Source organism: Cervus elaphus, chromosome 15, assembly GCF_910594005.1.
Source record: "Cervus elaphus chromosome 15, mCerEla1.1, whole genome shotgun sequence".
Classification (NCBI taxonomy): Eukaryota; Metazoa; Chordata; class Mammalia; order Artiodactyla; family Cervidae; genus Cervus; species Cervus elaphus.
The window spans coordinates 78,728,820-79,004,973 of NC_057829.1; the positions used below are offsets into that span (position 1 = coordinate 78,728,820).

Sequence of the window (276,154 nt, forward strand, 5' to 3'; positions counted from 1 at the left end):
TAGCTGGAAAGGGTGTCTAATGAAATTCCCAGCTGTTTCATAATTTTGAAAAAGGAATTTCTTCCTCTGTCCTTGAGATATTAGCTCTGGCTTGCTTTCTACAAAGGGACTGGTATCTAATTCAGGGAACTCTGGCTGTTTGGTTGGGACAAGTTTCCTATTTGCATCAGATAGCACGCACCATTCAACCATAGCGCGTGGTCTCTTGTGGCACCTTGATCTTTGCTCCATCTCTTCAAACTCTCCAAGCTCAGGGCAGACAGGCCCTTTGGCCAACATCATGTTCGGGCCGTTGATAATTCACTCTTGTGTGTTGTCATTGCTTTGGGGTTGTTCTTGAAATGGTGGGTCTGACATGGTCTCATTTGTTTAATCAAAGAGCAGGAGCAATAAAGATCAGGGGTGTATGAATCCAAGAGATCAAGAACAGTTTGAAAGAGAATGAGAAACTGTGCTTTCATTTAAACAGGCATTTTCTGGCCCCACAGTTTATTGACTTAAGTAAGTCGTGCATGCCTGACTACATGAATGAAAACTTATTTTCCAAAAGACAGCTCCTTGGAGGCCACTATTTTGTAAATAATAACAACAGAAATACATGTTAGCTGGATTCTAAGAAAAGAATTTGCTAATTATATAAACTCCCACTGCTCTTACATCTCTTTTCCCAAGCACTTAACACTGATTCAGAAATGCTTCCGCTCCCCCACTTCCCTAGCTCAGCAGATGGAGTGTTTGGGAGTGTCTGATTTAGACTACAAAGGGGCAGGTGGGGGATGGGGATACAGCTGGAGACAACCCATCCTTGGAGCATGTGCAGGATAGGAACAATCTTAATATAGACCAGATCAAAGGCCATAGCAGCTCTTGAGGAGCCGTGGCCTATATTTGATAAGCTTGAAGACACAGCTTCTAAAACATTTCTTACTACAGGATTAAGAATTTTAAAAAAAAAAAAATTTTTTTTTTTCCTAAATGGAAACCACATTCCTATCACACTTTGGATACAGTTTGCTATACTTAATGAAAAATAATCTGTGTCATTCTCAACTTACACTTTTTCTACTAGAGCCTTGGAAAAAATCAAATATGGAAAAATAAATATTTGGGTGGCATTCTAAATTTCCTCTCTTTATTGTGCCCTTCTTCCTTCATGTGCTCTATTTTAAACGCTCCAACACCTCCAACACCTCTTGGTCAAAGATACTCAACATTCTCAAGTGGACTGTATGTGCTTCTAACTGGTTTTGCAATCTTGCTTTTTTTTTCCTCTCTGAAACGAGTGGGGCATGGCTAGACTTGATTTGGGGGCCATGGGTCTCCATGCACTTAAGTTACTATTTTATGTTTTGCCAAAATCAACTATGAGATGCTTTCTGCAACAAGCCCAAACCTCAGCAAACAGTTCTTGGATTTTGGTGGCACCTTCAATGCAGGGCAATAAAGGACAGGAAGTAGTGAATCATTTTTTGCTTTTAGTGCTGCCAGAGGAAGCCAGAGAAGATAAAAGGTTTGGCCTGTTCCAGTACTGGGGCAAATGATCGTGTTTCTAGGTCACCATGTTAAACTGAAATCACCCCAAATGGTATAAACACTTGCTTGGCAAGATTTTTCTTGTTTTGGTCTCACCGAGAAGCAAGTAGGATCTTAGTTCCCTGACCAGGGATCAAACCCACACTCTATGCAAAGGAAATGTAGAGTCCTAACTATTGGACCACCGGGAAAGTCCTGGCATGATTTTATAAGAATCTCTCTAATGAGTTGTTGTGGCACATCCTTCCCCCTGTTTATTTTGTCAGTAATTTATTTTCAGACTGACGATTTGGTAACTCTCATGTGCTTCTATCTATGAAGAAAAATGCGATCTATGTTGGTGAAAGATGAGGCTGTTTACAATTTAATTTATGTGTTGCACATCCACGCATTCTTCACTGAAGGCTACCCTTGTTAGCTCTGGTAACTTCCATTTCCTCTTTGGTCATCTGAAGCTAATTAGAGATGCTGTTTATTACAGAAGTAATCAATAGCTTTCTACAGTAGATTACATAGAATCCGACCTCTATGCAATTAGTCCAATGTAGATACACAGATACTTTAATTAAAACAAAATATGCTCTGAAGAGATATGTTTTCACAGATGACTGGAATTCCAAGTATTTCAACACATTTAATGTGTTTATTCAAAGTACGAGTCTTTATGAAACCTTCCACTAATCGAACTTGTTTGATGAATTTCCCTTGAAAACATTTTGAAGTGAAAAAACTCGGTACTTAGTATTATACATTTATGTTTATTAACATTTGGATATAAATGTACTTCAAACACCAACAGAGCTAAAAGACTATGCCTTCATCTTGGGTTTAACAGATTTCCCACCCTAGTAATTGGATTAATTCTTACAAGGCAAAGGGAATCATCTGTCGGCAAAGGGAATCAGGATGAAATGGGCACTGTGGGCTTCCTCCTCCATCCACTCTACTGATGTCGGAAGAAAGCCAACGCTTCAGACACTCTATTGGGTGGAATTTCCTCGCCTCTGTTCAGCTGCAAAGAAACATGGCTACTAGCACTCAATCCTTGTAGATTTCAAATCTCACCATTTCAACCAGACTTCAGAAGTGCACTTTCGGGGCTATTCACTGAAGGAAGAGAATGATGGAAGAGACGTGCAGTTAACAAGTCAGATGCCTTATATCCAAAGTCCCTGTTCTGTGTCTCTGGGCCAACTTATCTCCATGGACCTAATGGTGACCGTGACCCTCTTCATCCCCCAAACATTTTTTCTTTTTTTACAGAGTCAGTCACAGTCTATCACGGAGGACACAGAACACAGTGTGAGCAGATATCTGATGACTTCAGACCTAACCGATCCACAGAGCGGCCAAGCCATCACAGTTGCAAGTCAAGACAATCCTTAGGAAAAGAGCTGTGTATCCTGGGCATGGATCTGCTTCCGAAGACAGGGCAGCACGTCCTGTCTCCTGTTCCAGTCAAAGCTGCCATTGTCAGGTAACATGAAAACCAAGGTCCTGGTTTGTGTCAACTGGCAATGGTGCCATTTGTAGAGTTTGTAGAACATTGACGAGTAGCCACCTGTTTTCCCACAGGTATGCACGCTTGTGTTTCCAGAAATGATAAAAGACAATGCTTGGCTGCTCTGTTTCCTGCTGCCTATCCACAGTAATGTGATGCAGAGCTTTCTGCTAAAGCATGAGGCTCCTCAGAGTCTGCTGTTGAAGGCCTGTCTTCGAGAAGTCAACACTGGAGCTAATGCTACTTATGAGAGGACAACAAGCTCCATGTATTTTGTATTAAACCACCGGTAAAAAAAAAAATGAAGACAATATCATTACTTTCAAAATATAGAAAGTCAATAGTTGAAATCATTTAGTAGTAAAATTTTTTTCTACATATAACCTCATACATGTAAAGATTATTAGAATGATGCTTCAGCTATATTTGCCTCTTGTTAGTGTAAGGGCTTCTCACTCAAGTAAGGCTTGGGAGACTGTCTCAATGCTCAAGGTTCTGTGACGTCTCACACCCACTCTCATTCTCTATTTTGACTAGGAGACAGACACTACATTGGATGTGGCAGGTGTTTTTTTGTTTTCGTAAGAGAGTGCAGAGCTGTCTACTGTACATAAACATCAGCGTGGAAAACGCTAATACATATAGAAAGAACACTGGTACAAGCTTGTTTGTACAAAGTCCATCAAGATTGTCTTGATGAGAATCTTCGCTTTGTGACAAAAAAAAGTTTGGCCTCCACGTACCACTGCCGTGGTATGGTCATATCATCAAAAAGCAAACCTACTCCAGGAGATATAGAAGATTCTTTAGGAATACTGACTCCTTCTCTAGCTAGTCGAGACCAGAGTGAAACTGTTAAAAATCATCAACCTTATCAGGATTTTGAAAGCCAAGGCTCCAGTTCACTTTACAGCCACATCAACAATAAACCATCCCTTTACAATCCAACGTGCCCCAAAGCCTTCTGAGTGTGGAATGTAGCACTGTATCGGGGGATCCCATATAAGCCTTAAGGATCACAAGAAGCTTTCTTAGGAAAAAAAAAAAGAAAGAAAGAAAAAAGTTCCAGTAGGATGAAACTGTTTTAGCAGTGTCTCAACTGAGCTCCTAAAACTGGAATTTCGGATATACAAGAGGACAGGAAACAGATAACTTGGTTTTTGTCTTTTTACAGGTCCATATGATTCTGTAAATGCAGCTACGATGCTTCGGCCAAAGATAAAGACAATAGGGTGGACAGGGCAGTTACCACCAGGGCCAGCAGTGGGCTCAGACCGCAGCTTGGAGGAGCAGCCATTGATTTTGTGGTTATGTGGCTGGAAGCCCCAGCGAGACCATCCTTTTCATAATCACGCTGTAAGAAAGAATGTTTTCATTATCACCCACTGCATGTGTTTGTTCTATCACGGCATATTTTAGCCTCATTCTTTCTCTCTCCGATCCCTGCCCCCAACTAGCTGTACGGTTTACCAAAGCCAACCCAAGATTTTTACCCCTGCTCCTAAGGTCACCCATCAGCTGTGCAACACAGAACCATTCTCCCTTTGGGTATCACCGACTGAGGAGGGATGCTTGCTCTCTCTATCATGAAGGAGGGCAGGAAAAATCACCTCAGGAAGCCTGCCCAGGCAAGTAGGGATTCACAGAGAGATGAGTCACAAACCGCATTGGAGCCTGGCAGTAGCCTTTTCCTCCGCTGGCTGGTTCAACCCTGGACTTTACAGATGGAGGATTTGCCCTGCTTGTCAGTCAGAGTCCCAGCCAGGACCCAGGCTCCTGGACTCTCAGCACAGCTGTTCTTCCCCAGGATGGATTCCTTCATCCCCATCCCTAGGACCTGCTCAATCCCAGAAAACCACATCCTGCCACCATGAGCTATAACTGTAAATTGGGGAGGGTAACGTGGCCTGCATTGGCTACTTCTGGGTCACTGTGAACGTCAAAGGAGCAGTCTAGGGGACATCTGGTAAGCAGCAAGAGGTGTTATGTATCTTCTCTGTGCCGGTTGAACTTATGTAACTGTGGTCACAGAGGTTCTCATGGTACCGGGACAATGGTATCTGTGCTGGTCCAGTTCTGAGATGAGGATCCCACACTTGGCGCTTGCTTTGTACACCAGGATCTGCACCTGGCTCCAAGGGCAGAGGGACACCAAGGGAGACTCGGATTTTTGGGGGGCCCGAAACCTTGTTGTCTTTGAGTCCTTTCACATCACACCCTGTTCCAGGGTGTTTCTAGGCTCTGTTTCTAGATTCAGGGAGACTCAGAAAGAAACAACTTACATCAGAAAGACAGAGGTGGGTACTGCCTGATATGTTGGATTTCAGCTTCTGTGCCTGGGAAAAGACAAACACACAATTATTCATACATACTATGGAAGAGCTGGAGAAGGAAATGGCAACCCACTCCAGCATTCTTGCCTGGAAAATCCCATGGACAGAGGAGCTTGGCAGGCTACAGTCCATGGGGTCACAAAGAGTTGTACACGACTGAGCGACTAAACCATTTTGGAAGAGTAGTTATTGATGATCAACAGTATAAGGCCGTGTCATTGTTAGAAATATGTGAGTCACAACCATGAGCCCAAATATAATTAAAACTTTTCTATTAATCCCGTAAATAAAGAGATAACAGATAAAGAAAATTTTAACGACCTTTTCTTTAACTCAACATATTACCTTTTCAACATGTAACCAGTATAAGATGATTCATGAGATACTTTTCTACATACTTTAAACTTTCACACTAAGTCTTCAAAATTTGGTGTGTTGGACAAAATACACCTCAGTTTGTACCTGCCCCCTCTCAAAGCCACCGCACAGGTTACAAAAGAAAAAAGTTTTAAAGTCATTTATAATCTATACTCATTTATAGTTCTGAATGTTAATGTTTATGAAGTGCCTTCTAGGTAAAAATGTTGTAATAAAAATTCTCATTCATCAGTAACATAGAGATAGGTTTTCCTGAATCTTGTGTATTTGTTCATTTGTTTATTAGTTGTTCCAGTCCACAAACACTTACAGAACAATTTTCCAGGGTTGGGCATATGACAAAAGATGTGGTCCTGGGCTCATGGGCCTGCCTTCTGGTGGGTAAACCACTCAGCGCTGGGGGCCTCAGGCACAGGGCAAGGACTCTGACAGGTCCCTTCCAAGAATCGTGAAGGGTATCACAGACCCCAGATCTGTCCATCTTAAAACTGCTTCCTGGGCAGTTATAAGTTCCTGAGCTGTGAGGGCTTTAAGCTCCCTATTTTCTCACAAATGGAACAAGTTTCCACCGGGTTTCCACCTGAGAAATTGAGTTAGAGGAAAAACTCCATTGCTCAATTATAGTAAAAACTGCTGACCCAATACAGCTCTCTTGTTTTATAAAGGAAAACAAATTAGAGAGCAGAGACGTTAAGTGACTTATTCAGGGTCACAGAGTGATCTAAGTTGTCGAGTCAATATTTAGAATACAGGTCTCTGAAACTTCTGAACGGAATCGTGCTCTTTCCTGTTTTCCAGTGTTTCTCCCAGAGATCTTAGCATGCTTGACTCTTCATGTGCTACTTACTTGCCTCCCAAATCCACTCAAAGAAACCCTCCTATACCCCTCCCCCTGAAACTAGGAGCCCTTTGGTAGCAAAAGACAGAGAGTTCGTTTGCCAACAGGATGGCCCTGGTTAAGCATCACACCTGAATCTAGGAGCATCTGGGCAACCAGCTCTGTGGGGATGCACTGGCAGGCTGCCTACTGCAAGACAACTTTTGCGACTTGTTGAAGACATGCTAGGCTGAGATCATGTTATATTCACACAAGGAGTAATTTATTGACCATAATGCTACTTGGGAGGCATCATAATCTTTACCTATATTTGCATATGCCAGCTGTGAATATGAAATCGAAACCTTTAAACAGGCATCAAGAAAAAGACACTGTGAAGCACCCCTGGGCTGTTCAAAGGTCACTAAATGTTACGTATAAGAAGATCAGAGGGCAAATCAGAAGAGGGATGGAGCCTTCCTCAAAAGCCTACTTTTAATCTATATTAATAGCAAATCTGGTCCACTGCATTGTAACCTATAGAGAATAATATGTAGAACTTTGCACATTTTATTTCTGCTCAAAGCTGGAATTGTGCCAGACACCAAAATGGCCCCGAAACATCACATTCTGTCTTTTCTTTTCTAGGCGGTAATCTATAAAAGACATAAAACCTTGCTAAATACCTTTGCATAAGTAAGAAGTTCACTAAGACGTCCAACTCTTTGCAACACCATGAACTGTAGCCTGCTGGCCAGGCTTCTCTGTCCATGGGGTTCTCCAGGCAAGCATACTGAAGTGGGCTGTCAATTTCTACTCCAGGGAATCTTCCCAACACAGGAATCAAACCCATGTCTCCAGTATCTATCTGCATTGGCAGGCAGGTTCTTTACCACGAGCGCCACCTGGGAAGCCCCTAATCTGTAAGAGACATAAAGCCTTGCCCAGGGCCTTTGCATAACTAAGAAGTTCACTAAAACGTGCAGAGAAGGCAGCCTGACTTGTCTGGGACACATTAATCCTTCAATTTGCTTCTGTGCTTTTGTCACAGTTAAGCTACACCTCCGTGTCCTAGACTGCAGTGCCCACTAAGAGATCCAAGGGCTGGTTGGGCTTCCCTCCTATTTTGTTCTATATGATTAGCAACAGACTGCAGTGTTTTTCTCTTTGTTTGCACCGTCTGAGAGACTCACTGGCTACACTTCTAAGTCACTTTAGAAACCTGCTGATGTATTAGAAAAAACGCCCATCTATATTACCTGATTGTGAAGGGGCTACCACCACCAACAGAGTTTAAAAGGTCTTGGTGCTGTGCTATGCTTAGTCGCTCAGTCGTGTCCAACTCTTTGCAACCCTGTCACTACTTTAACTAATTTTCTTAAATGGACTCTGCATTGACACAGGTAAATTTTGGTCCTAAACTAGTCACTGAGAGTTCAGCTGTGTACAGGATTACAGTTGTACAACTGTGTAGACATGCCCTGGTCTAAGTTCCCAGGCTGTTGCCTTCTGTCTGAGAATGGTTGGGATGACTGGTCAAATCACACAGGAAAATACATGGAGACCAACTCCAAGCCTGTGAAGGCTCTGGGCTCTTCTTCCCTGCAAGGCGGGCCTCTTGTTGGCCTCTGTCTAAAGTAAATAGTCAACTTCTGGCCTTGTCTCCCTGCAGCCCTATGGCTTCATTAAAGCTAGAGGCAGCAACTTCAAGCTCATCTGGCTTCAAGAACTATTCTGTGAGCAGAACTGGATGAACTGCTGAGGGAAAGTAAGCATGTGCCACCAAGCTTCTGCAGTCTCTGAGAAAATGCCTTCTCTCCTGTCAAACCCATGACCAATCCACAGAAGCACTCAGCACTCCAGAAGCTCAGCAGTCCATGTATGCCGGCTTCTAAATACTCTGCTTATATAGTGAGTTGACACTGCTTCCCATCGAGAGGTTGGGGGATCCCGGAAACCCTCACAACCTCAGAGGCAGGGCAGAGAAGACCCTGCGTTCCACCAGAACCTCATGAGAACCACAGTAAGATCTGTGATATGATTAGGAGGCAGAGGGCAGATAACACTTGCATAAACGAATCAGACTGCACACAGACATGAGATCTTTTAAATCCCACACCAAACCTGGGCTGGAGGGCCAGTGGTCTGCTGCTTGGACTCAATGGTGTCAGCTGGGTGTCCAATGCCTCTAAGGGTTCATAAGCTGCAGATGGAGGGGCAGAGCCTGGGAATTTATACCTGTGCATGCCTAGCAGCTTGCATGCTTATAAGTCCTGTATTCATTCTGAATCCTTCCTGCGACCACCAAGGGTCAAAAATCCCCCTACACATATCCAGAGCCCACTTAAGAAAATCCAGCTCTTGAAGTCCCTTGTAGAAGCCTGAGCAATCTGTTACTTCCGCCATGAAATTAAAAGACACTTGCTCCTTGGAAGGAAAGCCATGACAAATCTAGATAGTGTATTAAAAAGCAGAGACATCACCTTGCTGATAAAGGTCCGTATAGTCAAAGCTTTTTCCAGTAGTCATGTATGAATGTGACAGTTGGACCATAAAGAAGGTTGAGCACTGAAAAATTGATGTTTTCAAATTGTGGTGCTGGAGAAGACTCTTGAAAGTCCCTTGGACTGCGAGGAGATCAAACCAGTCAATCCTAAAGGCAATTGATCCTGAATAGTCATTGGAAGAACTGATGCTGAAGCTCCAATACTTTGGCTACCTGAAGCAAAGAGCCAACTCATTGGAAAAGACTCTGACGCTGGGAAAGATTGACGGCACAAGGATAAGGGGGTGGCAGAGGATGAGATTGCTACATAGCATCACAACCTCAATAAATAGGAGTTTGAGCAAACTCAGGGAGACAGTGGAGGACAGAGGAGCCTGGCCTACTGCAGTCCATGGGGCCGCAGAGTTGGACATGACTTAGCGGCTGAACAACAACGACAACAATCCTGAGTGCTTTTTAAAACATCAGCTATCACTGTCTTACTAGTCATGTCTGATAAATGCAAACAGATACAATTACAGGGCATCTCCCACTTTTAACTATTACAAAGATAATTTACATATTTTGAACATGGACTCAGTTGATGAAAACTGGGACAGTCCCAGGAAAACTGAAAACAAAACAAACCAACAAAAACTTCTGAGACCTTGCAAAGTATAAGGTAAGGTAGAAGAAACTGGGAGAGCACCATTTCCAAGTCCTAAATTGATAAAAGCAGGAGTGTAGTAATGGAACGAGTTCCATCTGCCAAGCCCTGCTTATTAAGAAGACAGAGGACTTCCCTGGTGGTCCAGTGGTTGAGAGTCTGCCTTTCAATGCAGGGGACTCCGTTCTATCCCTGGTCTGGGAATTAGGATCCCATATGCCATGTGGAGCAGTCAAAAGAAAAAAAGATATACAGGGGCCCAGCATAAAGCTTGACTAGCTAGATCTATCTAGACACCAAACCGTACAGTTTGTGGCTTTAAAATATGATCTTTTTTTTTTTTTTAAAGAGGGATACAAAAGAAGAGAATGAATTTCAGTTTTTCTAAAAGTCAATTTTAACCATAGTTCCAGCATGTTGAAAAATGAATTATTTAATCTCTTTTATGAAAGAGGGTTTCATATCACCTAATTCATAGTTATGTGGTTATGAGAGAAGCCTCCAAGTTGGGGGAAACCACCAAAACACGGGACCACGAGGTTTTCATCTTGAGACAGTGAACAGGCTGCTGGAGAAACCCATCCACAAACCTGTAGCTTTTCTCTCTTTCTGGAACTTGGTCTTTAGGCTCTTCACAACCCTTATCCCTCCAATAGTCTTATAAAACTGTCACTGGCAGTAATCCCCAAGTCCAGGCATGTCACGTAATAGAATTTCCATGTCACTGTAATTGCAGCCAGACTCCACCAGTCCCTGGCACTAGAGGGTTAATAAATGCATTAGATGCTATTAATCTCTGTTACCTGGAGTCAGACGATGACTCTCCTGCTTTTTAACCCTGTGATTAGCATTTGGAAAGCCTGCCTGGTGCCAACTGCTTTCCTGTACAGAATGCTCAGACATACATAGAGTCCAGAACTCTTTGTCAAGCTAACTCATCAGGCACCGCGTGCCCCACGCGTTCTGGCCACAGAGGGCTCTCCCAGAGCCTCGGGTGGGATCAGGCTTTGGAGTTGCACACTTGCTCTATTTACGAAACTGGAGACTTAATAGCATACCCACTTGCAACTTGGCTTTTGCTGCCCCAGGACTAGTGTTTAATCTTGGGTTTTTAGGCAGCTGTCAGCCAGCAGGGCATGGAACATTTCTCTACTCTCCTCCATGTATAAGAAAAGCCAGTTTCTGCTCTACCTCCAGAAAATAAAACTGGAGGAAGTTGCTCAATCCAATAGCAACAGATTGCCCAGGCTGCAGCCAAATGGTCATAATTAATGATGCTTCTGGTTCTTTTCTCCCTTGCCTTACTGATTAGAGAGATTTGCTATATTAAGAACCTGTTTGCTTAATGACAGAATACAAGCAATAAACAGAGAAATACACAGACTGTAAAATGCAATCAACTTTGCTCTCCAGCACTCACTAAATACCGAGCTGTATCTATCACACTTGTCAATACCAGTTTATCAGCATACGAGCCTCTTCTGCAGCACAAATTGGACCGTTGCTAGGGAAAACCATTGCATGAGCTCTTTCTGAAATAGTCCAGAACTCAAAGCCACTTCTCAATTTAAATCTGCACATCTTATATTTTCTCATAAGACAAAGCCTAAGAAGGCTGTGTACCTAATTTGAAGGATAACAGAGCAATCAGTTATTACTTTCTCATTTTTCACACTGCATTTTAACAAAATGAATTCACCTGATTATAGACATTTATGGGTACACCTTACTATGTAACAACTCTGTATGTGCACGTGACACATATTTGCCCAAATTAATTTCTACACACACAAAGAAGACAGAAAAAAGAAGCTGCCTGCCTAGTGGATCTGAGCAAAGTAATGGTCGTGTGCCCAGTGGCACACTTCTCAGCTTTTCAGATTTTGCCTGTTGACTTTGGGAGAGGCAGGAGATGTTTTATTTCTGGTCAGGTCACAAGCAGTTGGCCAGCCTTTCTAAAATCCCTGTCCCTGTCTGTTTTGAAACTCACCTTCCGGGTGATTTGCTTTTGCTACGAACTTAGTAACAACTGCTTGCAACCACTGGTCTGAATAATGTGTAGTCAAGTCAGCGTGTAAAACAAGTGGACACATAAATAAGGTCTGCTCTGAGCCCCTGGGTTTGGGTGTTTGTCTTTCAGAGCCTATGTTTGGCTGTTTTCTCCAAGCTGATTTTTGCCAGCCCCATGGGTTGGGAAGGGGCAGAGAGTCTGTGAGGAGGGTACTAATGAGATGGGAGTGAAATAATTCTTGGGCAGCTTTCCTACCACGTCTCGTCTACCTACTCCCTCCAAGACACTGTGTCTGCATATTACCTGAACCTCAGCCAAAAGGCTTTCATTATATTAAGCTCTAAGAAGACCTTATAAAGATGTTTCACTCAGTACAGGTTTCGGAAGGCTCACGGGTGCCAAGTTTAGTTAGTCTGGCAGACTCTGGGCAGGTTGAGGCCAGTCATAAGAAGGGGGTGGGGAGAGGACTGGAGGCCTGAAGGCATACTTCCTCATCCCAAGAAAGCATAGGCTCAGATCCCAGTTGGGCTGTTCAGACAAGGCCTCCAACAACCAGAGTGCAGTGAACTCACTGCATGAAGTGAGTGTGTGTTTGGGTGATATGGATTCATGTTCTAGAGTCTAGAAGTTATTGGAGACTTGGTACCTGTGGGTTGTTCTAAGTGTAACATTGCAATTTAGGTTGAGCTTAGAGCCAAGCCTGAGGAACTTCCCTGGTGGTCCGGTGGTTAAGACTTTGCCTTGCAATGCAGGGGGTGCAGGTTCAATCCCTGTTGGCATTAGTGGTAAAGAACACACCTGCAAATGCAGGAGACATAAGACATGTGGGTTCAATCCCTGGGTCGGGAAAATCACCCTGGAGGAGAGCATGACAACACACTCCAGTATTCTTGCCTGGAGAATCCCATGGACAGAGGAGCCTGGAGGGTTACAGTCCACAGGGTCGCCAAGAGTCAGACATGACTGAATTGACTTAGCATGCACGGCCAAGCCTAGAGTAGAAACTTTCTAACCTGACCGCCCTGGGGGCTGGGCCCTTGGTCATTAAAGAAATTAAGTTAAAGAGCAAAATCACTAAATCACTTTAAAATTACACATTTGTATCCATTTTTTAAAATTTAGAAACTCCTTTTTAAAATCACTGCGGTAAGAACACTTCACATGAGATCTACCCTCTTAAATTTTTAAGTGTACAACAGCACGGTTACGGACAGGCACGAGGTTACACAGCAGGCCTCTAGAACTTACTCATCTTGCATAACTGACCCTGCGTCCCTGCTGAACATCTCCTTATGCTCCCTTCCCTCAGCCCCTGGAAACACAAATTCTATTCTTTGCTTCCATGAATTTGACTATTTTAAATACCCCATGAGAGTGGAATCATGCAGTATTTGTCCCTGTGATGGGGATGTTTCACTTATCATGAGGTCCTCCAGATTTGTTCACATCGTTGCATATTGCAGAATCTTATCCTTTTTTAAGGCCAAGTAATATTCTACTGGCTGTATTGTATCAAACATTTTAATTTAAAAATTGAATGTCATACATTGACTGATTTTTGGATACATAATCAAGGCCACTTTGAAAAGTTTTTTAAAAAAAGAGTTTGCTGACTGGAATTCCCTGGCTTACATTCTGCCTAAGCTACACCTATCATTTGAAATCTACAACATCCAGTTTTCATTTCTTTAAAACAGAAATGACTTCTGTTTGATACCCACCAAGGAATCTCAGTGCACAATTTCCCTATACTTAAAATTTTTTTCTCAGTCTTTTATTGTTGTTTGGCCTACACCTAATCCAAAGCCACTTTTAAATGGAAGCGGAATTTAAACTACATTGTAGTCAGCTTATTTAATTAAAATGTTCAGTAGTTAAGTCGTGTCCGACTCTTTGTAATCCCATGGACCCTCCAGGCTCCTCTGTCCATGAGGTTCTCCAGGCAAAAATACCGGAGTGGGCTGCCATTTCCTTCTCCAAATAAATAAATAATTAAAATAGGTAAGCAAAATACCAAATACAACAGCACCTAAAGGTTTGAGAATAAATGATCCTGAATCTTTTAAGCTTGCATCTCCACTGGAGAAAGCAAGGGGCCCAGGTGAGCAGAAGGAGAGAGGCCCCTAGTGTGGGGCATTCAGCCTGCCTTGGGCATCGGATGTTTACAGGGGGATGGTGGCGAGGTTGGCTTATGTGCTGAATTGGTTAAATGTGGGTCAGTTAGAATTTCTAGAACTGATTGAGAACTCTAAATTGAATGATTTAGAACTCACTCCTGGTACCAGCTTGATTGATATGGTATGCTATAAAGAACACAGGTTAGGAAGGGCCTGTCCTGGCTTTTCAACCATCATCTATAATTATTATAACTGCACCCTGCTGCCCACTTCACAGAGTTGTGAGAATCAAATGTGATACTCGTGTTGGAAGTGCTTTTAAAAATCCAAGTTGCTGTTGATGATCTCTGAGCTCTTCTATGGTCCCCATGCTGAGTGTTCTCGGATTCAGGCAGGGGTGGGAAAAATACAAAAGCTTCAGCTAATTTGCCTTGTGAACGTGATATTGAATAGAACTGGCTCGTGATCTTCTGTGTTTCCTCGGATTTAAAAAATGAATGCGATGAAAGAGATACAGTCCTGTAAGATATATCAACAGTCCTCCATTAGCTAAGCAGTCCCTCGGGCTGGCCTGTCAGTCTCCCGCACACCATAAAAGGATGTCTGCAGCCTGGCGCTTGTAATTTAACACTAATGGCAGGATGGCAAGTAGCGCTGTGTGCAGACACTGTCTACAGCAGGGAGCTTAACGCGGCACTCGGCCTGGCCTTTCTTCTTTCCCTAACTTCACCAGATCATCTTACATCTATTTCGCTTTCCCCCAAGTTGAGGCAAACACAAGTTGCCAACTACATCAGAGAACCGGGTGTTTTCATTCATGCTTAACTTGCTTGATTAGTAAAATATTCAGACAAGAAGCAATTATGAGCTGCATTTTAGAAAATTAGGTCCAATTAATAGGAAGATTATACCAAACATTGCTTGAAACAGACGTTTTGGTTTGGGGTGGGGGAACTTTGTAGAGCCAATATTCAGTGATCATGGTGTAACAGTGACTAGGGGGGAAAGCCCCAAAAGGAAGCATTTGTTTTCCCAAATGTGCATTCAGAAATGCAAGTGTGCAGACAGCAGCAGAAAAGATTCATCGTGGTCCCTGGTGAGAGGTGCATAAAGCCAATTTCATCAGACACGCGCCCTCATCACCATCAGATAATATTTATTAAGCCTCTCATTCTCCTGTGCATTTATGTGCTGCGGAGAGTGGCCCTGTAATGGTTCTGTGACTTATGGTGGCAACTAAGGTTTGATATAAAACGCCCAGGTCTGGAGACAGATGGACCCTGGGCTTTTGTTCACTTGCTGGATGGGAAGACAGAGCATTCATGGGGCAGCAAGAAACCAAGCAAAGGCAAAAAACTGAGGAACTTTTTTTAAAGACTGTGCTTTTAATAGCCAGAGAAAAATGTTCTAGAAAATAGAGGAAAACCAAGTAGACTGATAGTGATAATGACTGTGATGATCATGACTGCTACTCTTTAAGAATAGCCTTCATTGGACTCTGTGTGGACTCTATTTGGGCTCTGTGGGAGAATTCAAGGGTGGGATGTTTCGAGAGGACAGCATGTATATTATCTATAGTGAAACAGATCACCAGCCCAGGTGGGATGCATGAGACAAGTGCTCGGGCCTGGTGCACTGGGAAGACCCAGAGGAATCGGGTGGAGAGGGAGGTGGGAGGGGGGATCAGGATGGGGAATACATGTAACTCCATGGCTGATTCATGTCAATGTATGACAAAACCCACTGCAATGTTGTGAAGTAATTAGCCTCCACCTAATAAAAATAAATGAAAAAAAAAAATTCAAAAAAAAAAAAGAGAATAGCCTCCATTGATAATGATTCCATCCACATGTTACTGAATGCTCTCCAAGAACTCAAATGACTTTCTGAGGGGTGCAGTCCCCTTTGGTACAGATCAGGACACAAGGGTTTCAGAGAGGTTGGGACCTGCCCAAGTTTCCCCAGCTCTGAGTGGCTGTCTTGAGATTTGAATCTCTTTGATTCTGAATGTAAAACTCATGCATATTAACTCCATGCCAGACATGGTGAACTGAAGTTTTAAGTTGCTCACTCGTGTCTGACTCTTCGCAACCCCATGAACTGTAGCCTGCCAGGCTCCTCTGTCCACGGGATATCCCAGGCAAGAATACTGGAGAGGGTTGCCATTTTCTCCTTGAGCGGATCTTCCCCACCCAGGGATAGTCAAAACTGGGTCTCCACATTGCAGGCAGATTCTTTACTATCTGAGCCACTAGGGTACTCATTACCTATTATCACACATATTCCTTAAATCAACCCTTAGAATAATAAGGGTAAGACGCCTGGGGTCACACAGCCAGCATGGACAGAGCCAGCTGAGGCAGCCTAGAATCAACCCAAGGGATCAGAGGTCAAGCCAGGCCTGGTGGGTTCTGCTCCCCCAAGAGCCCCCAGAGGTGAGCATCTGTCAGGTCACATCTAAGGTCCCTGAAGCCAAGGGGCAGGCAGGGGACAGCTGCCCTGGGGGAAAATCCTGCGATGTCTTCTCAGTGCACACCATCTTGAGCTCGCTCTCTACCCTTATCCACGATGTGACTGGCCCTCAAACAGGAGGGACGCAGGGGAGGGGAACGCTTCATTGAACCTCCCCCCCAAGAGAACCAGAGCCATTTTCCTCCCACAAGTGAGCTCCACAGCTCAAACACAGGCACAGTCTATTATTCAGGGAAGCACTGTCGGTTAGAAGTCCTAAGGATAAAAGGTCAGTAGGGGATACAAGAAATTGGATTTATTTATAGTATGCGATCTAAGTGTGCTCAGAGGTATTCTTGTAGGTTCCCCAGAACAAGAGAACATATTTATAGCCAAGATGGTGCAGACGTCCTATTCCTTTTTATTAAGCATGTTTATTACCCAGCAATTGGGTTAAGCAATTGTCCAACTGCTGAATTACTATCCCTCTGATGGGCTGGCCTCACTGCCCTCTGGACCACAGGGGCTGGTGGCCTGATGGCTTTACCCAGAATGCATCAAGGGGGCCTACTCTTCCCTTCCCCATCCTTAAGTGGCTATTTTCCCTTTTTGAGAAAAGTAGCAAAAAAACCCAAAAATGTTTAGGAGAACACATCATAAATGGGTGACCATGTGAAATTATTTCAACTTGAGACCCACTTCCACAGGGTCCACACCCTGTACAATGCCCACATTCATTCCCCAGATTATTTTGGGATAAAAGCCACTGAATGGTCCCTTCGTAAAGGCTCCTTCTGTCTCATGGTCAGCACAGATGAACCAAGAGGATAAAATAATGATATAAACAGTTACTGTGCTGGAGGCTCAGTAACTATGCTTAAGAATTTTAATTTGTTTAATTATCACAACCCTCCAGGTGGCCTGCACATTACCCCCATATTACAGACGATGAATCCAAGGACTGGGGAGCTGACACTACTGTCTGCTGCAGTCTACAGGAAGGCCCGATTTTATTGTAGCAGGAAGTCTTGTCCTTCAGTATTTTCTACTTCGAGGCACATGGCCTCTTTTTCCTAAAAAAGCAACTTTGAGAAATAACCATGCCACTCTTGATACACCATCTGCATGATCCCTTGTCCAGCATCGGCATGGACAAGGCTTCAGGTATATTACCTGAATGTGAACTTGGTTTGGGAGAAAAAAAAATGATGGCCTTGCCTTGACTCTCCAAAGGAATCCAGAATTATTAAGTGATACCCTCCCCTGATATGACATAGGGGTTGTCGAGTGCTGGGGTGGGGAATAAGTGCAGATAGCAGCTGAAGCCTGGAGCACATGACTGTCCCTGGGCAGCAACAGTGCCTTTCAGCTGTGGCATCAATGCTGAGATGACCCTGACCTGCCAAAAGATATCCAAATGCCATTGGATAATGGACAGCCTTATGTTGTTCCTAAGCAACACCAAATTTCAACTAGAAATTCTCTGGAGCTGACTAAGAAGGGTGTATCATCTAGAGCAGGGCTTCCCTGGTGGCCATCGGTAAAGAATCTGCCTGCCAACACAGGAGAAGCAGGTTTGATCCCTGGGTCAGGAAGATTCCCTGGAGAAGGAAATGGCAATCCCACTCCAGTATTCTTGCCTGGGAAATCCCATAGACAGAGAAGCCTGGTGGGCTACAGTCCATGGGGTGGCAAGAGTTGGACATGACTTGGGGACTAAACAACAACAACAATCAACTAGGGCCCTAAGTGTGAGATAGAAAAGGAGATAAGCTTGCATCATTTCCAGATGATACAGGAGATGGGCTGCAGTCACTACGGATGACCACTCCCCTGTTTACTTCTCAGGTGGGCAGTTCAGAGTCAGCCTCCCCACTATTCATGTAACAGACATGGCTGCTTACAACAGAGTAGAAACAGGCTGTGGGCCCCAAGTCCTCAGATTGCATCTCAGAGAGAAAGGATTCCAGCCACATAAGGCTTCCTCTGACTGATGCCATTTCTCTGTAACAAAAACAGGGCTCTGAGCAAGAGCTCCACCCCCCTCACAATCCTGGAGAAACACACTGCACCCAACCATTCTGGGACTGTATTCCCAAGGTATGCTCTGTATGCTCCATGGTTATTGGGTTTGCGTACCTGGCCCAGGACCTCTTATCTACTGACTTTAGTGGTGGGATGATATACCTGGAAAACCCCCAAAATATAATAACACGAACTATAACTCCAATGATAACATGACACAATGCCTTCTCCCCGATACCATATGCCAACACTTTAATTTTGTGTAACGAGGAAATCAATCCTGAATATTCATTGGAAAAACTGATGCTGAAACTGAAGCTCCAATACTTTGGCCACCTGATGTGAAGAGCCGACACACTAGAAATGATGTCGGGAAAGATTGAGGACAGGAGGAGAATGAGGTGGCAGAGGATGAGATGGTTGGATGGCATCATCGACTCAATAGCCGTGAGTCTGAGTGAACTCCAGGAGATAGTGAAGGACAGGGAAGCCTGGTGTGCTAAAGTCCATGGGGTTGCAGAGTCGGACAGACTGAGTGACTGAACAACAATGATAGTGTACAATTCTATGATCATGCGGGCTTCCCTGGTGGCTCAGAAAGAATCTGCCTGCAATGTGGGAGATGTGGGTTTGATCCCTGGGTTGGGAAGATCCCCTGCAGGAGGGCACGGCAAACCACTCCAGTATTCTTGCCTGGAGAATCCCCATGGACAGAGGTGCCTGGGGGGGCTACAGTCCATGGGGTCACAAAGAGTTGGACATGACTGAGCAACTAAGCATAGCAGAGCAATGTAGTAATGTAGGGCTCCCCATGTTGCCACTTACACCAAAGAATGGAGAAGTAGGGAGTTATCTGGAGGCATTTATACAAGACTTCTTAACTTCTTAGAGTTAAGGGTTGGGGTTGAAGTAGTGAGATCAAGGGGCTATTTGTAAAATGCAGAATCTTCTTAAGAGAAAGCCAATTCACTCCCTGTTCCTACTGAAACTTTCACTGGCCTGGCTGCCATTCACCCCGTGGGGGCCACAGGCTTATTCCAGCTCTAGGAGATTAGGGATATAAGAGGGAAAAAGGAGAAAATTATAACTCAGAGACACTGTACTCTGTGTGCTTAATTTGCGGGGCTTTGTGGCTGAGAAAAATAGATGTCGCGATCTGCCTTTGTTGAGAAGGTGACATCTGGGTTCATTAAAGGTGTACAATAGATTTGGATAACGGCTATTTTTCTCAGTCATTAAATTGGTTTTTAGGAACTTTACACTCTCCCTCATTTGAACAATTATTAAACTATAAAATAGAATTGCGCAATTGCTAAAATCGTAATCTGAAATTTTACAGCCAGCTATAAAATGTTATATTATTAAACTATACTGAAGATGCTCGAGCCCATTACAACTTTTTAAATGAATTATAAAACCCTTTACTGCTGATAAAATAATCTTAAATTACAGTATTGTGGATTCCAACAATATGTTGAACTGAAGTCAGCTACCATGCTAATACACCAATCACAAAGAAACCGTTACTTGAATTAAGTTTGCAGAAGCCCGAAATCTGATAGCATCTGATTCAGCAAGGCACACAACACCTGATGTCTGCAGGCTTCTCAGGAGAGCTGGTCCCCTAGGGAGGTGCCTTTCCTCTCCCCATATTCCTTCAACCATAGAACCACCAACAGTCAGAGCCTCTCATGTCCAAAGGCTGCACAGGGGACACTTAGAGCCCTGGGGATTGAAGAATTGCTTATGATAACAGCAAACTTCTCCCCTTAAAGTCACGCCATAGGCGAGATTTTTAAAATGTCAAATGTTTTGTTGCTGAGTGCCTGCCACTTACGTGTTATGTTATGGGCTCAAAAATTCATACATTGAATTCCTAACCTTCAGTTATCTCAGGATATGACTATCGGTGGTCACATGGGTGACAATGGATGGAGACAGGATCTTTAAAAAGACAATTAGGTTAAAACGAGGCCATTAGGGTGGCCCCTCATCCAATCTGACTGGCATCCTTATACAAAAAGGAAATTTGGACACACAGACTCCAAGGTGTGCACACACAGAGGAAAGGCCACGTAAGGATACAGCAAGAAGGAAAGGCATCTACAAGCCAAGGAGAGAAGCCTTCGGAGAAACCAAACCTGTTGACACCTTGACTTTGGACTTCCAGCCTCCAACACTGTGGGAAGGACTGAGTTGGCCAAAAAGTTTGTTCGGGTTCCCTACCCAATACATTTCTGTTGTCTTACCGCTCAGTCTACGGCAGGTACTTTGTTAAGGCTGCCCCAGCAAATGAACACAAGGGATGACACCGTGCCCTGTGCTACAAGGTGACGTGTATATGTACCTACTAGGAAGCCTAGCCTCCGAGATGACATTCCTGTGTTTTGGTGCCCATTTTACCCTGAAAGCTTCCATTTCCAATAGGCTTTGACTACACAGTTGAAAATGCGTTCTGGCATGCTGGATTGTATGGCAGCCTTAACAGAGTCCTACCCAATTCTGAACTCTGAATTCAAGCACTCTCCTGGATGAAGGGCTTTGAAAACGCTCTACAAGCAGTTATTTCCAAAAGTGTTTTTACAACAGCCTATTTCCTCCCGGGGCTAACATGGGTGGATTTTGGGATACAGCTTCCTCTGAGCTCATCTGCTGGCACCTAAAACCGGGAAGATTAAGTCCCAGGAGGTCACTGTCAGTCTCCACGCAATGAGTAGCTGGGCCCATCACACAGGGCCCCGGGGCCACTTGGCAGTCTGGTCCCAAGCTCCAAAAGCAGGCTGCTGGGGGAACCCAGGGGCCGCAGGCGGGTAGGGTCCCCTGAGGCTTCATGCTTCTGCTAAAGGAAGACCATCCCCACCCCCTCCAACCCCCCGCAGCTCATTTCTCCCAGGACATAAACTCCCTCTGAGCAGGAGAGCATTCTGCAATGGAAACTCCAGGTGCAGCCAAAATTTGGAAAAATTTTTTTTTTTATGACACACAAAACACAATGGGTGCTAGAAAACACTGTGTATTACACAGAAATGACGGCAACCTCACAGAAACCGCAAACCAAGTGCTACAAATAACATACTGCACCAAGACTGTTTTCTTAAACAAAAGGCCCAGGAAATGGCACCCAGAAGTCACACTCATCTAGATTCAGCGCATGTGCTGAGGGCTCAGTGCTGACCCATCTGGCACTGGCCTCATGATCCCAGTGGGTTGCAGCCCCTCCTAAAACTCCCCCAGCCTCAAAGTCCATGCAGAAGAAACCCAACTGCAGTTTGGTCTGAACACTTCTATCCATTCTGGTTGCGGAGTAGAAGTCTTTTGACGTGTCACCAGTAGGGCGCTTATCTGGGATGCTGGATGGGTGAAATTATCACTCAGAAGGGCTGAGGCCTCAGAGAAGGTCCGAAGGCCGCAGACACCTGTGGGTCCCTGAATGATGAGAAGCGGGTCAAATACTTCTGTTGACACCGCTTAGGATTCTATCACGGGCCTCACTCTGAGGCGAGTGTGGCCTTGGGGAAGCTAAGTGTCGCAAATTGGGCATGTGGTGGTCACCAGAGCCCCTTTTCACATTGCTCTTGCTGGCACAACTTAGATTTGGTCCAACGCACCCATCTGCTCCTCCATCTCCTGATGTTCCTCACCACACACAAGGAAGAAACCCGAGAAGACTCTCACACACCGCCGTCTCTGATATTAGTAGAAAGGAGAGAGGGCTTTTGAAGCAGCCCTCATTTCCTGGGCGAGTGTGTGTGCTCAGTCACGTCTGACTCTTTGTGACCCCATGGACTGCAGATCGCCAGGCTCCTCTGTTCATGGTATTCTTTAGGCAGGAATACTGGAGTGGGTGGCCATTCCCTCCTCCAGGGGATCTTCCCGATCCAGGGATAGAACCCGAGTCTTCTTTGTCTCCCACACTGGCAGGTGGATTCTTTACCACTGAGACACCTGAGTGGTCCCCCACCAGGGGTGAATATGTCCTGCAGGAGACACTTGCTAAGTGTGTGGGTCCACTTCTGGTTGTCACAGTTGAGGAAAGGGGCTCCTGGCATCTAGAAGGCAGAGGCCTGGGGTGCTGCTCAACAACCTGCCAGGCACAGGGCAATCCCCACAACAAAGCATTACCAGGCCAACAGGCTAACAGGGCTGAAACTGAGTAAGCCTGACCTACAGAACTCTTCAGTTCATAGCCAAGAGGTCACTGAACAGCCTTTATGGAAGTTTCACAATTGAATTTTTAGCCAGCTGGTCAGAAAAGCGGGTGGCCTGGAGACCCCTGGAGTTTGGCTGGCATCTGAAGTGGGCAGTCTTGTTGGGACCATGCCCTTAACCTGTAGCATCTGTGATAACTCAGGGGGCTAGTGTCAGAATTGAGTTGTACCGCAGGACACCAGTTGGCGTCAGAATAAGCATCATTACCTTTCTTTATGCTGGTTTATGAACCAGTCTGGCACCTCAATCTGCCAGATGTTCAACAAGAATTTAGAGACTGATTTAGTCTCTATTGGATGAAAAATGTTATCCAGAAACAAAAAGGTAAAATGTTCTGATTTACGTATTATACAGTATAGCCAGTTAAAAATGCACAGAGGAGAAATAGGCTGCTGTTCACTTTCTCTTCTCCTGATCAAGGCTCTATGTGTCTCAGGTCTATCATCTGAAAAATGGGAATCATAACAGTAGTAACCTCATGAAGTTACTATCAAAATTGAATGAGTTTATATACATAACATATATGCACACATACATATTGTTGTTCAGCTGCTCAGTCATGTCCGACTCTTTGTGACCCCATGGACTGCAGCATGCCAGGCTTCCCTGTCCTTTACCATCTCCTGGAGTTTGCTCAAACTCATGTCCATTGAATCAATGATGCCATCCAACCATTTCATCCTCAGTCACCCTCTTCTCCTCCTGCCCTCAATCTTTCCCAGCATCATATAGCATATATATATATATATATGTATTTATGTAATGTGCTTAGAATAGTTCTTGACCCACTGAAAGAACTATTTGCATATTTGCTTTATTAATACAAAACCATAAAAAGCAGAGGTGATGCAAATTACCAAAGAAAATAGCTCTAGGATCTGTCATATGAATAGATTTTAATGTTTCCTAAAGTGGGGTTTGGGAACCACTTGCATATGGGACATTATTTAGTAGCATAAAAAACATTTTTATTACTTTAATATATATAATGATTTTTTAAATATAGAGAGCTATTGCATTGATTCTGGTTTCACAAATGTTATTAACAGTATGCCTATTAAAAGACACTGAGTTTAAAGATAAATATTAGGCAAATAAGAGCGCTGGTGGAATGCAGATACAGGAAAGACTGCAAACTTCTGGTCTTTGAGGCTAAGAGGCAGGGTTAGCTCTCAAACACTATCTTTTTAGCATATGAGAGTGCTTCCTTTTTACCAGCGTGTCACCTCTTCCCAACGTCAGCACTAGTTCAGAAGATGTGGCAATCAGAGTCCTACTCTGACACCCAGGCTGGACCAAGACGTGACTACTGTCGTGGTTCCAAGTTCACAGCACTGAGAGTCTGATTTTAGGTGGTTTTCTCATGAGACTCCTGGGCATGGAGGGATGGAATTTCAAACAGTTCTAATCCCAGGTCCTTTCTTTATTGTCTTGGGTTTCCTTTCCTTCTTGGCCAGCTGTCCATAGAATATTCCTCCCCTTCCCCTCCTTCCTTGGGACATTCTACAATGACCACATAGTAGAACCAGCAGGATATCATGAGGTTCAAACCCTTCTTGCAAGTTAAGGAAGCAAAACCTAAAGGGCTCCATCTTTCCTCATCCATGTCCACCCCCACCCCCGCCCCACCCAAAGCAGAGAACAACCTTCCTGTATGGCTCCAAGATCCAGAGCTAAAGCTCATCAATCATCGTAACAGTGGCCACTTCCAAGTGCAAAGGGCTGGCTAGTCACACTGAGCCCTCTGCGTAGCGGTGCTAGTTCTCTAATCCTCACAACAAACCCAAGAGGTGGGTGATAACTTACAGGAGACATTTAGAGACAGTAAGAAATATGCCCCAGGGCAGAGAGCAATGGGAAGTGAGCTAGGAACCTAACTCAAGTTCAACCAACTCCAAAGATCATGCTCTTCCCAGCAAAGCAACTTTGAGGTTGTCAACCACAGGCTGAAAAGGAGGTACCTGCCAGGCAGCTCTAACCACTGGTAAGGATGGCATGAGTCCAGGGGACAAGTCTGCCACGCAAGGGGCCGGATGTGGAATAAGCATCTCTCCCTATCTCCTTCTTAGCTTCCCATCCTCCCAGCAGTCAGCCTGTGCAAAACCCCACCACCCTAGCCTTCCTCTCCAGCGCCTCTTCTCCAGAAGATTAACGGGACGCCAAAGCACCCCATTGCTCTGCTAGCATAAATTGCAAGGAAAACATTTAGAATATTGATTAAGTGCTTCATGCTAGAAGATTTAAATTTACCTCCTGTATTTCCAGGATTAGCTGACATAATGGGGTCAGTCTTCTGGCACAAATGATTTACAGAACACCCATTGGCAGCTTTCCTTTTAAAACTCAACACTTAAAATTTTCACTTGGTCACAGCCAGCAGAGTCCTGGGTATTTAGCAGGGTTGGATAATTGCCTTCCTGCCATACTGAGACTTTTGGGGTTTGGCCTGTCTGGGAAGAGCTTCAAAATCATTTCCGGTCTGGTCTGGCCCTATCCAGGCAGGTGGACTTTGTTTAGGCCTGATGAGGTACTGGGGCAGTAGAAGGGTAAGGCATGCTGTTTTTCCAAGATGGAAGATCTTATCAGATAGAGATTCTTGCAATATTCTAATATTGAACATTCAAATTCAATATTCAAATATTCTAATATGTATGAGTTAAAGAGGTTATATGCAGAGGTTAAAGACAGCCAAATTGCATCACCCCCTGCCCCTACTGGGCTTCCTTGGTGGCTAAGCTGGTAAAGAATCCACCTGCAATGCAGGAGACCTGGGTTTGATCCCTGGGTTGGGAAGATCCCCTGGAGAAGGGAATGGCTATCTTCTCCAGTATTCTGGCCTGGAGAATTCCATGGACTACAGTCCACGGGGTCACAAAGCGTCGACACGACTGAGTGACTTTCACTTTTACTTTTCACTCTCCTGCGCCTACTACCAACCTGTAAATGTTGTGCTTCAGCACACAAGGGGCTTCCCTGGTGGCTCAGTGGTAAAGAATCTGCCTGCCGATGCAGGAGACGCGGGTTAGATCCCTGGGTTGGGAAGATTCCCTGGGGAAGGAAATGGCAACCCCTCCAGGATTCTTGCCTGGAAATCCCATGGACAGAGGAGCCTGATGGGCTACAGTCCATGGGTTTGCAAAGAGTTTAACACAACTCAGTGACTAAACAACAACATACAAGTGCCCAATGCATTTCTATAAACTTCAAATTGTACTTGGCCAAGAGAAGGGACTGTACTGAGGCTTTCCTGAGAGACCAGGGAGGTGCAGACCTAGCCTGAAATCGAGTGAATCCAGGTGGTCTGCTCCAGAAAAAAAATGCCCACCTCAGAGTCTTTGCCCTCATGGCCCACAGAGGGCCAGCACAGTCCCTCTCGGGGATAGCAGAGTCTGACTGCCAAAGAAGATGACATGATTGTTGAAGGGGGGAAGGGACAGCCAGCTTTTGCACTGCTGACTTTAGGAGTAAGCATTCTTGCAAAAGTTATTCATTTAGACCCCACTCACATCTCCTTTATGATCGAAAAAGTTGCTTTCATGAGTTCTTCTCTAGAATGCTGCCTTAAAAGTACCACTAGGATGAGGAGAGGGGACGTAAACCTGAGATCCACAATTGCTGTCCCTCCATGTCTCACTCACAGATGTGTTTTTCTGGTTCATAAAAACAAACTGACTTTGGATGTCACTAGCTGTGTTCCCAAGATTCCCCACTAAGTGCCCACAACCACCTGACCTCCATCCTGCAGCTTTAGCTCTGAGCATGAACCCCCACCTATCAGATTTTCTCCTCTCAATCACACCTCACATCTCCTTCCAAGAAAAGGGACAGAGGCAGTGAAGATTTCTCAAGGATCCTCAGCACTAGTCCCAAGGCTGTATCCCCCAGTCTCTACAATCCTATTTGATCGTTGTAAGCTAGGGCCAAAAGAAAGGCTACTTTAAGAGGTCGTCACTTTAAGCCACCAGAGTTAAGTGATGTTCAACAACGCAAAGTAGAGATTTTTCTAACACCTACACTTCCAAAAGATATTTACTTTAAATAAGTGACAAGTACAGTACATTTGATTTAAATATGCTGAGCTTTTTCCAGCTCCCAGGCCACTCAAGTGCACAGAAGATGAAATAATTGGTAGGATTTTTAATGTTTCTTTATCATGTGACCACTTTGTACAAGTCAAAGGGATATGCCAACAATAGCCCAGCCTGTGTCACGCTTGTTACTAATATGCCTGCCAATTAATCCTGACATGGGAGCTTGGCTGGCTACCCAAAACCTGGTATTTTATCACCTCAGGGGGTTAGCTCTTAGACGTTTCTATGACATTTTATACTAATCAATCAGTTTTGCTTTTTTTAAAGCTGAGCCTTTCATAGAAACTGCAGATGAGCCCTATATACACCACACCCAAAGCTACTCTTTTCCCCAAACAGAACTGTGTTTGGTTTGTTGATAATTACACTTTGAAACCGACTGTTGAAAACGTTTATTCTTATTTCTTCCCTTCCAAGGGGGAAATCTATCTCAAATGTTAAGACAGAAACCCAAGTCCCTCCGAGTTTTCTCATATTATTGTATATTTAAAAATATTACAAGAGGGTGCTTCTCAAGGGAAGTGAACTTTAGAGCTGCCAAAGATAGTTGACTTTCTCCAAATCTGTTACCAATGGATCCCAAGCTGGTTTAAGTCAGTTCTATTCTGAGTAATGACACATGCACTGGGACAAACGCCATTCTAAGATATTTCTAGGACCCCCTGGCAAATGGTAATTTGTCTGAAGACAGCCAGGCAGGCAAAGGAAGGACAGATGGGAAGAATGAGTCTCCTGGGAGCCCTATGTTGAAGCAAGAGTTCTAAATCAATGCCAGGGACCACGTTCTCGTGGGCTAAGTCCCATTTCTCATCAGTCACTCATCCCTCCCAATCCTCTGGCTTCCACTGATTCTTTCAACCATTCTTAATGTAGGTCATTTTAAAGAGATCATCAAACTGCAAGAAGTTTTACTGGCAAACTTTGTCTTTCCCTTATACTCTCTCTCCTGGGATTTAGTCATGAAACATCCATGCCTAAAGCATGAGCTTTCTGTTTTTTCCATCATTCAAACTGCTGCCTTCAGGAAGCACTGGGACACATGGGTCTGTCAAAATCCAGCTTCTCCTTTCCTTTTTTTCGATCCTTCCTACCCCCCTTCAGCTTTATGGAGGTATGATTGACAAATAAAAATTGTATTTACTTAAGGCATACAACTTGATGTTTCAATATATGTATACATTGGGGGCTTCCTTGGTGTCTCACATGATAAACAATCTGCCTGCAATGCAAAAGACCTGAGTATGATCCTTGGGTCTGGAAGATCTCCCAGAGAAGGGAAAGGCTACCCACTCCAGTATTCTTGTCCAGAGAATCACATGGGCAGAGGAGTTTGGTGGGCTACAGTCCATAGGGTCCCAAAGAGTCGGACACAAATGAGCAACTAACACTTTCACTTTCAGACATTGTGAAAGGCTTACAGCAATCAAGCTGAGTAACATATTATTACTCATCTAACACAGTTATCAGTTTTGGGCATGGGGTGGGGTAAGAACAACTAAGATGTACTCTCTAAGCAATTTCAAGCATATAATATGATATTGCTAAGTACTGTCACCATGCTATATATATCCAGATCTTGTTCACGTTGCATGTCTGAAAGTTTGTACCCTATAACCAACATCTTCCCATTTCTCCCACTCCTAGCCCCCGGTAACCACCATTCTAGTCTCTGCTTTAAACAGTTCAACTTTTTTAGATTCCACATATAAATGAGATCATGAACCTAGAGGACATTACGCTAAGACACAGACAAATACTGCATGACCTCCTTTTCTATTTTTTACTTCTTCCTCTCTATCCACTTCTAATTCAAAGAAAGAGCCCAGGTTGTCCAAGGTCATGGAGCAAGGAGAACGTGCACTGGCCTCAGAGTCAGACATCCTAGCCCCACCAGAGAATTACTGTATGATCTCGGTTAAGTTCCTATCATGTCCCTGCCTCAGTTGCCTCATTTGTAAAAGAGAAGGACAACTACCATACCTGACTCGTGGGGTGCTGTGAGGACTAAAGAGCACAATGCATGTGAAATGTTTCACAAAATGAAACTTGCTCTACAACTGTTAGTGCTAACTCACACCACCATTCCCCAGTGTAACACCCCAAGCAAAGCACAATACCACCATCCATCTCTTGCAAAGGGACTAAAAATGGCCAACTGACTTGGGACTAAGCATCACATGTGACATTCTGGAACATTCACTCTACCCCAGGCAATGAAAAATTACCACCATTTAATCCTCTCAATCTAGCAGCTAGGAAGTCTGACTCTTTGTGACCCCGTGGACTGCAGCTGGCCAGGTTCCTCTGTGCATGGGATTTCCCAGGCAAGAACACTGGAGTGGGTTGCCATTTCCTTCTCCAAAGAAGTCCTAGCATTTTGTAGATGAGGAAGTGGAGGCTTGGAGAGGTCACAATGCTGGTGAGGATGAGAGCCTGGGTCTGCACACATGCTTGACCCAAGCCCTCACCCCCTGCCTCATGCGTGCAAAAATGGGCTCTCATAGGGAATCATCTTAGGAGGTAAGGTGAGGTTTCGTGGAACCCTTAAGAGCTCCCTAGAAGTAAAATTCTGTTTAGCTCCCAGATGGGTGGATTGTGCGTGTCATCAGGAAGAGAGGTGTGGCTGTCCCCCTGCTTCCTCTGTATTCCCCCGTCTCCACTGCCCCACTCTGCTGAGAAGTTAAATGGCAATCCTGAAACAAACATCACACTTTAATTGCACTTTGTCCCTCTGTTTATGAGGCAGAGTCCCTACCACTAGTACAGGGGAAGGAAAGCCTGTTTCTTGGGAATAGACCTCATGGGTCCCCTGACGTTGCCAGGGAAACCCTGCAGTGGTACAGGGTTCCCCTTACAGGGGAGATGGTCGAGCAGATCTAGCTGGAGGTAAATACTGGTGGCCAAGCCAAGCACTGTACCCCAAAAAGCAGAGGACAGATGATCTGGGGGGGTGGGGGCTGACAGGGAGATGCAGAGAAGAACACCTCCTCATGGCTGCAGACTGTTCTCCCATGGGGAAAAACTAATTTGAAGGAGTTTCCAGCAACGACTATTCTTCTGAGATGCCACCTATTCACAGAGTCTGAACTTCCAAAGACACTGACCAGCTGCATCTTGCCTACCATTTGTACATTCACGGAGGACAGAATTTTAGTTTTGAATGCCCACCTCCATGAAGTTTCCAGAACACCAAAGGAGGTTAATATACAGGCTGGACAATGCCTCTACCTCAAGCTACATGTACTTAGATATGAGCAGAGAAGAACCTGTTTCTGCTGCAGCCAGAGCTTTGCCTCCTCTTGTGGTCAGGAACCACCTCTGGCCACTGTCATCACCTGATTATAACAGGGTCCTACTCTCATCTGGCCACCAGTCTTTATTGATGCTGGAATCTGAGCGGACCCGACAAGAACGGAAGGTTGACCTAAGAGGAAGCAGGACACTGAGGCTTGGCCACAGAGAAAGAAGAGACTGCTCTGCGGTGCTATGTCTGCTTCTAGACATACCTCTAACCAGCTGGTGACTTAGCACAAGTGGCTTCCCCTCCCTGAACCGCAGGGCTCTGTGCAGGCTGGCGAGGTTAGATGCCGCAGTATTCCCCAGCCTCCCCCTACTTCTGGCATTTTTTGCACGGTGCTTTGAAGATGAGAAGGGCTCAGGAAATGCTTTAGAAGTATGAAGAACATCTGGTTGACCCTAGGCTTGTGCCTTCCCACCCACCTTCTCCTTAGTCTTCTGTGTGAGTGCATTTGAGAGTGCGATGTTGGTGGGGACCCAGGAGGACGAGAATAGAAACAGCTCGGCTGAATGGCAGGTGGGATATCTTAAGAAGAAGAGGGGAGTGTTGGGGTGAGACGAGAGCAAGCAAAGCAGAAGCAGAAAACCTGACCCGGAACCTCCCTGGAGGTCCAGTGATTATGAATCCACCTTCCAATGCAGGGGATGCAGGTTTGATCCCTGACCCCTGGTCAGGAAATGAAGGTCCCACATGCAGCAGGGCAACTCAGTCTGGGGACTGCACTAGAGAGAAGAACTAGCGAGGAGCCTGAGCGCCACAATGAAGTATCCCACGTGCCACAATGAAGACTCAGCATAGCCAAATAAATGAATAAACAGTGTAAAACAGAAAAAAAGAAAAACTGCCCCAATACTTTCCAGGGAACAGACAAGGCAGTGAGTCAAGAAGGTATTTGCAGAGAAGTTTCTGGTTAGTGTTCTGGTGAGGGGGATCTCGGTGGGGCCCCAGGAGAGGGTGATGGAGAGGTGGGAGGACGTATTCCTGTGACAAGGCTGAAGGGACATCACTGTGCTTGGCACATGTCCCTTCCCCTAGCATGGCAGGAGGCAGAAGTCACCATGTGGTCACCACTGCCTCTCAAATCCAGGAGGAACCAAGGAAAGAACACAAGCCTCAGATTCCAGGGCCGGCTCCATGACTTGCCAGTTCTGTGGGCTCGAGACAAAGTGTCTCCTCACGGAGCCCCACATCCTCTGATGAAAGAACAAGGTGAACAACACTGCCGTAACAACACAATCACACCATCTCTCCCCCAGCCATCGGGAGGGTAATATCCGAAGAGGTGAAGTGTGTGAAAATCCTTGGTGCGTATATGAACAGGTTCCCAAATAGCTGAATACTCATTATGATGAAAAAAATATAAAGGCAGAATAGGCACTCTGCTTTGACTAAAGTCAGGAAATGACCATTTGTAGGTCATTGTGGTCCTGGCCCTTGGAGATCTGCCTCAACCCCAAAGAAGTCTCTGGACCATTTTCACTGGACTCTGTTTTCACGCGAGGGGTTTGCAGTGCAGTGTTTCACAGCAACTCAAACGAAAGAGCATCTTCTTGTGCTTCCTGAAGAATGAAGCTGTCCAGGATGCTACATTTGCCTTAATAATTCACTAATAACACTGTCTCTGGCATAACTTTAGATAGAATTAAATACTCCACGTTGAGTCTAAATGCTGGTGATGGAGACAAAGCCAAGGGCTCCCAAGACAATCCCATAAATGGGAGAAAATATTTGCAAGTGAAATGGCTGATAAGTGATTAATGTCCAACACATATAAACAGCTCATACAACGTAACATCAAAGAAATAAACAACCCAATTAAAAAATGGGCAGAAGAACTGAATACACATTTTTCCAAAGAGGAAATGCAGATGGCCAACAGGCACATGAAAAGATGCTCAACATCATAATCATCAAGGAAATGCAAATGAAAACCACAAGGAGATATCTCACACCTGTCAGCATCAACAAGGACACAGACAACATGTGGAGGATGTGGGAAGAGGGGATTCTTGAGTACTGTTGCTGGGAATGTAAGTTGGTATAGCCACTGTGGAAAATAGTATGGGAGGTTTCTCAAAAAAAAAAAAGAAAAAAACTAAAGACAGAGCTATCACATGAGTCTGCAGTTCCACTCATGGGTATATATACAAGAAAAACAAAATGCTAATTTGAAAAGATACCTGCACCCCAATATTCACAGAAGCACTATTTACAATAGTCAAGATATGAAAGCAACCTAAGTGTCCACCAACAGATGAATGGATAAAGAAGATACACACACAAACACAAACGGACTACTACTCAGCCATAAAAAAGAACGAAACTTTGCCAATTGCAGCAACATGGATGACCCTGGAAGGCATTATACTAAGTGAAATAAGTCAGACAGAAGAAGACAAATACTGTTTATCACTTATATGTGGAATCTAAAAAATATAATAAACTAGTGAATATAACAAAAATGAAGCAGACTCACAGAGAGAATAAACTGGTGTTTACAAGTAGAGAGAAGGATGGGGGGAGGGGCAATACAGGAGTGGGAGGCACAAACTACTGGGTATAAGACAGGTTCAGTGATGTATTATACAACACAAGGAATATAGACAATATTCTGAAATAGCTGTAAATGGAAAGTAACCTATAAAAGTTGTATAAAATTAAAAAAAATTTTTTTTTTTTTTAGAAAGCCAAGAGTTTCTTCTTCCTTTTCTGTATGCTGCTGCTTTGGACAGAACACTGCAAAAGCATACTAAATAAACAAATAGCCAACTCAAATCTACCACTTCACAAACAGAAAGCTTAAGGATTCATCTGTCCGAGCCCCTCATTTCATAGGTGAGGACACCAAGACCAACACAAGTGCTTGGACCAAAGGCCCATGCCTCGTAAATGGCAGAGTTGGTCCCAGAGTCCATCTGTCTCTCCACTCTACAGTACGTCATGATCTCCACCTCTCATGCTTAAAATGCACTTTTAAGATTTAAACCTGAGCAGCATTCCATCTCTTTCCATCCATCTCTAAATGCATTTCAGAAAATGAGTCTGCGTCCCCACCCAGAAGTCCATGCCAACGGAGAGTTCGGGCCTCCTCTCTTACCTGTAAGTTTGCACAAGGTGGTAAAACGTGAGTGGGGATTTCATTCTCAGAGCCTGCTGGCCCCAGGGGCTTGTTCTTGACCCGGAAGGCTGTGGTGGTGCTGGCAGTGGTGGTCTGAACTGGGAGGGCTGGCTGCCACACAGTCACATCCGAGCCATTGCCAAAGGCTTGAATTGCATTTTCTGCAGTAAAACAGGAGGAAATCCAATTTCGAAGTCAAGCAGCAAATGTAACGGACAGGATTCGTGAAGCCAGAGGGGTACCCTAGGAATTCTGACGAGAGCACTGGACTTCTCTGAGCAAAACCCATCCATCCATCCACTCCCTACATACTGAGAGCCAGCCAGGGGTCAGGTGCTCTAAAATCAACTCACTCATTAAACCCTGAGCTGGACACTTAGCTATGCTCTATAAGTGCAACAGATATTTATCGTGCCCCTCTTCAGATACCAGGCACTGAATAAGATCCTTTCCCTGAAACATTCATCAGTCAAGTCTTTTGAAACTTGACTCAAAATAGCCTCAGACCTGCTACTTAGGATCACAATCACTGTTCCATCTTTCAAAAAAATGCCTGTGTCAAAATTCTATACTAATGGCAAGCTAATTAGTAAGTACCACATCCCTAATTATGAGGCTGGGGTGACTCAGTTGCATTCATACAAATTCAGCAGGCAGTGAAATCAAACAGCAAAAAAAAAAAAAATGTGATCCGCTACCAAAGAGCACCTACTATGAGCCCGGCATTGCTCAAAGTACAAACACAACCGATTTCTTTAAAGAAAAATATATCCCAAACCTCATCAATAATATATCGTGAAAATGTAAGCAAGATTATTTTTTTCCTTTCTGCTCCCAGTCTTCTGAACAAAATCTGCATAATTAGGAAGGCGCAGCCCTGCTTAAATGAAAAGTTTAAAATGTAAAACTTTAAAAGCTTATTACAATTTCATGGGATTAGATTGTTTTTTATGGCAAGAGTAAATTGGTTGTGTGTTGTTCCCCTCCCCGAGATGAATAAAAAACAGGTTTTAATCAGGTCCTCAGGGATTTGGCCTGGATTTAGGATTTTTTTTTTATTTCATATTCATTGTATAAAAAATCAAACTCTTCCATTTGGGACCTGAATGTGCAAATTGTTAATATATGACTCTTAGCTGGCATTTTTCAATATATGAGACAGAATAATTTAAGCCTAATCTTCCTCTCAGAAGTGACATTTTGTTCTAAAATTGTTATCCTTGAAGTTCAGCAAATTGGAAGCTTGTTTTCAAAAACTTTACATTTTTAAGTCTGTAGGAAACAGCTTCAAATTAACATCAATGCTTCTTGAGCTCCCAGTTGGGTTACAGAGCTTAATGGGTGGGTGGAAGGTAAAGAAGGTGGTACTTGGGCAACCAGTTTCCTCAAATAACCCAGGACTACAACAATAAAACAAAACCTCCCTTTGTCCTGTTAAGGCATGTAGATTCAGGAGACCATGTCATTTGTTGAAACTGTGATTTCCAGCATGTCTGCCTTGTCATTTGGGAAGATTGTCCACTCACTCACTCATTCATTCAGGTGTCAATGGAATATCTACTAAGTGCCAGGCACTGTTCTGTGCTGAGAATCAGCAGGGGACAAATGACACCAACACGACAGAAAAGTCCCTGTCCTCTTGGAGGTTATATTCTGGTTGAGGGGGCAAACAGAGAAAGCATACAATACATTGTTGTTGTTCAGCTGCTCAGTCACGTCTGACTCCTTGCGACCCTATGAACTTTAGCCTGCCAGGCTTCTCTGTCTATGGGGTTCTCCAGGCAAGAATACTGGAGTGGGTTGCCATTCCCTTCTTCAGGGGATCTTCCCTTCCCAGGGATTGAACTCGGGTCTCCTGCACTGCAGATAGGTTCTTTCACCGTCTGAGCCACCAGGGAAGCAATAGATTGGCATCATGCTTGTGCTAGGGGAATTAGAGAGATTTGGTTAATCTGAAGGGATGGGGGAACTGGGTTATCGCATTTAGGTTGAAACCTACAAATTCCAGTTCCTTCTACCCTAAGGCCTGTTGCAAGAGGCTGAATTTAGTCTGTGTCTTTGGTAGGCTGTGCTCCATCTAATCAAAGTATAAATGGAATGACTATGAAAAATTCTGGCTGGCTTTGGTCCTCACTGAAGACCAAATGTGTTTATGTTTATTAAAAAATCATTAGCATTAAGATACCATTCTTCCCTTCACCAAAATATTATTAAGCAGGGACCACTTTAATTTCTCTCTGAGGCAGCGGTCTTCCAGCCCAAGTGAGTATAATCTTTTTTTCTCACACTGACCTCTATGGTCATTGCTTTATCTTCATTAAAAGCTGGATTCTGCCAGAAGAGTGTGCAGGACGTGAAAAACAGGATACACACACACACACACACACACGATTTTTTTTAGTTAAGACCAAAGAAGAGGTTTAAGGTATAGTTTCACGATATAGTGCCCAATGTTATTCTGGCAAATGTCTCCACACGTTAGACTAGTTTCAAATTTCACTTCAGTATCCAAAAGCTTGTTTTCGTTTTAAGATAATCAAAGCATTTGGTTATAGCCAAGTACCTACTGAGTGAATCTCTTAGATTTGTCTTTTCAACAAAAGAAACAATGAGGAGGTTTTTGAAGTAACACTTAAAAGCTTTCCTGTGTGCAAGCAGTAAATAGTTGGCTAATTCTTTAGAAATCAGTCAGAGTACCATGGAGAAATTGTCACCTAAGGGCACAGTGCTCAGAGGCAGGTGAACCTTGGCCCAGGATTCCCACTGGAAAGTTCTACCTGGTCCTTGATGTTCAGGCTTGTATTTTTATCCACCAGCCCTTCAATCTCAGGCCTGATTCAGAAGCCCCCGGGGTGCAGAGGAAGGAACTGGGTGGGGCTTTGGATCCTATCTCTGGCGTGGCTGGTCTAGGTGAATACCAGCTGCTTATTCCACTGGGGCATGGGGATACTAATTAGTGCATCTCCCAGGATTCTTGTGCAGATTACAGTCAATGAGACAATGTAATGGGCTGGCCAAAAAGTTTGATCAAGTTTTCTCTAACATCCTACGGGAAAACCCGAATGAGCTTTTTGGCCAACTGGATATATGTTACACTCCTCCTAGAGGGAGTTTACACACAGAGGAGGCACCCGAGAAATGAATGGCGGCTGCTGCAAGACACAAATGAGGTACTCAGCTGCTTCCTCGCCTGGGGCGCACACAACTCGGTGGATAGAAGGGAGATCTGGCACAGTGCTTTCGAAGTTCATTTGATGAGGCCCATCGTTCACACCCGTACATTTCTCTCTATCCCTCTTCCCCTGGGAAACGTGTTTCCAAATTGCCTAAAGGACCCTGCAATAATAATGGTACTGTTTCCAAGCAGAAACCTCCCCCCGACCGCCACCCCCAGCTCATCTCATCTCCGGAGATATTTGAAGCTCCTGGCTGCATCACCAGCCCATTCCACTCAAGAAGTGCTGCTTCTCCTCTGAGCCAACCCTGAACATCCAGGGGGCTATTGATGTTAACATTCTAATTTTTCTCACAGAGCCTTTGGGGGCCTACCCTCATCTAACTTGCCCGAAGTCTTTCACATTGTGTATGCTGCCCAGGTTTTAAAAACCTCTGGAACGGATGTGGGGCTGATTGCCAAGATCAACATTTCATCTGTGGGTAGAAGTGCTCCTCCCCACACGATGTGCCCTTGGCTATTGAGTCTTTCGCTTCCCGGGGCCTCTGGACTCGCCACCTGGGCGGCACCCAGTTCGTCACTTGCTCTGGTCCAGCTGCACCACGCAGTGTGGCTAAAAGGATCTGGATTCACCAGCAGCGATCAGGGAAAAAAAAAAGAGACACACACACAGAGGAGGCAGACATAGGAAACACAAAAAGTACAGTTTGAACTTAGGGGAAAACGTTTGTGTGGCTGTTGTCTATTTTTTCAAACTCACTAAGACATGTGTTGTCCTTGAAGAAATTCAGAAATTTCAAGCATTCCTCCAGGTCGTTTCCACTGTTGTTGCAGTCACACCAGGGGGCCACGCTGAGGCTACTGGAGTCTATGTAGTTGGGGGTCATGACTGTACCTAAAAGAGTAAAAACAAGGCGTTTTATTCTTGTGATGATATAAACTTTCCTATAGCCTGAAAAGAAACAAATGTTCCTCTGACTTCAGATGCACCGTGGATAACACCGTGGATAATTACAAACACTGTGTTTGCTGAGTGGGAAATTATGTTAAGCAGTGCATTTTTTTGGCAATTTATCTTGAGCACATAAAATAATTTGCACATTTACTTTAAAAATTCTAACAGAACTCCTTGAGATGCGCTTAGGGTATTTTTCTCTGCACAAATGGTATGGATGTCATGGAGCAGGAGGGAATTAACTTAGAATGCATGAATTGCCAAATCCCTTGCATTTTCTTGAAAATGTCATTAATCTTCACAAATAGATAGAGCTGGTTTTACATATCTTAAAAGGCCTTTTAGGACTTTGCATCTACTTCCTTCAGAAGCAAATGGCTCCTTCAGAGTAACCCAGGGAAGCTTAGAAGCTTTCCTTATGGGTTACCCCAAGTTCTAGATGTATTCAAGGATGCCTCTGCTCACTAGACTCTCAACAGATTTAAACAAGGTCTTGCAAGTTGTGATGGAATTGGAAATAAACAGTGGAAATTTCCTAAGCCAGTGGCATTGTCTTAATAGTCCTCAAAAATCCTCAAAGAAACGCTGGGTGGTCTCTTGCCTACATCTTCTTGTGTATTCATTGTTCTTCTGATGAATTCTGTATTGGTGCAAATAAACAATGCATTTACACTTAACACGACCCAAATGTCTTCTCCTGGGTGGCTCACACCAGGCAATGCCTACTCATGCCAAGAAGCCTTCTGTTTTTATATGTTTTGTGGAAGTAAGAAGTAATAGGCAGTCCAGTGAGCCACAGGATATATTTGGTTCAGAGAAAGAAAAAAAAAATGTTTTTAAGCTCTTATGGATCAAGGACATATCTTCTTTGCCCTACATTCCTTACTGACTTGAACTAAACAATGTCCCATTCTACCTTGGGATGAAAACTTCAACCCACAGCAGAGAGAAGTTTGTAACTTTAGGTGAGAAAGGAACAGGCACCCCAAACACTGAATGAAGAGGTTACAGTATGTCTGCTAAGCACCCACTGTATGTCTGGCTCCAGAATGGATCTCTGACATTTGGAAAAGGTAGGAACTAGCTTTATCTTCAGAGATCTTAGAACCCAGTGGCCAGAGTGGAGGGAAAGATCTGGACCCAAGAGAGAAATAAATTCTGGCTCACAGAATGCATTGTTTCAACTAGTTCTTCCCTTAGGTGATTTCATTATCCTCAGGTATGTAGCAGCTTGTTGAGCTTGAACCCACATGGAGTTTTCAATGAGCGTGTGCACCTCGAATGTGCAGACTAAGGCATTAACAGTGATTACATCTGGGAGTGGGGCTAGAGATCTTTTAACACTGTGGGCTTCTCTGCATTTTAAAAAACTCTACAATGAACATGATTTAATTCATTCTGTTATTTCTTAAACATGTAATTCTATCGTTGATAAATAATCCTTACTAGGAACTACTGTATTTAAGAAAAGGAAAAACTGAATGCAAATTTGGAGGAATGACTTTCCTGGCTGCCCAGTGGTTGAGACCCCAGCCTTCCACTGCAGGGTGGTCACGGGTTTGATCCCTGGTCAGGGAACTAAGAAGCCACATGCCAATCCTGCCAGTCTCACAACATGGCCAAAGAAAAAAATAAATAAAAATGGAGGGCTGACTTAAGGAAGATAAGCTCATGGGACGTATCAGTGAGAATGGTCAGTTGCTGGTGAAAGGTATTACCCAAGATAGCACAGGTATCCTTGCAAATAAAATTGGGCTGAGTGTACAGCACCAGTAATATCCCAGCACTCAGTATGGCCAGTGATTTTCCCAGTGACGCTTGCTGAAGACATGCTGGCGACAAAGACTTTGGTCTGTGCTGTCACTCTCGATAGGATGTTCTTCCTGCCCAGTGACTAGTGTGATAGTGGCAGGAGCTGGCGCCCTGGCTGAGCCATCAGGCTTCTGACAACTGTGATTTCTCTCCTCCTCGCCCAGCTTTCACTATGTGTTCCTTCTCACATGACAGTCGTGAGGGAGCCCTGCTTCCAAGGCTTCCCACAGCCCTGGTACCAGGAGCCCCATCCTTTTCTACTGCTGCCCTCTTTATTTCTGGGCACGAACCTGCCTCACTCCTGTCCTCTCCCAATTCACCAGTGCCTTGCCTAATTGCACTGCTCTCCGGAATGCCAAGAACCTCAGGTCTTGAAAGACAGAACAAGACTACTTCTGCTATGTTTGTTCTCAGGGAAAAAATATTAAGGAAACCTCCCTCCCTCCCCACCAGGAGCTGAATTACCCAGACTACTAATGGCAAGCAGAACACCAAGTCTTTAGGGATTTTCCTTCCAAAGGGCCATTTCAGGGAAACAGCCTTTCTGATTTCCCCAGACTGAGTGACATCCAAGCTCCCCCTCTTCAAAGTTACCTACTTCAGTTCATTTGGTTTGACTTGTTCTCCTCGTCCATAACCATGCCTTCCCCACTTACTCTGTTCTGTGCAGTCAGTTCTTCAACTGAGATGCGTCCCCGGTCTTCACACTTGCTGCCTCCCTGCTCTTTAATAATTCCTGCTCCCTGCTTTTGTGCATCCATTATTCTTCCCCGCCTGCCCCCCTTTTTTTAGAGACAAGTCCTAAAGGACTCAACATCAAAACACCAGCACAGAGGGTTCCGAGGAGATTTTTACATCCACAGAGTGGCAGGCTACAACGGAAGGACTCTGGGTGTTTGTAAACCAGCATTTTCTCCCATCCCATGTCTCCCCATCTTACCAATAAGCCCCGAGTAGGCGAGGAGGCAGTCAGCGTAATTTTCCTTTAGACAGCTGCTGACAGACCTTGACTCTGGCTGGCAGTTGGTGAAAAAATCGGCCAGGCGAGATCTGCAACAGGAAGAAAGTTGGGGGAGGGGGGAGGATGTGTTTGAAAATAGCCCAAGCTTCTTCTGCACAGACATAATTTTTCCTTATTCCTTTCTCGACAGGCCTTTTTCAACATCCCAGAATACAGAGAGTGTAGACTCTTAAAATGTTAGCATCTTCTCTTATATACAAGCCCCCAGCCATCCCCTCGCCCAACTGTGTCTGCTTCTTTGCAGAGAAGTCTTCAGGGCCTGCAACTGGAGAAATCTTGACGCTTTGAAGTTTCCCTTCAATATTTATTTCTGACTAGACTTATTTGCATCTTTAGGAAATATGCTTCTGCACACACTCACCGGAGATCCACAGTGGGAAAATATTTACTTTATACAGAAACATGTCCCTGGCGTCCAAATAGGATCCTACAGCCCATCTGCTCCCGTAATTCCTAGTGGCTTTAAGAATATGCGTATCTGGTCTTCTAAGTCATCTCTCATCTACCACCCCAGGGAGGGGGCAGTGGTATATTCCAGCCAAGGGATGCTGAGGGGGAAGTTTGCCTTTCCAGCACTGCAAGGAAAGGCAAAAGGGACTTGGTGACACTGGTCAGGACGCGACTGGGTGTAGGGGGTCCTCTGGTCGAAGCACAGCTTCTGTCTGCAGTTCAGGAAGCCTCCAGGGGCCAGCACAGTCCACCCAGAAGCCCTGGGTGCTGGTGAAGTTGCCGAAGCACACAGGGGCTGCAGACATCACTGGTCTGCAGAGGAAAGGGGCTCTTTGTGGCCAACCGGCTGTTTTTCAGTCTGAAGAGGATATTGTTGGAGAAATTCTAAATGAGAACTGGGCCATCTCTGAGGTCATCCGAGCAGACAACAGCTCTGTTTCTATGTGAGGAACACAATAGACTTCAAGAGAAGCTAAATTATCTGGCGATTACAGGAGACAATGGATGGCTGTCTTAGCTCCTTCTCTTTAGCGCACTTGAGTTGGCAGCCAACATACACGGGGCTGTTTTTACTTCTTTCCACCCAAGAAATTGTATTTACTTAGCATCCCTAATGATATAAACAGAGTTGCCTGGGTGGGGCTGAGCAAGGTAGAATGTGTGGAGATCACAGGGGTTTGTAAAGGGTCTGTAGGAAGCATATTCTGGGCCCTTTTCCTACAACTTGAACTGGAAGAAGATTAAAAGGCCTTATGAAGTGATCTGTGTGCATAGCACATTGGAAAGGCTGCACAGTGTTCCTCTGGGATTGGTCTCTCCTTGAACCCATGTAAACAAGGCGTGTCTGAGCTTCCCTATCTGTGCCGATCTGTACAGTCCGTATGTCGTGTGCCAGGTCCCATCACTGTGACTCCCCGGGGGCAGGTGCTGGAGCTCTGCTCTATTTTCTTTGCATAGCACCTGACACTCCTCAGAACGCTTCCCGAGCGGGGCCATGTGGTGCAGCTAAGTGGCTTGGCAAAAATCCTCCAAATGAGGCTGGTGCATGCGCCTGTGTGTGTGTGCCTGCATCCCTCCCGCAGTCTGAGCCTGGCTGGTGTTTTCTGACTCTAACTGAACACACCGAAGGGCGTGGAACCTGGCCATTTTCTGCAGCCTGGTTAAAGGATTTATCTTTCAGAAGAAATCCCTAAAGGTGACTCAGACTTACTCAACTGGCACCAATGGCATCCATCTTGGATCGAGTGTCAATTTCAGAAGAGTTTTCCTGGTCATGAAAGTTAATGATCTCATGGCACTGGGCTTCTAACTTTGCAGAGGCCAACTGTGTGGTTCAGGCAGCTGGGACTCCAGCTCTGCACACAAGCCCATCAGCTCCCTGACCTGGCAGCCCCGCGCTCCCAGCTGCCCCCCAGAGAGGGATGAAAGGTCGCGCTGTCTCCAAGCCTCCTGCTTCTCGCAGTCTCTCGTGCAGACTATTAACTGAACAGCACCATGACTCGGATTACTATCCTCCAGCGGGAGGCTAATGCCACCAGACTCATTTTGCTTAACAACCTCAGAATTGACTCACAATTGGACTCTGGAATGAAAGGCTAATTGAGTTAGTCTGCTGCAGAGAACATAACCCTGATTGGGAGGATAAAACTAGATACACTGCTCTGAGCATCTCCTCGAACAGGCTGGTTTTAGAGAGAAGACTGTCAGCCCAGATCTCAGTCCTAAGACAAAACCAGCCAGCGGATGGCAAGGGTTTCAAAAATAAGCCTACAGGGCATTGCTGAAACATGAACATTTTGCTGGTTCCTTCACCTCTGACCCACCTCCCTTTGCCATTCATGCCTGGAGACACGATGATCACTTTACGGGATTCACATTTAACAGAGAAACTGAAGGCAGAGGAAGTTTATACGGTGGTTGCTCAAGTGGGTGGACTTGTATGTTTCCATGAATTCTGCGAGTTGGTTAACTTCACAATGGTAGTTTGAAAGTGGATGAGGTGGGAGAATTTTCATCATGGTAATCAGTCAGCTCTACAAATCACAACCCTATGCTGTTCTTAGAGAACCAGTTGTTAAATATTTACTAGTACAATGCTCTCAGAAAACCAGCATGGTGTAGTCAATCCCACATATAAAGGAAGTATCTTTACTTCCTTCGAGTTCTTGGGAACTCAAAGTTCTTGGGAGTTGAATTTCAGCACTTCCTGGATGAGCTACCTCTCCCATCCCTAATCACCTTTATGTCAAATGACATGTGAAACGGTGTCATAAATTAACCTCCAGTCTCCTGTATCTTCCGAAGAAAGAAAACAGTTCTCTTCCCAAGAAAGAAAACAGAAGCTCCCATCCCAACAACACAGCCACTGAAATCTCTCAAAGCAACGTGTGCAAACGATTACAGGTATTGACAAAGCAGCTGACTTCTTGTCCTTTGTATTGACTGAATGACGGGTCCAGTGCTTGTGTTAATAAGGATGAATGAGTTCCCTGTTCCTGAACCCAAATAACCTGCCATCTAGAAGCCCAGAGAAACAAGTAAAAAGATGATAATACCACGATGGCTAGTTCTCAATAAAAGATAAGAAATGTTGCTAATAAAAGTAACACAACATGAATCAAGTATTTAGGATATGTTAGGTATGTCTTCATATAATTTATATTTTTTCCTGGCAACTCTAATAAGGTAAGGACTATTACTCTGTTATCCTAATTTCACAGAGGAGGAAACAACAGCTTATTGAGTTTAGACTAGAGTGAAATAGTGAATAGCAGAACCAGGATTTAAAAGCTATAACAAACCTAGACAGCATATTAAAAGGCAAAGACATCATTTTGCCAACAAAGGTCTGTATAGTCAAAGCTATGGTCTTTCCAGTAGTCATGTACTCAATGAGATTTGGACCATAAAGAAGGCTGAGCCCTAAAGAACTGATGCTTTCGAACTGTGGTGCTGGAGAAGACTCTTGAGAGTCCCTTGGACAACAAGGAGATCAAACCAGTCAATCCTAAAGGAAATCAATCCTGAATACTCATTGGAAGGACTGATGCTGAAGCTGAAGCTCCAATACTTGGCCACCTGATGTGAAGGGTCGACTCATTGGAAAAGACCATTATGCTGAAGGCAGAAGAAGAAGGTGGCAGAGGATGAGACTGTTGGATAGCAACACCGATTCAATGGACATGAACTTGAGCAAACTCCAGGAGTTAGTGAGGGTCAGGGAAGTCTGGTGTGCTGCAGTCCATGGGGTCGCGAAGAGTTGGACACTTCTTAACAACTGAACAACAACAACAACAAATTCTGATTCTACAATTTAAGCTTTTAACACAACAGGAACTAGTTTCAGAGAAGTTGTAATATTGAGACTGAGGCTTGGAGGATCAGTAGGATCCTTCAAGTAAAGGTGGAAGAGGGTGTTCCCTCTGCAGAAGGAAGCAATAAGTGATAAAATAACCACATCCATAAAAATCCCAGGAGAACAATCACAGATTATTTGCACTGATTGAAGCGTCTGGCATTTATTCACATATTTAATTTTAACTGCAGTAGGTGATACTACCAGCCCCATTTAGCAGATGGAGACACTGAGGCAAAGAGAGGTTAAGTAACTCCTCAGAGGTTGTAGAGCTCTGTGCTGGAACTGAAACGTGACCACATTCTAGGTGACTCCAGAGCCACAGTACATTCTCAACCACTACACCTAACATGGAGTCAAACAGACTCAGACATGACTTGCCAACTAAACAAAAACACCACCACCACCTAACGCATGCATCATCCAGAAAACTGTCAGCTGTTCACTTGGGATGGCTGGGCCACAGGGAGCACATGGTGAGTGACAGGAGATGGTGCCAGCAAGATCAGCAAGGGCCTTGAATGACCTAAGAGGCTGGATTTTATCCTGAAAGCAGTGGGAACCACCAAAGGATTTTAAACAAAGAAATAACATGATCAGGTCTGCAGAACAGAAGGACTCTTGGGTGTTTCAGTTATTAAGCAAAGATTTGCTTGAAACTTCTTCTGTGCCCTCCCTGCTCTAGCAGAAGATGAGAAGAGCAGGGAACTGGCCAAAGGAAGGAAGGACAGTTGTGCTGGAGGCTGAAGCCAGTTGGGTACCCTGAGGTGAGAACTGAGGACTAGAAGAGGAGGAGGGAAAGAGGATGCCCTTGAATGGTGGGTGTTGAGTGAGTGAGTCAAAGTTGCTCAGTTGTGTCTAACCTGCAACCCCACGGACTATACAGTCCATGGAATTCTCCGGTCATAACACTGGAGTGGGTAGCCATTCCCTTCTCCAGGGGATCTTCCCAACCCAGGGATCAAGCCCAGGTCTCCCGCATTGCAGGAAGATTATTTACCAACTGAGCCACCAAGGAAGCCTGTGGTGGGTGTTGATGGAATGAAAGTCAGACTGGGGACATCCCTGGTGGTCCAGTGGCTAAGAATCTGACTTGCAATACAGGGAACTTGGGTTCAATCCCTGATTGGGGAACTAAGATCCTGAATGCATGTGTGCTAAGTCGCTTCAGTCATGTCTGACTCGTTGTGACCCTATGGACTGTAGCCCGCCAGACTCATCTGTCCATGGGATTCTCCAGGTAAGAATACTGGAGTGAGTTGCCATGTCCCCCTCTAGGGGATCTTCCTGACTGAGGGGTCAAACCCGCATCTCTTATGTCTCCTGCATTGGCAGGCATGTTCTTTACCACTAGCGCTACCTGGAAAGCCCCAAGATCCCACATGCTGTGGAGCAACTAAGCCCAAGTGCTACAAGTACTGCGTGCTCGTGTTCCAGAGCCTGTGTGCCACAACCAGAGATCCCGAGTGATGCAGCGAAGATCCTGAGTGCCACGACAAAGACCCGACACGGCCAAATAAATAGATATTTTTTAAAAAGAAAAGCAAGACTGCAAAAAAAGGAGGGGGCAGAATCAGCTCAGTAGATTGTGGAGTCACAGAGGGCAGAGGAGGAAAAGGAGAGGACAGTTTGCAAGGAAGATAAGAGAGGTGGCTTGTGACTGTGCTGAGGTCGTGGCACCACAGGACAAGCATCTAGCAGGTTGTGCGATTCTCAGACCTTCATCTGTCCAGTGGCCAACCAGCCCCAGCATCCCAGGACTGCCCAGTGCAGGCATCCTCCTGCCCACCCTGGGTAAAGAACCACACTGTAACCTTTTTCAATGACTTCCTCTGCCTGGGCTGCAGTGATCCAAACAAGAAAGCTTACATGGCCGGGGTAGGATTAACAAAGAAATTCCACAAGTGCATTTCTTCTGGAGACATGAAATCTCCATGACGACAGCAGTGATGAACCTGATTGTTTTTCTCTGAGAAAATGAAAAGAAAATGAGTAGGCACTAATGTAGAAATGTATCTCCCTCTGAAAGAGAAATTTCCCACCCTTAAAGAGGAGAAAAATGCCGGCAAATGCCAAGTTGGCCTTAGGAAATCTGCTGAAGAGAAAACAGTGGTTTATGCAGAAAATATCGTATTAAAGGGAGCATGCTGCTAACTGGAAATAGAAAAATGATTATAATGATAAAATCTAGGAGAGTCTTCTCAAATAGCAGATGGTCTTTTGACAGTGGAGGAAAAATCATTTACCTACTTTTTCTGCTAACAATTTTAGGAAAATAGAGTTATGGAGAACAGTTCAAAAACATACTAGTAATGCCCAGCTTCACTCATCTTGGATTATTCTAATCCTGTAAATGTTTTTTTCTCCCCAGGGCAAATCCCATACTTGGACACAAGCTGTGTGGTTGATGGAATGGAGCGTTGAGCGAAGAACTGTGAGATCCTGAATGGGATCCAGGCTCTGACACTAATTAACCAGAGTTCCTGAACATCATCATATGATGTTTGACGATTTTGGATTTCCCTTCCACTTCAGAACAGTCTGTTGGACACTTGAAGCTACTTGGAGAAGAAATCCACTTGTTTTTCATGCATTATTATTTTTTTCATCCATGATTCCACTTCACCATTACACATGACTTTAGTGTCAAGGCATTTGGTTTCTGTTGAGTATAGAGATCACATCTTTTTTTTTTTTTTAGATGTTTTTGATGAAGACCATTTTTTAAAGTCCTCTATTGAATTTGTTTCAATACTGATTCCATTTTATGCTTTGGTTTTTGGCCCCAAGGCATGAGGGATCTCAGCTCCCTGACTAGGGATCGAACTCGCACCCTCTTGTACTGGCAGGTGAAGGCTTAATCACTGGACCACCGGCAAAGTCCCTAGAGATCAGATCTTTCTATGGGATCCCCTCATCTCACATTCAAGAAAGCTGAGGGCCAAAGAGGTTAAGGTCTTGCTCACTGTCACATGGTAAGCGGTGGCAGAGGGCTTTCACTGGAAGAGGAATTGCTAGCTGTCTGTAACAGCCCAGAAAGGGAGAAGTAAGGAGGGTGTTGGACTTTAACTTCCCTGGGATTGAATTAAAGTCATCTAGTGTGTAACTGCTCTGTTCTTCCCACTGTCTGACCAGAGTGTTCTTCAGTCCTCTTCCTAAGATTCCACTGACTTAGCCTCAGCGAGCACTTCGCAGGCAACACTGGGGCTCAGGAGGGGTCAGAGAGGGTGCAAGACTCTGCCCAAGAAGGTGGTGAGTCTGTCCATGGACGAAGCCACCCTTTATTAAGGAGTCTTTGGGGCAACACCACTGCCCATTTAAGACTGCGAGACTTGCCGACCCACTAGCAACTCAGAAGCTTGGAATAGAATCCATTCATTAACTTGCTTGTGTTAGAAATCACTGGTGTTTTGCTCTGAATCCAACATGAGTGTTAGGGCTTTAAAGTCTTGGATCTCAACCCAAGTCATTTAGTTTCTGTAAGCGTTCTCAGTGGGTCAGTTGGACGAGCCAAAAAAATGACGGCCCTGGGAGTGGCATGCACCTGTTTCTAATCCCACTCCTATCTTCCATGGTTAAATAACTTAGCTACATATTGGACATCTCTAATCCTCAGTTTTGTCACCAGGAAAATGGGGTAATGGAATTACAGTTGCCTTAAACGGCTGCCGTGATACCTTACTGACAGTTATGTAAAGCACCTTGCTCAGAACCTAGAATACACTTTGTGCAATACATTTTTATTTCCCATGATGCTTCATCTTTTCTCCCCAATTTCTGGTCCATTCTAATGTGAAGCACTTGCCACAAAAACATACAGCAAGCTCAACACAGAGAAATATGTATATTAATCTATCTTCTGCTGGTCTTTATATGACAGGTGAGCAGACCTCAGAGATGTTGCAGGTTTGGTTGCAGATCACTGCAGTAAAACGGATACTGCAATAAAGGAAGTCACATGAGTATTTTGACTTTCTGTGATGTAAAAGTTATGCTTTTACTGTACACCATCCCATTAAGTGAGGGATATCATTAGGTCCAAAAAATGTACATACCTTAGTTAAAATACTCTGCTATTAAAAATGCCAAAACAAATGCAATAACAACATCGAAGGTCACTGATCACAGACCACCACAACAAATCACTTATGTATTAACTATTACAAGAATTACCAAAATGTGACACAGAGATACAAAGTGAGCAAATGCTACTGGAAAAATGGTGCAGACAGACTTGCTCAACGCAGGGTTGTCGCAAACTTTCAACCTGTATAAAACACAGCTTCTGCGAAGTGCACTAAAATGAAGTATTAACACATCTGTGCCTAAAACAGGTTAACCTGTGTCACTGAGGGCAGTAAGTCAGACCAAAACAAACTCAACAAATCTGAAGCTAGGGATCCTGAGGTGTTACTTACAAACCTCTCAGCCATATGAGCTGACAGAATAAAAGCATTTTAAGAAAAGCTATTTTATTTCCCCCAGGAGTTTAGGGGGAAAAGATATATTTTTTAAATGACTAAACATCAGTAAGTTTGTTAATACTGCTGATCTCTTATGAAGAATAAAATCAATTAGAAAAACACGCTGCCTAAGATGACAAAGCAAGAGCAGGGGAATGGTAATTTTCTGGAACAGTGACACAAAACAGATTTTTCCTCTTTCTGTTTTTAGAAAATTACCTTAACCCTTCTCCTCCAGCAGCCTACTGGAGAACACATCTGGAAAGCATCCTTCGGCAAATCAGAGTCTATGTTGAACAGATTTTGCAGCCGGCGGGTGGGGGGTGGTGGTTCTTGCCTTTCTGGTCCCTTCTTTGGACCATACATTCTGGCTTCCTGAAGCAGAGGCCCAGTGTTTGCCAGGGACGGGCTGTCCTTCAGAAAGCCTGGGTTCTCCCACTCTCTGGGAGCAAACGTGTCCTCCCTGGAGCAAGGCCCTGGAGGCAGGCTCGCACGCCCCAGGCGCAGAGAACCAAAGCCCCACTGTGTTCCTCGGCCCTTTGATGCGGCGTCCCACCCTCAGTCAACTGATGCATTTCTTGGTGACTTAGCCAGGCCGCAGCTACATGTGACTGGGAAAGGGAGGTGTGAAGATTCAGCAGTCTTCAAGGCTTGCCTAATGTTTGTGTTTCCTGGGACAGAAAGGCCCCTGTGACCAAGCAGAAGTCAATGCCTGTTTCCCCTCAAGTTCCCGCTCAGGTTCATCCAGATTCTTAGGGAGGTTCCAGACCCTTTAACCCAACGCTCCACACCTGCGCCCCTCACCCTGGGGAGGCCCTGCTCCGCTGGCTCCTTGGCGGCTCCGAGTCAAGCACATGGGTCCCAGGAGGCTGTGGTCACTGCCCTCTGAGCCTGACCCATGACAAGAGCGAATGTAGGTGGAACACGCATCGTTTTAGTCCACGTGTCCTGCTTGGGGTCTATCTCTGGGTGGTGGGCTCGGTGAAAGCAGGCTGCAGGGCAGAGATGCAATGCCTCCTCAGCCCTTCCGTCCACATCGAACTGCAGCAGCCCCCGGAGGGAAGTCCAGGTCAGCATCAGCTCAGTCTCCACACCCCTCACCAAGCCACCCTGCCTGAACACTGACAGCCGTCCATCCACATCTGCAGATGGCTGACAGGGCTTGACAGCTCATCTCTACATGGCAAATCTGAAAAGCAAGCTAGGGTAGTTGGCACGGGGAGCCATCCCAACCCAGAAGAGGCTCCTTGCAGTCCCTGACTCGATGCCCCAGAGCTGCCCTTCAGCTGAGACTCCTCCCTTCAGCTGCCTCAGCAAATTTCTCCAACGCACACATTGCTGGCCATGCAGTAAGCAGACTCTCAGTCATGATGGGAGTACAGCTACATCACAAACAACGCTATGCTGCATAGTCAAATCAAATAAATCTGTTCTGTATTATCCATGCTACAGCATGCCCACTATTGCAGAAAACCTACCTTTGGTGGTACTTGATCTTATAGGAAGAAATGGAGGTAGAAAAGAAATTGGGAGTTTCTTTTCTGGATGATGAAAGTATCATTTATGCTCTCAAGTATCCAACAGCTGTCTGTGACAAAGACACTAAAACTCTTGAGTGAATCTTATCCAATACTTTTTTTTCTTTAATATTTCTGCAGGAAAACTTCAGTAATCAGTTTTGTGACTTTTGGCCACTAGGAGAAATAAAAATCTAGATGTTCACCCAATCTTTCGCTAGTAGAACCACATCTTAAAACTCCAAACCAACAAGCTGTGAATTTACTTCATGTAGAATTCTGCAGATGGGGCTTCCCAGATGGCTCAGGGTAAAGAATCCGCTGGCTATTGAAGGAGAAGAACATTTGATCCCTGGGTGGAGAAGATGCCCGGGAGCGGGAAATGGCAACCACTCCAGTATTCTTGCCTGGGAAATGCCATGTAAGAAGAGCCTGGTGGGCTACACTCCATGGGGTCACAAAGAGTAGGACACAATGTAGCAAACTAAAAAACAAAACCAACAACAATTCTGCAGATACCTCCATCTTCAGGAGTGAATTACAGAAGTTGTCTGACATTCATCTTGGAATCTTAAGAAACTCTAAATCAACCGCCTTAGGTACCCAGGGCAGCAAAAGTCACCCACCATAGTTTCATTTATTTATGCCCACTCTTGCTTCAGGAAGAATTTTGAGATGAACTCAGATGTAGCTTTAAAGAACAGAATAAATGCAAAAATTAATGTGGGCATTTGGGGCTGAAGAAAGATAATAGAGAGGCAGTGGTGTGGTTAGTACAAAATGCACACATTGTCCTGGCTAGATGAAAGCTAGGTACCTGGCTCTGTGATTTCTAGAAACCACTGGGAAGGGCAGTGGAGGGAATCTAGCTGCACAATCCATGACACACCAAAAGTTAAAAACAAGATGGATGCTTAGCAGAGAAACTACTATGGAAGGTGGAACAATGGTCCATGAAGATGTATACATTCTAGGCGCTGGACTCTGAGACCTAAGAATATGTCAGCTGACATGGTAATAGTGCCTCCTTGCAGATGTGATTAAAGTTGTGGACCCTGAAGTGGGCAGATTATTCTGGATGGTCCAGATGGGCTCAATGTAATCACAAGGGTCTTTAAAAGTGGAAGAGGGAGTCCGATGAGGTCAGGGTGATACCATGTGAGAAAGACTGGACTGGCTGCTGCTGATTTAGAAGATGGAGGGAGGGGCCATGAGTCAAGAAATGAGATAAGACAATAGAGTGTATTTTCCCCTTAAGCCTCCAGAAGGAACTCAGCCCTGCAGATGCCTTGATTTCAGCTCAGTGGGATCCAGGTAGTGCTTCTGACCTCCAGAAACTGGAAGAGAATACATCCGTGTTATTTAAAGCCACCACGTTTATAGTAATTTGTTCCAGCAGCAACAGAAAATGAAAACACTATGAAAAAGCAGGACTCAGTAAAGGTTTTGCATATAGAATTTGAAAATGGGCCAGGACTTAAATTTCAATTCAATCGCTTACTAAACCATGACATTTGGGGCAAGTACCTTAACTTTCCTGAAGCTTAATTTACTCTGGCTGAATGACAGGAAGTCCTTCCAAGTGTTCCTGAAGGATTATGTGTACCTGGCACCTATCACCTGTTTACAACCGAAGCAGATTCCTAGATGAGAGTAGCGCTCATCTGCGCTGTTGTTTCCTGTTCTGCTCTGACCTTGAGACCTCTGTGAAGCCCGAGGGTAGAGATGACCACACAGATATTTCCCTTAGAATCCATCTGCTAATAAGTTGGCAAATGAAATGCTTTGTCCTGAGGTCACTAATCCACCTGTTCAAGGTCTGAATGTGCTCGATAAACTCAAGATTAACATCAGGATTTTTCCTTCCATTAGGACCAAAGAGAGATTTTTCCGGTGAGTCCTCTACATCTTCAAGAAAAGAAATGAGTTTTATAGGGCAGTGGAATCACACCCACAGAAACAGGTCAAGGCAATTCTACAGGTCACCACCCATGATCCCCACACGGTATCCTCTACTGGCCTGGCTGGCATCAAGCCAGCGTAAATTTAAGGAGGTATTGTCTGTACCCCCAGAAGAACATAATGTTGCACCAAAATGCTTATGTCAGAGAAACTTAACAATAACTATGGATACTTCTTTAATGAGACATAGGTAAATTCTAGAAATTCTCCCAAATGCTGCCTAGCTTTCTTCAGCCAAACCTTGCTGCTTCAACGGTTCCCAAAAGATGAAAAATTAAAATTACACAGGCTCTCTCAACTTACCAATTTGCAAAGCTGCCCCTTTGCCCCTCTCTACACCCAGAGGACAGCCCTGTGAGACCTGAGCCCCAAGCTCCAAGCTCCACTCAGTCGAATGTTAATCTGCCACACATTAAAGAAGCCTAGTTTCTGTGTCCTGAGAGAGGGTGGGGAGGGGGAAAGGCACACGGATGTCTGAATGGTTACAGGCTGCACTTGCACAAACAACTTTAAGCAGAAACATATGAAAAGAAGATCTCGTATTAATCTTTAATAGTGTTGCAGACTTCCTAAGGAAAATTATGTTCAATAGTAAATACACACGAGGTCATTTTTCTTCCAGGCAAGTTATTTTAAGGTCAACAAAGACTTTGAGCTCAGCAAACAACTAGTCCCTAATATCTTCCTTCCTAGATGGGGCACTGTTTGGGAGAAGGAATTGTGGTATTACACGTCAAAAGAATAAATTGCTTATTCCAATGCCATCAGATGATAACTCCCCCCCCCCCACCATTTTTCAGAAAATACATACTCTTTTTAGGATCCTCCTTTAACAGGTTTAACATCCTCCTTTCAACAGCACGCTTCCACCTCACTCCATACCCCATTGCACCCACACCCCCAATCCCAGTTTCTACATGTTACCTAAGGCTCTCAGTTGAATTTAAAACTACATTCCTCCTTTTTCCCCCCTGCAGAGCAGAGCAGCTGATTTCCATGGTTCTCATAAACCATTTTCTAATGAACTGTTCCCTCAACCACTCCACCCAAACGGGTGATCTTGAAGAGTTATTTCAACCCATTTACAGTGACATCAAGGGTCTCCTCTGAGCCCTCCCATCAACTCTCCTCCCCGCTCTGAGCCCCACGGAGTGTGTTGGCTTTGGTCTTTGCATCCACATCTCCCCTCCATCAGTTTCTTTTTCACCTTTTCACTTTGATGATACACTGCTTCCGCCATGAGAAGGCAAGCAACTGGGATTATGACTGGCACAGGTGGACTGTGACTGCAGCCATGAAATTAAAAGACACTTGCTCCTTGGAAGAAAACCTATGACAAACCTAGACAGTGTATTAAAAAGCAGAGACATTGCTCTGCTGACAAAGATCTGTATAGTCAAAGCTATGGTTTTTTCAGTAGTCATGTACTCATATGAGAGTTGTACAATAAAGAAGGCTGAGCACCAAAGAACCGATGCTTGCAAATTGTGGTGTTGGAGAAGATGCTTGAGAGTCCCTTGAATAGCAAGGAGATCAAACCAGTCCATCCTAAAGGGAATCAACCACGAATATTCATTGGAAGGACTGATGCTGAAGCTCCATTACTTTGGCCGCCTGATGTGCAGAGCTGATTCATTGGAAAAAACCCTGATGAAAGATTGAGGGTAGGAGGAGAAGGAGGTGACAGGATGAGACGGTTGGATGACATCACCGACTCAATGGACATGAGTTTGAGAAAACTCTGGGAGATAATGAAGGACAGGGAAGCCTGACGTCTGCAGTCCATGGAATCGCAAAGATTCGGACAGGACTGAGAGGCTGAACAACAAGGCAGATGTTCAGAAAACATTCATTGAATGAGTGAGTGAACAAATGAATCCAAGTGCCACACACTACATATGGCTCCAGTCACCTACAGGTCAATATTCATCACGAACATCTTGGTGTTAGGAGTTGGGTTCAGATGAGGGGATACAGCAGTCCACCTCCAACTGCTCCAGGTGCTGCACAAACAGCTAGGTTTATTCACAGCCTGTCACCATGCCCCATAACACCCCATAACCTGACCAGCCAGCTTAGTCTTATTTTACAGTGGAGGACCCCAGGATCCAGAAAGGCCTACATCCAGCTGGTAAGAGTTAGAGCCAGATTTTGCAAAGAAGACCAGGGATCCTCCAGCTTATACTCACTCCTGTAGCAATGAAAGAAGAATTAATGTTCCATCTTTTAATTCTAGCTCTTGGACATTTGCCGCCATTTTGCTGTGAACTGTGCACATAAGAAGCTGAAATCTGATTTAAAGGGATATAAGTGATCTTTACTAGGCCCAATAAAATGTAATGACAGAATTAGTGGGCATTCTTTTGGTTTAATAGTGCTTGCAGTTTAAAAACATAAAATAAAAAATAATATCTGTTGTTACTGCTCAGTAAGGTCCAAATGCATTCCGAGGACACAGCCATGTGGAGAAGTCAGCCTGGCCCAGGTGGTCCCTCCCTGAGCATCTCACCTCCCCAGGCTGTGAACACGGTCATCCTCGTCAAGGGAGTGTGAAATGCAAGTACTTGATAGCAGGGATGTGGGAGGATTAAGGCCCAGAATCCAGTGCCTGGCACAGAGTTCAGCGCTCCATGAAGGACTGGATATCAGTGCAGCCATTACTACTATCAAAGGGCTTTCAAGGCCAGCTCTGTCTCTCCAATCTCAATCCTGAGGGGCAGGTAACAGGGCAGGTGAGTTAAGTGTCCCTTCACACGTAGGGACAGGTATAGAGGAAGCAAGCGCATTCTCCAGGACCCTCAGCCTAGGAAGGTCACAACCTCAGCTGGGTTCTGGAGGCACCTGAGACCAGCACCCTCCTCCCCCATGTGGACAAGGACACTAAGCCTGGCTCCCTCAAGAGGATGCTCTCCCAAGGGGCTTGATATAGAGTCCCATGGACAGGCAGTGTTTAGCGGCGCCTCTCATACCTCCAGAAAACAGCTCTTCCTGCTTCCTCTGAGCTTAGGGATGCTAGGGAACAGCCTAGACAGAACCCCAGCATCTGACTAACAGACTAACAAAGGTACCTCGGCATCTAGGTGCCCAAGACCAAGGGTGCTAATCACCTAGCGCCTGGCACAGTGCTGGCACAGGCTGCATTGGGTTCAATAAAGACACCAACTGTCCAAGGACCACGGTCACTAAGTACCTACAATGCAAGACGCTGCATGTGAGGTGGTGGCCCTGGTGGGCCAGGGACAAAGATGGAGATACAGCCCCACTGGGACACTGCACCTTGTCTCCCACCAGCTGCACCTGCCCTACGACGAGCAGTGAGTTAGCGGTGGGGAGACAGCCTGCATATTTATTTGAACAAGTCAAGGTTCATGGTGATCTTGCTCATGGAATGAAACCACTTTTGAATCTTGAACATCCATGTGTGCTTGAATAGCCTGAGTCATAGTTCCTCCATAGGCACTGCCCATCCCGAGTTCCCTCCTGACAACCAAAGACACTTCCACTCGGAAAAAGCAACAAGAAGAGCAGAATATGCATGTCAGCTTTCCTCGTGTGAATCATTCATGCCAAAGATTGAGCCGAAGGTCATTTTAGAAAAGGATTTCTATTCAGATAATTGTCTTAAAATGCTCGGCTTTGCTTTCCTTTTTTCCGGCATAACTTGGCCAAATGAATTCCAGTCTTAGGCCAAGCTCAGCCTATGGATGACCAGACCGTCTACTTTCTCTGCACAATCAATGCGGGCAGGGTTCTGCCTTGCTGTGGGGCCAGTTCAGGCAGTAATTAAATAGATTCACCGTGGCCGTGGCTCAGCATCCTCTGACCCATCCATGGCTCAGTTATGGCCTGGGAAGACCTTAGAGTCCTCCACAGTGGGTCCCACAGCCATCCAGAGCCCAGCTTAGAGCAGCACAGAAACTGCCCAGCTGTGGTCTCCTCCCATGCACCCCCCCAAATCTGGGCTAACAGTCCACACTTCAGCCACAGTGTGCTGGCCTCTTCTAGGGCGCCTGCTAAGTCTTAGTGCCCCACAGGGCCCATCTGGCTGCCCACTCCTTCTCATCCTCAGCTTGCAGACCCCTACAGCAGGGTGTGGCCCATTAGCCTTGGCTATCACCTAGTCAACCTTTCTTATTTTTGTTCAGTTGTTAGGTCGTGTCTGACTCTTTGTGACCCCACGGACTGTAGCCTACCAGGCTCCTGTAGCAACATTCCTTAAGACCGTGTCTTTCCAAGTGTGGAGCCCAGATCAACATCAGCATCACTGGGAATGCTCTGGGCCCCACAAAGCATCAGGCACCCCAGCTCTGCTGAGCCACTGAAGGAACCAACCACCTGCTAGAAGGTTTGAGCAGAAAGTCAGCTTTCTCAAACCATCTTTGTAGTGAAAAATGCTTCAACTCGAATTTTTGAACTTGGAACATGGAACAGCAAACATTTCCCATTTGCTTTGGTCTATTTCCCACAAGACGATGTCAGGATCCTTTGCTGGAGTGAACATACACAGAGAGATGACTAAGAAGTTTAAAGCTGTTCGTGGAGCCAGCTAACCATCCAACAGGAATTCCAAATCCGGGTGCTCACAGGACTCTCAAACTGCCAGCTCCCCAGCATTTCTTATTCTGAGGGTTATCTCAGGCCTGAGTCCATTACAATCCTTTCGTTTCCCCCACAGCAAATGATGATGGAGCGGGGAAAGCAGAGAAAGAAGGGTTGCCTCTGACATGGCCCACATTCCACACACTGCAAGGACTAGACGTTTACCCAGGAGACTCTGACCAAGCCCCTCCAGGGGGAAAAAGCACCACCGAGTCTCGGACACAGCGTGTTTTTACACGTCAGTCCAGAGTTCTGCCTGACTGCGTTGAATACAATGCTAAAATGCTTTGTTGCACTAGAAACCAAAAGAAAGTGCTGTCTGTCGGGAAGGCATCTCTCAGGGCAAGAAACCAGGCTGGGCCAGACTACCTCACTGCCACACAGCCCCGGAGTGACAGCTGATGGAAGTTCAGCAGCTTCTTGGTTACTTGTACCCTCTTCCACCTAGAAGGGCTGCGGCACCGGCTCCCAGCCACCTCCCCCAGCCTCGCCATCCTGAACTGCGGGAGTGAACAGGCTGGACACGAGGCAGCCACACACACACTCAGACTGTCTCAGTTCCAGGAGACCACACAGACGCTTGCAGGCACACGTCTTCCAGCCCAACACGATTCTGGTCTTAGTGCAGCAATTCTCAAAGTGAAGTCTGGGGACCCTGGCAAACTCAGAGAGCCTTTTAGGTGTTCTTGAGTCAAAACTATTTTCCCAGCCATGCTGAGTCTTGGTTTATCCTTCTGATTCTCATGTTCTCTCGAAGAGTACCGTGGCGTTTTCCAGAGGCCAGAGGTGACATGCAATACTGAAATTGTCTGAATGCCGTAGCAGATAGAAGAATCCAGGTGTCCTCTCAGACACTAGATTTCTGAAAGTGTAAAATGATGTCACCCTTCTCCCTGAATTTTTTTTTGTTTTGCAAATGTAAGGATTTTCAAAAAATAAAACTATGTTCTGTTATTTATGGTAACCTGTAATGGGTATCTTGGTTTTTATCATTTTATAATTTTACCATTATCTTGGTAATGGGTATCTGTTTTTAAATGAAGTAATAAATACATAAACACTTTTCCAGCTTTGACTCCCAATACGGTAAGCATAGATAGATTTGGCCCATATATACAAAAGCCCTTTGGGATCCTCAGTAATTTTAAGAATATAAAGGAGTTCTGAAACCAAAAGTTTGAAAACCACTGTCCTAATGAGAACTGAATTACTGGGTTGGCCAGAAAGTTCTTTCAGGGTTTCCCCCCTCCCCCCGAAACATCGTGTGCAAAACTGAACATTTTGGCCAACACAATATATTTAATGAGGGGGCATTTATGCCTTATCAAGATCCCAAGGTCTCTTATTTAAAATTTTTGCTTTAAAATGAATAAATAAAGAGTTAGAAACAAAATCACCTGCAATATCCGACTCCACACACCCTGAGCGGGTGGTTTTCAGGAGACACACGCATCGTACCAGAAACAGGCAGACAGAGGACAGAACCCTGGCTCTGCAGCCCCTTGGACCCTCTGGGCTCTGGTTCCAGTGACACCACTTGGAAATCTGCAGAAGCTGCTCAAGATCACGCCCCCTCCTCTGTGAACCAGGGAGGAGGACGTCAGCCCCCACTTCCAGGGTGGTGGAGTGCCCAGCACAGTGCCTGGCGCACTGCAAATGTCACATAAATGTCACCCTCTTCGTCACCACCTTCATCACCATCACTGTCACCCACACATTCCTGCAATAACGTCCCTGGCTCTGCAGATTCTGAGCCCCTGAGTCTTGCACGAGCCATCCTGAGCCTGGCAGGGGCTTGCTTCCTGACAGGAGGATCAGATGAATCATGGCACAGAACCACACAGACGAGAGAAAGGGTCGGATTCAGCGGCACTGAGTCAGTGACTGCCCTTTGCTGGATGCCTTGCATCCCTGACTCAGACACAAGCACCTCTAAGGACACTTTATTCACGGTTCCTCTGGGTCACTGAAGCAGCACGTGCCCAGAGAGGCTGCCAGGGGCACCCCCACTGCCCATTCAGTTTAAACAATAGTGAATCTAGGACTCCAGGCCCAACAAACTCGTGGCCAGCTCCATCCGCATCTCAGTGGGTATCTTTGTATGGTGATAATTGTCTCTTCTAGACAGAAGCGTTCTTGAGATGACACATGCTCCAAACACCTCTAGACTCTGTCAACCCCCACCTCCGCCTCCCACTTTTCCCTAATGGTACCAACTGAAAAGATGGTGATGTATCAATATGAAGCTGAGCAGCACAGCTTCATGTAATAGTGTTGGAATTTCCACGTGCCGTTTAATGCTGTGGGTGCATAAAAGTGTAAAGCAGTAAAAATCTACCCTTTCCACCCACAAATCCTACTTTAAAGGTCTCCGTCTGCTGATGGAGCAGGGATGGGGTGGGAAATGTTGCATTTGGAATCTTACACTTCCTTTGTCCTCTATGATCAAAATGTGTGGAAAGTGTGAGGGAGGGAGAAAGGAAAAAAATTTATTGAGTGTTTGCTCTGTTAGGTGGCAGGCTCTGTGCTGACGCCTTTGCTTAGATATTGCATTTAACCCTTATGGCTGCCCTGTGAAGATGGAGTCATTACCTCCATTTGTAGATGCAAAACTGAGGCCATAAGCTGTTCATGTCCTTGAACCAGCAGAACCCAGATGAGAGACCAGGGCCGCCTCACTCACAAACACACTGACAGCTTACTGGGGAAGGGGGAAAAAAGTCCCAACTCCAGCTTGGTGGCACTTTTCACATTGATGGTTCTTTAAATGCTTGTTTTTTTTGTTTTTTTTTTTTTTTAATGCAACATTTTCTGCATAATTAATTGCTTTCGGAAATCACAGAGCCAATTTCCCATTCACTGAGCTGGAAACGCCTCGTAGAAATGCAAATGCAAACCTGACGGTAGGATATCTAAGTTGGGGTAGTGCCTGAGTGGGGGTCTGGGGTGTCCTTGGGTGGAGTGGGACTCCAAGTGTAGGCGTGAGAGCCACCTGGTGTGAGGCGGGGTGGGGGGGGTGGACTTGCCTGCACAAAATGAGATGGTTCTGGGTCACAGGCTAAGGGAACCAGTGTCAGTTACAAACCGTGCATGATCAAAAGAAGTCTTGTGTCCTGTGGAGGCCGGGATGGGAGGGAACAGCCTCAGCTTAAGGGTCCAGTATGCCAGCCAAAACAGGTACCCGTGGATCCCAAAGGTTGTCTGTCTGGATAATGGGGAAGTCCCTAGGAATACTAGGACCTCTCTTTCCCCCAACTGTTTGCTCCATGGATAAAACACATGTGAAAAAAAGAATGCTATGAAATGGAAGCATCCCCTTCTGAAAGACCAAAAAAAAAAAAAAAACAGAGAGAGACTCCAAAATCTGTATGTTGGGTTTAGATTTAGACTTAACAGGGGAGCTAGGTGACCCTGTCTGGGAACTTCATGGGCCCTAATACCTGAAAAGGTCACTGGGCAGAGCAGAAGAGTCCCCTTGGAAGAGCAACAACCTGCATAAAGCAGCAGAGGGGACCGACTGGGATCTGAGACGAAATGGTCTGAAATCTAGGGTCCCAGAGCTCCCTGCAAGTCCCCCACCCACCTCCATTTCATCACTTCTCACCCACCACATGTTTTATCAGCATTGCATTCAAGATGCAAGCCACAGCATGGAGGTTTTCCTATGATTCATGAACTGGCCAGAGGGCAAGGAGAACATATGTAGGAAGACCAGCACTTGGATGACCCCAACTTGGGGACAAAACCATGGATTGTTTAGAGCCGGCTGTTACTCTGTGACAGCAGAGAATTCATCTCCCCTGAGATACACAGCCAAGTCCCTGGTATCTGCTGCCCAGGGGAAGGTGAGGGTCAAGGACTCCAAACTCCAGGGACAGTTCAGCAAGGAGTTATGGAGAGAGCCCTAAGCAACCAGGTGAGTGGGAACTCCTGGGTAACAGTCACGTGACTTCCACACCTGGGACCCTCAGGTCAGACAGACTGCGCTCAGTGAATGTGCCTGAGTAAGCACCTGAGTTAATACAAATAATAAGAAAATCAGTGTGGTCTGGAAAGATTTTTTTCCTATTTGTAGAAACAACTCTTGCTATCAGTAAGCTGTCACAGAGAAACCACTCTACAATAAGCAATGAGTGCTCAAAAGGAAATTAGATAAAGTAAGAACTTAATGAGCATGTATTACCTGAGGAGCGCTTTTTATTTTTTTTAATGTTTCAGATGATGCTAAGAGGCTGTGATGAACATTATGTCCTAAGCTCTGTGAAAACTGTCTTTAAAACCAATGCTGTCTTAGTTACTGAGGCATAAAAAGCATCGAGATCCAGAGGCTGGCCAGGATGATCATTCTGCCTGTCTGGAACGAAAGGTAGTAAGGCTGAACAATGTAAGAACATTGCATTCTTGTCGTGAAAGACAATCGTTTGGAAAGAATGACAGCAAGCAGGTTTCAGAGTGAGCGAGACCAGGCTGATACCCAGCTCCTCCATGCGGGCTGGGATCACGGAGACCAGTGCCTCTCATCATTAAAACCCAGCAAATGAGTTGTTGCTCCCACGTCTTCCTCAAATCCACAGCCCAGGGCCTCTATCCCATTTCCACCACTGCTGGTCTCTCCCATGCCACTCATCCTTTCAGCCCTATTCAGAGGGCAGCTTCTCCGGGAAGCTTTGCTGACCCCCCAGGCCAAGGCCCAGTTGGCTATTCTTATCTCTGCCCTCCCATAGAACTTTGTGTCTTCCTGACCACAGACTCTCACATCAGGGTGAAATAACTGTATTTGCACCCCTCTTCTTTTCTGTATGGCTGGTAAGAAACTAGGTCTTTACTCCTGGCACAGTAACTGCAGACCAGCTGGATAGATGGATGGATGGACAGACAGATGGATGACAGGATGGATGGACAGACGAGGGATGGATGGATGGGTAATTGGAGGAAGGGAGAGATATATGTATGGATGGATAGATGGACAGGTAGATTTCCTATATGCTAAATCCATTCTGAATTCTCCTCTTCCACCCTCTATACCTTTGAATGACACAACAAGGCTACCCCACTTTTATTCCTAAGAATCTGATCTCCTTCAGCTCTGCTGAGGTCTTTTGTTGATTCTCCAACTCTCCAACTTCCTGCCTCTGTAAGGCCTTTACAGATACTTTTTACCATAAACCTGATGTTCCACAGGTTCAGTCTTTGGCCTATTTCTCTTCTCACCCACTTTCTCTGGGGAATAAATTCTATCATATTTACACCCTCAATGACTTCTATATTGATGATCCTCAAATCTATCCCTATATCCAACCCCCTTCTCTGACCTTCCCTCAGATTTTAAGTTGATTCATTCAGCAAATACTAAGTATAGAACACTGTTCAGGCACAGTTTTAAGCATTTGGGATATATCACAGTTCGAGAACCCTAACTGTGGAAGTTACATTATAGTGGAAAAAAGAGGCAAACAGTAAAACAAATAAATAAATTATATAGTATGTTAGAAGCTGATAAGTGCTTGAAAAAAAGGAGAACACGCTAAGGGGAGAGAGCAAGGACTTACATGTTAAATAAGGTGACCAGTGTGAACTCATTAAAATGAGATTTCAGGAGACTTGGAGGTTATGGAGTTTGTCTGAGAGCATCTGGGAAAAGAGTGGGCCAGCAGAGACAACAGCCGGAGCAAAGGCTAGAGGTGGACACGCCTAGTGCATCTGAGGACCAGCAAAGGGACCAGAGTATCTGAAACAGATGAGGCAGAACCAGGGGAGCCAGAGAAGAGGCCAGATAGGTAAGGGCAAGGGGACAGTTCATGTTGGACTCTGAGATCATTAGAAGGACTGTGCTTTCATCTCTGAGTGCCTGGCTGTATGAACCTTCCACTTCCATGTGGATGGAAGCGGGCACTGTGGACCCCATTTCATTTCCCTGAGCCTGGTACTCTCCCCTCCCTCTTGTTGCGGACACTGCCTATGGCGGCTTCCACTGGGCCAGAGGACATGGGCCCTCTGGCTGGTCTAGGGATGGGTACACAAGCCAAACAAGGCTAAAGTCTGTGACCGGGATTTTTCCAAGGTTTCAGTGGGGGAAGCCCACTCTTTGATCATGAGGTGACAAGACAAGCACCTCTTGTATGGGGTGGGGAGAAGGAAGCGGAGCCCCTGAGCTGGGCAGGCGCAGGGAGGGCCTGGCTGGGGATAGCCAGAGAGCTGAGTAAATCTGGACAGGCGTTTTTCAGCAACAGGCTCCAGCAGGAACAGACAAATGGCTTCACACCCGCCTCTGCCAAAGGAAAGATGAGGAGAGAGATAGGAGGCGACAAGACAGAGAAAGTTGTAGTGGGTTTCCGCTTGATTCACAGCTCAGGTTACCCCTGCGAGACAGGGACGTGGCAGGCTCAGACCCTGCTTAGCTGGTGCCAAGTGGATGCGCCGGCTTGGGGGTGGAGATCTGGAAGGTCCACCAGGAAGTGTGCTCCTCCCCACCATTCAGCAGATGCTGGGAGGAGACATCCCTGCTCTCTGCTTGATGGATCTGTACACATACAGCTTTCCCCGACCCCGTGGGAGTCCCGAGGGGGCTCCAGCCTGGAGACTGGGTGGCAGGCAGCTCGCGCAGGTGGGGCACCTTAAAAAATGAGCCATTCCAGCACCCTGCATCGCTAAAGACACCCATGTAATCATTTGAAATGAAAACTGCTCAAATGAACTGGAAAATGTTTTACTTGTGTTTTCTCATATTCCTGAACCTTTCTTTCCATGGTTCAAAAGTTTGCATTGTCTAATTGCTGATTTCCATTTGTGAATTTATCAGCGTAAAATAAAATTAAGTGCCAAATTAATCTCCCTTTCCAGTTTTAGGCATTAATTATCCTCTGAGCCATTTTCTCCTGCGCTTGCCACATGTCAAGACAAGCCTGGAGATCGCATGATGTCGAATCTAGTTTTCAACTCAGGAAGGTAGCCCAAATAGCAGAGGATGTCCTTGCTCTTTAAAAATTGCAGTTTACTATGCAAAACAGCTTTGATTCCAAGCAAAGGAAATACATTCCTCCCCTTTTAAAGATATATTAGCACTGTCAGACCAAGTAAGTCACTGGAGAAGACATTTGCTGCATGGTCTTGACATGTTTCCCCAGTTGTCCCAGTTAACATATTAACAACAACATATTTCCTCTAAGTATAACAGGGTCAGCCTCAGTGTGGAAAATGTGGTGTTGGCTAGGGTAGAATTTTGAAAGTTACATATGCTGTTCCTCTGGAGCTGTACCAAAGGAGACCTTCATGGTTCTGCTAAAAAAGCAAAGTAAAACAAAACAACCAGGCCTCCAGGATACAGTTATAGGATCCTTAGTTCCTGGGGAAAGGTAAAAACATATATACTTGGTCACTTGGTCAAATAGAAACTATGGGGAGGCAGAGACTGGGTACCGAGTTGTTTTTGTTTAGTTGCTAAGTGTACCTGGCACTTATGCAACTCCATGGACTATAGCCTGCCAGGTCCATGGGATTTCCTAGGCAAGAATACTGGAGTGGGTTGCCATTTCCTTCTCCAGGAGATCTTTCCAACCCAGGGATTGAAAACCAGTCTCCTGCACTGGCAGTGTGTGTATATGTCAAGTCGCTTCAGTCATATCCAACTGTTTGTGACCCTATGACTCTCTGTGACCCCACCAGGATCCTCTGTCCATGGGACTCTCCAGGCAAGAATACTGGAGTGGATTGCCATGCCCTCCTCCTGGGGACCTTCCCAATGCAGGGATCGAACCTGCGTCTTTTATGTCTCCTGCATTGGCCAACTCATTCTTTACCACTAGCGCCACCTAGAAAGCCCCTGCATTGGCAAAGAAGCAAGTCAATCTTGGAGGAGGTGTAGCCAAGAAAGCCTTGGAGACAGAGGGCCCTGATCCCTTTCCTTTTAAAATTTGATGTTATCAGAATCTGTTGAAAAGGTATGCAATACCCTTGACCATGCACTGTTTAAGCCTTAAAAAAGCAATATGGAACAATATGGATGAACCTGAAGGACATTATGTTAAGTGAAATAAAACAGTCACAGAAGAACAAATACTGCATCATTCCACTTCACACGAGGTATCTAAAATCATCAAACTCACAGAAGCAAAGAATAGAACTGCCTGCTGCCAGGAACTAGGGGGAGGGGAAGCAGGTAGTTTCTGATCAGTGGGAACAAAAGTTCAATTATACAAGAGGAGTAAGTTCTAGAGTTCTACTGTACAATATTTTGCCTGTAGACAATTCCATATTGCACACTTAAAAACCTGTTAAAGAGAGTAGATTTCATATTAAGCGTTCTTAACACAATAAAACTTCAAGAAAAGAAGGAAAATGTTAAGTACAACACTCAATCCCACCTAGGATGCACCGCCAGGCAAGGGAGAGTCTGAGATACTGTGTGTTCAGGCTGCAGGGCTGGGTTTGATGGGAATCCTCTAGGACCCAGCCCCCAGGGGACAAAACATCACACTTTGGGAAATAGTGGCTGCAGACTGAGTATGAACTAAGAGTTGTTAGTCTGCACCCAAGGATGTGGTACCTGAGCTGCTGCTGCTGCTGCTGCTGCTAAGTCACTTCAGTCGTGTCCAACTCTGTGCGACCCCATAGACAGAAGCCCACCAGGCTCCCCCGTCCCTGGGATTCTCCAGGCAAGAACACTGGAGTGGGTTGCCATTTCCTTCTCCAATGCATGAAAGTGAAAAGTGAAAGTGAAGTCACTCAGTCGTGTCCGACTCTTAGCGACCCCGTGGACGGCAGCCTACCAGGCTCCTCCATCCATGGGATTTTCCAGGCAAGAGTACTGGAGTGGGTTGCCACTGCCTTCTCTGGCCTGTGCTGCAGGTGCAGAATGACCAAGAAGGGCACAGCCACCAAACCACCAAGCACCCTCCAGGCTGTTCACAACAGCGACACCATGTGGCGGCTGCTGGAGTCACAGGTCAGGAGGGCTGGTGTAGCCTCCGGCTCCCTCTTTGCCTGGTGTTGTAAGCAGAACAAGTTCTGGCACATAAGTCTATAATTTGTAGATGAAAACAGGAGGGGGCTTGCTCAAGAGGAAGATGCTAGTCCTTTTGGTAATGAAGAACAGCAAAGGTGCCTGAGTGATTAATTAGAAAAATTAAAGAGCTATGAACATATTTGTTTGTAGCACCCAATAACCTCAGATATGCAGATGACACCACCCTTATGGCAGAAAGTGAAGAAGAACTAAAGAGCCTCTTGATGAAAGTGAAAGAGAAGGGTGGAAAAGTTGGCTTAAAGCTCAACATTCAGAAAACTAAGATCATGGCATCTGGTCCCATCACTTCATGGCAAATAGATGGGGAAACAGTGGCTGACTTTATTTTTCTGGGCTCCCGAATCACTGCAGATGGTGACTGCAGCCATGAAATTAAAAGACACTTGCTCCTTGGAAGAAAAGTTATGACCTATCTAGACAGCATATTAAATAGCAGAGACATTACTTTATTAACAAAGGTCTGTCTAGTCAAAGCTTTGGCTTTTCCAATAGTCATGTATGGATGTGAGAGTTGGACTATAAAGAAAGCTGAGCGCCAAAGAATTGATGCTTTTGAACTGTGGTGTTGGAGAAGACTCTTGAGAGTCCCTTAGACTGCAAGGAGATTCAACCAGCCTATCTTAAAGGAAATCAATCCTGAATATTCACTGGAAGGACTGAAGCTGAAGCAGAAGCTCCAATACTTTGGCCACCTGATACGAAGAACTGACTCATCTGAAAAGACCCTGATGCTGGGAGAGACTGAAGGCGGGAGGAGCAGGGGATGACAGAGGATGAGACAGTTGGATGGCATCACCGACTCAATGGACATGAGTTTGAGTAAATTCCAGGAGTTAGTGATGGACAGGGAGGCCTGGCGTGCTGTAGTCCATGGGGTCACAAAGAGTCGGACATGACTGAGCGACTGGACTGAGCCGGGGTCCAAGTGCTGAGCTTACTTAGTATGTCAGAGCTTGGGGGGAAGGAGGAGAGTCGCAAATTTAAATTTTGTACATATAACCAGGTGCATCAAAGATAAAGGAATCGGCTCCCTTTAGGATCAAACCCAGTCCTGACATCCTTCCAGGCACTAAGGAAGGCAACCAGAGAAAACTGGCGAGGGAGACACTGTGCTTCAGGGTAAGACCTGGAGGCTGTTACATTTCATCACCCCCTTCCTGCTACTATCTCCGAGTTTGTTTTTCTGCAGACAAGCTTAGAGGACTAAACAGTCAAGTGCTCGCCTCTCCCTTACCACCCCAAGAGGAAAGAAACCTGTCGGCTTCTCTAAAAGGGGAAGGCAAAAAGGAAAATAAAGTCAAAAGGAAACGCTGAAGTTGCGTCTCCTCTGTTTGAAGACATAAGGCCGGAGAGGCAGGTTTTGTGCAGAGGCACTGCTGGACCCTGGGGAAGGAAACCTGTGTGCTTCGAGTTGGAAAACATTAAGTGCAGGGAAGTTTTAATGAGCTTCAGCAGCTCTTTGATAACGGCTGATGCTGAGAAGGCAACGGAGCATTGGAAAGGCGAGCTTTCAAAGAATATGCTTTTTAGGAAGCGATTTCCCCTCTTGTCATCCCTTCCCTTTGGGGATACTCACATTGGGCCTTTCGCCATCCCACTGGGGGTACCTCCCTTCCTCTGATGGATCTAGGTCAAAGCTACTTTAACACTGTAGCTACTTTAACATGAATCCCCCTCCGCCAAAGCCCCAGCTGCTGCTGTGGGTAGTAGTAACTACAAGGGCTTCACTGAGATGGATCGAGCAGGGATGCAATAAAAGGCATAAAATTAAAGACAAGATTAATAAAACCTGATGAAAGAAAACACTGCCAGCCTACCTAGCAGCTTAAATTACATTTACCACATGCGACAGGGAGGGGGTAATCATGAGTAATAAGTCTAGGCTCGACTCGGGAAAGAAAATCTGATCTAAATAACGACAGGTAACACCAGGGGAAGTCACTGATTCACCTGCCTAGAGAGGACTCAAGACGGGGTATAAAAGCCATCAATCACACTGAGGCCAGTATCACTTGGTAGGGCCCCCGACAGTCTAGGATCTAGATTCCCAAATAGCCCAGAGCCAGAAACGCGGCAGATGCACAAAAGCGGCTTCTGGTTGTCACTTCCAGTCCAGTCCAACTTCGGCCCGCTGCCTGGTGGCTGCTGTCACCGCAGCCTGACCTTGGGAGTGACCAGGCACAGTCAGTTCTAAGGTGGGGGCTGTCCAGCTGTCCCCTGTTCCTTGTTCCTCCATCAGCTGAAGTCACTCTGTGCCCCCGGGGCTGCCACAATGCCGAAGGTCCCTGGAGCCAACCTGGTCCCTACACAGCACCCAAACCATCCCCCTACCTGCAGACTCCTGACTCCTCCTCGGAACACTCCCAAAGTTCCCAAACTTCTTGCTGTTTCTCACCGCAGCTTAGCAGGGAAGCAATCTGATTTGACTAGTTCTCACCAATCCTCCAAAGAGTCTCTCTTTTTATAGAGCAGGCCAAGTGATGCAAACGAACCCTCAGAATGGGCTTTCAGGCTGCACCGGGGGTGTCAGGAACCCCCTCTGGACCTCTCGACAGAAGAGGAGGGAAGGCTCCATCACCATGCTCTCTCACCCCTCCCAGCCGTGGCCCAGTGGACAGAGGGCTGACTCACTGCTCCATCCCCTCTCCTTACAGCAGTCTCGCATCTCCAGGCCTCCTGGCTTGATCAGTGAAAAGGTAACATCTCCTGCAGACAGGGATGGCTGTAGCTGGCTTCCAACCAAGGAAAACCCTGGAAAGTCCTGCTCTTAGCAGAAGGGTTCCTTCTGCTCAAAGGGCCCATGAACGTGGGTTTCGGGTGCAGGGTCTTCAGGTGATAATCTTTAGATTTGCAGCTCCCTGGCATTCTAATTCCAGGTGAAGCTCCTGCGGCTTCTCCCTTGGTCTGGACCCTCATCGCACTCAGTGGTAAAGAACTCGCCTGCCAATGCAGGGGACATAAGAGACGTGAGTTCGATCCCTGGGTGGGGAAGATCCTCTGAAGGAGGGCCTGACAACCCACTCCAGTATTCTTGCCCGGAGAATCTCCATGGACAGAGGGGCCTGGCGGGCTACAGTCCATGGGGGTCACAAAGAGTCAGACAGGACTGATGTGACTTCGCACTAGAGAGTTTCTCAGAATCCCTGGATGATTGGTTTCCCTAGGTTATGGCTGCAAGGAGGTCCTGCCTCTTCCTCAGGACTCTTGGAGCACAGCCATCCCTGATCACAACCCTCAGCTAGGAGGGTCTCAATGAAACAGGGGTGACTGGTGAGGAAGCGTCATACTGCCTGAACACCTGACTTCTCCCACAGCAAGCTCAGTCATCTGAGTTCTTCCTCACAGAGTTTCCATCTTGGAAAAAAAATGGAGACACTACTTCCAGAAAGTCTTCAGCATGAGGGGGTTCTACGGATAATGAGCACTTTTATTTTCCTTTGGTCACTACCAGAGCTAGTCTAAGGAAAGAATGGGACTCCATTCCATCAGAAGAAAACTTAAAATGCCCAGAACGTTCACTCACCAGAATCCTCCCAACTATCAGACAGACTCTTCTCTGTCTTCTGCTCCTGAGAAAGGGGAATCTTAGAAGAACACAAGCACATAGTCACACCTTCACCTACTTGCCCGCCCGTGAAATTTGTCAAGCACGTGGGATTTTGTCAGCGACGGTATTTGAAGACTCCTGACTCTGCCCCGGGGGCAGAGTACAGGTGCTGTCCGGTGATGCCCGCCTGCATCTCTAACCTGACATCCACTCTGTGCTCTGAATGCAGCACCAGCATTGCCTCAGGCTGCAAAGACTCGAGTCTCTGCTAATCAAAATCTACTCGCTTCCATCAGCAATGAATTCAACCAGAAGTTCTGGAAGGACACACATCACATTGTCAACAGTGACGGCTGGGAGCAAGTGAGAACAGAAAGAAAAGAAACCTTTCCTTTCTTTCTACTTAACTCTCTACAGCTTTTTTGCTTTAAAAAAAAAATACACATAGAATATATTCCTGGAGTCCCTGAAACATTAAAATAAATGTATACATGGCCAAAAAGGAAAAGCAAGTGCCTGTTTTCAACAACACAGCCCAGACTCTGCCAGGTCTCTGATCGGGGCTGAGATCCGGAAGCATGGAAAGCATCTATTCTCAGACAGGTCGATGATTAAATGGCCCAGAACAGACCTAGGCCTTCTGGAAGTTCTCCTCTTCAGGGCTGGACACAGCTCCACCCTCTTGCTGCTTTCTTCCAGCTTTGTGATCTTGATGCAAAGAGCCCCTATATTTCCACCAGCCCTCATCCCACTTACTTAACCCTTTTTGACCCCTGGCAGCTCTCAGTTCTAGCAGTAGGGGCACAAGCCTTCAAGCTCACCTGACCTCAGGTGACTCTCTGAACTTACTGAGCATAGTCCTATTTCCCTCATTCCCTTATTCTCAGATTAAAGATGGAAACCTTCCTGAGTGCAAGAGCCTGATGCCTGATCAGTTTCTGAAGAACCCTGGACTGGAGGCAGAGGTCAGCTTTGGCCCCATCCATCCCAACCACTCCCCTTTCCCACCCCCACGCAGAAATTCAGAAAACAGAAAGCGGGCCACTGAAGCCGCAAAAAGGTTCTCTCTGCCACCTCATTCATCACGCAGCTGCCGGCGCACGTACCTGCAGATGTAATTGGTCTTGCAAGAGTCCTGCAAGTTCAAGCAGTTGGGTTTCTCCCTCTCCTCGTAGGAGCACACGGGCACGATGGTCTGCCGCCTCCGCTCCGTGCAGGCGATGTCCCGGCAGGAACAGAAGAGCATCCCATAGCTGTGCTTGGCCGGGACCTTGTCGAAGAACTGCCGGAGGGCCTTGTGGCACTTGCGCCGGTTGCAGACGTCGTTGGACATGCTGGTGGTGCAGGGGGTGATGTAGGCCGACCTGTACTTCTTGCAGGTGTCGTCCAGGTTGCAGGCCTTGGCGGCGTCCAGGCAGTTGTTCCCTTTCGAGATGTGCTCCACTGCAAAAGGAGAGAGAGGCAGGCCGTGACCACAGGGCTAGGTGCCGGCGCGGCTCGCACAGGTCTCTGCTTTCACTGCGATCTGGCCTCTCACCACCTGGCAGGCCTGGCAGCTCTCATCAGCTCTGTGTTTTGAAGCTAATAACTTAATGAGTTTGTGACAATGAGGAAGCATCAGGGGCACTGAGGCCAGGAGCCCACGGCGGCACTCCAGCTCCTAGCATTGTCTCAGAGGTATAATTAGGAGGTATTGAGTGAGGCCAAAGGAGCTCAGACACCTGCCTGCCTGGGTCTAAACAAGGCAACAGGAGGACAAGTTTCCAGCTCCAGGCTGGTAAACTGAAATTAGGATAGAAGAAAAAAGCAGCAAATTATATACTTGTTTATTATATAGTATATAAAATGATATGCTGAATGTAAGTATAATTGCCATGCGATCCTCCAGGAATATAATTATGTAATAAATGCACATAGTACATGCTAATTACTATATGATTACAGAGTAATTGCATGGTTATTTGAGCCCAGAAGACAAAATATTATGCCAGCTCTCTAAACAGGAAGAAGCAACTACATCGAAGCTGTATTTAAGTTTGAGCTCACAGGCCACTGGAAGGAAACCAGAATAAATTACATAAAAATTTGCAAACCTCAATTACCATTTAACTTACCACATAGAAAATATGGGATCTATGAGTACTGAGGTTGCAGATTAGAAAAATTCAGTTAGTATTTTGGATAGAATTTCAATGGGCTTACAAACCATAGGCCTTAGGAATCTCAAAAAAACATATGTTGCCTTCTGCCCAAGCCCTCTGTGCTCAGGCTTTCAGAGAAACCAGGGCTGTCCACGGCCAGGAGGTCTGCTGTGAGGTTGGAGAGAGATCACAGAGGAGGTGGGGCTCACTGGGGTGGCTGGGTGGGCTGGCAGGGCCAAGTCCAACGGGCAAAGTTAAAAGATGAATGGACAAGGGAAATGAAGCCCATTTCCCACATTATAGGTCTTACCAAAAAGAGGGGGAAGTGGTGGAAAAACCTCTGAGAGCCAAGTTATATATAATATGGCCCATAGAAAATTGATAATTAGGTGCAGCAATGACCCTCCAGGGACAGCTAGGAGGCAACAGACAGACACCATACAACTGTGGGATTCAAACCCCAGGAAGTTCCCGCTCAGGCCTCAGCCCCTTCTTGGGTTCTGAAACCCCCTTTCATTCACTCTATGTTCCCCGTGGACAGGGACCATGAGGGCATTTGAGAATTAGCATGAGAGGAAAGAGAATTCAACTGGATTGGATGGGACTGAAAGATAGGACAGTGCATTTAGTATCCACATAAAGGGCACATGGAATATTTTTCCGCCTTAAAGAAAGAAGGAAATATGCCATATACAACAACATGGATGAGCCTTAAGGACATGATACCAAGTGAGATAAGCCAGTCACAGGAGGACAGTATCCTTTATGGCTCTGCATCTGCAAGGCATCTAAAACTCTCAGACTCATAGAAGCAGAAAGTTGAATGGTAGTTATTGCTATTCAACAGTACAAATGATAGTTACTGCTACTCAATAGTACAAATGGTAGTTACTCCCCATTTTCTCCCTTGTTTCAGCAAGAGAGGAAATGAGGAGTTGTTATTCAAGAAGTATAAAGTTTCAGTGATGCAAGATGAGTAAGTTCTAGAGATCTGCTATACAACATCACGCTTACAGTTAACAATACTGTATTGTGTACTTAAAATCTAAGTGGCATTATTGCATTCTTTTTAATGGCTGAGTAATATTCCAATGTGCATATAAGCCACTTTTTCTTTATCCATTGATCTGTCCATGTACACTTAGGTTGTTTCCATGTCTTGGCTAATGTAAATAGTGCTGCAGTAAACATAGAGGTGCATATATCTTTTCAAATGATAGTTTCATCTGAGTATATGCCCAGGAGTGGGACTGCTGAAGCATACGGCAGCTCTAGTTTTAGTTTTTTTGAGGAACTTCCATACTGTTTTCCATAATGACTGCACCAATTTAAATTTCCATCAACAGTGGAAGAGGGTTCCCTTTTCTTTACATCCGCTCCAGCATTTGCTATTTATAGACTTTTTAATGATGGCCATTCTGTCTGATGTGAGGTGATACCTCATTGTATCATTGTAGTTATGATTTGCATTTCTCTTAATAATGAGCATCTTTTCATGCATCTATTGGTCATCTGTGTTTTGTTTTTTTTTTTTTTGATAAAGGTCTATTTAGGTCTTCTGCCCACTGGTACCTAAAAATTATCATACTAAGTGAACTAAGAAAGAGAAAGACAAATACCATATGATATCACTTCTATGTGGAATCTAAAATACAATACAAATCAACATATCTATGAAACAATAACAGACTCAGAGATATAGAGAACAGATCTGTGGTTGCCAAGGGGGAGTGGGGTTAGGGGAGAGACGATATGGGAGTTTGGAATGAGCAAAGGCCAACTATTATACACAGAAAAGATATACAACAAGGTCCTACCATATAGCACAGGGAACTACATTCAGTATCCTATGACAAACCATGATGGAGAAGAATGGGAAAGAATGTATATCTGTGCATGGCTGAGTAACTTCTCTGTATAGAGGAAACTGATACAACATTGTAAATCAACACTGTAAATCAATAAAATTAAAAAAAGAAATGTGTTAAGAAAGTAGTGTTAGTTGCTCAGTCAAGTCTGACTCTTTGTGACCACATGGACTGTAGCCCACCAGGCTCCTCTGGGATTTTCCAGGCAAGAATGCTGGAGTGTGTTGCCATTTCCTTCTCTAGGGGATCTTCCCAATCCAGATCAAACCCAAGTCTCCTGCATCGCAGGCACATCCTTTACCACATGAGCCACCAGAATCTTATGTTAAATGTTCTGCTACAGTAAAGCAAGATTTTATACAAGACAAGAACAGACACAGTAAGTCCAACATTTCAGGGAATGAAAAGTTCTCCTTGGTCTACTGATGGTGTGCCTCACTTTAAGAAAGAACTATGTGTAAATATCTGAAATCACAAAAATATACCCCGGCACTACCAGCAGAACTTTATGATGCCCCAGGTTCATGTTTCTCTCCATGACGCGCGCATTCAACAATTTAACGCGCAAGGCAATAAACGAGACCCTCAGCCCTTCTTCGGTGAGCCGAGCAGGAAGCCAGCAGCTGCGCACACATCCTGCTGGTTTAACAAGCACACCTGGGGCCTTCTCTCCACATCGTCATCTTCCCAAAGTGGCTTCGCTCCTGCGCCTCTGTTTTCACATGCGGGCACTTCAGGACCCGAGGAGTGAAATATGCACCACGTGCCCTAACAGACCCCCAGGGCCTCCACCAGGCCCTGGTGACACTTCTAGCTTTTTCCTCTTTTGAGAGGTGGTGCTGTTGGGCCCACTGGCAGCGTTGATTGATAATCCTGAAGGACTACAATTGTAGATTTCTTTTATTTATTTTCATTTAAGGCTGTCTGGGTCTTCATCGCTGTGCCTGGGTTTTCTCTAGTTGTGGCAAGTGGGGACACACTCTAGTTGAGTCACGTGTGCTCTAGAGTGCGTGAGCTCAGTAACTGTGGGGCTTAGCTGCTCCATGGCATCTGAAATCTTCCTAGACCAGGGATCTAACCCCTGAGGTCCCCTGCATCAGCAGGCAGTTTCTTAACCACTGGACTACCAAAGGAAGTCCTGGAGATTTCTAAGTTATGCATTTTGGAATGATGATAAAGGAATATGACCAAACTCTGGATCATCCGGATAAGGCCCTTAAAGCTAGTTGCTAAGTCGTGCCCCACTCTGTGACCCCATGGACTGCAGCACGCCAGGCTTCCCTGTCCTTCACTATCTCCCAGAGTTTGCTCAAACTAATGTCCATTGAATCAGCAATGCCATCTAACCATTTCATCCTTTGTTGCCCTCTTCTCTTCCTGACCTCAATCTTTCCCAGCATCAGCGTCTCTCTCTTCGCATCAGGTGGATATTGGTGTGCAATTTCACCACCTACATTTTTACTTTCATTGGTGTTCAATGGTACTTTATGATCTCTGGCTAAAATGAAAGGAATATAGGCACATAGCTTGATTTAATACTTACATGATGTACCCAGGGACATAGGAACAAGCAGTTCATGTAAGTTCAAATAGAGAAAAGTGACAGAAAAATTAAGTCATCATATGGCACCCAGTAATGTAGGCCTGTCAAACTCAAACCAATACATGTTGAAACAGAGAATTACATCCAAACTGTAAGCACTAATTTAGTTTCAGCAGACAATATCATTTCTCATATTAAATTTATATTATCAGCTCACATTTCATAGCTTTTAATGTTTTGTTAATACTTAATTTGTGTATTGTCTTTACAGTTTGTATAAAAGCAAAGAAAAAGAGTTGATGGTTTTATGTTTATAAACTTCAAATAAAATTATAATGAAAATAATTAAACTTAACATACAAGGTCCAGAAAATTTACTTCTCTCCGGCAGTTCTCCATATAATACAGTTTTTAAAAACTGGCCTGGAAAAAAGCTCTTTGACATGGGTTTTGGCAGTGACTTTTTGGGTATGACACAACCAATAACAACAAAAAATAAACAAAATGAATTATACTAAACTAGAAAGCTTTTGTACAGCAAAGAAAACCATCAACAGAATGAAAAGGTGACTTATGGAATGGGAGAAAATACTTGCAAATCATGTTCTGATATGGAGTCAATTTCCAAAATATATAAAGAACTTACATGATTCAAATCACCAAAGTAACAACAATAATAATAATAACCCAAGTTAAAAAATGGGCAAAGGACCTGAAGAGACATTCTTCCAAAGAAGATATATGAAAGGCCAACAGGTCCATGAAAAGATGCTGACTGGTAGGGAAATGAAAATCAAACTACAATGAGATATCACCTCAGGCCTGTTAGAACAACTGTCATCAAGAGATAAGAGAACTTGTCAGAAAGACAAGAGATAATAAGTGCTGGTGAGATGGTGGAGAAAAGAGAAGCCTTGTGCACAGTTGGTGGGACTGTAAACTGTACAGTCACTACAGAAAACATAGAAAACAGTATAAAGGTTGCTCAAAAAATTAAAAATAGAGCTAACATTCTCACATGACGGCAAGCTATCATATGATCCAGCCATTCCACTCCTGGATATATATCCATAGGAAACAAAATCACTTTGTCAAAGAAATATCTGCACTCATGTTCATTAAAGCATCATTTACAATAGTCAAGTGTTCATCAAGGAACAAACAGATAACGAAAATGTGGTGTATGTATTCAATGGAACCCTATCCAGCCATAAAAGGAAGGAAATACTGCCATTTGCAACAGACAGGTGAACTTGGAGAACATTATGCTGAGTACAATAAGTCCGACAGAGACAAATATTGTCTGATCACATTTATATGTGAAATCCAAAGAAAAGTTTTGCATGAAGTGGGAACAGGATGAATCATTTTATGTCCAAACCAATCGCTCACAGTTCACTCCGTTTAGCACCTGGCATGCTTCAGCCTCACTTTGAGGTGATTCTGTTTTCATTGATAAATAATACTGCTAGAACACCATCTCCTTATCATTATTTCAGACAGATTCCAGAATGCAGAACCTGGCACATTAAGATAGGCAAGAGGCCACTAACTGATTTCCAGCTTACAAGTAAATGAGTGACTTTTTGCTTCTAATTCTCATTCACACAAAACATTCTCATAACCCTTCCCAAATTGATACATGAAGCCAGTATTACCCAAATAATAGAATCTAATGGAAAAAAAGAAGAAAATTACAGGCAAATATTTCTTAGAAAAGAGCACAGAAACAACAACATTAAATAAACTGGTAAGTTAGATTTCACTAAGTTAAAAGCTCATCAAAAGACACTTAATTTCTTAAGAAATGAAGAAAACAAGACAAATCACAGACTAGAAGAAAATATTTGCAAAACATGTATCTGACAAAGGACAAATATCTAAAACATATTTGCATGCATGCTCTTTGTAACCCCATGGACTGTAGCCTGCCAGACTCCTCTGTCCATGGGATTTCCCAGGAAAGAATACTGGAATGGGTTGACGTTTCCTTCTCCAAGGAATCTTTGCAACACAGGGATCCAGCCCATGTCTCCTGCAGGGGCGCTTAGCAGGGGAATTCTTTACCATTGAGCTACCTGAGAAGCCCAACATAAAAAACAACCCAATTGAAAAATTGGTTTTTCTTCATAAAAGAAGTTGTATGAACAGTCAGTAAGCACATAAAAAATTTAAACATCATTAGTTATCAGGGAAATGCAAATTACAACCACTATGTTGGTGATTAAAATTTAAATCTGACAACTCCAAACGTTTACAAAGATGTGGAGCTCCTGGAATCTCATACATTCCAACAGGAAGGTAAAATCATCCATTCACTTGGGAAAATTGGGTGCAGATTTTTATAAAATTACACATATACCTACCCTATAACTCAGCATTTCCACTTTTAGGTATTCGTTCAAGAAAATGAGGATATATGTCCATAAAAATATTTGGACAAGAATATGACAGCACTTTATTGATAATAACCAAAGACTAGAAACAGGTCATGTATCCATCAGTAAGAAAATGTCTAGCAAACTATAGTCTATCCACATAATGGAACAGCAGTCAGAAATAAGAACAGATGAACTATTTATACACACAATGGCATGGATGAATCTCAAAAACACTGTTCTAAGGGGGAGGGGGGAAGCTTTACAAAAAAATGTACACGTTGAATAATTTTGGGTTGGCCAAAAAGTTCATTTGGATTCTTTTCAAAACATCTTTTTAGCCACCTCAACATATACTTGAAGTTCTGGAAAAGGAAAAATTAATTTATGATGGAAAAATAATCTGAAGAGTGGTTGCTTCTAGGGGATGGAGGTGGGGGCTCACTGGAAAAAGGGAAGAGGAACTTTCTGGAGTGACGGTAATATTCTCTTAGTAGAAATTTGGGTCAAAACTCAGAGAATAGGACACAAAGTCTGTACATACAGAAATTTTACCTTAAAGTGAAAAGAACTAAATATTAAGAACTGGCTGATGGTAAACATCCTGAAGCATTTAGGGGAAGCATATTGATAGCTGCATTTTTAAAACTCTGATGAACTGCTAGATGCAGAAGGATGGGTGGATGGATACTTACAGAGCAACTACATTCAAATGTAAAGGTAGCTTCTAGAAGGCGGCTTGATGTAAAACTTTTTCCACTTGAATGTATGTTTGAAAATGTTCAAACAAAACACTGAAAAAAGTTGATTCACGTATATACCTTATTCTTTAAAAAAAAAAAAAAAAAGTCTCACATGCACAGAATATGGAAAACAACAACCCTGAGCACTGAAAACTTTCACCTGCCTCTTAAGAGTCCTCACAAATTCACTGCCAGCTCTCTCTCAGAGACCCTGCTACAATGAAGTTCACAATAAGCAGAGGTGAAATCACAGGACACCGAAGTTAGAAGTGAGTTTTTACTTGGAGGGAAGATTGATGTCCCATTTGTATTAAATGCATTCCCCATTGCACAACAGTGTGACCTCAAAGACTTGAGGGCAGAGGGAGAAGTGGCCAGAAGACATGGATTTAGGGCACTGAGTCACACCCAACACCCATCCACTCACACACGGGGGGCGGAGGCGCAGGCGCGCGCCTGGTTTACGAGCAGGGCACGCGCACCTTGTCGCCTGTGTGGGAGGGCTTCCTAATAGCTTTACCGTAACCGAGTGCCATCCTCTCCACAGCTCATTTCAGAGCTCAGCATTAAAATGCCGCTACCCCCCTCCTCCTCCAACTCTATCCCCCTCCATCTGCTGTTATTCATTCTTTAACTCGGTAGAATGTCTGGGATGCTGTCTGAATGGGAAGCATTCTCAGAATGAAGGCTGTTTACTAGAAATTCTTTCTTCTGGGGGAGGGCGTGTGCGTGTGGGTTTGGCGGGCTAAAGAACTCTCTCCAGCACCTGCCGGGCACTGTGTGATGGAGAGGCCCGTTACCCAGCTTTTCCTTTCAAAGTTACACATCACCACGCTGTTACTTTGCAGGTTTACATATTGCTTTCTCTGTCAACATTCTAAGCTTTTCTGGCTGTGATCACATCTAATGTGACTTGTTTCCTGTTTTCTTGGGAGGTATAACCTTCACAGCAACTGGAGGGCCAGTTCCCAGACCATGGAATAAAAAGATGTTGCCAAAGGAGCAATGAATTCAGAGTCAGGGGGTTGAAACATGGTCCAATTATCTGAGTGCTTTTCCTGAGTGGACCTCGGTTTCCACATTTGTAAGATGATATAGCTAAGGTCTCTTCAAGCCTCAAAGTTTTTGGTTTGATGATTATAATATAAATTGCCTTTTCTGATTATAGCATCAAGTATTTAGGAAACAACTTGATCAGGGATGGAACGTAAAAAACAAAAACCAAAACCAAGCCAGCTCTTGACCTCTCAGCTGTTTGCTGCTCCAAAGAGTACACGAACCAACGATTTTCACCCCGACCTTCAGACGGAGCAAATGTAAAGGGTCCCTCCAATACAGGGAGGTGTGGAGGTGTCAAGGATGAATTATGCACTGGGAGACGCTTTCCCATTCTAAATTCCTCTGGTGCAAGGATCTGCCTTTATCCCAAGTACAATCCTCACACTGTCCCAAATCAAAGAGGCTATCGCTGTGGCTGGCAGCCCTTCATTATTTACACTTAGAAAACGCCACCATTATTGGCAAATGCTCGGGCCAGCAAACCAGTCAAAATGATTCAGGATGAAACACAGATGCAAGGATCTAGAAATCATTTCTATAGGTTATGAGGTGGAATAGAACAGTAACTATATTAAAATTTGCATGGCTCGCATGAAGATGCATTTTTATTAAGCAGAAAGTTTCACAAGACACAGTGAAAGACCGTTGTTTACAAATGCTTGCCAATTTCCGGGTATCTTTCTGCCCTTCTTTTTAAGGCTGCAGAATTGAATTCACAACCAGTTTCCTCTTTCTTTCTGGCTTGATTAATCACCATGTTAACCTAACTACTGTTCTTCTCCTAATAGGCTCCCTCTAACGTGTTATCCCAGCAAATAAAATATACGTAAAAAGCTCCAAGATCTTCACAGGGGTAGAACAGGCTTTTCTGGAAGCTCACATTGACAGTCTGGTCTACTGTCCACGTGGATCAGATGGCAAATCTGATCGTACAGGCTGTGACCCTTGTAATCGATCCTACAAGAGCTTGGCCTTTTCCAGCTGGGGTGCTAAAAATTACATTTAAAAGGCAATGTTGGCTCTTTGGAGCCCATTTTGTCATTCATACACTGTTTCAGACATATTGTATTACACAATGATGAATTTCCTCCTTGCCCTGTTTTTTCACACCTTCCACAACAACATTAAGCCTGAAGTCATATCCAAGAACTCTCTCTAGGGTTCACAGTGACTGAATTATTCTGAATATCTATGAATTTGGAAATAATTCTTATGCCTGGTGAAGACAGTGCCCTGTATTAACCATGAGTCTCGCACCTGCCCCACGCTCACTCACTCCAAGTTCACCCATTAGAGCTTCTGTTTCCATAAAGAACATACTGTGGCCCACACCCCCTGCACTATCCATATCTTAAAAAATTAGATGCCTCCTATAAGTGGTGTGTAAGTAAGTCACATGCTTGCTGCTGCAAAATGATTAATAGTGCTGTCTCAGCAAATGGGATCATTACATTTTTAATTAACCTTTCCAACCTCCTCCACCTTTTCCTTTTGTTACACATTGGATCTCTGAAGTTTTCTACTTGTTTATGTTCAGCTAGGTTTGAAACAAAGGCATGAAAAACGATAGCAGAAGATGTAGGAGCTGGTGCCCAGGTGAGGTGCCTGGTGAGGTGAAGTGCCTCATTGTACATGGGACCCGGGGACAGGCACTCGGAACTTGATGGCTGGGTTCCCATCTAATTTTTGTTTTGGCAGCTTAGCGTTATTTAATGGCCTTGGCTACCAGGAAACTGGCTTTTTAAAATCTCTTTCAACCTAATTATAATTACTGTGTATAAATCATACAATGATCAATTATAAAAATCTCGGGTTCATAAATATTTAACTTAGCATTTAAATCCACACTGCAGGAGTGCATGGAAATTCCAAGCCCATCTCTTTGCAAACAACTGCTTTATTACAGTTCCAATGCCAATTACTGAGAATTGAACCAAGTCTGTGTTGCAGCACACTCGGGCACATATTTGAGCATAATGCCTTTCCGTGTATTAAGATGGCACAATTTAGTTATTTCTAAAATATGCATGCCTCTCATTAAAAAGATACTTGCAAGGTCTTCTACTGCCATCTTTTAATTCCTCAAGTGTGGAGAGGCACAAGTATGATATTAGACATAAAAACACTCATTAAAATATATTTTATCTAATGTACGATAGATTCCAAGATAATTGAGGTCAGATTTGTTTGGAAAATATATTATGACATGTGCAAATGCTGATGCAAAGAGGAAATGATCTCTTACAAGGATTCAAATAAAATAGCTAAATATTTTTCAGCAAAATCATAAAGCCATAATTGGATTTCAATTTAGTAATAGTCAGCCTAAGACAGGCCATTTTTAATAATCTAATTATGTGTTCGAGGGCCTACCCCAGAACTCAACCACTGCTTCAGAACTATTAATTGTCCTCAACACTGTTGCATCTTCAACCATGAAATTTGCTATTACATGTAGGACTGACTCTCATTTATGAGTATTTTTTTTTCCTAATCTCAGATCATCTTTATAACATCCTCAAATGCCTACTCCTTTAATTTTCCAAAAGCAAAGTCTTTAAATGACTTTCTCTGGACCAGAACACTTGAACCCAGCTAGTTCAGATTTGTGGTCCTCCTACAGACAAAAGCCACAATGAGATAGATCTACAAACATCTCTATCTTTGAAGATAAAAAGAGCAGCTCTTGCTTTTGTCTGATTTTCATTAATTAGAGGTATTTAATTACTAACATCTCTTTAGCAGTAAAATTAATGAGTACTTCAACTACAAGAAAAGATCTGCATGATAATGTAAACCTAATTCATTTTACGGGATATACACTGTGGCTTCACTAATATTTAGCCTGTGAAAGCTTCACTAATATCTAGCCATTTCAACAGTAAGGTGCTAAACACTTCTTCAAAACTAGTGCTGCTTCTTCCCAGAGAAAACAATAAACGTGCACCAGCCAAGCAACCAAGAACCTAAGTTTCCCTTCACTTTTCTACCAACATACCAGAGAGAGCTAACTGGAAGGGAAACATGAAGTGGTTTGTTTAACAGTTTTCTAAGTTACTATAAAATAAGATAGCCTTAAAATAATGGCCCTGAACTTTCAAACTAGCATGCCCAAATTTAGAACTTTCTAAGTGTGTGCCATGGAAAGTCTTTGCTCTGAGAAACCGGACACTTATCCCAAAGAGGCTGCCAACACTCTGGACATTTCATGGAACTCTTCCCTAGAAGCCTGAGGTGTGTTCTCTGGAATATTCTGACCAGCAGTGAACCTCTGCATCAGGGATGGATTTTAAAAGCCAAATGTCACATAGCACTAAGTGTGGTCATGAAATAGGTGATGATGCTGGGTAATGTTTAGGGGAAGAAAATAAGTGATAAATATATATAAGGAATTTTTCATATGGGGGCACTTACAAACTGGCCATGAAAATAACCATTGAAATGGTTTTCCTGAACAGGTTTTGAGCCAATGAGAGCCCTGGAATAAGTGTTTTTCCTCAAGGTGACTACTGGAAAGACAACTACTGCTCTTGGTGGTTTTACTATTCATACTCACGCCAATGTGCTGCATTTCTCCAATGAGACAGAGCAAAAGGATGCTACCAGAAGGCAGGCCAGAGGCTTAAATGTCATCATCACTATACAATCTGTAACAGCTTTTCTGACCTCTGATATATAAACAGAGAAGAAAAGTATTCATTCTAAAGCCAAAGAATCAGCTGAAACAATGAAAAATGAAGAGGTTGAAGATCCTATTAAGTCCCCTGGACGATGCTGAGATAATAATGAATCATTGATGATGTTGGCGGTTGTCAGGGCCCTCACAGTGCAGGATTTCAGCAAAGATAAGCTAAATATCAGGTCTTTATTTTTAGTTAAAGAGCATAAAATCCAATGCCTTTCTTCCCATGAGCCTATTTACATACCTGCTGTGCTACCTATTTGCCGTCACCTGCTTCCCAATTAATACCCCATTAAGCCGCTCCACCTGCAGTGGCTTTTACCTCCGCCACAGCCCGGCAACCATCACTCATCTGCCACAGCTCCACCGTTTCTTTGGGGAAGATAAACAAAAGCCGCATGAATAATAATGGCAGGGCTTTGTATTTTTCAGGGTGTGCTTTCTCAAAAAATAGTAGCCAGACGCTGAGGCTGGTTTCAGGGAGAGAAAGCCACTAGCTGGGCAGAAATGTCTAGACTTAGTGTAGCCACATTCCAGAAAATGATGGGGAGAAGGGACGTCCATCGTTATTAGATTTGTGAATCTGGATTTTATCTGTATGTATGCATGCATACTAAGTTGCTTCATTTGTGCCCAACTCTTTGCGACCCTATTGTAGCCTGCCAGGTTCCTCTGTCCATGGAATTCCCCACTGGAGTGGGTGGCCATTTCCGTCTGCAGGGGATCTTTCTGACCCAGGAATCGAACCCACATTTCCTGTGGCTCCTACATTGCAGGCGGATTATTTACTGCTGATCCACCAGGGAAGCTCATCATTATGTATGTGTGTGTATATATATATATTTTAATGATGTTTTTGCTTTACTCGAGAAGATGTTTCATATCAAGTCAGGTTAATAAAATTTTGTTTGGTTAAAGATTCTTAGGTGACCTATTTCAATGAAAATTAGCACATTTTCTCTCTTTTTTGCCAACAGGTTTTAAGTGCTTGAAAAGTTGGTTGCTTCAAGCAGTGACAAACCTCAGGGGCCTCAGAATTCTCTGGAAAACAAACTTGAAGAAATAAGGGGAAAAAAAGCCCCAAACACACAGATTCCTAAGTTTTTCCTGTGCTATCCTCCCGAGAATCTGTATTTTTACAAAGCTCCCAGGTACTACCAATGGTCAGACTTGGAATTCCCTGGTCTTCAGTCAATCAAGCATTTCTTTTTACTATCCACCTGTACCTCCATTTATTTTCCTAGGAAATCTAGACTTTCTGGTTGGTTCTGGTCACACTTTCAGGAGTGCAGTCCCTAAGAGGTAGCTTCCAGTGGATGGCTCATTCAGGCCTCATTCCATGGAGACCTTGTTGAGGAGAGGATCCGCCCTGACTGTGCTTCCAGTGTAACTTCATAATGAAGCCCAGACTAGATTTATCAGGAAGCCCCAGCCCAGATACTTCTCAGGTGGGCTAAGACAAGGCCCCTCCCACCCCCCAACCACCACAACCTTCCATGAGCTGCACAGAAAGCAGACAGCAGGACCAGAACGGGCATGTATGTCCGTCTATGTACATGCCTCAGTGAACCTCCGGGTTTTATTTTAATGGTGTATTGGCAAATGTCCTTGTTCATTTCATTTCTAGCTTTAAATTGATTCCAAATGCATTCACACATTTACCCTTCTGAGCCCCAGCATAACTTTCATTAGATCCCCATCTGACTGACTATACCAGTGAGCTCAAGGATTAAGTTTAAAACCTGGGAATTTTTACATTAAAATTCCTTAGCCAGGACCTCCATTGTGTCTGTGCAACTTAATCTGCAGCTCTGTCCCCTGCAGGAATGGCAGAGTAAATACAGCTATCTCTGCATGGTGTTCAGTGGGCACCAAGCCACATCTCCTCCCCAGAGGTGTTCGCCCACCTGGTTCCCATCCATGGGATGCTGCGAGGCTGCTGAGGCAGGTTGAGGTAGTGGGTAACCCAGAAGTTTCAGGCTGCTCCTAGAATGTGTCCTTCCTCACTGTCTCACAGGAGCATATCAGCTATAGAGCAGTTGTGTCTCTGATGTACATACACAGTGTGTCCCTGAAGAACACTGGGCTCAATGAGAACAACCCCAGCTCCTAGAACCTGATATTTCCACTTAGATCTGTGCTTCAGAGAGCTTCCCAGGTGGCTCAGTGGTTAAAAAAAAAAAAAAAAAAATCCACCTGCCAATGCAGGAGTTGTGGATTCGATTCCTGGGTCAGGAAGATCCCCTGGAGAAGTAAATGGCAACCCACTCCAGTATTCTTAACCTGGGAAATGCCATGGACAGAGGAGCCTGGCAGGCTACAGTCCATGAGGTTGCCAAGTGGTGTCCAATTCTTTTGCAAGTTGGACCCGCCTTAGCAGCTAAACAACAACATGTGCTTCATCAAAACAGGTACTGTGTGTGTGCTAAGTCACTTCAGTCATGTCCAACTCTTTGCGACCCTGTGGACTGTAGCCCACCAGGCTCCTGTGTCCATGGGATTCTCTAGGCAAGAACACTGGAGTGGATTGCCATTCCCTCTTCCAGGGGATCTTCCCAACCCAGGGATCAAACCCACGTCTCTTATGTCTCCTGCATTGGCAGGCAGGTTCTTTACCACTAGCGCCACCTGAGAGTGGGTGCCCTTTCCCTTCTCCATGGTATCTTCCTGACCCAGCGATCGAACCCAAGTCTCCCAAATTGCAGGCAAACTCTTAACCATATGATCCTCCAGGGAAGCCCCCCCCTCCAGAAAATAAGGTACAGTTTAGGCAAAATACACGTGTTCTACCCTAAAACTTCTTCAAGTGTCAAAATGTGCCTTTTTTGATAAGAGATCTGGTTTTGCATAGTAGCTAGTTTTCGGTTTGTTTTTTTTTTTTCAAGAAGTGACCACTCAAATGGTTACATTTAACCCTGGGCTGAAGCTGGATGTGAGTGCTGGGGTCAAGATGATTCCATCAACTTTATGCCTGGAGAGATTGGAATGACATTCAGTGTAAGTGCCAGGGTGCAGGCCAGCTGCTAATGCTGTCCTCAGCACCCGTGGACACGCCAGAGGTACAGGGTCACCCTTTTGCTAGGGCATTCAGGGACAACAGAAGTGAGAAAGGCCAACTGCAGAGTGGCCAGCCACGCTGCTCTTTGGTGGGAAAGGGAGCGAGAGAAGAAAAGCAGCTGTGAATTTCTGCTTTATAGGAGGAAGGCCTGAGCCCCAAACACCCCTGCATTCATGGAAGAAGCTCTGTGTTGCAGAAAATCCTGTTTCAAGACACAGGAAGAACCAGTCACACAGAGCTAGACCTTTTTATGTCTGTGATTTAGCCTTCTGGGAGCTCAGATGGTGAAGAATCTGCCCGCAGTGAGGGAGACCAGGGTTCGATTCCTGGGTTGGGAAGATCGCCTGGAGAAGGGAACAGCAACCCACTCCAGTATTCTTGCCTGGAGAATCCCATGGACAGAGGAACCTGGCCGGCTACAATCCATGAGGTTGCAAGAGTCAGACATGACTGAGCGACTGAGCACACACCACAATATTGCCAAACACAGGCTTGGCCTTAAAAAAATGAATAATGAACAACTCCTGAGAATTTCCCTTGATGTGTTTAGAGTTGCCTCCCTTACTGGGAAAGACTAAATGGTCTCCTCCCTGTGGTACTAGCTAATAAAACTGACCCAAGAGAGTTGGGAAAGTTCCTAAAGTAGAAAATACGGTAGAGGGGACTTCCCTGGAGGTCCAGTGGCTAAGACTCTGTGCTCCCATGTCGAAGGCCCAGGTTCAATCCCTGGTCAGCAAAGTACATCACGTGTTCAGTTCAGTTTAATCGCTCAGTCGTGTCTGACTCTTTGCGACCCCATGAACCACAGCATGTCAGGCCTCCCTGTCCATCACCAACTCCCGGAGTTCACTCAAACCCATGTCCATTGAGTCAGTGATGCCATCCAACCATCTCATCCTCTGTCGTCCCCTTCTCCTTCTGCCCTCAATCTTTCCCAGCATCAGGGTCTTTTCAAATGAGTCAGCTCTTCACATCAGGTGGCCAAAGTATTGGGAGTTTCACCTTCAACATCATTCCTACCAATGAACATCTAGGACTGATCTCCTCCAGGATGGACTGGTTGGATCTCCTTGCAGTCCAAGGGACTCCCAAGAGTCTTCTCCAACACCACAGTTCAAAAGCATAAATTCTTCGGTGCTCAGTTTTCTTTATAGTCCAATTCTCACATCCATACATGACCACTGGAAAAACCACAGCTTTGACTAGATGGACCTTTATTGACAAAGTAATGTCTCTGCTTTTCAATATGCTGGTCTAGGTTGGTGATAACTTTCCTTCCAAGAAGTAAGCGTCTTTTAATTTCATGGCTGCAATCACCATCTGCAGTGATTTTGGAGCCCAGAAAAATAAAGTCAGCCACTGTTGCTGCTACTAAAGGTCTGTGTGCCATGCAGCAACTAGACCAGGAACAGCCAAATAAATAAAAATAAATGTAAAGAAAAATATGGTAGAACTATAGGTCCTAAGGTAGAAATGGAGATAGCTCTGACTCAATAAGAAAGCTGGCATTCCCAGGACCATCATGTGCCCTCTGAGAAGTTCTTAAAACAACTGGAAGCCCAGTTGGTCATTTGTTGGGGAATAAAGCTTTCCCAGTTTCTGTTTTATCTATTGCATGGGACAGATGATCTTCAGGGTTAGATTTAAGACCTAATAGTTTTACTGAAAGTAGCTCCCTCTCCAAGAGTCTTCTACGAGCCGGTCAAGGATTTCACATAAGAAATCCTGTTCAATATTATAAGTTCAATATTAAATAAATCATATTTACTGATGTTTGAGGGTGGTGGCTTATGCAGTTCAGAGATTTGATTTGGGAATACATTTGTTAAAAAAAAAGTAAATATTAAACATAGCTTTAAGAAAGACAGGTCAAATAGCATAGTAACAGAGAATCAAACTTTTGGAAGTCTAACCTATACCCTGAAATTGGGAATTAAGTTCTAGTATGGTGTCTGCATATTAGAAAACTAAATAAAAGCAATTGTCTAAATCTATTTCTTGACACCAGTGAGAGATCCTTCTAGTGTGGTAAAGACTTCTTTATAGTACTGTTAACTCAGAAGTGCTTTTCACTGTTGAGAGAATAGGAAGGAAATTATAAATGTGATTACATATAATCCATACAGTCTTTGAAGGAAAGGGATGGCAATCATGTGCTAAAACTGAACACCACAGAGGGTAAAAGGTATCCACAGGAGATGAGCGTGTCAGTAAATACATAAAGCACAGAAGTCCCACATATTTGACATTTGAAGAACAAAGTGATCCATCAATGTCCTTGCACAGATCGATCACACAGAATGCTACTGCTGAAAACCTAATCGTATGATGGTAATAATGTAGCGATAAAACCTCTGGTCTGTAATTGACTGCTTCCACTTGAAGCTAACATGTCTAAAGCAGTGACTAATGTCCACCTAAAGATTTCACTTGCGTTGAATGACAATCAGTTACACCTGACACTAGTCTCGGTGGATGACTTGTGCTGGATAATGGCCCAGGGACAGACGCCAAGGGGTAGGGGGAGAGCACATCCCTAAATCAGCAATGCTCGGGTATGTGATGCTTAAATATGGATCTCATATCTAAATGCCACCTCCTTAGATCTGATGAGGCTGCCACTTTCTGACAAAGTCATTAGAAATGTACGAGGCTATAGAGTCCAGAACCATTACAGCACGTTCCTCGGGGCACCCAGGTCTTAGTTGTCGAGTTTTGTTTAGTGAGCATATTACTGTAAATCTCGTTCCTGGGCCCTAAGAGCTTATGCTTTCTCTCCTTGAAATAACCAGATGCACAGAACCCAGATGTGTGGGGGGTGAGGGGAGGGGCGGTACGGACAAGGCGGGGGAGGCGGGGGAAACAGCATTCACATGTCTTGGCTTTCTCTCCTCTTTTTCTTTAAGCTCCTGGATTGTGTATAATTTGGGGGCAGTCTTGTAAATAGTTTGGCTAATTGAGTCTTCTTGGACAGGAGATACGGCTGGGCTGTTGGCAGTAAGAAATGAAGTCTGAAATGAAAGCTCACTACTGTTGTTAGATGACAAAATGGTAGATTATCTACCTCTCAGCACAAATTCAGAGGCGTCCATTAGTACAAATAGCTACTGCAGGGCAGAGACCATGCTGTGGGGTTCGTTCATTGTGGGCCTTTGCCACAACCAGATTGGTCAAATTCAACGATGCCTGGCCACACAGCAGGATCGGCAAGGGCTGGATGACACCCATCTTAGTGTTTAGTTTTGCCTTTAATCTCCCGTGAAGTTTTATTGCACCTACTGGTGGGCTTCCCAGGTGATGGTAGTGGTAAAGAACCTGCCTGCCAATACAGGAGATGTGGGTTCAATTCCCGGGTCGAGAACATCCCCTGGAGGAGGGCACAGCAACCCATTCTAGTATCCTTGCTGGAGAATCCTATGGACAGAGGAAACTGGCAGGCTATAGTCCATAGGTTCGCAAAGAGTTGAACATGAATGAAGCGACTTAGTACTCATGCAGACGCTATTTTGGGTGGTGGTTTAGTCGCTAAATTGTGTGCGACTCTTGTGATCCCATGGACTGTAGCCTGCCAGGCTCCTCTATCCAAGGGATTCTCCAGGCGAGAATACTGGAGTGGGTTGCCATTTCTTTCTCCAGAGGATCTTCCCGATCCAGGAATCGAACCCTGATCTCCTGTGTTGCAGGCAGATTCTTCACCAACTGAGCTATGAGGGAAGCCCTATGCACCATTTTGGTAATGCTTGATTTCAACTTATGAGAATTCCTCCCTTCCCTTCAACACACACACACAGGAGAGGAACCTGACCCTTTCCATTCACAATCCTGAGTAACAGCCCTTTATATGTTGGATTCAAGTAAAATAAAATCATTCCCAGGTTTCACTAAGGCAAAAATCACCCAGGCCCTCCCCTGTCCTCAAATAGACTTGCAAGCTCCAGCTTTTCAGTTAGCCCATACCTATTTGTTACTCAAAGCAGAAAATTTTTATGCACATTGTAAAGTTCATTGTAACTAGGAATTTTAATTAATATGTCTGGTGGCTTCTAATGGACTTTGAGTACACATCAGATTGCTTTGTGCCCTTTGATATATACTTAAAGGTAATTGGGTAGTCCTACTGATGTATTTTTAAAGAGCAAAGTATTGATTAATAATGTTTCAGTATTAATATAACCACTTTGTGTGGATCAAGAGACATCCATGGTACAAAAAAAAACCCCATATTTATCTACAAATTAACAACTCTATATAGATCTGTTACTTTAAGCTAAATGGGGTGCATCCACTCATTACCCTCCAACAGAGACTTGCCTCCTCATAATAAAGATTAAAGCCAAAGTTGGCCTTATTTTCCCACTGCATGAAATGAATGCTTCTCACCACTTCATGCCCTGGTGCAGCTGAAGAATAGCAGCAGTAAAGCATGGGTCCACTGCCCCCTCTGACAGGCCGATATTTTTAATGCCTGACTTGATGAAAACATTTCATACTTTGGGAGCTTTAATTGCCACCACTGCCGAGCAGAATGAAATAAAAGATGATTGTACCATTCAGGATGGAGGTGAGGATGATCCCAGCTTTATCCCTGCTTAAAACCAGTTGTACGGTTCATATACTCTGAGTGTATGTTCATTCAAATTGAATTACTGTGAAGAGAAAAAGCTGGAGTATTTTGGAGACTTGTGATGAATCAGTTCCTGAGGCTGGGCTTTAGGACACTGGGCAAAGCACTTCTCAGACAAACAGGAACTGTCAGTTCCCTTTTATTTATTTTTTAAATACCTAGAAGTCCTAATGACTCTCTTAAGAAGGTTGGATTGAACAAAATTCTTTGGTTGTCTTTAGCATAGCACGATGGGTCCACGGACCCTCAGGCACTCTGTGTAAACAACTGTTTGTGTGGCCAACAACCTACAAATGGCAGTGATTGTGGTTTCCAGGTTGGACCCCAAGCCATATTTCAGAAAGGGTCACTTTGCTCTGAACTGATGACAAAATATCCATACATTGCAACTGCTACGTGAATGTTATTCAGATTTACGGGTCAGGGACAAGATAGCAGCTGGCAGGGCCTCTGGTCCTAGTTTAACTCTGTCTCTCTCCCCTACAACGAACATGGCCAATTTAACTATATCTCCAACCAGTAGGAAAAGCCACAGATGGGGAAATTAACACACAGGGAAGAAATAAGAAACATGTATGAGGAGGTCACATGACCTCAGAAAAAGCCTGGAATATGAGACTCCAGGATCCAATCTTAAGCTAATGTTTTCTCCACTCTAATGCATTTTGACCTGCAAGTGTGATGGCTTTGCTGAAAGAGGTGAGCTGGCCTAAATGACACTGCTCTGTCGGGCAGAATATCTGAATAGGGATTCTGAATGACATTTCACTAAACAGGTGACTTAAAATTCTGTTGAGTGATAAGAATCTCCTGGAGAGCTTGGATCCCACTCTACAGAGTTTGATTCAGTGGATCTGGGGTGGGATCCTGTAATGTGCATTTTAACCCACTTCCCATGTGATTCCGCAAGGCCACATTTTGAGAAATACTGCTCTAAGAGAAAATGGCTTCCTAGAAAGCCAAGTCCATTAATGAGATCAATTTCCCTGCATCCTAAAGTATAAGATAAGCCAATAATAATCTAAGCTATAACAAGTATCCTTTAAGAATTCTATCATATAACTCATTCATCAATTCACTCATTCAATCATTCACTCGTATTTTAACATTAACATTTATTGTGTTTACTATGAGGCTAAGTTCCTAAATTTTGCCCCTGTCATTCTAAGACAGGAAATGTGTGTGACTATTCACTTACATTTAGGTCAAGTTAGTGAATATTAGCTAAACAAATTGCATGGGCTTAACTGTAGTGCTGGTTACCTGTGAAGACTACAAAATAATGCCAGCTAAGCAAGTTAGCCCTTTCTTGTTAAAAATCTCAAAGAACAAGTATACCCAAGGAATAAAACACACACACACATATGTGTGTGTGTGTATATATATATATATGAATTTATATATATATTATATATATATGAATGTGTGTGTATATATATGAATTTATATGTATATATAATATATATATGAATGTATGTATATATATATATATATATATATTTGAATTTACCAAAAACTGTCACTAGGCAAAAGTCGAGCTACTTAAAAACAGTCCTATGACAACTGGATATTCCCTTGAAAAAACTAAAATAAAATTAGATTTCTAAGGCATCCATACACAAAAATAAATTCTAAATAAATGAAAGAATTAGATATGAAAAACAAAACTTTAAACCTTTAGAAGAAAACATAAATTATATTTATGACTTTAAGATAAGAAATTTTTAAAGAAGACACAGAAATCCTCAAGCCATAAAGGAAATGGTAATAAACTAACTGCATTAAAATTAGAAACCTAGTAGAACAAAAAATATCCAAACACACAGAACAAAGATAAGCCATGACTAGAAAAAGGTACTTAAACTCAAAAAATGACGACAGAATGATATCCAAAAATCGCTTAGAACTCTGAATCAATATGAAGGAGATAAATATGATGAGATTATCAATAATAGACTGTCAAACATAAAAATGTACTGCATCAAGATAAAATTCTGAGAATGGAAAAATAGAATTTCGAATTCAAAGGGCAAAGGAAGTAATATAAACTTTCTAACTATTAAAGGATATTTTAATAGCATATTATTTAAATGGATGCTAGTGAGAGTCAAATCGTTACACTACTTTCATTTCATTGAATTCTTTTTCAATCTTCAGTTTTATCTTTAAATATCTCTATTACAATGTTATGCAAATTAAATCCTTTCCAAGTACATAAACTTAGATTGAAATACTTTTCAGATGCCAATTAAAAATGTATGAAGAGTTACACAGCTTTTCAAAATTTTTTTAGGAAATACCTGAGCAAAAAGAGTTTACAGGTCACAGCTATAGAGCATCTCTCACACAGATGAATAAGATTTTCATTGTGTGCTGTTTACTTCCATGTCATCATTATTATAACCCAAGTGCCCATTGACAGAACACAGGACAAATAAATTATAGTATATTCACACCATGAAAACTACAAAAGCGTGAGTTGCTCGGTTGTGTCTGACTTTGCGACCCCCTGGACTATAGCCCGCTAGGCTCCTGTGTCCACAGGATTTCCTGTGCAAGAATACTGGAGGGGGTTGCCATTTCCTTCTCCAGGGGATCTTCCTGACCCAGGGACTGAACCTGGGCAGATTCAATCACTGTACTGTGCTTCAGGAGAATTCTTCACTATCTGAACCACCAGGGAACCCCATATGAAAACTATAAATCCAGTGAAAATAAACAAACAAGAGCTGTATGTATCAAAATGTATAACTCTCAAAACAGTGTCTGAAAATAAGTTGTAGAAGTATTTGTACTGAATTAATAACAATTTAGGGCTTCCCTGAGAGCTCAGTTGGTAAAGAATCCACCTGCAATGCAGGAGACCCTGGTTCAATTCCTGGGTTGGGAAGATCCACTGGAGGAGGGATAGGCTACCCACTCCAGTATTCTTGGGCTTCCCTAGTGGCTCAGCTGGTAAAGAATCTGTCTGCAATATAGGAGACCTGGGTTCAATCCCTGGGTTGGGAAGATCCCCTGGAGAAGGGAAAGGCTACCCACTCCAGTATTCTGGCCTGGAGAACTCCATGAGGTTGCAAAGAATCGGACACAACTGAGCGACTTTCACTTTATTTCAATAACAACTTATATAAACATGTATATTATCAAGTGTGAAACAGATCGCCAGCCCAGGTTGGATGCATGAAACAAGTGCTCAGGGCTGGTGCACTGGGAAGACCCAGAGGGATGGGATGGGGAGGGAGGCAGGAGGGGGGATCGGGATGGGGAACACATGTAAATCCATGGCTGATTCATGTCAATGTATGGCAAAAACCACTACAATACTGTAAAGTAATTAGCCTCCAACTAATAAAAATAAATGAAAAAAAAAATTAAAAAACAAGTGTACACACACAAACACATACATTTAAAAAAAAAGAAAAACATGCAAGAGAATGAGAAACACCAAATCAAGAGGGGAACAGAATGTAGAGTCTAAGCGCACCACAGGCTTGGGGGCCATAGCATACACAACAGGAGGCGCTCTTTGAAACATGAACACAGAGTTTTGAACAGAAATCATGATGTGTTTATCACCATGTATGCTACATTATCAAATATATTTCTAATCGAGTATTTCCAATGTGAGTTGGGATTGATCACAGTAGGATAGTTTGCTTATAATTTAACATGTTGAATGATGTGACTTTTTATCTGAGACTAGTTTCCGGCTCTATACATCTCAAACTGTTTCTCCTCTTCTGCCCACAAATATCAGGTGTGGCCCCACAGGACACATCCATGTTACTCTATGACTTCTGGTCCTGTGCGCTCATGTTGTGGTGCTAGTGGGTGGGAACAGTGGGCAGTGGGGTATTCCTGGAAGCTGTGCCATCATGCCCCCATCGGGATGTCCAGCTGTAACTTAAAAACACAATGAAGTAACTGGGCACCTCCTAAACATATCCTGCTCAACTCAAACTAAACCTATCCGCAATGTCAGCTTCCCCTTATCCAGAGGCTTGAGTGTCTGAGATGCGTCTGATCCTCTGGACACAGGAGGGAACGTGTGATGGAAGAAAGGTCAGGGTGGAAAGAGGCGGTGATCTGCACCAATTGCAGCTAAAATCTCTCACTAGTGCGAATTTTGCAAAGCTTTACAAAAATATATAATCATCGAGACACTTTGCTAGGGCCTCTCCTAGAGACTGTGGAAGAAAGGGACCATCATCTTAAGTTTCATTAGCTTCACAGCAAATCCGTCCCTGGGGAGCTGGGGATGATGAAGGGATCTGCAATGATTTATTTATCTGCACGTGCGTGTGTGTCTGAGTCTGTGTGTGAGAGAGTCGGAGAGAGAGACACACATACATATCAGATGCAAATATAGCAAAATGTTAAGATTTGAGAAAGCCAGGTTGGTGGGTACTTGTATATTACATTTATGTTACTGTTTACGTTTGTGTAAGGGAAATGTTCCATTAAGAGACACTGACGGGGAACATGGAGCCCACTGAATATGCCTGCATTCCCAAATCTCCTGGGGAAGAGTGGCAGAGAGCCCTACGGAAATAGCCGTGAGAGAGTTGACGGCTCTAGAGGCACTCAAAGCCCGACAGATCTTGCGACAGCTGACCATCGCCAAAGGTCAAGCCCACGTGCACTACTGGCTAAAGCTGGGGGTTCACACCTAAATATATCCTGCTAAACTCAAACTAAACGTATCCGCCACATCAGCTTCCCCTTATCCAGATGCCTGAGTGTCTGAGACGCCTCTAAAAACGCACATGGTGACACATCCTTCTTCCAGGAGAGCCCGGCTCTTGTCTCTGCTCCTGACTCTCCACAGAAAGGCTACCTGTTTTATCAACACAAAAGAAAGCGCCCGCGCCAAGCGTGACTCTCTCACCACATGTCACTTCGCATCGGCTGGCACGTGTCACAGGGTGACACGGGAAGCTGCCACCTGCCAGGCTCTCACAGAGCACATCAAGCCTCCTTTTGTAAAACACTTCAACAACAAGCAACAGAAAATTTCCTTTATGAACCACGATGGCCACCTCAGTGAATGAGAGCGAGGTGAAATCTCGCCTCCTGCAACTGGAGATGACAGAGGAGGAAGCAACCCTCCAAAAAGATCTCAGCTTAAAAATAGACCCTCCACTCTCCCTGCCGACGAACGCTCCTCCCCCAGATACTTGTTTCCTGGGGACCACCGTGGAGGTGTCAGAAAGCCACGCGGAGCCTTTTTTGGAATACGAGTTGTAACAGTTTCTTCAGGAAACGATGGATATTATAGGATGGGACTGCTGGAATTCTTTCCACTGTGCTGTCATCAAAAGTGATACTGATGCAAATTATTTGGTGGGGGGTAAAGGGGAGGAGGGGGGGAGGATGTTTTCAGAATTGTGCCTTTTGTCTTCTGGCTTAAGCTTGGAGCACTTTATTGTAATAATTACCATGAATTTTAAAAGTTTAAGGCCCAGTGTGGAGATCATCTAGTCCAACATTCTCATTTAAAGATGAGAAAAAGCCACACAGCGAAGCTAAGAGCAGAGGTAGGCGAAACACTGAATCTTCCCACAGCCGGAGCCTGAGCGGCTCTGGGCACAGACTCTCAACCCAGATCCCTACAGTCACGTGACTCTGGACAAGTTACTTAACCTCTATTCTTCTATCTCTCCATTTGTTAGATGGGGATATGATATCAGAGTAGGAATCTCTTAGAGGTGTTATGAGGATTAAATGAGATAATGTCTGCCTCACACACAGACGTGCCAACAGTGTTGGCTGTTTTAGTTTTATCATTAACTAGTTCACTTACTTCTTCCACATTGCCATGACTCCACTATCAAGGGCCTTGTTCCAGAAAGAGCTTTACTGTGGGTACCTACTGACAGCCTGATACACAGGAAATGAGCATTTCCACATGATGACTTCTATAAAATAATTGGCTTTGATCTTAAGAAAAACAAATGATTAAATACGAGGATGAAGCTTTTTCTCAGGACATGGAAAAAAGAGAGGGAGGATGAGAAGATGGTAAACTAGAAATGAGACAAGTGAGAAAAATGCATCTATATTCTCATGGGATCAATTTTTAACTCAATTCAAATAAAATCCCTAAAACAGTATTTTTTTAAAGGAAAGAAATCGCTCTAATAATAAGAACCCACTGGGTCTAAAGGTGACTGCCAATACCTGGACAAAGGTCTATCTAGGCACGGTCACCACGCGAGTGCCCCACAAGCCTAGGAGCATGCGTGCGTGCTAAGTCGTTTCAGATGTGTCTGATTCTTTGTGACCCCATGGACTGTAGCCCACCAGGCTCCTCTGTCCAGAGGATTTTCCAGGGAAGAATACTGGAGTAGGTTGGCATGCCCTCCTCCAGGGGATCTTCCTGACCCAGGGATCAAACCCACGTCTCCTGTATCTCTTGCAGTGGCAGATAGGTTCTTTACCACTACCACAAGCTGGGAAGCCCAAGCCTAGGGGAGTCACCAGCAAATTATATGAATTAACTATCTCCCACGTTACGTGCATCTTTAAAATATGCTTCCAGCATGTACCTAGAAGACAGAACCACTGTCATCTTGGAGAAGTTACAGCAAATTAATAAGGATCTCAACATGCCTGAGAATATTTGGGGTATAACAATGAAGTCATTACTCTTTATCTCCCTGAATTCCAAGAAAGCAAGAAATAGCAGCACAATAAAAGATCTTTCATATAACAGTTGATTAAAAAATATGGCCTGCAGATAGTCAGACTCTTGCCACACTTTGCACATTAAAAATCCAAATATGCCAGAGAAACTGGGATTTTTAACCCCCCACAGCTTTAACACAAAGGATCACATTAATAAGATACAATTTAGATTTGCATTTTTTAATAAGCTCAGGATCAAAGAAAATGCATAGCTGAAGGGGTATTAAGCTGTGTGCACACAAACTGCCTACTACACATTGAAGGGAAAAAACACGTGTTGCCCCTGCAGGAAGGCACCTATAATTTGAGAAGCAGAAAATGTATTCTTTCTCTGGTACATGATTGCCACTGCTTAATAATTTCCAAGCATTTCATATCAGTCCAGGTATATTCACGACCAATCTACTTAAGGACTCAGCTCATCCCTAATGTTGTACCTTCCGACATGTTCATTGAAAGTGAAAGTGAAAGTGAAGTCGCTTAGTCGTGGCCGACTCTTTGCGACCCCGTGGACTATATGGCCCACCAGGCTCTTCCGTCCATGGGATTCTCCAGGCAAGAATACTGGAGTGGGTTGCCATTTCCTTCTCCAGGGGATCTTCCCGACCCAGGGATCGAACCTGGGTCTCCCGCATTGCAGGCAGACACTTTAACCTCTGAGCCACCAGGGAAGCCCCATGTTCATTGAGGGCATTCAAAAAAAGGACCTGATCTAGGACTTCTCCTCTTATGTATATTTCCAGTTTCGTAAAGATAAAAATAAGTCCCTTAAATCCTCTGGGTGGGTCAGATGTGAGTGTGGTTTGATATTTATAAAAATAAAGCCATTACCATTTTAAGGGGCTTTCCTGATGGGTCAGTGGTAAAGAATCCACCTGCCAGTGTAGGAGCTGTGGGTTCAATCCCTGGGTCAGGAAGATCCCCTGGAGAAGGAAATGGCAACCCACTCCAGTATTCTTGCCTGGGAAATTCTTCTAAAGCTTGGAATCAGGGTCCCAGGGGCCAAGAGTGACTCATACAGAATCTTCCTTCTTAACATGTTCCAAGTGCTCCAAGAGTGACCCCCTGGGGGCAGGTCAATTACAGCCTTCTAAAGATTATTGGTTATATCAACATTTCAGCTTTCTACAGATTACTAGTTATATCAGTTAATATTTATGGAGGGTTGACTATATGTCTAGCATGGTGTCAACTAAGCACTCCACCCACACCATCCTACTCTGTTCTCCCCATTTTAAAGATGAGGAAATGGAGGCCTAGAAAGGCGAGGTGGTACGGCTGCGATTTGAATTCAGGCAGAGGCCTCACCTCTCGGTCCACTGCATTCCTGAAGGCCTACTGCCCCTCCTCTCTCTCTCCTTCCAGCTCCCTCCCCCACCCCAGGCCAGCATATTCGCAGTCCAGCACATTCCTCTTTCTCTCTCTATTCTGATGAACAAGATTCCAGTGCTCCCTGCTGACTGCTAAAACCAAAAAAGGGGATTGAGGCAAGACCCTTTTATAAGCCCCAAATGGGCTTTCAGTGCCTAGGTTTCCAAAAGATGCACCCAGATTCTTAGTCCCCTCTATGAATTAAGCAGGTGGCGTTGGTTTCTGTTATCCTCAACCACAGAGACCATTGAGGGAGAAACATTCCAAAGGGGAAGCTTGATACTTTCTGCTACTGATGAAGGAAGCCCCTCCCAGACAGGGAGGCTACAAACACATAGCCACCAGGAGGCCTAACTGGGAGGGGCACACATTAAGTCACAACCACTGACTCTTTGTGAGGGCAGGTAGCCAATGATCATTAATGGGGGACTGAAGCAGTAACTTATCACTGGATAAAATGAAACTGGAGATGATACTTGAATGGAAATGACGAATCTGCCAGGAAGTCAAGAGGTTCAAGCTCCTATGGCAAGATGGAAGGAAGAGAGCCTACCCAGAATCTGTGACTGTCAGTGAAGGGGGCAGAGAGCTGGCCTGGTGGTTGGTGAGGATAGGATGCAGGAGAACAGATCCATGATGACCACCTGGCAGGCTGGGGGCCCTAGAATCCAGAGGCTGATGACAAGCGGTCATTCATTTATTTATTCAGTTATTGAGCATCTGCTGTGTTCCAGGCATGAACCACAGCTTAGATTCAGTGAGGGAGAGAAGCAAGAAAAACAAACAAATACATAAACAAGATACATAATATCGTGGTAAGAGGAACATTCTACCACCAACTATAAATTCTACCACCCAACTATATGGGGAGAAGTCAAGGAACAAGCTTTCCCAGAACTCAAGGATTAAGCCAAGCTTGGTGACTTAGAGACACCAGGAAGGCGACTACTGTGTCTAGAACACAATGTGAGAGGGAGAAAGGGTAGGAAATAAGATGGAAAAGCTGGCAAGGGTCAGGTATGCACAGATTCAGAAGCCCAGGAAAACATCTGGATACTATCCTAAATGCAATGGGAAATCACTGAGGGGTTCTCATAAGGGAAGTGATAAGACCCAACTCACATCTGCTGGGTAGACAGTGGATGGGCATGGTGGTGTTAGGTGGACCAGAGAGGAAGCAGGAATACCAGCTGGGAGGCTACTGCAATTATTTAGTGCCCTCCACGCTATGTAATATCACAACATCATCTTCATGTTCAGTATAGTTCAGTCGCTCAGTCATGTCTGACTCTTTGCGACCCCATGGACTGCAGCACGCCAGGCCTCCCTGTCCATCATCAACTTCCAGAGCCTACTCAAACTCAAGTCTATCACATCGGTGATGCCATCCAACCATCTCATCCTCTGTCATCCCCATCTCTTCCTGCCCTCAATCCTTCCCAGCATCAGGGTCTTTTCTAATGAGTCGGTCCTTTGCATCAGGTGGCCAAAGTATCAGAGTTTCAACTTCAACATCAGTCCTTCCAATGAACACCCAGGACTGATCTCCTTTAGGATGGACTGGTTGGATCTCCTTGCAATAAGGGACTCTCAAAAGTCTTCTCCAACACCACAGTTCAAAAGCATCAATTCTTTAGTGCTCAGCTTTCTTTATAGTTCAACTCTCACATCCATACATGACTACTGGAAAAACTATGGCCTTGACTAGACGGAACTTTGTTGGCAAAGTAATGTCTCTGTTTTTTAATATGCTGTCGAGGTTGGTCATAACTTTCCTTTCAAGGAGTAAGCGTCTTTTAATTTCATGGCTGCAGTCACCATCTGCAGTGACTTTGGAGCCCCAAAAATTAAAGTCTGCCACTGTTTCCACTGTTTCCCCATCTATTTGCCATGAAGTGATGGGACTGGATGCCATGATCTTAGTTTTCTGAATGTTGAACTTTAAGCCAATTATTTCACTCTCTTCTTTCACTTTCATCAAGAGCCTCTTCAGTTCTTCGCTTTCTACAGAAAGTGCAGAAGCGAAGAAGAACTTTCTGCAGTCACATATAGGCCAATTTAAATATGCAGTGTCTTTTATGCATTTATTTATTTGGGTATTATTTCAAAATCGCACACATTTGCTACCATGATCATAGAACAAAACTGTACATGGACAAAGTGGACATCTTACATAATTTAAACTTATTTAGTACCTGCTGCACTAGATTAGCTACACTGATGTAATTTTACTATTTAGCAAATAGTTACTGCTGAAGTTAGGTAGGGAGTAGAAGATAAGTCCTTTTCTGTGTGTGCATGCTCAGTCGCTCAGTGGTGTCCAACACTTTGCAACCCCATGGACTGTAGCCCACCAGTCTCCTTTGTCCATGGGATTTTCCAGGCAAGAATACTGAAGTGAGTTGCCATTTCCTCCTCTAGGGGACCTTTCTGACCCAGGGACGGAACCTGTGTCTCCTGAATGGCAGGCTGATTCCTTACCATTGAGACACCTGGGAAGCCCTCTAAGTCCTTTTACTGAACACAAAATCATATGTCAACACTGGACTGAGTACTTTATAAACCTAGTCTTATTTAATGGACAGAACAATCGATCAACCAACCATTCATCCATCCATCCAACAAATAAATACCCTAAGAGGTCCTCTTTATTGTCCCAATTTTAAAGATCAAGAAACAGACTCAGGACAGTTAAATGATCTGTTTAACAATACAAAGTCAGGAATCTATGGAGTTCCTGAGCCAGGGGAGCTGGTTAGAAGATGGACATCAGGATTTTCAAAGGATGCAGAGACAAGGTAAGCGAGGGGAGTTCTGAACAAAAAATTAAGACTTTGTCAGAGCACCCAGGGCTACCATTTCACCATGCCCTCTCCCTTTATAAATCTTTCTGTAATTCCTAGAGCAGGAGTGGGTTACTACAGAGGAGGACTAGGACACTTGTGAAAAGTTAGCAATCTCCTATGGCTACCTGGTCAAGGTCACGTCCTTTGTGGAGCAACAGGGCTTTATAAAATCCATCCCACCTAAGCAATGCTAGAGTTCCTGACACACTGGGTGTTACCTGCTGCTTTGGGAATTAAACAGTCATCACCTTAAGATGTCACCTTGGATAGCTTCCTGTTTGAGAGTTCTTTAAAAAGTAGTAACTCTACTAACTCTGAAAGTAAATAATAAACTTTCTAGAAAATAGGAAAATATATTAATGACTTGAGATAGGCAAAAATTTCTAAAACAAAACACAAAGAGCAGTTATCATAGAAGAAAACTGATGAGTTGGGCTACACTAAATAAACAAACTTTTGTTTATCAAATGATATCATTTCAAAAATGAAAGGCAATCTACAATGTAGGAGGAGATATCTGCAAAACATTTATCTGACAAAGGGCTTGTATCAGGGCTTTATAAGCACTCTACAAATGAATCACAGAAAGACAGATGAACCAGTTGAAAAATGGGCAAAGTACTCGAACATGGATTCACTGAAGAGAACTTTCAAGTTGCCAAAAAAAAAAAAAAAACCCACACAATAGAGAGTGCTCAATATCATTAGTCATCAGAGAAATGCAAAATAAAACTGCAATGAGATCCCACTACACACCCCCCAAGATGATTAAAATGAAGGGACAAAATTTTTTAAAACTACGTAAGGGAGACTGTGGAGCTTGTAGTTCTCTTATAGCCTATTGGTGGGAGCATCAGTTGGCACAACCACTTTGGAAAAATAAACTGGTAGCATAAAACGGAATTTCACCAAACGAAACATAAAATAATTTTTTAAACTTTTTATTTTGTATTGGGGTATAGCTAATTAACAAGCTTGTTCTACTTTTGGGTGAACAGCAAAGGAACTCAGTCAAAAATATACATGCACCGATTCTCTTGCAAACTCCCCTCCCACCCAGGCTGCCACATAACATTGAGCTGAGTTTTACTGGAACATTATCCATAGCCCCAAACTGGACATGACCAAATGTCTAACAACTATAGAGCAGGCAAACTGTGATGTAGTCACAGGATGGAATACTATATAACAACGAAAATGAACGGACTGTCACTCCATGCGGCAACATGGATATATCTCACGAACATAATAAAGTTGTATAAAAAGGGAAAAGCCCCAAAAAGTACATATTATATAATTTCCATGTATGAAAGGTACAAATGGGCAAACTTAATCCATGATGAAAGAGGGCAGAATAGGGTGGCTACCTCTGGGGGAACAGTGACCAGGAGGGTACAGAGTGGGCTCCTGGATGTTGGCAATGCCCTATTTCTCCATCAGGTGGTGCTTCCATGGCTGGGTTCACTCTGCAAAGTTGCATCTAGCTGTATAGTTAACTCCAATGAAAAGTTAACTCTAAAAATACTGACTCCTAACACCTTCATCACAAGCACTTACTGAGCATCTACAATATACCAAGTCCTGGCCTGAGGCAGAGGGGAAAGGAGATCTGCTCCTGCATAAGACCAGGTCCCCCCACTTCCAGCTTTTAAGTCCCTGAGTCCCACCCTCTTGGCTGTTGCTGACTATTCAGTGGAGACTATTAAATCAATAAACAATTAGCCAGACACTAACCAGGGGATATCCAACTGAAAGCAACTCTACCAGTTCTTCAGAAAAGGGAATTACCCTGAGTAACAGAATCAACAGTCCAGAACCTTACCTGTGTTCTAGAGTGGGGGTTTATATACTAGATATAGAAAAGCTGAAAAAACTTGCTACTTTCAGTCTCCTCTTAAAGTAATACTATCATAAGAGTTTCTCAGAACTCTTATATGTCAAGATTTTGATGTCATTTAATCTTCACAGCAATCCGAAGAGATACACCTTATTATTCCCATACTTAAAATACGAAAATCGTTTTAAAGCAGGTGAAGTAACTTGCCCCCGGTCATGAAGCTGATGACTGGCAGAACAAAATAAATTCAATGCAGGTTCCTGTGCTTGCATACCTTTCAAGAACTGGTGGCTCTTAAAGCAACACAGCGACACACTCTCCCTCTAAATCCTCCAGCCACTAGTCGAGGGAGGGAAGAGGTAAACAAAGGACGCCACCTGTCACCTGCTTGTCACTCACAGGGTACGGACAGGCAGCCCCAAGGTAAGAACGATTAGCTCCGAGTCATCCATCAACATCTAGAGAAGGCCCTGATGGAAACAAAGACCTTTCTTCCAGAGCCCAGAAACTGATCAAACATTAATGGAATACAAGATGAGAAAATATGATTTCATATTTCACCGCCCAGATTCACTGCTTTGCTGGGCAATTTTTATCAACAGTCAGATTCAAGGAAACACGGTGAACAAAGGCAAGCTCTGAAAGCAGTGTGCTGGGGAAAATGCGAGAAGGCACAATTAGTCCTCTAGCACCTCATGAAACATTGAAGGTTTGGCTGTCAGGGTGTAAACAGCCCTGCTCCGTGCCACAAAGCCATCATGCTAGACGCATGGTGGAACCACGGGCCGTGCCAGAGCCATAGTGCTTTACAGATTCGGTAAAAAATAGATGGTTATAAAGACCAACTCTGGGTGATGAATCTAGCCCGTTGGAAAGGGAGAAGCCCTTTGTTGGAACAGGCTTTCCAGCACACCCGCTGAAAGAAAATGCTAGAAAACAAAGAAAGCCACCATTCCATGTAGACCTGGGTGGCCCCCCAAAAATCAGCTGCATGTGAAGCTGGTACCTAATGAGATTATTTGCGTCTACAAATGGGTCTCTGGAGTCAAGGAAGAAAGCGATAAAGGGCTCCACTTTCAACCAAACTGAAGGGTGGGATAGAACCACAGCTTTCTGAAGGGTTCCTGGTTCCAGAATTGAGATGGTAGATTGGCAAGGACAACAAAAGAAGATGCCTTTTAATGAGAATAATCTATCACCACATCAATCGGATTAATGTAATGGGACTATTTCAAAAGGAGGAAATTACAGGTCATTAGGAGTAATTTCAAATTAAGTTATGGGTTTCCATGATTTTCTTCAGTTTTCCACAGAATTTACCAAGAATTCTATTTTGCATGTTTCATTCAGAAGACAAGTAATATTTACATGATTTTACAAACCTTGCCTGTGTATAGATCCGTGTGGTGGTCGGAATGCTGAAATACACCTAAAACTGTTTCAAAAATCTGTCTTGCCCCCCACGTCTGCCAGACAGTGTTTTTCCAGTTCCATCGATCACACGTTCCATCCCAACTGATTCTTTATTTATTTTATTCAGTGATAAAACAAACATCTCAATTCTAGGTTGTTTACAAAGAGGTTTGATAATCTGATTCCAATTAAACGGCTAAGTACTACAATAAGAACAAAAATCTAAATCACGTTAACCATCTGTTTTTGGCTGACAAAGGCAGCAAATGGAAAGGTTACGTTGATACTCTTCTGCATTTCATCTGTGCTATTGTGGAAGGAAAACCCAATTAGAGACGGTATTTCATTGTAGGCTTTACACTGTTTCTCTTTTGTTCTTTAATTTGAGTTACACCCATTGTTTTACCAAACTAGGGGAGGGTTCATTATCTCCTCCTCCAACGTGTGGCACGACGGTGCCCTCATTTATAAATTTAACATTGCCAATGCTGGCTAATTATAACCAGCTACTCCCAACTGCCTAACTCCTTTGCAGTTTAGCAGCAGAAACTGTCTTCAAACCATGAGACAACAGTGGACTCGATCGCAACCTGCGCTGGTCTCCCAGCTCGAATGAATCAGGTGAACTCAGTGAAAACGTGCTTTCAAACATTACCCATTTAAAGGAAAGGTGAATCCAAACACTTCCTCTGGCCTCAGCTCTCTGGACACCCTACGTGAGTGGACAGTAAAATCTGGAGGTAGAGTATTCCGAAAGAGTTTATCGAGAAAATCTTGCTGGCTGACCTGAATGCAAATTCCTCTCCAGGTGGATTCCAAAGTAGGGTTTTAGTGATTTCTTCTGAGGGTTTGATTCGCAAAAGCTGAAAGATCAGGGTGTCAAATGCCCAGGTGTCAAAATGCTGTTTCATGCACATTTCTGAACTAGCCGCCTGGGGAATACTCAGCCCACCAGCTCTCCAGTCACTAATGGCAAAAGGAGGCACCATCCGTTCTACCAGCTTCCATAGAATCTAGGGTTCTGCTTGACCAGGTCTTCATGCTTCTGAACACGCCGCCCCTACACCCTTAGCACCTCCTCGCCCTTCTGCCAATTTCCTCCTTGTCCCTAAAGAAAAAGCCTTCCCTGCCAACTTTACCGTGCTGCCTTTGTCCTCCATGAGCCTTATCTTCTTCCGGGCCAGGCCACACTCTCACAGAACTGGTGACTCTTGTCCAGCACTTGTGGGCATATCTGTCTGTCCTGCTAAACTGAGAGTTCTTCACCACAGAACTACTTCATAAGCTTTGTATTCCTAGCGCCATATACAGCAGTGATTCCTGATGAACGACTGAAGACAGATGGCCACAGTCCAGTTCTTGTCTTGAATCTCAGGGGTGGTGATGAGGGGCATCTCTGATGAGCTCTGAGGATCCCCTGTGCTGTGCTTAGTCACTCAGTTGTGTCCGATTCTTTGCAACCCCATGGACTGTAGCCCGCCAGGCTCCTCTGTCCGTGGGATTCTCCAAGAAAGAATACTGGAGTGGGTTGCCATGCCCTCCTCCAGGGGTTATTCCCAACCCAGGGAGTGAACCCAAGTCTCCCACATGGCAGGTGGATTCTTGACCATCTGAGCCACCAGGCAAGCCCCTAGCTTTGCATAAACACAGCAAACCTGAACTGACCAGAGCCTTCTGCTCCTCAAAGAGTAAGCTTGGCAGGTCTGAAAACCTCCAACTAGGAAGCTCATCATCCATCTTGGAGTTACTTCTACTAACTAGTCCTGGTGGTGTATGACCTGTTATTCCTGCTTTCACTAGGAGTTGTCCCTGAGTTGTGTTGATGCAGAATCCCTACCAGATCCATCTCCTCTCCTACCCACCAGTAGAGGCAGTAAGTACACTCTGCAAAGAGTCAACATCCATGGGCTGGAAGGTCAGAACTCCCAGTCAGCATGCTGCCCAGAGATGAGCGATGTAGTCAGAGTGACCCCATGACTGAAGCTCCCCTTGTGTCCGTGATCAAGCGCATTCAGAAATGCCATGACCAGATTTCTGGAATGAAAGCTCCCCGAGGTCTGCAATCCATGATGGGCATGGTGGCAGGCTCAAAAGATATTTGTCGAAGGAATGATTCAGGCAAACACTTGGACGGTGGGCAAAACAAGTGGTTTGCTCTCCATCTTACTCACGAGGAAAGTCTGCAGGCCCAAAGAGATGGCTCTGTGCAGCTGGAGTTGAACTTCAGGCGTCCAGTGCAAGGCAGGCGTGAGGCTTACGGCCCTGGAGCGGGGCCAGGCCATCAGACCGGAGACCATCAGTCCAAAGGAGAAGCCAGCAGTGCTGGAAGGACAGAGTCAGCCTGAAGACAGTGGGGTCTAGCCAATGCTCAATGGATGCTGGGTCCACCAGAGATAAGGAAGGGGGAAGAAGAGACCTGTTCCCTCTGCCCCCGGGGAACACTCAGAGAGAGCAAAACAAAGAGGGTTCCCGCAGAAAGCTGGAGCCCAGAGTCCTGGGGGCTACCCTGGTGCAAGGGCAGTGGGTGCCCAGGGGCGAGCTCACTGGGGTGCAGGGTGCTCCAAGCTCAGTAGCAGTGCTGAAGGCCCCACACTGACACAACCTCTGCCCCCACAAATGATGCACCCACACACCCTGGGCCCCCTCAGCGCCACCACACACAGGGGCCGCCCATCGTCCACAGCAGACTGTTGCGCTGGAAGGCAAGCATGCAAAGTGTGAACTGGCTATGTCAAAAACAGATGCCAGCGTGTGTCCTGACGGTATTCAAATATGGATGATGTAGCCATGGACCAAAATGAGTGAGCGCAGGCCAAAAAGGTGGAGGAAAAGCAAACCAGTCTCTGTCCTGGCCTCAAAGTCACAAAGATCAGGGCCTCAGGTTACCTTCTGATCCAGCCTCTCTGAAGTGGGGCAGGGTAACCTGGAACCCCACTGTCCCCAGCTCCTTCTACACCCGTGGATCTTCCAACCCAGCACTTCCCTCACGTGCCCCTCAGAACTGGAGGAAGGGGGTCATGTGAAGAAGGTCTCCTCAGTCCAACACACTCGGGCCATCCTGGTTTAACAGAAGCGGAGCACATTTCTTTCTTGTTCCCCTTCCTCCCCTTGCCCCCTCCTCCGGCCTCCCGGGCCCAGTCCCTCTGCCCTGTGCACGCGTTGCCGCTGCAGACCTCCTCAGAGACTTCACAGGCCACCGCGTGAAGGACGCCCGAGCGGGTGACCCCGAGTGCTGGGAGGTGTCCCCCACCTTCCTTCCCAGAGTGGGTCCCAGAATAGAGGAGGCCAGAGTTTTCCGTCACAGGAAACCTCCCCCCAGGACGGGGCTCCTTTCAGGGTCTAAAGCTCCATGGTGCCCGGGCCCTGGGTCTGGCTGGCCGGAAGTGAGAACCCAGAAGGCTCTCTGTACCCGGCAAGGCTTTTGCTTGGTTTGTGCTGTCCGCAGACAGGTGAGGTGAGAGGCTGTGGCTGCGAAGGAGCCTCCAGCCCGCTCTGCTGACCGCAGGTGCCCTCCTGCAGCGCGCGGGCCAGAGGTGACCATGTACAGAGGGCCAGAGGGTAGCACATGCTTCCCCCTGCTCCGCCCCAGAGCTGCACTTAGATAGACTCGGGAAACAAAGAGAACACCAATTTGCAATTTACACAGCATGCTGGGCTGGGCTGAGTCACTTTGGTCTTGTCTGACTCTTTGTGACCCTGTGGACTGTAGGCTCCTCTGTCCACGGGATTCTCCAGACAAGAATACTGGAGCCCTCTTCCAGGGGACTTTGCAATCCAGAGATCAAAGCCATGTCTCTTAGGTCTCCTGCCTGTGGTAGGTAGGTTCTTTGCCACTAGTGCCACCTGGGATGCCCTTACAAATCATATAAGTTACTAATTAATCCCGCCTCCCACTGATGACTAAACCCTAAAGATTCCAATACGCAACAATGGTTTTCTTTACAAAAACAATTATGTGAATTTTTTTTTTTTTTCACCAATCAGTATATTAAGGACATCCTTCCTGGTCACCACACGGAACCTCCTCATCCATGCCATCAACTTCACTCTACCCCCTTGTAAGAACTGTCACTTATTCTCCAGTCCCCTGTTGCTGAATATAAAAGATTTTTTTTTGTCTTTTGGCTTTTATTTTCTGTTGTTACAAATAATGTGGCAACAAGTATTCCAGACTTTATGTCTTTAGGTACCACGTTTTTACTCTAAATTCCTAGAGATAGGATAGCAGAGTCATAGGAAAGGCTATTTTTAATTTTAAAAGACATTGTCAAATTACTCTCCCAAACTGATGTAACCATTTTACATTCCTGCCAACACTATAGAAGGGTGCTTAGCACTTTCCTGTAATAGTTATTTGGGTGTATGTCTTATTTTCACAATCAGTCTAGAAAATGCCTAGCGGGCAGCAAGCATCACTTACGCATCTCTGAGTAGCTCAGGCATGGTGTTTCATCTCACTCACACTAGATGCTCAAGGAATATTTGCTGGATGAATGTCAGTGAGAAATCATTAGACATCATTCAAGTGCCTGGGATGAAACCATAATCCACAAGCAATAAACTAAGATCCAGTGTTATACAACATGACAAAGGCATACAATTATCTGTAAGAATAACTGTCCTAAATGGGCTGGAGATCAATGACCAATTAATGGGCAATATAAGTTTCACAAAAGGATGTATTGCCTTTAACAAATCATGCCTTTAGACAACCCCCAAGTGGCAGGGACCACCAGGCACATGGCCATGAATAGATCTGAACCTCCACTCACACGCCACATTCAATTCTACGCAAGCCACCATGGGTTCCTGAACTACTCGGAAAGGAGGACACCTGTCAATAACAACAATGAATTATTAATTCTACGGCTACAGGATCTTAATTTACTGCTCACTTTCTCAAAGAAAATCCATGCAAGAGTAGAAACCAGGACATACTGGGGGCTGTGTCTCCATCTCAGCAGGCAACCAGAGATACAGGCTGGTTTTCAGCCTGCAGGATGGGCTGGGGAGAGAACTCAGAACGGGCATAAGAGCTAAGCTGCCAGCTGGGAGAAGGGAGGTGAGCCCCAGTGCCTTGGGCTTCATCCATAAGACTAATAAGATTAGGGTGGGGAGGGGGGGGTGCATCTTTAAGCATGGTTTGGGAAATTTTCCGTTAGAAAACATAATCTCCATGGTCTTCTGAAACTCCAAGTTTTCTTCAGTGAGGTCACTGGGAGATCAATTCTCTAATCTGATGCTTCTCCCATAACTCACAGCATCTGATGTGCTGTTTCTCCTGCTGGTTCAGAATCCAAGACTCTCACCTTTCAACTCTCAAACATGCAGATTCTCATGTAGGATGAACCCCACCATGTTGTACAAGAACAAATTTGGAAATAGTGGTGTTTCTGTAACAGAGCCTGGAAACTGCCTATGTCAAAAAGGAAGCCGATTACAACTCTGCCATTAAAAAAAGGCATCCTTTGCAAAATCCGCTACTATTGTGCACAAAAATTGTAAGCACATCTGCAAATGGCTCACATATAAACTCACTGTCAAGTGGCCCTTGTTAACATAGCATTGAGGGCCATTTAAGACACTCACAATTACCTTAGGCCACAACCTCAGATAGCAACACTCCGATAAGAAGGGGTTTGTTTTCCATGTTGTTTCCTGTTTACCACTTTTTTCCCTCAGGTTCACAGGATTATCTTCCTGAATTTGTTATCTGGGACTCTCCTGAGTTCTGCCCACATCACGTCTTATCAGCTCTCCCAGAATCCAAAGGTGCCAAGACTGGGTTAAGCCAGCAGTAACTGGACCTGGAGTCTCTGCAGTCAGGCCTGGTCTGGCCCATGTCATGGATCAGAGGGGGAGAAAGTCAAATCAGAGGAGATCAGGGACCCAAGGTCTAGGCAGACAAAGGCAGAGATCAGAGATCCTACAGAGTAGCATTAACTCTAGTCTCAGAGCTCAGAGCATTACTTCTCCACCAGCTTGAACACCTGAACACCAAATTAATCACAGTGAGGAAGTGGCTGGGGGCTGAGGCAATCTTGATGGCCTCCCCGAACTGCTGCCTTCCTGGGCAGGACTTCCAAAGCTCGGCTGCCTCGCAGTCCCTTCTTGCCACGTGATCAGGCCTCACAGTCCATCCCAAAGTTCACCTACAGAGCCTCTGGAGAACGTACACACACACACACACACATACACACACACACACAGACACTTCACACACACACACACACACACACACACACACACACACTTCACTTAATGCAAAAAGCTCACAGGAATGCAAAAATCCCATGTTTAAAACTTTCAACCATCAAAATAGATTTTTAAAAAGACAATTATTCCATCCGTCAAGGGACCCTGTGCTGTGATGGTTGTACAGCTCTGTGAATGTACTAACGAGCACTCTAAAGGGTGACATCATGCCTGTGTGCTAAGTCACTTCAGTCGCGTCTGACTCTCTGGGACCTCGTGCGCTGGAGCCTGCCAGGCTCCTCTGTCCAGAGGATTCTCCAGGCAAGAGTACTGGAGTCGGGTGCCACTGCCTTCTCCAGGAGATCTTCACAAACCAGGGATCAAACCTGCGTCTCCTGCGACTCCTACACTGCAGGAGAATTCTTTACCGCTGAGCCACCGGGGAAGCCCAAAGGGTGATGTCTATGCTATGCAAATTATATCCCACTTGCTTAAAAAAAAGACACTGATGTTAGAAAAGACTTTTTTTCCCAGGGCTGTGCATGCCTTGAATGGAAGAACGAGGTGACTAGATTCACAAAGACAGAGTTTGGATCTGGAGGCTCTGTCTTACAAAAGGCAAGATATGCCTTCATGTGGAACAGAATGTGAAGACAGCCCCCTCCGCACTGTAATGGTCACAAGGCAAATGACCACTCTCCCGCCACAGGCTGCTGCTGGCAGGCGACCCCTGGTCCACAGTGTGGGAAAGGCCACGTGCCCCACTCTTAATCTCTCCGGGCCTGGACGGGGAAATCAATGTAATGACCCATAAGAGAAGCCCACTCATAAAGAAGGTCACTGAACACCTCTGGTTATTAGCTGGCTCTTCAGGAAAGAGAATACCATAAAAATCTGTGAATAGGGCATAACCCCATGCTCCATTAACACACGTGACTCGGGGAGGAAAAGGACTCATGAGCACTCTAAATAACATTTTCAGTCTCGTTTCTGTACATCCCCACCCCGCCTTGTTTGGGTTCAGCATTCACTAAGTGCCTACAAGCCAGGTACTTGCTGGAGAAACACCAGGGGTCAAAGTAGAGGCCGACACCCCAGATGAGCTATCTGTTCTGAACTCATGGAAGACGTTGTTGGAAAAAAACTTAGCCACAGACCAAAATTTCCAGCATCACAATCCTTCAAGGCCCATTTCATCGCTGGTTGTCAGTTGCTAAGTGCAAATGCCCAGCAGCATCTTGAAATTCATGTGAATTCATGAATAAATACAATTTGCTCCTTGGAAACAGGCCTTGGCCTTTCCCAGGAGGCCTCCCTCCCGGCTGAGCTGGGCTGCCTCCCTCCCCCCATATGAGATGGCCCAAGGCAGGTCCACTGAACGCAAAGCACATGGCCCTCACTTAGGGGTCCTGGGTCCCCCATCTTCTCTTCGCAGACTGAAAGGCACATGGTGACTGTGGGGGTCACGGAGGCAGGGGGGCCCTGGGTGGGCCACAACCTCACATTCTCCTTCAACGCTGGTCACAGGTCTTCTTCACATTTAGGGACTGACTCAAGTGAACCCTCGAGGGTCTGTGTCCTCAATTCAATCCCTCTCCCCAGCACCAGGGTGATGGCGGACACTGCATGCCAGTGGTCCCTACACAATGTCAACCATCCTTGCTGTGGATGCTTCATAGATGCTCCCACTGAACCCCCAGTTCAGCTGACATCATTCCTGTCCCTGAAGAGGTCTGCACAGCCCTAGAGCCCCTTAGGGGATCAACAAAGGACAGCCGTGTTTCTTAGCCCCTCTTGTCACATGGGTTCTGTGTGCCCCAGACAGAATGCTGGCTAATTCAGACTGACAAGCCCAAAGATCACACTCTCCTGGATGGCCTGTCACACCCCAGCTCCTCATTACTGGATGTCTGAATGCACCGTATCCACGAACAGCAAGACACAACCTGGGGCGAGGTACCATTCACAGGGCTTCAAACCCTCCAGCACCTCTTCTATTCTGCACTTCCCTTTGAATAAAAATTCAGCACTGGCCCCCTAAAAACCTCAGATTGCTTGGTTTTTCGGTAGTTTTTGTGTAACCAATTAGTCCCTTTTGTGCTGTAGGTCCTGCTTGGGTTTGGGCTAGAGTGAACAGCATTTAAAATGAAGGCACTGTTTATTCACAAATCAAATAAGCTCCTGACAGCTGCCCCAGTGGCTTCCTCATTCAGTTAAATTAATGCCCAAGGCCTCAGGGTGAACGGTCTTCTGGGGAGAATGTGGGCATTTATTTTCGGATTCCCATTTGGTGTTGGGTCTTTTAATGCCAAATCCCATTTAATGTACTCGTGTTATGTTAAACTGTGTGCAAATTTATTCTATGGACTACTTGACAGAATTCATACTATTAAAGTCAGATACGATTTGCACTTGAAAAATAAGATCTTTACTTCACTTCCAAACAGCAGCAACTCAGAGTCACCCTTAGTAAGAAGAAGCCTGACCAGACCTGTCCTCCCTCCAAAAACCATCCCTTGGTTTTTGCCCCAGTGACCAGTGTCAAAAAGGTCATTTAAAAGTACTGCCGACATCTTGTTCCTCACTTATGAAATCATTCATACAAAATTTTTGGAAGATTTCTTATAAAAAAAAAAAAACTATTGTTCTTCTTACGTATGTTACTGACACTACTTCCCGATATTGTGTTTTTTCATTCTACCTTCCAAGGACAGACAGCTCTTAATAATGAGTTACTGGATTTTATAACTGTCCTTCAGACTCTCTTCTCTGGAAACACCAAGCTTCTCAGAGCTTTTAGTCCTAAAATCTCTGCACCTGCGTTAAGTTTTGATTCAACTAGTCTTATGTTTCTTTGGTGGTTCTCTCTTAAGTACCTTGGCCTGTCTTCAACACATCCCAGTGGTCAAAAATATCTTAAGAATGCTCAAAAGAGCAGACATATAGACTCTGCATTGCGATATTTTGTTTTTATCACTCAAATATGCATCTTCTATCATGGATTGTTGTTGCGGTTGTTCAGTTGCTCCATCCTGTCCGACTCTTTGCGATCCCATGGACTGCAGCACGCCAGGCTCTCCTTCATTATTTCCTGGAGTTTGCTCAGATGCATGTCCATTGAATCAGTGATGCTATCTAACACCATCTCATCCTCTGCTTACCCCTTCTTTCTGCTCTCTTAGTGGTGATTCAGATCAACTACCCACCCACAGTCATTAACAGCATTTTCTTTGGTCCCTGAAATCACTTCTAACCAGGATAAGAATGGGGGATTATTGCTATTCTCCCAGCCCACAGAACAATTCTGGAAGTCACTGTGCAGCTATGAAGTTTCTAGTTTCTGCCTTGGTCTCGGTCTGTCTGTTTGTGTCTCTCTATCTCTGTCTCTTTCTAACATACACACACATACATACACACACACACACATACCCCCTTTTCATATACACATGAAAGAGAGACAGAGACAGGAACGTGACCTCATGGCTAATTAAACCCATTCCCATATCTATCCTTGTTTTGCTTCCCTTAGCTCTTGCATCTTCAGTTAAAAATACACTCAGATCCCCTCTCCAAAAAACACTTCCCCTCAGCTCCTCAAATTGCCATGGTACGATGGACAATCCCAGATCCCTCCCTGGAGTCGGAAAGAGTAGAGTTAACACTTCAATCTCCTTTTCTTACCCTTTCCCTTAACAAATCCACCCATTCCTTTAACTCTGATCTCAGCCAAAACCTGCCATGGAACGTCCTCCCCTGAAAGACTCCAACGCCCTCCTTAATCTCAAATCCAAGAGCATGGTCTCAGACATATTTTCTTTAACTTTGAAATAGCAGGAGACTGTCAACTGTTCCCTTCATGGGCTTCCCTCCCTGACACCAGACTCTCAAGGTCTTCCTAATTTGCCATCTGCTCTGCAAGTCTTTCCCATGTCAATACTTAGGCTAAAAAAGTCCTCAAACTTGAACTTGCCTTCCTGCTGTCACCCACTGTCTGACTCCTACCCACCATTGCAGGTCCAGCTCCATGATGCCTCTGTCTTTGCTCCCCTCTGTCTATCTCTCTCCTGAACAACTGTAACACTTTATCTGCGCCCTCTTCCTCTCTACCTCAAGGTCATCTCCATTCGCATCATTCCCTCCCTGGCCAGATCCTAACCTTGTTGCTGATGGAGACTGTCTCCATCCTCTTAAAACCTCTGTGCATTTGGCCCAGTGCCTGGTATGGAACCCCTGCTGCATGCTGAAGGAGTTCATTTTCAAAATTAGCTACGACTTAAGTCCTTTTTTTTCCTTTCCCAGTTTCTTTGTTCGACTCTCACTGGGTGGCCCCGGTAGACCAAAGCTCTCAGACTGTACTGTGCAGAATAATCCAGAGAACCTGGAGTTTAAGATGGAGATTCCCAGGCTCTGCCCTCAGATCAACTGAAGCAGTGGGTCTAGGCCCGATCTCCAAAACCTGTATCTTCATCAAGCATTCTGTGATACCATGCCACACTTTGAGGAAGCCTGCTTTCTACTCAGAATCCCAATATAACCCTGCCTATGAAATATCCATGAGAGTTAACCTCTGGATCAGGTACAAAGTTCAGTCCTGATTCATGAAATTCTTAATTCTTATTAAGAGTCAATGGTCATGACTTTTTTAGGTCAAACAGGTAAATGTGATTGTCCATCGATAATTATTCATTGAGAGCCTACGAGGTACAAGGGACTGTTCTAGGTACTTGGAATATGGCAATGAGTTAGACAAAGCAAAAAAACCTGCCCACCCGAGAGACTTGACTTTTGGAGGAGCTGGGCATCAATGCCTCCCCCCAAACCTGTTACCAGGTCTCAAGGGAGGACAGGCAGGGAAAAACTGGTTTCCAAAGTTTCCAAGAGGGTCAAACCACACGTGCATCCAGAGCCTGTGTAACCAGTTTCCACACTGGGCAGCCCTGGCCCAAGATCCATCTGGATCAGACGGCTCAGATGGCTACTTCCTTCCCCAAATGTCTGTCTGCTGCTGAGCCATCCTTGGTCCTCGCCTGGTCCCACCTGCTCAGCGGGCCTTTGAAGGACGGGCAGAGGGCCTGACCCGTGGAAGTAAATGCTCGGTCCCCCTTCAGGGGACACGGCAGGGGGGCAGGGGAGGGAGAGGACAGGGTTGTCCTGAGGGGTCTGGACAAGGGGTTTTCCTAAGGTTCCCAGAGAGCCTCCCTTCCACTGTCTGGCAGGCAGAGGCTGTGGGGCTGGGTGCTGAATCTTTCCTGTGTATTGGCTGCTGTTTTCAAGCTGTTTTATTCATTGTCACTTTTATTTGATCCAACTGTTTCTTGACACCAACCACATTCAGCCTGCAGATTACATACATACTAGATTTTCTTTCAAAGGCAAAACCCACAACGACTCTGCTACGTAAACAATCTGTTAGTACTTCTGATCACTTCAGTAGCTTCCCTTTGAAAACAAAACCCCAAGTGGTATTTCGAGGTGTATCCAGATGGGGCAGCCCTTGCCCCTGGGAAATGAGCAGCCATTTCTCGAGGCAGGCAGTGGGCTGGGTCTCGTTCCCTGACCTTTACTCACTTTGTACCCATTCCCTGCACTGGTGTTTCTCGCCACTAAGAAGTCCTGCCCGCAAATTCAAAACACAGGATGAACTCCAGGGCCTTTGTCAGATTCACCCAGCGCCCCATGTGGGCATTAAGATTCTCCTTGACTTTATAGTTCATTCTTTGCCTTTCAAAGGCTCATCTGTATCCCTAAACTTTAAAAACTGAAATAAAATACTCCCTCCCCCAAAGCTAACCCTAACTACCCACTCATCAAAGGCCTCAATGAACTCACTTTAAGGATAAGACTATGAGGAAAATGACCAAAGTTATCCAAAACTTCACGCTGAGCCTGTCTTGATATGTAGTCTACTAAGTGAAGAGTTGGACCATAAAGAAGGCCGAGCGCTAAAGTATCAATGCTTTCGAACTGTGGTGTTGGAGAAGACTCTTGAGAGTCCCTTGGACTGCAAGGAGAACAAACCAGTCAATCCTAAAGGAAATCAACCCTGAATATTCATTGGAAGGACTGATGCTGAAGCTCCAACACTCTGGCCACCTGATATGAAGAGCTCACTCAGTGGAAAAGCCCCTGATGGTGGGAAGGGCTTCCCTTGTAGTTCAGCTGGTAAAGAATCTGCCCATAATGTGGGAGACCTGGGTTCAATCCCTGGGCTGGGAAGATCCCCTGGAAAAGGGAAAGGCTACCTGCTCCAGTATTCTGGCCTAGAGAATTCCATGGACTGTATAGTCCATGGGGTCGCAAAGAGTCAGACACGACTGAGCGACTTTCACTCACTGATGCTAGGAAAGACTGAGGGCAGGAAAAGAAGGGGGTGGCAGAGGATGAGATGGCTGAATTGCATCACTGACTCAACCAACATGAGTTTGAGCAAACTCCAGGAGATAATGAAGGACTGAGAAGCCTGGTGTGCTGCAGACCATGGGAATGTAAAGAGTCAGACACGACTGAGCCACTGAACGACAAAAAGTGAATAGGACACATTGAGAAGAATCCTTAACCATTTTTTTAGCATCTACTGGGTATGTGACACTGCAAAGGAGGAGGGAGAGGTTAACCTTGTGCTCTCTCTGGGCTACAGGGCTCACAAGCGTCTCACTCTACTTTCAAGCTCTCGACAGATAATTCACGCAAAATGCCAGGAGTATGACCTGGAAATCATAGTTATTCAACAGATGCTGCTCCACTCGCCCTGCTAAACTCCCGTATTTTGGGCCAAATCAAAGAAAACCTGTACCTCTTTGTAACTGACTGCAATAGCAAAAGTCTCTTCCACTCTCTCCTCCCCCACCCCTTCCTTCAAACACATAAAAAGCAGATCTGACGCTGTGACTTTGGAATGCTCAATAAATATCTGAAGGCAACTTATTCAGGTTGGTCAAGGCTTTGGAAATTTTGAGTTAAAGACTCAACGAGGCTCAGGATTCTATTCTTCAACAGGCCCCTGCTTTTTCCAACCTGATCATAATAAATCAAATGAAACAAGCTAGACTGTTTATGTAAATTTAAACCTATCAGTTGATAAAGCTGGGCTCAGATAAGCAAGAAAACCCCCAAGAGTTTTAGACGAGAAGGCACCAGACAAAGAGCTTCTCCTGAAAGCTTATCTGTTCTCCAGGGACCTTGATTTGCATGGTTGCTGTTAACCTGATGTAGAAAAGTTTTAGAAGAACTCATTTTCAATGTTAAATATTCACAGGACACGTCCTTTGGCTAACACACCCCGGCCAGGACTCCAAAGTCATCCTCACAATATTTGCAGGCTAATCTTTCTATGTTTAGTTGTAAAAGCTGTCAATTAGGAACTGCTCTCTCTCTGACAGTCAGCAACTGCCTCGTATTTTCATGTACATAGACACGGCTTCACTAATCCGTTAAGAGTGTTAGAGGTCCCAGGAGGCTGTCGGAATGAAGGCAAACCCTGCCCTGTATTATGCTATTTCCTACTAATCCTAGGAAAATGAATGTTAATTTATCATGAAAAAGGGTTAATTATGCATTTATTTCCGATGTAGGTACATGAGATCAGGCTCAGGAATAACACTGAGCCTAATTCTCTTTTAAATGAGGATTCCATTTTAAGCATTTTTATCAAACAGACGCTAAACTGGGAGCAACTGTGCAGAAGAAAAAGGGTGGCTGGGTAATGACAAGACCCAACTATAATTTTAATTAACCTTCTGATCCTGCTTAAATATATTTTGCCTTGTAAAAATCTGTAATAACATCTATTTCAATCTCCTCCGCTATTAGTTATTACATTGAAAATGGATGCCTAGACTGATCTTGGCAAAGATATTCAAGAAATTTTTCTTTATTCTCTCTGGTTTATTAAAGTAAGAATTTGCAGCATAAAAAAGTTCTCTGATGAAGTAATTTAGTGTAATTAAATCAACAGATTTATTAGGCTTCCTGAAGCAGCACACACACAGCTGGAACGATGGTGGCTGCTGGCAGATGCTGAACCACAATCATATCTTGGCAGTGGATTCCCTTGAACCTCCCTGCTTCTCAGACCAAGAGTTCATCAGTTTCACATGCCCTCTCCCATGGACTCTGAGGTTTCGACGTTTCTGCCAGCTGACTCCCTCCCACTTGCAATTAAAGAAGAGTCCCCAGGAAGGGTCACCCTGCAGGTGTTGGTGTGGAAAGAAGCAGAGAAGGAGGTGTGTCAAGGGAAAAAACACTCAGATTAGTCCCCACGCAAATGTCCCACGTTCCAGCTTGGTGGTTTCACCTCTTCCCTTCTCCTGCATTTCCAACAGCAGCCCACCCCCTCCCCGTCCCCCCCCCCCCCCCCGCCCCCCATTTGAATGCCTTCCTGTCCGGGGGCTGCATTTTAAGACATTATCCTTGACTATCCTCGGCTCTGAGAACCCCTTGGAAACTGAGACCAGGTCAAATGTTTCTGAGCCAGATTTTGCCAAAGGCTTTATAAAACCTTTGGGGTTTTGCTGGAACAAGAGCAGAAAGAATCCAGGATGACTCACAATCTTAATAGAATATGCAGTCCCCAATCTCTTTGCCAGGCCGTTTGATCCTGGGAATTGATACACTAGAAGTTACCAAGTAAGATGTGGAAGCTTTCATATCTCCATGCATCCCTCCACCCTCCCAACAGATGCTTAGTCAGAGCCTATGAGGCTGAGGTGGTAGGGAGAAGAAACAAAGACCCAGGAATCCTACTCTCGCTAAGTTCAGAGTCTAGTAAGGAAGGCAGACACGGATCCTAAAAATCACAGTCCAACATGGTAAGGTTGTCAGTGGGAAACAGGAGGAAGCTCAGACATAGGTGGAAAAGAGGAGGTTTTCAAGAAAAAGTAGCACTTGTGTTCCCTTCTCGAAAGGGAACAGGTCCAGAAAGAGAGGGCCAGGCAGAAAGGGGGGCAGCTGTGAAGGCAGGAGGCCACACAGGGACTGGATGGAACTTAGGGGACACTTGAGTAGTTCCAGCCGGCCTGCTGGGAAGTCTGTGTACACAGAGGCTGGAGAGCTGGCAGGAGACACAAGTTACACGGCCCTGTGTGCAGGCCGAGGCCCGGGGACCCTATTCCAACAGGGCTGGGCAGTCACCGCCTGAGGGTTTCAATCCCTACTCTCCTGCTTGCTGGACAGACGGACTTGCTCAGCTCTGTGCTGGAGAAAGGCATCTCTGTGAGAAGGCAGGCTTAAGAAGGGGCGCGCTCAGAGACCGAGAGCCCATTGGTTAGCTGTTGTTGACATCTAGAGCCCTGAGGACAAAATACTGATACAAAAACAGCCTCAGTGGGCCGTGAGCTGCACCTTTCAGGGGTCTACTTTGAAGGAGGCAATATCATTTTTGACATGTAAATTCATTCACTCATGCTACATAAATATATATACACACACACATACACACACACACATATCTACGGAATATAGTCTGTGTCTCTGGCATTGGATACATAACTCTTTAAAATCAGAAGTTGTTACAGGGTCAGTTTCTTACATCAACACACTTTTTGTTTTTAATTTAATTTTTTTATTGGTGGAAAACTGCTTTACAACATTGTGTTGGTTTCTGACGTACAACAAGGTGAATCAGTCATAAATATATATATATCTCCTCTCCTCCTTGCACCTCCCTCCCCTCCCCCCATCCCTCTCCTCTAGGTCACCACACCGCACCAGGCTGGGCTCCCTGTGTTACACATCAACTTCCTACCAGCTATCTATTTTATATATGTCAGTGCTGCTTTCTCAATTTGTCCCACCCTCACCTTTGTCCACAAGTCTGTTCTCTACTAGGTTTATCAGTACCATTTTTCTAATTTTCATACATATATTCCTTGTTTTTCTCTTTCTGACTTACTTCACTCTGTATAACAGGTTCTAGGTTCATCTACCTCACTACAACTGATTCAAATCCATTCCTTGTTATGGCTGAGTAATATTCCATCACATATATGTACCACATCTTCTTTAACTATTCATCTGTCAATGGACATCTAGGTTGCTTCCATGTCCTGGCTATTGTAAACAGTGCTGCAATGAACACTGGGTTACACGTGTCTCTTTTTAATTAATTAATTAATTTTAATTGGAGGCTAATTACTTTACAATATTGTAGTGGTTTTTGCCATACATTGACATGAATCTGCCATGGGTGTACATGTGTTCCCAACCTGAACCCCCCTCCTACATCCCTCCCCATCCCATCCCTCAGGGTCATCCCAGCGCACCAGCCCTGAGCACCCTGTCTCATGCATCGAACCTGGACTGGGGATCTGTTTCACATATGATAATATACATGTTTCAATGCTATTCTCTCAGATCATCCCACCCTCGCCTTCTCCCACAGAGTCCAAAAGACTGTTCTATACATCTGTGTCTCTTCTGCTGTCTCGCAAATAGGGTCATTGTTACCATCTTTCTAAATTCTCTATATATGTGTCAGTATACTGTACATCAATTCACTTTAAAGAGCACTTTCACGCAGATGTTTTGTTCTCATCCTCACCGCTGCAGCCCTGGATACTGAGAACACCTCCCTGATGGCTCAGAGGGTAAAGAATCCGCCTGCAATGCAGAAGACCTGGGTTTGATCCCTGAGTTGGGAAGATACCTTGGAGAAGGGAATGGCTACCCACTCCAGTATTCTTGCCTGGAGAATTCCATGGACAGAGGCGCCTGGAGGGCTACAATCCATGCAGTAGCAAAGAGTCAGACATGACTCACCAACAAACACTTCACACTTCACCCCTGCAGTCCTGGGTAGTGAGAACACCTCACTTCCTGGAGCGGGTGCTACAGGACTGGTGCGTTTCCGGTTTCTGAGCCACGTGGTCACGATTCCTTTATAGGAAAGGCTGGATCACAGTTCTGAGGGTGGGTATGATGGGAGGCATGATGACTGCTGTGAACCCCATCACACAGGTAGAGCAACTGAGGTTCAGAGTGTCCAATGTCACAGGAGCTCAGTGATGGAGCTGAGACCAGATGCCCCTTTCAAACCTTCCCCGTGATTTCTCCTATATTGCACTGCCTCTGGCATAAGGCACATTTTGTATTTTAATCCAACTGCAATGAAGAGTACCCCTACTGCTTTCACATGACTGCCTTTCCAATAACTCTACACATTCCCTTTGAAAGGTACAAGACGGATTAGTACCCCCAAGGATTCAGAACGATTCCCCTATTCTAAACTGAGGCACAGAATTTGATATTTTAAAAACAAAACATCGCATTGACTACCTCCCCTAAGCTAGAAGAAGCTTCCTGTTATGTGTCTGTTTAGTTTGGACTGAACAGGTTTTTTGGCAGGTGAAAAAAAAGTCCACCAGTGGTCTGATCTGCCAACCCTGATCTTTTCGAATTAAGCTTCTTTAAAAAAAGCACTTTGCTTTTTCTTTGCAAACCTCCAAAGAGTGATCGTGTCCTTGTGGGCTAAAATACGATTCCACTATATTTCTGATCCATATAAATTTACCATGTAACCAAGAAGCCCTTTCCAGACTCAGATATATCTATATTTCAGGAAAGGGCGCTTAGCGAATTCTAACGAACAAAATGAGCTAATTTTCTGAATCTTTCAACTAGTCTTTTCTCTGCATTCTTCTCCTTAATAACCTATAAATTTTAGTCATGAGAATCATTCTTCAGTGTCTGGGGCAGTAAAACTCTTGCTAAAAATCAATAGTCTGCCTACTTTTAAGACTTCAACGTGTTGTCAGGCTGAGCAGAGGAGGCTTTTCTTTATAAAACTCCATAATGACCTAAAACAGATTTGATTCTAGAAATCAGAATTCTCACACTAATAGACTTTCATTTAAGAAGGCTTTCGTAACTAAGAACAGACTCACCAAATGGGTTAGATTTTTCAATTTTATTCCTTAGTCCATAAGTGCTAATTTCTCAGTGGAACAGTCAGATAATATACTACTGGAGAGTACTGAAACCTCTAGTCACAGTTCTGAATTATTAATTTAAAAGGCTATGCACCACTGCTAATATAAATTATCTTTTAAAACTATCTATATGGGTAACATTTTAATAAGCTTTAAACCATGATTTTTCTCTCGATATTGAAAGCAAAATATAATATATAAATGGCTCTGAGAGAGCTATGGATTTATTGTATTTTTTTTTCCAAAAGACTTGCACGACCATTTCCCGTAACTGATGAGAAAGCCCCAACCACGGGTCCTGCCTGCAAATGCACTGTCCTAATCAATTTCGGGTGGCAGGTGCACCTGGTTCCCTTGGTCCTAGGACTCCAAATGAAATCTCTTTCTTCCACAACCTGTTAGAAAACCTGCACACGGCATTCAAGCTTCACCTGAGCACATCACGGCGAAAGGCAGGATACAGTCAGGCCCCAGGGGAAGCAAATAAAATACCAACGCTGCAGCAGCCTGCAGAAATGTCAGCTTTCCTCCAGGTTAATAGCGTTTGTTCTGAGCTGAGTGCAGAATGTGCACTGGGTTTTATCCTCAACATGGAGCCTTATCCTTGGGAGAAAGGATGACTTGGAGGAAATATGTGACTTCTAACTACGTGCCAGCTCCAAAAGATAGGCTTGACATTTATCAGAAAGCGTGGGCAAGCGAGAGCCCAGCAGGCTGCCTTCCACCAAGGACGGAGAAGGGAAAAAATGCAATGTTAGATTACTATGCATAGATCATTAAAGGGTGAGATGAACGCGGGTTGATTTTACGCTCATTACAATCCTTGCCGGGGAACCTCATCTTAGGATTTCCTTGCTTAGCTTGACTTTGTGGGCTAAATTATGAGCTTCAGAAAAATCAGTAAAGGTAACTGCCCAGACATTTCCCATCCTCAGGGTCCCTATGTTTACGGGGCACTGCTTACCCTGCATCCCTCACCACGGGACTGCTCCATTTTATCATAGTTACAAAATGTAACCATCAATACGGTAATAAAAGGAAACAAAGAATTTAGTTATGCTGCTTTCCATGTTCAGGAGAAAATGGAAATCTTGATTTTTCTCTTTTTGTTAAGTTCATTGCCTTATTTTCCAAAGGGACTGGGCCATTTCAACTTTGCAGGGCCTAAGCATTAAGTTAAAAAGCAGGCCTGCATGGAAGATGGAGTTCCCAGCTGGTTACCAAATGCCCTTCCTTTAGCTTTTTCCTAAGTGGAGGCTTTAAAAAATAAAGGGGCTACTAATGTTTGATGCAGGCAGACTGTTTCCACCACAAGTAACCCAGCAAATGCACTATTTTTTAAAAAGATGACAAACAAAATCTGCAATTTATAAGTAGAAAAAAACTACCAACCAGCATTTCTTTTCTTTTTCACAGCCCAAGAGTTTTAAAGCACATTTTCCATAAACATGTCCATTGGTAAATACTTACTAAGAGCCTACTATGTGCAGGGCTCCTGGTTAGACATGGAGCAGGAAACAAAAAGTATATGACATCCTCAGGCATCAGGGAGATGAGACAGAAGTGCCTGCTTGAAGAACAAGATTCCAAATGGAATTCATTCATTCCTTTCTTCCCCCTTTCCCCCTTTTCCCTTCCTTCCTGTCTTCCCAAACTCTCCTTCCTTCCGTCCTTCCATCTATCCAGCTAGCCCTCCTTCTATCTTTCAAACCATCCCTGCACCAGTGATGTCAAGCTTATCACGGACTGACCCTGGAGATACAAAGGTAAGATTCAGTGTCAGCACGCAAGAAGTTACCTTCTACTAACATAGCAACAGACAAGCAGGAGACTGCCAGGCAGCGTGGCAGGTGATGATGGAGAGCTGTGGTTGGTGTACACAGCTCTAAGAGAAGAGACTTCTGAGCTGAGGCTTGAAGGCTGAGCAGGTATTCTTGAAGGAGACGAGATAGACAGAGACCAACAGACAGCATGATCAAAAGCGCAGAGGTTGTACCAAATCTGACTTGTCTGGGAAAGGCAAAAAGTCATTGAAAATAGAGGATGCTAGATAAGCTGAGGTATAAAGGAACGTGGAGCCCTGACTGTGAAGAATATCAAAGGCTTACAAGAAACGTAAGCTTCCTCCTCCAGCAATAAGGAGTCACCCAGGTTTCATGAACTAGACAATTATAGGGGCATATCTGTGTGTGATGACGGCGGCCACAGTGACTGTGTGGAGGACAGAGAGAGCATGGCCATTAAGAGGCAGGTGTGATAGTCCAGGCAAAATAACTAGGGCCTGGGCTGAGAGAGGAGATGCAGGAATGGGACCAACGAGGAGGACTCGAAATTGACCCAGACGGTAGAATCGCGGATCCTAAGGAATATCCATGTGGTGAGTGGAGAGGGGAGAACAGGAGGAAACAGGCTGAGTACAGGCTCAGGGCTGACACAGTGATTCTGATAGGAAACACAGGAAGCGGGCAGGCCTGGGCTTAGGGCATTGATGAGGCAGAGAAGGCTGAGGAAGAAGCATCAGAAATGAGGATCTGGAGCTTGGGAGGAAGCTTGGCAGGTATCGGAATACAGGTGGGTGATTGCAACCGGGAGGGCAGATGAGACTATGCAGAAGAGAGGAAAAAAAAAAAAAAAGGGGGAGCAAGCATTCACTCCCGATCTCCACAGGAACATGAGGTACCACCAACGAGATGGTACTTTAGCCTGGAAAATGCATCACATGGACAAGGAACAATAAAATTGCTTCCTGAACATCTGAGTTGTATCATTATAAATATTAAACACCTCTACTCACCCCCTCCTATTTATTCCTCTTGACAAATAAGTACACACACCTGTGTATCTGGGAGCACCGAGGACAAGGCCAAATGTCCCAACTCCTGTTTTTGTTGTTTAGTCGCTAAGTCGTGTCCAATTCTTTGTGACCCCATGGACTGCAGCACACCAGGCTTGCCTGTCTTTCACTATCTCCTGGAATCTGCTCAAACTCATTTCCATTGAGTCGATGATGCTATCTAACCATCTCATCCTTTGTCACCCCCTCTTCCTCCTGCCCTTAATCTTTCCCAGCATCTGGGTCTTTTCCAGTGAGTCTGGCTCTTCGCATTAGGTAGCCAAAGAATTGGAGCTTCAGCTCCAGCTTCAGCATCATTCCTCCCAATTCTTGAGCTACCATGAAACAGTCTCCACCAAGGAGCCCAGGATCAGAGCAGCCATGAGACGCCAGTCTGAACCCGTTCTGCCACATCCACTAACAACAGGTTCTACAGCTACCACTACAACTGCATTCTCAAAATCTGCACTTTGGCACTTCTTACAATAAAGTATGCACATTAGACTTATAAAATGCACACTTTCAAAAGCAGGGACAGCTCTGCCTGCAGTGTTCCTTGAACTGCATATAGATTTTGTCGGGGCTTGGCTTATTCCCAACGGTAAATTGTGAAGTTCTCAAATAAAGCTGAATTATAAACACGCCAATCTTCACAGCACCAGGAGCCCTCCCCTGGAGCACTCCAGCCCACAAGGTGTGTGTGTGTGGTGGGATAGGGGCTCTCTCTCCCCCACCAAAACTCATACAAAATGTATTGTTAATTAACTACTTCTTGATTTATTATTATTTAATTGTCATTTAGCCAGATATCAGGCTTCTTAAGAAGGGCAGATTTACACTGTTCTGTGAGTTACCATGCAGGAATGCACTCAACAACTTCACCGCTTCATGAATGTAATTTAGCAGTTTGGAGAAGCAATCCAAAAGGTTTCAAAAGTGGGTGCAGGAGACACATCCACAACCCATGAGTAACTGTACCAAGTTCTAAAAGAGGGAGAAACCGTGAGCACTGGACACCCAGAAGAGGGCTGGGATTAATCACCATCTGTGATGTGATCAAGGTCTGTCATGGTATATGTCTTTGCTGAAGTCAGTTGATGCTGTTCAGTTGCTAAATAGTGACCAATTCTGCAACCCCATGGACTGCAGCATGCCAGGTTTCCCTGTCCTTGACATCTCCCAGAGTCTGCTCAAATTCATGTTCATTGTGTTGATGATGCCATCCATTCATCTCATCTTCTTTTGCCCCCTTCTCCTCCTGCCCTCAATCTTTCCCAGCATCAGGGTCTTTTCCAGTGAGTCAGCCCTTTGCATCAGGTGGCCAAAGTATCGGAGCTACAGCTTTAGCATCAGTCCTTCCAATGAATATTTAGGACTGATTTCCATTAGGATTGACTAGTTTGATCTCCTTGCAGTCCAAGGAACTCAAGAGTCATCTCTAGCACCACAGTTTGAAAGCATCAACTGTTTGGTGTTCAGCCTTCTTTATGGTCCAACTGTCACATCTGTACATAACTACTGGAAAAACCATGGCTTTAACTATATGGACCTTTGTTGGCTAGTCAGTAAATATACTCAAACCAAGGGAGCCTTGAGTGGAACCAAAGAAACACTGCCCCGAAAGGAACAGAGGCACATAAATAGAGAAGCATCACCCTGTGCCTTCCCCCTTCTCTTCTCTGGCCCTTCCCCCACGGGGTCATCCTTGCTTGGGGTCACTAAGAGGAGTCTCAAGTCCATCCTTTGAAGCCCTTGTATGCACTGGACCACTCTGTATATAGGGGGACCACCTCTGTTTGCAAGAGCCAAAGCTCTTCCCAGCCAGGCCCAGCTCTCATCTGTTTCCTTCCTTAACCGTTTGATGTGCGTCACACAGTGTTAGATGCAGAGGAAGCTACCCAGAAGCATGAGGTTGGCTGGCCCCCAAGGAGATGACGGTCCAGATGAGAAGACCAACTGCAACCCCAACCTAACCAACTAGGCCCTCAGTATCAAGTGGCTATACTCTCAGGACTCTATTTAACATATCAAGCCTAGGATATGTCAGGTACTGATTCAAGTTCATAAAGAGTAATTAACTCTTCATTAAAACCCTATGAGGACATTACCGCATGTAAAATAGATAGCCAATGAGAATTTGCTATATGACTCAGGGAACTCAAACCAGGGTTCTGTAACAACCTAGAGGGATGGAAGGGGGAGGGAGGTAAAAAGGAGGTTCAAGAGGGAGGGGACACATGTATACCTATGGCTGACTCACACTGATGTTTGGTAGAAACCAACACAATACTGTAAAGCAATTATCCTTCAGTTAAAAATAAATAAATTTTAATATTAAAAAAAAAACAAAACCTATGAGGTAAATTCTTTCATCACCATCTTACCAATGAGCAAACTGAGGCATGGAGGTTAAGTGTCAGCCCATGGTTATAGGGCTGATAGGTGGCAGAGGTGGCATTTGAACCCCTCCTCTTGGCCATCACAATACACTGTCCTTCACTCATGCAGACACCAGAACTGGCCTCCACAGACAAAAGATACAGCCGGCCTTTTGGGGCCAGTAGTCTGAGAGAATGGTCTGAGATGGAGAGGCACGGTGTGGGGCTGGAATAAGGAGTGGGATTTAGACAGAAAGAGAGGGCTGGGAGCAGGCTACTCCAGGCAGAAAAAGGCTCAGAAAGAGAGCCCGGAAAGTGCTGAGGGGTCCTGAGTAAACTCGCTCGGCTGGGGTGTTGGGGACAGGGGGAGAATCAGTGGGAGAAAAGGCTGGACCGTGTCCTATGCTCATCATAGAGCAAAGGCTGCCTGCCCGAGGCAGCTGGAGACGACTCACCCGTCCTGAAGGCTCTGAAGAGTCACAAGAGTTTGGAAGTGAGCAGGTACTCTAGAGAGACGCATGTTTTATGGTAACAGAAGAGCAAGGGGCGGAGTCTAGAATTCATGAGTCGTTGGCCCAGAGAGGCTGGCCCTCTGCACTGTCCCCCAGACTCTAGGTCACCCACCAAGCCGACCTTGCAAAGGAGGCATGTTATTTCCTACTGACTCCTGTAACGTTGGCAATCCACAATTTGTCAAATGAATTCGATTCCCTAATAATCATTATTCCCATCCATGCCACTCAGCAAATATTTCTTCCTGAACAAATACAGAATTAATTCAGACACCTTTTTGACTCAAAGGTTTTTAAAGTGCCTAGCTGAGGTGAACACGCAGGAAAAATAATGGTATTTCCAAGGGAAAAATCATACATAGTTCAATTTACAATATTGTAATAAGACTCTGCAGCATAAATTCCAGCACACTGGGCAGAAAACCTATTTGTGTAGAGTGTGGGAACATAAATAAAAGCCAAATACTTATACTGTCCTCACAAATATGAAATTTTCTTTTGTGAATCTATGCTCCCTGACACATATTCCAAGAAAGTTGGGGCCCATGATAAATACTTCAGCTTGAAGGTCTTCATCAATATCAATGCTCTCTCTCATTATTCAGTTGCTAAATAATAAGGGTTGTAATAATAGAGTAACAAATAACAGAAAGATATAATTAAAGTTATGTATCAACTTTCAGTCAATATTCAGTCACTACAAATTTTGTCACTAACTTCTTAACTTTTCCTCCCAACAAAACTAATTACAAGCAGATCTTGTTTGGTTTGATTGCACTTTGCTTTATCGTGCTTCACAGATAATGCATCTTTTTTTCAAAGTTGACGGTTGTGGCAACCTCATATCAACCAAGTCTATTGGTGCCATTTTTTCCAACAGTATTTGCTCAGTTTGTGTCATATTTTGGTAATTCTCACCATATTTCAAAATTTTCCATTATTATTATTTTTATTACCATGATCTGTGATCAGTGATCTTTGATGTGACCACTAAGATTCACTGAAGGCTCAGATGATGGTTATTGTTGCTGTTTAGTTGGTAAATCGTGTTCAACTCCTTTGTCTGCCAAGCTCCTCTGTCCATGGGATTTCCCAGGCAAGAATACTGGAGTGGGTTGCCATTTCCTTCTCTAGGGGATCTTCCTGACCCAGGGATCAAACCCAAGTCTCCTGCTTGGTAGGCAGATTCTTTACCACTGAGACACTACGGAAGCCCAGATGATGGTTAGGTGATGGTTTTTAGCAATAAAGTATTTTGAATTAAGGTATGTACTTTTTGTAGAGATATAATGCTATTGTACACCCAGTGGACTAGGTGTAATATATATATGTTTTTAGTATAAACATAACCTTTATATGCACTGGAAAACCAAAAACTGTGTGACTCACTTTATCGCAGTACCTGCTTGATTGTGGTGGTCTGGAGCCAAGCCTGCAGTACTTCCAAGGTTTGCCTGTCCCTCATCCTTACTTTCGAGTTTCTATCCCCAACAACAGACAGACATTGGCCTCTTTCTACCTGTTCCCCAGCCGCCCCCCCCCACTTCTTATCTTCTTTTAAGGATTCCAAGCTCTGCTTCAGTTTTGAATTCTGGGATTGAAGCTTCTTTTTTGTTCCAATTAAAAGCTCCACCCCTTCTCAGCTTGCATAGCTCCATCACCACCCTCTTCAAATAATACTCTTTCTAGACTCGTCTGTAAACTGCGTCTGCAGTCTCTTTAGAAAAAGCATCCCTCTTCTGAGGTCTTTGTTCCATTTCTGAACAGTGTTTATAAGCCTTTCACAGATCCACAATTCTAATAAGGAAAAGCCTTGGGTCCAGAAACCCAATCTTTTCCTCCCTTCTAAATCATCACACACAACTGCTGTCATCCGTAAGTAATGTGTTTCCTGGTAGAGAGCTGATTTTGATGAAGCTCTTGAGGTGGGTGGTAATAATGAGCTGAAACAAGCCCACTGGACTCCATTTGTGGGAACCTAGAAACAAAGACACTACTATTCTTATGGCCATACGAATAATCACATGCTGGGAACACTACCTTTGCATGAGAGCATGGGAGGCACTGCTAGATCCTGTTGAGTAACAAAGAGCAGAAAACATGGGTAGAAATGGTCTGTGAGCACAGCCTTTGTGAGACTAATAGAACATGAGGGGAGAGGCCAAAAGCCTGGGTGCCCAGGTGCCGGGCAAGGACTTGATAAGGATGTAATCAACAAGATGACTATGATCAGGCCCTTTAATAGACTCAAGTCACCAAGAGGTTTTAACAACTGAGGTCACTTATACAGTGGTGGAAAGGCCACAGGCCAAGAGTCAGAAGCAAGGCCTAGCTCTGTCGTGTATGCGTGCTAAGTTGTTTCAGTCGTGTTCAACTCTTGGCGACCTTATGGACCATAGCCCACCAGGCTCCTCTGTCCATGGAATCTTTCATGCAAGAATACTGGGATGGGTTGCCATGCCCCCCTCCAGGGTATCTTCCCAACTCAGGAACTGAGCCTGCATCTCTTACATCTCCTGCATTGGCAAGTAGGTTCTTCACCACTAGAACCACCTGGGAAGCTCTGTTGTACACCTTCATGTTTCTTCTTAGGCTAGAAGTCTTAGCTTAACTATTTGTAAAATGGCCATAATAGCACAATTTTTTCCAAGCATTTACTGTTTTGTTAAAGACTGTTTTGATGTGGACCATTTTAAAAGTATATTTATTGAATTTTTACAATATTGCTTCTACGCTTTAGTTTTTCAGTCACGAGGCATGTGAGAGCTTAACTCCCTGACCAGGGATTGAACTTGCAAGCCCCTGCATTGGAAGGCGAGGTCTTAACCACTGGACCGCCAAGGAAGTCCCTCCAAGAATTTATTAAAATGCTCCTGCAGTGGAAGTTATGAACTCACTCTACCTCCAAAAACACGAGTTGATCTTTTAAAAGTTTTGTGTGAAACGATAAGAAACTGAGCGTGCTCTGAAGTGCAATATCATTTGTACTTTTTTAAAAATGGGCATATAAAAGTATCTTTTTCATGGATACACATATATTCATGAACACACATATTCAAGAACACAGACTAAACACATGTGAGTGGGGGTCAGGGGTGGGGAGGAGGGCACAGATGAGAAATGAAGGGGGGAAAATCGAGATATACCAAAGCTAGATAAACCTAGATAAACCAAAGGGGCTGACGCTGCCCTTTGACAATGTAGTGACAACTGTCTTCTATAAATCAAGGGGGATGACTAACTGACCAAATGATGATATTAATAATAACACAAGAATTTTCTTTCTGGCTCCGAATTTTATTTAGGAACCACAGGAAGAGAACATGTCTTATATGTTCAGTTAAAAAGCAAATGTGTTTTAAGTGGCAGAGTTTGGACTGAACATCATTCTGTCTGTAATCACTCCCCTGCCCCCAGAAGTCAAAGCCTAATTTAAAAGCACTTCGCAAAGTTGCTAAGTAAGCGGATCTGCTGCAGCGCTCTCGACTCTGTGGCCAGCAGCAGTCACTGTGCTACATTCAAGAACACCCTAGATTCTAAGGCCGGTACCAAAACAGATCAAGTTGTTCCCCATCTTCTGAATTGGAGATGATCCAGAAGCAGCTCCGTGACTCAGTGACCCAGGAGCCACCATTTGTGTCCTGTCCAACTCCTGGGACACTAGAAAACCCCACGCATACCAAACTCACGCACCACAGGAGGAAAAACATGCAAAGGACTTTCGCTGCCACTTTGCCAGTTGTGAGAGCGGTCCAGGCTTGGGCTTGGAGTGCGGCAGGCAGCAAGCCAAGTCTAGGACTGATGTCTGTAGTCACTTGGGCAATGACCTCCATCTTCAAGTCTCACCAAGGGCTGGGCCCACCAGGAAGACACTTCACAAGAATCTTGAGACCCTGGTTCCCCCACACTTCCAGCCTAAAGTAGCCCAGTAGTTTGTGACGACAGCACGGGACAATTTATCTATCGGAATCAAGGTCATCCAAGGGCCTTCCCAAATGTCTGTCTGGACACACTTTGCCCTCTTCGTTTTTCTTTACTTCCTGACTTTTCCCAAGTCTTGAGTATTAAAGGGAGGAAAAATGTATTCTTTTCCTCTGAAAGAACAAGCACAGCATTTGTGTATCAATTTTCTTTTCTTTCACCATTTCAATACCATCTCATCGGTGCATTCTGGAAAGATGAGGAAGCAGCTTTGCTCCCTGGGACTGGGGTTCAATGCTGATTGATCCCCTCAGGTGAGATAAAGCCAGGTGGGCAAGAACACACCTCACACTGGGAGATTACCCACCATTCAGGGAGTACCCCAACCGGTCCAACCTAATCCTAACAGCTCATACTCACTGCCTGCAGTGTGTGTCCCGTGCCACTGTCTACTAAGGGTTTTAAACGCATTATGAAATTGTCTCAGCAGCCCACGAGGGGCCCTTTATTATACCCATTCCATGGAGGGTCTCAGGTTTACAGAGGGTGACTTACTCAAGATCAAGAGGCTGGATGTGAATACTGGTGGGTCTGAAGTCATGCTGTTTCACCCCCATTTTCAGCACCAAGTGGGCTGAACCCAGTGGATGGAGGGCAAGGTGCTTATATGTCAACTGGAAAAAGCATGAGCAGCAGGAAGAGGGAGACACTACCAGTTCTTCCTTTTCTCATCCTTCTCCACTCCGGGAAAGGCCCAGGGCTCCTCAGGCTGGGAAGAGATGTCCAGTTTATGGTCCTCCCTCTTCTTTTCACCCTGTCCCCGTTTTTCCTTGGCTCATTCACCTACTCCTCCTCTGTGTTCACTGGGTCCCTCATTCAGATAAGGGCAGCAAGGGCCGATGCTGCCTGACCAGGCATTTTGGTGCCAGGCTGCTCTGTGTTTGGTGACCCATCAGGGCCACTGATCTGAGCATCACTGCCCACCTGTGGGTCCAGTTTCTGCTCGAGATCCCTGAAGGCTGGGAGAGTGTTTTCTCCATCTCAACACCCCCAGGGACATGCTCTGATTTCACGGTCAGGATCCGGGACAGATCTCCAGATCACCAGACCAATGTTCTTCACGTCACACCACTGCCTCCCCTGGGAAGTTCACTGGTATGAGCGTCACTGCCTGGGTCGGTGCTCGGGGGCATCGCAGGGCACCGGCTACAGAAAGTGCTTCCTGAGGTTGCACGGATCATTTTCACAAGGTATGGTGCCCACCACACCAGGAAGCCTCCCAAGAAGGTCACCAACTACTCATGAAATGCACACCTGGAATAGATTCTATGATTTCCGTATGCTGTAAAGATAGGCCCAGAGGGAAAGCTTTCCTGACTTTCTATTAACTAGGTTGTCGTTATCTCCAGGCATGCAGTGAGATGCCCTCCAAAGCCCCCACATGACCAGGGGAGCCCCTCAAAAGCATAAACTGCCAGGACCTCCTGACTGGCTGTTAGAGGAGAGGTTTTAGAAAGGCCACCCACTCCAGTATTCTGGCCTGGAGAATTCCATGGACTGTATAGTCCATGGGGTTGCAAAGAGTCAGACACAACTGAGCGACTAGAAGAAAGAGAAATTACCCAGCTTAGAGGAAGATGGGGCAGGGGGGCTCCTTCTCTCTAGGTCCACATGCCAGCATCCATCAGCTTCCCTCGTTTTCAAATGTGCCCTCAACTCACCAAACTAATGATAAATGACAGCATTTCCCCAGAGGAACAACATGTTCCTTTACTGGGCCTGGCAGGGACCTGCAGCTTCTGGGTACAGCCCCAAACCAATCCCCAGACAGGCTGGGGTGGCTTTTGGCCACCAGAGAAGGCTGCTCTCCCACAAGGCCCTGACTTCCAATGGGAGGTGGCACCGTAGCCAGGCTCCCTGGCTGGCTGCCCCAGGACTAATTGAAACATCTTCTCAGAGGTCACAGCAGAGACACGAGGCCCCCTCGGTGCCTCTTCCCTGCCATGGCAGGAGGCGGGATTGAGTTCTCAAAGCAGGAGGCTCAGGGAAAACTGGCCACATCAGTTACACCCTGGGGTCTTGGCTGTTTAACCAGAGCCCTGGCTGATGAACTAGAAGCTTCTTCGCCTTGGAGCCAGGACCCATGTGGAGAGCATATTTGGCGGGACACCCCTTCCACCAGGAGCCCACATGCCAAACGGTCTTTATCCAATCTGCCCTGGCTTCTCCCACTTCTCTGTCCTGCCCCCCCTGCTCCTTTCCCAGTTTTTTCAGGCAGTTCTTCCTTAAGGAATCATTTGCACACACATTCTCTTCTTGGAGTCTGCTGAATACCAGCTGGACAATCAAGGTTGGGTACCATTGTTATTGTTACTTTTTTAACTATATATATTATTGTACTTTTCACAATGTCCTATAGGACTAGATTCCCCTAGTTGATATCTAGGTATGAACTCTGTACCATTAAGGAAACTGCAGTTTAGGGCCTTTTATTATTTTTTTCATGAACTTCATTATTTTGGGGAGGACTTCCCAGGTGGCTTAGTGGTAAAGAATCCTCCTGCCAATGCAGGAGATGCAGGAGACTCAGGTTCAATCTCTGCGTCAGAAAGATCCCTCAGAGAAGGAAATGGCAACCCACTCCAGTATTCTTGCCTGGAGAATTCCATGAACAGAAGAGCCTGGCGGGCTACAGTTCATGGGGTCGCAAAGAGTTGGATGCGACTGGGCACGCATAGTTGGTTTACAATGTCGTGTTAGTTTCCTCTCTATAACGAAGTGAATCAGCTGTATGTATACATATATCCCCTTCTTCTTGCGCCTCCTTCCCACCTCACCATCCCACCCCTCCAACCCACCCCTGGAGGTCATCACAGAGCATCGAGCTGAGCTCCCTGTGCTATATAGCAGCTTCCCACTAGCTCTCTATTTTACACGTGGTAGTGTATATATATCAATGCCACTCAGTTTTGAACCTTTTAAATTTATTATTTTATTCTTTTTGGGGGGGTGTGATGGAGGAAGTACCACGGGGAATTTCTTCTCAGGGCCTTAGAACACTGGGTCAGCCAGCAGTACCTATTCTGTGGTTTGATCAGGCCCCCAGTGCAGGATCGTGCGAAAACCTCCAGCTGCTAACTGGAATGACAGCAGCACTGGCCCAGTGACAGTCCCCAGGAAAGAGAGACACCGCTGAGGGTTCAAACGCGGTTAGAACAGTCCCGGACCACCTCGTCATTTCCAAATAGGTTTGCATTTTACCAGTGATGAAATGTGACTCCCCCATGCCTCCCCCGAGGAACCAAGTGACAAGAGAGAAAAAAGCCACATTACTTCCCGCAGAGGTGGTGGCAGTTCCTAATTACTAATGCGCCACTAAGCAAGGTCTTGCCAACAGCCAAGTGAGCGGGACACGTACAGAATGAGGGCATGTGGCCCAACTGATTGGTTTACACGTACGCCAGTGACACTGCACAGTTCTGAAAGGCCAGACTCTTTATCTGTATAAGTCAAAGGGGAAAGGCTCTTTTAAAAAAACTTACACTTCAATGCCATATTGTTTCTCATCCAATTACCTCTGTACTCTGTATACAGACAGGGGAAAATGCTGAATCTTCATTTTAAGTGCCATCTATCATCCGCTTAATTAATCGCAAGCAAACTCCTATTTGCATTTCAGGTGAAGAGAACATAAAAGAAATTAGATTTTCCCAGCAAATGAAAGTATGGTATTTATAAGGAATATGACTTTTTCCCTCATAGAAACAGAACAATTTTAACTGCAGTTCGTGCCTCAAATCCATGTGAGCTTTGAGCAAACATCAAGTGCTTTTTCCACTCACCAGCCAGGCTCAAGCTAATGTCCCTTCAAGCTATTACTCCCCAAAACTAGAGATGACCTGTTCACACAGGGTCACGTCTCCGCTCTTTTCTCAAGAACCAGTAATGTTTCTGGGAACTTGAACGTGAGCTCAATGTACAGGTACCTTGAGGATTTTCACAGGTGCCTTCAGATAACTGCTATTTAAATGATCAAAGCATTGCATTTCAGCGGAAGATGAGGTTTTCAAGGCAGTGAGGGGTAAAAAACAATGAGGGCAATCCTTATATTTGTTTTAAAAAGTACCAAGTATTCTAGAAAAAGACTTAACTCTTCCTGAATGCAAATATACTGTGAGTATTTAGTATTTACACATTGTTTTCTCAGAAGCCTGTTCCAGTGTTTGCTCAGCCAGCATTTCTGGAGAACTCTGGGCGTCCCCTGAAGTTACCCTACCGCGAATTCTCCTTCATACAGTGAGTCAGTTGGACTAGATGCTCAGTGAAGCCCCTCTGAGACTTCCTAGCCTTCTTCAAAGAGTTATATTAGAATTCTCCACACCTGAAAACTGCTATCTTATTTTTAATACTAATAAAGTCTAATTAGCATAATAATCTAAGAGTTAGTGGCTTGAATAATCCAGTGAAGCAGCTCAGACTTAAGGCATTTGATCATTTTATCAGGCACAGGAAGGTGGGGATTGACTCTTCTGTAGCAGAAATGTTTTAGCTTTTAACTGTGTTTTATTTAGGTGGGTATTAAAATAGGTTTACCTTCTCTAAGTACACACCCATGGAAGGGCTAGAGCAAAGCAGGTCACAATCTTGTTGCACTAAGAAAAGAAGCAGTCTGAAATCCAAGTGCTTGGGCTCACAGCCACATGTATGACCTAATGAGGGTTCACAGCCAAGGCTAGAGACAGATGCCTTCCTTCACCCTCCATCCATTACACTACACTACAATGTTTACTGAGCACTTACCATGTGATAAGTAAGCACTAGGTCATGCTCTAGATAGACATCTAGATGCCTAGACGCCCCAGCCCTCTCAGATCTTATAAGCTGGTGGACCCATCAGACAATGAGGAGGAAGCCATAAACCTATACATAATTACAGGCAGATGGGAAAAATGAGAGCAACAAGCAGAGGCCAAGAAGGGGGAAGGGATCTTAAGATAGGATGCTCTTTGGAGCACTGGGACAACCCAGAGGGATGGGATGGGGAGGGAGGTGGGAGGGGGGTTCGGGATGGGGGGACACATATACACCCATGGCTGATTCATGTCAATGTATGGCAAAAACCACCACAATATTGTAAAGTAATTAACCTCCAATTAAAATTAATTAATTAATTAAAAAAAATAAAGATAGGATGCTCTTTGCGACCCTATGGACTGTAGCCCACCAGGCTTCTCTGTCCATGAGATTCTCCAGGCAAGAATACTGGATGCCCTCCTTCAGGGGATCTTCCCAACCCAGGGATCAAACCCGCATTTCTTTTGTCTCCTGCATTGATGGGCAGGTTCTTTATCACTAGCACCGCCTGGGAAGCCCCAGCACACAGCACAGGGCAACAAGGAGAATTCAGGGATCAAGATGGGGAAACAGAACCTCTTAGGATGGTTGGGGTGGGCAGCCCCTTTTGAGGCAACACCATTTAAGCCAAAATCTGCAGAGGGAGAGATCCAGTCATATGAAAATACGCCCATAGGAGCCAAGGTTGAGAAGAACAAATACCTGTTACATAGACTCTTGGTTATGATAAACCAGTCTCCAAAAAAGCAGACAACAATGAAGTAAGCCAGGCACAAAATGACAAATGTGGTATGACTTCTTTTATATGAGGTTATCTAGAATTGTCGGAGACAGAAAGCAGAAGGCAGGCTCTCAGGGGCGAGGGTAGGGGAGAAAGAGGAGCTATTGTATAAGGGGAACAGGGTTTCAATCTGGGAACACGAAAAAGTGCTAGAGATGCCCAGCTGCACAGCAGTGTGAATGTATTTAATCCCTCTGAATTGTACACACAAAAATGGTTAAAATGTTAGGCACACCTAACATAAAATTGACCATTGTAACCATTTACATGTGTGTACTTCAGAGGCGTTAAATATGGCTTCCCTAGTGGCTCGGACAGTAAAGAATCCAGCTGCAATGAGAGAGACCTGGGTTCAATCCCAGATCCCCTGAAGGAGGGCATGGCCACCCACTCCAGTATTCTTGCCTGGAGAATCCCCATGGACAGAGGAGCCTGGCGGGCTACAGTCCAAGGGGTCTCACAGAATTGGACACGACTGAACAAGTAACATGTGTATTACTAGAATTATAATAAAAAGATAGATGGGCAGGCAATTGGGCATTTTCAATGCACCAAAGCATGCTCCCTGGGCCAGTTAATGAATCCTACAGGCAGAGATGTGGTTCTGCCTCTCCACCACAAAGGGCAAGTGCTCAAGGCGGCGGGTCTCAGGAGGCAACTGGCACACAATATTTCTGTTCCTCCAAATCCTAGCTCAAGAAACATTTCCTCCAAGGACCATTCTCAACCAACACATCTTGTTTACCAAAGGACTAGTACTCCCCTCAGCTCCACTGAGCTCTCTGCTATGTTCATCTACACATTCATCTTCCTTTCTGTCTTAGAAGGCATCATCCCTCTGTCCTTCCTCCACACACTCCCACCCCTACTCCAGCTACACCCCAAGCCTGTTTTACCCTCTGGGGCAACATTTACATCTGCAACTAGATACATTAACTATCTTAAGTTTTATTCTCATCAAGTATCAAGTGCAGCAGAATTAGCACATAAACAGGTTCTGAAATTCATTCATACAGCCGTTCATGGATAATTCCTGAGTGAAACATCTCTTAGGCAAGAGAAATAAAGAAAGTAGGTTGAAAACCATTGACTTCCCCAATTATATTCAACGCTTTGAGTTTGATTTTCTATTATAGTTTACAGTTCCAATTTTATCCAGTACAATGCTTTCTTTCCAAGCTAAAGACAGAATTCTCTATGAAAACCAGGGATATATAATAGTTATCTATTTCGCCACTTATAACACTCATCATTTTAGAAGGTCAAGGTAAATGCATTAGGCTAGAGTTTTTTTTTAAAGAACTCTTTTCCTGATGAAGGTGAAGATGGGCATAGGCTTTCTAGAAGGAGACAAACGCCCCCCCAGGGAGGCATTTTAAACCTGATGAGAGCCCCCAGGCAAGGCAGACAGAGAAACCAGAGCTAGGGAGGGCTCACATGTGGCAACTGGGATGCAGCTGAGGGGAGCGGTCAGAAGTCAGGCCCAGAGCCGACAGAGCATGCAAACACAACAGCAGGCTCCCATCAAATAAGAGAAGAATCGTTCACTCTCTGTGAGATTCCCAGTGCCCACCGCGACACACGGTGGGTGTACCCAAAACTTCACGGGTGTTTGAAGTCAAACTTCTAGAACCGAATCATCCTCAGAATGTACTTCTCTCAACCCAGACAGAAGAGATGAGCAGTGCACCCCACTTATTGAGGTTCAAGAGGAGTAGTGGGCTCCCAGGAAGCCAGGTTCACTGGAGCGAGGGCTCCCAGACAGGAAGTCGGGGTGGAGAGCTATCATCTCCTCCCACAGGGGGCTCCTTTCCTGCAGAGACCTGAAGACTGCCACCTGGATCCCACCCTCTGTTCCACCTCCTATGCAGGGCAACTGCAGAATGTATGTCTCATTCAGTCCTTCCAAAGAAGTCTCAAAAATCCTTCCCCCAAACACAGGATCAGGATCTGCCAATTCCCAAAAGCCATTTACGAGAGGTTCTGAAAGAAATTGAAAAGCAAAGAGTTTGGGAGAGAAGGAAGAAAATAGGAAGTCTGATCTGACTCTGTCTAAGGGGGGAAAAAAAAAACACCCACAAAGCCTTTTCCTTCCCTCCCTTTGGGCCACCGATGTGCGTCATTTATTTGGTGACAAAGCCCTGAATGTTAATTGAATGCATTAAAGGCATAATAACACGATCCAGAGAATTGTTTTGCTGTATTTTTAAACTTCTGTGTGCCTGGCTACCTACAGCTGAACAAGAACAGGTAAAAGATCTCCCTGAAATAAAAAACAAGGGGACTCGAGAGGGGGAGCAGGCACCTTCTTGAGCGTTCACTAGTTCCCATGGAGAAAAGGGCAACTGCCTGGTGCAAGGCAGTTTGGTATCAATGCAATAATTTCTGGATAGCTGCCAGTGCTAAGGTTAAAAAACAATATTACAAGGCTTCTATGATGACAGCCTACTGGGAGACATTTGTTGAAAATTGCTTTGCCTATCATTTAGTCAGCAAAAAAAAACTCACAGTACTAGTTATGCTAGAACTCTGTTGAGTGTGCATCTATAAATGATTCAAATTGTAAGCACATAAAGCCCCCATACAGGTAGATGTAATCACCATAAAAGCCTAGAGCCTCAGCTCTGTTCTTTTACATTGATAGGCCGTATAAATTTTCACCATATGTTGCCAAATAAGAAGCATAATTATAAAGAAAGTGTATTCTGAGTTTTAAATTCAACTTTCAAAAATGAAATCAGAATGACTTTTTTTGGCACAAGGCGATAAACTTTTCAGCAGCCACACTGTGAAAAACTGACATTCTAAATCACACAGCATCCTGCAACCTGACTTAATTTTAATGATACCTGTCACCCTGCACGAAGGGACAACTCACACATTGCCAGGGAAACATGACAAAGTTTATACTAGCCTGTCTCCTCCAAATACGGTTGGCCCTTTGGAGCCAGAGGTTCCACATTGTGGAATCAACCAGCTGAGGATCAAAAGTATTCAGAAAAAAGAAAAAAAATTCCAGAAAAGTTCCAAAAAGTGAAATACAGCATTTACATTGTATTTACAACTATTTACCTAGTATTGTTGTTGTTGTTGAGTAGCCAAGTCTTGTCCCACAATTTGTGACCCCTGGACTCTAGCCCACCAGACTCCTCTGTCCATGGGATTTCCCAGGCAAGAATACTGGAGTGGGTTGCCATTTCCTGTTCCAAGGGATCTTCCTGACCCAGGGGTAGAATCTGCGTCTTCTGCAATGGCAGGCAAATTCTTTACCACTGAGCCACCAAGAAAGCCTTACCCTGTATTAGGTATTATAAATAATCTAGAGATAATTTAAAATATATAGAAGGATGGGTGTAGGTTATATGCAAATTCTATGTCATTTTAGATAAGAGGCTTGAGCATCCTCAAATTTTGGTATCCATGGGAGGTCCTGGAATTGATCCTCTACAATTCCGGGGCAGGGTCAGTGGGTGGACTGTACCTGAAAACATTTTGAATTGAGCTAAAGCATTTAAAAGAAAACTAAAGGCCTGATATTTCAGTGATCGGGACAACGTGAACAAATGCAAGTTAGTCTGCAGTCAACAGGTGGGTAGGAATTGTCTGGTACAAGTGAATCCTTTCTTTTGTTCCTCCCTCTGTGTGAAGGAATAATTTCATTACTTAGTGGTTTGGGGCTTTTTGCCTGTACTGAGATAAAATGAACTTTTTTTGAACGCCCCACCCCACCCCCAAGCAATTCTTCGTCCCCATGGGTGAAGAATGTCTATCTTAAAGTTAACAAACACATCCTCATTCCAACCAGAGACTGGGAGTTGGGGTTTGCAGGCTGGGTGCCTTAAGGCCTCTCATCTAGGAAAACTGCTTGCATCTAGTTGTTAGGGGCTGCTCAGGGACTACCCTGGTGGCGCAGAGGTTAAAGCGCCTGCCTGCAATGCGGGAGACCCGGGTTCAATCCCTGGGTCGGGAAGATCCCCTGGAGAAGGAAATGGCTTGCCTGTAGAATCCCACGGATGGAGGAGCCTGGTAGGCTACAGTCCACGGGGTCGCAAAGAGTCAGATGCATTGCTCACATGCACTCAGTCGTGTCCGACTCTGGGACCCCATGAACTCTAGCCTGCCAGGCTCCTCTCTTCATAGAATTTTCCAGGCAAGAATACTGGAGTGGGCTGCATTTCCCTTTCCAGAAGATCTTCCTGATCCAGGGATCCAACTCAGGTCTCTTGAGTTTCCTGCACTGGCAGGCGGGTTCTTTACCAGCAGACGGTTCTTCCCTGGGAGTCCTTGCTTCCAGGGCATCCCAAGTCAGATCAACACAAGGGTCCAGTGAGAGGTAAGTGAATTGTCCAAGGCAAATACAGAGCTGGCTTTGTCTGGAGGCTGAATCTAGGAAGAGTCAAACTGAAGAATCTGAGAATCCGAAGAACCTGCCTAGTGCACCTTCACCCCAGGAGAAAACCTCTCTCTCAAAGCTGCTAAGTTCCTGTCCACCCAGCCTCAGCCCGAGCACATCCTCTTAGAAGCAGGGCTTATAAAAACACAGAAAACTCCATATGAAGGTGGATGGGCCCTCCACAGCGCTCAAGATCCAAACTGGCTGTCCCAACAGCCAGTTCTGGCACCAAGAACAGTCAGAGAATTTGAAATGCTTCCTTTCTTTCTCAATCAAGCCTGGAGAAATAGAGACAGTCCCAGGGGAGTCTGAAAAGGTCCACTTTCTGCCTTTATGTTTTAAAGTGGTCAAGTGAAGGCAGAAACGGCTGCCACCTAGGAATCAAGTCCCTCCGCCGTTCTCATAGCTCCCCCCTCCACCTTCATCTCTCCCCAGCTCCCCTCCACTCACACAGCCAACCCCCATGACAAAGAGCTGTTCTCCGATCAAGCTGGGAAACCATATTTGTCAGACTAATTTTCGGAAGTTACTAAAGTGGCCTGGAAAAATGGAAGCCAAGGAGCATCAAGATTAGGAAATAAAAATAGATTTTTTTTTCTCTCATTATTGAGGCATTTTAAGAGCAATTATGTTGCAGCAGTCATAACAGCCACTTCTGCAAACAGCAGGTTTAGAAAGTACAAAAGACTCCTGCCACCTCCACACCCACTCCAGGGGCTATTAAAGTTTGGGGAGGGGCAGGAAACACAAAGGATTTTTAAGATGTTGAGGTTTTCTTGAGTTGATTCTTAAAAATCTATTAACTTATTCTTTACCTTTGAAAAGAAATTAAAACCAAATACACTCTGGGGAGATGAGGTGAAAAAAAAACTACATGTTGGGGATAAAAGATAAAGGGCTTCATTAAGTCCCAAGTTCATGGAAATGTCACCAATCCCTCACCATCAATTACATCTGTCTTGTATTTTCTGATGTAGCCAGCAGAGAAGGACTGGTCTCCTTAGAGACACAAATCCTGTCTTTGTTGGAAAAATTCTGTATTCTGCTACCTGAGAAGACAGCAAACGAGGTGCAGACAGTCTCAAAGCCAAGTGCAATGGGGGTCCTCTTACATTTGAACTTGCTTCCAGGTAGCCCTCCCTTCCTCCCTCCATTCACTTGTGCCAGCCCTGGCCAAAGCCAACCAGTCAACAATCTATAAAGAGGAAGCTCATTATAAACTCTTAAATGAGAAGCCTTAGGATGGTGAACGAGTAACTAATCATTTACTGCCCCTCAACCTGCTGTCTATGCGGACAGTGGTTTCTAAATATTCCTGTGAATTTATTTCACTATTTACAAATTGGGTCTGTTAGGTAAATCGGTGTTGCCAAAGTTGACTGATAAAGGAGAACAGAAAATCTAAAAATAACCACACAGATCCTTTCCCACCAGAAAGTCAAGACAACAAAGCCATCCCCAATGAATCATTCCTGACCCAGCTCACCTTTCTGGGTCAACTTTAAACTACATCTCACTTTGGGTGAACCCAGTAGACACTCCATGCTCTCTAATTTATCTTGAAGAAATCGAAAGGGAGTTTGAAAGGTTAATTAAAATTTCTAGTATAGCTCTTGTCGATATCTAACTAAGTACACAATATTTAGCTGGATCAAGGACCAGTTTTCTGAATAATGAAGTATTCTGGTTGACACAGAATTACCATACATCCATGGATTAACAATGCTCAACAGTTAGAACCGAAACAAAACCACTGAGAAACTTTTTATGACCAACCCTTTGCCTACTGATTCACACATAGAGGAGTATCAATAATTTTTTGCTACATGACTGAATTAAGAAGATACTCCAACATTTAGCAGTCCTTCTGAGACACTGATAAGCTCACTTCATCAGTCCATCAAACATTTCTTGTTAATTCCCTCAACAGACTGAGAACCATCTCTGAAACTGCTGATTCATTCTGTCTGCTGACCAAATACCTGCTGTGGAGGAAAGGAGGGCAAGGGTTAGCAAACTCTTCTCGTAAAGGACCAGATAATAAATGTTTTCAGTCTGTAGATCACATACGCTTTGTGGAAACCATTCAACCACCACTATAGCGCAAAAGCAGCCATAAACAACATTCAAACGATGGGGTGTGGCTGTATTCCAATATAGTTTTATTCATAAAAATAACCAGCTAGCAGGCCACAGTTTATGAACCCCCTACACTAAAATAATATTTTCATTTCCTTCAGGGCCAAGTTTAGAAAACACATCCCCCACGGAGCCTTCCTTAGTGCCTTCTGAGAGAACTGAGTCTCTATTTTAAATTAATTTACTCATCTAGTTCTATCTTTTTTGGTTATACCTTCATGGCCAAGTTTAAGAAAATATAAATCCTCCATTGAGTCTTCCTTAGTGCCTTTGGGGAGAACTTTTTCCCTATTTTAAATTGACCTACTGGTTTAGTTCTACCTTTTTTGTTATACTTTCAATATCAGACTGAGTGTCACAGCCTGTCTAATGGACTGCTAATTTTGTGCCCTTCAAATTGACAGCCTTTAAACAGCATCTCAGCATTCTTGTAGGAGGCAGGCCAAGTGCTGTTTTAGGGGAGGGTAACCAGGACCATCAGTGGGGCACTCAGATTCCCTACTTAGTTCCCAGCAATTCAGCTCAGACTCGAACTTGCAAACTCTGTTCAGTGAACCCTAAGCCTCACCAAGGAAGAGGGTTCCTTTAGGGTTCTCCTAGTTATCCCAAACTATGCATCAAACAACCTTTTCCATATATATCTTGAACTCTTTTTAAGAAGAGTCTTATAGGCTTTTCTAAACCATATTTGATAATGTTTGAGCACCCTTCATCCCTGCATACATGGGTGCCCTAAGCAAAGGTCTGCAAAGTCCTTTTTTCCATGCAACATAACGTAGTTCACAAGTTTCAAGGATTTCGAGGCACAGATCCTTGGTCGGCCAACATTCTGTCTACCATACTATCTTTAAAGTCTGAAAGAATAGGGGATATACGGACAAAGAGACAGGTGTTAGTTTCTGAAGGAGCGTTGTGCTACCGGCTGGGCCACTCCCGACTGGGAATCCCCACCAGACACAGAGAAACCTTTTGAGTGAGGCTTCAAAATCTCCCTCCAAAATTCGGATTGACTTTTTGGAAACCTGCATACCACTATTTCAAACAAGAAGCAGGTTCACAGAAAAGACACAGCCCTGATGAGCTGTTGAAAAAACCAAGGCAGTCTCAGGGTGATTAACACTTAGTTCGAAGTGAGATGAAATACACATACACAGCTCACCATGCCCCTGGGGATGCCATGATGGAGGAGAGGCCTAAAAGCTAGTTAAGAAGGAAAGATCCAAACTAGGGGTGGGGTTGGGGAAAGAGACAAGGTAAACAGCTTAGAGCATCAAAGCAGAAGTGGCTAGAAGTCATCATTTCATAGAATAATAGACTACACAGGGATAGTCTTCAAAATGTTGTCTAATCCCTTCATCTCACAGATGAGAAAATTCAAGCATTGAAAACTAACTTCCCTGATAACACAGTAGTTAGGTACGATCGCCCCAAAAGTCCTCAAATCTGCCTCAATGCCAGTTTACTATGACATTAATATTCTACTTTTCAATCTGTACATTTTTAAGATTTTAGAGCAATTACACTTTAGTGACTATAAGAAAACATAAGAACCCCATCTTTGATCCATCGTTATAAAAACCCTCATCAAGTTCTCTGGGGTTGAGACACATAGTTTTTTGAGGCAGACGTCTGGTGTGTCTCCCTTTGCCTGGCAAAGCAATAAAGCACCCCCTCCCCAAAAGAAAACATGAGAGAAGAATTTAAGGAAATGGCAACCCACTCCAGTATCCTTGCCTGGGAAAATCTCACGGACAGAGGAGCCTGGTGGGCTGCAGTCCATGGGGTCGCAAGGAGGAAGGCATGACTGAGTGACTAACACTTATCCACTCAAACATATAAGCCATGACCATACAGTGAGGGGCCTCCTAGAACAGAACAGAATGCTAATATGTACCTTCAGAGTGGCCACACATATAATCATTTTTCTAAATTCTATACAAGGTTATTTTTCAGAATAAGGCTCACCATAAAGCTATTAGTCATCCATCCACCCATCCATTCATTCAAACTCCCATTAAATACCCACTGTGTATCAGGCCTAGAAATAAAAAAATGACTAAGATGGGTCCCACCAACAAGAAGCCTGTGGTCTGGTGGAGGAGACAGCAAAGCCATTCAGCTAACCCTAACACTACATTCTATTTCAGACTGGCAATACCACAACTGATGACTGGCTCACTTTATTCAGCGATATGAACTCTGAATGACCTTGAACTTATTTCCAAAATCCAGTCATCTTCTTATAACCAGACATGCACTAGGAAAGGATATTAGAAAATCTATATTCTATACTACTTTTTCTTAAAAATCATGTTTTATTATTTACCAAAAAAAAGAGAGAGAAAGTTGTAATAAGGGGAAAGACAAGCTTTACACAAAAGTCCTAACTGTAACTCCCTTTGGCTAAAAACTGTAAAAACTGGAAAATTTGTTTGTAGATACTAAATATGAAGTCACATAGTCCTACAGTACACAGAGGCTAGAGAAGGTCTGCTGGTGCATCAAAGCATATTTCCTTTAAGAAAAAAAAATGAAAGTATGTACATTTTTACCCAAAAAAAAGTTAAAATCATGCGTATGTGTGACAGAAAGAGAGAGAGAGGTAAATGGCACTAGGGTGGGCTAGAAAAGATGCAGGTACAAGCAGACCCACAGGAACTAAAAAGGACGAGTGACGTGAGCCTGCTGACCTTGAGAACTAGAGGTGAGTTTAGATCAGGCATCAAGAGATTCATCAGGAATCAAATCCACAAGATGATCAATTCTAACACAAAAAGCAGGCCCTACTGGGTGATAGAGATGTGTTTGAGTGAACAGGGGGGAAAAAGTCAAATCCAAGTTTCCTTTTTTCTTTTTGCGGGAGACGAGAGGAGGGGTGACCATCAGAGTTACAATCTACCAGCGTGCTGTGCCTTCCCAGTCTGTCTACAGAGGCATACCCATCTGGCCCAGGTGTGAAGAGCATCCGGTTCCCTCATGGGAGGTCAGGCCCCAGGGGGGTCCAGCTCGGCTCTGGTGGGGTGTGCATGAAGGCTGCCCGTCCCTGTGCCTGTGAGGACTTCCTTCTGCTCCAGGGCAGGCCAAGACCCCAAACCTCCCAGGGAACGTTCCAGCTCTGGCTTGGGAAGGTATGAAACTATACTATTTGGGGGAGATGCATTTCAAATAAGTCATAAAGATTCTAAGGATAATATTTTTAATTTCAATAATGCTGTTGTGATGCAGTAGACTAAACCTCAACCTGAGGGCCAGAAGGCCTGAGTTTGAATCTTGACTCTTCCAAATGTGTGACTTTGGGTGAGTGAATAAACCTCTCTGGGTGACAGTTTTAAGACAACAATGCTTGTCTCACAGGGTTCATTAATTTGACAAATACTTATTGAGCACCTACACTCTACTCAGCACTATTCTGAACACTGGGATGTAGGGATGAGCAACACAGCAAGGCCCTGGTACCTGAGTAGTTTATATTCCAGCTGAAGAGACAGGAAAACCATAAGTAAACAAAAAAATGAACAAATAATTTCAGACAGTATTGGGTGCTATGTTAGTTTCTTAGGACTGTTACAACAAATGACCACAAACTTGGTGAATGAAGATAGAAAAAATGTATTTTCTTGTAGTTCTGGAGGACAGAAGGTTAAAATGAAGGCATCAGTGGAGCTATATACCCTCTAAAGTTTCTAGGAGAGAATCCTTCTTTGTTTCTTCCAGGTTCTGGTGGCTCCAGGTGGTCCATGGCTTGTGGCAGCATCACTCCAATGGCTGCCTGCATCTTCATGTGACCTTCTCTCTGTAGTTCTCTGGGGCCTCTCTTCTTCTTAAAGGAATAGCTAGTCATTGAATATAGGACCCCCTCTAAATCCAGGATGATTTCATTTCAAGATCCTTCACTCACGCTATTTCCAAATAAGGTCACATCATGAGGTTTCAGGGATCATGAACTTGGGGGGCACACTAGTATTTTTTCAAGGCTATGGTTTTTCCAGTGGTCATGTATGGATGTGAGAGTTGGACTGTGAAGAAAGCTGAGTACCGAAGAATTGATGCTTTTGAACTGTGGTGTTGGAGAAGACTCTTGAGAGTCCCTTGAACTGCAAGGAGATCCAACCAGTCCATCCTAAAGGAGATCAGTCCTGGGTGTTCATTGGAAGGACTGATGCTGAAGCTGAAACTCCAATACTTTGGCCACCTCATGCAAAGAGTTGACTCACTGGAAAAGACCCTGATGCTGGGAGGGATTGGGGGCAGGAGGAGAAGGGGATAATAGAGGATGAGATGGCTGGATGGCATCAACGACTCGATGGACATGAGTTTGAGTAAACTCCGGGAGTTGGTGATGGACAGGGAGGCCTGGCGTGCTGCAGTTCATGGGGTCGCAAAGAGTCAGACACGACTGAGTGACTGAACTGAACTGAACTGTATCTTTTATATCTTAAATTTTAAGAAAAAGATTTTGCCATCCTTTGTGGCATGTGGAATCTTAGTCCCCCAACCAGGAATTGAACCTGCACCCCCTGTCTTGGAAGTGCAAAGTCTTAATCACTGGACCACCAGGGAAGTTCCCTGGGGCACACTATTTAACCCAATACCCATCTTGTACAGTGCTGTAAGGAAATAGATGAGGCAATGGAGGAACGTGTCTGGGGAAATATCTTCAATGAAGATGGCCAGGGGAGGCGTCTCCGAAGAGGTGATTGCCTAACAAAGAGCAGCCTGCTACAGGAAGAATGTTCTGGGGTCCAAGAGTCCAAATGGATGCCTAAGGAGGTGACTGAGAACTGAATCTGACATGAGAACTGAATGTGGTAAAAGATCTCAAGAACCAGGAGGTATTACCTCCCTCCCCCAAAGGGCTCAAAGGACTGAGCTTGTAATCCCACCACCAAAGAGAGTGGGTGGTCCATGCTCAGGAAGCCCCAAACCACAGAGGGCCTCCCTTCCAAGAGCACATTAATTTATAGGCCTCTCTCCCCACCGCCCCTCACAATGCAGGTGGTTTCCTGACGCAGGATATTAACTTTCAGCTGCTGGAGGTCCCTAACCTCCATGCTGGCCTAAAAGGTTTCATCAGGTTTGGATAAGCCTCAGATAAGGAGCTGAACTTTTGCAGGCTTATGAGAACTGCACCTCCAATCCTTCAGAGATTCGCTCATCACGAACCTTAATCCATCTCAAATAAATCTTGTGCATACAGACGTGGTTTCCCACCATGGCTGTTTCACAAGGAGAAAGAACAGCTTTGTCTGTTCTGCAAAAGCCTTCTCTGTTGACATTGTGCCCATGGATTTAATTTCTGAGATTTACATTTTAATTCTTTAAGATATTCAGCAGATAAACAAACAGAGAGGCCCATGGTTGAGACACAGCCCTTTCCTCGAAAACCTGCTTGCCTTGTTTTCCTCTCTCTGGAGCCCTTGTTTCTTTCTCTTATCAAATTTAATTCAATTTCCTTCTCCACTCTGCTCAGGGTTTCCTCCCTATCTTTCAACCCTTTACTTTCTCTTCGGCCGCCTCATCCTCCCATAATCCCCTCTCCTTATTCTTAACCTCCCAGACTGGCTGGTCACTTGTCATGGTTGAGTGGTGTCCCCAACCCAAAAGTTCATGTCCACTCTGAACCTCAATCTGTGATCTTGCTTGGAAATAAGGTCTCTGCAGATGACATCAAGTTACGATGAGGTCACACTGGATTAGAGTGGGCCCTAAATCCAGTGACTGGTGTCCTTATAAGAAGAGGCCATGTGATGGTGAAGGGAGAGATTGGAAAGATGCAGCTACAAGCTAAGGAGAGCCAAGAGTTTCTGGGAGCCTCTACAGGCTGGTTAAGAGGCAGGGACAGTCCCTCCTCTAGAACATTCAGAGAGAGCAGAGTCCTGCCAACATCTTGACTTCAGACCCTTGACTTCTAAAACTGTGAGAGAATAAATTTCTATTGGTTTAAGCCCTTAAGTTCTTGGTTATTCATTATAAGAGCACCCAGGAAACCAGCAGAGCACTCAGCCTGCTCTCCACCTGTCTCTCACCTGGGTGCCCCCCTCAGCTGGACCCCAGGACTGGCCCCCTCATCTAGGGAGGCCCAACCTCTGACTGACCCCTCTGTATCCATGACTGTGGAGGCCATGTGATCTTTATTCCTATAAAGAACCCAACTAAGTTTCCTTGTTTCCTCCATATTATGAAGTCTTCAAACATATAGCAAAGGTGAGATAATTTGCAATGAACACCCATATAGCTAACACCTACATTAACCATTAATCTGGTCCCTCCAAAATGACTTTGTGATACGGTGGTAAGACCTTGAACTAAGTCCAATTGCCTGGTTCTGAATTCAGGCCCTGTTCTTTACTAGATGGGAGACCCTCTGCAAAATAAAACTACGTGAGCTTTCTGAACCTATTTCAGCATATGAAAAACGGGGATAAAAAATGAAGATAAATGAGTATGTGAAACTCTTAGGGTCATTCCGGGGAAGAAAGGTGTTAAAGTATGTGCCTGGCACATTGTACAGAAGTAAGCAGAGGCCATCTTTATCCTCTGCCACCCAACACATAGCACTTTCATCGTGTGCATAGTACATGCTATTTCTCTGCCCAAAAAGCTACAATGGCTTTCTTGTGTTTCCTAGAACAAATCTAAATTTTGCTGCCTAGATTTAAAAATAACCAAGAAAACTATTGTTCAAGCTATCTAAAATATCAAGCTAGTTTTTTTATGGATTAGAATTCCATCAACTCAAGGGCATAACTAAGTCACTGTAAAGATCAGAAACACTGATTGGTCAACCTTAGACGGCAAAAGGCATAATAAAATGAGTAAGAAAGTGCAATAACTCAACAACAATACTATGCACTTGGTAGACAAAATCTTTTCAATCACACTGGTAGATCTGGGGGCACAAGTAAGCAGAGAGGCTTGACAGGCTGTGAAGCCCCCATCACTGGTCCCACCCAGTCCTAACCTAGAGCCTGGTGAGTTTACTGCACTCTCAACATCCCATAAACACAACACCAAACTTGTCTTTGCCTCCACCTCCATTCAGACTGTCTTCCATCTGCCCACCTACAGGTCTGCCCTGGTCCTGTCCACTCAGGTCTTCCACCTTTAAACCATCTCCAGCCCCACTCTTTCAGCAGAAGAACCCCTATGACTTCCTCCAGCACTGAGAAAGGGTAGTGCCCATTGGCCCCTAGACAGACTGGCTTTGAGTTTCCAATAAAATTGTCAACTCTTGGAAGGTAGAAATGTGTCTGCTATATATCTCATGTTCCTGCTCGTACCCACACAGACCACAGCAGGTAATACCTGCTGATTCATTCTGGGTCCAAAACCTGTCCCCTCAAAAAAAAAAAGTGGTGAAGGAAACAGAATAGAGAAAAAACTTTTGGACTCATGGATAAGAAAGGATTTGGCTTGGCTGTCAACATTCAACAGCTACAGTGACAGCATCTGCTTCAACCTTACTAAGCACCTAAACTGCCAAACATAAAAAGAAGTGTGTGTACATGTGCATGTCTTTATTCATGCATGTGCACACACATAAACCATACACACAAAATGCAGTTCCTCTGAGCTTTGTAGCTTTAGTCCAGAGTTATTCATCAAACTTCTATTGAGCACCCACTATGTGCTAAGTACTGCACTTGGTGTTGGGAATTCAAATTAAAAGACACAGTTCCTCTGTCCAGGGGCTTGATCTGGGGTGGGAAGACTTGCTGGAACAGATCGTTACAACAACATGAGTTGAGAGAAGTGCTGACGGAGGCAGGAAGGGGTGATGGGAAACTCCACAGAGTGGGAGGCAGAATTCTCCACCTGTTGGGATGAGTGAGTCAGGATAACCCAGCAGAGAAGATTCAGGCTGAGTTTCACAAAGTGAGCAGGAGCAGGGACATATCTAGGAGAAGAACTGGGAGGGGAGCTGAACTCTCAACCATTTCAAGATAAATTGTCATTGCAGGGATTGTAAGCATGGTCCTAATAAAGACATTAGAGGAGCATGTGAAAATGCGAGCCTGCTTCTCACACACACACACACATTGGAGGCATCAGCATGGGCCAGAGAGCTCATTCCCTCCTGCTTCCTGGGGACACAGAGAAAAGACAACTTTCTCCAGATCAGGAAACCAGCCCGCAGCAGACACGGAATCTACCAGCAACTTGATTTCATACTTTCAGGCTCCAGAACCATGAGAAATAAGTGTTTGCTATTTGACACCCCACCCCACTCCCCAGTTTACGGCATTTTGTTACAACAGCCGGAACTGACATAGATAGGTACCTAATAAACTCACCCCTCTGCATCTGGGTGGTCCTGTTAAGCCTAGGAAAGGTCAAGGATCTGTGACTGCGTTTCACCAGGAATAGAAGAAAGTCCTTCAGCGGGAATCATGGCAGTGTATTGTAAAACCTGAAGTCAGACGTCCTGCGTTGAAAACCCTGGCTCAAGTGTCTCACCTTGGGAGTGGGAATGTGCATATAAGTAAGAGGAGAAGCCTAGAATGATCCATGTGGTAATGATGAGAGCTAGACACACCAGTAAGAGCTCACACTTAATACAGATACAAGTGGTTGTATATAGAAACAGACAGGCATATATACATGGGTTAGAATACACACACATGCCTTTTTTGCTCTGTCAACTGAGAGGGTCTAAAAGAAATGACACCCCAATAACAATAAGCATACCCCGCACCTAGATCTTGGTTTCTAACATCATTCTCCAATAAAAGGAAGCAGGGCTCCTTTAGGAAATGGCTGAATCAAGGACAGGGATGGGAAATATACAAGATGAGCCTAAAGCATCTTATAGTATCAGAAAGTATTGCAGAAGGCCTCAAAAAATAATTGCCAGTGATATGTCAAAGGGACACAAGGAGTCCACTGAAAGCTTCCAATGGACAAGCCAAGAAAGTAAATAAAATATGAATTACACTGTAACCCAAGGTATAGGATAAAATTCTATGAGGAGAGGAGCCTGGTGAGCTACAGTCCATGGCGTCGCAAAGAATCGGACACAACTGAGCAACTATCACATAGAATAAAGAATCCTTTGCCAGTGCAGGAGTTGTGAGTTGGATCCCTGGGTCAAGAAGATCCCCTGGAGAAGGAAATGGCAACCCACTCTGGTATTTTTGCCTGGGAAACCCCATGGACAGAGGAGCCCGGCAGGTTACAGCCCATGGACTTGCAAAAAGTCAGGCACAACTTAGCAACTAAATGACAACAACAAAATAAAATAAATAATCATAAGTCCATATTGATCTAAATATATGACTGAATGAAGCACAGGAACCAAATCTCCCTTGTAGAAAAATAACTTGAGTAGCTAGCCTCTGCATAATGAGATGGAACATAACTCTGCACTTTCCCTAAGAGTAGGCTATGCATACATTTCCTTCCAAAGAGTACAGTGTGGAAAGGAGTCGGAAAGTAACTTTGCAGTGGAAAAACTTGACAAACACTAATTCAGCCAGGTGTTCAAGATCAACATCAAGAGTCATAGATCATGTTGACAGGAAATGCCTTTGATATGAAGTCAGGCAAATGGAGCTTTACCTCTGTGATCTTCCCCCAAACCCATAATCTCAGTCTAATCATGAGAAAAACATTATTCAAATTCCCAGAGAGGGACATCTACAACAGAGACTCCTGAAAACACCAGGACTCCTCAACACTGTCAAGGTCATCAAAAACAAGGTAAGTCTTAGAAACTGTCAGAGCCAAGAGGCGCCTAAGAAGACATGGCTACTAAAAGTAATGTGATGTCTTGGATAGGATCCCAGAAAAGAGATGGAACATTAGGCAAAAACTAAGGGAATATGAATGGGCTTCCCAGGTGGTGCAGTGGTAAAGAATCCACCTGCCACTGCAGGAGACAAAGGAGATGCAGGTTCAACCCCTGGGTTGGTAAGATCCCCTGGAGGAGGAAACGCAACCCACTCCAGTATTCTTGCCTGAAAAATTACATATAAACAGGAGCCTGGAAGGCTACAGTCTATGGGGTTGCAAAGAATCAGACACAACTGAGTGACTGATCATGCACGCATGCACTTATGCAAGGGAATCTGAATAAGCCATGGAGTTTAGCTAATAATAATGGATCAATATTGGGTCATTAGTTGTAACAAATGAACCACGTTAATGTAAGATGTTAGTAATGGGGAAACGGGATGCAGGGCATATGGTGACTCTCTAGCTTCACAGTTTTTCAGAAAATCTAAAACTTTACTGTAGAATAAGGTCTTTCAACCAAAATAAATAAATATATATTTCCCTGGTCCCTGTCCCTTCTCCCTGCGCCCATCCCCTTGTGTCTAGGATTGTACCCTCTGCCCCCAGTCCAGCCCCAGTCCTTTCCTGAGTCCCTAGTGCATAGTATAAAGTGGTTATTAAATCCCCAGGTGTCCAGGAGCCAGAGACCTCCCTTTATCTCAGCATTCACATCCACTTGCCCTCCCCTTCTGTCTCCCACTCCCAGTCCTGCCCGCCTCCGCCCAAGCCCCCGGGGGCAGACAGGTAAGAGAAGAAGAGAGCAGAACAGAGGCTGAGGTTGGAACTGAAACCAGCTAGAAAACACTGAGATAGGGTAGGGGGAGAAGGGTAGGAGCCTTTAAGAAAAAGTCGGAAAAAGAGGAAAGGAAAAAAATAAAATAAAATTGACTGGTTGGATTCGAACCCACAAAATAAAATAAAATCCTGGCTCTACTACTCATGACTTATATAAACATCACTAGATGGATTCTACTCTGTGCTTCAGTTTTCTCCCCTGTAAAGTGGGATTATTGGTTATAAAACCTACTTCGAAAAATATGGGGACAGATTCAATGAGAAAATGTGTACAAAGCAACTGTCCCAATGCCTGGAATACAAGAGGTGGACAAATATTGGTGGTACCATCATCATTATTATTATCATTCCAGTAAGATAAAATTTACAAAAGAAAAATTCCTCTTGTTATTAGCAACCATCTCAACAACAAAACTTACCCCCTTTCATTGATCTGGCAATTGTGAAACTCAAGTAACTGGGAGGAGAGACTCTGAGACCTCACCTGAAACTCATACTTCAGGATTGGAGTGAGGACACAGAGAATCTGCTACAAGGAAAAGCATTACACTAGGCCAGTTGGCAGGGAACAGACCACCTTGAACAGCCCAAGCAAAATGTTATAAAGCATCTCAGAGAATGTGATTATTTAAATATTCCTATCATTTTCCTACACAACACACTCACACAAAGTGAATCTACATGAAATTAAATGGTAATGTTCAGTTTGTGCTGGAAAGATGAATGCATGTCCTACATGACTCGGAATATTCTACTGACTCTGAACAGAAAGGGGGATGATATATATACACCATAAATATTAGCATAGAGAAGTGTGACCAGGGAACCAGCCACTTTCCACCGTAAGAATGTTCACGCATTTTTCTCATTTACTAGTTAGCATCATATGACAACTTGGAGTTTTTCCCTGGAGGTGGTAACAATAGATTTAATTTATTCACCCAAATCCCACATTCATAAAGAAAACAATATTTCATAATGTATAATGTTACCAGGGGGACCATAATTCATGGCTAAAGGGTCAGAGTTTTATAATAGATGGGTTTTCTGAAGTGGTTGGGAAAAACCTAAGATCCAACTCCAGCAATGAGACCAACACATTTGAAAAATGCAAAAGAGCTTAAGTCAAGCACATTATAAATGGCAGTGGTCACTGTCACCACAAACCCACCTCAACAATTAACGAGCTGAGCTGGGCTGCCAGAAAGCAAACTATGATTTATTGTTCTTTTCAGATTAGTAAAAGCAATGCCATCCAGTGTGAATTCCATTATTAACATGCAAAGGAAAGAACTGATGTTTCCAAAAGGCCTTCAGAGTAGTGACACTTCTGCAACCAAGTTTCTTTTCACCTTAATTCTCAGCCACCTCATCCTCAACCTCTCTTTTCACTCATGTTCTCTGGACAATACTCAGAATCTGCAGCATGGGACATTTTTGTACTCTTATTAACTCAAGTTCACTTAAAACTTCTTAAGACAGAGCATTAGCAGGAAGCCACGTTGGGTCAGGGATCTCCCCAATGCTCTCATTTTACAGATGGGAAAACCGAGGCTGTAGGGCAAAGCAATTGGCCCACCTCCTCAACAAAGGCAGCACACACACACACACAAACACACACACGCAAATGCACACACATGCACACATGTGTGCACGTACACACACGCACATGCACACACGCGCGCACGCACACACACACACACACATTAATGTGCTGTACTTAGTTGTTCAGTCATGTTCGATTCTTTGCAACCCCATCGACTGTAACCTGCCAGGCTCCTCTGTCCAGGGGGACTCTCCAGGTAAGACTACTGGAGTAGATTGCCATGCCCTCCTCCAGGGGATCTTCCCAACCCAGGGATCGAACCCAGGTCTCCTGCATTGCAGGCAGATTCCTTACCATCTGAGCCACCAGGGAAGCACATACATTAAGAATATATATGTAAATAGATGGGGAAACAGTGGAAACAATGGCTAACTTTATTTTTCTGGGCTCCAAAATCACTGCAGATGGTGACTGCAGCCATGAAATTAAAAGGCGCTTACTCCTTGGAAGGAAAGTTATGACCAACCTGGACAGCATATTGAAAAGCAGAGATAGTACTTTGCCAACAAAGGTCCATCTAGTCAAGGCTATGGTTTTTCCAGTGGTCATGTATGGATGTGAGAGTTGGACTATAAGGAAAGCTGAGTGCAGAAGAATTCATGCTTTTGAACTATGGTGCTGGAGAAGACTCTTGAGAGTCCCTTGGACGGCAAGGAGATCCAACCAGTCCATCCTAAAGGAGATCAGTCCTGGGTGTTCATTGGAAGGACTGATGTTGAAGCTGAAACTCCAATACTTTGGCCACCTGATGCGGAGAGTTGACTCATTGGAAAAGACCCTGATGCTGGGAAAGATTGAGGGCAGGAGGAGAAGGGGAGAACAGAGGATGAGATGGTTGGATGGCATCACTGACTCAATGGGACATGGGTCTGGGTGGACTCCGGGAGTTGGTGATGGACAAGGAGGCCTGGTGTGCTACGGTTCATGGGGTCACAAAGAGTCGGACACGACTGAGCGACTGAACTGAACTGAATACAGATGATGAAGACATATGTATGTACTGGAGAAAAGTGGCTTTTTACAATCTGAACACACACCGAAGAATATTCTGTTGATGTCTTTGATGAGTATAATTTGCCAGCCTTAAGTCATGGCACAAGACTCCACACAGGCACAAAATATCGTGCTCAGCAGAGGTGAGCTGGCTGGGTAGGAAGTTCCCACTAACCACCACACTTCCTCAAAGAAGCCACTAGGGCCTGAGGGCAGGGTCCCATCTCAGCCGGGCCGGAGTCTGCTCGGCACTCAGTCTTGGTTCTGGTTTTGACTTCTCACATGCTGTTCTTGTGCATTTTCACAGCAGTCAGCACGGTGCTTTGAAATGTAACTAAGACCATGCAACTCTTCTACTTAAATCTCACCACTACCACCATGGACTTCCTTCCTTTGACCCCTAGCCTGCCCTCCTCTCCTTGCTCATTTCATACAACTTCCTCTCTCATGCCAGCTTCCTTCTGATTCTGGAACACGGGGGGCATTCCTGCCCACCAGACCCCTCCCTTGTAAGTTTTCTTGCTGGTCCCCAAATTCTCCAATAGCTGGTCTTCCTTGTCGCTCTCTGGCCACCCCCATGTAACATCCCTGGCCCTCGGAGCCCCTAGAGAACCATCCGTGATATTTTCTTCACTGCTTGTGCTGTGCTGTGCTTAGTCGCTCAGTCATGGTCAACTCTTTGCAACCCCATGGACTGCAGCCCGCCAGGCTCCTCTGTCCATGGGGATTCTCCAGCCAAGAATACTGGAGTGGGTTGCATGCCCTCCTCCAGGGGATCTTCCCAACCCAGAGACTGAACCCAGGTCTCCTATGTTGCAGGCGGATTTTTTACATGTGAGCCATCAGGGCAAGCCCAAGAATACTGAAGTGGGTAGCTCATCCGTTCTCCAGGGGATCTTCCCAACCCAGGAATCGAAATGGGGTCTCCTGTGTTGCAAGCAAATTCTTTACCAGCTGAGCTACTAGAGAAGCCCTCACTTCTTGTATCCCTCTTGAAATTTACCTAGTTTATTAATTTGCATGGCTGGCATCAAATGTTCCCCAAGCTCGACCATGAGTTCCATGAGAACAGGGGACTTCGCTGTCTCAGTCACTCCTTTATCCTCAGAGAAAGTGCCTGGCACACAGTAACCGGTTACAAAATAAACAAGTGCATTATGTTTGAAAGGTATCAAAAATTACTTGAGCTGGAAGAAAACGCTCTCTAATAGCAAGATCCCAGCTCCAGGTGAGAACCAAGGAGGAGGGAAGGCTATGCCTCTTCAGGCACAGAGTCTATCAAGGACTTCAGTTCACTGAGCAGAGAATTAACTCAATGGTGAAATCTTTATATGGTGCCTGCTGATGCTTTCAAATGCCCAGCTGAGTGGTGGTGTTCTCATTTCCAAGCCACTCAGTTTCTGTTCGATTTCAGAATCAAGGTTGAGCCCATGGATGAGCATTCAAAGGTGCTTCAGTAACTTCAAATGAGCTGTGCGGTGTGTGTGTGCATGTGTAGTCTTGACTTCACTATTAAGGGATCGGTATAAAAGTGCCCTAAAACTCGAGATTCTAGACACATGCGCACGTACAGCATTTTCAATTGCGTTTGATGTTGTGAAGAGCAATTCTGTGGCTCTTCAGAATTCCTGAGAGCCATCCAATGGCTCATGAGCTCTGTGGATACCGGAGAATGTGGGTCAATTAATGCTCTTTGAAAATGTGGCCCCATGGTCCCCAGGACTCCTACACACGGAAGGCCCAGCTGCAGACCCACTGGTCCCTGATGGTCCTTGGGCCCTGTGGTCTAACCGTCACAGCAAGTGGCATTTACAGATGAAAGAACTGAGACGAGCTCAGGAATGGCTCTGAAGGTAGGAATCGGCTCCCACGTGCACACACCGCGGTACCAGCAGAGAAAGACCGCAGTAGCTGCCGCACTGTCACCCGCTATAACAAGACTAACCTGTAGTGAAATAAAAGGTAATGCTATCCAGAGGAAAAAACTTCGGTTTCCTCTGAGAACATCTGATGTTGTCAACTTGCAAGCCTGCTTCCCTCTTCTGCCAGCCCTAGCGCACGGCAGCCCCAACACGCAAGGATCCCTCCAGGTAGAGACCTCACTCACTCACGGCCGAGAGTACATTTTTGCAAACCAGCATCCCCCAACCCAGCTGCCCTTCAGTCCCTGGGTAAACCAAAGCAAGCCAGGCCTGATGCCCACAGCATGGTCCGCCCAGAGCCACTCACAGCTGCCTCATGTGGATGGGCGGCAGAAACGGCCCTGTGGATTCTGTTTATCTAAAACCACAGTTTTCTGCTGTTTATTTCTAGCACACTCCATGGCTCCTGTGTTTCAAGTTAATGGCACAATTCTGGTAGCAGAGTTTCCGCGCACCCACCCCCCACCCGCCCCCGCCCCAAGAAGATACTGTGCAGTCACGTTGCAGACACTGTCTGCAAGACGCAGAAGCTTTGTCTTTTTCTGAGGTTACTGTCACTGACACATTCTTACTGTCACATTTTACTGAGCAGTCATTTCACAGGCGGAATGGCCAGAAGCAGAGGTAAGGAGGGGAACCAGCTGGTGAGTTCTTGGCCATCATTTCAGAGAATGTCCCTCTGTATGAAACGGTCCTGCAAGGCCAGAGCCATGTAAATAATTCACAAAAGCAAGTTCAGTTCTCCCCATCTGTAATCCTAGTACTATCTCACGGGGCCAGGGGTAGCTAGCAGCTTCTGTCTCTGGAAGATCCTATTAAGTCTCAATAGTCCATGATTTGCAGGTGATTATATAAGTTTTGCTCTGCATATCATTGTTACCGACAGTCAAATCCCATCAATGGAATGGTGTGACTGATTAAAAAAGGAGGTAAACTTGACATGAGCAGTCTGAAAAGCCACTTTTTATACTGACTACAATAACTGAATGCTCATGGTTATGGGTAGAAAAGCCAGATCTGACACCAACCTTTTCTCTCTCCATCCTCCAGGGGCCTCGGCACACTGGCTCCAGCAAGACTTTTCCAAACTCGCACATTTTATGTCTCAAAAGAAGACATGTAGTTTGGCATTGGGGAGAGCTTGGCTCTCTAATTCATAGGAAAAAAAAAAACAACAAACTGCCTCCCACAGCATGTCATTGAACCCTCAATGTGTCAAGGAAGAAAACACACCATAGCCAGGACCCTGACGTTAGCACATGCTTTACACCCACAGTCATGGCACCTTCTCAATTTTGCCCATCGCTTCGTCTCCAGCCAAATGGAACTTATTACTTCTGGCTGGTTTAGATTTATGAATTATTTATAAAAGTAGGTCTATGACTCCACACTCTTAAAAGACAACACAAGTCCCTTCGTTGTTACCCACAACTGCGCTTCGATCAGAGAAAGCAGACAGACCTTCTCCATCACACGCTGCATGTTTGGGGTAAAATAATCATTGAGAAAATATCCAGCCCATAAAATTATTTGGAAGCTACTTATGGGATGCCTGAATTTTTTTTTTTTTACACCAGTCTCTTTTATCCTAAGGCAGCCTGGGACTCGAGAATGAAGTGTCAGGCGTGGGATACACACGCTTCCCACCTTAAATATATATACAATTCGGACTGTCCACTTTCTCCCAGTAGTCTCAGACGGTGATGAAAAACGGAAAGAGGCAGTTGCCCCGAATGTGTATCTAGTGGGTTTGGTAAGGCCATGCCCGCAAGTCTCACAGAGCGCAAAAGCTATGTATCCTGAGTGGGGACTTAAACATGCACCAGAAGGACACAGTCTAGGCTACGCTTTCCTTCTCCAGCTCCCCTGAGCCTATAAACTTGACTGGAAAAATATAAAGACACTGCACACCCTTGCCGGGTTCCTCTCAGTCACTGGCCCAACTGGAAGGATTGTGAGGTCCCCCGGGGTTGAAGGGCACAAGTGACTGGCCAGCCATGGTCTTGCCCACACCTCCCAGACAGCTTTGCTTGGCAGAGAAGCCCCCGGGTGGAGGTGGCATGTGGAGACCTGGCCAACCAGCAGCTGGCCTTGATGCAGGAGCTCCGAGAAACAGGGGCCTCCACCCGATCCCCTCCAGAGACACCTGCTCCCCACCTGTCTCACGAGCCCACAGCAGCCCTGCCCTCGGATAGGTGCCCGGCCGTGAACCCGTCCCCACTGTCCCTGCCCCAGCTGTCTAGTCCTCGTTCTACCCCCAAACAAGGTCCAGAGGAACGGCAGAGGCTGGACAGCAGAGGCTCTGGAAGGCTGATGGCACTTCAGGCCACCCTGGGCCATCCTCCTCATGGTACGTCTCTCCTAGAGTCCCTGCGGCATGTCCACAGAAGGATGGAAAGCCCCATGACCCTCTGCACACAGGTGATACTCTTTCCCAAAAGAGCACAAGCAATAGAAAAGCAGGCAAGAGGCAATGAGCTTACCTTGCTGGAAAACATCTGCCAGGAGGAAAGAAAAACAGGAGGAAAAAGGGAGAGAGAAAGGAGAAAAAAATTAATAACTGTGTTGCAAGTGACAGTGATGAGCATGATAGCTAACATACACTGACTGTGTATGACTCTTGTACAGTATTTCCTCTACTCAGAGGCAATGGTTAAAAGCTTGAGCTCTGGAAGGGAATTATGTGGGTTTAAATCCTGGCTCGATGGTTACTAACCCTGTGGCTTACAGATTCCTAAACCACAAATACATTTGCATTGGAAAGATTAAACAAACTGTGTCCTATGTTTTAAAGTCTTAGATTGGTGCCCAGGACATTGTAAACAAAAGCTGCCAGTTGCTATTCATGTTAATATTATTATTTTCACTACAACCCTGTGAGGCAAGGTGCAATATTATCCTTACTTTATAGATAGGGAAACTGAGCTTCTAGATGGTTGAGAAACTGATCCAAGACCACAGAGGAATAAACAATGAGCTCAGGATTGAACTCAAATCTGTCTTGATTCCACAAACCATCTTCTTGCCTACTACCAAGCTGCCAGGCTGGTTTATAAACAACAACAGAAGTGACAATGGCACGCAACAGGATAAACAGAGGAAAGGCCCATGACTCTACTAAAGTTCCATATTTAAATCATAATAAGTAGGAAATCTGTATGAATTCGCCACTAATAACTCACAACTAATAACACCAGGTCTTCATATTAAACCTGAAGTCAAAATCTGTGACAAGTTGAAAAAAATACTAATTCACCTTTTTCAACAAATATTTGAGAGGCTATTATATGCCAAGCACTAGGTCTGGCATCTAAAAACACACATATTAGCAAAAAGCACAAATTAACAAGCACTGGCTAACGCCCGCCAACAGTAACCACTAGGCATACTTCTGGGCTCTGGGCTCACTCACTTCAGTCATGTTCAGCTCTTTGTGACCAAAGCCCACCAGGCTCCTCTCTCCATGAGATTCTCTAGGCGAGAAAATTGGAGTGGGCTGCCATGGCCTCCTCCTCCAGGGGATCTTCCCGACCCAGGGATTGAACCCACATCTCCTGCATTGCAGGCAGGTTCTTTACCTGTTGAGCCAACAGGCTTTATATAAATGGATTAATCCAGTATGAATTTGTTCTGTCTGCCTTCTTTCCTCTACAGTGATTGTGGGAGTCATCCATGCTGTGGCATGTAGTAGGTCATTCATTCTCACTGCTAGGTAGTATTCTACTGGGTGATTTGGGTTATTTTTTTTTCCATTTACTTTTATTAGTTGGAGGCTAATTACTTTACAATATTGTAGTGGTTTTTGCCATATATTGACATGAATCAGCCATGGATTTACATGTATTCCCCATCCCGATCCCCCCTCCCACCTCCCTCTCCACCTGTTCCCTCTGGGTCTTCCCAGTGCACCAGGCCCGAGCACTTGTCTCATGCATCCCACCTGGGCTGATGATCTGTTTCACCCTTGATAATATACATGTTTTGATGCTGTTCTCTTGAAACATCCCACCCTCACCTTCTCCCACAGAGTCCAAAAGTCTGTTCTGAACATCTGTGTCTCTTTTTCTGTTTTGCATATAGGGTTATCATTATCATCTTTCTAAATTCCATATTTATGTGATGTGTTAGTATACTGTATTGGTCTTTATCTTTCTGGCTTACTTCACTCTGTATAAGGGGCTCCAGTTTCATCCATCTCATTAGAACTGACTCAAATGAATTCTTTTTAATGGCTGAATAATATTCCATGGTGTATATGTACCACAGCTTCCTTATCCATTCATCTGCTGATGGGCATCTAGGTTGCTTCCATGGCCTGGCTATTATAAACAGTGCTGCAATGAACACTGGGGTGCACATGTCTCTTTCAGATCTGGTTTCCTCAGTGTGTATGCCCAGAAGTGGGATTGCTGGGTCATATGGCAGTTCTGTTTCCAGTTTTTTAAGAAATCTCCACACTGTTCTCCATAGCTGCTGTACTAGTTTGCATTCCCACCAACAGTGTAAGAGGGTTCCCTTTTCTCCACACCCTCTCCAGCACTTATTGCTTGTAGACTTTTGGATAGCAGCCATCCTGACTGGCATGTAATGGTACCTCATTGTGGTTTTGATTTGCATTTCTCTGATAATGAGTGATGTTGAGCATCTTTTCATGTGTTTGTTAGCCATCTGTATGTCTTCTTTGGAGAAATGTCTGTTTAGTTCTTTGGCCCATTTTTTGATTGGGTCATTTATTTTTCTGGAATTGAGTTGCAGGAGTTGCTTGTATATTTTTGAGATTAATCCTTTGTCTGTTGCTTCGTTTGCTATTATTTTCTCCCAATCTGAAGGCTGTCTTTTCACCTTGCTTATAGTTTCCTTTGTTGTGCAAAAGCTTTTAAGTTTCATTAGGTCCCATTTGTTTAGTTTTGCTTTTATTTCCAATATTCTGGGAGGTGGGTCATAGAGGATCTTACTGTGATTTATGTCAGAGAGTGTTTTGCCTATGTTCTCCTCTAGGAGTTTTATAGTTTCTGGGCTATTTAGATCTTTAATCCATTTTGAGTTTATTTTTGTATATGGTGTTAGAAAGTGTTCTAGTTTCATTCTTTTACAAGTGGTTGACCAGTTTTCCCAGCACCACTTGTTAAAGAGGTTGTCTTTTTTCCATTTATATTCTTGCCTCCTTTGTCAAAGATAAGGTGTCCATAGGTTCGTGGATTTATCTCTGGGCTTTCTATTCTGTTCCACTGATGTATATTTCTGTCTTTGTGCCAGTACCATACTGTCTTGATGACTGTGGCTTTGTAGTATAGTCTGAAGTTAGGCAGGTTGATTCCTCCAGATCCATTCTTCTTTCTCAAGATTACTTTGGCTATTCGAGGTTTTTTGTATTTCCATGCAAATTGTGAAATTATTTGTTCTAGTTCTGTGAAAAATACCATTGGTATCTTAATAGGGATTGCATTGAATCTATAGATTGCTTTGGGTATCTACTGGGTGATTTTATGATTTTATCATAATTTATTTCTCCATCCTAATGAGGATGGATATTTGGATTATTTCTGAAGACAACTGTTGGGCAATTACCCACTGTGATGTTTTGTCCCTATCTTTTGGTGAACATGAATGCATAGGTCAGGTACATTTTTCAAGACTTTTGTTTTTTGATGTGGACAATTTTTAAAGTCTTACTGAATCTGTTACAATATTGCTTATGTTTATGCTTTGGGTTTTTTGGCCACAAGGTATGTGGGATCTTAGTTTCCTGACCAGGGATCGAACCTTTACCCCTTGCATTAGAAGGTGAAGTATTAACACTAGACTGCCAGGGAAGCCCCTGCAAGGTACTTTTTGACATCAGGCTCACTCTGCTTCTACAGACTCCCAATCACCCCCAAAACACTCCTGTCTGGTCCTACTTTCTCAACCAGTAAGTTAAAGATGGAGGATAGCACTGGCAAGAATACAGACACCACCATGTAGATGTAAGCCAGTTCCTGCCCTGATCATGGGGTTGTGCCATACTGTCGTGTCCGACTCTTTGCAACCCTATGGATTGTAGCCTGCCAGGCTCCTCTGTCCATGGAGATTCTCCAGGCAAGAACACTGGAGTGGGTTGTCATGCCCTCCTCCAAGGGATCTTCCCAACCCAGGGATCAAACCAGGATCTCCCGAACTGCAGGTAGAATCTTTACCATCTGAGCCAACACGGGGTTGTAAATAGGTACAAAACTTCTACAAGACAGTTTGACAGTATGTATGGAAAAGTTAAATATACATCCTTAACCTAACAACACCACTGCTAGGAATGTCATCTAATGAAATATGTAAAGGTCTTCAAATACCTAAAGTCTACAAAGATGTTCATTACAGCATTGTGTATAAAGGACAAAGAACAGAGATTGCCTATTTGCCTGTCAATAGAGAACCAAATCAAAAACAATACATCCATACAATGGATTATGGTTCAGCCATTTAAAATGGTGGATGATTTTTACTATTTTTGAGCAAAGAAATCAGACAGTAACACGGAACATGTATCCTGAGCCTGTGTATGTGCATGTATGGGTGTATATCTCTAGAGATCTATGATGATGGCCACAGAAATGTTAACCTTCAGGTAATTGCATCTGAGATCATTTTAAATATTACATAAGAATTTCTGTATTATTTTAAATTTAACAATGAACATGCCCTATATTTACAATCTGAATTTAAAATTTATCTGATCTTAAAAACTAAATGAGAATTATATCATCAACATCTATATTTGCTGTCAGTCTTCAGCTAAAACATCAGCACCCACAAGGTCACAAAGAGCCAAGGGGCCACAAATGGTGTGGATAACCATGTACTTAATGGGTTAAACAGACTGCAAGGAGAGAAGAACGGTGAGAACAGTTTTCATTCCAGGTTCCTCTGCCCATGGAAATCTCCAGGCAAGAATACTGGAGTGGATTGCTAGTCCCTTCTCCAGGGGATCTTCCTGACCCAAGGATCAAACCTGGGTCTCCTGCATTGCAGGCAGATTCTCAGCCACCAGGGAAACCCCCATTGGGGCACATGTGCCCTCATAAGGGGTGTCACTCACTTGCAATACACACGCTCCCCAGGGCATACCTAGGCCAGTGGCTATAGGATAGATGAGACCAACACAGGCTTACAACTCCCAGGGAGTTGGCTAAATCACCACCCCTTCTCTCACACTCAGGAAAGCCAACTGGAATGTAAATGGGCCAGACTGGTGCCATTACAGGAAAACTTAAACCCTGCTTTAATTTATACATGCCATACATTACTCTCTAACCTCAGTAATTCATCACTGGCCCAAGTTCTGACATGGCAGTGTATACAAAGCTACTCAGCCCCCATGCTCTGATGGTCCAGAGACCGTAAGAAGGGCCGTGTGCAGCTCCCTAAATTACCACAGTCACGTGGTAACTGCACCCTCTGCAATGCACAGTCTGAACCACCCACCCTCTGACCAGCCTGCACACCTGGAGAAGCCTTCCTCCTCCCCCTTCAAATGGCACAGCCACTGTGACGTTTCTCAGAGTCTACCCCTGCAGAGAAGGAAGTCGCTCTTTCCGCCTCTGTGCTCCCAGAGTAACTTGTACATGTTGCAATTAGAGCTCATACTATAATTAGTTATTTATGAAGACCACGTGCTCCTGAGAACAAGAGCTATGCATCTGGATGGCCTTTGTGGATCCTAACTGCCTGGCGTGGTGTGTTCCCACACAGGAGGGAAGGGCAGGGGGCTGGTCTCTCTCAACACTCGTCTGCTACCACCCCCTTGTTTTACAGATGAAGAAACTGAGTCCCACAGAAGGAAGAGATCTCTCCCAAGATCACACATGGTGTCCGTGAAAGGTTGAGCCAGGACGACATGAGATTCATTTAACCTTAATGAAGCACAAAATCATCCCTATTAGTAGCAAAGTACAAATTAGAGAATTATCATTCTCCTTTAATGAATACAGACAAAAATTTCCAACATTGAAAACATCAATGAAATGAGATTAGCCTTTCAAATACGGATCCAGCCTCGACATCCGTCCAGAAGCTTCAACCTCCTCTCCATGGCTTTCAGTACTGATCTGAGTTACTGGAAAGTATCAGTGGGCAGGGAGGGAGGAAATTCAGGCAGAGATTCAGGAATTAGAGACCTTATTTGTTCCAATCCCACTGTATATTTCATGGTTTAACAGACAAACCTACATAGAGTACTATTCCTATCTTTTATCCCAGAAAACTCTCCTGATTTTCATATAAGCTACTTCAGATTCTTTTTAAATCCACTTCTCAGCTTCATTTACATTTTGTACCTTTTTATTCAAATGTAAATTTTAATAAACACTAGTATAAATATTACAACAATTTTGCACATGAGTTATCTTGTAATTTACACTCCAAATTTATGTCTTTTGTACTCTATGACATAAATCATTCCATTCTTAGCATTACTTAGCTCTTTGCTCTGAATAATAACTGTCTGGGTACCCTCTTTAAAATTTCACTTTTCCAGATGGAAGCAGCCATCCAGGCTCATGTTCAAATGATTCATGGACAGAAGAATGGAAAATAAGTGAGAAGAAGGTAGATTCTGTGCCATTTTACACCCGCCAAAACTGCAGACCTCAGAGGACATCAGCCATAGAAATACCTTTTGTCATCTTCTATTCTGGTGCACGTGTCCACTACCCCCAACCCAAAAGGATTAGTCACTTATAAGGATTAAACAGCCTCAAACTTGGAGAGCAATCATCTCCTTCCAGTCTAACCAACCACTGAGAATTATTTGGGAGTCAATCACTTACAACCTTTGAACCAAGCTGACCTGGAGAGATTTTAACACTCATGCCATGGTGTTGGGGAGGTTAAGTCCGATGATTTACACAAACATTTCTTCATCCCCCATCCGCAGCAGCAGAGAATGACTGAGAATAAGACTTTGTGCCATCTTCTCTGCTCCCCCAGGAACAAGTAAGGAGTTGGGAGTTTCCAATGCCCAGCCTAGCCACAGTCAGGTTGAACCCAAAGGACACCAGGGACACTTGTGCAGAGGAAATGAACTCCTCCAGACAAAGCTCTGCTCATACTCACTTCCCAAGGGAAAAAACCTCAACCCCAATCATTTACGTCAACAAAGAAAAGCCTGTTCTCCGACACCACCCCCACCAGAGCCATTCTGGTCCTATAGATAGATGAAAGGGCATCTATAAATTGGCGATTCAGATGTAGGAAGAAGCAAGTAAGAACGAAAGAACTCAGATTTGCCTTTCTTGGCCTCAATGTCCACTTTCTTCTGTTAGGAATGAGCATCAGGGATATTTGCCCACCTCCCCCATAGCTACTGAGAGATTCACACCCCAGAGATCTTTAATGCACTGAGTCCTCCAGAGACAGGAGCCATAAAAAGACCAGATTATTTATTATTATTAATAAGTTATGGCAATTAGGCTGGGTGATTCCTAAACGTTGCTGATTAAAAACTTGCCTGAGTGCTACTCATCCACATGGCTCGTGTTTACCTCTATTAAAAATGATTTAACCACACTCTGGGTGAACCCTTCTCTTGTGCCTGGGTTAATAATTAGCGGTGCACAGAGCCGCACGGCTTAAGTGAGTTGGATCTCCTTTATTTATCTATTGCTTTGTTTTATGAGGAGAACTAGATGGCAGTCTTATTGCCCATTCAGTCTGCTAGGAATAATTTACTATTTCAATCCATAGCTCAGCTCGTAACTATGGTTAGAGAAATCCTCACTATTATTACAGTATCACATCTAGCCCACATCCCACAGCATTAAAGATATGCCAAACAGTGAAAGTGTGCCTGACTTCCGTAAGACTGGGGGAAGTAAAGTTACTAGCCCTCAAACAATGTGATCATACTACTCTCTGAATTTTGCTTTCTTTTCTAAGTTAAATTATATATGAGGGGAGTTTAGTTTCTTGAAAATGCCTGTACTTAACTCCCATTTAAGAAGTCTCACCTGGGGAGAGAGCTGTCTTGTGAGTCCTCCTGTGGTTTGAACTACAGAAAGAAAATTCTCTTTCAAGTACCACTCTCTTTCAAACGCCATTACAGTAAAGCCCCGTAAATGCTACTGGGACCTAACTAACCAGGAGCAAAAGAAGGGATGTAGGGAGCAGTTGGAATGAACACCACTTCGTTGGATGGGGTCAAGTTCACCATTAACCAAAGTCAATTTCAAGATGAGCAGAGCTGCCCCCTCGCGAAGTTTCAAAAACCAGCAAGCTCTATGCACAGATATTGAAGAGTTTTCTAGAATTCAGTCTGTATACTTCTGTAAATCTCTGTAAATGAACTGAAATTATTTATTTTCAAGGTTGACAAGTGGGGCTCACCAAAGTCTCCTCAGCACTCCAGAACAGTTCAGCTTCAAATTGAAGAAGTCTAGGTCCAAAAATGGCAGGTGATCTTCCCAGGGAAAGCAGGGTTAACACCTTCTCTCCTAAATACAGTCCAGTGTCGGGTCTCTGCATGATGGTGGCCACTTGAACCCATGACCTAAGATTGGGTCCCCAGCCCCTCACCAGGTGGAAACTCAAAGTGAAGCTTCTTGTAGCCTATGTTCTGACTTGTAAAATCAGCTGATAGAGATAAGCTTTTATACTACCATAGAAGTATCATGAGGGTCAAATTAGCTCATTTAATCAGCATGCAGCTCATAGACTTCAAAGTCACATAATACCAGGTTCAAATACTTGCTGGTCTACCATCCTAGCTATCTTGGGCAACTATTCAACCTCTTTGAGTCTCAGTTTCTATATGTAAAAAATGAAAATAAAATTTCTTTCAAACTTCATAAGGACAACCCAGATCATATATGTAAAGCTAAACTTTTAGCACATGGAGCTGGCTTACGGTAGACATTCAGTAACTGACTTTAATGTTGGTATAACAATAAGCAACAGAATAGGGCAGTAGGGTAGCAAAGAGCTCAGGTCCTGAAGTCAGAACTGGTTTCATGTCTCACTGTGTGATCTTAGGCAAATTACTTAACCTCCCAAAACCGTGTTTTTCTTATCAGCAACATGCAGATAATAAAAATAGCTAATTTTTGTGCTGTCTCATAAATTGCTTTGGAGATTAAACGAGGTAAAGCATACAAAGTGCACAGTGACTAATATTTAGATAGACTTCTATAACTTGTAGCATTATTAGCCAACAAACACTTATTGATTGCCTACTATTTGAAAATAATCATCATTTGTGACTTGTATGTAGGGAATGTGCTTAGGTACTCAGTCATGTCTGACTCCTTGCGACCCTATGGACTGTAGCCCACCAGGCTCCTCTGTCCATGGGATTCTCTAGGCAAGAATACTGGAATGGGTAGCCATTCCCATCTCCAGGAGATCTTATCTGAAAATAATCACCAGTTGTGACTTGTACAGGACTGTAAAATATCATAAGAGGAAAATCCATTAAAATTAAATGATCATTTTAATTCCTTCTTGTCATCATGTAGCTACGTGCCATTAAGAGATTCTAAGGCAATTATTAAATATTATTTTATGAATCAATTATTTTTAATCTTTAAGATCAGAGATCCATTGCCATCCTATCTCCAAACACCAGTTTTACGGGGTTGGAATGAGCACCAGATGTTCCAAAAATTCAGAGCCTGGCCTTCATTTCTGGCACCACTCACCCATCTGGCATTGCCTGTGCCGTTATGTCTCAAGGCCACCAGGGAACGGGCTCACCCATCCCTGCCCTAAGGTGTGAGGAGTGCAGGTCCAGGGTTTAAAAAAGTTAAGACTGCACGTGGCAGCTGAACTGAGAACCACTCTGCTCAGGACAGTGGGGTTTGATGAAGAATTTGCCTGGAAAGGGTTCTGCTGCTCATCAAATAAATTAGTAAAAGTTTGAACACAACAAACCACTTAAGTGGAACCCCTTCCTGTCCGAGTGCAGGTCTGTGCTCTCTTGGAGTCCAGCCAGAGCCCCTGCCTGGCCTCGATGGCACCACACAGGGGCCGTGATTAGTTTTCTGTGTCTCCAAAGCCAGACAGCACAGACAGCTCAGGCAGCCACGTGGCCACAGAACTCATCTCCCTGCCCCTCCTGCTTCCCCAGGGGTACCCAGGCAGCTTTCCACTGCCCAGAGCCCAGTGAGTCTTGGTCATTAAGGACCAACTGCAAGGCCTCACTCCCCACCTCCTGCCCTCTGTGCCAAATACTAAGTTGTTCTTTAACTTGTATGATCTATATCATCACTCTCTCCTTTTTATTCTCTGTCCCATTCTGGATGCGGGCCAGGGAAAGTTCTATTGTTTTCCTTGCTCTTGGCTCCCCTCACCTTTAACCATGTTAGAAATGAAGACCCCCCTCCTCCGCCTGTCACTGTTATTAAGAAAAAAATTGCAAAAGCCCCAAAGTCTCTTCCTGCTCCATTTCCTCTGGAATGTGCGACCAGCATCAATCTGAGGCTCTGTACTTGTGACCCATCAGCTGGCGCTGAGTTGGGGAGGCAGTGCACGGGCTGCAAGCTAGTTAAGTCCCTAACATTTTTATGACACTCTATCCCGAGTATATCTCATTCCTAGCACAGAAGGATAAAGCTCTTAACTACTGAAAGAACATAAAAAAATAGATTTAGGAATAATACTTTTTATGATTGCATTCTGTATACTGTGAAAGTTATGTTCAAATCTGCTAGTACTTTATGGAGCTGATAAACTAGAACAGTATGGCTTCCCAGCTAACAGGGTATTTTATATCCATTTAAAATGTTTTCTCTTAAATTGAATTACTTTTTGAGTAATTATAATAAGACTAATCTAGGCCTAATGAATTCATGTACAAATACTTTAGACTGCATTATTAAAACCTCTGTGATATGAAACTATATTAAACTCCATCCCTCTAGCAACCAGGGCTTTGCTTTGAAAAGCACAGCATATATGACTTTCTCTGAATTATTTTAAATCAGCTAGCTGGGAAATCATAAGAAACCACATTAATAGCTGAAACCAAGGAAGACGCTGACAAACAATATTGTTCTAACTTCCCTAAATTTATTTCAGCATTAATTAGGAGTCACAGAAAATATTTTTATTAAGCACCAACATGTATAAAGAGCTGAAGAATTGGTTCATCTTGCAAAAGAAATCAAGTATAGCTATGATTAACAATGCCATAAAACCACTATGGGTAAAAAATAAAAAATACTAAAAGTGAGGGTGTGGGTATCACTCCTTATGTTCTAAAAAAATCTCCAAACTCAATAATCTAAATATCTGGATTCCAGTTCACACTATGGGACAAGCCATTTGCCTTCTCTGGGGTTCTGTTCCTCCATCTGCCAAGTGACTTGTATTAGATGATCTCTAAAGTCCCTTATGGTTCTTAAACATGATGGTTTTAAGTTTAAAATTACACACATTATATCAAATGGGCTTTATGGCATACAGCTTATCTGTCATCTCATTCACACTAAATTACATTCACAGAAAAAATTTCAATCCCTACAATTCACATACATCCACAAACATATCCATAATATGGCTGGTGATTTCAAATTTATTCCAAGATATTATCTTGATGGTAAAGTATTTTCCCCATTACAGATAAATTATAAACCATCTGAAACTTTTAAGGGTTATACTTCCTTGAATCAGTTTTTATCCCCTTCCACTCCCATCCAACATATACCTCTCTAAAGATGCTTTCATCCCCATTTCAAAGCCAACTGATTAGTTTTATCATATGTGAATTCCTCAGGCAGGTCTGTGAGATCCGGGTTTTAATTTGATTGGTTACCCAGTCTCCTAAATCCAAACTAGATATTTACAAATGTCTAGCAGAATAATCTAGACAATTTTTCTTTGCCAGGTGATCATTACCAGGATGGACAACTTTTAAGTAAACGTAAGACAATGGCCATCATCATTATTCTGATGACTTGGCACAAATTACTGTCATAAGAGCTCCCGGGAGCCAGAAACAATTAAAGTCTGAGTTCAGAGAAGCTGTCCCAGCATCAAGCATTGTTGATGAGAATGATTTTGGAGTAAATGTTTCAGCAAATTGGCTCAAGTCTTCAAGGAGGAGGTTTGGCCACGTGATATTCACTAGCCTGACATCAGTTTCAGGAGATACAGATTCTGTCCTGGCTCTTCCATAAATCTCTGAATAAATGGGGCGATTCATCTAAGCTTTCTAGTTTCCAAAGGTTTAACTAGAGAGTCACCGCAATTCTTTCCTGCTCTAAAGTTCTATAGAGAACACAATTAGGATCTTTCAGTAGGACCCTCTGTGATACACTCAAACCCCACCTGTATGTCTTCTTAGTGCACAGATACACACTTAACAATTCTCTCTCTCTCCTTCTCACTAAGCTGAAAGCACTATGATTCCAGGGATGTTTTGTCCACTGATGTGTCCAAATCCAGGGAAGAATATCAGCGCACAGCTGGCCCTTTTAGGCATGCTGCAGATTATGGGTTCGCAAAGAGACAGACACAACTTGGCGACTGAACAATAACAATAACTAATGTGTTTTCAAAGCTTCTCATGTATCAGGCACTATTTTAAGTGTATGACAGACTTTGCTTTAATCCTCTCAATCACCATAAGAGGTAGTTATAACTACAAGCAGATAAGGAAACAGACTCAGAGAAGGTAATAATTAAAGTTGCCAAAAGTCACAAGGAAGAAAGTGATCTGTGATTCAACCCAAGCAGCCTGGGCTCAGAGACCTAACTCTTAACCACTAAGCTACGCTGTCTCTCAATGATTGCCCAGTTGGTAGATGTGTAGACAGATGATTAAGCAAACATACCACATTCTTGGGGCTTCCCAAGTGGCCCCAGTGGTAAAGAACCTGCTTGCCAATCCATAAGACGTAAGAGATGTGGGTTCGATCCCTGGGTTGGGGAGAGCATGGCAACCCACTCCAGTATCCTTGCCTGGAGAATCCCATGGACAGAGGAGCCTGGCAGGCTATAGTCCAGAGGGTCACATAGAGTGGGACACAATTGAAGCAACTTAGCATGCATTCTTTCCAAGCCCCCCACACCCAGGAGTTAATTTGAGCCATGCGCATAATATTTTTAATACCATAATCCCTGTATGTCTAGAATTCTAACCGTTATTATCTGTGAATCTGGGGTCCAATTGCAGAAACCACCTAGACGCACCTTTACATTTTTAAAATTTTACAAATTCTCTTTTAAAAAAATGCAACTATCTCACTAGGTTTATGGCAACAGCTAAGGCAAGGTAGGGCATGGGGAGAGGATGCAGACCTGAATGAAAACAGGAGAATTCCAAGAGGAGGATCACGAAAAGGAGACAACACAAGAACACATGGCGGAGTTACAAAGATGTGTGCAGCTGCCCCTGATCTAGCTGTCATCTTACCAGGATTCATGGAAAGGAGGGTGTGACAGGTGGTGAGAGGTGGTGGGAGGGAAATAATGGAGGTAACTGGTAAGTCAGTGCAGGTAATATGTATGCGGGCTCCAGAGTCAAGAGTGCTTGAGTTTTGATCCCAGCTCTGCCACTGGCCAAGTTAGAAGCCCTCTCTCCATCTCAGCATCTCCACCTGATACGGTGGGAGTGACAGAGGCTGTTGTCAGGATTAAAGGATATTAAGCTCCTGAAGACTCAACACAGGGCCTGACACAAAGAAGGCACTTACTGGAAGCAGGTAATCTGGACAGAGACTTGGGAGAAATTGAGTTTCAGGGTATCATTAAGATCAACGAAGTTCTTTGGCACCCCAGCCATTATGCCTATATTGGGATGAATAAAATGTACTTGCGTGGATTCTAAAATCAAACAACCAGACGCCAGTAAAATATCACAGTCTACTCCCCAGGTCCACCACCCTCCAGCATGGAGAAATGCTGCTGAGGGCAATGGGGCAGGGAGAGATATAGAAAACATCTTTAGCAGGGGAGCACTCACTCTCTCCTAGTCACAGGTGTGCTCTGGAAGCAAGATCAATGCTTATCACAAGAAAAACGTTAAACCCTACAAGTATTACCCCCACACTCAACATCACATAAGTGCTAGTATTTTTCATGGGTAACTTGGAGCAAGTAATCAAAGGTGAACTCTAGATGCATCATGAATCGGTCAGAGCACAGGTCTTTCTTGGGGAAGGCAGTATGTTTTTAAAGTCACCCACTCATAGGTTTGGGAGCAAATGCAACTCTTATCACCCCCCCCCCCCCGCCCCGGCATCCACATCAGTCACAGCTGGGCGTGGCAGGACCTCAGGCTGCGCTGGGCTCTTCTACCATGAAGTCAAGCAGATCGGAGGGACAGAGAGGAGTGCTGAGGACATCTTACAAACAACCTCTGTAGCTGTAAATGTCCATCCTTGTGAAGAAGAGTCAGCAGGCAGTAAATGTGCTTACCACAGATCGTACCCCACTGAGCACCTCTGCAAAAGGTGCTCATTTAAACCTATATGATATTATTCACCTAATCACAAAGTCACAAAATGTAAATGTCATTTTCATGAAGGACTTTTGTGGCTGGCTTGCCCTGATAAAAGGGATTCCAGCATCTCACAGAGCTTAAGAAATTGTTATATATACATATATAAAAATACTGTAACATATATTGCATACATAACATACACATTGTACATAATATGCATCTATAACATAATAAGGCTTTCTAGGTGGCTCAGTGGTAAAGAAACTGCCTGTAAATGCAGGAGACATAAGAGATATGGGTTCGATCCCTGGGTCTGGAAGATGTCCTAAAGTAGGAAATGACAACCCACTCCAGGATTCTTGCCTGAGAGATCTCATGGACAGAGGAGCCTAGCAGGCTACCATGGGGTCGCAAAGAGGTGGACACAACTGAATAGTGAGCACAAGCATGATAACATAATAAAAATATATACATATACAATATAATAAATATGATATACACACAAGGATAATATAATACACAATATATAAAAATTATGTAATAGAAGAAAACATCACATTATTACTCTTCAAGTCCAGAGGGCTAGATTCTAGTTCTAGCTCTGTTCCTAACTGGTTATAGTTAGTAGCTTAGCTTCTCTTGGGCTCCACCTCAGTTTCCTCATCTGTAATTGAGAATAAACTCTGCTTTAACTATTTCTTTGAGGAAAATATAAGAAAGTATATGTGATCACCTTCAGAAAAAAAACTTAAAATTCTTGAGAGTTTTTTATTGTCCACCAGAGCTAACACACTATAATGAGCACTTAATGGACCCCAAAGAAGCTAAAATCCAGACCTCAGAGTCAAAGAGCTTATGATGATAAGGAGAGTGAGATACACTCAAGAAAAAGGTGCTAAATTTTACACAAGGAGGAAAACAGCACAGTGAGGAAAAGAGATACTTCAAGGTTGGGACTCTGAGCAGTCTTCATGGACCGGGTACAATCTAAGCCAGATCCTGAAGGGCAGTCCTAAACAAACCCAACACTTATGACCCTCAATTCTAAGGACTTTTCTTAAATATTCCACATAATGCTCCCCAAAACTCAAAGAAGTAACTATCCTTCTTATTCCCATTTAACCAATCAGGTTAATTTGTCAAAGACCCCACAGGCAAGCTGATTGTAGGGCCCTTCCTCACCACTGCACCTCTTAGGACTCAAAACATGAAAACGAGAGAAAAGGGACCGGCAAGATAAGTGAGTCAGAAAACATTCCAGTATTTACCCGCTGGAAGACTGAATATTATTAAGATACTAATTCTCCCCAAATTGAGCTACATATGGAACACAATCCTAATAGCAATTCCACCAGACTTCTGGTGGGAAATGATAAGCCAGTTGTACAATTTATAGGAAATATAAGAATCTAGAGTAATCAAAATAATCCTGAAAAAGAGTAAAGTCAGAGGACTGACACTACTTGACCTCAAAACATATAATAAAGCTATAATAATCAAGACAGAGTGTTGCTAACATTTGGATAGACAAACAGATCAATGGAGCAAAATAGTTAAGTCCAGAAACAGACCTACAGCTTTACAATCATGTGATTTCTGACAAAGGAGTCAATGCAATCCAGTGAGGAAAAGCAAGTCTCTTCAACAAATGGTACCTGAACATCCATATAGAGAATAACAAATTTAGACCCTTACTTCACTCCATACACAAAAAAATTCATAAGTCATAGACCTGCAGATAAATGCTAAAACTGCAACATTTCTAGGGAAAAAAAAAAAACAGCAAAATACTCCAGTGACTTACAAGTAGGTAAATTCATCTACAACTCACTAATAGAAAGACAACCTGTTACTCAAATGGGCAAAATATCTGAACAGACAGTTCACAAGGGAAGATATACAAATGACCAATAAGCACACAAAAACTGTCCAACATCATTAGTCATAAAGAAAATGCAAATTAAAACCACAATAACATATCACTATACACTTACCAGGATGGCTAAAGTTAAAGAGATTCACAAAACCATATGTCAGTGAGGATAAATAACAGCTAAAACTCTCCTTCATTGTTAGGAGGGATGTAAAACCGCACTACTTTGGGAATAGGTCTAGCAATTTCTTATAAAACTAAAAATACACCTACACCATGATCCTGCAGTTTTGCTTCTAGGTACTTACTTAAGACAAATGAAAACAAATTCCTCAAAAACAACTTGTATGTAAATCTTCAAAACAGTTAGAAACAGTCCAGGTGTCCATCAACAGAACGGATAAATAACCATAAGTACAACATATTCATCAAACAGAACACTACTCAACAATGTAAAGGAACATAAATAGTAATAATACACAATATGAATGAATCTCATTAATACTAGGCTGAGTGGAAGAGGCCTTACACAAAAAGAGCACATACTGTACAGTTTCATTAATGTGAAATTCTAGAAAAGGAAAATCAATCTAGGGTGGAAAAAAATGGCAATACTCCCCAGACTGATCTACAGATCCAACACAATCCCATCAAAATTCCATTATTTCTTTGCAGAAATTGGTGAGTCGATCCTAAAATTCAAATGGAATTGTAACGGATCTTGAACAGCCAAAAAATCTTGAAAGAGAAGAGCAAAATTGGAAGACTGTATTTCCTCACTTCAAAACTTACTACAAAGCAACATTGATCTGTGGCATGGTTATGTATTTTAGACACACAGATCTATGAAATAGAATTAAGAATCCATAAAAAGAACCCTCACATTTATGATCAACTGAATTCTGATAAGACAATTCAATGGGGGAAAATAATATTTTCAACTAATAGTGTTGGAACAACTTGATATCTACATGCAAAATAATTAAATTATTTAATTAATAAATAACCTCATTTCATACCATATACAAAAATCAACTCAAAATGGTTCAAAAAGGTAAAACTATAAAATTCTTAAAAGAAAACACAGGTATAAATCTTTTGACTTTAGATTAGGCCATAGTTTCTTAAGTATGGAATCAAAAGCACAAACAATAACAACAAAAAATAGATAAACTGAACAACTTCAAAATTAAAAACGCCTGTGTCTCAAGGGCAACATCAAGAAAGTGAAAAGACAACTCACAGAATTATAGAAAATAACTGCAAATCGCATATCTGATAAGACATTTGTACCTAAACTATATATAAAGATGTATTACAACTCAAAAATAAAAGACAAATAACTCAATTTTAAAATGGGCAAAGAATCCAAACAGACAATTCTCCAAAGATATATAAATGGCCAATACGCACACGGAAAGATGGTCCACATCACTAGGCACCAGGGAGATACAAATCAAAACCACAGTGAGATACCATACCACACGACTATGATAACTAGAATGGCTATAATCAAAAACATACCTGTTGGTAAAGATCTGGGGAGACTGGAACACTGCTGGTGGGAATGTAAAATGGTGTACCCACTGGAAAATCTGGCAGGTCCTCAGATGGTTAATAGAGAGTTTATCATATGATCTAGCTATTCCACTCCTAGCCGTTTACCCACCCCCCCAAAGGAACACATACATCCACACAAAAACTAGTACATGAATGTTCACAACAGCATTATTCATAATAGCCAAAATCTGAAAACACTCTAAATGACCATCAACTGGTAAATATTTAAATAAAATGTGGTATATCCATACAATGGGATATTATTTGGCAATGAAAAGAAATGAAGTCCTAATACATGCTACAGTGTAGATGAATCTTGAAAATAGTTTGCTAAGTATGGTTTCATTTGTATGAAATGTACAGAACAGGTAAATCTAGAGACAGAAAATAAATTAGTAAGCTAGGGTAGATGGCAGGAGAGGATGAAGGGAGTGACAGTTAAGGGGTGCAGGGTTTCTTTCAAGATGATGAAAACATTTTAAAATTGACTGACTGACAGATGGACAACTCTGCAAAATACCGCTGCTGCTGCTGCTAAGTTGTTTCAGTCGTGTCCGACTCTGTGCGACCCCATAGACAGCAGCCCAGAGGCTCCTCTGTCCCTGGGATTCTCCAGGCAAGAACACTGGAGTGGGTTGCCATTTCCTTCTCCAGTGCATGAAAGTGAAGTCGCTCAGTTGTGTCCTGACTCTTCACGACCCCAGGGACTGTAGCCCACCAGGCTCCTCCGTCCATGGGATTTTCCAGGCAAGAGTACTGAAGTGGGTTGCCATTGCCTTTTCCAGCAAATATACTAAAACCCACTAAATTGTACACTTTGAGTGAATTATATAGTATGTGAATTATATCTCAATAAAGCGATTGAGGAAAAAAAGAGTGAGTCTTGGATTGCTGGTTACACTTCTAATGACTGGCAATGTCACTACTTCTCTGGGCCGCAGTGGGGCAAGCCAATCTCATAACTGCATCCAGCACTTCATCCTATGGACACATCTAAAGAATCATGCTCAGGTACTGGGCACCATGCTGGGCAGTGAGAACGCTGTGCATAAATGAAAAACAACATCCTCACTTCTCAAGGGATCATCACCCAGGGCTTCAGTGTAACCTAGCCACAGGTGGCTACCGAGCACTTAAACGTGCTGAGTCTGAATTGAAAGCGTAAAATTTCAAGGACATCGAATTTCAAGGGCTGAGCAAAAAAAGTAAAATAGCTCATTAATAATTGTTTATACTGAATAACATGCTGAAATGATATTTTGGACAGACTGGGTTAGAGTAGATGGTAAAATTAATTTCACCTGTGCTTTTTTACTTTTGAATGTGGCACCAGGACATTTAAAATCACATCTGTAGCTCATATTCTGTTTCTATGGGGCAGTGCCGGTTTAGGTTTTTAAATATAAATAAAGCACTGAAACTTTCCTGACTCCCAGTGTTTTGGAAGATTATCTTATACAGACTTCTAAATGGTAATTAACTCTGAAGTCCACTCAGCGGTTATAAAATGCCCACTGCTCTACAATTACGGAGGCACAAAAGGTCTCTTGTTTGCTGCCCTCTGCCAATTGGTCCCTTGGACTAGAGATGAAGATGCTCGGCTTGGCCTTTTAAATATTGGCGTGCCCAAGTCTTCACAAAGCACAAATGTTTCCCAAATAAGGCAGGCCCAGAAAACTTCATCTGAACTCTTTAAGACTCACGATCAAAAGGGTTGCCTTTTGAAAATGATTAAAGATCACACTGAAATGACAGGCGCCTATTCACAGAAAATTTCTGCTGAAAGAAATTCCATCTACAAGGGGCTTTGCATGTCATCTGCAGGGGTTCCCTTCAGCCCTCAATTGTGAACCCTGAGTTGTTTATTAGAGATTTTCACTTCTCCTTCTTTGACTACCTCTTTGATCCACATGTCCAGGGTAATAAGAACTGGGCCTATGGGGCAGAGGCAAGCTCTACACTTCCGACCTTGTTGCAACTTTATAAGAAATCCAGAGGTATGTCTGTGCCCTTGGAGAGGACACAGAAATGGACCTCAGATGTGGCAGGCTATGGAGATGAAGTGCGATCACAAAGTAGCTGAGACCCCTACCAACACATCTTGTTTCTTCTTTACTCAGCAAATGCCCAAAGAAGTGTGCCAACTGACCTTTTTATTCCTGGGCTCTCTGGAGTTAAGAGAGAAGGTCTGGGGACCTCCCTGGTGGTCTAGTGGTTAAGAATCCACCTTGCAACGCAGGGCGTGTGAGTTCGATCATTGGCCGGCAAACTAAGATCCCACATGCCACTGGAGAACTAAATCCCTCTGCTGCAACTAGAGAGCCCACTCCCCACAACTGGTGAGCCTGTGAACCACAGTGAGTATCCCGCATGCCATAACTAAGACCCAATGCAGCCAAATAAATAGACACATATTTTTTAAAAAGACAGAGAGAGAGAAGGTTTGGAGGTGAAGTAAGGTATCCAGAGTCACAGTCTTGGTAAGTGGCACAGCCACGCTTCCAACATGGGACGGCTAAAGTCCAAAGCTAACAGCCTTTTTCCGCACTGAACTATACTGTCATCCTTTCATTGCACAAACACCACTCTAGGGTGTGTGCAGTGGGAATAGAAGGTTAGGGTGACGTGTTTTGAAAAGATAATATGCACCAGAATCCTGCCTGCTCAAGCGAGATGCTCTTCAATTCCTACACCTACTTCTGTTCAGTAGCTCCAGTAAACTGAAATGGAAGGCAAGTTTCATTGGCTTAATTACCTCCGTTCTGCGCATAGTGGAAGCAGAGACAAAATCTCTCAGGATCCTTCATCTCCTCTGGGCGTGCGGTGGGTAGAAGTAGGGAACACAGGGCTTCCTTCAGTGTCCTGTCATCAAAGACCCACTTCTTCCACACGCTCACAAATGGAGGGCACACTGTACCATGCTCGTTCTACCACCCAAGGCAGGCCGTGCCCCATGCTCGGCGCCGGACACGCGGAGATGCACACTTGTGGGTCTCTGCCCTCTCAGCTGTTCCTCAGTGAGTGCCTAACAAGTTGTTTTAAAGGGCCTATGTTTGGGGCAAAGTGGGCTGTAAAGAACAAAGCTCATTTCTGGAGCTGGTTTGTGGCTTGAGATGTTGTCTCAAATTATAGCAGTCGTTACCAAATGTACCTGATTTTGTGTTTCAAAAGAACCCGCTGTAACATGGCTATTTCTAGATGGCCTGTTTCAGGGCCTGGGTAATCAAACTCTCATTAACCATTCTCCTCCCACCACTTCCATTTTCTCCCAGACCTGGGAGACAGTAAGCAATTGCCTGCCTTAGAAAAACCCTGGGTGGTGTGATTTGGAAAAGTAAAGAAATTATGATGGAAATGTCATTGTAGACCATCGTAAGTCTGAATCCCTCTGTTCAAAGATATCTCAATTATCTCCAGCTAGCGACTCCTAGGAAGCCAGATGGCTTCAAAAGATAGCCAGGGCCAATACTCTCTCCTTTATCTCTGTATCTCTGGGTATGCTGGGCAGGATAATGGCCCCTCAAAGATGTCCATGTTCTAATCCCAGGAATCTGTGTCTATTTTACCTTAATTGGCAAAAAGGACTTTGCAGATCTGATTAAATGAAGGGTCTTAAAATGGGGAGGTTATCTCAGATTATCTGGGTGGAAACAATATAATCACATGAATCTCTAAAAGTAGAGAGCCTTTCTCTAGAGAGATGCTCAGACAGGAAAAGGGCCAGAGAGATGCTAAGATGCTGATTTTGATTATGGAGGAAGAGAGCTATGAGCCAAGGAATCCAAGTGTCCTCAAGAAGTTGGAAAAGGCAAGGAAATAGATTCTTCCTTAGGGTATGCAGAAAGAACACAGTCTTCTTAACAAGTTGATATTAGCCTAGTAAGACCCATACTAGACTTCTGACCTATAAAATTGCAAGATAACAACTTTGCGTTGATTAAACCACTGAGTTTGGAATAATCTGTCAGGGCAGCAAAAGAAAGCCAACACCCTGGCTTACACCAAACCAAACAGTGGGATATCAGGCAATGAGGACAAGTGACCAGGCAGTGACTGCACAGTCAAAACAACTGGCTTAACCAACTCATCAGTTCTGTCCCAAAGAAAGCTCAAGCATTTCTATGGAATGACCCCATACAACTCCCATCAAAGATGAGATTGAAAAAAAAAAAAAAAAGATGAGATTGAAAGTATAAACTGCATCAAAGCGCTGGGCTGCAGAGAAGGAGCCAACACTTTGGGTTGACTCTGTATGTTCTTGTCGGCCCTGCAGAACTGTTGGGTCATTATTCATCTAGGACCTGCTCAGCATCATAGTATCAGACAGACCTCTTCTCCTGTGGAAGGCGAGTAGGGAAAGCAAGAGTAGTATTCCCCGAGTCTTGCTCCTAAGACTTTGATCCTCCCCAACCTCCTTAAGTGTAGCCTGCTGTGTTCATTGCAGATACTTGGAATGACAAAGGGAGATGAGGAGGGTGCTCCTCTCCTGGCTTAAACCATAAACCTATGATGCTTCTATACAGAAAGTTAGTTGTAGGATTGCCCTTCCCCTCAACACACACATGTTTGAAGGAAATATGTTAGTTTCTGGAACTAACTGTTAGGGCTTAGTTCATGATGGAGGGACTGGTAGGCACCCTTCTCCCTCTTCCTTTTCTCCTTAAGGAAGAGATGATGGTTTATCTTAAGCAGTTATCACTGATGAAAGTAATTGTGTTGGAGCTTCTCTGAGCCACTTTGTACTTGACCACATCATCCATCCAAGGAAGTAGTCATCCACCTATCTGACAACTTTCTGGAGGTCTCAGTGTTTAATCTCATCAACCCAAAGAGCTTATCATTGAATAGCAAATAGGGTAACTGAGAACATACAAACTTGTCAAAAGTATGGTTCCTAACCAAAGGGATTCCTGATCCATTAGGATGATTCTCAGCACCACTGCCTGAGTGCCTACCCTATTCAAAGTACTGCATATGTGTTTTCTGATTTAATTCCAATAGTGTCCCTAAAAGATGAGTTCATTATCCCCAGATGAGGAAACTGAGGCTGATAACATGTTCAAGGTCATAGTGCTATTAAATAAAGGAGCTTGAATTCAGAATCAGGTCTCTCTCATGCCAGCATCCAGGTTCTTCTCACTATGTTGGATGGCCTTCCAGATGGAAAATATTTGTTCCCCAGAAATTTCTTAAAAAATGCTACAATGTGTGTGTATACACACACACACACACACACACACACACACACATATGAGATTCTCACTTGAAATCTAGCTTCTCTAGCTAGTACAGGGAAGGGTTCTTGGTGACATAAACAAGACTGGTTTCAACTCTAGAAATATTTATTGAGCAATTACTAGACAGAAGCCATGCATATAAACAGGCCAGAACCCCACATTCTACTAAAGAAATCAGGCCTGCACACACACATGTGCACACATACACACAATCATAGGACAGAAAATAAGAACTGTATCAAAGCTGTCAGCTAAAAAGGGGCTAAATAAGCAGCAGCCAGTGAAATTAATGGGCTTTCTAGGTGGCTCAGTGGTAAAGAATCCACCTGACAATGCAGGAGATGCACAAGACACAAGTTCAATCCCTGGGTTGGGGAGATCCCCTGAAGAAGGAAATGGTAACCCACTTTAGTATTCTTGCCTGTAAAATCTCATGGACAGAGGAGCCTGGCGGTCTAGTGTCCCCGGGGGTCACAAAGATCAGACACAATTGTGCAACTGATCATGCACTGAAATTAACTGAGTATGCTTCGGAGGGAAAATACACTCCAAAAGCAGAAGCAGAAGGAAAACATGGGGATGTGGAAACACAGAGCATCTTGGGATGAAAGGAGCATCTATCTCAGTGTTCTCAGGGCAGAAAAAAAACAGAAAGGAAGCTAGAAAGGTAAGAGGGGGATAGATTCCAGGTTGGGGAAAGCATTGAATATGATGTTAAGGGAAGTTTGGACATTATTTTCTATTATAAAATTATTGTTTTATATATATGTACTTAAAATGCATTCCAAGGGGAGCCATGAAGACTTCTGAACAGGGAAGTGAACTGTTTTCAGCTGTGCTTTAAGAGATTTCCGGAGAGAGGTATGGGAATTGGCAATGGCAGATGGGTCCCTGTACAGTCTTTGTGAGTGTCCTGAGTCTGTGAGGTCTGACCAAGAGCCTAGATTTCTAGTCCCAACTTGTTCACCACTCTCTGACATGAGTCAAGTTATGATAACTTCCTGAACCTCAGTCCTCCCATACCTAAACTGATGAGGTTGAACTAAGTAATTGCTAAAAATCCATCTAACTCTAAACCGCTATGATACAAAGTTACAAATCTGTACTCACCACAGCAAATGTGCCTTTGCATCATGAAAAGCATGGAGATAACTAGTCCTAAAGTCACTTGGATCTCATTGCAGAGTCAAAAGACATAATTTATGTAAAGTATTTTTTCTAATGTATTATATATGTTAAGTAAATCCAAGTGAAAGTTTCTTATTTTGAAGGCTACCTTGATTACATAATGTCTTCCTTTCCCAGCCTTAAAAAGTAGTATTCCCTTTTCCCTTTCCAAATCAAGACCTTTGTCTTAACTAAAAACAGCTGCCAAGTTTTTCCCAACTCACCTGCTTAGTGAAGAAAAATAATCTGGTGGAATATACCCATAAATTTAAATTCTAACTACAATATAAAAGCTAATGCTCTGTGGCAGGCATTACTTCACATTTCCACAGCACCTAAATCAAGACCTGGGCACACAAGCTTATTTAAAATGAATTCAGCCAAGATATGAATCAACTGCACTTCCATCTGCAAAGAGGACCATTTCAGAGGGATTTTTTTTTCCCCCCAAAATATGGCTATGTGAATGATGATGTTATTACTGGTATGGAGAGGATGGCCTAAGAGAAGAGAGGAGGCAAACCTCTCTCTTCCTCAGTGGTTCACATTCTCTTCTTTTCAACAAATATCTGATGACTCAAAGGGCAAGAGCTTCAGATAAGAAGGCTGCCTCTTTATGTCAAACTATCCAAAACTGCTGCTGAACTCTGGAAACTGTTAGAATAGATAGGTTAAAGATTAAACATATTCCGTACTATTCAGAAATACCGTGAGCGAAAACACCAGAGAATTCATCCTCCCGGGGAATATACATTACAGAGTGTAATTTGGCTGCCCTCCAGGATCTTGTCTTAAACAGCTATTGGGTGATTTAAAGAGATGAGTATTTTAGTGCCTTGACTTTTCTTTAAATATACACCATTTGAATGAATTCATTTATTGTAAATATCAAGATATTGTATTTAAAATTTCATATCTCAAAAAAAGTTCTTGGGATTTTTCTTTAAACCTTTAAGATAGTTAAATGATTCCTAATTTAAAAAAAAAAAAAAACTAATCCTGGTGTTTAATGATGATAAAGAACTTGTCTATTTTTGTAACAAATCACCAGAACAAAAAGCTATTATGGAGTAATTAAACACCACATTCGGCATAGATATGGAGAAAGGAAGAATTGCAAATTACTTTTTACAGCTTGTTCTGAAGTTTTCTGAAGTGGAACACATTTTAATCATTAAACTCCTCAAAGGTGTTTTAAAAAAAAGTAATCAGGAAGGCTATGGGACCATCTCCAATTCTGGGGCCCCAAAGGCTCAGATGTTCCCAGGATCTACAACTAAGGGTCATCATCAGTGTGAAGTGCCATCTTGATCTTGATAAGTCACTTCAGAGGGAACTCCTGGAAAGTCCACTTCTCAGGTATTTTCCTGCTTAGGAGATCTCTGACCTTTCAATAAATACAGCTTGCTTGTTGAGGTCAAAGAACAAGTTAAGTTCAGGCCTAAACCAGAATTCTAAGACACTCCCTTCTGTTCCGTCTTGTGATAATTCAAAAAGTATACTTACATTGAATTGAGTGAGTCAGATTTCTGAGTACACCTGGCAGTGGGTGAGCATGTTAAATTATAAGGATTCCCTGTCTTAGGGAGTTCCCAGGATTAATCCCCAGTATCTCAGAGCAATCCAATGATTTCCCTGCACAGATGCCCTGGGCAGATACTGCTGCAACCTGGCCCGGCCCAGCTAGGATGCTGAGTCTCCCTGGTTTAAGGACCCAGGACTCACTCTCCTCTCTTGTGACCCTCTCCCGCCGAGCCCTGCTAGACCTAGGGCTCCACGGAGACACAGCCTGCCTGCTCCATTGCTCACCTGGCTCCTCTCTCCATCCCGCCCAGAGCCACGACCCGTGAGACACTCCCAATCTATCAGCATCTTTCTCCTTCTGTCCAGCCCAAATGGCTTCCTCTTTGAAAACTGAACAATCTGATTACTTTGCCTGGCTTCTTTTAACAAACACACTTTTTCATTTTTTCCCCCAACACAAATTATGGATAAAAGTCCATCTCACATAAAAGGGGGAAAAATAATTTATTTTCCTTAAACCTCACTAACATGGCTTTGGGGAAAAGTCTTTTATTTACTATAACTGGTGCCTGGAATGGGCAGCTGTGAATCGATTCACTCTTGGATATGGTTCCTTTTGTTTTGCTCCTCAGCCCCTGGGTTAAATAAACATTTTAAATCTCTTTACTTTTTGGGAATAGGTAAAACTGTACTTACATTTACAGCTCTGATGAATGCAGAGTTCTTGTGCTAATCCAGAAAAGTGCTCGGATGACCCCACTATCACTGATTTTTGGTTACCTTTCAAGAAAATGCCCACACTGACTTGTTTTATTCCCTGTCCAGTGTAACTTTTAAAGTGCTGGGAAGAACTTCCAGCTACAGAAACTCATTTAATTCTCATTTGACTCGAGTCACACCACTTACTTGTTTAACTGGAGAGCATCTTGGGATCTAGCGATATAAAGGGACAAACATAAAGAAGAAACCAGCTCCAACTGGTGTGGGGAAATCAGGGCTAGAATTCTAACATTTAGACAGCCTTTTTCACCTGAGATGGATATTTCTGAACCCTCAGAGTATAAAGGTCATGTCTATTCTGACCAGAGTATACCTTAAACTCAGGATACATAGCAATGGAGATTTCACTCAAGGGAGGTCCACTCATTGGGGTCCAGGATCAGCTAATTCTTCATAGACATGGGCCTGTAAACTCTGCCCTCTGTTAGATTATGCATTTGATCTCTTATTGTCCCCCTTATATACACAAATACTCGGTAATGTAAGTTATACTACAGACAGACAAAAACTATATTACTCAGGGCCTCTGCATGGAGCCCAGAGGTTACACAAGGACCCACACCACTAACCCAGAGTAGCACTAGGAAAATCAGTCTTCAAGCTCCAGATCCACTGAGTCAGGATCATCTGTATCCTTCTCAGAGAGCAGATAACCAAACCACACCAAACCCTTGGAGCTGGTTTGCCAAGGCCACTCAAAGGGAAGACACGTGTAGCTGAAACGGCCATTATAACTTGCCTGAAAGTGCATCATTTCCTAAGAAGCCCCAGGCTGTTAATCAGTTTCATTTTCTGATCCACAGATTTCTTTTTCTTAAGAAATAAATCTCCAAGTGCATGTACTCTCCCTAACAATGAGTGAAATGGTGCTGACCACATCTGATTGAATATCCAAACATTTTGCTAACTCATAACCCACCCCCGGTACCTGGAACCCCAATCCGAACCAAAGAAGTTGATCCAGCCAGTGGCTGCCCCACGCTGAGTAAGATGGCAGAGTCCACCAGAATGGGTTTCATCAACTTTCCCTCCCCCAAAATGACAGATGTCCACTTCTCACAGACTGAATGTCTATGACCACCCTCCCCCCAAACTACACCATGCTAGTACCTTACCTCCCAGTGTGATGGTATTTGCAGATGGGGCCTTTGGGAGGTAGGTAGGTAGAGATGAGGTCCCTCATGCTGAGATTAAAGCTCTTAGAAGAAGAGACACCAGAAAAAGCTTGCTCCCCACATTCCAACCACCCCCCAACCACCAACAGACACGAAGAGGTGATGTGAGCACATAGAGAGAAGACAGCCACCTACAAGCCAGGAGGAGAGGACTCAGAATGAAACCTACACCTTGTTGGCACCTTGATCTTGGCCTTCCCAGCCTCCAGTGAGAAACACATCGCTATTGGTCAAGGCACCCAGTCTGTGGTGTTTGTTATGCTAGCCCAAGGGCGTCCCAGGTGGTGCTAGAGGTAAAGGACTCGCCTGCCAATGCAAGAGATATGAGTCAGGAAGATCCCCTGGAGGCAGGGCATGGCAACCCACTCCAGTATTCTTGCCTGGAGAAACCCATGGACAGAGGAACCTGGAGGGCTTCAAGGGTAAACTGAGAAAGACATCACCCCTGTGAGCTCTGCAACTGCCCTTCAGGACAGTGAGAGAGGAGGAGTCCAGTGAAGGGAGCCATAAAGGTCACGTCTATTCTGACCAGAGCCTATTTACCTTTGCTTCTGCATTTGTTGCAGGCACACTGGACTTCCCTGCTGGCTCAGACAGTAAAGCGTCTGCCTACAATGCAGAAGACCCAGGTTCGATCCCTGGGTTGGGAAGATCCCCGGGAAAAGGAAATGGCAACCCACTCCAGTACTCTTGCCTGGAAAATCCCATGGATGGAGAATCCTGGTAGGCTACAGTCCATGGGGTCGCAAAGAGTCAGACACGACCGACTTCACTTTCACTTTGCAGGCACATAACCAGCAGGAGATGAACGTGGGCGCCCCCTAGTGTCTGCTGAGGATAACCACCCCTACCCAATGTCCCCCGAGGGGAGGGGCCCCAAAACAATGGGGCTGCCACTCCCTCCCCTGCCTCACCAAGCAACTCCCCGGAAGGAGCCTGGAGGCAATGCCTTCGCCAGGAACCACAGAACGGAGAACAACAATTTCCTTTCAGCACGGAACAGGGCCCCGGGTGGAAAATTTTCCCTCCATTCCCAAAAAGAAGGTTGCCAGGACCAGATACAAAAGGAGAAAAGTACATACTGTTTCGTATTTATAAAAATTACCAAGTAAGAACAAATCACTAGGAAGAAAACAAGCTAAATTAATACGGTTCCTGCCTTCCAGGAGGCAGGTAATCTGAGGAAAAACAGACCCAGAGGTGGGGGAAAATATGATTAAAACCAAGCAACTAGTGAAAACTACTAAATAAATCCTCCATATATATACAAATTAAATATCCACTGTGGGTATCCCATATGAGGGAAGAAGCAGCTGTTAGAACTAAATGACACATTTATTTAATCAAGAAAGGATATGAAGGTATATGGTCTTGTCACCACCTCTGCAAGGCTCCCTATCACTTCCCCAAGACACTCAGGAAACAATCTCAACTAGGCTTCCAGAATGTTTTATACCTTCCCAGGCACCCCATTAGTAATATCCTGTGAGTATCCCTTCTCCACTTCACAGGAAAGGCTTCCTTCTTACCTGTAACTTTGTTTCAACATTGCCACCACTGCAACATAACCTGTGCTTCTTTTGAGCCAGGCTTTGGATAAGAACTTGAGGTGCATGATCTCATTTAATCCTCACAACTAACTTGTAAGGCTCTACTATTATTATTTTATAAGAGGCAATATATTTACATGGTATAAAAATATTTTTAAAAACACCAACATAAAGGCATATAGTACAGCCTCCCTCCCACTGCAGTCCCCCATAGGCCAAGTTCCCATACCCCTTTCACATACATGCCGCGCTTAGTCACGCAGTTGTGTCTGACTCTTTGCGACTCCATGGACTGTAGCCTGCCAGGCTCCTCTGTCCATGGGATTTTCCTGCCAAGAATAATGGAGTGGGTTACCATTTCCTCCTTTCCTGCATTTCCATCCTTCAGGGGATCTTCCCCACCCAGGAATAAACTCGCATTTCCTGTATCTCCTGCATTGCAGGCAGATTCCTTACCACTGAGCCACAAGAGAAGGCCTTTCACATATAACTATTATTATTCATGTCTTATGTATCCAACCACAGCTGATGTATATAAAAGCCTCATGTTTTATATAAAAGGTAGCATATTATACAAGTTGCTCTGCACTTGGAAATGTTTACTTATCTTGGAGATCTTTACACAGAAAACTATCTCATACTTTTCTTATAGCTATATAGTATTCCGCTCTGTGATTGAACCAGAATATATTTAACCACACTTCTACTGATAGACACATGGATGCTTACATTATGATATTTTACAGATGAGAAAACTTAAGGCTCAGAGAGGTTAAGTGACTTGTCCCAAGTCACACAGTTGGTATGTGGCAGAGAAAGGACTCAAGTTGATTCGATTCAGGCCTAAACTCTTAAGCAATTTGCTGTATTTGTTGCCCGGCACAATGCCTGGCATGTAGCAGATACTCAATAAATATTTTATGAGTAGATTAATGAGCCAACAAAACTGCAAAAAATATAAAAATTAAAAAAAAAAAAAAGAAAAAATAGCAAGAGGAGCAACTCTGTTCTTTCTTTCCTGCATTCTTCACTGATAACCACTATTCTTCACTCTCTAGATACCCACATCTACTTCCGTACACTGTATCGTAACAGCAGAACAAAGACCTGCAGCCATTCCTGGGTCCTGCCGGAGCCGTGTACATTATTTAATCCTATTCAGACTCTGGATGAAGGATATCCTAGAATGGATGCAACATCACCTCTGTTGGCCAAAAGCCCCAAAGGGCTGCTCAAGAAGGTCACAAGGAGGTGGGAAATGAGAGTTCCTGGGGCCAAACAGCACCTGTGCCTAGACCCCGGGGGTCACAGTGAGACATCTGAGCGTCACTGCGGATTAGACAGCCAACTTCCAGATCACTCCCGGACTTCACAGCCGGTTTTCCTCTATAATGCAGACATCCCCCAAACCTTCAGCTCCTTCCAAATGTGCCAAAAAGCTGACACATGTAGCCTTGTTTTTACACTGTGTTTTACGTTCGGCTCAGCCGTCCAATAAATTTAACACCAGAATTATATACAACATTAAGTGCATTCAAACACAGCTGATTTCTTCACAGGCCTTTGTGAGCAGCTGCGGGGAAGGTAAAGTATCTGACAGCAGGAAAGCTGCGTCTTTCAACACTACAGGCCCCAGGGACCACTGGCCAGGAAGGTAACCTCCCTGTGACCTCACAAGGTATCAGAAGGGTTTAATTCTCCTGACTTGTGTTAGGAGAACATTACAAACATCACCATCTGCACTCAGCCTTCCAGCCCCTCCAAAGACATGGGATGCCTGCCTTCAGATGAACCAGACTTAAAACGACTCAGAATGTGACATATACCATGCTGCGTCTACATTCTCTATATGTATTCTGTATACATGTGAAATTTCTGGAAAGTGAGTGACTGCCTTGAGAAACACACACCCATCCTTCCTCTGATCCTTTGCTGTCGTGTTTGATAATAAGAGTTATTTATTCAACAAGGGCTCAGAATTACAACTTAATTGGTTGTCATCTGCTCAATGAAGAAATAATGTCCTCTCCAATTATTCTAATCTAATCCATTTAATCTAAAATCCATGCGACATTACAGATTTTCCTGAGACAGAATAGTTCAATCTCTTCCTCCCCATTTAATTCCAAACTATTGACATGCAAAACAAATAGCCATTCCTTTTAAAGGTTGCAATACCAAAAAAGAATCTATCATTTTTGCCCATCTTGAAGGCTAGCTTGCTAGCTATAGGATTAACATTTGCAATTTCCCTAAAGTGAGAAATTTCTGAAGATTATGTGTTTGCCTTTCATTTTCCTCAACTGGGCTCACCCTGAAACACGTAGAACAGAAATCTCAAAGCAGGAATATCAGGAGCCACATTCAGCTATCTTAGAAACAAACAGAAAAATGCATTTTACCAAGATGTCCAGAGAGAAAGAGACAGACAACACCCAGCCAATCAGTCAACAAACACGTTCATCTTAATTTGTGGGTTTCCATTAAAAATGTTTATAGACATAGTTCTTTCTAACACATTATGTTAATAAATGTTGTGTGAACAAAGCCTGTGTCTAAACACTGTTATGCTTTGCATGCCTGTATTTATCAGGTTTCATATATAGTCAAAATGCAGATCACGACAGAACAATTTCTTGACATTTTTGTTTTATAATTATTATTATCACAGTGCAATTCTAGTGGGTCTTTGCCGGATATATATCAGAGGTGAAAATCTTTTTAAAGTAAATCATTATAAAAATCTCTTTCCTTTATACCGTGCTGGAAGTGCAGTGTCTAAAGGTCTTCTGGGAAAATAAATAATGGAAATTTTGTTATTGATCTCATACAGAGGCAGTGAATCTAATGAGTTATTGTTATTTTACCCACAGCAAATATTATGTGGTCCAAAATAATAACATTCAATTAAAGAAAGAAAGTCAGATAGGACATAAGATAAAAACGTAACTTAACAATGAATTCCTTTTCATACTTCCTAAATGCTAATTTAGTCTGTCATGTACTTAGAATGAAATTCTTTTGAAAAGGTAGTTTCCCATGCCATGGTAATAATTAAAATGATTATTTATCTTGTTATAGACAAGTATCATCATCAACAAAAGAAGGTTACTGGTCTTCATTAAAAGATAATTTATATTTGGGTTTTTTCTTAATCTAACAACAATAGCAAAGCCGACAGTCAAGTCTCCCAGGATTTATCAAAACTTTTGAAGAGTTAAGTCTGAGCAAAACCATAAATGCAACCTTGAAAATGTTTCACAGTGGAGCCCTATTAGCACGGATCCTCATTATATGAATTGAGGGTCATCAGACTAAAAGGTCACAATGTGTCTCTTAGGACTTGCTGGATCCGGGAAATCAGAGCACTTCACCTTCAGCGAGAGAAAAAGAGGCATCTACAGCAGGTGTTTGTCTGATTTCTCCATGGTATATTATAAAAAATGGGAAGCCACTGCATTTAAATATTCTGTATCTGGTTCATCAAGCCACCAAGAAAATCCAAGTGACTTGAGTCTTAGGAAGCAGCTGCCATAATCCTAAATCCTAGAACAAAGCTCCTACTGTTTTGCCAGGCTAACCTAACACACTTGCTTTTAACTCCCATCCTTGTGACTTAACTTCTCCACAGCTCTGTTCTTGCTGGATGGTGAGACCCCCCAACCCTGGGCTCACTTACTCAGCTTTATCCTCGCATTACTCTTTCTAGGCTCAGACAATGCCTCACCCATCTCCCCAGGCAGCAAAAATTAAGACTAAAATCTTGGCACCCATGGCTATTTTCTTTTCCCTACACAGAAACAAAACTACATTTACAAAGAGGTGTTTTCTAAAGATGGATTTCTCTTCAAGGGGTTAAGTCCTAGCTTCTCTCAAAAACCAAAGAACCCAAAGAGTGAATGACTCACTTTGAACATTTTCCTTTTAGGGACACATAAATGACATTTGAGTGGCAAAAAAGAAGGTCTTCGTATAGGCAGAAAACAACCAGAAAGGGTATGTCTGCCTACCATTCATCATAGGGTATCGCAGGTAGCTTTCATCTGCCTTTCAAACCCATTAGCCATGAGCAGCTTGCTAGAGGATACAGACTAAATCTTATGTTTCTCCATAACCACACAAATATTTGTAGACTAAAAGGAATAAATGAATGAAACCAGCTGAGTGCTTACTCTATGTCAGGGAAGACAATAAGCTTTTAATCTTCAAGACAATCTCATAAGGTGCGTAAAGGTATGTCAAGATCATCCTGTTTTGTAGATGATGAAACAGAGGCTTAGAAAGGTTAAAATTATCCAGCCAAGACTTAAGGAGTTGGGACCTGGTATCACACCATATGGGGCTTCCCAGGTGGTGCTAGAGGTAAAGAACCTGCCTGCCAATGCTGGAGATGTAAGAGACATGCGTTCCATCCCTGGGTTGGGAAGATCCCCTGGAGGAGGGCGTGGCAATCCATTTCTGTATTCTTGCCTAGAGAATCCTATGGATAGAGGAACCCGGCAGGCTATGGGCCACAGAGTTTCAAAGAGCTAGACACAACTGAAGCAACTTAGCAGGCATGCACAAAACCATATGTTCCAGAACTTATGCTCTCAACCATTGTGCTAAAGTACTTAAGTGATTAATAAAATGGCTCTCAATCCTCAAAAGCAAGTCCTTACTTAAGATGCAACTATTTTCACATAATGGATAATTTATAATTTCATGACACACTGGATTTCTAAAACATGTGCATTTTTGAAAAACAATACTCTCAGACATTGTAGTATCAGGGTGTTTTTTGCCAGAACTTAAAGAACTTTAAAAATCAACAACAGGGGGCAAAATGAATTCACACATTTCCAAGAACCTGTCACCAGGAGGTTCATGGTCCCCATGCTTTGGTCCAACTCTCTGGTTGTAAGCATTTCAAATTGCCTGGAAGAGACTGAGAAAACAGAGGTGCCCTGGAGAACCAAATCTGTCAAAACAGATCTCAGCCACACAATTGCTCAGCTCTTATCGTGCTTTCACCCCGATGCAACAATGCAGAGTCTCTGAAGGTCTTCGAAACCTCCTAGCTGAGAATCTCATCATTGTCCCCCTTGACCGTGTTAGCATCCCCAGCTGATCCAAGCAGCAGCTCAATGGGTATTAATCTGTATTGCTGCACAATGCAGATGAGTTTGGGAATGGAATTAAAATGCATTGGCTGAGCCTCCACTTTGGCAGTAAACAGAGGCTCATCAGAAGCAGGTACCATCTGGAACTGATAGGATGGTCAAATTGGATATTTTTCTAAACACAGGAGTATTTGCCATGCTATTTGTGATTGTTAGATACAGGTGAAGACCGAAGCTTTTTTAATGTACAGGACTTGACAGCACTGGCTAGACATCTGATTTCTCTAGAGGTTAGCTAGAAATATCACTCGATTCAGAAAGAAGCTCCTTCAACATCAGGGGCAGGAAAATCAACCTGCTACCCAGCTATTTCCCCTGGAAGGCAGAGAGTACCCAAGTATATGAAAAGTAGGTTCAAGTAAGAGTTTTGATATTGAAAAATGGTGCTTTCCAAAATGGAAATTGGAAGAAAAAAGTCAATCATACAACAGCTGTGTTTACACATACAAAGTGAAGTGGAAAACTGAGGCAATTACCCAGATGATTTCAATCAAAACATCCTCTCAAGTGAAATATCCAGAAAAGTGAAGATATAATATGGGGGACTCTTATTTTTTAGCTTGAATTATCCAGATAATTGCTTCATCTCTCCACTATTCTTATTTAGACATAGCCTAAAACCCAACCTGTGCATTGGTAATTGAAAATACAATCATTTGCAGATGTACATACTTAGGGACACAAGTGTCTATGGTTACAATTACATGCAGATGTAACTCAACACAGACCAGACCAGTCAAGTCTGAAGTTTTGGAAACCTGTTTTGAAATTCTGACTAAAAGCAGAGATTGTTCCTTTTAAACTCCACCTCTTATAAAAAGTCACTTTCACAGATAATGACAATTTATCCCCAAGACCTAATCCATATAAAATAAAACAAACCCTTAAAACTGCCCTAATTTGATTCTTTGATTATTTCAGGAGAGAAAGTATCTATGAAAGCAAATGCTTTAGTAACAAAGAATCCCTTCAAAAATTGCTTCCTTTTTCACTTCAGAAATATATTTCTCAAATCAGCTAGAAAAATGACCTCCTTTCTAAATATTACTTCTTTTCACCTTGATTTTTGAACTATCAGCTTTCTCCCCCCTCCCAAAAGTCCATAATTCCCATGTGTACCCCCTCCAAAGCTAACTTATTTTGGAATATATCTCCAACCACAGAAAATATTCAAATATTCATATCACAAAGGAGAAGAAGAGAATGCCACTAACTCAAATGCAGCCCCAAACTATAAATTCATTTTAATTAAAGATATTTGATAAGCACACATGCTGAAAGGAATGAAGAGGGAAGGGCTCCAGAAAAAGACTTATCTTTTTCAGAGAAATTAAAAATCGCACGAAGAATTCAACAAGCCAGAGAGGGCTCTTGAAACCTTCCATTTAAGTCCGATTATCTAAACACATTGGTTAAAATGTGCCTCTCATTTCTGGTCAATACGATAACCCGAACAGATGCAGATACATAAATTCCTCCCCGACCCCCCCAAAAGATAAAATACTAAATGCAAAAACAACAACAAAGACTCATGAAAGCTAGAAAAAGTCCGGGGAACTGGGCACATGCTTATGTGTGTATGCTCAATTGTGTCTGACTCTTTAGGACCCCATGGACTATAACCTGCTAGCCTCCTCAGTCCATGGGATTTTCCAAGCAAGATTACTGGAGTAGGTTGCCATTTCCTACTTCAGGGGGTCTTTCCAACTCAGGGATGAAACCCACATCTCTTATGTCTCCTGCAATGGCAGGAGGATTCTTTAACCACTGCGTCACCTGGGAAGCCTCGGCATATATTTATAAGGCAGTAATTTTCAACTTACTAAATGTGGGTTGCACATTTAGAATCATCTAGAAGCTTAAAAAAAAAAAATCTCTGTGGTGAGGTGCAGGTTTCAGGATACTAAAGCTCCCAGTTGATTGCAATGTACACTGGAATTCCAATGATTCCAGTGTACAGCCGAATGTACACTGGTGGTTCTAATGTACATTGAATTGTACATTTCATGTACAATGTACATGGAATTCCAATGATTCCAGTGTACAGCCCAATGTACATTGGTGATTCCAATGTACACTGTTACAGGGATGTTAAAGGATGTTAAGGATGTCAAGGGAGCAGCTGCCATGGTCGCAAACCTTTGACCAGAAAACTCTGAAAGCCCTCCCTGCATGAAACCAGAGACCCAGCAGTTCTAGAACTTGAAAAGAGACCCAGAGTATCTCTGCTCACTAGCCTGGGGCAAGATACAAAAAGAAGCTTGAATCTTTTAAGAGTCTGGAGTCCCAAGAATGCTCTTCACATGATGCGTGAGTTCCAAACCCATAAAATCCATAGAGCCCAGCCAAGTAATAGAGATTACCTCAAGAGCCTATGGTCTTGAATTTGACTTCTGGAATAAGAAGGCAGCAATTTTTGAAGGGGCTCTCTGTTATTAAAAACTGTTTTCTAACACAACATTATAAATCAACTATATTGCAATTTAAAAAAAAAACCACCTATTTTCATGAATACCTTCTCTCCTGAAATAATGAGAAACACAAAGAAGAGCCATTAAGAACATGTGTTATTTTATATGCATTTGTTTGGGCGGGGGGGAGGGGCAAATAGTCATTCTCTGCTTAAGTGACTTTTTATAGATGGTGGAGTTTAAAAGAAATGATCTCTGTTTTTATTCAGATTTTCAAAACATGCTTCCAAAACTTCAGACTTGACTCTGTTTATGCGAAGTTACACTGCCTTCAAGACTTCTGCAGTACTCCTAGGAAGAGCCATTGTCACTGCAGATAAACTTACAGTTGCAATATTAAAACCTACTCCAAAATAGACAGGAGCAACAACTGGAAGAATGAGAGAAGAGATGAATGTGAAAGTGAGTTTTTAAAAATACACATTCAGTGAGATAGAAAGAGAAATGGGAACCACAGAACACAGCCCAAAAAATAAGATTTTTTAAAAACATAGAGATTCTAAAATGAAAATATACTGTTTAAATAAAAACTTCCATAGATGAGTTCAGTGAAACATAGAAGAGAGAATGACTAGGAAGACAGGCCTAAAGAACTCAGAGAAATACAGAAATAAAATTATGGATCCACAGTTCTGAGAAATTGAGGAAAGAGTAACAACTCTGTTTTACAGAAGTCTAAAAGAAAGAGAACTGAAAGAACAGAGACATATTGGAAGAGATCATCACTGAATTTTCCAAACAACACAAAAGTACAGGTGTTCAGATAAAAGACAGAATAATACCTATTGCCAAACAGGAGAAATTCAAAATAAATCCTACCTAAATATCCGTGAAATCAGTGAATAGAAAACAACAGGGAAACCTTAAACTACTCAGATTAAGTAGAAAGAAAGAAAAATTTGAAATAAAAATTAAAAGGTTGCTCAAAGAAACAATCAGTAGACTGGCAACAGACTTCACATCAGCAACAACAGAAGCCAACTAGCAGTGGAATAATATTGTAAAAGTGCTAAAAGAAAATAACTGCCAAACTAAAGTATTATACTTAGGAAAATTATCCAAGAATGAAGACTAAATTAAGACATTTTGAAGTGTAAAAAGATGCAGTGAAACACATATCTGATTTTAAAAATTACATACAAAACATATAGAGAACTCTTAAAAATCAGTAGTAAGAAAGCAAACAACCCAGTTTTCAAAATAAGTAAAAATCTGAACAGACTTCTCACCAAAGAAGATACACAGATGGCAAATAAGCATATGAAAAAGTGTTCAACAGCATATGCTACTAGGGAATTACAAATTAAAACAACCATGAGCTATCACTCCACATCAATTAAAGTGGCTAAAATCCAAAAACCTGACAATGTCAAAAGCTGATGAGAATACAGAGAACCCTCATACATTACTGGTGAGAACACAAAATGCATAGCCACTTTGGAAGACAGTTTGGCAGTTTTCACAATGCTAACTATACACCAAAAATACAATCTAACAATTGCACTCCTAGGTATTTAGGAGTTGAAAAGCTATGTTCACAAATGAGTTGAAAAGCTATATCCACCACAAAAAATCTCAACACAAATGTTTATAACAGCTTTATTTATAATCTCCAAAAACCGAAAGCAACCAAAGCTGAAAGGAAGACATCCTTCCATAAGTGAATGGATGCAAAAAAAAAAAAAAAAAAAAACACCTGTGGTTCATGCAGACAATGGCTATCATTCAGTAATAAAAAGAAATGAACTACCAAGTCACAAAAAGATGTGGAGGAAAGTTGTATAATTCCAACCTGTGGCATTTTAGAAAAGGCAAAACTAGGGAGGAAGTAAAAAGATCAGTGGTTGCCAAAGGCTCAAAGAAAGGGCAAGAATAAACAGATGGAGCAGAGGGGATTTTTAGAGTCATGAAACTATTCTATTTGATACTGCTATTGTTCAGCCGCTAAGCCCTCTCCAACTCATTTTTAACCCCATGGACTATAGCCTGCCAGGCTCCTCTGTCCATGGTGTTTTCCAGGCAAGAATACCAGAATGGGTTGCCATTTCCTTCTCCAGGGGATCTTCCTGACCCAAGGATCAAACCCACGTCTCTTACATCTCCTCATTGGCAGGGAGGTTCTTTACTGCTGCGCCGCCAGGGAAGCCATGATACTGTAACTGTGGATACAAGATATTCTACATTTGTCAGAACCCACAGAACTATGTAACAGAAAAAGGGAACGGTACATTTGTTAATAATAACATGTCAATATTGGCTCATTAATTGTAACAAATGTCCCACATTAATGCAAGATATTAATAATGAGAGAACTGTGGAGGAGGCTATATAAGAACCTCTATACCATCTGCTTAGCTTTTCCACAGATCTAAAATTTTAAAATATTGTCTATGATTTTAAAAAGAAAAAAAAAGGGCAGCAATTACTAGGCATGGACACCTTATGAAATAACTATTTAAAGATATGCATCAGCAAAAAGAACACTCAGAAGGGTTAGCACATAAATCAGTTAAATATGTTAGTAAATTGAAAAATGTACCGACTACTTAAAAACAATGAAAGTGGTTTTGGAGGATTTAAAAACGCATGAAAATATCCATCCCCTTGTATGGTATGTGAATTATATCTCAATAAAACTGTTACCAAAAATAAAATGTACATGGCCCATAGCCCAGTAGCTCTGTTTCCAAGTATAAATTCTGCCATATACATACAGAAAGGCCAGAAGAAAAACATTATTGTGGCATTATTTGTAATCTCAAAAACAAAAAAACAACCTAAACGCCCACCCACAGTGGACTATTATTCATGGAAATACATATACACTAAAGCACAAAACATGGACAAGATGAACAGCCACCCTGTGAACACTGAATTCCAGAGATTCGGAAGACCTCCGCTCAGAAGGCTGAAAGCATTTTAAAGTTTAATATGTCCAAAAGGGAATTCTAAATCCTCACTTCCCAAAGCAAATAACAGCACTCACCCCTGGTCTTCCCCATCTCAGAAAATGACACCATTTTTCACCCAGCTAAATGACAGCATCCAAATTGCCCAGAAGTCATCCCCGCCTTCTCTCTGTCTGCCGCCCTTAACACTCAACCCATCAGTAAGTCCAGTGCATCCCTTGGGTCTTAACGGCTCCAAATCACTAACCCAGTGTGAGCTGCCATTGGCTCAAGGGTTGATGCTACACAGTCTTCTAACTGGGTTTCCTGCTTCTACTCTTGCCCTACCAGAGGCAAGATCTACCATCAAGAGTACTACTTCTAAGACAAATAAGATCATGACTTTATCTTGCCACAAATCCTTCATTGGAAAAGACCATGATGCTGGGAGAAATTGAAGGCAAAAGAAGAAGGGGACGGCAGAGGATGAGCTGGTTAGACAGCATCACTGACTCAACGGATATGAATTTCAGCAAACTCTGAGAGACAGTGAAGGAAAGGGAAGCCAGGTGTGCTGCAGTCCATGGAGTCACAAAGAGTCAGGCATGACTTAGCCACTGAACAACAACTACAAACCCTTCACAGTCCTTCCAAGAGCTTCTCGTCCCAGGAGGTACAAACCCAAAGTCCTTATCATAGCCCAGCAAGTCATTCAACCATGTCACCCGCCCCAGCTGGCTCTTCTACCCCCGTTCATTCCATTGTCCTGCCATTGGTCACCATGTTCAGGACCCAACAGTACCCCCAGCCCTGGGCCTGGGCATTGGCTGGTTCCTCAAACACTGTATCAGATTCCACTGTTACTTCGGGTCAAACTTCTCACCAGAGAAGGCTTCCTCTGTCTAAGCGAGTGCTCCCCCTCCACTCCTCTCATCTCTCTCTCCTCTGCTTGTTTTCCTTCTACATCCCTTTACCAACTGTCTCCCCCTGGACAGAATGTGGGCTCCTTGAGGGCAAGGCCTCTTCCTGGCTTGTTCCTCACTGTATCCTCAACATACAGAACAGTACCTGGCCCAGAGAAAGAATCAGAAAATACCTGTAGAATTAATCAATTATTCAGTGATGCGTTTGTACACATCAACTTTACATATAATAGCTTCACATGGATAACCAACAAAGAACTACTATATAGCACAGGGAACTCTGCTCCATGTTCTGTAGCAACCTAACTGGGAAAAGAATTTGAAAACGAATAGATACACGTATGTGTACAATTGAATCACTTTGTTGTACACCTGAAACTAACACAGCATCATTAATCACCTATGTGTACGTTGCCTCAGTCATGCCTGACTCTTTGCAATCCTATGGACTGTAGCCCTCCAGGCTCCTCTGTCCATGGGATTCCCCAGGCAAGGATAATAGAATGGGTTGCCATGCTCTCCTCCAGGGGATCTTCCAGACCCAGGGATTGAACCTGCATCTCCTTCGTCTCCTGAACTGCATGCAGATTCTTTACCGTGGAGCCACATTCCCACGTAAAATAAAAAGTTAGAAAACTAAGAGGCAAACTGAGGAGTCATTTGTGTGTTCCACAGGTTGAATGAGACAGACCTGTGGTCTCAAACTCCTTCTAGAATGTGGGTGGCCTGGGAACATAGGGGGGAGGAGGAGAAAAGAGCTGTCAACCAAAAGGCTCCCTCAGGCTCCTTCGGATCCCAGAGTTCTAGAACTCATCATTTCACACTGTCTTGAATCCATGTCTCTCCCCAGAGTTGAAGGAATATCACCACCACCTGGTTTTGACCTGTGCAGTTTTCACAAAGCATCTCATGCCACGTGTCATCTCATGCCTGCCTGCCGAGGAATCTATGAAGTACCCAGGGCAGGCGGAGTGTGAGCCCGTTCACAGCTGAGGAGACCGAGCCCGGGAGGGCAGAGGGCATCATCAAGAGAAGGGGGTTCTTTCTGAAAAGCAAGTGAGCGGCAGCCCTGAAATCCAGAGCTTGGGCTCAGGGCCTCTTCTTCCCAGATGACTGTGGTCAGTCCTTCCCAAATGCGACAATGACGACCGCGAGCTGAGAAAACCATGCAGGCCCGCAGCTCCTGCCACAGTGGATTCCGACGAGCGGACACACAGGCTGTGTGTGCAGACCAGCGTTCCCCCGCCCAGTCTAACCAGACGGAGGTGGCTCCTCCAGTCTCAGCTCCCACTGGCCTCCTTCATCGCCTGCTCTCTCACATCACACAGCCTCAACCTCTCCCTTCCCTGCCCAGAATGTTCCTTCCACCCAGACCGAGTCTGACCCCCATTACTGGATCAGTCTGCCCCCTTAGCAAGCCCCTCAGCCATTCTAGTCTCCAGTCCAGTCATCCATTCATCAGCCAAGGGCCTGGACTTGGGTATCAGAAAGACTCTTTTATCCTCAATGGTCTATAATTAACTTCCATTTCATTGTCTTTAAAAGAAGAGGCAAATCAATGGAAACCATAAATCCAGACTTGAAAGAGAACTCTCACTTAAGAATTATATTTTCAAAACATATATCAGGAGGGCAACAGAGCAAAGTCAGAAACACTCAAACACAAAGCCTCCGGGTCCAACGCCAGCAGCTGCTTTGCTCACACCTCAGAATTCTAGAGCGGTTAACGCAGGCACGGAACCTTTCCTGTGTAAGGTGAATGAATGCATGCGCCTCCCCAAAGCAGGAACCATGGCTCCAAAGTCTCCTAGTGCTCTCTGCGCCCCCAGCTCCACCGTGGCTCCCTTCTGACCCACGGTGTCAGCCTTGCCCCCTTCACTGGCCCCCTGCCCAGGGCAGCAGCAAGAGACCATCACTGGCAAAACGGTACACGTCTCCTACCACACTGGCCTCCCTGTTCACGGAGACGGCACCTGGGGGCCTCTGCACTCTGCTAAATGCACTCCGATCAGTGCTGAGAACAGGCAATTCTTTGTCATTCAGGTCCCTGGGCAAAGTCACTTGCTCAGAGAGGCCCTCCTATTATCCTGATGCAGTGGGGTTACCCTCTCCCCTCTATTTGCTGTCATATTGGTCTATCTTCTTCAGATGACTTACTGTTATCAAAAACCACTAGCTTCTTTGAACTCATTATGCCTCCTCCACTAGACCATGAGCTTCCTGAGTTCAGAGCCCCATCTGTCTCACCCATGCCGTGTCCTCAGGACCCAGCTCTGTGTCCAGCCCACAGACGGTTGACTCGGTAAAAATTTGTTGATAAACGGAAGGAAGAAGTCATCCTAAGATCCCTGACAAAGCATCAAAGACCACAAGACAGGTCAGAACCGACAAGTTCCTAAGGAAAGCATGCAGTTGTAACCCAACAATTTTCAACCGAAACAGCACGCCTGGGGTGGGGGTGGGGAGTGCCATCAGGATGTCATAAACCTGCCCATAGGACGATGATGGTACGTAATGCTCGATGATGCCAGGTCAGAACCACTGCACATACACTTGCTTTGCCAGAGAGGAACAGAGGGGTCTAGCAAAGGAAAGTAACTCTTTTTAATGGGATGCTCAGAGTCTCAAACCCAGGTGTCTGACACCTGCATAGACTTTCTCAAGGCCCCCAGTGTGCTGGTCTTCTTGGAGTTTAAACAACCTAGTCGACAGGAGCTGGAAACCGGTGGGGAGGGACGTCTGCCAAAGCCAGCATGCCACACTTGGCACTTGGAGACCCACGGGGAGGGACAGGTGGAGTGGTGCCAGGTCCACGGTCGGGGCATCCAGAGCAGAAGAGCAGAGTCACTGGGAATGGGAGCGGGAGGGAAGGGTACATGTCTAAGAGGGGCATGGGGTAAACATGGACCAAGAGGGAAAGTTCCAGAATGTGCAGGCCAGGAGGGTACCACCCCGCTGTCATTCCATGTTACAAAAAACAGCTCAGAGGAAAGGGGTAACAGCAGTCGGCCTTTTTTTTTTTTTTTAAACAATCACCAGATACAAAACCCTGAGTGTAATTTTTTCTATTTTAGGGCTTCTAAATAACATTTAACTTAGTGAGTGTTTTACATCTAGGATAAATATTTGCCCGGCGTTTCTGGCCCACATCAGAGCGCTTATCTAAAAAGCTCTTTGGTTCTGCTCCCGATAGGAAAATTCTGCATTCAACTCAGCATCCTCACCCGGCATGTGAACCCACGAAGCACTCTCCTTGCCCCAGTCTCCAAGGTGCACCCCAACAGTAGTAGCCACAGGATGTGCATAAGAGCACTTTCTGGAATGTCTACCCATGTGCACTGCACTTTCTCTTAATTAAGAGTGAGGGCACAGGGGAACAAGTCCAGGACAGACCCTCCTCCACCAGGCTGCAGAATGTTTGGGGAAATCAAGGAGCTGTAAGGCAGGGTTTCAGATGACAGCAAGAAAGCAGAAACAGCCGGCATAGCTCGGCTTCACGAGCTGAACCAGGCCACTGGTCACCGACCATCTCAAGGTTGCAACTTCAGATATACTAGTAGGTCCGCAGAAAGCAATCACCTGGTCTGAGAGAAATCCAGAAGGTTGCGCACAGGACTGCCACCCCCTCCCTGGGTGCAGCACAGTGTCTTGAGGCTGAGGAGTAAGTTCTCATGTTTTTTTTAGTAAGAATCATTTTTTTTAAGTAAGATTTTCTATCATTTCTGCGTGCATGTGCTAAATTGTTTTAGTCATGTCTGACTCTTTGTGACCCTATGGACTGTACTTGCCAGGCTCCTCTGTCCATGGGATTTTCCACGTAAGAATATTAAGAGTAGCTTGCCATTTCCTTCTCCAGGGGATCTTCCCAACCCAGGGATCAAACCTGCATCTCCTGTGTCTTCTGCATTAGCAGGTGGGTTCTTTACCACTACTGCCGCCAGGGAAGCCCTCTGTCATTTCTACTTAAACATAATGTCTCACAACTCAGTTTTCACACTGACCCTGCAGCATAGATATTATCCACATTGGAAAAAGCAAGAAATGGAGGCTTAATGCAGGTAAATAACTTGCCAAAGTTATGAGATGATGAAGTCAGGATGCAAACCCAGGTCTGACTCCAAATCCACATTCTTTCCACTTGGGCACTACTCTCCCCAACCTATGAAAGTATCTCCCTAAAGGTTCTAAACAAGCCTCTTCCTGGTTTCCCGGGTTTAAGAGAGACGAGTTCAACATGGAGCACATCTGAGTTACGACCAGAATAACTCCAATACTTGGTGGCACCACCCAGCATGAAGTTGGATGGACATAGCTCAAAGAGACTCAAAGAGGGCTCCTCACACTGAGAGTACAAAGACTCCAAGGGAGATATTGGTCAGAGCAAGGGACTCAGAATAAAGTCCAGAGGAGCTGCACAGGCACGCAGGTGGAAGCAGAGACCCTGAGAACACCCACAGGCCAGACACAGTCAGTCCAGCCAAGGCAGGTACTCAGCACTCTACACCAGAGTCAAGGGCAGGGAAGTATTTGGGAAAACCTTTGGCCAAGTCCAGGGCATCTTCCTTGTCGTTGTTGTTCAGTCACTAAGTTGTGCGTGGGTGTGAACTAAATCACTTCAGCTGTGTCCAACTCTTTGCAATCCCATGGACTGTAACCCTCCAGGCTCCTCTGTCCATGGGATTCTCCAGGCAAGAATACTGGAATGGGTTACCATGCTATCCTCCAAGGGATCTTCCCCACACAGGAATCAAACCCACATCTCCTGTGGCTCCTGAATTGCAGGCAGAATCTTTACCACTGAGCCACCTGGGAAGCCCTGCTAGCTAAGTTTCAACCCTTTTTAAAATTAGAAAGATATTATTTCTATTCAAATACAATAGTGCTGAGACCAGAGATAACTGAGAACTCATCTTGCATGTGGTTGCTTTTGTTCTTGACCTAACAATAAAAAAAAGCAACAAGCAGAAAAGCATACCAGAACCCAGGTCTTAGGAGCTGGACAAATTAGGCTTGAATTCAACATCTTCCAAAAACTAGCTGTGTGGTCCTCGGCACGACACTTGACTTCTCTGAGTTTGTGTTTCTTCTTACATAAGAGGGAAATAATGCTTCCACCCCACCCCAGGCCAACACTCAGGATGAAATGAAATAATCTAAGGAGGCATCTGGTATCCTACTGCTGGGAAGCCAGCAGGCATTTCACAAGTGATGTTCTTCACAATTGCTCTCTGGCAATCATAGCCAGCTTTGACTCTGACCTCTCAGGTGGGACTTGAGTTCCTGAGGACCATCCCCTTCAAGACTGAACAGGCTTGCGATGGACATCTCAATCCTTGCTGGCAATGCCTATGTCCCAGAGGCAGAATCTTGTCACAAACACACAGAAAAAGGTACTTCAAAGAGCCAGAGGCTCAGAAACAGTGCATTGTGTGACCAAACGGCCAGCATTCAGGAAGCAGTTGCCACTAAATCCAAAAGGAAGTCATATCCAGGCAATACTCTTCTCAGAGAGGATTCTAGAGGGATCGCAAACCCAGACAAAGGGGGCTGAGATGAATGGGCAGTGCTCAAGAATTCTGACCCTCACCTGACCCCGTGCACAATATAGTAACAGTAACTTCACTTTCTCTGCACAGTGACACAGCCCCCAGCAGCTGTGGAATGTCAAAAACAGGGCTGCTCGGGTCTAAAGTTACCCCTCCTCCATCGGGAGAGGAAAGAAAACATGTTTCGGAGTCTCTCCTTCTCTATGTTTTGCTTATGAGGAACAAATGTCGACAAGATATAGGATACGCTGCTCTGTCTGCCACCAAGATGCACAGAACATAATTTTATATGAAGCTACACCCGCTTAATTGTGATGCATTAAGTATTATGTTCATTGTTTCTGAAAGTGGGTAGAAATGAATAATTTATTTCAGACAAAGGAAACTCTTGAATATGAAATGCCTCATCTTTTAAAATTACAATTTGGAAGACAAGGATGAAAAAATACCCATAGCCAGTGAACCTTATACTGCTAATAGAAAACAATGCTTCGACTGTTTCTACTTTGTTTGCAAACATTACATTTTTTAAAAACATTCTTGAGAATAATCAAGAAAAAGACACACTAGGTTTTCTGCATGCTCACAGCTGCTCAACACAGGGCTAGGCTATTTTATTGTTAATTTTCTGTGCTCCCTTTCTACCAATGCACCTTGGTTCACCTGGAGTCCACTCCTCGCATCCCTACACCTGTCTTCCAGAGCTTTCCTCTCTCTAATGCATCCTACTTCCCTCTGTGGCTCCTCCTTCCCGCTCCCTCCCTGACAATCCCTGTGCTTGGCACCCTCTTCCTGGTTCCACCATCTCCCCAGCAACTAGCACAGTGCCAGGCACAGAGGAAGTTCTCAGAGAATGCAACTACTATTATTTTTAGAGAAGATACTTGATGTTTTGGACTGAACTGAACTGGTGATCATCATTTCCCGTATGGCTCTTGGTGTCTTTTTTTTTTTTTCTTTCAGAGCAGAAAAGAAATCTACATCCACTCAAATAATCTACTATTGCTGTTTCATGCTAATAAATTGGGAGAGGAGGGAGAAGGCAGGAAGTTAGGGCGCATGTAAAAGGAAGCTCCTGGCAGTCATTCACCTACCATTTCGCAAGCACTTTTCAGTGCTCATCCTAAGTGTTACTGCCAATAACCTTATGAATTGGATACTATTATTATCCCCACTTATAGGCTGAGTCTTTATTAACCCTGGGTCCCACACCTAGTAAGTGCTGGAATGTGGAACTCAAATCTGGATGTGCTTAACCCCAAGACTTTGCTCTTTACCACTGCTATTCTGCATTCCATAATTTCCTAGGATCACTGGGACCTCATTCCCCTGCCCCTCCCCAGCCCCACCCCAATCTCCGGAATGAATACAGATGGTCTGCCCAGTGGCGCTTTAGCAAAAAGCTCCCTGGCTCTGGGTGTGTTCTTATAGGAGATCGGCAGCAGCCATAAAGGGCAAAGCACAACCTCTTCCTGCTCCCACCCCAGCGGTATCATTAAAACACCATCAGAAACACACTTTGGGCTCAAAAAACCACAGAGAGGGTCTGGTTTCTTCTTAGGAACCACTCCATGAGCTTCGGTAATTACTGGCTGCAATCCCAAAGGCCCTCCTTCCTCATCCTTCTCTCACTGGGCTTGCCCTGGGGTTAGTGGGCATCTCTATCAATTAAGACAACTCCCTGCACTTAGAATCTTAGAGTTTTTATTCAGAAAGACTCTTGCAAAAACGTTCTGAAGCAAGTCGAGAATGGGGCACAGAAAACTGCCAAGTGAGACCCAGGACTAGGGAGCCAGAAGAATAAAAGAGTATCTAGAAAAGAAATGCAGAAACAAGCCCATATATCAAGTCCTCCCAACAGGTGGACACACACTGGTTGAGCAGGGCCATCTCTGCCAGCCAGGAGGACAACTCTGGCCTGGAGATCAAACCTGACCCATGACTGACCACTGTCCCCAAGTCAAAAAAGCAGAAGCCCATCCTGATTCCAGGCTGGAGGACAGCACTGGGGTTGGATTTAGGCACTGCAAAAGGTGGACGGGCAAGCATTGGAATGGTTGAGATGGTGGTGGTTTGGTCACTAAGTCGTGTCCAACCCTTGCGACACTATGGACTATAAAGCCTACCAGGCTCCTCTGTCCATGGGGTTCTCCAGGCAAGAATACTGGAGTGGGTTGCCATTTCCTTCTCCAGGAGATCTTCCCAACCCAGGAATTGACCCCGGGTTGCCTGCATTGCAGAGCTATGAGGGAAGCCCCGAGTGGTTGAGAGGTAGAGAATCCACTGCCAATTCAGGGGACACAGGTTCAATCCCTGCTCCAGGAAGATCCCACATGCCTGAGAGCAACATTGCCCATGTGCCACAACTACTGAGCCTGTGCTCCACAACAAGAGAAGACACCACAATGAGAAGCCCATGCACCGCAGAGAGTAGCCCCCGCTCTCTACAACAGTCCGCGCATGCAACAATGAAGATCCAGCATAGCCAAAAATAGATACATTTAATCTTAGGGGGAAAAAAAAAGGAAGGCAGGTGGGGAGCCATTCCTCTGGGGGATCCAAGACTGTCCACATTCCCACTGACCTCCAGGCTCTCCCTTTTCACCAGCCAGATCACTCGGTGTCTAAGAGGCTCCACTGAACAATTTTCCATGACACCCTTTCTCCTGCTACAAGTCAATATGTCTCCTATAACAACAGCATGAAGACTTTTCATAACCTGGCCCCAGACCACCCTGCTTCCTGCACTCAATCCTGCTGTCACCTGCTCTCCAGGTGCCCCACTCCCTTTCCGAGACCACCCTGTGAGGTCCAGGAGGCCTCACCGACTCCTGCTCTTCTGCCCGCCCTGGGCACCTAACTGGGGAGCTGTGTGCACTGGGTGCCTTTGGCATCTTCTCCCCCCAAGGAGAAGGTCTGAAAGAGAGAAGCTTACACTTGACCTCCACTTGCTCTGTGTCTATCAGGAGCTGAAGTAAGCAGGTACCTTCTGAGATGAGGAGTTACGAACCCTAACCCTATGTCCGTTCTCCAATCTGGGAGCATCCAGAACCCCACGTACTTTTATGACACAAAACTATATTAGGTTGAGCCATGTGAAATCTGTGCTATTCTACCATGCTGACCTGCAAAAATGGCAATTTCATACGATTCAACCTAAAAATCCCAATAGTGCTAAGATACACGAGCCGTCATCCTTCCCTGGTTCTGCTAAGACAAAGGCCAAGCCCCTGAGCGTGAAAAGCCCACCTCTCGGCCCAGCTTGTCCCCCACCGCTGCTCACACCGACATCGCCAGCTGTAGAAAGCAGCTTATTATTGCAACCTGGACACTCTGCACCTTTGCCCATGCTGCTGCCCCTGCCTGGAATGCCCTCCCCAACCACTCTATGTACGAGATTTCTATCTACCCCTCAAAACCCAGCTCAAAGTCCCCTTCAGAAGCCTTTTCTGGTCCATATCTCCATCTAGTCAGATATTCTCTCCTTAAGGCTACATCTGAACCTGTATAGAGTTCTACTCATTTGCTTACCACTTAGCAACATAACCTGCTTCTTTTATACTTATTCATATAACCTATTTTTTTGTTTTGTTTTATACCTATCCCTATAACCTATTTTTTTTTTTGTTTTATACCTATCCCTAAAGCAAGAAAAAAGAAATCTTAAAAGGCAACAGCAGGGTCTGAATCACCTAGGCCTCTTACTAGGATCATCGTAAGTTCTCAATAAGTATGTGATGAGTGAATTTGACAGAAATGCCACTCTATCACACCAAAATACTGAAAGTCAACAGAGATCACAGAAACCAACCAATTCTTCTCTTTGTTATAGTGTACTTATTTTATATACAATATATATTACATGTGTATATCATACACACACACACATATATATAACTCAGTATGAAATGTCTATGACTTCATGCAGTTTGTGCCCTTGACTCTCAGGGACTCTCTCTCCTGTTACACGTATGCAAAGACACTACAGCGTGGGTTCTTGAGCCAGGCCTCCTGGGTGAAAATGTGGCTCCACCCATTCCTGGGCATGTGCCCTCAGGCCAGTTCCTTACTTGGGTCTCAGTCCTCTTACCCATGAAGTGGGGCTAAGAGTACCCTCTACTGAACAAGGTTAACACAAGCTATTGCATGTAAAACACCTAGCTCACTGCCTCTCATAGATGTTGCTAATTATTATTTATTTTCTTAAGGTCTCATGGGGAGTGTAACCATTTCCACCAGGAGTATGTTTAGAGTTCACCTGGTCACTCCTCCCATTCAAATCCCACTTGCCATTCCTAAACATATGAGAATATAATGGTTCCATCAAGAACTCTCCAGAATTCTCTGATCTCCTGGTATCTTCTTCATCAAGAGTTTATTTGAAACTCATACTAACAGGGATCAATGAAACATTTCATAAACACGGGCTTTAGAAAACCTGCTGGCCTATTTCTACAAAGAATGCAATCAATACTTATTTCCATACATTATTAACTATATACAAAACAATTATGTACACAGGGCAACAGGAATAACAGTTGGCATGGTGTTTCTTACACCATCAGAGGGACGTGAAGGAAAGTGGTACCAGTATGATGGAAGACAAATGAATAGCCTATTCAGTTCAGTTCAGTTCAGTTCAGTCGCTCGGTCGAGTCCAACTCTTTGCGACCCCATGAATCGCAGCACGCCAGGCCTCCCTGTCCATCACCAACTCCTGGAGTTTACTCAAACTCATGTCCATCGAGTCAGTGATGCCATCCAGCCATCTCATCCTCTGTCGTCCCCTTCTCCTCCTGCCCCCAACCCCTCCCAGCATCAGGGTCTTTTCCAATGAGTCAGCTCTTCGCATCAGGTGGCCAAATTATTGGAGTTTCAGCTTCAACATCAGTCCTTCCAATGAACACCCAGGACTGATCTCCTTTAGGATGGACTGACTGGATCTCCTTGCAGTCCAAGGGACTCTCAAGAGTCTTCTCCAACACCACAGTTCAAAAGCATCAATTTTTTGGCACTCAGCTTTCCTCACAGTCCAAGTCTCACATCCATACCTGACCACTGGAAAAACCATAGCCTTGACCAGACGGACCTTTGTTGGCAAAGTAATGTCTCTGCTTTTTAATATGCTATCTAGGTTGGTCATAACTTTCCTTCTAAGGAGTAAGTGTCTTTTAATTTCATGGCTGCAATCACCATCTGCAGTGATTTTGAAGCCCTAAAAAATAGAGTCTGACACTGTTTCTACTGTCTCCCCATCTATTTCCCATGAAGTGATGGGACCAGATGCCATGATCTTAGTTTTCTGAATAGCCTATTAGGTCACCTTCAAGTGGGACTAAAGTATGTATTTCTTTCTTTACCACTGTATAATGCTATTTATACAACAACATGACAAAAAAATGGCTCTAGGCATTCTGCTCTACTTTAGAATCCTTCCATCTCACACTGAAATGAAAAAAAAAAAAAGATACAAACCAGAAATTGCTTCTTTGGTTAATATTTCTGCAGTTCCACAGGAATGGTTTTAATAGCATGCGTGTTCTGGATTTTACTTGTCAATTAAGAACCCATCGGAATGCAGGGCTAAGTATTAAAATAATAGATATTGGTTTATCTTTCAACTTTAAAGGCCTTTTGTCAAATAGTGCTTTAAGGTGGAAAACAGGAAGGGAAACTGGGAATTAAGGGAAGACAGCAGGAACTACGTAGGTTCCTCCTTAATAAAGGATCAGGTCTGTGCTTAAAATTTCATCACATAACTAGAAAGAGCACAGGCTTTGAAGATGCAGGAATAAGATGTGAGGCTTAACTCTTCTACTTATTGGCGGTGTGGTGCTGAGAAAGTTAATCATCCTCTCTGATCTCATGTTTCCCTTTCAGAAATCAGAGTATTATACCTACCTTTTAGCATAGTGTTAACTGCTCAGTGTAGTTTGACTCTTCGCGACCCCACAGACTGTTAACCTGCCAGGTTCCTCTGTCCATGGAATTCTCCAGGCAAGGATACTAGAGTGGATTGTCATTCCCTTCTCCAGGGGATCTTCCAGACCCAGGGATGGAACCTGGGTCTCCCACATTACAGGCAGATTCTTTACTGTCTCGGGCACCAGGGGAGCTCACCTTTTAGCATAGGTGGGGATCAAAAGGAAATAATGGCCTTGAGGGCACTCAGCTGGGGCTCCCCTAGGAACTCCTCCCCCCACAGTTATATCCTCTTTAAAGAGACAGCAGGTCTGGAGACAACACAGCTCTAGGACTAAGGGCAGAGTCCCAGAGGCAACTGTGGTTTGACCAGAAATAGGCCATTTGACCAAATGATTAAAAGTCTGTCATATGCTAATGCTTGGACGGGGCGGACCATGGGCCAATTTAGCGGGAGTAAATTGCAATTGATTTTCGAAGAAATTGCTTGTTCTCTTGCCTTTCCTCAGCTGTGTCACACTCTCTCACACACAGCTGTCTTTGTCACAGCCAGAACAGACTGAAACACGTGTCAAGGAAGATCTTTTAGAGGCAAAATGTTTAATAATACAGACATCCACACTCACACATGCTATAAATACACACATGAACAGGCAGATATATAAATATATCTCTATCTGTGCGTGTGTATATACATGTTTATATAGATGTTTCTAGAGGGCTCAAATTCAGTAACAATTATGCACCATGACTGTACACTTCTGTGTGTTTTACAAATCCCTCTGTGGTTGGAAAGCCACCCTAAGTCATTTTTATTTTTACAACAACCCACTATTTGAAGAAAGATCAGCAAAGAGCACACCCCTAAAATCTCCTCTCCCTGCTCTCCCCAGCTCTATCTGGCCAAATCCCTGGATATGAAAAGAAAATGGTTAAAAGATCACAGAAGATAAAAAATCATAAGAATAAAGGTTAACAATGGCTGCTTTCACCCCTAATTTCTGATATGGTGATAGACCCTCTTAGAACATTAATTAGAATGGGAAGAGACATGAAAGAAATGCCCAGGGGACATAATAAATTAGCCCCTTATGCAAATTACCCATTCGTTCTCATCACTGACCCAGCTAGTTGAGTCTCTAAATTACGGGAAGTGGTTAGTTTCTTTAACAAAAAAAAATCCAGACAAAAGATTAATTTTTTTTTTAAATGTGAAGGCTGGGCAGGCTTAAAGCAACAAATAATTTCTTAGTTTTCATTGCAGACAATTCTGAAGGGCGTCAAAAGATAAGAAAATGAACATTCTGGCCACTGGGTTCTGTTGCCAAACAGAGACCTATTAATTAACCCTTGTTCTGAAATAATTCCGAAACAATGGACAGCCAACCCTTTAACTGAAGTCGAAGGCTGTGCTTCTCACTCTAACTGTGAGAACAAAGTCTGGCAAGCTAAAAGGGTGCATGGCTGAGGAGCAGGTGAAGGACAATTTAAAGGAGGTGAGGAAATGCCAGGAGATGGAGAATTTCAAATATCAATTTAAAAACAAACACATACCTAATTTTACTTGTCATCACTGTCCTCGACAATTTATGTTTCACCGTCCTGGAAATTTATGGAACTCTCAGTTTTCTTATCAGTAAAATAAAAGGATTGGACTAGAATGACCTCCAAAAGTCCTATGGCATCTACCATCGGGGATTATATTTATCCCTTTGTTTTCGCACTGTACTTCCAATAATTTGATTTGTTAAAATATAATCTTACGACATGCATTTTGTCTTCACTCCTGGCTTCCTTTTCTCTTTCCTACTCTCGTTTTCCCCTCTCCTTTATTTTCTCCACTTTCTTATTTTATCTTCTTGCATGTATTCAAATGAGATGCTTTAAATACACTCTGGTGCAAAGTAAGGTACATATTGAATAAATCATGCTTTATAAATGTTATTAATATGAAAATCTATATGGTGAGATGATGATTTTCTCTGGTAGGAAGAAAAGGCTGGATAGAAAAACAGTAAGTCACAGAATAACACAAGATTCCACAGTTAGGCCCTTAGAGAAAGAAGGAAGACGTTACAGGTCATCTTCAGCTGCTGCCCTCATTTTACAAAAGGAGAGGGTGTCTCTCCGGAAAGGCAAACACTTGCCCAAGGTCACCGGCTAGATGCTGGAGGCAGAACACAGGCTCTTGATTCCTGGACCAGTGTGCTCTTTGGATAAAACAATCCTGATGACTTCTCTTGACGATTCTCCACTGTATCCCAGAGAATAGCAACAACAACAAAAAAAGGACATTCTTTGGAAAAAACAAGCTTCGACAGCAGAAAAATTAAGAGGTGGCAGAAAGAAATACTTCAGAAGACTAAGGAGAAGGAATGAGGACAGACATATTGGCTATAAATAATTTTGCACCTTGTAACAATCTTCAGTTCATGCAATTACCTGTCACTCACCGATGTTTTATCTCCCCTCTTCGGGTTACGGGACCTACAGTAATTCTATGCAAAATATCTGACTGTCTCTACTTTCACAGCCTGCACTGGAACATTCCAGCCGTTGCCAGAAGCACTGAGACGCTGGAAAGAGCTGACGCCTTACTCATGAAACTTCTCAAGGTTGACAGTTCATCTAAATAATAAAACTTGCCTTTAGGAAGTGGTCAGTGACATAAGAAGACCCAGATTCCTCAGGTCATGAGGCAGGCAATAAGAAAGCAAGTGTAGACTACGACTTCATTTTTGTAAAAAAGAAAAAAATAAATATATATGTACACACACAGTTGTATATAGTCATATATATAGGAAAAAAGCTGCAAAGGCTCCTATCAGATGTTTACAGTGGTTATCCTCGGGAGCTGAGACAACGAATGGTTTAAATTCGCTTTCCTTTCCTACCTGTTTGTAATTTCTTACTGTCGTACCATAAACATGGATCGCCGGGGGGCCGGAGTGAGGGAGTAAAAGCGAAAAGTAGTGGTCTGTGAAAGTGAAATGGAAGTGTACTTAGCAGGGCCTGTGGAGACGGAAGCCTTTCCCAGGTTTGAGGCATGCCCTTCTCAGGCAGCAGTAATTCTTCCCGCTATGAGGGGCGTTGCAGAGAAGATTTATGGGGAGAGGTTAGAAGAATGGGAATCAGTCAAGCTGAGAAGGGTAGGCTGATCACAAGAATCCTTAAGTACAGCAAGAGCTCCCACCCGGGGTGACAGCCAGCTGCAGCAAAGAGCCAAACGAAGGGACAGGGGGCTCAGAGCAGGCAGAAGGAAGACCCTCCCCAAGGGGGATTTAAGACTCAAACTGGGCTATTAAAAGTTAGGGCTTTCTGCCAGGGCCCTTTAGATATTGGATAGATTTCTTCTTTCTTGTCCAACCCAGCTGATGAGCAGCTTTTCTGAAGGCTTGGGGGTTGCTATGCTTTTCAAGACATAGAATCATGGTTCCACGACCAGGGAATCACGTGTGCATGTTCAGTCACTCAGCAGCATCCTACTCCATGTGAGCCCATGGACTGAAGCCCGCCAGGCTCCTCTGTCCATGGGATTATCCAGGCAAGAATGCTGGAGTGGGGTGCCACTCCCCCCTCAAGGGGATCCTGCCAACCCAGAGATCGAACTCGTGTCTCTGGGATCTCCTGCATTGGCAGGCAGATTCTTTACCACTCAGCCACCTGGGAAGCCTGGACCAGGGAATATGGTCTGTCGAAAATGAGCCCCACTTTTGGAGTCAGGAGTGAGCCAGCAGCTAACACGGCCTTGGCACAGCATTAAAGATGACTGAGATTTTATTGAGGACCAATTATATTTCAGGCAGGAGGCAAGGCTTTTTACATATAGCCTTTTTAATTCCCCAAAACCTGTAAAGGAGGTATTATCACCATCTCATCTGATATCCAAGGATTCCGAGGTACAGTGAGATCAAATGACCTGCCCAAAACAAGCGGCAGAGCTGGAGATCCGCCCAGGTGAGTGCAACTCCGGAGCCTGCGTCCCTTCTCCAGCACCAGCACACACAAAGATGAAAGAGGCGCAAAGCTGCCCAGAGCACTGGGGGGACAGCAGCTGGTCAACCTAGTTTGTTTAGACACAGGTGACTGAGGTGAGATGGGAGGTTGATTAACAGAAGAATCTAACAAGGGAGACTGAAACCAGATCACTCCTGGAAGTCACCAAGGTGCTAAGGTTACAGATGGCGATGGGTGGCCAGGTTGAACAAGGAGAAACTAGACACAGGCGTGGGGCCAGTAAGAAGACCAATGCAAAGCTCAAGTGAAAGACAAGATAGGTAGACTATGGGAATGGAGAGAAGGGCAATTCAAGAAACAACAGGTAATTTCAGGAGGACTTAGTCATGGGTCCAGTGGAAGGAGTTGAGGAGGGGAGGGGAGATGGTGGAGATGATTCCAAAGCTTATGAGTTAGGCAGACAATGTCTTTATATAAAACAAGAGACTCAGGGAGAGGAGGATCTAAGAAGAAAAGGGGAGATGATGAGATCCAGTTTGGATGCACTGAGTTTGAAGTAACTGAGATACAACCTGATGGATTCAGCTAGGATTCAACTGGAAATGCTGGTTTAGAGCTCAGGAGAGGCTAGAGAGGAGCAGGAGGGAAGACTCCAAGTCATCAGTGTTCATGGTAGCTGAGGTCCCAGAGACAGATGATGTCAGTTCAGAGAGTAGGCAGAACAGAAAGAGGCCAACGCCGACATTCTCTAAGGCAGTACCAGATCCAAGTAAAGGTTCTGGAGGAGACCCTCAAGCAATGTGGCCCAGGCCAAATGGCTTCCCATCTCTGAACTTCAATTTTGCAAAAGCAAAGGATTAGATCTCTAAGGCTCTTCTCTGATATTCAACCACCTATGGTTGATAAGGGCTTCCCTAGTGGCTCAGACGATAAAGCATCTGTCTGCAATGCAGGAGACCCAGGTTCGATCCCTGAGTTTGGAAGATCTCCTAGAGAAGGAAATGGCAGCCCACTCCAGTATTCTTGCCTGGAAAATCCCATGGACCGCGGAGCCTGGTAGGCTACCGTCCATAGGGTCGCAAAGAGTCGGACACGACTGAGTGACTTCAATTTCAATTTCAATTTCATGGTTGATAAAGGCTTCCCCAGTGGTACTTGTGGGAAAGAACCTGCCTGCCAATGCAGGAGGTGTAAGAAACGCCAGTTCAATCCCTGAGTCAGGAAGATCCTCTGGAGTAGGAAATGGCAACCCACTCCAGTATTCTTGCCTGGAGAATCCCATGGACAGAGAAGCCTGGCGGCCTACAGTCCATGGGATTCCAGGAGTCGGACAGGACTGAAGTGACTTAGCACATATGGCTGTGCTAACGCCTGCTTGGAGCCAGGAAGGACGCTTGATGCTGAGCAAACACCCGGCAGCATAAGCAAATCCCCAACTTTCCAGTGAGAAAGACAGACGCATAAATAAGTCCTCTCGATAGTCTGTGATTAACAGCTATCATAAAGGCAAGAGAGAACTGCAGCGTGAGAGAATCCTGAGTAGAAGTGCCTGTCTGGGGGAATTCCAGCATGGCCCTCAGAGATGAAACCTGATCTTGTTCTTGAAGAACTAATAGAAACCTCCCAAACGGAGGCAAAGCCAAGTGTCAAGACATGGGAAAGTGAACACACACGAAATACCTGGGAATGGCCTACAGAGTGAGCTTGACTGGAGAGGTGAAGTGGCTTCGAGAGGGAGGGCAGAGCCCAGGTGTGGAAGATGGTCGTGTGCTGTGTGTTCAGTCGCTCAGTCGTGTCCAATTCTTTGCAACCCCATGGATTGTAGCCTGCCATGCTCCTCTGTCCATGGAACTTTCCAGGTAAGAATACTGGGGCCGGTTGCCATTTTCTACTCTACGGGATCTTCCCAACCCAGGGATCCAATCCACTCCTCTTGCTGCTTCGGCATTAGCAAGTGGTTTCTTTACCACTGCACCACTTGGAAGCCCCGTGAAGGAATTTAACATATGCCAGAATAGAGAACAAAAGACTTATAGGGTTTCTCAATAGAGGGACACACGATTAGAGAGCTGAATAAAAAGGAGAGGACCACCATACACCCCTAGCAGCTAGTACTTACAAGCTCTTCTCTCTTGTCATAATTTGACAAGACAGCAGATGGTCTTATAAGGCTCTTCTTCAACATGTAAACATTTTAAGAAACTTTTCATTTAATAGTTACATAAATATGATGGCGCATTAAAACAGAAATGTTAAACTTGGCTCATGATTTACAGCATCATTCAAAAAGGAGCCAAACTCAGGAGAGCTTAGGGGCATCTGATGCTGCAACAAGCCATTTCCAATTACTTGGGAACCAATCTCAAGATCCTAAGGTTTCCTGTGAAAATCTAAGCCACTGACTGGGACTTGGCAGGGAAATGGTTGCAAAGCCAGAGAACTAGAACTTTGTCTTTCACCAAAGCAGATACAGGATGTTCAAATACCAGCGTCACTCTTGTCCCACAATCTCTCCACTTGACTCTTGTTTGCAAATACCATTGACTTTGATTACCCCTGAGGAAGGTCTGGCATTTCTGGACTCCTCTACAAAATCCGACCTCCCAATCAATACTTTTAAATCTTGGAGCCCTTTCTTAAAAAAAATCTCTTGCTGCCTTCAAGGGGCTAATATCCACTCTCTGATCCTCCATCTCCAGGCTCTTCTCAGCACCCACTCCACTCTTCAAATTTCTCACTGCTTTGCGCTCCCCCTCCAGAGTCCAAAAACAGTGCCAACAAGCTCATCTTCCTTTCAAATCACTATTTATTTCTTGCTGCATTTGAACTTTTGTGAAGAAGAAAAGGTGAGGCAGAATGGAAGTGAAAGAGTAAAGTCATGGCTAAGAGTCACAGATGTGAAATTATCACTTGATAGCTCCAACCTCAGACACCCTGAGCACCCACACAGCCCTGCCCTCTTGGCTCCCAAGACACTTTCCTGTGTTTGGTCCTCTCTTCTGACGTCCTCTTGCACTGACTCACTTGTTCCTTTGTGTCCTCTAGCTCACTGTCTGGTGGGACCCCTAAAAACCACACCAGCATCCACCCACAGAAAGGGCACTTCCTAGAGCCCTTCAAAGTGCTTTGGAGGCCAATGCTTCCACTTCTGCTATTGTGCTTCCAAGAGAAGAATCCTTCCAACTTCCCACCTCAATTCTCGCCAGACTAGCCTGCTTGATTTCCCTTCTGCAGTTCAGGCTTCAGATGACAGTTTTTACATTATTCAACCTTATTTTTGGTCCCTTCCTTGTTCCCATCACTGATAATATCTCCATATGGCCTTTTAACTAGTGATCAAGTAAACAGTGGCAAAGATGGCTGTGGGTTTGATGAGTCCAAGGAAAATGGAAATGCAAGAACGTCAAACATGTCTTCTTCGGTGAAAGGATTCAGCTCACCCTTAGCATATGTGGATAAACATTCTCTTCACCTTGGGCAGAGACATCCAAATATGGAAACTCGGATGGCTGCCCTATCTGTAAAAGGCAAAGGCCCTGCTGTCCCGGTTTCCTCAGAGACACTCTTAAAACAGAAGAGATGTTCTAGAAACTCAGATTCAAACCTGAGTGAAGAGCAGCATTCATCATCCCGATCCTCTGTCCCTCTCCATCCTACAAATGCCAAACTGGATCATATGCATTATTCAATGGCTCGAAACCTCTCGAGGCTTCATTTGGCTCTCTTATACCCACTTAAGGAACACAGTCACTGTAGAGGTCAAAGCTCATTATAGCTGGAACCTAAATCCAATGCCCTTGAGATTTAAAATATAGCTCCAGACAAGATCTTCCTGGCCCTGAGTAATTCATTACAACTTCTGGGTCCTCGGTAGGCTGGGTCTTACAATGTATTTGTTACGAAAACATACCTGTTTGAGAGAGCAATCCAAAAAAATGAATGGGTGGGACTTGGGACTTGGTCCAGGCAGAAGCATTTCTGATAATCATCAAAAAAAAAAAAAAAAAATCCAGACAAGCCAGTGGTATCCAAGAATGGCCAGGTCACTTTAAGTGGAGAAAGAATGCAAGGATTGAAAAGAAGGGGATTTTGGAGGTGACCTCAATCCACCCTCAGAATCATGGACTGTTAGGACTGGGGATTTTTTACTTCAATGGTCTCATTATACCAAAAAAAGAGACACCCAGAGAAAGTAAAATGAGTCTATTACAGACCTATAGTTCATAACAGTTTTAAAATTAAAACCCACATGAACCTTCTTCCTTACCTATTTCCTTACTCTCACTTTCCCAGCAGGCGAGAAGGGTTCACATCCTTCCAGGCACTGGTACAAAGACTGAGCAGTAATGCTTCCAAGGCACAGGCAGCCAGCAGGAGGCACTGCGCCTCATGGTACCAGGAAGGTCAGCCAGGTTTCTGGTACCCAACCCTAGTTCCTACTGATCTGCTAACACAAAAACTCTGATGGTCATACACTCTTGCCTGCGCATTCCTACTCCACTGTCTGAGCCACTGTCCTGGCTGGGCCAAAGGGACAGAGAATATTAACAGGGATCTGGGATATAAGCTATCAACATTATTTAGGATCATGTATGAATGCCTCTGATACTAAACTTGTCCTCTTATATTCTATCCCAGAAACAGGCCACATAAACACACACAAAAAATAATACAGAGGAGTGATTCTCAAGCTTCTTGAGCATATAAAGCACTCAGCCCAGGAAGCTTCCTAAAATGTAAATTCTCATCCCACAGCTCTGGGAAGTAGCCTGAGATTCCATACTTCTAACAAACTTTCAGGTGACATCAGTCCATGCTGATGGTCTGAGGAGTACACTCTGAGCAGTAAGAGACAAATGTTACAAAACCAAGCAAATAAATCTGAGTTTAAATGCTGGTTTCACCAGTAACGACCTCTGTGATCTTAGGCTGGTTTCCTAACTTCTCCTTGCCTCAATCATCTCATCTCTAAAATGGAAATAACAATATGTAAGACACACTTGATGAAGACTACATAAGCTAGTGATGAAAAGATCTTAAACAGTGCCTGGCACATAACAAGAGCTTAATAAATGCCAGTTGCTGGCTGCTTCTGAGATTCACGGGAGCAGATATGACTTCTATCTGGCTCACTGCCAAACTCCCAATGGTGAGAATGCAGCAGGTGCTCAATGGATGTCTGTGAATGAATTTATGTATAATACACTCACACATAATTTCAGTATTCACATACTTTCTTGGTTCTACAACTTTCTGCAGGAAAGCATAAGACATTTAAAACACTAGAACACTCTCACCAGGACCAAAACACCATCTCATAGAATCGCATTCAATGTGAACCACCACGTCTAACCACCAAGAAACATACAATTTGTGATGGCCATGTATACTTGAGAAAGTCTTAACTGTAAACAAATAAAGACAACATCAGTCTGGAATCTGTGTGTCATTAAGGGAAATTACTGCCTCACTCATTATTTATGGGGCTATCTGAATGCAGATGTTACAGAAAACTTAATTCTAAAACTAAGTTCACTTCCAAACCAAATGTAGCTTTGCAAAGACAAAACAAACCATGGGAAGTGAGACCACTTTAGAAAGGGCAATAACACATTCTTTCATATATGCACACACTTGCTCAGGAAAAATCAAAAACAAACAAAAAAAAAGTTAACAAATAATAGAACTTAATGTTTTAAATCAAAGGCAGACACGTGAGTCCGTCCAAGAGTCTTCAGCAATCTGAGATTATCTTCAAGCATCTTGTAAAGTAAAGCAGCATCATTTAAATAGATCCCATTTCCAGGGAGGCACTGTGTACAGTATGCAGCAAGAAGGGAATACGATTGCCACCTACAGACAGAAGTGGCACTCCCTTTGCAAGAGTTGGCCAATCATATTTTATTGCGGGGGGGTGGGGAGGAATTCAACCAAGTCACTTTCCTCCAACCTCTTTCAAACCACCACACCACATTACTTCATTTAGAATTACTTTCAAGTCATACAATCATCTCTAGGCATTCTGCCTCTTCATTATCATCATCCTGTTTCTAATTTCCCAGAAACACTGTGCCATTCAACTATCTCCTTATACACTGCTTGAGAGCCAAAGAGAATGCAAGCCAACGGATTTCAAGCGGGCGAGGGCATCAGAGTGGAAGTATGAATCTGCTTACCTGGTATGAATGGGACCACCCGGAATATATCAGACAATCTGCTGTTCACTGGCTCATACGGGGAATCTTCAAGCAGATCATTTCCTAAAAACAACAGAAAGATTGGGTTCAGATTGGAAAACAGGCATATTTCAGGCAGTTTTTGTTACTGAATCTGAATTCTAATTATGTGATGATTGTGTAACAAAAAGATGCTGAAACTTTCAAAGATTTCAAATGCATCTATTTGGCTCTGGTTATTTCTTTTCATTCCCTCTGCCTCTGTTGTCCTTGATCTCCCCAGAGTGCCATGAAAACATTGGAGAGCAACCCAGGCTGATCTTGCCAGAAAACTCTCCCACTCTTTGCAAAGGAAGGAAACCAGAGAGGAAGGAATCAGTGACGTCACAAGCCCAGATTGCCTCCAGGAGCCAATGGAAGAAAGGTGACCCTAAAGAGCCCCCACTCTCCTGCTTTATTTATTTATTTATTTTTTTGGCTCCCAAAACATGACATGCGGTCACAAAGCAGGTACTCTGGCTATTAAACACTCAGCCTGTGAAATAGGTTTTCATTAACAGGTTCTGGAGGAAGTAGCAGCTGAGAGGTCAAATCTGTATATTACAGATTTTCAGCAAGAGTCTCAGTGGAGAATGAAGGCACTGAATGTTTGTGTTAGATTTACAAACATGAGCCACCTCTGGCACACAAGGACCAAAAAACTGCCATTGTAATGGATGACTGTACCAAGCAGACCTGTCCCTCTCTGAGTCATTTCTGTATGAACCAAGGCTGAACCACACTAGCTGGTTCAAGACTCAGATCACCTAAGATGACAATTTTTTTTTTTCTGCCACATCTGCCTTTGATCAGGTTTGGAGGTGGGGGGATGGTAAAGATAGAATAGATTCCACTGGACTTTTTATCCTGAGTTCTTTATCTTGTGTCAGAACAGAAGGGGAGGAGAGAGAAACTCCAGGCAAGACGCAGTGCAAGCTTTCGGATTATCCTGGGGAGCCAGCTCTCCTCCTCGGAGGGAAGACACAGGTTCCTCGAGGCGGCCTTTAATGGATTCCTACTCCGATGTTATGACCAAGTTTCAGGGAGGTCAGCGGGGGTCCCTGGGCTGTCCCTCCACCCCATCACGGGTTTGCCAACAACCAGGCCCCAACAGGGCTGCTAGGGAGGCAGCAAACACCAGCTGCCGACGTCCCTGAGGGCCCGTGAAAGGTCCTCATTCTGCAGCTGGGGAGAACTGAGTGGAAGATGAGGTCAGCCAGACCCCGGGGCCTGGGGGCCCTGCCTTCAGGGGCTGGGGGCGGGTGAGGGGGCCGGTCGCGCGTACCCTGCAGGCTCTGGTACATGCTCCAGTAGATGCGAAGACAGTTCTTCTCCTTCTTCATGCCCCGCTTGCAGCGGCAGTTGTAAAGGGACTTCTGTTTGAGGGCCTCCATGGCACTGCGGCACTCGTCCTTGGCCTCGAGGCCCGAGGTCAAGCTGAAGTTGGTCTCCTTGCCCGCCACGCACTGCCGGAGCGTGCGGTATTTGGTGCTGCAGCTCTGCTCCTTCAGGCACTGATCGCTGGCTTTCACGCAGTCCAGGCGGTCCCCGCCGCTCACCTCGGCCGACAGGAGAATGTCTGCGGGCGGAGGGAAGGGCGCGTGAGTGCGGCGGGGCATGGGCGCGGGGCGCCAGCGGGGAGGGAGGACGCGCGCAGGACCCGGCTTCTGGGGCTCCCGGCGCACCCAGCACGCCCGCCCCGCTGCGCCCGAGTCCATCTTCGCGCCTCGCACCTCCTGTCGCCGGTCTCCCCCTACTCCATCCCGAAGCTTGCGGGCTTCTCGCGATTTGCCCGGAGCCAGCGCTGCCCACCGCGAGCGCCGGCCCTGCCGCCCCGGGACCCACCGGCCTCAGCGTACGCTCGACCTCCAGGGCCGCCGGCCCCGGTTGCAGCCATTCGCTCCGCCTGGCCCGACTGAAGCCCAGGGGCTTTCGGAAGGCGAGAGCAACGGGCTGGGCACTGGCCGCGGTGAGGACGAACCCTGGTCCCCAGCCCGCCCGGTGGGGAGCCCTGAGATGCTATTGGGGAAAAAGTTTTTTCCTTCCAACTTTGCTCTCCTGGCCGGGTGCTCGTCCACACCCCACTTGCCCGCCGCGCCTCCGCGAGCTCCCGTGGATTCCCAAGGAGCTTCGGGCTCGGGGCTGGAGGGCTCAGACCCTTTCATTGCCCGCAGGCTAGGTCAATACAAAACGTAGGAAACAAAAACCAAGGAAGAAAAATTGCGGGCAAGTGCCGCGCCGCCCGCGCCCCACTCCCCAGCCGGGGTTGCTGAGGGGTTCAGCAACGAAACTTCCCGCTCCCACCCCCACCGCACCAGCAACGCAATTTGGGGCCGGGGCCGGGGGTGGGGGGGGGGGTGGTTGCTGCCGCTGGTATTCCCGGAAAGACTCCGCGGATGAGAAAGCCAGCGGCGGCCTCGACTTACCCAGAAGCGGCAGTACGAAGTACAGGGTCGCCAGGAACATGGTGCCGGCGCGCAGCTGGTCCCCGCCCCCCCGAAAATCCCGGCCTGCCGCTCGGTCTCGCCAAGGGAGCTCAGCATGCAGCGATCCCCGGACGGCTGCGCTGTTCTGGCCGCCCGAAGTTCAGCTCCATCCAGGGCGAGAGGAAACTCCCCGGTCCGTCCGCCGCCACCGCCGCCGGCGACTCAGCTCCGGGCGGGCGGCTGGCGCGAGGGAGGGAGGCGGTTCCGCTTTTAGGGGTTCAGGTCCGACCCAACCTGGAAGGGAGAGCGCGCTTTCAAACGAGAGCGGAGAGCGCTGGAGCCTCCCCCGCCCCTCTGCCCTCCCCGGCTCCTGCCTTGGGGGACTTTTTAGCGCCCGGGTGAGGGCCCACCCCTACCCGGGTCGGGGCGCAGGGAGGGGGCCCCCGGGGGTGCATGTGCGTGTATTCCCGGGAGCCGCCCGCACGCGCAGGGTAAAGGCTAGAGAGGTCGGACGCGAGCTCCCAAAGTCCAAGGGGGTGTCTGCTGGGTCCAATCCAAGAGGTTGAACGCAAGCAAATAAATAAATAACGTTACTTTCCGAGAGCGAGCCGGCCGCTGCTTGGAGTCGAAGCACTCGGCGGCGGCAGCTTTCTCGCCAGCCCTGGCGCGGAAAGAGCCCCTTCTCCCGGGAAGTTCACCGCCCCCTCCTCGCGCCAGCTCGCTGGCTCAGCCGGCCCTCTCCACCCAAACCACCAATCGCTGCCCCCCATTGCCGTATCCCCTCCTCCTCGGGCTCGCCTCCATTCAGAGGCAGTCGCGAGAGGGGGAACCGATGTCCCGGTTGGGGCTGAAACCCAGCTCGCGAGCCCCTACCCGCCGCACTGTCCTCGGCTGGCTTCCTGGCGTCCGCGCCGCGTAGACACTAGCCCAGCGCCCCGGAGTCGCGCGCATCATCGCCGCCACCCTGGCCGAGCGCACAGGGCCCGCAGCTCTGGAGCGCCAGGGCAGGTGCAGCCCCGCGCCGCGCAAGACGCTGCGCCCCAAAGTTCAGGGGCGCCCACAAGACGGGTAGGGGAGAATGAGGGTGAGGCGACGGGTTCCCAAACCGACAGAATGGGAGAACTCTATCCAAATGCTACCAACCTGGGCTTAACCAGCTGCGGCGAGATGCCAGTTTATTTATTTATTTACTGGGGGGTGGGGGGGTGGGGTGGGGGGATTGTACTCGCCCCCTCCTTCCCTTTCCAATCTCACTTCTCTGCACTAGGAAGAAAGATGCGGTAATCTTCGAGAGCGCAGAGGACCAAGTTGGGCCAGGGTGTTTTCCGAGCAGAGCCCCGGCTCGGGAGGTCCCTTAGAGATGTTAGTGGTTACTGGGAGCTGTTCGGCGGACAGTGGGTTCCGAGGCCAGATTTCTTTGTCGGAGCACCCTCCGCCTGTTCCTGCTCCCGCCAGCCGCAGCACACCGCCAGCCCCTCCGATACTCGCCCGCAGGGACGCCGTAGATGCACACACTCACGGGCCGTGGGACCCGGGGCTGGATCTCGCAAGCGCGCACAGGACACACAGCGCTATGCAGCCGGCCGCGAGCGCCGCTAGTCTCTCTCTCTCAGTTCTCTCTCACACACACACGCACAATGCACAAGGCCTCTTTCTTCCTTCCCTCTTAGCGCAATCAAGCCAGACCCTTCTTCTCACCGCAAAGTTTCTCCCCACGTCACCCGCGGCTGTGACTCAAGATTTGGCGCGTTAGAACACACACTCAGACCTTGGCCCTCGGGGCGCGTTTGAATACACGCTCAGACCCTGGCCCTCGGAGCTGCGATCGCGGAATGTGCCCAGCCAGTCATCCACGCCAACATGCTCACACTCACACTCGCACATGCACACGCAGTCTCTGCCTCTCTTCTCCAGCCTGAACAAGGGGACAAAAGCGCACCCCCTCGCCCACTGCATTTAAACCGCGTCAGACCTGGCTTTGGGAAATTTATAAGCTGACCTCCATCTTGGCTGTTTCAAGAGTAAAATTTAAAATAATAATAAATTTAAAGGTTCAACACACGCGCAGCCCTTGATCCCAACCCCTGGGACCACTCGTTCTCAGCCAGGTTGCTGACCCCACACCCCCACCCCACCCCACCCTGAAGACACGCTTCCCTCTTCACACGCCGGGGGTCGCACGGGGCATTAACGTCTACACTGGGTCCAGAGAGGGGTCTGGGCAACAGCTCGCGGTGGCAAGCTCATCCAGGGGCTCAGGACTTGTACGTGGGATCTTTGCTGGTGTCTAAGTTCATCTCTTGGGGAAGCCGAGTTTTCAAGTCTAGGTGAGCCCAGCTGTCAAATATGCAAACCCATCGTACTAGACAATGGGCTGCCTAGGAGAGAGAGAGAGAAATGGTCAATTTGATTGACGGAAGGGTGGATAATTGAAAAGGGCAGGGGCTTGGGTTGAAGTTTGAGGCCGGGGTGTAAGGGCGGGGAAAAAAGGAGGAAGGACGCGGAGGGCTGCGTAGCTCTCCATTCAACTACACTTAAGTCAGGCGTGTGCCTCACCGCGGCGGCGGCCACTGGGTTGCGCGCTGCGCTTTGTTTGGAGTGCGCGGAGGCATCAACACGCGCTCCAAACCCAGGGGACATCCGATGGATCTGCGCTCCTGTGCACGTGTTCCTCGGGGGCGGGTATGAAGCCCTCAGCAAGCACCCCCCTCCCCACACGCGCCGCGCGTACAAACGCGCGCGCACACACACACGCAGTCACACCACACACGGATTTCTTGTTCAGTGTATCAGTTTACGCTTGGTTGTTGAGTAAACAAAGCAAACATATGTCACATTTTCGCGACAGATGGTTCAAACCAAAGGCTACTTTGCAATCTCTGTCTCTGGCAGTGGTAACAGTCTAAGTTACAGAGTGGACTAAGCGGAAATGCAATTAAGTCTTCCAATCAATTTCTCCATGTCAAAACAGTTTATTCCCATATTTTCACACACAGACTAGAGAAATCCTGTGGAGGTGGTTTCAGTGAGAGAATTACAGAAATGTGAATTAAGAGTTTATCTGAAGATTGTTTCTCCATGGACACCCAAAACATAAAACTCTCATCACACCATTTTAGTGGTGGTGAATGTCTTCCTTTGGAAGTATCAGTAATTGGAATTTCAATTTTCAGTGGCTGGACTAGTGCCTGTCATTGCAGACCATGTGAAATGGTTGGAGGACAATGAGATTTCATTTAAGGACATCACCCAGGTCTTTTATAAGGGTTCTTTGTTAAGAAATTATCCTGTGCTTTCCTACCATTCCACAGGCATCTTTTAAATAAAATTTTGACAGGGAGAAGATATAAATAAAAGTTCTTCAAATGTAAAATATGGGACTTCTTTTAAAATATTTGTAAGCTTTGAGATATTTCTGAACTTTTCACTCACCCTAGTCTTAAGTTCTTACTGATGATGAAAAAATAAACCACAAATTATATAACTGTGTTGTCCAACTCAATAGTCACTAGCCACATTTCCATCATCAGAGAAAGGTCTGTTGAACAGAACTTTACAATGGTGTAAAATTATTTTATGTGATGTGTATATCAAGTTCACTAGCCATGTGAGTATGTCAATGAAAATTAAATAAAAGAAAGACGCAGTTCCTCAGTAGCACTGTGTGAGTCATTCAACTGTATCTGACTCTTTTCGATCCCGTGGGCTGCAGCCAGCCAGGCTCTTCTGTTCAGGGAATTCTCCAGGCAAGAATAGTAGAGTGGGTGGCCATTCCCTTCTCCAGGGGATCTTTCTGACCCAAAGATCAAACCTGGTCTCCCGCATTGCAGGTAGATTTTTTACTATTCAGTAGCACTAGCTATATTTCAGGTACCCAATATCCCTCTGTGGCTAGTGGCCACCATATCAGACAGCATAGATATAGAACATGTCCATCATTACAGAAAGTTCTGCTGAACAGTCTTACTCTATAATGTTGGTGTGAAATTATTTAATGCGGCATGTATATAAAGTTCTCAGAAAGTAGAACAGAGCAGGCCTAAAGTGAATGTTTTACAAGCAGCAACGGTAGTAGTCACCATTATTGTAATTATGATGATGATGATGTTAATCGTTTGAAGGAAGTTGGAGAATCCATAAGAACATAGCCCACTGCTGGTTCTCAGAAGGAGATCAACAGGTAAAGAAACTAAGGAAAGAGAAGTAATCTCCCAAGGATAGCTGTGTGCAGAAAGATGTGGCCCGTTACACCACCCTAAAACTTGTTATAGTAGGAGCTCAAAAAAGCCTCTGCTTTACAACTATATCCACGACTTTCTAAAAGCGAGAAAAATACATAGCTGGAAAGCCATTGGAATATAAAAGATAGAAATGCAGTGTGAATTACTGTGTTAGTATTATCTCTGTTCCCTTGGAGCTTATCTGTTCCCGTGTGTACCAGGACTGATCTCGGGATGAAAGGTGACATTGAAATATCAAATATTATTAATAATTATAAAGGTTCATGCCATCATCTGTGACATGTTTTCTCAGTGGGAAATTGGTTTTAATGCTACAAAATTAGGTTCAATCCACCCATAAGCACGTGAAGTGAGCAATTTTCTTGCATTTCTTGATGTAAGTGTATTTTCATAACTTAACAGATGAGTCATGGTGAGTATGACAGTTTTATTCCATGTAGTATTTTGTCTCCTACTTTCACTGCCTTGGCCCTATAGAGTATAATGCAAAATACATTCATTTTGTCAAATTATACTGCTCACAAATCACTCAAGGTTTTTTTTTTTTTAACTCAAACTAGTCTATCAAAGTATTTGACATTAGACAGTTTGACAGGCTTACCTCTGTAACTACTAGAAACCACTCATTATTACCTAAATGTGCCATGTTTTTTTTTTTTTTTCCTGCTACAAGCTTGCCCATGCTGTTCTGTCTCCATCATATGCACTTTTCTTCCTGATATTTGAAGATCCAGCTAAGCTTTAATAGGTCGCTAAGGACAGTGAGGACTTTGGTTATGAAGAATCGTTGTCTATAACGTGTACTCTCATGGACCAGTTGGAGTCTTTATCACAACTATTGTGACACTGCGTTATAGTTGGTTGCTATATCTGCATCTTCAACTGGAATGTGAGTTCCTTGAAGGCAGGAACATTTCCTATTCATTTTATTTTTGCATCCCCACCATTTAGACTGATAACAGGCACACAGTCACCTCCAAGAAATGTACACTGATGGCATGCATAATAAGTGATGCTGTTTCTCATTTTCCTCCGACACAATAATTCAACCAAAAGATTTACATAAAATCCCTTTGCTACAGGAAAAATACTAAATATAAGTACCTCATGCAATTGCTGGTACTGCTGCTTCAATAATAGTATCAAATATGTATTATTCCTTTGGGGATTTGACATTTACTTTTTTTTAAAAAAAACATTATTGTAATAGAATGCTGTTTTTCTGGTTCACTTTAATAGTAACATATGACATATTTCATTTCTGGGAAATGATAGTTTGCCTTAGGTCATATTCTAAGGCATAAAGCCAGAGGCAGAGTAACAGTCCCACCTGAAGTTCTCTAATCATCTGGAAATGTGTCTCTCTCTGGGAGAGAAGAATTTAGAAGGGCCAGACTACAGTTAACCTGGAGGCTTCATCCTCGAAGGCAAATTTTTAGAAGCCAAGGGTTAGTGATTCTTTTATAAACATGCAAGACCTCGTGCAGTCTTTCAGGAAAATGAGAAACTAGAAATCATCCAAATCTAGGAGGCTGGCATAAGGATCTATATGGCAGCATCAATTTCACCCTTTAGGGCTGTACATCAACATTTGCCCTTTGGGGGTACAGGAAGAGCCGTTGCTCTCAGATTTCAGAGCCCTTTTCCAGCCTGACTATATTAAAATATGTCTTTTGAACATTATTTGCAAATGGAAGCTTCTTATTGGCTGTCAAGGTGCCTGACCCTTAGGAGCCTCTGGTAGGAAACCTTACTTCCTCCTTAGTTTTCAAGCACTTTTCATTTCTTAGTAGTAATAAGCCAGTGCAAGGGTTTTAATGCATTTGTGAAAGAATATTGCATTTTGTGAGAGTTGGAAGTCATTTGTACTTTGGCCTTATGCCACAAAATGCATTCAAGGTGTGCAGCTCTGATGCAATAAAGTGCCTGTCATGTCTTAGCTTGGCTAGGTAGCAAGAGATACCCCATCTGCAGGGGACTTGCGAGGTTTTCTTAGCGATTGCCAAAGGTGGTAGATGAAAAGCCCTGTACATTTCATTCCTCTTTATCCAGAAAGGATGGGGAAGGGCTGCACTGAGGAAACACCTTTTCTCTACACCACTCTCCTAATAAGCCCTAAACCCTGTTCCGGAGGGACTGTTCCATCATGAGGGCAAGAGGGAAGCTTAATCCCCAGCTTTGTCCAGTAATTAGCCTCTCACTCTCCGGAGGCAGCAAACACAGATGCCGATCCGGATGAGCTTTGGGACGTGGAATGAAAACAAGCCTGAAAACACTGACTCATTTCTTCAGAAGCCTTTTAGCAGCCTTAAAGGCAGTGAAAACTTCTGACTTATTTTGCTACTCATTAGGTCTAAAGTGGTAGGATGGGGCCTCTCCCAGAAGTGATGAAATAGAGAAGCAGGAAAGACGACCAAAAACTTGGGAGTGAGTGGTTCGGAGGCCCTGCCTGCAACAATGAAAAGCTCTGTAGCAAAGCACACCCTTGTCCTGCCACTTGCCCAGCCGTCCTTCAATGAATGCCATGGAAATGCACTGTTTACCAAAACCCAAACCTCTGGCAGCGCTTCGGTAGGAGCCCACTAACACAATTAGCCGGCAGTTAATGATGCAGCCCCCACCAGAACTAATTAAGCCAACAGTGCTTGCAGCACAAAGGATTTGGGCCTGTTTTAAAGCATCAATTGTGACATCATTTAAAAGTCATTTCAAACTCATCCAAAACTGTTGCTCAGAAAACAAATGCAGTGTAATGTTCTTCGCGTTGTTGGTTTTATTTTCCCCTGTCAAAAATCTGACAAAAGTCAGTTGAAACTGTCAAAGAAGAAAACATCACACGGTATGAGGTTTTCCCCAGACTTGAAATGTATCAAAGGAATGACAAATCTGTTATATAGATTATTCTAGCACAAAAGTGAATTAGGATAGTCTAGGAGATACACTAGCGCAATGAAGATGTGAGACTGCCCTTGACACAGTTCATAAATTTGAGGCCATGACAAAGAATTAACACAAGATCAATTTGGTTTTGACCTGAATTATCTGTTAAGCTTAAAATACAGAAGGATCAATAGGATGGATATTTGTGTGAATGTTTTATCTGCACATAACGCATAATAAGAGACAAAAAGAATTTCTTCTTTTCCCATCCCTAGAGGATCTCTTGGTGGAAAGGCCCCTCTAGCCTTCAATACTCTGTCTCAAGCATCAGTAGAGATTCACCTTTATTCTCTAAGATTTCATTGATTGCCCAATTGATTCGTGGTCTGATTACTTTGGTTGACTTATTTATTTTCTTGTATGTATCCAGTATGGTGGATAGTACTGTGATGTACACTACAAAGGATGCAGGTACTTGATCTTGCCTAAGGTCAGACCCAAATACTTCCTTCCCAATAGAGACTCCCAACTACCCGCTAGGATTCTTCTCTCATCCTTTCAGAGTAGTACCTTTCAAATTGCAGGCCATGCTCCATTCATTGGTCACAAACAACATTTATGAAATATAAAAATGCATTACCCAGAGAAGGGGTAAAAATAGTTTCAAAAAACTTTTAATTTCTGAATGTATGTGATGCCTGTATTGGATTGTCATGTAGAATGTGTTCCTTATCATGAATCATGGTTAAAAACCTTGAAAAATCACTGCTCGAAATTAATTAATGCTCTGATTTTTATTTGGACACCTGACAGAATAAAGACTATACTTCTGAGCCTTCATTACAGCCAGTTGTGGGCCTGTGGCCTGGATCTGATGAATCAGAGGTAACAGAGAGGATGTGAAGAATCGCTGAGGGCCATCCTTACTCTACATTTTTCTGCTGTTCTCCATCCTGCTGCTCAGCCTGTTACATTTGACCAGGCATGTGAGAAGAGCAACTAGAGAAACAGAACAGTGGACAGAAGGGACTTGAGTCCCCAGGATGACCTCCTGAAGCAAAGCTGCCTGCCTACCCTGGACCTTCCATCTCCACAGCATTATGTGAGAGACAAATTAATAAGCCCCTTAATAAGCCCGTTATTAAGCCACTGTTATATTGGGTCTCCAATGCTGTGCTGTGCTATCATTTCAGTCATGTCCGACTCTTTGTGACCCTGTGGACTATAGCCCCCCAGTCTCCTCCGTCCATGGGATTCTCCAGGTAAGAATACTGGAGTGGGTTGCCCTGCCCTCCTCTTGGTGATCTTCCTGGCCGAGGGATCAAACCCGTGTCTCCTCCAGCTCCTGCATTGTAGGCGGATTCTTTACCACTGAGCCACGGGGGAAGCCCCTAAGTCTCCAATACAGACAGCCAATCTGGTGGAACTAGTACATCCACTTTCTAACGGAAGAAAAGAAAGAAAAAGAAATCCAGCAATTGTTTCCTGAGACTCTATCATGGACCAGCCCCCTGCTCAATTGCTGTGGGAAATAACAGAAGAACATCGGAGCTGAAGGAAAATGTAATCTCATTGATGAACTGCGTGCCTGAAATAATCAATACGGTAAAGGAGTGTAGGGTGAATTGTCAACATGAAAGGAAATAAAAAATAAAGCTCCTCAGAGTCACAGGAGATAGGTAGAAAGATAGAAAATGAGTGGATCCATGGAATTGAGAAAAGGAGAAAAGAGAAGGTCATGAAGTAGAAGGAACATTCTTGAGAGCTTTTCAGCTACTCTGAAGGACTAGAATGAAACTGAAGACCCCCAAATAGAAGTGTTATGCCCTTTATCCCAGGTCTCCCTAAACCATTCCTCTAGAGCATTCAGTCAAGGCTCCATGCTACAGCAAAGTGGCCAATCCTCAGATTTGTTCCTTATCCGGGCACAGACTCACTCTCACTTATCAAAGCCCTTGTTGCCATCTTGATGGGCAAAAAGCTCTTTTGTTTGTACTTCATGCAGGGCTTCCCTGATAGCTCAGTTGGTGAAGAAACCACCTGCAATACTGGAGACTCCGGTTCGATCCCTGGGTTGGGAAGATTCGCTAGAGAAGGGATAGGCTACCCACTCCAGTATTCTTGGGCTTCCCTTGTGGCTCAGCTGGTAAAAAAATCCACCTGCAATGTGGGAGACCCAAGTTTGAACCCTGGGTTGGGAAGATCCCCTGGAGAAGGGAAAGGCTACCCACTCCAGTATTCTGGTCTAGAGAATTCCATGGACTGTATAGCCTTTGGGGTCGCAAAGAGTTGGACACAACTGAGCGACTTTCACTTTCACATGCAAGGACAGGATGCTATCTCTGTGGGAAGTTATTCTGGCATTGGTGGGAATGACTTCCTTAGGGGGTCACAACCATCCATGCCTCCACTTTAGATGCATTGGTGTCTGCCTTTGTTGTTGCTGCTGTTCAGTTGCTCAGCTGTGTCTGACTCTGCAACACCATAGACCGCAGCAGCCAAGCTTCCCTGTCCTTCACCATCTCCCCGTGTTTGCTCAAATTCATGTCCATTGACTCAGTGATGCTAACAGTCTCATTCTCTACTGCCCTCTTCTCCTTTTGCCTTCCTTCTTTCCCAATAAGGTGTCTGCCTTATTCTACAAGTTTTCGATGAGTTTTCTAATATTTCTCTAGGTAATTCAAGCTGGGTATTCTGGAATTCTGTTTTCTGCATACCAACTCAAAACCATTTAACATTCTGGCTTCTCAACTTGGAAGATGCATGAGTCGGAGACGCCTTGCTGGCAAGGCTGGGCCATGTGAAAAGGCAAAGTGTTATTTCAGCAGACTCACCGCAGAGGTATGTGTTAATTAAGTTAATTGCACCATCATTGATGCAAAGGATGGCAGTAACTGCTCCCCATAATGGGGCTGGGTTATTGCCATCATTTATTAAACGTGCTGGTTTTCTTAAATGCAATCACTTTCTCTTGTTCTTTAAGTGCATATGCACACATGCGCACACACACATATACACAAGCATACACAATTTATAGTTTACCAACCACTTTGACATTAATTCAATCATACTATTTGATCCTGATACCTACTCTGTGATGGAGAGAAGTTATTTATTTGATTGAACAGATGAGGTAACTGAAGCTCAGAACTGTTTAATGACTTACCAAAGAGTGACTAGCCCAAGGCCACCCAGCTTCTTAGTCAAGGAGCCAAGTTCTAAGTCCTGCGTCCTTCCCCTTATGCCACAGTGTTTATCCAAGATCCATGATGTTCTGAAGGGTAAAACCCATGTGTTTATATTCTACACTCCCTAGTGCACTGAATTGATAAGTGTGGAATACAAACATGTCTTTAACATTGGTTGGTGAATTGTCTAATCGCTCCCTTCGTGAAATGCTGAAGAATGATCAAGACCAAACACAATATGGACAAATAGAAATATGGATAATTTGAATTATTACCCTAGACCCCTTCACCTATATGCCTCTGCAAAATATTAGGAGACAGTTGGCTTAACCTGAGTCATTCTCACTGTAATCACTGTGAAGACTAAGAAATGGTGAAGAACATGAAGTCAGTGCAGCCTTTCAGTGAACTGACTGAGGCTGCTGTTGAACACTTCCAATTTAGAGTGCCTAGAAGGTGCGCCTGAGGGTTCAGGACAGCTTCCTGTCCTACCGAAATGATTCCCTGCTCTGCTGGCTGGGGATCCGTCTTTAAGGCTTTGCTATACTTACTGCCCACTGTCAAACACCAACATCCTTGCAAGAGTTAGCTTGAAAGTGTTTTCAGCCAATCTTATTTTCGTGTAACTGAGTTTGTGGTCACTTGGTTGAAAGGAGAAAGGGCTGCCGATTACACCGTTTTCTGGAGCAGACAAGCATGTCCTGGAGCAGATGAGCATCAAGCTCACCAAAAAGAGACTCATTTCTGGAAACCTGTGGTCAGCTTGGAGCTGGTTTGTAACAGCACCCAAATGCTTGAGGGTAATACTTCTAAAAAAGGTATGATGAGCTCCCACTTTTACCTCATGGTCAAGTGAGTTGTAGGAACCGAGATAGAAAGGTTTCTTTGCCAGATAGCTGAGACTCACTCTGTCATCGTTTACAGGCTTCTTAGAGGCGTCATCTTAATTGCTAAACAGAAGAAATCTGAATTCATTGATAAGTATATCAACCCAGCATGAGTTGGAAAGAGTGTTCCGAGAAGATGAGTAATGTCTGAATTCACTATTCCCTGTTAGCATAAACATTTATTAGCAAAACCTAATGAATTGTGGAAAACATGTCTTTGGAACTGTTCAGGAAAAAAAAGGCAACACAGCAGATCTTAAAGTGCTATCCTGAGAATGCTCTGTTTTAAAGGTTGGCCCTTGACTGGCATCAGGGAACTTAGATTTCAGGAGGGTTCCCAGCATTTCCTGACAAGAATGACTCACTGTGCCTAAATGGTTTGTGGAAACAATATGCTTTATCCTAAATACTCCCTTTTCTTCTGGGAGTCTAGAATTTTGGTTCATGCTGGAAAGAGGGTGACTATATGACCAGCTCCAATAGAAACATTGGCCACCAAGTCTCTAGTGAACTTCTCTGTTACATAGTATTTCACATAGTGTCACAGCTCCTTGTTGGGAGAGTTAAATGGATCCTCTGTGACTTGTCTGGGAGAAAACTCTGAAATTTGTGCCTGGTTTCCTCAGACTTTGTCCCGTATACTTTTTCCCTTCCTGATCTTGCATTGTCTCCTTTCACTGTAATAAACCATGGCCACGAGTACAACAGGACTTCCCAAGAGGCTCACTGGTAAAGAATCCGCCTGCCAATGCAGGAGACACAGGAGATGTGGGATTGATCCCTAGGTCAGGAAAATCAGAGAAAGAAATGGCAACCCCCTCCAGTATTCTTGCCTGGAAAATCCCATGCACAGAGGAGCCTCGTGGAGTCAGACACGACTTAGCAACCAAGCACATAAGTACAGCTAGATGCTGAATGTTATGCATCTTTTTAGAAAATCATTGAACCTGGGCATAGTTTGGGGGACTTCCAACACTGAAATATTCTACATGTAATACAAGAAATGAATAGACAAGCAGTGTTAAGAATACAAAGGACGAGGTTACACCCATCAAACAAGAAGTGGTTTCATGAGCATGAGATGGGATCCATGTTTACAAGGGTCCTGAGCTTGGCTTAATGCTCTGCTGTTGCTATTTTGAAATTCTTAATAATTTATGAACAAGGAATCCTGCGTTTTCATTTTGCCTTGTGCCCCACAAATTACAAAACTGGACCTTGATCAAGTGATAGTGAAGAAATAAAAGAATGGAATATCTTACCACCCCCAAATGCTTACCCTCTCACCCCTGGCAGTTTTTCACTGTTTTCCACAGGGCCTCAGCCTCTAGCCATCAGAGATGCACTTTGTGGAGGAGAACATTCAGGAATATTAAATGGCTATTAGTTATTCACAACATTGGGAGAACTTGTTTACTCATACACTCACTGCATATTTGCCTCCCCTTGTGCGTGTGCATGCTAAGTCTCTTCACTTATGTCCTACTCTTTGTGACGCTATGGACCATAACCTTCTAGGCTCCTCTGTCCATGAGATTCTCCGGGCAAGAATACTGGAGTGGGTTGCATTTCCTCTTCCAGGGGATCTTCCTGACCCAGGGATTGAACCTGTGTCTCTTATGTCTCCTGCATTGGCAGGTGGGCTCTTTACCGCTAGTGCCACCTGGGAAGCCCAGCTTTGGGGTAGCAGGGACATCATTTAGTGCATAGCAAACTATCATCATTTTCCAACATGTTTAACTATTTGAAGGCCTAACTCCTGTGAACACCCCATGGAAACAATATTTCCCAGCATAGACTGAGAGATGAAGAGGAGAAGACCTGTGTGACTGTCTGGCTACAGTGCAGAGGGCCCAGAGGTGAAGGAGAGGGTGTCGGGGAGGCAAATGGCAGGAGGCCTGGCTGATGAAGTGGATGGGGGCCAGAAGCTTCTCTGGATTCTGCCCTCTGGGGAAAGCAGATGTATCAGAGATTCATCTAGAACGTCTCCGGAATTTCTCACCAGGGAAGTGACAGTATTAAGGGCGGCAGTGGAGACTGGAAAGGGAAGAGGTTGGAGACAATGAGACTGAATCACACAGCCCGGGGTGCATGGCGAAAAAGTGAGCTGAACAAAGGCAGCCGCGGTGGTGAGGGAGAGGACTCCACTTAGAAGGTAGTAAAATAGAAAAGATAGACTTGCATTCATATATATGTGTATAGATAAAAATATATAAATATATTTGAATATATATTCATACCTACTACATATATTATGCATATACATTTATTATATATATATATGAATATATTATTTTATATATAAGATCTTTATCAAAAGATTTCAGAGGAAGTGTCTTTGCCCTTGGAGCCTTTGCTTAGCCTGGCTGGTGGCCTCAGGTGGAAGCTCACAGCGGGCTGGTCTGGGAGGAATGTCAGGCTGGGAGGATCCTACTTTGTCCCTATCAGTTTGCATTAATTCTGAGAGGCAGATGGAGTGACAGGGTCTTACATGCTCTGCCAAGCTTCACCTTGCACGCTTTCCTCTCCCATTCCTAAGCTCCAATGTATTGACCTTCTTTCTGTTCCACCTCAGAGCTTTACAACTTGTTGCTCCCTTAGCCTGGCTGTTGACTTGACCCCTCTATTGTTTGGCTGAAGATTTTGTCTTCTAAGACCCTTCCTCTGGGAAGCCTTGCTTGCTGTGATCCCTTGGCAATGTCTCATCAGACTTGGAATCCCTTGTTCAGCATGTCTTTTTCCTCTAGACTCTACCATATTCTGTTTGTGTCTCCAGCACACAGATAGGGCCTGGCTCAAGTCAGCACTCTAAATATAAGTTGGGTGAATGAGTGACTTACTATACACAAAGAATTTGAAACAATGTAATGGAAATAATAAACAGTGAAGGGACTAGATGGTGTGATAGATTAGGAGTGTAGAACGCACCCTTACCAAATGACTTTTAAATTTGAAGCCAAATCAAATCTTAAAGAGTTTCTATTAATTTACTCTTATCCCAAGAAACTTCCTCTTTCTTAGAAAAATAAAAAGTACCCAGATTTATTTTCAAAGCTTCATAGACATCAAATTATTTTCACAAAGGAAAAAGAAAAAGAACCCTTTAGATAAATGTGTGTGACTAGAAATGGCCAGAAACATGTGGATTGCATTTCCCTTAAACTCTCTTGGGTTTGCAAATCAGAAAGAGTGGTTTGGAATAAAATGTATTTTCTATTTTCCTGAAGTCAGTATATTTGGGAAGCAGTGATGTTTGAGATGTTCAGGAAACTGAAAATACATGTGGGTACTTGTTTAAGTACTGTTATTTCCAGTAGTAACTAAAGTGGCTGATAAGAAAGAGGAAGTGGGCATTTTGCATCTGAAAAGAACCAATTCAAAAAAAAATTTTTTTATTTCTGTGAGGCTTTCACACAAGAGAAATCTCCCTCTGCCTCCCCCCTTGACCACAATCAATATTTTTAGGGGATGAAGGCAGAAAGAGGAAAGAGTTTATTCAGGCTTTTGTATGTGACTGAGCTGTGGAAACAGGATGAAGATTTTGCTAAATCTGTCCATTAAGTGCCTCTAAGTGCTTTTAAAACATATCCTAGAGCAAAATGGAGGGCACAAGAAAGAGAAACTGGGAATTAAGGCTAAATTATAACATTTAAGTGTCTCGATAGTGGAAATGTCAGAAAAAATAGCAGGAATGACAAGCAGATAAAACTTCAGATGTGCCACTTAAATCTTCTTTTGTTGAGCATCCCTAAAAGCTGAAGTGTTGTTTTGGTTCTAAAATGGTCAAATTTTTGTCTAAATTTTGTGGAGTGAGAGTTTCTTTTTCTTGATTTTTATCAGTATTATTCCATAGATTTCCCCCAGATGTGCTAGGCAAGAATTGAATTAAAATATAGCAACCTAAATGCTTAAATAGGATTATCAGATATTTTAATAATTTACCACAATAGAAATTTACTTTCTAATTTAGATTTTTAGACGAACACTTTTAGCATAAAATCAAGAAGCTCAATTACACATAGACAAAAAAAATTAATGAAAAGGATAAAAAAGTAAAAAAAAAAAAAAAAAGGAAAGAATTTTGACGTATCCTACTGGCAATTTTGTATATGGATTAAATAAAATTTAGATAAGATTAATCTATTGATATTTAAAGATGATGATTAAGAATCAGCCATTTTTAGATCTGAAACTGTTAGAGCAAATCCATTTGAGTCCAAAAGGTGGACTGCTAGAGCCCCCTAGCTGTTAGAAATAATTCTGTCCTTCTGGGTGTAGATAAATAACCTAACTGCAAAGGCAGTAAATAGTTTACCAAGAATCCTATTGGAAAACAATTAAATAAAAGCATCTGGCATGATCCCTCACTATCATCTTACCATTCAGGTTGGTAGTGATGGTCCACACTGCTATAAGCATCCATGAACATGCATCTTGGCCTGCCATAGCCCTGACCTTCTTAACAGGTCAGTATAAAGACAGTGCCCACACCCTTTCCCCTATTGTTTTGATTGCTTTGAATTAGATAGTCTCCAATACCCAGAAGTACAGTGAGCCCGAACAAGATGGATGCTTCCAGTTCCGTTTTCATACAAGGAGGATCTGTTCTGCAGACCTACAGTGTTCTGGGCCTCGGGATGAATCCAGGGATACAAACTCATGGCCCATGAACAAATGTGTTTTATTTGGTTTACACAGAACTTTCAAAAACTTTAAATAACCAGGTGTCTTTCATGAACTGTGAAATTTCAGGTGGAAATTCATGTTACCTGCTTTTCTTAAAAAAAAAGAAAAAAGATCTGCTAGGTCTGGACTTGAGTACTCTTATAGCACCAACAGACAAAAGCTAGGTAGTGGTAACCTCCTTTAGATGAACTATAGACACTCTGACCTCCACAGTACCCACCACTTCCTACTGGATATTATAAACCCAGCATGCTGAAAGCAATTTTATTACCTGCTTGGAGGCTGTAAGTATCTAAGCTTGTAACTCCTGTTCTAAACCTTGAATAGTTATACTCCTCCCCCTTCTAGTAATAATAATAATAGTAACTGAGCTCTTACTATGAGTCAGGCACAGTGGGAAATCCTTTATGTGTAGTATCTCAAATTTTCTTATCAGTCCCTTAAGACAATTATTATATTTATTTTCAAATAAAGTATATGAAACTACTGTTTAGATAAAGCAATTCAATCAATATATAATGAGTGCCACTCTGAGCCAGGTATTGTACTAAATACTGGAGATGCAGTGCTGAGCATGACATCCATAGTCCCTGCCCTCGTGGAGCATACAGTCAAATTGCAAGCATGAATGACAAAGTGAGAGTGTAGATTGCTGTGGGAGGTATAAAGCAGGGGCTATTTAATGTGGTTTGTATCTGGTTCTGACATTTTTATATCAGCGTCACCTGGAAGACTTGCAGGTTCCTGCTACATTCCTGTTCCTTCCATTCAATTTTCTGATTTAATAAGCCAGAGAGGAAGCCAGGAATATACCCTTTCTTTTAAATTGTGGTGACGTATAGATAGCAAAATATTTACTGTTTTATTAGTATTTAACATATTTAAGGCTACAGTTTAATAGCGTTAATACATTCACATTATTGTGCAACCATTTATACCATCAGAACTTTTTTCTTCTTCCTAATCTGAAACTCCATCTAATAACTCTCCATTCTGCTCTCCTTCCAGCAATAAAATGTCCTTATGTTTCTTCCTTGTGATAGCATGTATCAGAATTTCCTTCTTTTTCAAGAATGTATAATATTTTATTCTGTGTGTGTATACACAGATAATATTTTGTTTATCTATTCATCTGTTGATAGACACTTGCACTGCTTCTACCTTTTGGCTATTTTGCATAATGTTGATATGAACATGATTGCATCAGTATCTGTTTGATACTGATAGGAATCTGTACTTTGATTAAAAACCCAGGTGGATCTGATACAGATGGGTCATGAGGCAGACTTTGATAAATGCTAGTCTAGGAGTTAGGGAAAGCCTCCCAGAGAAACTGACATTCAAACCAGGTCTCAGAACATGAGTAAGAGTTAATCAAGTCAAAGGGAAGCAATAACATTGACCCTGGATGCTTGGAAGTGAGACTTTGACCCTTACCTGAAATACTGAGATTTTGGAATCAATACAGAACATTCATCAGTCCTGAGGACTGTAAATCACTGTCAAAACTTAGTTTTTAGTACCTAGAAAAAGAGCATGAGTCAATCATTCTTTTAACAAATATGTGTTAAGTGTCCTCTGTGTGGCAGGCACCTTGCTAGGTACGAGCAATAACACGTGCTCTTTCATCCATTCACTTAGAACAAGCCAGGCACCATGCTATATGCTGGAAAATTATAGGAAATTGTTGCTGTATATAATTTTGATAATTGTTTCACAAAATCCACAAAAATCACTTAACATTATTAATAATTTCCCTCCATGCTGATCCCAGGAAATGTCAAAGGATGATTTAGTACTTAAAATATCTATCTGTAGAAACCTAAGCTGATGACATTAAAATCTTTTTTTCCTTAGGCATGAGAGAATTATCACTGGTGATAATATCCGTGTTTTGGGGGCATTCTTTATTTCAATCACTAATCCATCCCTTTGTTACTGATCAAATATTGGCATTGATTTCTTGGTTTCCTCCTTTGGGAGTGGCTGTCACACATTTACCACAGTTCACCAACACTATATGAGATTATCAGGATACGTTGACTGGAAAGCTTTTGTTCTTGGAGAGGGAAAATAGAGGAAGTCTTTCATGGCTAAGTTACTTTGAAAAGATCTGATATTATGAAAAAAGATGCCTGGTGGGACATGATTTTTTAAATGTCTGACTTAAGAAATAAAAGTTTAGGCTGAGGGAGACTTGAAATTCAGGAGAATGCTTTTCTGAATACTTAATCCATTTAGAAGTGAAGTCACTCAGTCATGTTCAACTCTTTGTAACCCGATGAACTGTAGCCTGCCAGGCTCCTCTGTCCATGGGATTTTCCAGGTAAGAATTCTGGAGTGGGTTGCCATTTCCTTTTCCAGGGGATTTTTCCAACCCAGGGATCGAACCCAGGTCTCCTTCATTGCAGGCAGACTCCTTACCAGCTGAGGCACAAGGGAAGTCCTTAATCCATTTAACTTGGATGATATTTACTATAATATACCTTGTATTATAGGTTACTGTGTATATTTCTTATTTTACTTTACTAGGTTGCAAGTTTCTTGAAGGTAGGAATGATTTCTTAATCATCTTTGAATACCTCTCAACAACACTACTGAGTAACAGCACTGAAATATCTCACAGTATATTATGTGATGGATACTTTTTTAATAAAATGAGATCAAATAAAAATTCAGTGAATGAAAAAAGAAATGAACATGATTCGCAGAATTTGTTGCTGTTCGGTCACTAAGTTATGTCCGACTCTTTACAACTCCATAAACTGTAGCAGGCCAGGTTTCCCTGTCCTTCACCATCTCCCCGAGTTTGCTCAGATTCATGTCCATTGAGTTGGTGATGCTACCTAACAATCTCATCCTCTGAAGGAAGCAATTTGAAAAGAGGCAAAAAAGGGTTACCATTTGCTTAAAATTAATATAATATTTATTATGTATTAGAGAAGGAAACAAAACAGCAAAACAATTATGAAAACAAAAAGGTTGCAAATAAAACTTTGTTTTAAAGAAAAGCAGTACCTTAAGAAGCTTGTGACTTAGCCATCAAAAAGTGCCCTTCACAGAAGTGGGAAGGAATACCCCTGTCTGGAAGGATAAATTGGACCAAGTGCCAGGCTAGGAGAAGTTCAGGAACCCGTACTACCAGGAATAAAGAGATTGTTCCAAAGTCAGTTTCATAGCATGAGAGAGCAGACAGACATATTTTGAAGTCTGTACACTGAGGTTTCAGGGGCTTTAGCCAGGAAAAGGGTAAGCAGAGAAAAATGGATGGAAGACAAGACATGCAGAGGGAAAGGAAAGAGGAAGTTTTAACTTGAAGTTTGAAAAGCTCTTTCCCCTCTATTCCAGGGAGAGAGAAAGAATTAAATAAAACATTCATACAATAGAATATTATTCAGCCTTTAAAAAAGAAGAAAATCCTGCAATTTGCAATCAGGTGGATGGACCTGGAAGACATTATGTTAAGTGAAATAAGCTGGGTGCAGAATGACCAATATGTACTACACGATCTCACTTATGTATGGATTCTAAAAAAAGTCAAATTCACAGAAGCAGAGAGTGAAATGGTGGTTACTGGGGGCTGGAGGGTGGGGCATATGGGGAGACGTTGGTCAGATGGAATAGTTTTAGTTATGCAGGTGAATAAGTTCTTTTTTTCTTTTTCTTTTTTATTTTATTTTTTTTAATTTTTTGTGAATAAGTTCTTGAAATCTAATATACAACTCGGTGACTATGGTTAATAACACTGTATTGTATACTTGAAATTTGCTAAAAGCAGATCTTAAATGTTTTTACACACAAAGAAGAATTATAGCTAATAAATAAATCAATAAATAAGTCAGCAAAACAAAGATGGAGCCTCGCAAGATTGCTTTAAGTTACTTTGATACATTTTCTTCTGAAAGAATTGTTTCTAAAAAATATTTGCATATTTGGTCATTTTCAGGGGAGAAATCGCGATTGAAGTTGTTTATGCTGAAGTTCACATAGGCCTGCTTATCTACCATCCTCTATTTCTGAGAGTTAATCGTATCATGTCCCAGTTACTGCTTCACTGGTTTTAATGGGAGTTCAAGAAAAATCTTGAATCTGTTTATTTCTATAGATTCTTGGTAACTGACTTCCTAGGCATTTTAAAAGACTGCCAATGATTCCCAGAATCTTTTTTTACCCCTATTTAATCAGAACACTTCTAGATAAACTTCATTTGAGGCCAAATTCTATGTGAACTAGGGGAGGCTGAATGAGCACACTGCAGGAAGGATCTAAGTCAATTGAGAAGACTTGGAAAGACAAAGGGAAGAGTTTGCAAATCCCTCCAGTTCTCTGCAAATGCAAAAACACAAAGGTCAGGCTGGCTGACATACTGCAACTTAAACCACATTGTTTCCGGAGAGTATAATACTTATGCATTTTTAAATCCTGTCTTCTCACGGGGATAACTTAGGGAGTCTGGACACAAGGGGTTCACAGTGTATGTCAGCAAATCAAAATCAAGTGTGTAGGCTTCCTTTCAGCTTGTTCTGGGCTGTAGCTTACAGAACTGGGAATAAAGCCGGAAACACCCCCATCTGACACCATCTCATATATCATTTCTGATAACTGCACTGGCTCTGCTGTAAGAGTGATTTAAAAAAAAAAAAGAAAAAGAAAAACTTGGGAATTATAAACATAGGAAAATGACTATGAGAAGTAATTACTTACAGTAATATGTACTGTCTAAAAGGACACAATCTGAAGTACAACCTCAGTCTCCAAAACTCTGAGCACTGGAGAAAATCAACTCTAGGATAGTCATCTACTCTTTTCACTCACTTCGCCAAACCTGACACCTGAAGCTTGGGAAAGCTTCATAATGTTTGTGGAAGGCAGTGGAATGTATGCAGTGATACTCTAGATAATTGTATAGCATGTAAATTAGGAAGAACTTGCTAAATCAGAAACCAAGCAGTTATCCATGCGAAGTGATTATGCAGTATAGCAATCGTTAATTACTCAGCCCTTTTGATTAACTGTCTTGCCAACAATAGACTGTTTTTATTAGGGTGAACCATATGAAATTGCCAACATCTGACCATTTTTTGATCCCCCAAGTGACATTTTAATAGAGTTTAAACTAGTCTAATTAACACAGTATAGTTTTGGTAGGCGGTTGAACCATGTGAGATTGCTATTTTTGCAGATCAAACACTGTTGGCTACCAAGAACTTCAACCAGTCCAACCATAGTGATAAATATGTAATCGTCTGTTATTAGTGGAACAGCAATAACAGCTCCTATCACCTATTGAGTATTTACCATGTCCGCACATTTTGCTAAGTAGTTTATATAGACATTATTTCATTTAATCGTATGAGATAGGGTCTAATATTATCCCTCAAATTATGCAAATACTCCAGGAAATAGTAAGACACTAAGCTTTTAGTCATTTTCATTCCTGAGACAAGCTTATCATTGGCCCTAGTGGCATGTTTTCAGAGACATAAGAATTGAAAGCTGAAGGGACTTCCCTGGTGGTCCAGCAATTAAGACTCTGCGCTTCTAATGCAGGGGTCACCGGTTCCATCCCTGGTTGGGAAACTAAGATCACGCATACTGTGCAGTCCAAAAAAAAAAAAAAAAAAAAGAAAGAAAGCCAAAGCCACAAACTTACAGGGAAACAACTTCAGTGAGGCAGGGGCTTGGGCCAGTTTCCAATTCTAGGCGGTGTTTTGTGGGACAAACTCGAATTTCATACATGGTTCCCAATTGGTCTTGAGGTCACAGCTATGCCCTGGGAAGGGCAGCGTGTCCCCTAGTGGCAGAAAAGACACACACACCCACACACACAAATAGAGAGGAGCTCTGCAGATCATGCAGTGAAAGCTACTAGGGGGAGCTGTATGTCTCACTGGGTCCAGGGAATGTACTGATATGCCTGCTATTCCTGCATAATTATTAAAAGTCCACTATGTCACCCCTAAAAGCAGACTTAGAGGTAGGGGAATGAGGTGAGTGAGGTATTCGCTAGGGTGCAAAATTTAAGTGATGCCAAAAACCTCAGCAATCAAGATATATCATGTGTGTGTCCAGTCGCTCAGTCATGTCCAACTCTTTGTGACCCCATGGACTGTAGTCCTCTAGGCTCCTCTGTCCATGGAATTCTCCAGGCAAGAATACTGGAGTGGGTTGCCATGCCCTACTCTGAAGGATCTTTCCAACCTAGGGATAGAATCAAACCCACATCTCTTATCATCTCATACATTGGCAGACAGATTCTTTACCCCTAGCGCCACCTGGGAAGCCTAGACATATCATACTTTACAGCAAATAAAAAAAAAAATTTTTTTAATGCAAAAAAAAAAAAAAAATCCATGACTAACAAAATACCAATTTAAATAAAAGAAAGATCAGTATTGCTGATTTTTCCTTTTGCCTCAGGCTCCCATATGGTTCCGCCTGGCACTGCTCAAAAGCCTACCAGTTTGAACAATAAATTATACACTTTCCTAATTTAGAGTACTTCATAAAATAACAGCTAATGCTTATACAGCAATTCCACAATGCCAAGTACTCGTCTAAGTGTTCTACATATTTTAACTACGAGGCAAATACTGTTATTACCCCATTTACAGCTGAGGACACTGAGGCTTGGAAAGATTAACTAGTCTGTGTAAAGTCATGCAGCTAGGAAGGAGAGAGGTCAAGTTTAGAATCCAGGGAATCTTGTCCCCAAAGTCTATAACCATGACCCTATACATGGTTCCAAGAAAGAACTGAGTGAATGTCGCAAATCTGAATATTATTATAAGTGATAGAAGAGGAGAGAATTACCGGGAAAAGGGAGGTAGGAAGACAAGGAAACAAGTTTTACCTACGTCTCAATCTGGATTCAGTACAGCTCAGAATACAGCTGTTTGCCGGCTGTAATTTAACCTTTCTGAGCCTCTGCTTCCTGTCAAATGAAAAGATTGGACCAACTAAGCTCTAAGGTCTCTTTCATCTCCAAATAATAGCCTTTTATTCTATGAATGCTCATTATTATAGAGCACTTCTCTGGCACTCTCCAGCCTTCCATTTTCAGTTTCCTCTCTGCTCATCCCCATCCTCCCTCCATATGGTTTCTCCTCGGTGATCTAATCCGTTCTCAGGGTATCCACTCTTACCTCTCTCTGGCTGACTCCCAAATCCTTATCTTAGCTGCATCCTCTCTCCCAACCACATTTCCAGCTGTCGGCTGGACTCTGCTCCTGTCTCCCATCGGAAACTTTAAGTCAACATGTCCAGGATCAAATTCATCACCTCCCACCATCCTCTCCTTACCCAGACTCAGCCATCCACTGGTTTCTTGCACCCACCACTCAGGCAGCTGCTGGAACCTCACTGTTTGACTTCTGCCAAATCTCCTGATTGCTCCCCTTCTTCTCATTCCAGCTGCTGTCACCCCCATCAGCCTCTCACTGCCTTACTCCTGGTTGTCTCCCTCCAGATGCCCCAATTTTCATGAAAAAGAACAGTGCTAGGATGAGTTTTCCTAGATTCTGATAGGATCTTGGCTGTCTTACCCAAGAACATTTAGTGGCCTCCCAGTGTCTGCAGAGGAAAGTCCAAACTCTGCTTTTGTTATTTAAGACCTGCCTTGCCACATTTTGGCTCCAGTCTGCTTTTCTAGTCTTATCTTTCCCTTCTCTATTTTCTATATTTTATATGCCATGTATATTGGATAATATTTCCTGAATATACTATATAATAAGTATACTGTGGAGATCAAACTATGGAGATCAATCCTAAAGGAAATCAACCCTGAATATTCTTTGGAAGGACTGATGCTAAAGCTGAAGCTCCAATACTTTGGCTACCTGATAAGAAGAGCCGACTCATTGGAAAAGACTCTGATGCTGAGAAGATTGAGGGCAGGAGAAGAAGGGGGCGACAGAGAATGAGATGGTTGGATGGCATCACTGACTCAATGGACATGAATTTGAGCAAGCTCCAGGAGATAGTGGAGGACAGGGGAGCCTGACGTGCTGCAGGGCATGGGGTCACAAAGAATCAGACGCAATTTAGCAACTAAACAACAACAACAAAAACACATATATAGTATATCAATATAGTATATATTGATATACACACATATATATTGCCCTTTGTCATGGATTCCCTTTGTTTAATGTTTTGTCTCTTCTTACCCACCCTTTAAGATTCAACTCAAATGCCCCCTCCTTTGTGAAGTCTTCTCAATTTCCTCAGGGCAGAAACAGTCTTTTCCTCTTGTAAATATTTATAGCACTTTATCTATACATCTCTGCAGGCACTTATCTCCTTCTGCATTGTCTTAGAGTTCTATACATTTGCTTTTTATTCTACCACATTAGAGGCCTCTCAGCTGCAAGGTCAAGGCTTTCATCTCCCCCACCACATCCCCTCCGTGGTGCCTATCACATCATCGCACAGGAGGTGCTTGATAAATATGCAAGCACTAAATCGCTTGATGTAATTTTTTTAATTACAAGACTGTAAAATAAAGTAACTGACCTATACTTCTGAGTGAGTGAAAGGACAGAATCCAGATTATCACTCTCTCCCAGAGGGAAGTTATCCTGTCTCAAGAGTGTTCCTGTCTTGCTGGCAACATTCCTTCAGTGCCTGCCCAGCAGCCTACATCTCATAATCTTTTTAACAGCTCGAGAGCATCTCATACCTAGTGAGGAATCTGAAATTTTCTTCTTTGTGAAGATGCTCCCAGGATTCTTGGGCAGTAGCTTTCTGATTTTTCTTCCCAGGTGTGCTGAACTCAGGTGTTCCTTGGGTGATGACTCAGCAGTTTCCAAATCCTAACCTACCCCTGTGTGTTTGTGGGGGGGCTGGTATATTCAGAAAAGGCAAAGAAAAATTTTGAGATAGGCTGCTCTTATGATTAACTGAAAACACTGGGGACACTTAGAAATGGCTAAAGACAACTTTCCACACTACAGTTATGTTTGGGCTTAAGATCAAACACAAGAAATGCATAAATAAGAGCTAAAGATTACAAAAGGCCATTTGTTCTTAACCTAACAGTTAAAAGACAACATTTAAAAAAAATGCATTTCCTGTTCAAGTGTGTCCTTGGACTAACAACCGATCGTGGAATTTTAATTTAATATTACAACATATGCTGTCTTTCTGAATTTAAAAATCCATGACTTGACTCCAAAATGTTTTCAAGTTCTCCAGAAGAACATTCTCACCAAAATAAGGTCATCAGCGGTAGTATTTATAATAAATTTACAATTTCTGAAAAAATGGAATCAATATACACAATTAATATTGCAAATAAACGTCAAAATGATATACTTTCCACTGTATAAATGAACCTTGTTTCACACATAAATGTGCTCTGTGGCAATGGTTCAAAATCCTTTTTCTTCAACAGTAAGCAGATTGAATGAAATAAAAAAATGATGTGCCAGAACTTAAAGGTACAAATGGTACAAATTTCAAATTATTGATTGCTGACTGCGCTTACAGACATCAAACAATACTTTTTCAGGCAGCTATAATTGTCCACTTCAATGGAAACATGATATGTTACAGGAAAATTGAAAATGTGAGGACTGTTTGACTGGTATGGTCATTTTAAATTATTAAGGTTTGGAATTTTGCTTTATTTCTAGGTTATAGAAAAAACAATGCAAATTATTAGGAATCTCATTAACCTCAAACTTCTCTTACCAAGCACCTTTATGATAGTTTGAAAATTTCCAAGATATTCAGTTAGACTATAAACTCACTTTGTGTTAGAATAAATGGACAATTGCAGAATCCATAGACAGTGACATCTTTCAATGCAGGCCCTAGCAGGCCAAAGCAATCACTCTTGAAGAGCCAGAATGTATTTATATAGGCAAGAAGTTTTATCAGGAGATAAATTCTGATGGATCAGTAAGACAAGTGTTCTAATAAAGTCTGAATCTGAACTCTCTCAACCTGCTCACTCCTTTAAATTCACTCTTAGGTAACATCTTCCCAAAAGTGACAGCCAAGTATAGCTCCAAGTATAGCATCCTTTGGGCAGCAAAATCAAACCAGTCAATCCTAAAGGAAATCAACCCTGAATAGTCATTGGAAAGACTGACACCAAAGCTGAAGCTCCAGTACTTTGGCCACCTGATGTGAAGAACTGACTCATTGGAAAAGACCCTGATGCTGGGAAAGATTGAAGACAGGAGGAACAGGGGGCAACAGAGGATGAGATGGTTGGATGACATCATCAACTCAATGGACATGAGTTTGAGAAAACTCTGGGGGAGATAGTGAAGGACAAGGAAGCCTGGTGTGCTGCAGTCCATGGGGTCACAAAGAATCGGACATGACTGAGTGACTGAACAACATAGCATCAAAATTGAGTCAATGGCCTTGATGATTGCACTTGGAATACCCTTCCCATAACCTGGGAAAGGGAAGCAGATTTATGTATTAGAAAAATATATTGGTCAGATCACTTTCAGTTGCAAGTGACAGAAACCAAACTCCTGCTAGCTTCGGCCAAAAGATAATTTATTGCTACATATTATTAGAGAGTGGAAGTAAGGCTGGATTCAGGGGTTCACATGATGTCATCAAAAGTATGTCTTTTTCCTTCCATCTCTCAGCTGTGCTTCCTCTGTAATGGCCTCATCCCCAGACTGGCTGCAACCATCTGAAAGGCTCTTGCAGAAAGCTGCCGTGGCCAGGAGGACTTTTTTTTCCCATGCTCCACCAAGGGGTAAATTTTTTTAAAGTTCTCACATTTGTTTGTATTGATCAGCACTTGAGGCCCAGAGCACCCTTCTAGATCTCTTGCTCTGTAATGTGTACTATCTTCCCCATCGAACACACATACTCCCACTCTTTCCCCTCTCATGGGTCCTCTCAAGGGCTTCCGTCATTTCTCAAGGTGAGCGTCTCTATCTATCTGTCTTGCTCTTTGATTCTCATTTCTCTTCCTCCCCTCCACATCCCTCCCAATCCATATCAGATTTTGAAACAGGACACTAATTGGTCCTGTTAAGATAATCAACTCCCCCAAACCTGACCAATCACTTGTGCCCAGTGGGATGGAGTTTTCTGGTGGGCCTAGGATATCCCATCTCCATGGAAAATTGAACCATATCTTAATGGACAGCCCTGCCAAATATATATGCAACTGGGGTAAGGGAAGGAGTCCTTAGAAGTAAGTGTTCTACCAAACATAAGTAAAAAAACCATGAAACCCCTGTGAATAATCAGGATTTGCTGTTTTGTGTGATTTTCCCTGATCTTAGTTTTCTGATCCAGTTGGGATCTCTAAAGCCAATTGAAATAATTCCAATATGGAGGTCTGTCACTGGGAGGTAAATGAGGAAAGGAAGGTTTGTTTCTATTCTACCTCCTGCTGGACCCACCCTGACCAAGAATGTGTTGCTCAAAACTTGTGCACATGTACCCAGGCTTCCAAATGTGCACAAGGGACCAGGCCATGGAGTAAGCTGGTGTTTCTTGTAAGAAATGAGAGGAAGCGCTGACAATGGGAAGTTTCTCTTCCCTTGGAATTTGACTAGGGGGGCTATTTCTGGTACAAATCTGGTTTAAAAAAGATGGACTGCACACCTTTTACATATCAAACATTATGGGGACTTACTGGTGAATTTTTTTTTTTTAATTCCCTGCCTTCAGAAAATGCAGTTTTTAGGGAAGCCCAGGAAAGTGTGAGAATGGCATAACAAAGTGTTATAGGAACAAAGAGGAAGATGTGGTATATTTTGCTGGAGATGGAGGGAATGAACAGGAATCAGGGAAGGGAGGAGAGAGGAATGTCAGTAGAGGTTTCCCAGGAGAGATGACATCTGACCTGCAGAACAAGAGGGAGTGTGATAACTTAGAAGGAGAGCAGCATTTTAGGCAGAGGAAACAGTAACAAGAGGGAGGGAAAATCAATCCAGCATCTCTCTAATAGTCGCTGGCCAAGTTTCTACAGCCAGCACAAGGGGGAGGATTGAAGCAATTATTGAGAAAACTGTCTCAATCTTTCCTTTCCTCCTGGCTGTGGAAATTTGGCCATTACTGCATTTTTGTAAGAGTGAAGAGTCTTGGTTCCAGAGACCACACAGTGTTAAGCGATGGAAAAATTATTTTTTCGACAAAACAGAGAAAAACCAGAACACCTGATTTCAACTGGGGAAAACTAGACTTTATGAAACAAGGAAACAAAAACCTTTCCTCCCTCTCTCTCTCTCCACTTTTTCCTCCACCTTCCCCCCTCCCCTGCCGGAAGTGGGAGTGAGGAGGAGGGTTTCACCTCAAAGAGCAAATCCACTGGGTAAAAACCATGTGTCTATATGCAGTGAATGTCTTGTGAAAGCTTTGTAAATAGTTGTAGTAGGATGATGGTAATCAAATAATTTTTCAAGAATTTACTAACATCAAAACCAAGCTAAAGTTGAACTCCAGGAATTGACTTCCAGGTCTTCTTCTGTATTATCCCATCTCCCCAAATGCCTGGATGGCTTGTCAGCATTCAACATATCCTTTGAAGATTACATAGCATTAAATTTTTGCCTTGCAAGGAAAGAGATTATGAATTTATGTGAAAACAAGTCTTTGGTAAAGAAATACATGCAGACATCTGAAGAGGGAAGAAATACTGACTTAAAATCTATAAAATGCACCACAAATGAACAGAAACTAAATGGACCTCAGTTTGAATTTTAACACTACCATAATTAACTGTGTGACTTTGGACAAGTTTCTTAACTTCTCTAGACCTCAGTTTTAAAATAGGAATCTAGAGTGTCGAGTTATTTTGGGTACTACAATGAACAATCCATGAAAAAATGTTTTACATCATGCCTGGCACACAGTATTATCTTGAAATTAACATAGCAGTGAAATTATGGGAAATTGCCCTAAAACTGGTACTAACTGGACTTCCCTGGTTGCTCAGATGGTAAAGAATCCATCTGTAACGCAAGATACCATGGTTTGATCCCTGGGTTGGGAAGATCCCCTGGCAGCAATGGCCGCCCACTCCAATATTCTTGCCTAGAGAATCCCATGGGGGGATTTCCCTGGCAGTCCAGAGGTAAAGACTTTACCTTCCAATGCAGGGGATGCGGGTTCAAACCCTGATTGGAGAGCTAAAATCCCACATGCCTCATGGCTAAAAAACTTAAAACCAGAAGCAATGTTGTAACAAATCCAATAAAGATTAAAAAAAAAAAAAAAAGGCTGGAGGAGAATCCCATGGGCAGAGGAGCCTGATTCACAGGGTTGCAAAGAGTCAGACATGACTGAGTGACTAATTTTTTTTTTTTTTTTTGATACTAACCACAGAAGCAGATGGGCTTCCCAGGTGGTACTAGTGGTAAAGAGCCAGTATTCTTGCAGAGAATCCCATGGACAGAGGAGCCTGGTTCACAGGGTTGCAAAGAGTCAGACATGACTGAGTGACTAATTCTGTTTGTTTGTTTTTTTCATACTAACCACAGAAGCAGACAGGCTTTCCTGGTGGTACTAGTGGTAAAGAACCCACCTGACAATGCAGGAGACATAAGACATGTGGGTTCGATCCCTGGGTGGGAAAGATCCCCTGGAGGAGAGCATGGCAACCCACTCCAGTGTTCTTGCCTAGAGAATCCCATGGACAGAAGAGCCTGGTAGGCTACAGTCCATAGGATTGCAAAGAGCTGGACACAACTGAAGCAAGTTAGCAGGCATGCACAGAAGCAGACTTTACATCAAGATTTTAATCTAGTACCATCAATCTCATCTGTTGGTCCCTTCATTAAGGTGTTACAATAACAAGATTTGGGAACTGTCACTATGACATTGATCCATGTTGAATATCATCAGGAGGCCAAGCGATGACCTTCAGTGCTTTTTACCCTTTTGTTATTTGCAAAGATGAAAGACAAGGTCATTGGGCTCCTTTTGCTGGAAACCTTGGCCATTTGGCATCACAAGAGCTTGGTTGCAGAGAGAGAAGATGGGGGTGCTCAGTTCAGTTCAGTTCAGTCGCTCATTTGTGTCTGACTCTTTGCGACGCAGCACGCCAGGCCTCCCTGTCCATCACCAACTCCTGGAGTTTCCTCAAACTCATGAGGGGGTGCTGGTGTAATGTTAATACTGGGCCCAAATGGCCATAACACAAAGCTTTTTACATCCTCAAGGCAGAAATTCCTCTTGTTGTCTGAAAACACACTTCCAAAACATGTCAAGCTTCAGAATTTGCTTGTGTTTAATCTTTGTCTTGAGCTGTATGTTCTCTTTGTAAGACAGAAGGAAGCATAAGCTTCTAAGTGAAGTGTAGTGTGGGTTAACAGTGGAGTTGTCTATGATTCAAAAATGACGATGAATGTTGTGTTTATGTTACCCGGAAGAATTAGGTATATAATTCAGGACTGCATGTCTTTAAAATGTATTTGCTTGTTGGGCTCTTGACTTGGAATAGATTTCTTAGAAAGGAGCTGAAATATGAACTTGTGTGAAAACAGAAGTCATGGCAAACTTTTCAGTGGGTTGTATTGTAAACAGATCTTTGTGTAACTGCTTCAAAACTTTATAATTCATCTCGTTTAACATAAAAGGAATAACATATGACCGATTGCAGATATCAAATTGAGAAGAAGCCCCTGGAAGAGAGTACTTAGGGCTAAACACTTTGTGGGCAGAATTTCCCATGACTTTATTCACATAGCTGCCATTTAAATTTACTTTTAGCTGGATATGTACACCAAAGGGAAATGTCGACTGTTTGTGATTTATTGAAACAGCTGAACAGTTGTAAGACATGGCTCCTTGTGGTCATCCATCATTCTGAATGATGATTAAGTACAAAAGGGAGATACAATTCAGAAGAAGTATAACATGTATTTGGAATAACAGGAGTGGGCCACACCATGTATTCATAATGAAATTTAAGAAAAAATTAATGGAAAAATCATAATAGGTATGTTAGATTTTCAAAACTAAGTAAACATAACTTTGCAGGATGGATAATTAACATAATTCTTCTTCATAATTGAATGCTAGTTTCTTACATCAATTTCTCAAGAGACACTGTGATGGTCTTTGGCTGTGTTTACACTGATTTCTGGCCTTTCTTTAAAAGAGTGTGAAGTTAAGAAAAAAATTTTTAATTGGACAAAGAATCTATAGACTTTAAGGCTTCTCAGTTTAGAAAAAGCTAAGCAAAAGTGGTGACTTTTGTGTCTAGAACCAACCCTTATTGCTTGCACATTTGAACAAATCAGAACCTTCAGTATCTTGATCTATAAAATAGAGACCATGATCATAATTGCTCTGCTTCTTCACGGAATTGTCGTTGAGTATCAAATGGGATAACAGATGTGAGCTACCATTATTAGTAGCTGAAAACCAATCAATTAAGAGAATTGTAGCTATTATTTCTTCTTAGATAGCTTAGATGTAGCCTTGTGTGGAGGCAGGGTGATGATACATTATTTTCAAAGGTAGCAATTGTCTTAAAACTGAGATATCATTGTGCTATTTATTTTGCAATCTTATTTTTATTCCCAGCCTTAGGGGACATAAGGAAATATTGGTCATACTTACGTATCATGAGAAATAATGTATTTGGAGAAGCCCACCTTTTCATTTGCAAAATTGAATGTTTATATGTATGTGTGTGTGCACATGTGTGAAGACCAGGAATTCTGGAACCAGATGGCTTAAATCTGAATCCTACTTACTTGTTGGTAATCCCAGCCCTCAGTCTTGCTGTGTGTGCCTCAGTTTCCTTATCTGGAAAAGAAAAATTTAGGTATGTTAATGTGGATTTAAAGAATTTAGAGCCAAAGTAGTGAGGATGGCATTTCTATATGCTATAAGTGCCGAATAAAGTTCATTATTTTAAAAAATATTTATTTTTGGCCACACTGGGCCTTGGTGCTGCATGCAGGCTTTCTTTATTTTTGCAGAGAGCTGGGGCTATTCTCTAGTTGTGGTGTTCCAGCTTCTCCTTGCAGAGGCTCCTTTTGTAGGGCACAGGCTCTGTGGTGCGGGCTTCAGTGATTGAGGCTCACAGGCTCCAGAGTACAGGCTCAGCAGCTGTGGTTCACAGGTTTAATTGCCCCCTGGCATGTGAGATCTTCCTGAACCAGGGATCTAACCCACGTCCTCTGCATTGGCAGGCAGATTCTTAACCACTGGACCACTGGAAAGCCCAAATGTTCATTATTTTTGTCATCAAGAAAACATGTTTTAGCAGCAAAATTATCAGTGATGATTTGCTCTATTCAAAATATACAGTCATGTCTTGTTCCCCTGGTGAAGACCAGTTTACTTGGAATGCAAGTCTAGATCAGGAATATAACTTTCAGAATGCCTGGCCGGAAAGAAGCTGAAGAGCCTATGACCAAGGCTTTGGTAGCTGCATAGGACAGAACTCCGGATCAGGCTTGGAACCATATTATAGATTGCAAGACATCCTCGGCCCTAATACGGTTAACTAAGTTACAGGAAACAAGGGTCATGACCAAATTTGTTTGGGATCATTTCTTTAAACTACAAATTAGGGTTTTTTTTGTTGTTGTTGTTGTTTCAGGATGTCTCAGAACCTTAATAAACTAATGTGCATTGTGTGTCTCCAGGGGACTGTAGAATGCCATTCCCAAACTTTTTTCATATAGAATCACTGGTCTTGTTTTCTAGTGGGTTCCAGCATCCTCCTATAGATGGAGGTTCAACAGGTTGTTGCGATTTCAGTGCTCTCACAGGAGGAAATGAGTGCTTCTACTCCACCATCTCGAACCAATATCTGTTATTTTTTAAAGAAAGCCTATGAATATCTTGAGAAATATTGCGTGCTAAGTAGCAGTAGTCATGTCCAATTTTTTTTTTGTCCGATTTTTTGTAACCCTATGGACTGTAGCCCACCAAGCTACTTTGTCCATGGGATTTTCCAGGCAAGAATACTGGAGTGGGTTGCCATGCCCTCCTTCAGGGGATCTTCTGGATTCAGGGATGGAACCCGCATCTCCTACACTGGCAGGTGGGTTCTTTACCATCAGCGCCACCTAGGAAGCCCAAGGGTTCCTTAAGGCACAGTCTGGAAAATACTTCTTTATGTATGTTTTCTTAAGCTCAGATATTTTAGGCTGGTAGGTTTTTGAATAGCAGGATAAAGAACCAAAAGAACCCAAGCCAAAAATGCTCTTTTGGGTGGGGTGGTTTCAGGGAGTCCTCTGCTGGAAGGTCTTAGGGTTGTCTTTGTAGGTAATGAATTAATTGTGGCTTTTCAGTCATTTTAAAAGGAACATTTGCCCAACCTAGAAATTGCTGTGAAACATAGAACCATAGGCACCATGACAACTCGACTTTAGGGTGATCACTTGCCCAATTTAAAGATGAGGAGGATTTCTTTTTTTACGGATTAAAACAAAATTGTTAACTGCAGAGCAGAAGTTGGGTCAGACAGATATATTGCTCCTGAGAATGCTGAGAATGTGCTGCTGATGACTTGTATTTTATGATAGCTGAAGAATTTGAGCTGCTTGTTAATGAGACCAAGCACCATTACATATATTACGGGCATCCCTAGAAGCTGCAGATCTATTTTGAAATATCTTTATGCTACATTTGTTCAAAGCATTGTCTTTCTGTTAAAAGAATTCACCTGCACATTGAATGTTCTCTATAATACACTACTGATAGGTTAGAGATTTATTTCTGTGTATCGCTGTCTGAATCTGGAAGCTGTGTATTTTCTCTGAGTTCCATTTCTTCTGAAAACTAGTTGTTGACAAATACAACTGTCACAGTGATTGTAAGACTGAATCACCCTGTTGATTTCCTAATTCGTTGCCTGAATTGTAATGACTCAAAATAAGAGCAGTGTCTCTAAAATATTTTGTCGTCTTACACTGTTTGAAAGATAAATGGTCTTAAACAGAGTAGTTGCCGGAATTCTATGTGAGAATTGAAGTTTTAACATCAAGGTCTATATCAGAGAGAATATAGGTGGCAGGAGTGCTCTTTTGGGGGTAGGTTTTTCTTCTCCAAGCAGGGGAATTCTGTAGGGTCAAGTCTAACTTAAAAAGGAGAAGATGAAGCAGACGGATTTCTAAATCAAAAAGAGAGTTAGAATGGGTATTAAAAAGAGTACCGGGCTCAGGTCTAGATCTGTCACGAAACCTTAGGTAAATCAGACAGTTGTCTAGATGTCAATTTCCACATTTATGAAATGAAGGGAATAGACATCAGTAACCTTGAAGATATAATATTTTTTATTAGAAAGATGATATGGAAGGGGAGTGGAGCAAGAGGGAAAATATGGAGTCTTTCAACTGACTCCAGGTTTTTGTTTTTTTTTCCATGTGCTAAATGTGGCAAAAAAAGTCATACCATTAGGACTCCTAATTCTGTATCCTTTGGTTACCATTTCACACGTAGATTAGCAATGGCTATTGCTTTGAGGGTTTCAGCATTTCCAAACTTGATTCATTTTTTTGCCTGGAGTTTTGTATGTTTTTTTATGCCTAGAATTTTTTTTCCCACTTCTCATTTGAAAGGCTTTCACTTACTATGCCTATAAGCTATGATATTAAGGCTCACTGCCAGTAAAGTTTCAGGGGAAAGAGTGAGAAAATTATTTAAAAGGACTACTTTTTGATAATGGCAGTGTTTTGACAGTTTTTGACAGGCAATTTGGAATAATGCAACCTCCTGGATTACAGCCAACCTCTGAAATGGGCTGTAATTTAGAAAGATGGCAGCTCTTATGACCTCTATATTGGAGAGTCACTGGAATTAAAAAAAAAAAAAAATTCTCCAAACAGTTTAAGTTTATATTTGAAAATCTGGCTTAAATGTCTGACATGAAGCCATTTTATTTAATGAAAGGATTTTCTTGTCCTAGCCACAGCTCCAAATACTTATCCTAAAGCTGGAGAAGATTTTCTCCCTTTTTTTGTGTGTGGTAGAATTCTTCTCCTCAGATTCCACTCCTAACCAGATTGGGAACATTCTAATAAGCTGGGTGTGGGCATGTCTGCTCTCTTTGCTCCACTAGATGAAATAGGACCCACTCTGGCTGGTAACTATATCTCCTTCCTATCCTGCAAGGAAGGGAAGTCTAAAGTTGTTACAGTTTCCAACTTTCTCTTTTTACACAAATGTCTCAGGTTCTGAGTTTGATCCTCAAGCCTCCCTTTTGAAAAATAGATTCTATTGCTCCCTTAATTGTGAGAGTTAAACGCCTTTTAAAGAGTGTGTAAGTTAAATATGAGCTGGGTATGCAGTGTAGGGTATTTTTTTTTTTTAACTGAATTGCAATTCTCCAAACATACCAATACATTCCAAAATTGCTAGTTGCAGTCCATAAAATATTTACATTACAGAGTAAATAATGTATGTTTAGTAAGAAATGATGAAATATTTACAGTTTTTCTAAAGATACTATACAGGTTTTTTTCCTCTACCACAGCCATTCTTCTTGAAGCAGGCAAAATAGGCAACTTTAAGAGCTCTGAGAAGAGCATGGAAGCATCTTTGAAGGAAGAGAATGTTCTCAGGCAGTAAATGGAGATGTTTCTATAAGGAAAAGAAACAACAGCTGATCCCCAGATATCAAGATATATATTTCATATGGTAAAGGTCTAGGGATGCATTAGCACACAATTTTGGTATTTTTCCCATTAAATGGAAGAGTCACTAGGTCCAGGTCATGTGATGTAGTCATTTGCCAGAGTGAATCAGTTGGAGCTGTGAACACAGAAGATAATCTGGCCATCTAAGCTTCCAAACACATACCTTTTTAAAACTTCTCCCACATGCTCAGTGACCCTGAAGAAACCAATCACAGTGTCATGAACTCTCCATTGCGTGTGTTTAAAAAAGACCCTGAAGAAGCTCTAACGAAAGTTTCCCATAAAATCACTGGAGTCTTTCCAAGACCTTTTCAGGCCCCAACCAACCTAAGAAATTCCGGTAGGCTCACTCTAGCATAGGGTCTAAGAATCTCTGTTACTTTTTCTTGAGTATAGATTTACAATGCTGTGTTAATTACAGTTATACATACAGTTATACATACATATACATATATAAGCAGTTTTCCCTGGCGACTCAGTGGTAAAGAATCCACCTGAAATGCAGGAGACACGAGTTCGATCCCTGGGTCAGGAAGATCCCCTGGAGGAGGGCATGGCAACCCACTCCAGTATTCTTGCCTGGAGAATTCCATGGACAGAGGAGCCTGGCAGGCTATAGTTCATAGGATCACAAACAGTCAGGTACTGCTGAAATGACTGAGCACATGCACACACATTCACATGTACATTCTTTTTCTAAATATTCTTTTCTGTTGTTTTATCATAAGATGTTGAATATAGTTCTCTGTACTATAATGTAAATTCTTATTGCTTATTCGTTCTGTATGTAAAAGCTTATATCTGCTAACCCCAGCCTCCCAGTCCATCTCTCCCTTAACCTCTTCCTCTTTGCGACCATCAGTCTGTTCTCTGTGTCTATGATTCCATTTCTGTTTCACACATAGTTTCACTTGTGTCATATTTTAGATTCCACATATAAGTGATATCACATGGTATTTGCCTTTCTCTTTCTGACTTACTTTCTTTCAGTCAGTTCAGTCACTCAGTCATGTTCAATTCTTTGTGACCCCTTGGACTGCAGCACGCCAGGCTTCCATGTCCATCCCCAACTCCTGGATCTTGCTCGAACTCGTGTCCATCAAGTCGGTGATGCCATCCAGACATTCTCATCCTTTGTCGTCCCCTTCTCTTCCTGCCTTCAATCTTTCCCAGCATCAGGGTCTTTCCTAATGAGTCAGTTCTTCACATCAGGTGGCCAAAGTAGTGGAGCTTCAGCTGTATCATCAGTCCTTCCAAAGAATATTCAGGACTGATATCCTTTAGAATGGACTGATTTGATCTTCTTGCAGTTCAAGGGACTCTCAATAGTCTTCTTCAACATCACAGTTCAAAAGCATCAATTCTTTGACGCTCAGCTTTCTTTATGGTCCTCACATCCATACGTGACTACTGGAAAAACCATAGTTTACTTTACTTAGTATGATAATCTCTAGTCATATCAAGAATCTCTATATTTGAAAAGTTTCCCAGGTAATTCTGATGACCATCTGGGTTTGAAAAATGTGGTAGACTGAATAATGGACCCAAAGATATCCATATTCTACTCCTTGGAACCTGCAAGTGTTACCTTAAGTGGTAAAGGGGAGGTTACAGATGCGATTAACCTAATATTTTTGAAAAGTGGAGATTAGCCTGGATTACATGGATGAGCTGTGAACGTAATCAAGAGGGAGACAATGAGCTTTGACTATAGAAGGAGGCAAAATGATGATAGAAGCAAGATGCCAAGCCTCTGGCTTTGAAGATGGAGAAAGAGGCCAAGAGTCGATACATGTAGGTGAAACTGGAAGTGGGAGAGGGCAAGAGAAGAGATTCTCTCCTACAGCCCCTAGGAGGAGCAAGCCTTGCTGGCACCTTGACTTCAAATGAGTGAAACAGATTTTGAACTTTTGACCTTAAGAACTGTAAAATAAATCTGTGTCATTTAAAGTCACTGTGTATGGTAATTTGGTACAGTGGCAATAGGAAATGAATACAGGAAATCACTGCCCTAAACTGTATCAATTTTAGTAGTCCCTGTTGCTAAACACAATTCTTCAAGCCAGAGCTTTCAAGGTCCTAGGATTTAACCTGTTTCCCAGGGTAGAAGGACACAAAAGCAGCCTTGTCTCTAGAAAATACTGCTGCCCACCCCCACCACACACACACCTGTGTTGAATACTTTGCTCACAGTCACATTCTCCTGTGGAAGTCACCAGTGCCCAAGAAAAAAGGCAGCAGTGTGGGACCCTGGCCAATAACTGCATCCTTCAAGCTTAGACATCAAGCCACAAGGATTCATCATACCCCTCCTGTGCGCCCAGCATTCTGCTGGCCACTGTGGGGAATGCAGAGAATTACAAGAGGTTACTCCCCATTCTCCTGCTGAGCACAGACATTGCAGAATGATTCCGAACAGTTAGGCTGCATTTTCCAGAAATGTCAAAGCTGAGCTCCCCTAGTTACAAAGGATATTGTCTCATTTGGGGTTAGGGCAAATGCATCACATTTAGAGGAAAGAAGATGATGTCAAAGCATGGGCTTCCCAGTTGTACTCTGATTAGAAGACCTGGAAATCAAGTCATTTCTCTATAGTTTCATGTTCTCAGTCCACTGAGGGATGTATTAATGAATTATCGGTGCAACATTTGAAATGTAGTTTTATTTTCCGAGGTAGGTGAGCATAGTGGGGGAGGGGGCTCTCTATATTTTATCAGTTCTTGCTCCTATCAGAACTCCTCACAGAGAAAGGGGGAAAAAAAAAAAGATGGCAGCTGCATAGAGCTGGGATAGCATCTCATTTCTATGACAACAGTGTCTGCTCTGCTCCCCAGTTCCATCTGGTATTTTCAGGCCTAACAGCCAGGTAGCATCTAAATGCCTAGTGGGAAAAAAAAAAGGTTTCAACAGAGATTTTTCAGATCAGGCACAACTGAACACAGCAACACCATGTCCTTCCTAAGAAACACTGTGAATTACTTCACCAGCAACAGGGCTGTTATGAAAGCAGGCCACTTAGTACATAGGGCAGGCGCAACTCTACCTCATAGGCTAAGCAAGCACAACATGAACATAAAATTAAAGCAGGCTGTGGGGGCTGATGTGGGCTTTTTCCTATAGGCAATCTAACAAAACTCACACAGGGTGATTCTATTTTTCCCTCTTTGTCCTCTCTAGGTCCTGCTTGGTCCTGCTTCGTGGAGCCGTGTTTTCTTTAGGTAATATGGATGTACCAGTTCTTACCTGCCTCACTGACCTTCCCTCCAGATTTTATCCTTGTTGATTACTGTTCCCCGGTAGCACTGCAGAATTTATGAGAAGCTGAATTTCAGTCCCCTCTCTGTGGGCACTGGCTCATAGTTAAGCATACTTTTAAAACAGCACAATGCAACACAGCCAGTATCCACCTTCTACCCCCATTTGTGAACACAATCTGACAGCACTTTCTTTTCTTCCTGCATAATAACATCATTAAGGCAGTAACATCTTTACAAAGTTACAATTTGTCTAAAATATGATACAATATGACTTTATAGCTAGATTGCTATACAATATTTGGAAAACACTTATATGAAAAATTATTTGTCGTTTATCTGATGTTCACATTTAACTGAGCACCTTGTATTTTTATTTGATAAATCTGGCAACTGTATTTATAGACAGGACTATAGGGCTCTCTTTCATTTGATCATTTAGGTTCTGATATGATGCATCAAAATGCAGTATATTGAATTGAGTATTGGTTTCTAGCATTTTCCTGTTATTGAAAGGAACATTTACATGTTCATTGCCTACACAAAAAGACTTTGTTTATACCAAATATTTTCATATATTTATTTTTCTTCTTTTCATTTACCACAGTTACTGGGCCCCTGCTCTTTGCCTGGTGCAATATCTGGGAATTGGTGGTGACAAGACTAACAAACCCTTCCTCATGGAGCTAACTGCCTATTGTGGCTCCTGGATTTTATTTCAGGACACTTGTTCTCCCTGCATACGAGGCTTTTTTTTTTCTTTCTTCATTGGGTCTTAGTTGAGGCATGTAGGATCTTTCGTTGCGGTGGAAGGGCCTCTCTCTGGTTGTGACATGTGCTCAGTAGTTGCATTGTGCAGGCTTAGTTGCCTTGTGGCCTGTGAGAATCTTAGTTCCCCAACCAGGGATCAAACCCACATCCCCTACATCAGAAGGTGGATTCTTAACCACTGAACCACCAGGGAGGTCCCCAAGGCATTTTGATGTACAAAGACCCACCAGATATGGCCTGGCCCTCTAAAATTAGCTGTGTCTTCAGTTCAGTTCAGTTGCTTAGTCGTGTCCGACTCTTTGCGACCCCATGAATCGCAGCATGCCAGGCCTCCCTGTCCATCACCAACTCCCGGAGTTTACTCAAACTCATGCCCATCGAGTCGGTGAACTCATCCTCTGTTGTCCCCTTCTCCTGCCCCCAATCCCTCCCAGCGTCAGGGTCTTCTCCAATGAGTCAACCCTTCACATCAGGTGGCCAAAGTACTGGAGTTTCAGCTTCAACATCAGTCCTTCCAATGAACACCCAGGACTGATCTACTTTAGGATGATGGACTGGTTGGATCTCCTTGCAGTCCAAGGGACTCTCAAGAGTCTTCTCCAGCACCACAGTTCAAAAACATCAATTCTTCGGCGCTCAGCTTTCTTCACAGTCCAACTCTCACATCCATACATGACCACTGGAAAAACCATAGCCTTGACTAGTCTTGCTGCTGCTGCTGCTGTTAAGTCGCATCCATCGTTAAATTTCCCCAAATCTCATCAAACCAATCCCATGTAGTTCCAGGGACATTAAGTCACAGAGGAAATTCAAATTGTCATTTTTCACTTCCTTTGTGCCTTAGTATACCGGATTGAGAGACAACTGATCCTGGGAGGGCTGGGCGTTATCTGCTGAATCCCACCATCAATCTCGGGTCTCCTCTAGCCTTGCTGGGATCCATTCACCTGAAGGTCTTTGCTCTTCCCTTTCTCAGTCCTTACAGGAGATTTGGACACACAAGTGATATTTCTATTCTTTCTCTCTCTTCCTTACTCCATCTTTTTGTACTTCTCCAAACTTTTTTTCACTTTTAACTGTTTCATCTATTTGATACTGAGAACTACTAAATCAGATGGGAAATTAAAAGTCTGAAGTACTTAAAATATTTCTTGAGATATGGACCTATATTAAGTTTTTCCTGTATGATGGATTCTTTCATGTGTCAGCTTTTGACTATGACAATCAGATTTATTTTATGCAAATTTTAAAGTAACTTATTATATACATTCAGAGATGATATTTTAAATATATAACCACCGTGGCAGTCAGAATAATGGCCCCCAAAGATATCTGCCTCTAATCCCTGAAACCTCTATGTCAGCTTATGTAGCAAAAGGGACTTCAAAAATGTGATTGAAGTTAAAGATCTTGAGATACTGAGATCATGACTTACCCAGGCAGGCTCAAGGGAGCCACAGGGTCCTTTAAGAGAACATCAGAAAGGTTAGACAAGGAGAGAGATTTGAGGATGCTATGTTGCTGGCTTGAAGATGGAGAAAGGGGCCAGAAGCCAAAGGATGCAAGCAGCTTCTGCAGGCTGGAAAAGGCAAGGAAACAAATTTTCTTCTAGAGCCTCCAGAATGATGATTTAAAAAAAATTTTTTTTAGCCCATTAAGACTGGCTTTGGACCTCTGATCTCCAGAACTGCAAGATAACAAATATTTTACACCCTTGAGTTTGTGGCAATTTGTTATAACAGCAATAAAACAATATTCTGATAGGTCTCAGTAGATATCAGAACTGACCCTGACCAGGTTCCTTGAGACCCTCTGCTAGGCCAAGCCAAGTATCAACCATTAGTTGCCACATAGTGGAGACCTGCATGGTCATGGAGGTTGGCAGTCTGGCAGTGGGAGTTGACACTAGAGGGCTAGGGGCATGGTTATTTACTAGCCAGTGTGAGAGTATTTCAATATTTTTGCAGTCAGAATGTGTGTGCTAGGGAAGTTGGCTATGCATACACTTATGAACAACTAAATCTAAAGGATATAGAGTAGATTCTAGCATCATTCTTAAATTTTTCTTCCTTAGGGCCCTGATATAAACTTTAACCAAAGGAACAAAGGCAATGGCTCTAACAAATTTCTAGGTTCTTTTCTATATATCCTGTGCTGTGGTGTTGCTTGTCATGACCAACTCATTGCAACTCCATGGACTGTAGCTCACCAGGCTCCTCTGTTCATGGGATTCTCTAGGCAAAAGTCTGAAGTGGGTTGCCATGCCCTCTTCCAGGGGATCTTCCCTACCCATGGATCGAATCCAGGTCTCTTACTGTCTCCAGCATTGGAAGGCAGGTTCTTTACGACTAGTGCCACCTGGGAAGCCCTCTATATATCCTCCATTGGGCTTTTCCAGAATGGGGACTGAGATGACTCCTTCTTGCTTAATTAATTTAATATTTTATTAATATTATTGACACTAAATTCTTAGTTGTTTGCTTTTTCAATTTACTATCTGAAATTTCCATCTGCCAAGTATTGAGATTACCTTAATTATCTCTTTTGTTTCCTTCTCTCTTATACTCTTCCTCTTTATCCCCATTTGAAAACAAATGAAATAAGGAGGATAGAGAGTCAGTGACTTGTTCAAGGTCACATAACTAGTGATCAGTCAAATTAAGCTCTGGACCCAGGTCAGCACTCTGCATTTCCATCCAGTGATGTTTAGTCACTCCTCCACCAAGGGAACAGTGCTTAGTGGTCATTGTTTGTCCTTAAAGTGCAATCATTCCCCTACAGAATCCTTTCATGACCATCCACTGCATTTTGAATAAAACCCAAACTCCTTCCACTGCCTTCAAGACTCAGCATGATTGTGCCCTGACCATTTCACCAACCCCGTCTGTGCTTTCTATCTTTTCCTACTAGCTTTCTATCTGTTCTCCAGACACCAGCTCTGTCCAGCCTGATGAAACTTAATGTACCAGCCACAGCCTGCAGTGGGTCTCTGCCTCATGTGAATAGGTTTTTACACCATCGCTCACTCAGTGTGTATTGAGCTGATGAATGTGTGTCTGTTATTTCCTGTGGCCCCTGTGGGCTCCATGCGGGCAGAGAGCTTATCCATCCTGCGTATTTTTGAGCCTGGTACACAGTGGTTACTCACTGAACACTCAGTGAATGATATCTGTGGTCATTCCTCCTGGCCTCATCCCAAATTCCTGCCACCACTCTATTCCTAGTCCACCTCGTATACCACCAAGATGGGCTGCCAGTCAGTGGCTGGGAGTGAATAAGCGAAAGGCAAGATGTCTGGTCAGTTATAGAAAATATCATATTAAATAGATGGTACTGAAAGGAAGTGGAAACTAGTTTCCTGACCTCTCTGGTAATCAGCTTACACAGTGAAGCAGGAGATTTGAATCCCCTTATCTACTTGTTGATGAGAATATTATGTTTCATTCACAGCTACAGCCTTCTGGACTGAAATATCATATTTGATGAGTAATAGCATCTTTAAATAAGATAAAGACATCAAAAGAAAATGAAAGCATTTAAAATACAACAGTTGCTGAAATAAAATCATCTTTAGGACATACTTCTGACAAGTTCTCTTAGGCTTTATTAATTTCTTCTGAGACTATCATCATGAATCATTTTTATGAGTGTTTGGGTCTTGTGTTCACATCCCTTGTGTTTTTTTACTTGAATAAACAGAGTGCAGGATCTCGGCTGTTTTCTGCTTTTCTCTGTTTTCTCACCTTAGAAAAGGAAATGGTAAAGGTACCTTATCAAAAGGTTTAGGAGACCTGTGCATGTACACATTTTATAAGCAGAATAATGAGATACAATGAGTGCAGAATTACAAGACTGTCAAATTTCAAATGATGATGTATACACAGCTGCAGTAAGTCTAATATATTGCAATATTTCTTCATTTATTTTCACATATTTAAATTCCTTTTACTCTCTTTATTCATTCCCTTCAATTCTATTCCAGAACTGCTTACTATTACCTGTTAAATAATCAGTTTATTCTCTGTTTAAACTGTTTCTTAGGGAGCTCTTTTATTTAAATGCTAATTAATTGTTTCCTTTAACCATCTTACAGAGTTTCCATATCCTATTATCAACACATCTGCAATGTCAAATGAAAGGTAAGGTTTATGAGCCATGTAAACTATGATAGAACATTTTGAACTGTCTATGGCATCATGAAGAAAAAATAATGGCAGTGTTTAACTTTTATAGTGTAATACTATTGTACTAAGGCCACTAAATTCATTTTAAATATTGGAAACATAAAGTAATTTTACTGTGATAAATGAGCAATTTTTCAAATTATTTTAAGAATGTATAGGATTTATGGTTCACTCTATCTACACATGTATATATGTACATTTTTCTTCAAACTTTCTAAAGAGTCACTGTGAATAATCATAGAAAGTAACAAAAATATTGAAATTTACCTCACATTTCCAAATAGTCACCATGATTAATTCATTGAATTAAATAGAAATTTTCATAAAAATTGCAAAAAGAGATTAGAGTATAATGTATTGATTGTTGGTGTAAATTTGGACTTAATAACTAAGGAGTCAATTATTTACTAAATTGCCATGAACTTATTAGGTAGGCAAAGAATACATTAATGACTAAAATAAATAACAGGTAAGAAAACAAACAAATAACATATTCCATGTTCCTGGATAGGAAGAATCAATAATGTGAAAATGACTATACTGCCAAATTCAATCTACAGAATCAATGTTATCCCTGTCAAATTATCAATGGCATTTTTCACAGAACTAGAACAAAAAATTTCACAATTCATATGGAAACATGAAAGACCCCTAATAGCCAAAGCAGTCTTGAGAAAGAATAGAGCTGGAGGAAAGAACCTTCTTGACTTCAGACTATACTACAAAGCTGCAGTGATCAAGACAGTAGGGTGCCAGTAGAAAACAGAAATATAGACCACTGGAACAAGATAGAGAGCCTGGAGATAAACCCACGCACCTATGGGCACCTTATTTTTGACAAAGGAGGCAAGCATATACAATGGGGCAATGTTAGCCTCTTTAATAAGTGTGCTTGGAAAACTGGACAGCTACATGTAAAAGAATGAAATTAGAACACTTCCTAAACACAATACACTTCCTAAAAATACACTTCCTAAACCCAAAGAGAAATTCAAAATGTATTAAAGACCTAAATGTAAGACCAGAAACTGTAAGACTCTTAGAGGAAAACATAGGCAGAATACTCGATGATATAAATCAAAGCAAGACTCCCTGGGACCCGCCTTGTAGAGTAATGGAAATAAAAACAAAAATAAACAAATGGGACCTGATTAAACTTAAAAGCTTTTGCACAGCAAAGCAAACTATAAACAAGGTGAAAAGACAACCCTCAGAATGGGGGAAAATAATAGCAAAGGAAACAACTGACAAAGAATTGATTTCCAAAATATACAAACAGCTCATACAACTCAATATCAGAAAAACAAACAATCCAATCAAAAAGTGAGAAAAAGACCTCAACAGACATTTCTCCAAAGAAGACATACAGATGGCTAACAAACACTTGAAAAGATCCTCAACATTGCTCATTATTAGAGAAATGCAAATCAAAACTACAGTGAGATACCACCTCATACCAGTCAGAATGGCCATCATCAAAAAGTCTACAAACAATAAATGCTAGAGAGGGTGTAGAGAAAAGGGAACCCTCTAGCATTGCTGGTGGGAATGTAAATTCATACAGCCACTATGGAAGATGGTATGCTGCTGCTGCTGCTAAGTCGCTTCAGTCCTGTCTGACTCTGTGCGACCCCATAGATGGCAGCCCACCAGGCTCCCCCATCTCTGGGATTCTCCAGGCAAGAATACTGGAGTGGGTTGCCATTTCCTTCTCCAATGCTTGAAAGTGAAAAGTGAAAGTGAAGTCGCTCAGTCGTGTCTGACTCCTACCGACCCCATGGACTGCAGCCTACCAGGCTCTTTCGCCCATGGGATTTTCCAGGCAAGAGTACTGGAGTGGGTTGCCATTGCCTTCTCTGGAAGATGGTATGGGGACTCCTTAAAAACTAGGAATGAAACCACCATATGACCCAGCAATCCCACTTCTAGGCATATACCCTGAGGAAACCAAAATTGAAAAGGACACATGTACCCCAAGGTTCATTGCAGCATTATTTATAATAGGTAGAGCATGAAAGCAACCTAGATGTCCGTTGACAGATAAACGGATAAAGAAGCTGTAGTACATATATACAATGGAATATTACTCAGCCATGAAAAGGAACACATTTGAGTCAGTTCTAATGAGGTGGACAAACCTAGAGCCTATTATACAGAGTGAAGTAAGTGAGAAAGAGAATTATAAATATTGTATACTAACACATATGTACGGAATTTAGAAAGATGGTACTGATGAACTTATTTTCAGGGCAGCAGTGGAGAAACAGACATAGAGAACAGACTTATGGACATGGGGAGAGGGAAGGAGAGGGTGAGATATATGGAGAGGGTAACATGGAAAATTACAATACCGTATGTAAAATAGATAGCCAATTGGAATTTGCCGTATGACTCAGGGAACTCAAACAAGGGCTCTGTAATAATCCAGAAGGGTGGGATGGGGAGGGAGATGGGAGGGATGGGTCATGGGTGTACCAAAGGCTGATTCATGTTGATGCTTGACAGAAAGCAACAAAATTCTGTAGAGCAATTATCCTTCAGTTAAAAGTCTTTTATTTGTCTTTTCCTTCTTCCTGTGTAATCCCCAACCACTTAAATTTATTGTCATGGAAACTATCACTTGGTATGACCAGATTTCAATTTCCTTGTTTATTCTTCTTTGTAATCCCAGATTCTTACTTGCCTTACATATAGCATATACACAGTAAATATTTATGAAGTAAAAGAATTTTACAAGGTGGAGAACAGTGGTTTCAAAGTTCTGTTTTATTTTTGTTTCCTGGGCCTAATAGTCTAATCTCACATGGAGTAGCCTTCCTGGATCCTGTGCTGGGTTCTGGACTCTGCCTCTGTAAAAATCAAGTTCAATAACTTTTTTCTTTCCAAAACCTTGGTATATAATGACTCCTAATGTGTTACTTGGGCTTCCCAGGTGGCGCCAGTGGTAAAGAACTCACCTGCCAGTGCAGGAGATGGAAGAGACTCAGATTCGATCCCTGGGTCAGGAAGATCCTCTGGAGGAGGGCATGGCAACCCACTCCAGTATACTTGCTTGGAGAAGTTCATGGACAGAGGAGCCTGGCAGGCTATGTATGGTTCATGGGATCACAAAGACTCGAACACAACTGAAGTAGCTGAGTACACACACACATGTTAATGGAATTTCTTCATGCAATATATTTTACAACCAAAAAAATAGTTTGTTTTCCTTAATCAGTAACTAAGAATTGACAGTTTACTTTCATTTCTACTGTCTGACTAAAAATAAAATGAAACCTTAAAGCATTTATATTATATATATGATTTCATCATGTATATGTGAGTATATATATATATATGTTTGTATATACTCACATATGAATATATATGTGAGTATATTTGTTTGTATATACTCACGTATGTATATATGCACGTGTGTTTTCTCTACATCCGTCTACCTGTCCCTGTGTGTGTCTCTCTCTGTCTGTCTCTCTTTCCATATGTCTATCTACCTGATTTCCTTAAGGAGGAAGGACTCCTGCAATAGATAATTGCCTGAGGCCTGCTCTGTACCCTAGTTGTGATACCCTTTCTTCAAACTCTTACTGGAAAGTTCAATATAGAAAAAAGATAAAAGAGGAGTTGCTTTAACTGAAGTAGTTGAAAGCCACTGGTGAACAAAAAAGATCTTTTATTGGAGCAGAAGGAATTAGAAGGGAGTTCTAGACGTAGCTCTGACATTAATGGCCTGTGCAAAGTTGGGGAAATCCATCATCCTCCAGGCCTCAGTGTTAACATCTAAAAAATAAGAGGATTGTGCAAGATCTTTTCTAAAGTCAATTAAACCACTAAAAATGCTTTGAGTGTAATAGAAATAAATCTTAAAATTAAAAGAATCATAATTCTTTCCCACAACTGAACTTTTAAGGTTTGTTATGGTTTCACTTGCAACCCCCAATAAGATACGTGAAGTCCTAACCCCCCAATAACTCAGAATGTGACCTTATTTGGAAATAGGGTTGTTACAGATGAATTAGCTAAGACAAGGTCATACTGAAGTAGGGTGGGCTCTTTATCAAATATGACTGGTGTCCTTATAAGGAGAGAAGAACAGACAAAGAGGCAGAGAGACAGAGGGAGACGGCCAAGGAACAATAGAGGCGGGGGTAGGAGTGATGAATCTGCCAAAGAACTTGGAATGCCGGAGATAACCAGTGAGGACAGTAAGCTAACAAGAAGCACGGAGAAGATGCTCGCTCAGCGGGCCCGAAGGAACCAACTCTGTTGACACTTCGGTTTCAGACTTCTAGTCTCCAGAACTGTGACAAGATAAATTTCTGTGTTTCTTTTTAAAACCACCCAGTTGTGGTACTCTGTTATAGCAGCTGTAGGAATCTAATAAAAATATTAAGAAACTAATATGATACTTCATATGTGCTATGCTGTGCTGTCTCTTCAGACGTGTCTGACTCTTTGTGACCCCAGGGACCGTAGCCTGCCAGGCTCCTCTATCCATGGGATTCTCCAGACAAGAATACTAGAGTGGGTTGCCATGCACCACCCCCGACAACGAGGGGATCTTCCCAATTCAGAGATCAAACCCACATCTCTTGCATTGCAGGTGGATTCTTCACCAAATAGTTTGTTTACTAATTTCATTTCTTAGTTTTATGTATTAACATGTAGCTGGTTAAATAAACATTTATAACAAATGTGATCCATCTTCAATTATTTTGCTTTATATCACATTTGATTTTAACTTGTTATAGATGCATTGTGTTACTAATCCAAATTCTAGAAATCTGAAAGGTGTCTTAAAAATATGACATTAATTTGTTGATGGTAAGTATTTTTTAGAAAATGTATCTGTCTTGAAATATTAACAGAGCTGATGAAATTGTCTCATTTTCTCCAGCCTTTTATTTTTGGAGGCGGTAGATGAAGTGATTAAGTGTTTGCCTTAAGAGATTCAGTTCAGTTCAGTCGCTCAGTCGTGTCCGACTCTTTGCGACCCCATGAATCGCAGCACGCCAGGCCTCCCTGTCCATCACAAGCTCCCGGAGTTTACTCAAACTCATGCCCATCGAGTCAGTGATGCCATCCAGTCATCTCATCCTCTGTCGTCCCCTTCTCCTCCTGCCCTCAATCCCTCCCAGCATTAGGGTCTTCTCCAATGAGTCAACTCTTCGCATGAGGTGGCCAAAGTATTTGAAGTTTCAGCTTTAGCATCAGTCCTTCCAATGAACACCCAGGACTGATCTCCTTTAGGGTGGACTGGTTGGATCTCCTTGCAGTCCAAGGGACTCTCAAGAGTCTTCTCCAACACCACAGTTCAAAAGCATCAATTTTTCGGTGCTCAGCTTTCTTCACAGTCCAACTCTCACATCCATACATGACCACTGGAAAAACCATAGCCTTGACCAGACAGATTATCAGTGTTCAAATCCTGACTCTGTTACTTCTTAGCTAGTATTATATGTGACCTTCAACAAAATACTTGAGCTCTCTCTGCCTTGCTTCTCTGATTGTTAACTTAGAAATAATAAAAGCATTGATCTCATCGGACTGTTGGATTGACTATACTAATGAAAGTGTGACAAGGGCTCAAACAGTGGTTGGAACATAGTTATTAATACATGTTAGCTGTTGGTCTTTCCTCTCTAGTGCTTCTAACCCGTTGCCAGATTGACTGCATAAAGCAATTCTAATGTGCCAATCACCAGCTAGCGAACGTTACAGGAATCTCCATCACATACATAAAAATGTTAAACACTGTCCAAAAATTGGCATCATCTAAGTTTCTGCTTTTTTTCTCCCTTACATGCTATCTATTGAAGTCTCATCCTCCTTTAAAATCCAGCTCATATTTTATTTCCTTCTGAAAAGTCTTCCCGGATCACCTACATCAGACATTCTTTTCCTCCCTGCCATATTTCCATGACATCAGCGTGAAGCTCTCATACACAGCCTACCAGGAGTCATGCTTGCTATGTCCCACTTGATAGATTATGACCTCCAGGAGGGCAGGGCCTGTATCTTATAATTTTGTATCCCTCATAGTACCTACCAGAGATTTTATGCTTAGTAGATACTCAATAAATGGTCGTTAAACTTAGTTGAACCCACATTTTTTTTTCTTTTTGGCAGATGCCCTGAGAAAATCATAAAACAAATGAATTACTTTTCTTCTTTTCATTGCAATATATATGCCCTGGGCTAGTGGATATTTGCAAGCCTGGTTTAGAACTTAGGGAAGTCATCAATCTAAGAAAAGAAAGGAAATGCATTTTAAATCACAAGAGCAATATAGCCTTATATAAGGCCTTCTAGCAAAGCAATTATCGATGGCTCAATAACCCAGGTGCTAGTGTTATTATGAACAAAAATATGAGGTTGAGAGACAGTGAGTGATCTCAACTTTTATATTCCATAGGTACACAATTCAGTGAAACATGTACAGATGGAAAGTTTAGATCTGAGAATCATATGTGGGTATCATAACACAAATAATTGGCTTTCTTTCTAAAGA

At 43.7% G+C, this 276,154-nt stretch overlaps 1 protein-coding gene and 1 non-coding gene across 6 annotated transcripts; one reads left to right on the forward strand and one right to left on the reverse strand.

Moving 5' to 3' along the window:
* Positions 1-2,271: 2,271 nt before the first annotated feature.
* GFRA1 (GDNF family receptor alpha 1) lies at positions 2,272-226,857 on the reverse strand. 5 transcript variants are annotated; one of them, XM_043926537.1, is made up of 11 exons: positions 226,843-226,857; positions 225,970-226,263; positions 224,829-225,122; positions 223,505-223,588; positions 161,666-161,680; positions 70,019-70,355; positions 39,917-40,026; positions 36,970-37,104; positions 33,014-33,195; positions 5,317-5,370; positions 2,272-4,388 (listed from the first exon to the last, which is right to left on the reverse strand). In XM_043926537.1, exons 2-11 carry the CDS (start codon positions 226,007-226,009, stop codon positions 4,233-4,235), a joined length of 1,407 nt encoding a protein of 468 aa, XP_043782472.1. In that variant the 5' UTR covers positions 226,010-226,263; positions 226,843-226,857; the 3' UTR covers positions 2,272-4,232. The 5 variants fall into 5 exon arrangements, with proteins under 5 accessions (XP_043782472.1, XP_043782469.1, XP_043782471.1 ...); XM_043926534.1 differs by lacking the exon at positions 226,843-226,857 and adding an exon at positions 226,564-226,720; XM_043926536.1 differs by lacking the exon at positions 226,843-226,857 and adding an exon at positions 226,386-226,512.
* On the forward strand, positions 189,488-189,559 carry TRNAC-ACA. The gene has a single exon. It is a non-coding gene; the product is annotated as a tRNA-Cys (tRNA).
* Positions 226,858-276,154: the final 49,297 nt, after the last annotated feature.

What these genes read in the sequence shown, in the direction of transcription:
- GFRA1 (XM_043926537.1), bottom strand. Translation starts at nt 226,009, where the DNA reads ATGTTCCTGGCGACCCTGTACTTCGTACTGCCGCTTCTGG. An exon ending in CGCCTACTCGGGGCTTATTG is followed by an intron (nt 37,105 to 39,916) that starts GTAAGATGGGGA and finishes TTACTCTTTTAG; the next exon opens with GTACAGTCATGACCCCCAAC. An exon ending in CACCTTGTGCAAACTTACAG is followed by an intron (nt 5,371 to 33,013) that starts GTAAGAGAGGAG and finishes GTCTTTTCCCAG; the next exon opens with GCACAGAAGCTGAAATCCAA.